The 288,358-nt window shown below is 44.0% G+C and overlaps 2 protein-coding genes and 1 long non-coding RNA gene across 4 annotated transcripts; all 3 read left to right on the top strand.

Annotated features, from left to right (window-relative positions):
- The first annotated feature begins 105,145 nt into the window (after positions 1-105,145).
- Positions 105,146-239,865, top strand: UBASH3B (ubiquitin associated and SH3 domain containing B). Its single transcript, XM_040976799.1, has 14 exons — positions 105,146-105,671; positions 204,164-204,217; positions 204,902-205,088; positions 207,305-207,503; positions 210,746-210,915; positions 216,266-216,474; positions 222,016-222,148; positions 224,142-224,262; positions 225,393-225,515; positions 226,742-226,834; positions 228,021-228,165; positions 231,272-231,378; positions 233,092-233,201; positions 235,173-239,865. Exons 1-14 carry the CDS (start codon positions 105,544-105,546, stop codon positions 235,308-235,310), a joined length of 1,917 nt encoding a protein of 638 aa, XP_040832733.1. The 5' UTR covers positions 105,146-105,543; the 3' UTR covers positions 235,311-239,865.
- LOC121154042 lies at positions 169,859-190,362 on the top strand. Its single transcript, XR_005883453.1, has 3 exons — positions 169,859-171,638; positions 181,459-181,461; positions 190,352-190,362. It is a non-coding gene; the product is annotated as an uncharacterized LOC121154042 (long non-coding RNA).
- Positions 239,866-252,506: 12,641 nt separating the features above from the next.
- On the top strand, positions 252,507-281,882 carry CRTAM (cytotoxic and regulatory T cell molecule). 2 transcript variants are annotated; one of them, XM_040976798.1, is made up of 10 exons: positions 252,507-252,656; positions 261,936-262,082; positions 265,612-265,764; positions 267,145-267,288; positions 268,221-268,382; positions 271,709-271,789; positions 275,252-275,335; positions 276,564-276,710; positions 279,439-279,525; positions 281,096-281,882. In XM_040976798.1, exons 1-10 carry the CDS (start codon positions 252,611-252,613, stop codon positions 281,224-281,226), a joined length of 1,182 nt encoding a protein of 393 aa, XP_040832732.1. In that variant the 5' UTR covers positions 252,507-252,610; the 3' UTR covers positions 281,227-281,882. The 2 variants fall into 2 exon arrangements, with proteins under 2 accessions (XP_040832732.1, XP_040832731.1); XM_040976797.1 differs by having other exon boundaries at positions 271,709-271,795.
- The last annotated feature ends 6,476 nt before the right edge of the window (positions 281,883-288,358 follow it).

The following is a 288,358-nucleotide window of genomic DNA, read 5'->3' as shown; positions in this document are numbered from 1 at the left end:
GAAAGGTAGATATATAGAGAGAAGGAGAGACAAAGAGAAAGATCTTCCATCTGCTGATTCACTCCTGAAGTGGCCACAAAAGCTGGAGCTGAGCTGATCCAAAGCCAGGAGCCAGGAACCTTCTTCAGGTTTTCCAGTCGGGTGCTGGGTTCCAAGGCTTTAGGTCATCCTCAACTGATTTCCCAGGCCACAAGCAGGGAGCTGGATAGGCAGCAGAGTGGCTGAAACACAAACCAACACCTATGAGAGATTCTGGTGGATGCATGGTGAAGATTTAGCCAGTTGGATAGTGCATCAGACCCTATCTTTTGTTATTTTGTCCTCAGCTATGGAGTTCCATTAGTTAAAACAGCTCAGAAGAATTACTTCTTCAAAATCCCAGCAAAACCTTCCCTTCATTTCCTAATCAGAATGAGTTGGTTTGATCGAATTCGGCAGGGGTCACAAGTAAACTGAATATAAGCATGGAGGCCTAGTTACTGTAGTCCCAGGACAGAAACAGATAAACAAAAACTCAGTTTGACAAATAGATATGATATAAAGCTTGTGACAAAGAGCACATCTCACATTCTCTCAAGCAGCAAGAAGGAGCTGCTAAACCATTTATCAAGAGTAGCAATGGTCTGATTTGCCCTTCAGAAACATCATCTTGGAACAGTAAAGAGAAGTGAAAGAAGGTCAAGGTTAAAAGAAGAAAGTATAAGAGGACATCATTCAAATTTGGAATCATCAACTACCAATGGAGCATATTTTCCTATCTTGAGGCACAATAAATAATAAGACACAGTCCCCACATTTGAGCAGCATCTGGTCTAGGAACATAGACAAGTAACAAATAATGACAAGTAATGATGAAGTGTCATGAAGGATTCCTGAGACACCTTGAAATGTTTAAAAGATGAGTGCACATTGGAAGTATCTGCAACCAGACAAAAACAGAAAACTGTGTGTTTTGGAAAAGATTAGTCCAGCGTGGCTGGAGCACACATTACCAGCAGCGACACAGTGATACATTATTAGAAAACCAGAATCTTCAATGCCCTTTCAAGGTCATTGAAAGTGGCACTCAAAGCTTTGCACAACTGTTAGTATGTTAAAAGCTTGAGAAGGGGATTAACCACAGTAGGTAAAAACATCCATCTGGCTGGCTACACGAAATCTGGCTTGGAAACTAGAAAATAAGTATGCAAGATCATTATGGGAGAACTTTTCAGCAATCCAGAAAAAAAAAAGTGATAACTTTTAAGATGCTAATGATGCAAATGAACAGAAGTGGAAAGACTGAAGAAATTTAAAATTTCAAATCTGGAAGTCAGTGCAGCAGTGTAGCATGCTAATCCTCTGCCATTGGCACCAGCATCCCATATAAGTGCCAGTTTGTATCTGAGCTGCCCTCCTTTCTATCCATCTCCATGCTTATGGAATGGAAAAGCAGTAGAGAATGGTTCAAGTTCTTAGGAAACATGGAGGAAGCTCCTGGCTCCTGGCTTCATATCAGCTGAGCTCTGGATGTTGCAGCTATTTGGGGAGTGAACCAGAGGATAGAAGATTTCTCTGTGTCTCTTCCCTTTCTGTAAACCTTCCTTTGAAATAAATAGATCAAAAAGGTTTTCAAATTAACTGTACTTGAAATAAAAAATAAGCATAAATGTAAGAGAAGAAAGTGAGGGTAAGGAGCCAATAGCAACACCTATATCCACCTGAATATTGGTGATGGTACCACAGGGGGTGAACACGCTTAGGAGGAGAATAATGAGCTTATTTATAGACATGCTCAGCTTGAGATGCTCATGGAATAGCAACGGGAAGATCGCCAAGCTGAATGCGTGAATCTAGAGTTTGGAAGAGAATTTGTAGCAGGAAACAACATTTGGGAGTCATCAATTTAAAAATGGTAGCTGAAATCTTGAAGCGATCACTCTAATACAGTTCAGTGTTTACAAAGAAGCATCCTGGCAGCAGAAGCTCAGAAGAACCAACATTTCAGGATGACCAGCAACAAAGCATTGAAGGTACCAGAACAATAGGTCAGAAGAAAGGAATGGGAACCTGGTCTAAAAAAGGGTGGAAGACAGTGTTAAAAGCGGGCCTTGAAAATTTAATAGGATGTCAAGTGAACAAAGATGCTTGGCATACAGGATGAAGGAATGATGGAGAGAAAAGAGTCCAGAATGACTCCCACATTTTTAGTCTGCATGACCAATTAGCTGGTCTGGAAAAGGGGGAGGATAGAATCCAGAAATCATTGTTTGAGGTGCAGGTGGGACATTCAGGAAAAACTATAGGCAGCTGAACCACAGGATGCTATCCTGAAGTGGCCGAGCCTGGGAAACAGTCATTGTATGGCTAGCAATACTCATCCAAGGAATAGGTAGAAGAGGTGCCAGCAAAGGAGATAATAAGAACGTGTTAATGGGGAGAACTGAGTTTATCCTTCATAAGCAAGCCTTTTCATTTCCAGTTCCCATGACAGGATATGCTTCATGCACACTGTTCTGCCACCAGTTTCTTCAACTGTTTTGGGCCTTTAAAAAAATCAAATTATATAATGATCCTGAATATCTTTCAAATACATCCCAAAGCATATCTAAGATCCTAGGACTCATAAGGAGTCCTTTATAATTTATTAACTGACCTTTGAATAAAGGATGTTCATGAGTTAAAAAAGAAGCAGACACTTAATCCAGCAATGCGTTTGGAAATACTTCAATCATTAGAATAGAGCAGAAACACACAGCATCCTTCAAACACTATTCTTTCTTCACATGGTATTGTGAATGGCTCAGCAAGTGGGCCCATCATTTTCTTACTAATTAATTTAGGTCTAATTGGTTTCAGCCCACACAACAGTGCAAGCTGTAATAGAGGGCAATAGCAGTCATATTCCACTGAAAGTACCTGCCCAGCATCAAAGCTTCCACCATTAAGCAATTCACTACAGAGGGAAGAACTCTTAAGAGCTAAACAAAGTGAATTAATTCCCTCCCCCTCCCAATTAGCTTCAGAAAAATCTCAAAACTCTGTCAAAGCACCAGGAAACATTTCATCTTCCTATCACCATTTTAGTACAACACAGTCCTGCAAGGAGCTACCAAACATTTACCAGCCTGCATGCTGTGCCTTGCTGAGACAGGATTCAAGTTCTCCAAGTGACTGCTACCTCCATAGGTGCCACTACCAGAACTAGTTTTGCTTGTTATTTTTTATCATCAGAGAGTAATACAGTGCATACAGATGCTGCTTAATCAATGAGTGTGTCACAGATGAATGAATAAGTGAGGAGAAATAGGAAGGATGGAAGAAGCAAAAAGAGAAAGAACTGATTTGTGAAGTTATTCCAGCTGAAAAAGTCATAATAAAAAAAAAGCATTATATTTAAAGCCAGTGTGGGGCAGCATGGTGACACAGCAAGCTAATCCTCAGCCTGTGGCCCCAGCATCCCATCTGGGTCTGGTTTATGTCCAGGCTGCTCCACTTCTGATCCAGATACCTGCTTATGATCTAGAAAAGCAGCAGAGAGTGTCCCCAGCCCTTGTGCTCCTGCACACACATGGGAGACTTAGAGGAGGCTCCTGACTGTTGGTTCCAAACCCAGTAAGCAAGCCTTTTCACGTTTGAACTGTGTGACCATGAACTAGTCAGTCAACCTTCCTGAATCAAGGTCTCCTCTTTCATTTAAGGGTAATTAAATTATTACAATAAAAATAGAATCAATAAATCTGAAAGCGCTTTGTAGACAGTACAAGCGAACCATTGCTATAAAGACTAAGAATCGCACTTTAAATTGTTCCTTATTTCATCTATTGATAGAGCATATATTTATATGATATGTAACATGCTAGTCTGATTAAACTTTCCTAAAACTATGACTTTGAGTCTACTTCCTAGAGACACAAAGGAAAAAGCAATTTTGTTGGCCTCAAGGAGCTTGTGTCTTAGTGGAAGATCAACATGGAAAACGAAATTGTAATATTGGGAGTGTTAGCAATGCATTGGAAATACGAACAACAAGCTGGAATCACAGCAGAGGGGCAATTATTCTTCACAGCAAGTCAAAAACTTGAGAAAGAGGTAGTATTTGAACTGGGTTGTTAAGAATAAAAGATGCCTGCCAGGTGGAGAGACTCAGTAGCCAGTGCTTTTAAAATCCTGCATAGACGTGGTCATTGTGACATAGCGTGTTAAGGTTCTCCCAGGGATGCCACAGCCCGTACAGCAGTGTCTGGTTCAAATGTAAGTTGCTCTAGGCTTCTGATCAACTCCCTGCTAATGCACATCTGGAAGGCAGCAGCCAATGGCTCAAATGTTTGGGTTTCTCCCACCCAGGTAGGAAACCTAGCTGGAATTCCTGACTAGTGGTTTTACCTTGGCCCAGCCCCTGCTATTGCAAGCATTTGGAGAACAAACGGACACAAAGACATTGTGTTCGCATGTCTCCCTTTATCTCTCCATAACTCTGCCCTTCAAACAGCAAACATTTTTTAAAGCTTGCATAAATAACACATAATTTTTAACTTTCTATTTACACTCAACATCGTATAGTTTAGATTTACTCAGATAGTTATATGATGGGCTCACAAATATTTCTTGTAATCCAGTTCTTTCCCATATTTAAAATGTTCCATAATTAAAATCAATGTTTTAGAATGGTGCCTGGCTGGGACAGAGGAGAAGGGTCTGGTGAGTAATCAGTATTGGAAAATATAGATCTGAAAAGCTGTTGCACACTGAATTTTTTTTTGTTGTTGTTCTTCACTGTTTGAACAAAAGGAATCTACATTTCATGATGAAACAGGATTGTGACGAAGTTTGTGACTGCTATTGTGATCAAAAGCAAAGTCAACTTGTAGCAGAGAACGAGCAAGTTGACTGCAGCCAGTTGAGACTGGTCATTCTTAGTTTTCCCTTACCATTTCCATCAACAATGCCATCCACATTCTGTGTAAAAACGAATCGAGGAAAAAACAGTAGAATCTGCAAGACTGAGGGTACATTCAGCTTCCCTCAGCTAGTCGTGGTGCTTTCAAGGCCAATGCACAAAGTCCCAAACAAGGACTCTTCTTCATGTCAAGCTAGGAGGTGCAGGCAATGGCAGCCAGTCTTGCAGACACAGTATTAGGCTCACCCTTCTTTTCCCTCTGCCTTGCCAGGAAGTCATCCTCACGCCACCTTATAGTGCATGAGGTCCCAGGCTCAGCCCCACTATTGAAGGCCAATTGTGTGTTGCTGTGACAGCAAGTATTTAAAAAGAAAATAAAGAAGCGACAAGCTGCGACATGCTATCATTAAGTAATCATAATTTCTTCCCTATATTACGACAATAGATGTCACTCTGTCATCTGGAAGGCAGGCCACGTATAGAAACACCATGTCAAAAACCTTCTCAGACAAAGACAGAGGGTGGTGGGAGGTGGTGAGTTAGCTGGGTGAAGAATAGACTATTTTGATGGGTTGCAACCACCCCATTTCCCACCCCCCAACTCCTACATGCACTGATAAAAGTCAGATCTGTAAAGAACTTCAAAGGCTCCCCAGTCTGACAAATAGTAATAAAACAAGAAACTGGAAAAAAAAAAATCTGCAAAAGTGTATGGAGGAAACAGAGCTGACAAGCGGTATGATGGTTCTGTTTTAGTAATCAGCAGACTAACTGCGGGGCACTTCCTCCTAGCAGGAAGCAGAGTCTGGGCTGTCAACTGTGAAGGAGTACAGAAAGGTCAGGCAGCCGAGGGATTCTGCAGGCCTGGAAGAAGTGACTGCACATTCTTGCTGCCTATTTTTCTTCCAGGTTCCAACCGCCCTTGAGCCCACAGCCTGAGCTCCCTTGACTGCTCCCTCGCCTCTTCCCGCTAAAGGGAGAGATGTGCAAAGCAAGATCAGCGAGTCGGATCTCACCTTCCCTTCCTCCATTTAACAAACAGCTGGGGGCTGGGGAGAGCATACAAGAAGGAAATCGCTTTGGAATCCAGAACATCTGGCTTCTATTCAGACACAATCACCAACCTTGGGAGCATATTGAAAGCATTTGGCTGTCTCAACAGTCTAAAAGGAGCTATTTATTTCAGACTCAACAACCAGCCCAAACATGTGCTTTCATTTGGAAACAATTGGAGGTAAGACAGTTCTTGTTTTAGAGGAGGAAGGTGGGACTAGCACAAGACTTTGATTCAGAGGACCGAGTGCATTCCAATCCTCCTCTGCCACTTGCTTGAGACAACTGGCTGACTTTATTTGACTTATTCTCTCTGCAATTTTAGTTTCTCAACTATCAAGTACAATGCAATTCCCATCTGGTAGAGTTACTGAAAGGATTAAAAATAACGTACACTAGGAACCTAGCGCAGGACCTGGCACACGTTCCCTCTTTGCTCAGACAGAGCACTTAGCACTAATTTATGCATTATGTGTAGAAGGGCTGCCAGGTCTGCCTTACACACTACTTTAAATCACATGCATAGAGAATGTCTAAGTGTTGGTTAACTGCAGATAGGCAGTGCTGTAGTGGGGCTCATTACTGCACCAGTAACTTGTAATAATGCGTCAAAACCAAATGCTTTGGTTCCCAAAACCAATCTAGGGGAAACTGGAAATGAGAAGTTTCCAGACAACTAACTACAGAATATTTATTTGACCAGCTTGATAACTAACAGTGCTTCAGGATCAGCCTTCCCACAACCATGTCATTATCTGGTTCTTGATCCCTTCCTAGAAACTTCCTTCCATGTAATTCCTGTGGTTTGTACTTTCTGAGTGCCATCGAAAGAAAGCCATCCTATTGACATATGAATACACATAACTGCTAAAAGGAAGCGTATGTTTGGTCCAAGGAATTTTGAGAATTGCCTCCACTTCTACGTTGCTGATTTCTTCCATTTCTCAAATGTGTTCAAGTCCAGGTACAGGTAGACCCAGACAACCCTTTACTTTGAGCAGTTGGTGGCATCCAATGTATAAGCTTGACATGATTTCCAGAATGTCACTAAATTTCAAAGCAGAAACTCTAAGCTCAAAGAATGAAGGTAATCTATACAGTATTTTATAATTTCCAGGATGTTTGTAGTGATGTAACTCTTGTCTAATTCTTACAATCCCTCCTGAGTGTGCCTAGCATGTTGGATGAGGAAACGGTCTCTTTTAAAAAGGTGAGCCAGGGACCCTTACTGAAAACCGTCTACTTCATATCATAGCTCACACAAAGTAAGTATGAAAAACTTCAGAAAAGGAGAGGGATGAAAAGAAGCCAATATGAAGTCCTAGGAACCCCGGGGGAGCTGTAGCAGGACAAAGATTCAGTGAAGTCCCTATACAGCGTCAGACAAATCCTTCCCAACAGGGGATTTGTCCAGGTGAAATCATCCTGCATCCTAATCCCTAGTGAATCTTCCATCCAAATCGAAAGCACCTCCCTGACTTGGAGGGATAAAAATGGTCTGTGGAGGTTTCGGTGTCCTATACACCACCCCCAGACCTCTCAACATCTCTGCTTCGTCTTCTGGCTTGGATTTCAACTTGCCTACAGCATTGCTTTCCTAGGCCACACACAGGGAGCTGGGTTGGAAATGCAGTAGTTAGGACCCAAACCAGTACTCACATGGAATGCTGGCATTTTCAAACAGATAAACCAGTTGAGCCATCACACCAGCCACTTGCTTTTTCTTTTAGTTTTTACAATAATATACTTTCAATTCATGTTATAATTACAAGCTTAACCTCTACCAAATGAAGAATTCAGTGGGTAGGAGGGAGAAAAGTCACTTTTCCTCAAAAGTATAGACAGACTGTAAACAATAATCAAATTTCAAAATGTCAGCTTCATTCACATACATTACATTTTTACTGCTCCATATATTAATTGAAAAACATATGACATCTGTCTTCTTGGAGCTGGTTATTTCACTAAGCATAATGGTTTCCAGTTGTGTGCATTTTTCATGGTTGAACTAAATTACGAAGTATTATTTTACTGTGCGCGGTTACCCCAGGGCACTGAGAATGTCCCAAAGCCAAGGGCTGTGCAGGCTCCCAGGTCTGCCCGGAAAGGGAAATCTAGCTCAGCAAAACCTGTTAGAATGCAAGCTGTGAAGTTACAAGTATGCTTCTGACACTGCAGTCTACAAAGCAGCTATAATTCCCTGGATATCCTTCTTGCAGTTCCAGACAGTGGTGTCTGCTTCTAGCTGTCCTTTCTCCCCAGGCTCTCGCCAGCATGTTCAATAAATCTATTTTGGATTCGTCTGTGAGGATGTTTATAAATGAGATTTGGTTAAGACTTTCACCACCCGTGATGCCAGGCCAACCTCCATCAGTCACCTCTCATAGTACTTCTTGGTTTAACACTGACGCAAGTCCCTCTGAGAAACCTTCTTGGAGTGTTCTTTGTCCACTCCCAACCTTTCCCCAGTTTGAATTGAGTGTCCCTCACACTGACCTCGGCGGTGCCTTTCACTTCCCTTTACCAAGATAGCACCCATCCCACATTATTACACTTGCACACATGTTTATTTGTCAGTCTGTCTCTACATTATGAAATACTCAGCTTTCTCTCATTTACCACTACTTCCATGGTACCTAGTATAACACATTTAACATGGTAGATATTTAGTAATGAATTAAGGAATAAACCAAAAATGCTTCTGTAAAAACAAGAACTGCAAGGCACTGTAGAGCAGTACATATTGTTCAATGCAACAATCATATAAAGTGATTTTAGTGGATTTTGTGTTATGTAAAATAATATTCAAACTGTGCTAGTCCAATAATGATAATAATGATGATGATGATGATGATGGTCCTGGTGTGGTAGCCTAGTGGCTAAAGTCCTCACCTTGCACTTGCTAGGATACCATATGGATGCTGATTTTAATCCCAGTGACCCACTTCTCATCCAGCTCCCTGCTTGTGGCCTGGCAAAGCAGCCAAGGACGGCCCAAAGCCTTGGGATCCTGCACCCTTGTGGAAGACTCAGAAGATGTTCTGGGCTCCTGGCTTCGGATTGGCACAGCTCTGACCATTGCAGCTGCTTGGAGAGTGAATCAATGAACAGAAGATCATCCTCTCTATCTCTTCTCCTCTCTGTATATCTGACTTTCCAATGAGAATAAAATAGATCTTAAAAAAATAATGATATACCTGTGAAACTTTTTATGATATAATATTAGCACTGGCATACAGTGACAGATATAAAGCACAACTGAAGTAACTTAAATTTCAGAGTTTCTCACTGATAAAAGCTCCTTCCAAAACCTAAAATCTATGCTTAGGGTCCAGCACCATGGCTCAACAAGGGCATTTTCCTCCTGCCATTTACAGCATTTCATATGGATGCCAGCTCCAGTTCCAGCTGTCCCCCCTTCCCATGCAGTGCCCTGCTTCTGACCTGGGAAAGTGGCAGAGGATAGTTCAAGTTCTTGGGCTCCATACTTATGTGAGAAAACCAGAGGAAGCTCCTGGTTCCTGGCTTCAGACCAGCTCAGCTCCAGCCATTGCTGCCATTTGGGGAGTAAACTAGCAGGTGAAAGATCTCTTCCCTGTCTCTCCTCTCTGTAAATCTGCCTTATGAATAAAAGTAAATATTTTTAATAATTGCATTTGTAATTTTCTGTTATTTTCATTAAAATGATTCTCAAATTGTAAGAGCATCTTAATTTTGAAAAATCAAAATCTGGAAAAAAAAATCAAACTTAATAAAAAATAGCACAAAAATAAGGAAACTACAGTTTGATCTCATTTACTTGCATCAATGAAGTTAAAATGCATCCAACAATTCAGCAGCATGTAAAATATATATACTGCAATTAAGTGGATTTAAATCAGAAATGCAATGATAGTTGGAGAATAGCAATGTGCAAATACAATTCCTCTTAATAGCTTCTAAGAAGGAAAACTATACATCTTCTTGACTGATGAGAAGCTATTAATTAAAAACGAATATTTGTTTTTAGTTTAGAACTCATTAGCAAGATGGTATTTTAGTCAAGATTCTTTGGCAAGACAGAATCAATAGGATATGAACATGGATCTAGGAGGGGGGAATTTGCCAGGGTTATTAGCTATATGATTACGGCAGCTAAGTAGTGACGTAATCCGTTGTCTGCAGGATGGAGACTCAGAGTTGCCAACAGCGTGGCCCACTTCAAGAAAAGGAACCTCATTACCAGGGAAACTGAGCCTGGATCCAGCAAAGGGACTACTGTTCTAAGTAACTAATATCCAAGATAGGAGTGCAGCATATCCAAGCTCTCAATACCAACCACCTTCTATATTAAATTCACTCCAGATCTCAGCAAAATGATGGGGCTCACCAGCACTGGGGCCAGGTCTTTCCATCTAGTCCACAGATTCATGTGTTAATCTCATTTATAAACATCCTTACAGACGAATCCAAAGTAATGTTTTTCTATGTTGACATCATCACAGATAGATTCTTCCGTAACCTAATACAAGTACTAAAAGCCAAGTGCTCTACTTATCACTGAGTGATAAACTACTGAAAAGCAGAAGCCTTAAAAATAACAGTAACTATAGTTGAGTTTCTTATCACTGGGCTCCATTGCCTTGGACTCAATCAACTGCAGATTAAAAACTACTTTTAAAAACATAGCCATTGTACTGAACACTCATAGCCTTTTTTTCCTTTATTGTTATTAGCTAAGCAGTACAATGTAGCAGCTATTTGTACAATCCTGTTGTGCAATGAGCTTCCCTAATGTGCAACACAGAAATCCCCATTTCAGATTCCATGGAAATATTCCAAAACCTAAAAAAGAAACCCTCTAAAATATTAACTTTTTCTTGTTCCAGTCATTGCAGATAAGGGACATCCAACATATATTCAGTATGTATTCAGTAGTAAAAGTGGCCTAGAGTTGATTTAACCCATATAGAATGATGTGCCTAGGTTAAGTGCAAATCCCATTTTATATGAGGTTTGAGCAACCATGGATTTTGGTATCCACAGGGCATCATGGTACTGATTTCCCATGGACACAGAAGAGTGACTGCCTCGATTTCACTCACCGATCTGGGATTGCCTAGGCTTTGTGAGGCAGCTCTTGCTGGACTCTGTTGGGATTAGGCAGCCAGCCAGTTGCTGGAGCTGGAGTCATCTCAGGAAAGCTACGGTTTTTGTTGTTGTTACTGTTGTTCCGTTTGTTTGTTTTTTAATGTTAGCTAGTGGTACTCAAAGTAATTGTCCTATCAGAGATAAACAGATGCAAAATTTCCTAACCTTGCTTAGAAAGCAAGCACCTGCTTCTAACAGCCATAATGGCCCATTCAAGTGCAGGAGAGGTGACACATGCTACAATAAACTGTGAAGTGCCCACTAGGTGAGGCAGGCTAGTGGTTGAGATGCTGGTAAAGATGCCCTTTGCCCCACAGAGGAGTGCTTGGTTCAAGCCACACCTCTGACTCCAGGTTCAGGCTAAGGCAGATCTGGGGAGGAGAGGTGATACTTCAACTGATTCAGTTCCTGCTGTCCTCTGGAAGACCTGAACTGAGTTCCCAGCCCCTGACTCCAGCTCTATATTAAGCCTCGCTGCCACAGGCAACTGGAAAGTTAGCAGATAAGTGAGAGCTCTCTTTGAATGTCCATATATTTATCTCTACCTCTTGGCCTCTCGAATGAATCAAAATTTTAAAAACCACCATGATACTTAATGGGAAACACAAGCAGCATTCCTGTTAATGCCAAAACAAAAAGAAAAATCTCCACTACTGATTAGGATTTAGTAGTTTTGCATTACTCTGAAGTAGATGGGAAAAATTTTCCTGTGAAGGGTTCAATATCAGATATTTAATGCTGTGCAGGCCATAATACCTCTGTCACAACTACTCATCTATAGTGCCAGGACACAAATAACAGGTACAAATGTGAGTGAAGGTGCTTGTGATACTACGAAGCTTCATTTACAGAAATAGTTCTTAGGTTAGGTGCGGCCTATGACCTGCTTGCCAATTCTTGTTTTGGAGTTTTGGGTTAATGCTAAACTTAGTTAAAAATAGAGAAAACTTGTACGTATTGGAAAGATTGTATGACACTGTTTACAAAACTCTAATGAATTGAAAACCTAGAAAAAACAATAAAAATTTCAGAAACGTAGATGAATATGTGACAGCAATACAGAGCATAATGATACTGTGTGACCTTGAACCAGTCAATTCACTTTGCATTAACTGAACAGCAGTATGGATGACATCTTCCTAAAATAACTGGGGTTAACTCTATTTGATGTTGTGTCCAAATGCCTTCATTGATAACTGTGTGATAAAAAATTATGCCACAGCATCTATCAAGACAAACAGAAGAGGGAAGAGAAATTGAAAATGTGGGTATGTTTCTGAACTTATCTGTCTTAAAGATATAGAACTATAGCATCTTAGATTTGAAGCTGACCTGAAATTTCAGAAATACCTGTCCATATTAGAGCTTTGCAACTGAGGAAGGACATCTGCTTAAGTTCATTTAAATCCACACATTTCCAAGCTCAAAAAATCTTGCTATGTATTTATTTCCATTTTATTTAAAAGATAGAAAGGAGGGAAAATAGACAAACACAGTCACACATTGAGAGCGAGAGAGAGAGAGAGAGAGACCTAGAAAAATTCCATTTGGTGATTTACTTCCCAAATGCTTGCAACAGCTAGGAGTGGACCAGACCAAAGCCACGGGGCCTGAAACCCAATTCAGCTCTCCTACCTGGATAGCAGGGACCCAAGTACCAGAGCCATTATCTATGGCTTCCAGATGTGATCCAGATGTGATCCAGAAAGCTGGATCAGAAGCAGAGCCAGGGCTCAAACCAGGCACCCAATACAGAATGTGAACAGCACAAGCATCTTGACCAGTGTGCCAAAGACATACCCCTCTCGATTTGGACAAAGGTAGTCTTTACCCACAGAAAACTTATTGTTTGGAACATTCCCTTTGTATTAGAGCTTATCGAACTAGATTATGTAGATGAATCACCTGGAAGTTTTCTTAAATTGTAGATCCTGACTCAGGAGGTCCAGGGTGGGGCCTGAGCTGCTTTGTGTGTATTTCCCAGATAACAGACTTTGGAGGAGCAGCTTGGCAAATGCTGGTGCTTATCATCCATGCCTGGGCTTATTCAGATACATGCTCCCATTCATGTCTCCATTATTGAAGTGCAAGTGCACTGCTTGTCAACGTGTAATAAATGCATTTTCACCCTTCACAGGACAGTTTGTTAATTAAATGTGCCAGTCAGTTTATTATGCAGTCAAGGGGAAAAAACTCAACCAACCCCAATAGTGACAGACTTCAAAACTTACGTTAACAGTGCATAATTTTGCTTCAAATGAAAACAGCAACAAATATGTTACTTTTCAATGGCATTAGCATGACATTTGTAAATTGGACATTGTTTGCATTTTACAAATCTTAGGATAGTGGACAGAGGCCTAAACTCAAATTTTTTTTTTTTTTGCTTTTCTGAACTTTGTTTTCACATTCAAAATGAGGATAATAATTTGAATGACCAAAAACTAGACAGAAAAATTTCTTATACGATGTACTTGGTATATAACAATCCATACATTGGCCTTGAATTGCAATAATTAACCATTTCATTTATTTAGGGACCCATATTACATAAAAAGGGTAAAATCTAGGATGAAAATATTCAAGCTTTACCAAAATTACATGGAAGGTTTATTGTAAGAGAGAAAGGCGGGTGCTGGGCACAGCATTTAAGCCTCTGCTAAGACTAGCATCCCAATTCAGGTAGGTCTCACTCATGTGGGAGACCTGAATCCAGTTCCTGCCTTCCAGCTTCAGCAGACATTTTGCAAGTGAGCCAGCAGATGCAATGAGATTTCCATCTCTCTCCCTCTCTCTCTCTCCCTCTCTCTCTCTCTGCCTCTCCCTCTCTCTTCCCCCCTGTCTCTCTCTCTCCATCTCTCACTGTCTATTCCTCTCTCCCTCTCTCCCTTTCTCCCTTCCATTTTTCTTTCTTTCTCTTCCTTCCTTCCTTTTCTTTCTTTTTTCTCTCTCTCTTTCTCTTTTCTTTCTTCCTTTCATCCTTGCTTCCCTAATTTATTTATTTCCTTCTTTCCTTCCTTCCTTCTTTCCTTTCTTTGTATCTCCAGTTGATGTAAATTAATGAAATAAAACAAAAGTAGAGGTTCCTGGAATTTCTAAACCTAGTGATCTGAACCCAAGAGTTTGCATTTTTAACAAGTTTCAGCTGATGTGGATGCTGTTTCTATAGGGACCACACTATGAGACTCACTAAGGTAAAGACAAAAAGATATGAAGCACTGTGCATGCTTTTGGAGAAAGCAATATGGTACACAGCACTTCACCACAGTACCACTCTTAGTATCATGTGACTTTTAAGAACAAATTACATTTCCTAATTTAATTAAGTTCAGCTCTTTAGATTTAGACTATTACCAAGACCAAAAAATAATCAACTCAGAAGTGCTGGTTGTGCTCTTTCAAGCACATCACTTTAAAATAAAAGTGAAATCTTACCTAATTCAATGATATTGTGACATCTATCATTGTTTTAGAATGTATTCTTGTGTATGGTTGTAATAGACACCCAGGAGGTAGGCAATAGCGTAATCAATGTATGTTTTTCATAGGAAGTTAAGAGATGTGCAGGGCTAAAACAGTCTGTACATAGACAGGCAACTGGCTAGGAACAAACCCAGAATACGTCTGATTCCGTACCCTGTGCTGTTTGCCCAAAGCCCCATTGACTTTAATGAGATAGCATTGAATTAAATCCTCAACACTAAGTGATCTCCTTCATGCTCCGCATCGTCATATTTCAATTCTTAATGTTCCATTACTCAGAGGCATAAATGTACATAACAGCCCAGCATTCCTGAACTTCCATCAGTCTTGATTTTCCAGTCCTCACTCTTCACCTTGAAAAGTCAGTGAGTCTATCACCAAAACATTGCCACTATCAAGTACTGCTTTCATTAAACTGCATTCAGCAGTGGACTGGGAATGCATTCTCAAATACTCTAAAGTCCCAGTCCTGTAATTGTTATCGCATGAATAAATAATATGCATCACCAGGTCTCAGGTGAAACAGTAATAATTCATGTTTATAAGAATTTTTTCAGAAAGTTTATAACTGTCATTGTTCACCCTCTAGTACATCCAAATGTTTGGTTAGACTAAAATTTGTTGGGAGGAAGTGTTTTTAATTTTATTTTTAACTGACACAAAAATTGTACAAAAATATGAGGTGATGTGTGCATTTCTACACATGTATGCACTGCATACTGTCCAACCAGAGTAACCCTAGGTATTTCCTCCAATGTTTAAATTTTTTAAAAATTAAAAATAATCAAAATTCTCACTTTGAGTGTTTTTTTGAATTTACAGTATAATCATTATCTATAGTCACTCTGTTTTGCAACAGAACTTCTTTCTTACTTTGTTAGTAACCACCAACCATCCTTCCCCATCACTCACTCCTCACTAGTCTCTACTGCCAGCATCTATGACATAACTATTTTTTTTAAGTGACAGAAACAGAGAGAGGGAGAGAGAGAGAAACAGAGGGAATCTTCATCTGCTAACTCATTCCCTAGATGACTACTATAGCTGAAGCTAGGCCAGATTGAAGCCAGGCACAAAAAAATCCATCTAGGTCTACCACGTGGTGGTTACAAGCCCAAGCACTTGGTTATTTGTTCTTCAGTTGACGAATGCTTAAGTAGTTTCTATTTCATCTCTACTGTGAGTCATCCACTTTTGAGTAGTACTTCAGAGTGTATATGGAGTGTACATGTACAACATTTTATTGCCCATTCTTCAGTTGATGAATGCTTAAGTATTTCTGCTTCATGTCTGTTGTGAGTGGTGCTGCATAAAACATGGGAGCACAAATATGTCTTTGGCTGACTTCATTTCCCTTGCATATATGCCAGGTAAGGGAATTGTTGGATCATTCTCTAGATCTATTTCCACTTTTTGAGGAACCTCCACACTATTTTCCACACCACCTATAAATTTACATCTCCACCAACAGTGTGCACAGAAGTCTCTTTTTATCCACATCCTAGGCAACACTTGTTATCTTTTTTCTTTTTGATAATACCCAGTTGTCCTGGAGTGAGGCGACATTTCTGTGTGCCTTTGATTTGCATTTCCCTGATGATTAGCGATAATGAGAATTTTCACATGTGCCTGTTAGCCATTTGTATGTTTTCCTTTAAGAATGCCTGTTAAGATCTACTGCTCATTTTTAATTGGACTATTTGTGTTTGAATTTGCCTGGTTTTGTTTTTGCAGTGGAGTTGATTGGGTTTCTTATATGTCAGTTGTAAAATGTGCAAGTATTTTCCCCTTTTCTGTAGGGTTTTTTCTGTGCTGTACAGGAGTTCTTTTGTTTGATGACCGTGCATTTTTCTTTTCTGGTCTTGTTTCCCTAATTTGGGGGTCTGATTCAAAAACTTCTTGCCTATTCCACTATCCTAAAGCATGTCTTCTATGTTTTTTTCTAAGTAGTTCCAAATTTCAGTTACTTAATCAATTTTGAATTTATTTTTATACAGGGTGAAATGCAAAGAAAGGTCAAACTCCATTCTTCTACTTGTAGACTTTCAAGTTTTTCAGCACAATTTATTGAAAAGATGAGCACTTTTCTAACGTATCCTCTTAGTACCTTTCTCAGCTATCTATAAAAACATGAGTTTCCTTCTAGGATCTCTATTTGCTCCATTGGCCTGTGCGTCAGTTCTTATGCCAATATTATAGTGTTTTGATTACTATGTCATTGTAAGATATTTCTAAGTCAGGTAGTATAATGCTTCCTCTGTTGTTTTTGCTCAAGACTTTTTTGAATATTCTGGGTCTTTCGTAAATCCATACAAATTTTACTGGTTTGTTTATGTTTTGTGTTGTTCTGTATTTTTTCTTTATTTTGTTTTGCGTCTATGAAAATGTCACTAGAATTTTGATAGGAATCACTTTGAGCAGTATGGAAATTTTAAAACATTGATTTTTCCAGTACATGAACACAGGATATGTTTAATCCATTCACATTCACACTTCAGGTAATTACTGATAATCGGCATTATCAAGATTTACCATTTTGACAGTTATTTTCTAACTTTATTATATAGTTCATTTCCTTCTTTCTTTCCCCCTTTCTTCTTCCTTTTTCCCCCTTTCTTCTCTCTCTCTCTGTCTCTCTCTCTCTATCTCTTCTTCCAACTCCCTAACTCCCAAGTAAACAATCTTTCTTTGTGGTTAACTAAGTTTCTCTAACACTGTGCCAAGTTCTCCATCTGCATTTTCCTGGCAAGGTTCGGGAATAAAGCAGATTTTAATAAAGCATTTACCAATGACCTTCAGTAGCATCCTGGAGGGAAAAAGAGGAGGAGAAAGAAGAAGAGGAAGAGGAAGAAAAAGAAGGAGGAGGAGAAGGAGGATGGGGAGAGGGAAAAGGAGGAGAAGGAGAAGAAGAAGAAAAAAAAAGAAGAACAAAGGAAGGAAGAGAAAAAGAAAGGAAAAGTAAAGGAAGGAAGAATGGGGGAGGGAAGAAGAAAGAAAGATGTCTATGGGAAGACAACTAAGGAAATTAGCAAATCATGAGATAAAGAATATATTGAGCCATGGCTGAGAAACAGCTTGTAAGATCAGTCTCACAATAGTCAGGGAAAAAAATGAAATACTTTATAATAAATTTATCCAAGCATGTGAAAAATATTTACAAAGAAAAATATAGAACATTGAAGAAAGAAATAGAAGAAGACACAAAAACACGGAAAAATCTTCCATGGCCACAGATTTGAAGAATTAGTATCATCAAAATGTCCATACTACTCATAACAATTTATAGATTCCAAACAGTCTCAGATCCAACGCAATCATTCAAACATTACTTTCAGATCTATAAAAATGCTAAAAATGAGTAAATTAATTGGTAAATTATGCTAAAACTTACATGGAAACATGAGGCTTCAAAGAGCTAAAGCAACCTTAAACAATGAAAACAAAGCTATAGGCATCATAACACCAGATTGCAAGACATACTGCAGGCCAGTTGTAATCAAAACAGTCTAGTACTTGCACAATAGTAGACATACAGACCATTGAAACAGAATAGAAGCCCCAGAAATGAATCTACACATCCAAAACCAATTAATCTCTGACAAATGGGTTGGAATAAAACTCTGGAGGACAGTGTCTTCAACAAAGGGTGCTCATAAAATCAGATCTATGTATGTGGAAGTGTGAAACAAGACTGCTATTTTTCACTTAATACAAGAATGAACTTAAATTATTTGGCACCAAATTACAGAAGGAAAAATGGAGGGGGGATTCTGCAAGACATTGAGGTAAGCACAACCTTTTGCAACAGACCCCAGAAACACAGGCAATAAACCAAGACCAAGAAACCTTTGCACTGCAAAGGAAACACTCAGCCAAGTGAAAAGGCAATAAACAAAATGGGAAAAACATTAACAAAGTATGCAACTGAGAAGGTATTACCATCCAAATCTATAAAAGCTCAAGAAACTGAGCAACAACATAACAAACAATCCAGTTAAGAAGTAGGAAAGGACATGAAAGAGCATTTCTCAAATGATGAAATATGACTGACCAACAGACACATGAAAAAATACTCATGGTCACCATCCAACAGGGAAATGTAAATGAAACCACAATGAAGTTTCACTTCACCCCAGTGATAATGGCTATCATCCAAAAGCCAAAAAATAAATGATGGAAAAGAATTGAGGCTAATTGTATCATAACCCACTATTCGTAAGAATGTAAACTAGTATAACCACAGGAAGACAGTATTTAGATTTCAGAAATCTAAAAATAGGTTTACCATATGACTAAGGTATCCCACTCCTGGGAATTTAGCCAAGTGAAATGAAATCAGACTATAAAAAAATTATTTATGCAACTATGTATAAAGCAATTCAGTTCACATTACATAAAGATATGAAATCAACTAGAGTCCATCAGCTTTTGACTTGATAAAGAAAATGTGGTACATACACACAGTCAAATACTGAGCCATACAAAAGAATGGGATACTGTCTTGTGCAATCAAAAAATGCAATTGGAAATCATTATGCTTTACAGGAAAAGGCGGTCTCAAAAGACAAATACTGCATGCATTCTCTGATATGTAGAAGTTAATACAGAAAAAATAAGTGCAGGCATGAAATGATCATTTTGGTATATGATTATCTTTTTTGATCCTTTTTTATACTATTGTAGAACTGTGGTATTTCTACCTTTTGCAAGTTGCATAGTATGATTAGCCTGTGACTACAGAGTGAAGTAAAATTATATCTTTACAAAAACTGATGAAGAGAAAGAAAGGAGAGAGGGGAACTTTGACGGAAGAAAAGGAGTGAGGGAAGCGTGATTGTCTTCTTGGGTTGTACCTATGGAATGCACAGAATGCATAGAATGCAATGAATGAAGACTTGTTCATTAGGATGTTCCAGTGGGTAGATCAGGAGTCAAAAAATAAAAAATGAGCCCTAATGTGACTAGACCTGAAATGGCTGCTTTAAATGCTAATTAGAACTGTTAGCAGTCACTATTTTCTGTAGGTCAAAAATACTCAATTTTTCAAAAGCTCCAAGCATGAAGAAATGGTGCATGTTTGAAATGATGCAGATATCAATGTCCTGATCTAATCACATTCTGTAAGTGCATGAAAATCCACATTGAGCTTCATAAATATGTATACTGATTACCTCAATTAGAAACACACACAGGCATGTGTATGGAGCAACAATAAAGACACCATCTGCACACCCACATCTCATATCAAAGCACTTGAATTCTAACTCCAGGGGCTTGTTGATACGCACCTTGAAAGGAGGCAGGGGATGGCCTAAGTATATGACTCCCTACTACTCACATGGAAAACCAGGATTAAGTTCCATGGGTCCTGATGTCAGCCTGGCCCAGCCCTGATTGTTGCAAATATTTAAGGAGTGACTTAGAAGATGGAAGATATAGCTCTTTGTGTCTTTCTATGCTTTCCAAATACAAATGAAAACAAATCAGTTTAAATAATAAATAATAAAATCATTGTAAAATTTTTGATTAAGTGTTCAAATGTGCAACATAATATGCAAGAAGCATCCCAGTTCACTCTGAATTCCTATAATATTATTCCATTTTCTCTGATATAACTACAAATTTCTCACTGTAGTTCTCAAATTTAGCACCAACTTTCTGGGTCTATATTTCATTGTTTCCTGGTATATCTAACAACTTAACCAAATCCAGTTGTACATATTTTCCAAACATACTCCCAACCTTTTTGTCTGAATGTTTGGTGCTGCAGACTATGCAATCTTCTCTCTTTCTGCCATTCCCCTCATCTGTATGACAAATGATGTTGTACGCTTGCTAACAACACATTCAGAAATGAAAGAAAGTGAAACTTATATTTTGTGTCTTACTGATGCAATGTTATTTCAAACCCCTATCCAGTGATCAAGCAAGAAGGAGCATCTACTTAGATCTAGTAGATTACATGTAAATTGTCTCCTCTTGGAGCATTTAGTCTTTACACACAAAACTAAATGTCCATGTCTTCAGATTGCTCAATTGCCTGCCTGTATCCCAGGGCCTGTTCTGCATGATTCCATAGTGGTTTTCTGAACCTTTGGTGGAAGCAAAGATTGCTGTTCTTAATGAAAGCCAGAATGAAAAGCTGGGATCTGCCTTTTGCAAATCCCTCCATCTCTCATTTCTTTTCCATTGCCTTTCTTCTCTCAGAATCATAATGGGCTTCTAGATATTTAAAACCAAAAGGGAAATCATGTCCTCAAAGAATTTTTTTAAAAGAATATATATCCATACCCCATTTCTTGTTTCTAGTTGGCCCTTGTAAGTCTTGCGCTGTTTCAGCATTTATTGTATCTCTGCAGGAAATATGTCAACACGATGAAAAGTAAAGGAAATGAATGAACCAGGCCACCCTAGAGGGGCCGGAAGTAGGTGTGATGAGATGAGAATGAGAAAAAGAGAAAGTTAGTTATTAGAAGGTTCAAAAAGGTAAAATAACAGTTGAAGCAGAGCACTTGGCAGGAAGAGCTGTCCTCCAGGAGGCCTTCTCTGATTCCCCAGCTCTGTATTGGATCCTCTCCTACTGTGCTCCCACTGTGATAGATAATAGAGTTTACACCCCTCCCCCAAAGAGCAGATGTCTTTCCTATGTTCTAAAGGTAGAATGGAGACCATAGGGCAAGTGCCCTGTGGGTACAAACTCAAGGAGGCCGCGGCTACTTAGAAGATCGTGATGAGAAATCTGACAAGAGGTTCTCTCCAGTGCTTTAGCCTCCTAAATGCTCTTAATGAAAAGAACTTAGATAATGACTGAAGTTTCATTTCCTGCCAGCTAAATGATGAGAGATGTTATGTCAGATGCAATTTGATTGAAAGGAAATTAAGAAATGTGATATGCTGTGCTTACTTGGGCTTACCCGAGCCCCTATCCAAGTGCAGCCGCTTAGATTATCCACAGAGTTTGAAGCTAGAAGTGGATCTGTGCCAGTCTGCTCATACACCAAGGTACTCTGACAACATTGTCCTCAATAATCACATGCACACAGCAGAGGATAAGCAAGAGAGGGCTCCTTTGATCTTTCTTTTGTAAAGCTTACAATGCAAGTTGGACAATGCATATCAGCAGTATGACTCACTGTAACAGCTTGCCCACTTGCAAGGATGTGTCGTACTAAGTGCTCTTATTTTTAAGTCATAAAGATCTTCATTCGATGACTAGTCTCTTGTTTCTCTTTCCCTTAACAGAGTTCAAATGTCCCCATCTCCATTCAAGTTGCTATTTGTACATATTAAAGTAACAAAATCAAATTCAAAACCTCCTAAGGATCTTAAGACCCCATATATCCTTCACCCTAAGATAGACACACACATTCTCTCTCTCTCTTTCCTCTCTCTCTCTCTCTCTCTCTCTCTCTCTCTCTCTCCACAATGTAACCTCAGTTCCCATTTCCTGAATGGACCACAATCATTCATACTTTCACGTCTCTGCACACCATTCTCTCTGCCAGGAATGTCCTCCTTTCACTTCCTACTTCACTTGATAGCACCAACTATAGCTTCAACATGCCCCTTAGATGTCACCACCTCTCTTCCCGTGGGACATTTTAAAACTCAGCTCTGTGGGCTCAGAGCACCTAGTGAACACTGTCTTCTCACACATAAACATTTTATAACAATCAATTCACCTGCCCCAGTCACTAGCACATCAACTCCCAAGGTGGGAAGAACTGAGGACATGCATCTGACTGTACATGACAAGATAATGCACAGAGCAAGCCTAACAGAAAGTTGGCTTCATAAGCAATGAGCTGCTCAAGAAGTAATAGTAAGACAGAAACCACAGAGATTTGGGCAAATTTATGCCTATCGATATATAACTAATCACACTTTTAAAGTTGAAGTTGCTAGAAGCACTTTACATCTATTAATGCCACTTGTGGTCTGTATTCATAATTTTTTTTTTCAGAAAGGTAGATCTACAGAGAGGAGAGTGAGAGATCTTCCATCTGCTGGTTCACTCCCCAAGTGGCCTCAGTGGCCAGAGCTGAGCCAATCCAAATCCAGGAGCCAGGAGATTCTTGTACTAGTCATGGTTATCCAGAGAAATAGAGACAGTAATAGGAAATAGAGAGAGAGAGGGGTTGGGGGGATAGATTTAGTGATTACAAGAAATAGGCTCACACCCCTACAGAAGTCTCCACAGGTCCTGCCTATATAATCTGAACACCCAGGACATCAAGACAGATAGCTCCAGATTGAGAACCAAAAGAGCCAATGGGATGAGTCTTACGCAGTATCAGAAACAGTCGAATGTCCCAATCCAGCTGTTAGGCTGAGAGGACACATTTTTCTCTTTCTTTGCCTTTTTATTCTATTCAAGTCCTCAACATACCAGAAGATACCTGCTTGTATTGGACGGTGCAATCCATTTTACTCAACTCACCCTTACAGATATCTAACAACAATGTTTGGTCAAACTTCTGGTAATTCCAGGACTGATTCAAGTCGTTACCTGAAATTAGCCATCACCATTTTGTATTATTTATATCTATTTATTCTCCATATTTAGTCATCACTGCATAGCAGGTTAAGGGAGATTTTTCTACTAAATGCCATTTATATATTTCTAACATAGTTTACATGCCATGCAAAATTGTTCATTTGTAACAGCCTGCTCTAGATTTATTGAATTTTTGAGTCCTACTTGTGGTTGCCTTAGCAGGACCAGACAAATTATTTTGCATAACTTATATGCCCATAGGCCAAATGTTCCCAACTCCTGGAAAGAAAGAAATATACTTAAAAGCATTTGTTGTGCTGGGCATGGTAACCTATTGGTTAAAGTCCTCACCTTGCATATGCAAGGATCCCATGTGGCCACTAGTTCGTACCCCTGCTGTTCCACTTCCTTTCCAGCTCTCTGCCTGTGGCCTGAGTAAGAAGTAGAGGATGGCCCAAAATCCTGGGACCCTGCACCAGTGTGGTAGACCCAAAACAAGCTCCTGGCTCCTGGTTCCTGACTTTGGATTGCTTCCTCTCTGGCCATTACAGCCACGTAGGGAGTGAATCAGCAGATGAAAGATCTCTTCCTTGTCTCTCTTTCTCTCTGTGAATCTGCCTTTTCTTTTTTTTTTTTAAGATTTATTTTTATTATTTTTTTATTGGAAAGGCAGAAATACAGAGAGGAGAGACAGAGAGGAAGATCTTCCATCCAATGATTCACTCCCCAAGTGAGCGCAACAACGGCAGATGCTATGCCAATCTGAAGCCAGGATCCAGGAACTTCTTCCGGGTCTCCCACACAGGTGCAGGGTCCCAAAGCTTTGGGCCGTCCTCGACTGCTTTCCTGGGTCACAGGCAGGGAGCTGGATGGGAAGCGGGGCTGCCGGGATTAGAACCGGCGTCCATATGGGATCCCGGGCGTACAAGGCGAGGACCTTAACCACTGCGCCATTGCGCCGGGCCCAGTTTTTACATTCTTAACTGGTTGAAAAAAATTCGAAAGACGGAAGTCATTTTGTAGCATATAAAATACCTATTTCTGTTTCCTTCGGTAGAATTGTATTGGAACACCATCACGCCCACCTGTTTATAAAGGCTCCTTTTCTGTTACAATGGCGGAATTGTGTCATCACTACAAGGAGTAAACAAGGACTAAAGAAGGATTTGCTATCTGGGATTAGCACTGTAGCATAGTAGGTTGACTCACCACCTATAATGCCAATCAGCCCATTTGGGTCGCAGTCCCAGCTGTCTCCTTCTGATCCAACTTCCAGAAGATGCCTTAAGTTGCTGGGCTCCTGCCACCTGTGTGGGAGACCAGGGTGGAGTTCCTTATTGTTATTTTTGACCTTGCTGGCCCTGGTGGGTGCAGCCAATCATCAGAATTGGCTTACTCCCTCTCTTCCATAATTCCTTTCAAATAAATAAAATAAACCCTTTTTAGAAGTATATGATACTAGGGCCCGGCGCGATAGCATAGCAGCTAAAGTCTTCACCTTGCATGTGCCAGGATCCCATATGGGCTCCAGTTCTAATCCCGGTGGCCCTGCTTCCCATCCAGCTCCCTGCCTGTGGCCTGGGAAAGCAGTCGAGGATGGCCCAAAGCCTTGGGACCCTGCACCTGCGTGGGAGACCCAGAAGAACTCCTGGCTCCCGGCTTCGGATCGGCATAGCATCGGCCGTTGCGCCCACTTGGGGAGTGAATCATCGGACGGAAGATCTTCCTCTCTGTCTCTTCTCCTGTCTGCATATCTACCTTTCCAACAAAAATAAATAAATCTTTAAAAAAAAGAAGTATATAATACTTATTCACTTGATATAAATAACATTAATTTGAAAAACAAGATTGGCTATTTGGCTGTTTCCTTAAAAGCTTGCCAGTCTCTGATACAAAATACAACCTTGCCAAACATCATTATCACGGTTGTTTTCAAAATATTTCTGACACACAGTGTGAATGTTTCCCAATTTATCACTTCTGATGTTAACTGGCTAACATCAGTAAGCTCAATTTTGTGAAATCAATCTCAGTTTGTAAGATCCTACCTTTTGTCACCTCAGAAGAATATTCACTTACATTTTCTCCTAATTCACTAACAACTGGTTTTTAACCAAACTTTTTCATCTGAGATTTACGTTGGTGCGTGTATCTGGTGCTGTAAAAGCTACGGTGATATCAGCACATGGATGCCTGAGGGTCTTCCCTGGCCCTGGAATCTATGCCACGCCGCCATTCCACTTTGGTACCAGTGACGCAGCCTTTGAAGGACAGCAGGGTCGTGCGCTTTATCAGCGCTGCAGGAATAACTCTCCTTATTGCTCTGCTTCTCCAGATATGCTCAATATTTTCTGTTCCTTCTCACAGGTGAAATTCGAAACAAAAACTACAAATACAAAGCTCTTCCTAGAGGGAATGTGTCCTAAGAGGCACACAAACGGGAAATACCCTAAATTGATAGGCTCTGCAGTGGGCACAGCATCGAGCAGTCCACCTTAAACAGCCACATTCTGTAACACGGTGCCTGGGTTCAGTCCTGGCTACTCTACTTCTGATCCAACTTCCTGCCCGTGTGCACAGGGAGAGAGCAGCAGATGATGTCTCTAATTCTTGGGTCCTTGCCATCCATGAGAGAGACGCAAATTGAGTTCCTGATTTCTTGTTTCGAATTATTCCATCCCTGACTGTTGAGGAGATAGAGGGAGTGAACCAGATGGAAGGTGTGTGTGTGTGTGTGTGTGTGTGTGTGTGTGTGTGTGTGTGTGTGTGTCTACCTTTCAAATAAAAGTAAATATATCTTAAATTATGCATGTATACTATGTATGTACCTATATACCATACATTGTAAATGCACTGCATGCACCTAATCACCCAAATCATGGCGTAGCCTAGTCTATCTTAAGCATGTTCAGACACTTAGTTTATTTTAGGCTAATGTGTTGGATACATAACGCCCACACATAGATGGACATTTTGCAAATTTTATGTGATGCAGAAACATCCAACACAAAGTTCAAAAAGTTAAAGTATAGCACCAGGGAGCACTCCGTAGAATCAGGCAGTTCCCCTCATGATCTATGAACTGACAGTTGCACCTGCTCAGCATCGGAGGGTTTCAGAGTTAATGCTGCAACCCAGAAAGAACATCGAAATTCAAAGGACAGTTTCTACTAACTGTGTATCCCTTCGGCACCATTGTGAACTCAAGAAAGCATAAGCCAAACCACGGCAAGTCGGGAGCCATTTACACCTGTTTTGAAATTCCTGTTATGTTAATTTTAGGATAATTGCCTCCCAAACAATATTTAGTTTCCCCAATGCAAGCTGTATACTAATACTTTTAATATGCCTATTATCGTATTGGACAAATGCTTAAAACATCCCCCAAAACTCAGTCAGCTTACCTGACATGCGCTAAGCCCACCACTGACTTTGGGGAGATGGAATCAAGCAGGTGTTTCTGAGCAGCCGTTGCCTGGTTCCCAGGCTCTCCCAGGGGCTTTTACAGACCGAAGCTGGGGCTGAGAGGTGAGTACTCCGCTGCTCGCTCTTCATTGCTTGTGGTCCTCTTGCCATGGCTCAGTGCACGCTCTTTAGGGAAACTTGATGATGGCAAAGAAGAAGTCTGGGGGCTAAGCGCAGGTGGTAGTTCTTTTGTTCAGGATCTGGGGTTCTGGAAAAACAAACCCTTCAAGTTAATACCCAGCATTAAGATGTTCCCTATAAGAAGATACAGGTACGGGCCAGGGATTTTGTCAAGTCACCTGTACCACTTTCTCAATTGGATGAGCTCAGTTTAGTGAATGTGAGGTAAGGAAAGCTGAAAATAAGGGAGCGCCCCAGTGCTGTAAGCAGCGGCATTCAAAGCAGTCTGCAGGGGCTGGTTTCACAAACATGAGTAAGATCCATACGTGAGGACGACATCAAGGCATTACAGCATTACAGTTCTGTTCTGATTGTAACCACCCTGTCGTCATCCTGAGGTGACACTAAAATGACGAGGAATCTCGAGGGCCTGGAACCGCCACCGGAACCGGAACACACGAACACACACACAGGTGAACAGGCGAACAAGAAAGGAGAGACGGGGCCCGGCGCGGTGGCTCAGTGGTTAAGGTCCTCACCTTGCACGCCCGGGATCCCATATGGGCGCCGGTTCTATCCCGGCAGCCCCGCTTCCCTTCCAGCTCCCTGCCTGTGGCCTGGGAAAGCAGTCGAGGACGGCCCAAAGCTTTGGGACCCTGCACCTGCCTGGGAGACCCGGAAGAGGCTTCTGGCTTCGGACTGGCATAGCATTGGCCATTGCGCTCACTTGGGGACGGAAGATCTTCCTCTCTGTCTCTCCTCTCTGTATATCCGCCTTTCCAATAAAATAATAATAAAAATAAATCTTAAAAAAAAAAAAAAGGAGAGACAAACGAAAAGGGGCAGGCGGAGGAAAAAAGGGTTTATTGCCGAAAGCGGGCTGCGTATATACAGTTCTCCACCAATCACTTCTACCCGTGGGTCCACTGGGCGCTAGGTGGGTGCTGATAGGCCGGTAGCAATGACGTAATCGCTAGCCTATCCCTGTGACTTCCTGTTTACCTGCTGACGGGACAAATCCCGCCTCCTGACCCTCGGCCAGGCGCCATCTTGTGGCCGCTTATGGTACATGTGGGGTGAGCCGCTCCGCACACTACCGTAAGATATGACAGCCACAACCATTAATGCCCTCGCTGCGGATGGTAGCTACAAATTCAAGAGTCTCCATGCTACCCACTAACCTCCTTCGGTTTGACTATTTGCTACAAGGTCTAACAAAACTCAGGGAGAGACTCTACTTGAAAGTACAGTTTTAGGGCCCGGCGCGGTGGCACAGTGGTTAAGGTCCTCACCTTGAACTCCCAGGATCCCATATGGGCGCCGGTTCTATCCCGGCAGCCCCGCTTCCCTTCCGGCTCCCTGCCTGTGGCCTGGGAAAGCAGTCGAGGACAGCCCAAAGCTTTGGGACCCTGCACACGTGTGGGAGACCTGGAAGAGGCTCCTGGGTCCTGGCTTCGGATCGGCATAGCATCAGCCATTGCGGTCACTTAGGGAGTGAATCATTGGACAGAAGATCTTCCTCTCTGTCTCTCCTCTCTGTATATCCGCCTTTCCAATAAAAATAATAATAATAATAATAATAAAAAGAGAAAATACAGTTTTATTGTAAAGACATGAGTCAGTCGCAGTCAGACGATGACAACATGCAAGGTAACGGGTGCGTTTGTGTCCTTTCCCTTTGGGATGCTTTAAGCCCTACGTGTTGCCTTCCTGACACATCCATGCGCTCATCAAACAAGAAGCTGTATGCAGCTTTAGTGTCAGGGTCACTGATGGATGTATATTTATGTGACTCAGTGGTTAAGAGGTCCACATCCGTTATTTGTGTGCCTGGACACAAGGCCCGGTCCTAATACCCCTGACTTCAACGTTATACTAATGCAGATCCTAGGAGACCAGGGTGACGGCTCTCGTGATTGGCCGGCCCCCATGTGGGAGACAATGAGCTTCCATCTCCAGCTAGAGATATTTGGGGTGTGAGCCCATAGATACAAACTGTCACTCTGTTTCTTCCTGCCTCTCAAATAAATGGAGATTTTTATTAAAACTATTGAAATTTAAATGATAAAATGCCATATCGTTCTTAAATTTTCTCATGTGCTCTGATAATTTTTCTGCTGATGTTCTTGAGACTTCTAAAAAAATAAACATTTTCTGCCCTAATAATAATTATTCATCTCTTCTATTCCACCTGCAGTAACTCATGTTTTTATTGACTGCCTAAAATCTCATCAGAATTCAAGGACTTCTGAGATCATGGGAGTTTTTTGTTGTTGTTTTGTTTTGTTTTGTTTTGTTTTTTGAGGTTCAACTGGTCCCACCTTCGCAGTGGCCAAGAGCTGAATTGGAACTTGAAGAAGGAAGGCTCCCATTGAGAGGCAATGTTGCATCCAAGTGAGTTAATGACTACTGGACATAGAAATATGGAAACATAGACCAGTGAAAGGCTCTGGAAGGTTTGAACGTTCATGCCATGGAACTAGAACTTCATAAACAGAAGCCACTCATGGGTGAAAATAAGACTCATTAAAGAGGGGGAGAAAAAGCAAACTTCTGGGTTTATTTTTTTTTATATCGGAACTTGCTCTAATTCGAGTATAGTTTATAACGCACATGTTAAACCAAACCTTTTGACACCAAGATTTCTCTGAAATAAGGTTTACTGAGCCATTTCGGGTGCTGACCAGAAAAGGACCAAGTTCCTGGGACAAATATTGCAAGGGCCAGGCTAGATGAGTCCCACCAGCACTTGAAGATTGGCTGCTAATGGATTCCAGACAATCCTCGGTCTGCAGGGGTGAATCAACAAGGACAATGCATGCTACAAGACGGCGTACACCGTGAACACACCCAGAATAGCTGGTAGGTTCTCACAGTCGGTTTGTACTCAACACTTAGAGGAGTCTGAAACCACCAGGACCTACTGCAACGGCCCTAGAATGAAGCCTTTGACACGTAAATAAATCCTGCTTTGAAAAAAGAAGCTCTCTTACCTTTCCTGGGGTCTTTCCTCCCTTGGAGGCCCCTCCTGCCACTGAGGAAGAAACCTTTTCCCTTCCTAAATAAATCCTATTTTGCCTTGGGAGAAAAAAAAAAATCTAAGCATCAGGGATCCTTACACACTCTGTCCACCAGATGGCAGAGCAGCTCCACATGTAGCTTCGCAATGCACCACCTTGTGTTACATTGCCTTTGTCCTTGGCAGAGAACTCTAAGTCACCTTTCAGACCATTGATCTTCCTCCTGGGAAGGATTTTCCCCGCAAATAATTCTTTGAGCAGAAGTAATTTACATATCAGACTAGATAATGAGTATCCCCCAACAATGTCATGTTAGATTTTATTATTCATTGCTAATTTCTGTTAATAAAACAAAGATCTAACCCAGGTGCTACACACACACTCCCTTCCTCTGGACCTCAGAATGTCCTCAGAGACAGAGACATAGGGAGTAGAGAAGGAACATGATTCCTTGGGTTTGCAAATCATCCCTGCTTAGGAGAAAGAAACAAAGAGGCGGCGATGCTGCCACCTAGTGGTACGAGCTGCTTCCTTCCGCACTGACACAGCAGCAGCTCTGGTGCTGGCTGAGCTGCCCTCGGAGCCGTGCTTACATTTGCACCACTCCTCTGCTCTCCCCTGTGCCTGCCACAGACATCAAGCCCAAACCGAGCGGTCAATACTCTTGGCATTGCGTCACAGATAGTCTCATCCAAACACAGGTGTGACAACTTTTCTCTGTACTGTCTATCCTATGGTTCCAGTGAGTGCCACGCAGACCGTTCAAGCAGCCAAGGAACCAATAGGGATTTGCTGTTATTTAGGTAAGTGCCTCCTCGATACCTTATTCAGCCAGCTTTCTCCAAAATCTCTCATTTGAGAAAATCTGTAGTTCTATGATTCTCCCTCAAATGCTTTGATTTGGCTGATTGTATTTAAAAGTTTCCAATCTTCCGGCCTTCACTTCCTTGTCCCGGGATCTAGCGTACAAGCCAGAGCCCAAGACAAGACCCAGGAACACCTGGACACAGAGGGAAGTCCAAGGCCACGTGTTTCCTCTTATTTCCCCCTTTTTACTGGAGGGACTATTCAGAGTGCCTGGGCACAGTCCCAACTTCCTCTTTTTTTCCTTCTGTGTTTTTCTTCCACTTTCTAGAGCACATCTCTGCTAAAGTTTGGAATTTGACAGACTGGGGTTCAATTCAAATGAAATGCTGCCAATCTCACCAATCCAAGAAGCAGGAAATCCCTTCAAGGTCCATTGGCTGACATAACTGTCTTAGAGTCTCCATTCACCCTGAGCGTTGCTGTCAACGCTTGGCTGGGGTAGTTGTCCACTTTGTTCTGTTCTCCCTCCTCTGCTGTGGCACCAGATGTCCTCTGCAGGCCCCAGTGGGCTGCCGTCTCCTCCATGTGCATCTGGGCTTGCCATTCACTCTCTATCTTTTCCATTGAGGAAGCCCAGTTCTGACACATGCACTCCATGGTCAGACCAACAATTCTGGATGTGGGCCCATAACCTGTGCCATCCACCAGATACCCTGTAAGCCCACATACCAAACCCCAAAAGTACAACAAAGGTAGCCAGTGAGCATCACTCTGCACCATTGGCACCCCGGGCCTTCTAAGCCCCAAGGCTCATGGACCTGGCACCCACTGAGTAGGTGAACATGAGGACCCATGCCAGCAATCCAGGCCCTGCTGGATCCCCCACCTCCGGAGCTCACAGACCTGGCACACAACCCCTCCCCACACATCTTTAGAAAAAAATAGAACAGGCTAGGCATCTATGCTGGCACACTTGTTTGGTTAACACAGATTTGGCATTAGCCAGGCCCCGGATGCCTGCCAGCTCTTAGCTGCTCTTCTGCCAGCAGTGTAACACTTGCCTAGGTACAAGACAGCCAAGGCTATTGCCCATAGCTGGGGCAACATTCTTCTTTTAAAAAGGTTTCTCGAACTTCTCTGCCTCCTCTGACCTGCCACAGCATTGACTTTTATGCCCACCACAGTAGGTGTGTCTTTCTTCTTAGTCACTGATTTCTCTTTTAAAACTCTGTGTGTGTGTGTGTGTGTGAAAGACAGGTTCACAGAGGGAAGGAGAGACAGGGAAGAGATCTTTAATCTGCTGAGTCACTCCCCAAATGGCTACAATGACCTGAGCTGTGACAATCCAAAGCCACGAACCAGGAGCTTCTTCCAGGTCTCCCATGCAGGTGCAGGGTCCCAAGGCTTTGGGCTGTCCTCCACTGCTTTCCCAGGACACAAGCAGGGAGCCGGATGAGAAGTGGAGCAGTCATGATGCTAACTGGTACTCGTATGGGATGCCAGTGTTTGGAAGTGGAGGATTAGCCAGTTGAGCTATTGTGCTGGCCCCCTGACTTCTTAAAGAAGAAAAAAACCAAACAAACAAAATTCTTTCCCTCAATCCTCCTTGAATTTTTCACAGTTATGTTACTCAAATTTTAATAATAGTCACCGATTTAATAAAATTACCACATTACAATGTAGATTTTTTAAGTGAAAGAGAAAATTAAAAATTTGGCTTTAATGTGGCATTGTAATACATCTTCTGTTGCAATAACTGCATATCACAGGCTGGATGACATGAAACCAGGGGTGCTTGTTTCACTCATGGTTCTGGAGAATGACAAATCCAAGAAGAGCCCACTGCAGACCGTGGCCAAGGGACGTCTTACTGCAGTATGCCAAGGTAGGGGCACCACATGATGAGACGGGGCAGCAGTACCACCTCGGGACTCTCTTCCTCATCTTATAAAGCCACTAGTGTCACCATAGACCCCAACTCTCATGACCTCTCAAAGGCCACATCTCCAAATACCATCAACACAGGAATTTGGGGATGAAGTTTCCCTGACATGAGCTTGGCGGGATACACCCACATCATAGGGCATAGTCTAGAGTAAAAGTACTCTTCCCCCTTCTCTTGGAAATCAATGGAAGGTATCTAAATGTTGAACAGAAATGAAAGTGGCCTTTAAAAATTAAACAGAACCTGAAACGCCAGAGGCTCTATAAGCAGCCTGTGACTGCTCACCTCCATGGATTAGGAAAACCTCGGGACTGGAATATGCCCACGCAGGCACAAATGTTCTCAGGAACACCCCCTTGGAGCTCATCAGAGATGAGCAGTAATTAAAAAGAAAAAGGCAGGGGCATGTGTCCGGTGCAGCAGTAAAAGCTTTGCTTGAGACACCAGCATGCCGGGTCGGAGTAGTTGGGTTTAAGTCCCAGCTTCACTCTCAATTCCAGCTTCCTTCTAATGTATACCCAAGGAGGCAGCCATTACTGATGGACATAACTGGATTCCTGCCACCCACATGGGAGACCTGGATGGGGATTCTGGGTTCCCCCATTGATATCATAGTTACCACTTTAAAAGTTCCATGCCATCACTACCACCAATGTCCTAGGCACCAAGCGTCTAACACCTGAGCCTTAGGGAACTTAAACAGCATCCACACAATAGCATGTATTTTATTTTCAAGAACTGTGATGCCTGGCCACTAATATGTGTAGCAGTAGTTGGAAAAGTGAGAATTCTGCCTTGAACAAAAAGTGACACCCATTAGCAGGAAGAAGGGTAAATGAGCGTTGAATAAGCATAGAATGGAATGGGAGAGAAATTCATCTTTACTCATAGAAGGACAACTCCACATTCATGTGTATTCTGGATGCACCTTCTCATGAAATAAATAAAATGATGGAGAAGCAGAAGTTAAAACGTTTAGGGCCAGCTGTTGCAGAGAAGGTGTTGGGGGAACATACACAGCCATTCTAGAGTGAAAGGTTAATCCTTGAAGGATGAAAATCTCAGGAATTACTCATCTGGGATGTTGCTGTTCCCCTGCCTACACTCAAACATTCCCCAATCCCCCTCACTTAATCATCTCAGAGGCCATGAACAGGAAACTGGAACAAGCCTATTTGCATCTAAACAGAGAAATAAATCAGAAGAATGGAAACTGGTGGGAAAATGCAAACCCAGGTGAGGAACTTGAACTTGAAGCAGTTTCAGGATGAATAGCCGAGAAGACTTTGCAATTTGTATGCCAGACGTGAAGACAGAAGTGAGATAGGTCAGTGTGGGAGCACAGAAGAGCCTCAGAGAATGAACAGGAAAGGGAAGGCAGAGGGAACCCCTTAGTTAGACGCAAACCAGGTATATTCCTAATCATCCTTGACCAAAAGTTGCATAAATGACCTTTAGGTAGAGAAATTACAAATGCTATTTTCAATCATTACTCATTTATACCACAAAGTTAGGAAATAACTGAAGATTTACTGAAGAAAGGAGCAAAAGTTATAATAACCAGCAAGGGGAGGGGAAGAGTTCCGTGCATTAAAAGGGCGTTCATATGAGCAAATGCTAAGCGGACACGGGCCAAAGTCAGTTCATGATGATATTACTGCAATTGCTGTGCCGAATGATAACTGCAGAACACAATCCAGGGCCAGAATTAGAAGCACATGTTTTGCTTATATTACCTTTAGTCTCACAATGACATTTGCATATAACTACTATTTTCACCAATACATATGTGAAGCACATTCACATTCAGGATCTTGCCCAAATTCACATCACTGCTAAGCGGCAAATGCAGGATTCTAACCAAAATCTGTAAGTGACAAAACTCCCCCGCTACCACAGGCTGTTCTTGCTCACTGCCAGCAATCTCTACCAATAACATTGTCTTCTTTGCAGTTTGTTGGATGGATTTGAACTGCTTGCTAAGTTCACCTCAGTCTACTCTTCAACATTTACTATGTGATCCTTTTACTTCTGGAATTTTTGAAACCTAATGGCATAGAAACCTATTATAGACCTTCAGTCAGATCCTATGGAATCCCAGAGAGGGCACTGACTGGAGAGGGTATGCGTTGTTACAATCCGGGCGCTTGTTTCTCCCCCTCATTGACACAATGGAGGCCTAACTCTCAAGGAGATGGTACAAATAGGTGAGACTTTGGGAGAAAATGATTAGGGTTTTTTTTTTTTAAACATTTGTGTATTTATTTTCACTTGAAAAACAGATTAATAGAGACATTTTCAGCCACTGGCTCAGTTCCCAAATGCCCGTAGCAGCTGGGACCAGGCCATCCCAACGTCAGGAGTCAGGAACTACCTTTGGGTTTCCCACGTAAGTGCAGGGGCCACATTACTGCAACCATCACGTACTGCCTCCCAGGAAGAAGTTCAACAAAAACTAGATCAGAAGCAGTGCCAGGACTCAAACCTTGGCACTCTAACACGAGGCAAGAGTGTTCCAAGCAACAGCAGCTGAACTGTGGCACCACAGGCCTGCCCTGTGTCTATGATTGAGGTGATCACAGACATCCGTGGGCCATGTACAGAGGTGAAGTGGGACAGGACAGGCGAGGAGAGAGAGAACTGCCTCTGTCCTGTGTCCTGTGGCCTTAGGAAGAGGGAAGGTGCACCTGCACACCGCCAGACCCCACGTGGGCCTGTGAAGGGGAGTGGCTTCATGACACCATGCCCGGCTCCTGACTGGGGGAGGGGACGTCTGAGTGATGCATAAGCAGGTGTGATTTACACAGAACAAGTGTGGCTTCTGGCCTGTGACTCTAAGCTAGCTACCCATTTGTTCCATTTCATTCCCACCTCAGGGATTTCTGACCTTCAATGTAAGGATTGCTAAAGGGTAGAGATTTGTTCTATATTCTGCAGTTACTTCCTAATAATTAGAGGCATAGGGCTTGCCTGTTCTGGGTTTATAACTCTCTATCTCATCTACTGGATCTCTTTCATGAGCTGGGGAACTTGCATTCAGTACCAATGGCCATGTCTCCTGAATCTTCATTACTGAGATGTTTTTGACTTCTTTGCACGCGGGTCCACAATGTAGGTGCCCTAATCCTGCAACATGTACGCTGAGGCCAGAGCACATTCCCACCGTTTCTTCCCTTGAAATTGAAGACCCTGGGCCCAGCACAATAGCTTAGCAGTTAAGGCCCTCGCCTTAAAGGCAACAGGATTCCATATGGGCGCCAGTTCTAATCCCGGCAGCCCCACTTCCCATCCAGATCACTGCCTGTGGCCTAGGAATGCAGTCAAGCATGGGCCAAAGCCTTGGGACCCTGCACCCATGTGGAAAACCCAGATGAGGTTCCTGGCTTCGGATTGGCTCAGTTCCGACCATTGCGGCCGCTTGGGGAATGAACCATCGGACAGAACATCTTCCCCTCTGTCTCTCCTCTCTGTATATCCGCCTTTCCAATACAAATAAATAAATAAAAAAGAAAGAAAGAAAGTGAAGACCCTAACGAACACAAGATGAAAGCATGGGCGCCTTGCCAAAGCCCAAAGTCATCAGTAAGACCCATCGCCACAGCAGGTATAGTGGCCTCCCCTAGGGAGCCCTAGTACGTTGGCTCTTCAGCACCCTGGATCAGCCCATGGCTTTAGTGTGCGACAGTGGGGGTAGTGGCCTGGCCAAGGGAGGCCCACAGTGCTAACTCTCTGGGCCCTTCTACCTGGTCCACTGTCTGTTATTCTGAAGGAAAGTACTGGAAAGATCATTGCTTCTCGGCAATGTACTGGAAAGATCTCTGTCTGCCTTTCCAGGAGAGAGGCTGCAGATTCACTACAATGGAACTGTAAATGATACTTACAAATTTCCTGTGGAAAGTTCCTCTTTGCTTAAACATTAGATTTACTTGTTTTCTAGAAGTTTTATTAGAGAGAATGAAAATCTATTGGTGTTTCAATGAGAGTCTTCATAAGTATGTTTGGACACAGACATGTGGCTTAGTAAAGATGCCATACATGACAGACACCCACATTCCATATCCGAGTACCTGGATTTGAGGCCTGGCTTGTCTTCCAACTCTAGTTTCCAGCTTGAATGCGTGTGTCTCTGTCACCCACAAGGGAGATCTGAATGAGCTGGCCCCCAGCTTCTCCATGCTCCGGCTGTTACGGGCCTGTGGGCAGCAGATTCTCTTTAAAAGTTCTCTCTTTCAATCTTGCTTTTCTCCTTTCTCTTTGCCTCTACCTTTCAAATAAAATGAAAACAACAAATTATTTTTCAAAAATTTAAAGAAAAAGCAAATGGGGGCAAAATGTCCTTGTACAACCTACTCCAAATTAGGTAAAGATTTACATTAAAACAAAAACAATTAGCCTGCAATTTCCACATGAGACAAGTAATAAAGGGGTCAGAAAATTTCTCTCCATCCAGGTGAACTCCCGGTTATAAAGATAGAGACATGGCTGCAGAGCAGAGCCCCATCCTCTGTCATCTACCTTCAAAGAAAACCGAACATCTCGGGGGACCTGAACCATTTGGAAGATCAAAGATCAAAGGCATCCACCTTCAAAAGAACGCCGGCACCATGCATATGATACAGGCCTTTCTTAATATGGCATTTTCACATTTTGACATTTTCATCTTATTATGATACAAAACAATCAAATTATGATTTGGACCAAACAGTGGATATTTCCCAAGTGTGGCAGATATAACACAAACCCAAATAAAAGGCAGAAACATGTCTTGTCTTGGCCCTTGCTCACCTAAAACTTACAAGATTATCAATAAATTCTTATTCTTTATATGAAGGGGAAAAAGCCAGTTCCTCTATGTTAATTTAGGCAAGGCTAGTTATTTCCCAGTTAATACTATCAGGGGGAAAGTGCAATAAATAAGGACAAAGAAAAAGTACAAAAGTAAGGGGGCAATCCTGTGCATGCAGTGCAGGTGTCTAGTAAAGCCATCTCTGTGTTGGAGGAGCTCAGAAGGAGTGATGGTGTGAAGGAAAGTGTGAATGTTTCTACTTTGATGATTATTAAGATTCCTGATGAATGTTTAGCTATCTTTTGATCATCAACATAAATATAATGAGTTATCTGAACCATAGAATGTCTGAAGTGCAAAGATTCTCAGTGTAGTGTTTTTAAAATTTCATTTAGCTTAAAGATTGCATTGGGAATAAAAAGAAAGGAAGGGGGCCCGGCGCGGTGGCGCAAGTGGTTAAAGGTCCTCGCCTTGCACGCCCGGGATCCCATATGGGTGCCGGTTCTAATCCCGGCAGCCCCGCTTCCCTTCCAGCTCCCTGCCTGTGGCCCGGGAAAGCAGTCGAGACGGCCCAGGGCTTTGGGACCCTGCACCCGCGTGGGAGACCCGGAAGAGGCTCCTGGCTTCAGACCGGCATAGCATCGGCCATTGCGCTCACTTGGGGAGTGAATCATTGGATGGAAGATCTTCCTCTCTGTCTCTCCTCTCTGTATATCCGCCTTTCCAATGAAAAAATAATAAAAAAAATAAATCTTTAAAAAAAAAAGAAAGGAAGGAAGGAAGGAAGGGAGGGAGGGAGGGAGGGAGGGAAAAAGAGAGGGATGGAGGGAGGGAGGGAGAGGAGAAGGCAAGGTCATTTATACAGAGCCAGAGCTGCAAATCTAAAGTTTGAGCATTAAGTGAAGACTTGGAGAAATTTTTTTCCTCCTTACATCATCTGTGACAGAAAGTAGAACCCCAAAGATATGTGTCCTGAATTGTTCCAACTTTCTAGAGAACTTGAGATGAATGCCAGCTCTAGAAACAGCCAGGAAGTGGACCTTCACAACAAGATACGATGATCCTGCTGTCTGAACCAAGCTCCAGGACTGAGGTGTCATGGTCCACCAGCCTGACCGTTGCAAGGAGCAGGTGATGCTGTCCAGAGCCGCGTGTCACAGTCCTGCCGTCAGCACAGAAACACTGTGTGTTTTCTGCAAAGGAATCATGATGGCACATGAAGACGCAAGTAGCATCAGCCCATGAAGAAGACTGAGCCAGGAGGAAATCTGCAACTATTCACCAAGTTTAGTAAAAAAAAAAAAAAAAAAAAAAAAGTCCATGGGATTTGTATAAGATGAAAATGAGTTTGTGCCTAGAAGTTAAGATGCTCTCCTTGGGAAAGCCTGGACCAAGTCCTGGCTCCACTCCTGGCTCCAGCTTCCTGCTGATATACTCTCTGGGAATCATAATGATGGCTCAAATGCCTGGGCTCTGGTCAGCCATGGGAGACACCTGAATCATGTTCCTAGCTCCTAGACTTGATGCTCTGGGCTGGATCTATGCAGATATTTAAGGAGTAAGCTAATTGCTCACTCTCTCCTCTCTCTCTGTCACCCACAAACAAATTTTCAATTTTGCTTTAAAGGCAATTAGAAGCTGAGCTGAACACCACAAAGAAATTTGGGGGATGGGATGGTGGTAACTGCTGCAGGTATGCAGAGAATAGGGTTGGGGTGCAGTTCATACTCACAAGGGGGCTGGACCTGCTTACAGTGGCCACACTTATTCCCTCTATGGTACTTTATATTGAGTGACTGTAAGTGTCACCCTGCCCCCCCTCCATGAAGTGTCTATTTTTATGCTCACTTTTCACACAAAGAAAATGGAAGCTCAGAGTGACCCTGCCAAGTTTATTTACACCAGTGTTTTCTCATTCTTTCAACAAGCATGTAACAACCAGGTAAGGCTTGTCAGCTCCATGGAAGGTGCTAAGGGGTGGGTGGGAAGAACCACCTCCACCTGCACTGGGCTCTTAACTCTGAGAGGCTGCCAACAGCGAATAATCACAGTGGCAGTTGACAAGCTGGCAGAAACACAGCGTGTCCTGTGAGTCACAGATGGTCAACTAACCCAGCAGGGATCACTGCCTCTCCCATCCTCATGGTCTGTGTAACATGAGCTAACACTGCATCTCACAGTACCTGGCAGCTTTCTTTCCCTTTAAGGAGAAAGGAGCAGCCTCCTCTCCAGCCAAAGGCAATCCCAGTGCCTGGGGAGAGCACAGGTCAGCTGACTGAATGTTTAAAATCACCTTTGTCTAATAATAAACAGATTCGTTACTCCTGGTGTATAAATTCCCTTTGGGGAACTTGAGCAGTGTTGCAGAAAGAATTGTTCTGTCTCAGTTACTAAGAAAGAGAACCCCCAACAGGAAAACATGCCACGAAGTCCCCACAATGCAGCAGCTGATGCTGTCCCTCCAGCCATCTCCACCCCACTGAACTTCTCAGGGATCTTGTTTGCCTCCTAATCCCACTTTCATCCCACTAATGTCTTCTGGGGCATCCAGTTCTTAACTGATAAGGTAAAATCACTTTCTTGTGACACCTGTGGAGTTCTCCCCTTCCATCTTTTTTTTTTTTAAGTTGTACTTATTTCTACTTGAAACACAGATTTTTACAGAGAGATCTTCCATTTGCTGATTCACTCCCCAAATGGCTGCCACAGCCAGTGCTGGACCCAGGAACCAGGAACTTCTTCTGGGTCTTCCATGTGGATACAAGGTCCCAAGGCTTTAAGTCATTCTCGACTGCTTTCCCAGGCCACAAGCAGGAAGGTAGAAGGGAAATAGAGCAGTTTGGATGCAAAGCAACTCCCAAATGGGGTGCACATGGAAGATTAGTCAATTGAGCCATTGTGCCAGAACTTAAAGAAAAAAGACCTTGAAGAACTGATGTATCTGCAAATGCTTAGAAAATGCCAATTTGGAGCCAGCACGGTGCATGCTAATCTTCCGTCTGGAGCACCAGAATCCCATGTGGGTACCTGTTTGTGTTCTGGCTGCTCCACTTCTGACCCAGCTCCCATCTTATGGCCTGGATAAGTACAGTAGAATGGCCAAAGTCCTTGGATAGCCTGCTCCCACAAGGAGACCCCAAAGAAGCTCTAGGCTGCTGGTTTTGGACCAGCCCACCTCTAGCCATTGCAGCCATTGCAGCCATTGCAGCCATTTGGGAAATGAAACAGCAGATGAAAGATTCTCTCTCTCTCTTTCTCTCTCTCTCTCTCTCTCTCTCTCTCCCCCCCCCCATTTTTTTTCCTTCTCTGCAAAATCTGTCTTTAAAAAATATATTTTAAAAATTCAAATTTAACATCAAAATTCTACCAATATTATTGTTAATTAATAATGCATTCCTACCACTACTATGAGATGATAACAAAAAGCACATGGGAAATGTGATTTAAAAATAAATTTAGGGTTAGCTCTGGCCCTGAGCTCCCAGATGGCAGGGCTCTGGCTGGAAGGCCTGTGCCCTTTGGCCAGCCATGGGCTTGGAGCCTGGTGGGTCGGATTGCCCCTGGATGTGGCTCAGGACTGGAGGGAGACCTGGGCTCACCAGCTCACCATGTGCTCAGAGCCAGGTAGGTCAGATAAACTCCAGGGACTTGGCTTGGGTCTGGAGAGAGGCCTGAGCCAATCGGCCTGTAGGCTGCCCACTGCCCGGTGGTGGAATCTTGATGTGGGGGAACTCATGGACCTTTAAGGTTCAGACTGACACAGGAACCCCAGAGGGATAGCAGCACTGGGGTAGTTGATAATGACCAATGCTGAATACCACTCACCGTAGCACACTAAAACTAGGGCTGGGCCCTATTTGGCAGGGTTAGATCACAGTACTCACCAACAAGAGTTGAAACAGGAGATGGGTAGGCTTAGCCATGGCACTAACCAGCACACAAAAGAAATGGATTGAGGGCAGATTCTGTGGAGGATGTGTGGGCCAACCCCTATGATCTAAAATCTCAACTGATTTGCTTGGAGCTGGGGTGGTGGCAGCCAGAGTTAGGCATGGACATGGAACCACGGACACTCATGGGTACTGGGGTTGAGTACACACTGGGTTGGTCCAGGCTGCAACACCCACAGACACACCCAAGTATATGATATTAAGAGGAGCCGGGCCATAACATCCACCACTCATACATATCCGGGATGCAGAGGGTCGTCTATGACAGGTAAGGCCCTAGCAGCCACTGGCATGGTTGAGCTATAGTTGAGGAGTGTACCTCATGGGGGAACTAAGGCAACGCCCTGGATGAGCCACTGCTCCTGCTCATGAGCACGTGTTTTGGTCAGACTGGATATGCTAGTTCCAACTGTCAGCACATGCGTGGGGTGGTTTTGGAAGGGGATGCATTGCACGGGGCCAGGCCGACTTAGCTCAATGACGAGTGCATGAATTAGGCTGGAAAACAGGGCATGCCTGGCTAGGCTATTACACCTGCTGGTTTGCATGAGTTATGAATGAGAGTGGACTGAGCATGACCAGGCTGTAGCACTCTCCAGTGAGAGCTAGGGTTGGGTACAGGCCTGGTCAGGCCAGGCTGCAGCATTCAATGGCAAAGGTTAAGACAGAGGATGGGCTATTAGGAGTTGGGTCAGAGCAACCACTGGCATGCGCCAAGATCTAGGGCTGGAAACAGGTCTGGTTGGGGACCTTAGTGGATGCCCCACCTGGGTTGAGGTTCCCACTGGTGAGTGTATGAGCCAGAATGGGGGTGGTCTGGGCTGGACATGTTTGCAATGTCTCTCAGCATGGGTATGGACAGGCTTTGGGGCATGCCAGACTGGGCTAGACTCCAGCACCCACTGGTGCTCATGAGAGCCAGAGAGTATTAGACAGGTTGGACTAGGTTTCTGCTCCCACTGGGCCACATGAGAACTGCATCAGGGCATGGACTAGGTTTGGCTGGGCTGTAACTCACAACAGCAAGAAAAGGATTGCTTATGGGCCAGTTGGGCAAGGTTACGGTTCCTGCCAGGACAGGAGGTGGACTAAATCAGACCAGACCAAAGACCCATTGGTGTATATGGGATCTGCCACTGAGAACTGACCCAATAGATGAGCTTGGGGAATTCCTTTATTGGGATGCAGTTCCTGCAGGTGAGCTCAAGAACCAAAGCAAAGATCAGACCAGACTCAATCAGGTTATGGTACCTGTCAGCATTTGTGTAAGCCAGGTGTGACGGTAGGCACAGCTGAGCCAGTTTATAACACCCACTGGTAGATCTGAGAAGCAGGACAGGGTGCAGGACAGGCTGGTTCTGGCCACATCACCAGCCAGTTCATGTTAGGACCAGGACTTGGGGCTGACTGCACTAGGTTGGGTAGCAACTGTAACCAGTGTGAGATGGAATGGGAGCCTACCAGACCAGGCCAGGCTACAGCACCTGCCAGCAAATGCTGAGGTGACATGGGCCATGCCATACTTGGCGTCAGCACCTACCAACACACGCAACACCAGGAAGGTGGTGTTGAGCCCAGTAGGGGAGGATTGGGGACTCCATTGTTGGGCTACCACTCATACTGGCAAGTGTGAGAACTGGGACTAGGGACAGACCAGGCTAGGCAGGGCTACAAAGCCTGTTGTCCTACTGGTGTGAACTGGGTTAGGGGGAGAACTAGGCTGGGGTAGCCTATTGTATCCACTGGTACAGACATGAGCCAGAATAAGGGCAGGCAGGTTGGGCTTTGCCATAGCATCAGCTGACAATTGCTGGAACTGGGGGAAAATCATGTCAAGCTAGACCACAAAACTACTTAGAGAGTGTGAGATCCAGGGGAGTGGGTCCAGGGGAGGTACTGTGGGCACTTCTTTGATGGGCTGCAACTTCCACTGGTAAGCATAAGAACCAGGACTGGGAGTGGGCCTGGATGGACAGGAAGTGGCACACACTATCATGAGTGTGTGCTAGAGGGGAGAGTCAGTTGGGTTGAGTTAGGCTTCAATGCCCAATAATGTATATGAGATCTCAATGGGATGTGGGGCAGACTGGACCCTTTCCACGGCACATGCTGGCAGGCATAGGAACCAGAGCTGAGGGATTGATCCAGTAGAGGTTCAGCAGTTGAATTGGAAGAATCTCCAAAGAAACTTCATCTGAGATGATCCCGAACCTGATTCTTGTGTGAATTTGACGGTACAGGGTCTGGCACAGTCCATCACACCAATCAGCTTATGTACATGCTGGTCATTGCTATTGCTGGGTCATTTCTGTTTCCAGCCCTGTCATCCAGTTGAACCAATGGGTGTTGTAGTCCAGTTCAATCCTACCCACTTCATACTCGGTCCTCACACAAACCAGTGGAAGCTGCAGCCTATTCGGGGTGACTCTCTGTAACCCCCACCAGGCCTGCTCCCTACTGTGGTTTCCATGCATGCCAGTATGTACTGCAGGCTTGTTCAGTCTGTCCCACATCCCATTTAGTTCTCACACATGTCAATGGGCATTGAAACCTAGTTCAACCCAACCAACCTACTATCCAGCCCACACACATACTGGCACGTGCCTTTCTTTCTAGCCACCCCTGTACCTGTCCTGGTTTTCATGCCCTCCAGTGGGAGTGGTAACCCACAAGGGAGGTGCCCACATCTCCCTACTAGGTTATTTCAACTTCTGGATTGTGCACTCTCCAGATGGTTCTGGCATTTAACTTAACAGAATTGGCCCCCTGTGCCAGCCTCTGCCATCTAATGATATGGCAAAGCCCAACAAACCCTCACTCACTCTAATTCTTGCTTGCACCAGTTGGAACAGTCAGCCCAATCTGGTCCTTCCCCAATCTAACTCACATGAGGCCCACAGGTGTTGTAGCCCTGCCTGGTCTGGTCTGCCCCCATCACAACTCATACTCTCCAGTGGGAGTGGTTGTCCATCAGGGGAGACCTCATTCCCTGCGGGCTTTGCCTCCTCCCCGCCAACCCAGTTCTCACGTGTGCTGTTTGGGTACTGGTACGGCTTACCTAACCTTGGCATTCCTTCATGTGCACTGGTTTGTGTTGCAACTGAAACTGGCCTGACCCACACTCTATGCTGGTGCTAGGATCGCCGATTGATGTGAACGGGTTAAGCCTGGTCTGCCCCCCCACCCCCATGCCATATGTATGATGCTGGGTACCTTCTTTTCACCTGGTCTGGGTTGCTCCATATCATGGTTCTTGTACTCACCTGTAGGGGCTGTATTCCGACAGAGGAGTTTCCCAAGCTCCTCATTCCCTCATTCAGAACCTCTCCCTATGCCAGGTCTTGGGTGTACTGGTGGTTCCATGGGCCAGCCCTCATTGCTGGCCTTCAATCCATTCCAGTTCTTGGTGTTAGCTGTTTCAGCCCAGCCAAGGCTTGTCCATACCCAGACACTGCTCACACATGACTCAGTAGGGGCAGAGACCTAGCCTAGTCCATCCTACATCTACCCAGGTTCTGCAGAGCACCAGATGGTGAAGGTGTCTAGCCCAGCTTGGTGCGCCCAGTCCCAGTCCACATTTGTGCCTAGAGAGATTGCAGCCATATCCAGACCAGAATGCAGCACCGACTCCAGCCCCCACACCCTCCCGTGGGAATCCCAACCCAGCAAGGGTGTACTCTCACAGCTCCCCAACCAAGTCAATTCCCAGCCCTAGATTGTGCACATGCCAGTGGGTGCTCTGACCCAGTTGGGTTAGCCCCTCACCTGTCTCAGCTTTTGCCTTAGATGCTGTGGCATAGTATCCTTGCCTCTTGCAGACCAGTTGGTGTAAGAGCCTAGGTTGGAATGTCATGTGCTCCATCCTGATTTCTATTCTTTTTTGTGAGTTGAAGTTTGCTTGACCCTGCCCGGTCCGCCCCCTTCCAGTTGCAGCTCGGCCCACCCCACATCCTATTTTAGGACGCACCTTCGGGTGGTACTGCCTTGACCTGCCCAAATTGCCATCAGTTCCTTTACCCATAAGTGATGACAGATGCCATGGTCACTCCTAGCTTAGCCCATCGCCACACCAGCTCACAAGCTAACCTGTGGGACTTGTATTTCCATAGGGTTGGACCCACACTTCCCCCACAGAGTTACCCCCGGGCCAAGTTCTTTCCAATGTCTTAACCCTGCCAAATGTGACCAGTCCACTATTCCACCACCCAGTCAAGTAATGGTACCTCACCCTGCCAGACAGGCCCCATCCATAGTTTCGGTGTGGACTGGTGTGTGGCACTCAGTGATGCCCTGTGTCAGGATTCCTAATTTGGCTGGTGAATCAGTCTGGCCCAAATAGATCTTATGGACACTCCCCTCCAAACCATCAAGTCTCAGTCCCCACGCTTGCCCGAAAGTTACATGACCCTGTTACTGGGAATCACCCAGAATTCATCTCTGACCTACACTAAAGCTGGCCTTATTCATGGGTGTGCCTAAGCAGCTATTTCATATCATACCCTAGAGCTTGCCACTGGGTGGCCAGCAGGCAGAGCCTGACACCATTTGGTGCACTGGCTGCCCAAAGCCAAGGACTTGTTCACTGCCTTTAGGCAGAGGTTTTGGCCTGAGTCTCCAGTCTTGTATCTGGCCCAGCAGGGGCACCCCCCTCCCACAACCGCCACACTGTGGGGAACCACAAGCTGCCCCCAACCCCAAGGCCTGGACCCCTCCCGGACTGGTCCTGCTGCAAGGTTTTGGCAGCAGGGCGAAGCTAGGACTTTAATCCAGTTCCCAAGGTTCCCTAATGATGTACTCACCCTGAGGGAAATTTTCTCTAGGGCCTGGAGAAAGCCACAGACTCAGTCACTGCTCTTCTGCAGTGGCTTTGACCTGAGTCCCCAGCATTGGATCCGACCCGGCAGAAGCACCCCACACACACACAGCCGCCACACTGCAGGGAGCTGCAAGCCTCCCCAACCCTAAGGCCCAGAACTCTTATGTACATCAGCAAGGAGCTGCATCACAAATGGAGCAGCTGGAGCACCCAACCAGCACACGTGAGGATCAGGAAGGGAGGGGCAGAGCTGGTAGGGGAATAAGTAATGGTTCCCTTGCTGGACAGCTACTCCCACTGGAGAGCGTGAGCTGGGACGGGGAGAGAACAGACTAGGCAGGGCTACAACACCCTTGCGCCTCATGTGGACCAGTTCAGGGAAAAACCAGGCTGGGCTGATTATTCCTACTGGTACAAACAAAATTAGAGTGGGTGAGGGTTGTTTGGGCTTAGCCGCAGCATCAGCTGGCACTGGGGGCTAATACTGGCAAGTCTAACCACAGAACCACCTGGAGGGCACACAATCTGGGAGTGAGAGACACCTGGGAGGGAAATAGTGGGCTCCTCCCTCTTGGGTTACCACTCCCATGGGAGGGCACAAAAACTAGGACAGGGGCTGAGGTGGTTAGACAGAGAGGCACTCAACAACATCCGTGAGGACTGGATAGTTGAGCTGGTTAGATGGAACTAAGCTTCAATACCCTTCTATATGTACAAGAACCAAATGGGATATGGGGCAGACTAGACTAGTCTGCCACATATACTGGCAAACCAGGATGGGGGCAGGCCTGGTGAGGGTTATTGTGGGTCACTCTGACTGTACTGCAGCTCCTACTGGTTTATGAGAGGGCCAAGTATGCGCTGTGCAAAACCGTCTGGACTGCATTGGTTCCAGTGGAAGTCGGGGCTGAAAACAGAACCAATTCAGCAATTGCAACCACCAGCTGATCAGGGCAATGGACTGTGGCAGGCCCTATACTTGCTAGTACATACAAGAATCTGGTCTGGAACACCTCAAAGTTTCTTTGGGGATCTCCCCAATCAAACTGCCGGACTCAGAACTCTAACCATAAAAAGAGGACAGAACAGGTCAATCCACCACCTCAGCTATATGTTGGCAGTGAAATACTGGACAAATGGAGACTCTATGATGGACTATGTCAATCAGTGGATTCTTCAACAACCTCATTGTGCCTGGAGTGGCGAAATTGGCAGCGATTCATAACTGGTGAACTATCAAAACCACTTGAGCAAGGATCTCAGAGCATTCCCCACATCCAGGACCTGGGGTGGGTGGGTGACTGGGTGAGACTTCTCTCTCAATATTCCCTTTACGTCAGATACATGAAGGAAACAATGCTGAAATAATAGTCTTACCCACTTCCCTATAGCCCTTGTACCTTTTTACCCTAATTAATAATGTAAAGATTGTCAAAAATATAATAATAAAAAAATTAGCCTGCTACACACATAGTAAAAAAAAATGGAGCAGCTGGGCCTCCAATTGGCACTCTAATGTGAGATTGTTGGTGTTAGCGCCACAATGCCAGCCCCTCCATGTACTTTCTGAAGCTCCCTCATGTGTATAGATTTAGAATTTTGGGGAAACCAAAATAAATATAAGTTTAAATTCCACTGTCCATGACAGTTTTGAAATTCCCTTGTTTTTACAGTAACTGTTATATTTGGCTGCACACTCCCCACAAACAAGAAAAAGATAATGACTTCTGTAGTACCTGCTTCATGGAGGAATTCTCACCTCCACCCACTCTTTCTCTGCTGTATGCCATGGACTATTTAACTGGCTCTTCTGGCAACAACTCCACAGCTTTTCCTGAGAAAGTGATACATTAGCATGAGTGACCATGTGGTCCCTGAGCTTATGTATAAAGGCAACCATGTCATTTGTTGCCAAGCTCAGCCAATGGCTATAGAGAAAGAAAACTATTGAGTTGCCCTAAGTTTTTCTTGATGACAGACCACCTGGGCTAGTAAATGTAGCTGGTCATGGGGCCAGAGCCTTGAAACTCCTGTCTGGGATCTTCACTAACAATCAGTAAGTGCCTGGTTCGTTATGCTAGCTCCATATCAAGGAAATGAGGCCTCCCCACTCTAGGATCCAGGAATTTTGTGATGTGACTCATAAGAGAGCCAGGTTGACTTGAGAAGTTGCCGTTCCCTGGAATTCTCTAACCTTGACTTAATATGCTGTCAGAGCAGGCTTGAGGTTGTGTAATCTACACAGCTAAATTGAGGACAGGGAAACCTATGTGTGAACAGAGAGGTGGCATTATTACAGAGAACCCAAAAGTTGACATTTGCTATGGCATTGCAGATTGTCCAACGTACTCACCAAAATGTGACCCTGAGAGGTAGACAAGCATGTGCATCTGCTAACATGAATCCTTCAAGCCACTACAGGACACCTGGACTCTGCAGTTTATTTGTGAATGCCACAGAACAATATGTGCAAGCCCTTCCTCTTCAATTTTATTCTACAGCAATGAAATTCTCATATGTTTCATTCAAAACTAGCCCAACTTGGTAGAGCACTCACATGTGATAAAGATCTGTGGATTTGCGCGTTATCAATCACCCCTTCCAAAGAAGAAGTACATCTTGTCATCCCATTTTACAAATAATAGCATTGAGTCCCAAGCAGATTACATTTTGCTAGTAAATGGTAGAGCCTCTGTAAGCTCAACTGTGATTGTCCAATTTCATTTTCTATTCACTTTGAGTTCAGAACAACAGCAGTTCTACCCTGAGTTACTACTTCACTTGGGGTACCAGCTTTGCCAGGTTTGAAATAGGTTTGCTATAATTCTGCCTTTCAAATAAAAAAAAATAAACCTTTAAATAAAGAAAATAGCTTATCAATATTATAGGAAGAGTAGTGAAGTTACTAGGCCTTCTTCATTTTACTCAATTTCAACTTGAGAAGTTAAGAGATAAGATTTTTGTGTGTGTGAAAATTTGTTTATTTTCATCTACTTGAAAGACAGCATGAACAAGAAAGAAAAAAAAATGTTTTCATCCACTGGCTCACTCACTAAATGCCTGCACCATCTGGAGCCGGGTCAAAGCCAGGACTCAGGAACTCCAGCCAGGTCGTCCATGTGTATGGCAGGAGCTTACGCACCTGGACTTCCATCTGCTGCCTACCAGGTTATAGTAACAGAGTACCCAGGACTTGAACCAGCATGCCAACACAGGATGCAGGTGTTCCACGTGGTGGCTGAACCAGCCATGCCAAAAGGATCCCAACTCTTCCAAGAAGTGAAATATTTTTCAAGCCAGTGTTTGTGAGCATGCGTTCATGGCCTGTGAATGTTGGATTTTCTCCCTCAGTCCTCTCCTGTCATCTCCCTGCTTCCCACTAGTCTCTCCTCTGCTTCTGTTTATCCTCCCTTTGCCAGCATGCTCCCCTATACCTTCTGTCACACCCACACACATACACATAAAGAAAAGTGAAAATCATCTCTTCTGAGGAGGCCTAGGAGAGGAAGTTTTGCAAAGACATTTGCATTAATTGCCCCATTAATTTCTCGTCCCAGGGAAAGCTCCGTAAACCTGAAGCCTTCCTGCAGGCAAACACCTGCAAGAGCTGGCAATAGACGTGGCCTTAGGGTTTTTCAATGACAATGAAAGTGCTGGAAAGGAGCCTGGTAATGGCTTCCATGCAGGTGTTCAGCATAATAGGGTGTTAATTGGGTAACAGGTGGAAGCCCAGAGGGTGGAGTGAGCAGCAGAGTGAACAGGGCAGAAGCCAAATGCTATAACCTACTTTTAAACAGAGTGGATTTTTCCTTCTGCTTACCTCAGTTTGGTATCAGAAAGCCCATTAGAACAGAATAGCACATCCTCACTTACAACAAATTTACAGCTGCTCTGAGTGCCCAGCACTGTGCTAAACACATGCTTTATTCTTTAGCTTCAAAGCATCTCTGTTGGATGTGTATTATCAGAACACATCCAACAAGATAGCTGGGGCAACAGAGGCTTGTGGAAACCTGTTGAGAAGAGGTTCTGGGAGGAAGAGGAGGCATGAGGCCTCTTGCCCAGAGTGACCTCTGCCCCCAGTGACTCCTTGGATGTGCTTTAAGGCTTTCATGACAAATGATGAACATCTGTGCTCTAGGTAGCCAGTTATCCAAGAATGAAGCAATAGTCCTTATCAGTATTCCACATCAAGGGTATTTTATTAGCTTTCTTGGAACTCCCTGCTTACATACAAGACATGAACTGTTAATGAAACCTGGTAATTGTGACCTAAGTGGTACAAGAATCACAGCTGTAAGAATGAGTGGAGGTCAGGATGTAGTTAAGAACCTGTATTTTCCTATTAACATATTGTTAATCATTATTATGTCAATTAATGCCTAAGGTTGTAAATGGTTGTTGATGTTATGTCAGGGCTTTTAATTGACTGGGATGATACTTTGCCGGCTTTACCTTCAGACCAGAGATGGTCTCACCAAGAAATTGTTGAACCCACTAGGATAAGATGCTGGAGTTTATGCTTGGTAAATACTTCCAATGAAATAACCTCAACTGAATTTGAACTGTGGTAATGCAACAAGGTGGAGAAATCCACCATGGGGAGAGGGTTCAGGGAGGGGTGGGGGAAATCCCAGTGCCCATAACACTGTGTCACATAATGCAATGCAATTAATTTAAAAAAAAAAAAAAGAATGAGTGGAGGTTCAGTGCAGGAGGAAGAGTAATTCAAGGGCGTGCCACTGATAGGTTGGCAGGGTAGGAACCTGCCTGATCACTAATCTGTTACATTGCACTCTACAGATCTCTGTTCTTTTTAACAAACAAGAAACACCCTGGACCACACGGTGATTGTCCATATCTGGAATGCTATTCTATATATTGGGCAAACTAATAAGACTCTAGAACCATGTAACAGCTGGCTGGATCCACAACCTATCCCCCAAATTCAGACATAGCTTTGCTTGTGTAAGTAAAGCTTTATTGGAACACAGTGCTATACTAACATATTGTTATGCTATAAATACAGAACTGAGTGTAAACTCCCCACTTTCTCCACAGATGGTACCTTCCCAGATCTCCAGTGGATGTCTGAAACAATCTATATGCGGAATCTGTTTTTCCTATATATGCATATCCATGATAAAGGTTCATTTATAAATTAGGTATAGCAAGAAATCTATAATAACGACTACTCATAACAAAATGATTATGACAATATATTGTACTGAAACTTAGGTGAATGTGAGTTCTTGGTCTTGAAAGAGTCATGACAATATTTTCTAACTTCAGTTTCTCTGAATAATGAAATCTCAACTCAGGAGACTACCATAGTTGTAACAGACACTTTGTGCTCACAAAACCTCAAGTGTTACTATTCCTCTGCCAAAACATTTCCGACCCCTGGGCTAAATAAATCATTGCTGGCCTGAGCTGGGAACCAGGCCAGTAAGCCAGGCGATCCTGGTGTAACACAGGTCATCAGGCCTAGGCTGTTTGGTCCACATGGGCGTTGGGAGCCAGGTCAGTGAGCCCCAGGCAGGGCCCAGTGTGGCCCAGGTTGTCTAGCATGGGTTGTTTGGGGCACGTGTGCACTCTTGGGAGCCTGGGGGTGTGGGTTTATAGAGGGGCCTGAGGGAAGGCACAAGTGGGGGTGCAGGGATCTGGGGACTCAAATCGAGGTAAAGAATGACCCCCGAGGAACTTGCATAGAGTGGGCTACTGTTCTTGCAGATCTGAGCCTTCTCAGTGGCTTGGATGAAGCAGTGGATGGCATATCAATGTACTTGGAAGATATAGCAGTCCATTGGGGCCTGCAGAGAGCATCTGATACCATAACAAAGGATGGAGGCCACATTGTCTAGGGAAGCAGGTGAGGGGGTGAGTGAGAGAGAGGACAAGTGAGCGAGTATGTTGCAGGTTAGGAAAGCCTACTGAAGGACTTCCATTGACAAGCCCACTGCAGTAGCAGGTAAGCAAGGGGACTGAAACCAAACAGTCTGGAGAGGCAAACTGGAAGACCTTTATGGGTCAAATCTGTGTACCAGCACATGTGAGAAGCCTGAGTTGGGCAAGTTACCATCAATCACCACCGACCACCGCTCACTGGGCACACACTAAAGCTACAACTGGGGACCTACCTGGCAGAGCTAGATCATAGTACTCACCAGTGACAGTAGGAACAGGAGACATGTTGGGCATGTCACTAACCAACATGTTAGAGAATCAGATCCGGAGGCAAATTCTGTGGGGGATATGTGAGCCCACTTCTGTGGAACTGCATTTTTCACTGGTATGCTTAAGAGGTGGTGGTAGTGATGGGCTGAGTTAGACAGGCTATGGAACCACTCCAACACACATGGGTGCTGGGGTTGGGAACAGGTCAGACTGCTCCAAGCTGCAGTACCCGCAGCTGCAGTAAAACCAAGGATAGGGTTTGGGACAGGCCAGGCTGCAACATCCACCAGCTCACACATACATAATCTGGGACAGAAAGGACAGACTGCGCCAGATAAGGGCCTAGGGCACCTTTTGACACATGTGAGATCTGGGTCTGGGAGTGGACCAGGTGGGTGAACTTGGGAAACTCTTCTCGTGGCAATAGCTCCCACTGGTGAGCATGTGATTCATGTCTGGGTGTTGGCCAGACGTGGCAAGATAGTTCCACCTGTTGACAGCTGTGTTGGTCCTGTAGAGGGGAGCAGACCAGGCAGGACTGGGTGAAATCTTAGCACACTGGCATGTGCAGGAACCAGGATAGAATGCAGATCATGATGGGCTAGGCTATCACACCTACCAGTTTGCATGAATCAGCGACAGGAGCAGACTGGGCAGGGCTAGGCTGAAGCACCCACCAGCAAGAGTTTGAACTGGGAGCAAGCCAGGACAGGACAGGCTGCAATACCCGATGGCAACGGCCAAAACAAGGGGTGGGCTATGCTGAGCTGGGTCAGAGCAACCACTGGCACATGCTAGATATGTGGCTGGGAGCAGACCTGGTTGGAGAGATAAGGGGATGCCCTGGCTGGGTGGAGGTTTCCACTGGTGAGCACAAGAGCTGGAATGGGGGCAGCAGTCTGGGCTAGACATGGCTGTAGTGCAACTTGGCATGGATGTTGACTGGGTCTGGGGTGCACCAGACTGGGCTACACTGCAGCACCCTCTGGTGCTCATGAGAGCCAGAGTGGGTATAGGATGGCCTGGGCTAGATTTCAGCTCCCAATCAACCTCATGAGAGCTAGGTCTGGACATAGACCAGGTATGACTGGGCTGTAACACCCAATAGTAAGAACTGAAATGGGTATGGGCTGGCAGGGCAAGGCCACTCTGTTCTCCAACTAAGGGGAGAATTGCAGGATCTGTGACCTAACCATGGAATGCATGTGTCAGAACTTGGACTCCTCAGTGGCTAAGACAGAACAGTGGACGGCATGCCCAGATTCAGATGGAAGATGTGGCAGTCCATTGTAGCGATAGTGGAGGAAGGAGGGCAAAACAATTTGGACAACTACCCCAGCCAAGCGTTGACAGCAAATATCTGGAAAAATGGAGACCCTCAGGTGGACTGTCATCCAAAGGACCTTGGAAGGATTTTCCCATTCTTGGAGTGGCGAGACAAACAGCATTTCAGAACAATCAAAACCACTTGATCAGGATCCTTGGAGCATGCTCCACATCGTGGACCCTGCAATGACATCCGGTGGCCTTCCCAGGGTCTGAGGTGGTTGGGAGGCTGCATGTGGTTTCCCCCCCTTGTCTCCCCACTTCCCCCAACACAGGAGAAAGAAAAAGAGAATTTGGAAACAATGGTCTCACCCGCTTTACCCTGATCTTCAACCCTTCCAACCCTGATAAACTATGTATAATACATTGTTGCCTCTGAGCCTTACTGCAAATGCCCCATTGCATGTATATTCTCTCATGACTCAGTATGGCAAAGAAACATGTTTAGCAACATGGAAAGGTACGTTTTCTTGAAGACTAATGGTTGGAAACTTCCAGGGCCAAATATAAAGAATTTGTCTGTTCCTGTGGTTTTTGAACTGACTTCTAAGCTCTCTGTGACTAGTAGCAAATCGCCAGCTGAATCTATTAGAAATGCCAGAGATGAGGCTCCATGACCTCTATGTACTTTTACAACTCCTGTTGTCTTATACAACCATGTGAATTTCAATATGACTAATATGACCCAAGAGAAGCTTAACTCCACTGAGTTTCTATGCCCTAGGTCTAGGTGAAGTTCATCAGCCCATCTGTATAAGCGTAGTGATACCCAAGTTGTCAAGTGTCAGTAAGAAATAAGTGAGTGCACCTCAGCAGAGCTCACATAACTGAGATTCAGCAAGTTACAATCACTTTGCATATTTGAAAATCAACCATTTATTAGAACCAATACAAGAGCGTGAAAAGAGGGAAGAAGAAGGTGGGAGAGGGAAGAGAATGAGGTCTGCTCACCAGAAGTCAGTTCTGGAAACATAAATGCCTACTTTTAAACATTTACATTCAGAAGGTGAACATACACGTAGATCACTTATTCTTTAAAAAGAAAACAAAAGCAGAATGGTTGGGCTGAAATAAAAGCAAAACAGACAATTGCAAATGCTCCCACCCCACAAGCCCCAAGTCCCTAATTTCCCATTTCCATTCAGACACCTGGCAAGAGGGATACTACGCAGGGTGGCACAGCACATGGGGGCGGCCTGCAGGAGGTTGGAGGAAGGCCCAGGGCCATAGTTGGTGGGTCGAGTCACCTCCTGGCCACCTGGAAGACATCAGACTGAGCTCTCTGATCTCCAGGGCTCCACAGAACCATCTGAAACAGCCAAGTGGGAAGTCCACAAAACAGAAACACAGTACCAGGGCCAGGACTTTGTGCATCTACATGGGTTATGAATCTAGGGCCAAGAAGAGAGAAAGCAGAGAGAGAGGAGCACTCACTTTTTTTTTTTAAAGATTTATTTATTTTTATTGCAAAGTCAGATATACAGAGAGGAGGAGAGGCAATGAGGAAGACCTTCCATCCAATAATTCACTCCCAAAGTGCTTGTCGATCTGAAGCCAGGAACTTTCTCTGGGTCTCCTGTGTGGGTTTTCGGCCATCCTTGACTGCTTTCCCAGGTCACAAGCAGGGAGCCGGATGGAAAGTGGAGCGGCCGGAATTAGAACTGGCGCACATAAGGGATCCCAGCACATTCAAGGCGAGGACTTCAGCTGCTAGGCCACTGTGCCAGGCCCAGGAGCATTTACTTTTTTTTTTTTAAAGATTTATTTTTATTATGTTTTTATTGGAAAGGCAGATATACAGAGAGGAGAGACAGAAAGGAAGATCTTCCATCCGATGATTCACTCCCCAAGTGAGCGCAACGGCCGATGCTATGCTGATCCGAAGCCAGGAGCCTCTTCCAGGTCTCCCACGCGGGTGCAGGGTCCCAAAGCCTTGGGCTGTCCTCGACTGCTTTCCCAGGCCACAAGCAGGGAGCTGGAAGGGAAGTGGGGCTGCCGGGATAGAACCAGCGCCCATATGGGATCCCGGGCGCGCAAGGCAAGGACTTAACCACTGCGCCACCACGCCGGGCCCAGGAGCATTTACTTTTAAACATTGTTTCCCTGGAGTGAGGTCAGGGAAGGGTTGTTTACCTTAGCAGTTGAGATGGTGCTTAAGACAATTGTGTCCCAAACTGCAAGAGCCAGCCTTAACCAGCTCCAGATCCTAGCTGCAGCTTCTGCTCATCAATGTGCGCCTTGGGAGGAAGTAAGTGAAGCCTCAAGTAGTGGGCTCTGCCACCCGGATTTGAGACCTGGGTTGAGTAATCAGCTCCTTGCTCAGCCCTGCTGTACCCTGCTATGCCCTGCTGTGCCCTTCTGTGCCCTGTTGTGTCCTGCTGTGCCCTGCTATGCCCTGCTGTGCCCTTCTGTGTCCTGCTGTGCCCTTCTGTACTCTGCTCAGCCCTGCTGTGCCCTTCTGTACCCTGCTGTGCCCTTCTATACTCTGATGTGCCCTGCTGCACCCTGCTGTGTCCTGCTGTGCCCTTCTGTACCCTGCTGTGCCCTGCTGTTCCCTGCTCAGCCCTACTGAACCCTGCTGTACCCTGCTGAACCTGAGCACGCTGTACCCTTCTGTTCCCTGCTGTTCCCTGCTGTTCCTTTCTGTTCCCTGCTGTACCCTGCTGTGCCATGCTGTGCCATGCTGAGCAGGAGCAGCATTGTACCCTGCTGTGCCCTGCTGCGCCCTGCTGTTCCCTGCTCAGCCCTATTGAGCCCTGCTGTGCCCTTCTGAGCCCTGCTGTGCCCTGCTGTGCCCTGCTGTTCCCTGCTGTGCCCTGCTGTGCCCTGTTGTTCCCTGCTGTGCCCTACTGAACCCTGCTGTGCCTTTTTGAGCCCTGCTGTGCCCTGCTGTGCCCTTCTGTACCCTGCTGTGCCCTGTTGTGCTCTGCTCAGCCCTACTGAACCCTGCTATACCCTGCTGAACCTGAGCACGCTGTACCCTTCTGTACCCTGCTGTGCCCTGCTGTGCCCTGCTAAGCAGGAGCAGCACTATCCCTGCTGTGCCCTGTGTACCCTGCTGTTCCCTGCTGTGCCCTGCTATTCCCTGCTGTTCCCTGCTGTGCCCTGCTGTGCCCTGCTCAGCCTTGGTCTTTAGAGGCACTTATCAGCAGATGGGAAGCTAGCTCTTTTCTGTCCCTCTCTGAATCTCTGTTTCTCTGATTCTCAAATAATTAAATATACTGAACAAAAAAAACCTCTTGTTTTCCAAAATCAACAAGAATTATTTTAAAACCTAAAAGACATAGCTGCTATCAAAACCAAAATTAATTAATGCATTAATTCAATGTTTATAGAGTGCCAGTATGTGCAAGGCCAGAAATGTGAAGGCTGAAGCCACAGGCTTCCGGCATGTAAACAGGCAGCTTTGGCTGGAACCTAAACCTGTGAGAAAACCAGGTGTAGCAGGAAAAGGGGCTGGAAAAGCCGTGATCACGCCTGGGCTGCAGCTTCCATAATGCATGCTGTGGCCGGGCTGAAAGGAGAAGGTGAGAGGCAGAGAGCGGCACACAGAAGGAGGATCATGGCCTTGCTGGCTCTGAGATAATTCCTCATGGGAACAAACCCTGAGTTTCTAATAGAAAACCTCGTGTCTAGGCTAGAATTTCCACAGAAACAATCATAAAACCACGATACAGGCAACACAGAGCCGATGATAGCTGAGGAAAAACTCTGTCATTCAGAAGCCTGCATTTTCCAATCATTCCAAGAATGTTCTATTATGTACACTTTATGAAAAGTAAAGTCAGCTTTCAAATGCCAATTTTATTGGCTTGTGTCCAGAGCACATGAAGAAAATTATCAGGGAGAATAAAAGACCAAGGAAACCAACCAATCTCAACAAAATGCAAATGATAGACAAAAAATGCAAATGATAGAACAATCTCAACATGATTTTGAAGTAAATGTATTTACAACCTCAGAAAGACTAAGACTAAAAGAATGAGAGATTTTGAAACAAAGTCACAACTAAAGCTCATCTTTTTTATGAAAGGATAAAGGGGTAAGACTCAGATGTATCCGAAGTGCTCTCATCTCCTTACTTCTCAAGATCTGGGCTTACAGATACCAGGAGGACCAGGAATTTCCTTTTGTCCTTGGAGAGCCTCTTTTTTTTTTTAACTGGTAAATGTGTGTATAATCTCTCTTTTTTAATTGATTACATTGCATTATGTGACTCAGTTTTATAGGCACTGGCATTGCCCCCCATCCCAACCCTCCCCCCATGGTGGATTCCTCCACCTTGTTGCATTACCACAGTTCAAATTCAGTTGAGATTCTTTCATTGCAAGCATCTACCAAGCATAGAGTCCAGCATCTTACTGTCCAGACAAGTTCAGCAGTTTCTTGGTGAGACCATCTCAGGTCTGAAGGTTGAGCCAACAGAGTATCATCCCGATCAATTAAAAGCCCCAACATAACATAGGTAACAATTTATAACATTATGGGATTTGTTGACATAATATTGAGTAACCAATATGTTAAAAGAGAAAAAAATAAAAAAGAATACAAGTTCTGAACCACATCCTGTGACTTCTTCATTGACATTTCAATTATTAGTTTATATACAACCGGGTTCTACACACCTTAAAATGGCTATAGATTCAGCTATCTCACGTCTATTTTGATTTTAGTATTTAGCAGTTTATCGCATTGAAGCATGATTTTGCTGAACCTGGCTGCTTTTCAGGTAGGCTAACTCTATAACTCTAACAAGACATATGTCAACAGTTTAGGTGAACAGTTTTAGGAGGGGTGTGCAGAGAAATCTTTAATACCCTAGTGAGGAGTAATTAATCTTTGTGTCCCACCCAGTGAGTTATAAGTGCATCCCTGCTGACCGTTTCCTGTCTGATTCCAAGCCTTCTTTGTTGTTCTCTATCTGTTCTAGATTTTTTGGTTTTTTGTTTGTCTGTTTGTTTTGAAGGGTTTCTGGAGTGATCCTGATAGTCATTATGAGAGAGGGTGGGGACCCAAAGTCAGAACCAGGCAAGGACCAGAGAAAGCTCCTCTCCCTAGTCCCGAAGGAAGTTTACTATTCTTCTGTTTCTGCAGACCGCTCAGTGCTCCTGGTTGTCGTTCTGATGACCTTGGATCCTGCAAGGCAGGATTTAGGTATATTCCATCCCATGTGGTAGATCCAAATGGGGGTGGGTGACCTCTGGCGAGCCTCTTTGAAGTAAACCTTTAAAAGGTGCTTTCTCCACCATTAATACGGGTCTCTTTTTTTCTCCACTTCTCCTCCTGCCACTATGGTAGGGGATAAGGGTTCTTCCTATCTCAGAGCCCCCTCCCATCACTAGGACTGGAGTCTCCTTTCTCAACTTTTCTAATAAATCTTGCTTTAAAACAAAAACAACAACAACAAAAATCTGGGCTTAGTTCAGCTCATACCACATTTCCAGGAAGATCACATAAGGCCAAGCACAGTGGACATCACAACACCAGGTCAGGGTAAAGCAGAAAAAGTAAATAAGGAAACAATGGGAATTTGGTCAGGGACAAGGCTAGGGTAGAATAAGAAAGGAATGGGGCATTGTCAATGGAGAATTACAAAGGGTGGCAGGCTTTGCTTCAATCCCAATATTTTCAACTAAAATAGATTTTTTGAAAGTATAAGCCTTACTTCTGTTTTGTATTTTATTGTTATTATTATTTTCCATGATATGATTTTATAGATTTTATTTTTACCCCTGCATCGCCCCTTCCTCCTTCCCTCCACATTGCCCTACCCACAATTTTCCCCCATATTATTACCATAGTACAGTGCTTCAGCAACAGTCGCAAGTCCAAATTCTGCTACTCAAGTGTATCATGTAGGTATTGGCAATGGTAGAAAATCTGGTATCAAATTGTCAAAGTATATTTAACAGTTTCACTGGGAGTCTTTTGTTTGGGAGTAGAGATACAATGTATCTTTACTTCCTGATATGCTAGTCTCCATTATACAACTCATCTATGAGAATATATGTATATGCATATTTACCTAGAAATCTATTTGTTTTATATTTTACATGAATGTTGTATTATATCAAAGAGAAAATATTTGTCTTTCAGGGATTGGCTTATTTCACTGAGCATGATGGTCTCCAGTTGGAACCATTTTGTTACAGATGGTAGAATTTCATTCTTTATAATGGCTGACTAGTATTCCATAGAGTAGGTGTAGCACACTTTCTTTGTCCATTCCACTTTCGGTGGGCATCTGGGTTGTTTCCATGCCTTCACTATTGTGGATTCTGCTGTTATAATTATAGGGTTGCAGGTCACTTTTCTCATATGCAGATTTCATTTCCTTTGGACACATTCCCAGGAGTGGGATAGCTGGGTCATATGGTAGATCCATTTTCAGTTGTCTTAGTACTCTCCATACTAACTTGCATAATGGTTGCACTAGCCTGCATGCCCACCGACAGTGGAATAGGATACTTTTCCCCACTTTACACCAACATGTAGTGTTAGCAGTTTTCTAAATGTAGGCCCATCTCACTGGAGCCAGGTGGAACCTCAATGTAGTTTTTATTTGTATTTCCCTGATATCTAGGAAGCTTGAGCATTTTTTTCCCTATATTTATTAGCCATTTAAATTTTTTTCTTATGAAAAATTCTTGTTCCTTTCCTTTATCCATTTCTTAACATGATTATTTTACTATTGCTGAATTTCTGAAGCTCTTTGTAAATCCTGGATATTAGTTCCATATCTGTTGTGTAGTATGCAAAGATTTCCTCCCATTCTGTTGGTTGCTTCTTCACTTTGTTGATAGCTTCCTTTGCTGTACAGAAGCTTCTTCGTTTGTTGTAACCTCATTTGTTTGTTTTGGCTTTGATTGCCTGTGCTTTTGGTACCTTTTTTTTTTTAAAGATTTATTTTTTTATTATTTTTTCATTGGAAAGGCGGATATACAGAGAGGAGAGACAGAGAGGAAGATCTTCTGTCCGATGATTCACTCCCCAAGTGAGCGCAACGGGCCGATACTATGCCGATCCGAAGCCAGGAGCCTCCTCCGGGTCTCCCACGTGGGTGCAGGTTCCCAAGGCTTTGGGCTGTCCTCGACTGCCTTCCCAGGCCACAGGCAGGGAGCTGGAAGGGAAGCGGGGCTGCCGGGATTAGAACCGGCGCCCATATGGGATTCCGGGCGTGCAAGGCGAGGACCTTTAACCACTTGCGCCACCGCGCCAGGCCCTTGGTACCTTTTTAAAAAGTCTTTACCAACACCTATATTTTGCAGAGTACTCCCTATGTTTTCCTCTAATAGTTTGATGATTTCTGGGTACAGATTTGGGCTCTTGATCAATTTTGAGCTGATTTTTGTATAAAGTGACAAGTGGGGTCTTATTTCTTCTTAGTTCTACGGGCTGCCAGCCAATTGTCCTAACAGCATTTGTTGAAGAAATCAGAAATTTTCCCTGGGTTATTTTCAGTTGCCTCGTCAAAGATAAGCTGGCTTTACTGCGTGGCCTCACTTCTGGGGTTTCTTGTCTGCTCAATTGATATTCTCTGTTTCTGTACTAGTACCAGATTGTTTTGATGACTACTGCCCTGAAATATGTCTTGAGGTCTGGATTTTTGATTCCTCCAGCTTGATTTTTGTTACTCACGATGGCTTTGGCTGCTCATAGTCTCTTGTGCTTCCAGATGAATCTCTGTATCATCTTTTGTGAGAAAATGTTATTGGGATTTTGATTGGCATCTCATTAAATCTGTACGTTACTTTTGGTAATATGGCAATTTTGATGATTTTTTTCCATTGATCCAGGAACATGGTAAATTTCTCCATCTCTTACTTTGTTCCTCTGTTTCTTTTATTTTTTAATGTTTTGTAATTTTCATCATAGAGGTCTTCCACATCTTGGTTAGATTTATTCCAAAGTATTTAAGGTTCCTCTTCTCTATGTTAAAGGGACTGTCCTTATAAGTTCTTTCTCAGCCATGTGTTTTTCCTTTTTTGAGAAAAAAAAATATTGATAGATTGATTTGAAAGAATTACACAGAGAGAGGGAGAGACAGAGATGTTCCATGTGCTGATTCACTCTCCAAATGGTTGCAATGCACAAGAGGCCAGGTAGAAACCAGTCGCCAGAGTTCCATCCAAGTCTCCCAAGTGGGTGGCAGGGGTCCAAATAGTTGGCAGCCAAGCCATTTCATTTATCCACTAAGTCAAGGAGAGCTGGCAATTGAACCTCACCTCCACCTTCTCTCTCATCTTGTCTTTCCCAAGAAAATCAATTCATTGATAATTCATGTGTCAGTCACTTTACTAAATCCTGGAGAAAAATAAAGTTGAGATAAAAAGTGAACCCTTCTCCCAAACATCCTCTGTTGAATAGGAGAATACAGAGAAAGAAACAGACAACTTAACAATAAAGGTGAGGGAAGTCAGTAGCAGAGGCAAATCAAATTGCTTTAGAAGCACAAAAGGAATGATTAGTTTTCAACAGGAGGTTTCACAGAAGAGGCAACATTGGAGATTGACAAGAAGAATTTTGATTTACAATGAAGGAAGGAAAAGGTGGGATGAGCAGAGACAATGGCATGAGCAGAAGCCCAAGTCTGTAAAACTGATAGATGAACCAGTGAGCCATGGGCTGCATCTTCTGGAGTGTAGGACAAAGTTGAGACATGGGCTTGAGTCACCGGGGCATGACAAGTTCCCGACTTTGGTATTCATGAGTTTAAAGTCATTTTCCTTGGCTGGCTTTGGAAGGGCAAAAGTTTCATTTGTTCTGAGAGCCCAGTCATGTATAGCCATATAAAAAAATTGGTTCTCTCAAGAGGAAATGCTGAAATACTGAAACTCCTCTCTGCCTTTGCTGTTGGATTAAAACTCTTGAATGAGAAATTTGCCTTAATATGAAGAAATAAGCAACTGCAAGAGGCAGAATCATGATTTTGGCAAACATGGATCTAGGCCTGTCCACTAATGTTGTACATTGTTCCATTCATCTGAGCCAACTAGACCCAATCTGGGCCAACCTTCTAACACAACAAGCTGATTTGATTGCCCAGTGGCCAGTATTCTTTGTTACAGTGAATTTTTCTGTAACCTCACTGAGTTACCCATGAGGGAACTTCAATATACGAGGAGGACTCTAAGTCTGAGGGAGCCAATGGGTTGTGCAGGAAGCTTCTAGAATCTTTGGATTGGGAGCTCAGCACTGCTTTCCCATATGGTGGTAATCCTATCTCACCATTCTTCTTTCTAAGTGTTGCTTTTTGTTTTTTTGAAAGACAGATTTTACAGAAGCAAACACAGAGAGCAAGGTCCTTCATCTGCTGGCCTACTCCCAAATACCCACAGTGGCCAGCATTGAGTTGATCTGAAGCCAAGAACTTCTTTGGGGTCTCTCACATGGATATAGGGGGCCACTGATGTGGGTCATCCTTTATTAGCTTCCTCAGTCATAAGCATGGAGTTAGAGCAGGAGTGGAGCAACCAGAACATGAAGCAACCACCTAGAACTGGTTGTTAGGTGCATTCAAGGAATCATTTTATCCTACAAGACTATACCAAGCAAAATACAATGTGCCTAACATTTGAGGACAATGGTAGTTGTGGCATCCAACTGGACAAACAGGAATGCTGCACACAGAGCATGTTGGGTACCACAGGGTAACAGGTAGCCAAATATGAACCAAGGTATCTAAAAACAATGGAAAGAACAATAGAAAAAAAAAACCCTGAAAATCATATCAAAAAACCTGCCAACTAAAGCATACTGCATTCTCGGGAATGTAAACCAGCAGAACCATTATGAAAAACTAGACGTTCCTTAAAAACCTGAAAACACAACAGCCATATGCTATGGCAATCTCATTTGAGGCTGTTTACCAAAAACACTTGAAATCAGCCCATTAAAGACATATAATCACTTCCATGCTCACTGCAGCACCATTCCAAATGACCACGTTATAGAATCAAGCTATATGTCCAACGAAAGATAAATGCATAACGAGAACGCAGCCTGAAAAGGGGAGAAAATCCTGTTCTCTGTAACACAAATAGAATTGAGCACATTTTGTGGATCGAAATAAGTCAGGCACTGAAAGGCAAGCACTATATGCTTCCATTTATCTGTGAAATCTAAAACACAAAGAGGCAGTGATGGAATGTCATGTCAGAGGCAGGAGGCAAGGGAAACAGGAGATGATGGTCAAAGGGCATAAAATATCAGACAGAAAGAGTAAAGGTTTTTGAAAACCTATAGCATAGAACATGGTAAATACAGTTAACAATGGTGTATTGCACATTTTGAAATAGCAAAAAGAACAAATATCAAATGCTCTCACTATACAAAGGATAAGTATTAAAGGTGATTCATATGTCATTTAGCTTAATTAAATTATTCTACACTACATTTATAAATCAGAATATCACTTCATACTCAACAAATACATTCAGCTATAAACTTCCAATTTATAGCCAAACCAATAAGTAATAAAACAATTAAATCCTATAAATATTTAAGGAACAGAAAAAATTCATTATGATCAAGTTATTCCAGAACATAAAAAAAGCAAGTTTTCTAATTCATTTCATGGAGTCACTGTATGTTCATACAATAATAAATATAGCACAACATCAGATTTAGCCCAATATATGAATATGAATGCAATAGACTTAGGTTAAAAGCATCAATAAATAATAATTCAGGAACTTACTAAAAGGAAATATACTAGAAATTGGCACAGTGGTGGCAGGATAATTTTCCACCTGGGGGCCAGGATCCCATATGGGTGTGAGTTCATCACCTAGCCCCTCCATTTCCAATCTAGCTCCCTGCTAATGTCCTAGGAAAGCAGTGGAGGATGTCCAAAGGCCCTGAACCCCTGTACCCACATGGGGGAGCTGGAAGAAGCGCCTGGCTCCCAGCTTAGGACCAGTTCAACTCTGACAATTACCATCATTTGCCCAGTAAACCAGTGAGCGGAAGATCTCTGTGTCTCCTCTGTCTTTAGAACTCTGACTTTCATGTATAAATACTTTTTCTGTAAAATGTAGGAGTCTGGCACAATGACTCAGTGGCTAAATCTTCACATTGCATCTGCTGGGATCCCAAAAAGGCACTGGTTAGTATCCTGGCTGCTCCACTTCCCATCCAGCTCCTTGTTTGTAGCCTGGGAAAGCAGCTGAGAATGGCCCAGAGCCTTCGTACGCTGCACCCATGTTGGGTGGCCCGGAATAAGTTCCTGGCTCCTAGTTTCAGAGAAGCTCAGTCTTGGCCAATGCCATCACTTGGAGAGTGAACCACTAGGTGGAAGATCTTTCTCTTTGTCTTTCCAGTAAGAAATAAAAGATAAAAATTACGTATCCAGGGATGCTATAAAATCATCTGATAAAATTAGACAGCTACTACTGACAAAAGAAGACCAAGTGACACCTACTCACATGTGGGTGCAATTAGCTGAAAACATATTTAAGTATAGGGAAGCTGAGTATTTTAGGCGAGACATTAAGTATACTTGCCCCTTTATGTGACAGGAAGAAAATAATCGATATTTTAAGACTGCTGGCTGTGTAAATATCTGTGAAAACTGTCTAGCACAAAGGCAGAAACACAGGAAAAGACATGAGAGCTCCGTGGAGAATTGTTTCATAACAAAACTTGGAGGAACATTTAAATCAATTTAGAGATATAATTGAAGATTACATAAATTGAAAGCTCCATGCTATTTTTGGGTAATATCATTAAATATAATAAAAGGCCAATTATGCCTAAACCAAATGTAAATGTAGTGCTATCCTAAGGAGCAAACCAATAGGTGGAGCACTAGGAACCCTTCATTCATTGTGGAGAATTTTTTTTTCTTAAAGATTTATTTATTTTTTTATTGCAAAATCAGATATACAGAGAGGAGGAGAGACAGAGAGGAAGATCTTCCATCTGATGATTCACTCCCAAAGTGACCGCAACGGCCAGTGCTGAGCCGATCCGAAGCCAGGAGCCAGGAACTTCCTCCAGGCCTTCCACGCAGGTGCAGGGTCCCAAGGCTTTGGTCCGTCTTTGACTGCTTTCCCAGGCTCCAAGGAGGGAGCTGGATGGGCAGTGGAGCTGCCAGGATTAGAACTGGCATCCATATGGAACCCCGGCAAGTTCAAGGCTAGGACTTTAGCCACTATGTATGACTACTTTGGAAAACAACTAAGCAGTTCTTTAGCTCCCTTAGCAGTGTAGTCATGTTTGTAGCCATTTATTTAAATGACTACAAAATTTATTCTAGTATAAACCTGAGTATTAGGCTCAGTGCTGTAGCCTAGCGCCTAAGGTCCTTGCCTTGCACAAGCTGAGATCCCATATGCTCATCGGTTCTAATCCTGGGGACCCCACTTTCCATCCAGCTCCCTGCTTGTGGCCTGACAAAGTAATCAAGGAAGGCCCAAGATACTGGGACCCTTCACCCACGTGGGAGACCCGGAAGGGGCTCCAGGCTCCTTGCTTTGGATCAGCTCAGCACCAGCTTGGTGGAAGTAAATCATCGTCTCTGTCTTTCCTCCTTTCTTTATGTCTGACTTTGCAATAAAAAATAAACATTTTTTAAAAAAAAACCTGAGTACTAAAGCTTATAGCAGTTTCATTCTTGATGGACAACAATTGGAAGCAACCAAGGTTTTCTTCAATAGACGACAGGAAAAGATAAAATATGGCACCCCGGGACTGACATTAAACTGATGCCTGACGTACCAACATAGGGATCCTGGTTTGTGTCGCTTCTCTACTTCTAATCTAGCTCTTTGCTAATGGCCTGAGAAAGCAAGAGAAGATGGCCCAAATTCTTGGACCCCTGCATCCACATACGAGACCCAGAAGAAGCACCTGGCTCCTGGCTTCAACCTGACCTATCTCAGCCATTGCAGCCATTTGGGAAGTGAAGCAGTGGATAGGAGACCTCTCTCTCTTTCTCTTTCTCTCTCCCACTCTGTATCTGTGACTCTGCCTTTGAAATAAATATTCTTTTAAATGAAAAATAAGGAAAAATGAGATAGCAAGTCACAATAAAACATGGGGAAAATTTAAATGTGAAATTCTAAGTGAAAGAAGTGAACATGACAAAGCTATATAATATATTCAAACTCTAGAGAAGATAAAACCATAGAGATAAAAGATGAATTCTTGTCAAGGGGATAAATAGAGAGGAAGAGAAAATTTATGGAAAACCTGTGCTTTTTGCTCAAATTCTCCTTAAACCTAAAAGTTGATTTATAAATTTTTACTAATCTACATAATCTAATTAACTAAAATAACAATGAGGATTTTTGCTAATATACAACAATAAGATCCCACAGCTTCTCAAATAAACATAAAGGTTGCTGGTTAAGGTGCCCGCATCTCACATCAGAGGACCCGGGGTCAGTGGTTCATTCTGGATGATTCCATCTTTGTACTAATACAGACTCTAGAAACAGCAGTGATGGCTCCAGTTGTTGGATTCCTATCACCAGTAGGGGAGATCTCAATGCAGTTCCTAGCTAAGCACCAACCTTTGATGGCATTTGAAGAGTCAGTGAACCAATGAATCAAAGCATTCTTTCTTTGTGCATCTCTCAGACAAGCCACTATTGTTACATGCACATATATATTAGTAAAACTATAGTCAATGAAAATTGGATGTTGACGTTCAAAAGGGAAACAGAACAGTACCGCAACCGACCCCTATGTGAGATTATTGAGAAGGTGACACTTCTTTTTTATTCTTACAGATTTATTGATTTGAAAAATGGAGCTACAGCAAGAGTGAGAGAGAGGAGGGGAGAACTATCTCTTCCCTCTGTTGGCTCACTCTCTAGTGGCAACAACAGCTATGGCCGGGAGCCAGAGCCAGGTCTCCCAGATGGGTGGTCAGAGCCAAGGCACTCCCTCTACCTCTTCCTCTGTAAATCTGCATTTCAAGTAACTAAATTATTCTTAACGGAGTAGTACCATGTATTAGAAAGGGCAAAACTTCTTTTGATGAGCATGTAAATGGGTATGATTTTTTTTAAATGTCCTTATTGATGTCTATCAAAAGTTAAAAGACATATCCCTTGATGCAGAATTTTTTTAATTCTAAGATCTCATCCCTCAGATACATGTGTGTGTACATGTATGTATATGGCATGCATGTATATGAGAATAATTACAGCATTTTTTAGAGTCTGAATCATCCAAAACAGTTGTATAAACTGTGTAGAGCCACACAATAATACATGTGCAACTCTTTCAAAAAGTAACATGATACTATAAGTATGGTCATGGAATACTAAACTTAAAGGTGTAATACTTAGGGAAGAAACACAGAAACAAACTGCAAAATATACTACCAGATCTGTAAAAAGGGGCATGACATATGTGTTCTCTTATATAGTCATAAGAATACAGAAGTGCTGAAAGAAATATTGGTTATTGTGGTTGACTCTAAGAAGTGGTGGGTCAGGAGCGAGGAATGACAGGTTCCCCTGAGCATTTGTTGAGATAAATCGAGGTGCCCACAGACAGGAGTGGCTTGGGGAAGTTCCCCGGATGAACCAAATTTAAACTTTGTTTACAAGAAGGGTGAAATCAGAGGAAGCATAGATGAATTTGGTAATACAATCTAAGACACAGATACTAATTAATATCAGGTAACGTTAAAACACAGGGAGCTCATGTACATCTGGCACACTGGGGAGGTTGCTGATTGAGACACCCACCTTCCATGCAGGAGAGCCTGGCTCAAGCCCTGTCTCCACTTCTGACCCAACTGGCGGCACATCCTGGGAGACAATATGTGAACTCTCAAGTACTTGAATCCCTGCCACCCACATGATAAAGTAAGCTTGCATTCCAGGCTCCTGGCTGTGGCCCAGCTGCAGCTGCTGCAGGCATTTGGGAGGCACCAGTGGCTAAAAGACTCTCTCTCTCTCTTTCTCTCTCTCTTTCTCTCTCTTCCCCCTCTAACCCGAATAAATTGAAAGTAAGTAATAAGAGGGAAAACAGGCACACACACACACTGAAGTAACAGTGGCAGCCTGATTACACAGGTAGGCTCATTCATTCAGTCAATCACTAATCTTTTTTATGTTGCCATCTGTGTCGATAAATATTGGCTGTCTGTTATATCCAAGGATCTGGAAAAGCACCGACAAAAGAGAAAGCATAGAGGTCCTGTGTCATGCAGCTGGCTGATGGACTAAGCAGAAAACCAATAATAAGCCCACAGTTGGAGAGCGGATCACAAAAAATGTGCCGCAGGAACAATTAACGTAACAGATACGGACTGATTATTTAAGGCAGAGTTGCAGTGACAGAATGAAAGAAAGAAATGAGAACCTCCATCAGATGGCTCAACTTCCAAATGCCCACAGAAGTTAGAGCTGGGCTCGGTGAAAGCCAGGAGCCAGGAAGTCCATCCTTGTCTCCCATGTGGATAAAAGGAATTTAGGCCATCATCTGCTGCTTACCAGGCACATTAGCCAGAAGCTAGATAAGAAGTGGAGCAGCCAGGCTTTGAACTGGCACTCTGATGTGGAATGCCAGTGCTGTGGTAGGTAGCTTAACTCGCTGTGCCACAACACTGATCCCATAGCACGACTCATAGAAATGCTGCTTTTCCTCACTTAATCAAAATCAAATTAAGATCCGTAATCAGACTACATAAACAAGGAAAATATAGACAATCCAGTTTTAAAATGCACAAAAATTTTGAGTATCTGTTTCTTCAAAGCTGATGAACAATGCCTGTGTTTTCAGTTTTGGAAAACAGCAACTAATATCTTTACTGTCCTGGACCACATAGTACCCTGCCTCTGACACTTACGCCATATTTAAGGGTCAGAGTTTAGACCCATCCTTGTGACCTTGAAGCCAGGATTCCAGCCCCTAGAACCCCCACCTCAGTCTGAGTTCTTACTGCTCCATGGATAAAACAGATTTGAGGGGGGAAAAGTCTGAAGAGGCCAGTGCTGTGGGATAGTAGATAAATCTTCCACCTGCAATGCTGGCATCCCACATGGACACTGGTTCATGTCTTGCTGTTCCACTTCCTATCCAGTTCCCTGATAATGGCTGGGAAAAAGCAGTGGAAGATGACCCAAGTATTTAGGCCACTAGTGTCTGTGTGGGAGACCTAGATGAACCTCTTGGCTCCTGACTTCAGCCTGGCCCAACCATTGTCATTGCAGCCACCTGGGTTAATAAACCAACAGATGGAAGGTGCTTCTCATTTTGTCTCTCCTTCTCTCTCTGCAATTCCAACATTCAAATAAGTAAGCAAATCTTTAGTTTTAAAAGTTCTCAAGCCCTCATTCTGTCGGAACCAATGAACAATCTTTCCCTCCCTAGGCTTGAGAAATTTCTTTCCTAATTCTTCTCTCCAAAACACTGCTTCCCTATCAGAGTCACCTTGCATGAGTCAAGACTTTGGCAAAGCACTGGATAAGAGGGTCTTTTCAGGATGCCCGTAGAAGCTAGCCCAGCAAGAGCTACCTCTTTTCAGGAGAACAGAGGAAAAGAAATTGTATGGGGGAAAAAAGAACTTGCATGCAAAATGCTACACTATGTTATGTTAGAGCCAGTGAGCATCCATGACATGTCTCTGGATAAAGTCCCTATTCCTGAACCACATGCACTTCCCAGCTCAAGCATAAAAGTACTTGTGCGGTGTCTCCTTGACTCTAGGAAACAGCCCTTGGGACTGAACTGAGAGTTGATAACTGCTGTGCTCTCTATATGGCTTATCGTCTCCAAACCTCAAGCAGGAAATGAGCTCCTCCATGCAGTAAGGTGCTATTTCCTGAGGTTATGAGGTTATAGGGCACAATTCCCCCAGAACAGTCTAATGCCACTGTAGTTAGTTATCCCAGGAGTCAGTTGTTGTAGAACAAGTCTGTCCTGTGTTTTGTGCCTTCTGTGTTTTGTGCACACACCCTCTTGCACTTTCTCTCTTCTACCATGTTTTGACACAACACAAGGACCTCAACAGATGTGGCTGCCCAATCTCTTGAATTTTCCCTTTCCAGAATCCTGAGTTTGTCAGCAACTTTCCTTTGTAATGCATTCAGTCTTCTGTTTTAGGTTATAGCAACAGGATGTAGTACAAGATGATTCTTTAGGGAGTTTGGCTTAAAGTCTGCAGTTGGATTCTTCCTCCCTGATCAACTAGAGACCCCTTCTCCTGCCCATGGTCAACAGTACAATCAGATTCCAGCACTAGTTGGGGCCCCAGCTCCAAGTAGGCAAGGTCATTTGCTAGCTCCACTAATTCATTTCTATGATTTTTCTGAAGACCCATTGTCAATATCTCTCTTAGCCCCACATCTCCCACCTCAGGACATTCCCAAATGAGTGGACTTAAGAAGATTCACACCCAGAGAAATTATTAAAAGCTAGTATTGTAGCAGGCAGTTGATCCAATAGTTTAGACATGTTCTACTTCCGAGTGCTTGGCTCCTGTTTCTGCCTCCAGCCTCCTGCCAGTGCAGACCCTAGAGGCAGCAGTGAAGGCTCCAGGAACTGAGACCCTGTCACTCCCAAGGCGACCTGTATTGCATTCTAGGCTCTTGACTCTACATTCAGCCAAACCACATTTGTAGAATGAGTAGAATGAACCATGGGACGGTAGCACTCTCTCATTCTCGCCCTTATTCTCCCTCCACCCTGTGTGTGTGTTTCAAACAAATAAAATACTTAAAAGACTTTTAATATTATGAAGTTTCATATTTTAATTGCTAGTGTTTTTTTTTTTTGGTGATGTTGCCAAGCCTTTCAACTGAAACCCTTCCGCTTCTGTGTTGTGTGTGTGTGTGTGTGTGTGTGTGTGTGTGTGTGTGTATTCTAAGTGCTTCTTAGCTTCATAACAAGGACAATTACTTAAGGACAAATGCATAGCCTTGTTAATTGGGTAAATAGTTTTCTCAGGCATAAATGTATAGTACTGTGTCTAGAAAATACTTAATGTTTATATTGGCAAGATATTTCTATAAAACAGGTCAGCCAGCAGGGAATTGGTCATAACAAACCTTGGTGGAAAGACTGAAAGTCAAGTGGAAGAAAACGCCGGCTGCCAGTCACAGCACCAAGCTCATTTTTTCCCTAGAATGAGGATCACTGGGTAGCTTCCAGCTTGCTTCCTGCTGGCAGAATATCATAGTAAACTAGAGGCTACAGAATTGAGGAAGGAGCCAGGAAGCTAGGGTTTTTCTTAGTGGATTTCTGGACAGTGACATAATACATATGTATTTGAAAAGCAGAGTTACAGAGTGAGAGGAGAGGGAGAGAGAGAGGAAGAGAGAGAGAAAGAGAATCCTCTACCTGTTGCTTCATTCCCCAAAGGGCAACAATGTCCAGAGCTAGGCTGGTCCGAAGCCAAGAGATATGTGTTTCTCCTGGGTCTCCCACATGGGTGCAGGGACCCAAGAACTTTGGCCATCCTCCATTGCCTTCCCAGGCACATTATCGGGGAGCTTGAAGGGAAGTTGTGTAGCCAGGATTTGAACTGGTGGCTTTACCATCTATGCCACAGTCTGGAGAATGACTTTTAAAGAAACTTATACATCAACTAATTCTAATCTTTGGTGAAACTACAGATCATACATAAGGATTCATTAATGACCCAAATTTAATGTCAGTATTTGTTTTCTAAGCTCATTAAAGGGCCAAAATGGAAAACTACATTATCTATCACAAACCTTTGAAAATAATAGATACACAACAAATATTTGCTACTAATGTCACGAAATAGCTTGTACAACCATTGAAATGTAATTAATTTGCCTTTCTACTTAGAGCACACTGCCTGAATAAAAATGCTTTGAAAATGTAAACATCATTACAATTTCACCTCATGGCTCCAACTTTCAACTGTGCTGGTAATTTTCATTTTCTGCTTAAGTACACACTAGCTTAGATAAGCTTGGTTGCAGCAGGCCTGTGCTGCTCCTTCCGGTGTGCTCCTTTAACTGTGATTGGAGTCAGCAAAGCGGCTGCTACGGGAAGAGGCGAGGATGAGGGGGAAAGCTGTGACGAGGCTGTGTGGGTTGGCACATGCTACGGTTTTCCTCTAAGTGCAGCAGTTGTATTGAGCTATATGCTTTTGCATAGACACATTCCCTTGGCAAACAGACTGTTCTTTTCTTTTGTGCTTCCAACAGACTAGAGGCATCATATGCTGGAAGGGGAAAGCTCAGAAATGGAAATCCGAGGCTGACTGCATTGGCCAGAGCCAATCCTTCAGCTGCAGGGTCTGCAGAAAACCACCAGAGGTCACTTGTGTGCACAGTGCTGAAATGCTGTAAAGAAAAAAAAATTTTTTTTTAAAGAAAAAGCATCCTTGTAAGTGGATGATGGAGATGGCAGCTAGAGTTTGTGGTGGGAGGTGTGAAAGCAGAGATTACTGGTTTTGTAAACCACCAGCCAATTCAACTATGTACAACTCTTAAGTTCTTTTCCAGCTTAGTTCTTTGCCACAGAGGATGTTTGAAGAAGATGTAATTTAACTGTACCCCTGCAATTACACTATTAGTTGAAAATAAAAAATGAACTTTAGGTCAAATATACACCAAAAACCACAACTGCTATAGCAAAGGGACAGAGAATAATTCATATAACTTGTTCTGTAAACACAGCAAGCTCAGCTCTCCAGGATCTTTTTGTTTTGAGGGCTACAGACATTCTCAAGGAAGGTAGGCACAGTATTCCAAGAGAGTCTATTACCATGAGCATTGATGTTGGGTGATAATAAATCTTCCTAACCTGGGACATATAGCTGGACATTGCAGCTAAAGGGATTAAATCTTGCGTGCACTTCCTGGGGAGCAGGCCCCAGGGCTTCAATATTTATTATGTGTGTCTGTATAACCCAGGAGTGAATGGACTGAGAATACATTTAGGAAATAAGTCTAACCCTATCCTAGCTGTTGAGTGCCCAGAAGTAGCCATCAACATTTTCCAGCAGTCCATCAAGAGATAGACTATAAGGGCTGGCACTGTGGCATTACAAGTGAACCTGCTGTCTGCAAAATGAGCATCCCATATCAACCGTTCCACTTCTGATCTAACTCGTTGCCAATGTGCCTTGGAAGACAGCTGAAGATGATCCAACCACATGGGAGACCTAGATGCCGGCCCCTGCTACCCACATGGGAGACCTAGATGCAGTTTCTGGCTCCTGATTTCAGCTTGGTCTGGTCCTTGCCGTTGCAGTCATTTGGAGAATAAGCCTCCTCTCCTCTCCTTTCTTCTCCTCTCTTCTCTCCTTTCTTCTCTTCTCTTCTCTTCTCTTCTCCTCTCTTCTACCCTCCTCCCCTTCTCCTCCCTTTTCTTTTCTTCTCTTTTCTTTTCCTCTCTTTCTCATTTGTATCTTCCCCCCCCCCGTAACTACTTTCCACATAAATAATTACATCTTTTCAAATGTAGACTGTATTATCATTCTTTTGAATCTGGAATGCTCCTATGAATTCTTGTGAACAGTCAAATGGGCTGGAAGTAGCACTGTGCCAATCCTCATCCCAGATATTCTGACAACTGGAAACCACCACTTTTGTGCTTTTTGAAACCAGCTGCCATGTAGAAAAGTCCAGAGAGGGAGGCTACATTGGGGAGAAAAAAGAGCCCGAGCCCCAGGGGATGAGAAAGAGAGGCCCAGCCAGACCTAAGTCATTTTAGCTATCCCCACTGAGCACCTGGCATGTGAATAAGGCTATCTTGCATGTTCTAGTCAAGCATTCCCAGCAAATGCTTTACAAGAGATATGAGTCATCTGTGCCAAGCTCTGCCTAAATTGCAGAATCAGGAACAAATAAATAATTGCTGTTGTTTCCACCCACTGAGTTCTCGGGCGGTTTAATACATAGCAATAGATAAGTGAGCACAGCCCTTTCCATCTGCTCAGCACAATGGCAGCCCCCTCCACTCCCTCCGTACACACAATGCTCAGGAGTAGGCTGAGCTCAGCCCCCTCCATCATGAGCTGCCTCCTCCATGATGCCTCACTCAGTCTTCCCAGGCTTGGATACCCTTTTTCTTAAAGATTTATTTATCTGAAAGGCAGTGCCCATATGGGATGCCAGCACTGCAGGCAGTAGCTGCTCCAGGTACATACAGTGTTGGTCCCAGATGCCTTTCTTTATAATAAGGTAATAATATGCATTGCTCAGTCATGACTCTTACATTGTATTGTATTAACTGTATTAACTGTATTAACTGTAATACACACACACTGTGTCCCTGTGTCTCCCTCATCCACCTAACTGAAAGGGTAGGAATCATGTTCATCCGGAGTTATATTCTTAATGCCTTTGGTATTTGTAGCTGGAAAACTCACTGAACAAACACACTGAATACAACAACCTTACAGAACTTTAACTGCAACCTAGCAGCACAATGAAACAATCCCAAGTCATAGGGCTGGCACTGTGGCGCTGTGATTTAAGCTGCCACCTGTGGTACTAGCATCCCATATGAGTGCCTGATCTGTGCCACCCATGCTGAGCTCACTGGAAAGGGCATGAGATAGGAGCCCTGCAGACCAAGATGGTTGCCTAACCTAGCAGACAGGGCACCTGGGACTGCAGCCACAACATGTGGGACTAAGTACACATGAAAGATAAGTCCGCCTATATGAGTGAGCCAGTTGAAGACCTCAAACAACTCTTCAGAAGGTAAAAAGAAAAAGATGGCCTTGCTGTCTCCATTTTAAGGCTGTAATACTTTAAGGCAGGCATATTTTATATTTTACTTACTTCTTTCTTCTATTGATCCTCTGGAAAGAGCTATTAGTGCTCAATATGTCACATTACACTAATCATAGAAAACAGCCAGAGTATGGCTACCAATATTTACCCTACCGATGGCCTGTAGGGTAAATATCCTGTGATCAGGGAACAGCAGATGAGGGGCCTGCCTCTGCGGTTCTATGCAGGCCACATCTGTGCTGTATCATCTCACTGGTCTGGGAGCAGAAGGCCAAGGGCCAGAAGCCAGGATTCTAGGCAGGCTGGACTTTGGATATGTCACCTCACGAGTGTGGGAGCAGTGGGCCAGGGCCCTGACACGGGGCCTAAGCAGGATGGACTAAGGGACTGACAGTCCTGGACAGGCTGGATCTGCTGCATAACAGCAAGCCAAATGGGAAGGTAGGCTGGGACTCATAGGGGTTTTAAGCAGCTACAACTGCACTAGGCCAGTGTTGTGTGGTCAAGGCACTGGGTGGAATCCTCACTACTGACATTTGGCATTGTAAAAACAAATAAACAAACAAACAAACAAAACAAACCACCCTACTTTTTTGTCCCATCAGTCGCAGATGCAACAGGATCTCCAATCTCAGGGACCAGAGACCAGGTGTTGTGCTCTGGCATCATAACACACAGTGCATGCTGTGCCACTTCCTAGGCTGACTCCTCTGTCGCAGGGGAGAGCTTCATGCCCAGGTGCAGGCGAAAGATGAGTCAGCTGCCCCTGTGAACCAGTCAAGGTGCTCAGGTGCCACTTCAAAAGACAATAAATAAAGGCCTGTGACTTCTCAGAGATGATGTCAACGTGGGGGATATATCCGTTGTCACCAGCGAGGTTTTCCATGGCGTGTGAGCTGGATCCAAGGGATGAGATGGGGAGAGATTTCTAAGCCAGGACACACAAAAACTATACTCCTAAACACTAGGAAGTATCTACAGAAGATCAGATGAATCTATATCCTCCAAAAAGAATAAGGGTTGCAAAGCTCATGAGAAAATAAAGTGGTAAGGTAGTAAGCTTAGAGTTGCCAATTGGAAGTCATACCTCCACTGCCCTATGTAATGCAGTCTTCCTACTTATCTGTCAAACTACCTCTCTCTCCCCTTCTGACATCTTCCTGCATAGCACCTCAGATTCTCCACTGTTTGGCATATATGTGTCACCTAGAATGCTAGATATAGGTCAAAGATATGGAGAAAAGGCTTAAACCTCTTAGTGTTTTCAAGATGGCAACTTACTGATAAAGATTATAAACCATATTCACACTGGAACATAAGCACAATGTTCTTGCCAACACATCAGTTGAGTTAACTGTTAACTATTTCAGTAGATATTTCAGAATGATTTTGAAAGGGGAAATCCCTCTGGCTAAAAATACATTTTTTTAAAAAAAGGTGTTGGTTCCTCTACTTCTCTTCGGGCTTGCCTGGTACCTTTAGATAACTAGCTGTAACTCTGGGCCTCGCTTTGCACCTGAAAATATGAAATTCCATCATCCTTTTTCTGTTCAAAGCATATTTCCCAGCCTGTCCACCCTGACGTGTTGTGTAGCCCAATCTTTCTGAATCCAGGCCTTAAGTTTTATTCTCCCACCTGCCATTGACACCACATGTGTGGCTGTTGCACTGCTCTGCTTTGGTTTGAATTTTGCCTCTTTAACCACAAGTTGATTACCCCCCAGCATTTGGCCATCATGGTGTAGACTTTGCATCTCTCTACAAAGGGTCTCATAAGTTATGCCCCAGTGGATCCCCCTAATCTTGCATGCACCTTCTCACTTTCTAAATTTCTTGAGACACAGCTGGCTGTGTAATATTCTCCCCGCCCCACTCAGACTCTATTCAGCAGAGGGTGTTAAGGATGTGGCAGAAACAAGATGTGCACTCTGAAATCTGACATGCTGTGAAAGAAGGACAGCCAATAAATAAAAAAACTTAATACAGAGATAACAGGGGTGAGAATACACTGTACCAGGGGTAAGAGAAGCATTCTGATTAAGAGTTTGCATTCAGAAAATTCCTCTAAGAATGTGACAGTTGAGGTGAAATTGGTGGAGAAAGTCCGTGCCATGGTAATGTAAAGAAAGTACGTTCCAGACATAATAAACAGATTTAAAGTCTTGGGACAAGAATCAGGGTAGAGTACCAGCACGGCTTTCTGTACCACATCCCATGTCAGAGCATCAGTTTGAGTTCAGGCTGCTCTGATTCAGACAAAACTTCCAGCTAAGATATCTGGGAAGGAAGAAGCTGACGCCTAAATACTTGGGACACTTTTATTCACAGGTGAGACAGGGATGGAGCTCTGGGCTCCTGACTTCAGCCTGGTCCAGTGCTGACTATTGTGGGCATTTGAGAAGTAAACCAAAAAATAATTATCTGTCTCTTTTCTCTCCCTGTCTTGTGCTCTGTAAAGATGCCTTTCCAATAAATAAATCTAGTGTGTGTGGGGGGAGATTTCAAAAATAACTACCTGGAAATTTGAGGGCTATTAAAAGAATAAAAGAGAGATGATGTTGAAAAGAGGGTTGGGCCATATTAAAGAGCTTTTCTGTTGTTGTTCTGCCAGTGGCTACTGGTAGGTTGTCAATAAGATAAATGTCCAAAGAACAAACTTTCCGGTTGATACTTCTAGTTGGATTACAAAACAGGATCTGCAGAGACTCAGGGAGGGAGATAGGGAAGAGAATGAAATCAATCTTGACCTGAGAAACTGGCAAGTGATGGGAGATGGGGAAGGCTGGGAGAGGAGCAGGTTGGAAGGGGAAAAAATAAGAATCCTGTCATGAGCACGTGGTGTTTGTGGAGCACAGTAGATCAGTGTAGAAATGGAATGTGCAGAACTGATTGGAAGATCTGGAAATCAACCGAGAAGTCCAAACCCTCATTAGTTTTGGAGTTATAAATAGAGATAACATTTGGAGCCCTGAGATTGACAGAGATCACCTAACAGGAGAGCATAGGTTGAGAGAAGGAAGAGAAGCACAAAGAAAATGCAGGTGACCACTGGGCAATATAGTTATAAGTCAGCCCTGGGAGATGAATTGTTAGCAAAACCAAAGGGGTGTCCCTAAGGCCAACCAAAGAAAATCTACAGGGGTTGGTGTTGTGGTACAGCACGTTAAGACTCCTTAAGACATGAGCATCCCATATGAGCAACCGTTTAATCTGGTTGCTGCACTTTTGACCCAGCACTCTTGCTAAGATTGCCTGGGAAAGCAGCAGTAAATGGCCCACACATCTACGTTCCTGCCACCCACACAAGTACCTCTCTCCATGTCACTATGTCTTTCAAATAAATAAATATTTTCAGAGAAGAAAATCTTCAAATTAGAACTCAAAGAAGAGGAAAGCGTAAACCCTTCTTCATTGGCCTCATGTATAAAACAATTTTAACAGTTTGTGACTTTTTCAGTTCCCAAACAACCTGTGAATTTACCAGAATAGCTGGGATATAATGAGTATCCCTCCTCAGAGAATGAATCCACCAACCCACACAAATTGATCTTACTGCTCTCTGGATTATCTCAGAAACAGAAATCCAAAATAAAGTCAGATCAAATTCCTAAGTACAAAACAATTGTCACATCACTTTTGGGTGAGTCTTATGTTTGGGTAAATTTGAAGACTGGTTCAGCTGCTCCACTTTTATCCAACCCCTTGCTAATATGCCTGGGAAAGTCATGGAAGAGGGACCAAGTATTTGGGCACCTGACACCCACATGGGAGACCCAGGTGGAATTTTATGCTCCTGTTTTCAACCTGACCCAGCTTGGGTCTCTCAAGGCACTTGGAGAATGAACCAACAAATTGGGGATCTCTATGTCTCTCCCTCTCTCACTATAAAGAAATAGATATATTTTCCCTCATAAAATCAAAGTTTTCTTTCTTTTTCTATTTACTTATTTATTCGATTTGAAAGAGTGAAATGGCGGTAGCCCATCTACTTCCCTCCCTAAATGTGCACCACAACTGCGGCTGGGCCAAGTCAGAGCTGAGAGCTATGAACCCAATCCAGGCCTCCCACACGGGTGACAGCAATGCAACTACATAAGTCATTGCCTGCTACACATTAGCAGGAAGCTGGGGTTGGGACCAGAGATAATGCTCCAATAAATTCAAAATGGAATGTGACTTTCTAACTGCTGCATCAAACGCCTTCCCTAAGCAAGTAACACAATTTGCTTAGGTATGTAAGAATATATTGTTGCTTTGAAAACCAAACTCCAGCTTCCAACAACCAAGTGTCCCTTTTTCATAACTCATGTTTTTCCAAAACTATAGTTTTGGCTCATGAATGGCTTTTTGTTTAAGTTTTCAGAGTGGATGCTGTGTGCAGTGACCCTTAGGAGGAAGCCATGGAGTGGAGGGATAGCAAAGGAGTGAAGGGACCTCAGCCTTGCCATCCTTCTGCTCTTTTTTTTTTTTTAATGTATTTTATTTACTTGAAAGGCCAGATTACAGAGGGAGGAGAGACCAAGGTAGAGACAGAGATCTTCCATCTGCTGCTTCACTTCTCAAATGGCCATAACAGCTGGGGTTGTCCATACTAAAACAAGGAGCCCAGAGCTTCTCCTGGGTCTCCCATGTGGGTGTAGGACACCAAGCACTTGGTCCTTCTCTTGCATTTACAAGTGTATAAAGGATCAGTAGTGGAACAAATAGGATTTAAATCAATGCTCATATGGGATGCTGGTGATGCAGGCAGCAGTTTAACTTGCTAAGCCACAGTGCTGCCCACCACCCCTGCTCTTATCTCAGTGTCCATGGATCATCTTCAGCCCACCACAGTGAATGAGATGATAAAATATCTGAGACTGGGTTTATTTCTGAAACTTCAAATTGTGCGGCTGCCATTAGTATCAACGAATTAGCTAAAACACAGTTTTCAGCACATTCTCACCCAAAGTTTTGACTTGCAGGAGGAATTGAAATGCTATAGCAGCAAATGGAATTTTTTTTTTAAGTCTAAGAACAGTTTGTTTTCTGTGTTGCCAAGGTGACTGGAACACCCGCCCAATCAGTGTTAGTTAGATGCTATCCTGCCTGGACATGAAAGTGTAATCACTTGTATGTTGACATGTCTCTACCTGCTATTCCACATGGCTGGGACCAGGTACTGAGTCTGGAAGTGAGGGTGATAACTTAAACAAGTCATGCAATTTTAAAAATATTATTTGACAGCTAAAAAAACATAGGGGAAGGAGCAGGAAGGCCATCTAGGAGAGAAACACATTCATCAGCATTGCAAGTCAGAATACTCATCCAATAACAGAAATGAGAAAGAAATGATATTTGAGAAGGACAGGCAGTGAGAGTCCAACCTGTATGATCACTGACCCCAGAGCTGAGCTGACAGATGTGCTATGCCATGGGGGTCTATGCAGTAGGTACAACAGATGTGAGCCTGGGTCTGGAAGGCAGATGTTCCTTGCAGCCAAACCCTGCTCTGTCGTTGACTGCTTATGCAAGTTGCTCATGCAATCAGGCTTCATCTGCTCAACTCAGCTATTGTCACTTACAAGTTTAGGTGAACTGGGTGACAACACATGTCAGCAATTATAGTAACTGGCACACAGTAAAATCTCAATTAATGGAAATAACAATTGTAACAAATTCCAAATGAAAACTCATTAAGGAGACCACATTGACAAAGAGATTAAAATTGTGTTTTGCTCTAAGTCTAAACTTTCCCTGTGGAAACAACAAACTCAAGAACTCCCTTTAAGTATGATGGGTTGTCAACTGGGAGATGGATTTTAAAGTTGCATAGCTATTTGGCCTAGTGGTTAAAAGGCCCAAGTCCAACACTGGGGTAATAAGTTCAATCTCTGTCTCCTGTTCCCTGTAATACAGCCCATGGGAAATATCAGTGATGACTCCAGTCAGTGGGTTCCTGCCAGCCACATGGGAAACCTAGAGTGAGTTCCTGGCTCTCAGCTCATGGCTCTGGTCTCAATGAAGCCCAGCCAATGCAAGCATTGAGGCTGTGAACCAAGAGATAGGTGCTCTCTGTCTCTCTTTCTCCCTTTCACAGAAAGAAAAATTGTTTTTAATTTGCATCAACATAAAGAGCAGGTGTCAAGTATTTCATTGATAAAATTCTAAGCACACTTCCTTCTCTGCCTCCCTCAATCTCTCAGAAAAGAAACATCTTAAAACATTTAAGTATTTTATATTCCTCCAATGCACGTATTTTGGATCCAAGATGAAACTTAAAAGGAGACACACTATAGCCATGCATGAAGCAGAATTTGTCTGATACAGCCTTGGTTTACCCTGCATTCGTTCCCAGGGTGAGTGTTGCTCTGGCAAAGGGAGCATGATCTCTGGCAAGGCGGTTGTCAGGGTATTCAGGCCAGCACCGGGTTCCTGCAAGGTCTCCTGGCAGCACTGGAATTGCAGTCTTGTTCTTATTCAATTGCTCACTGAGAATATTAGCAAATATCTATTGATCATCTGTTGAGCATCATGGTGGGGTCAGTGTAGAAATGAAGGGGTATAGAGAAATAGAGAGCAAAGTTCCTTTCATTCAGCTATTTGCCATCTCCTTGGGCAAACAACATACAAAATTCAAGTTAATCCAATAAATATTGATTAAAGCACACACTTTGTTAAAGTCTATGCTTGTCGTTAAAAGAAATTCAAAGAGAAATTGTGACAGCCCCAAGGCTCCCACAGATGCATATAACAGAAGAAGTCATTTAAACAGCAGGATGGTGCACACCCAGGGCTAGAGGAAATGTTGCACTCCACATTCTATAGGAATTCAGAGGAAACAGGAATCCTTTATTTTGAGCATAATTGCATATAATTACCTACAATCAGTAATGCGCAAGTGAGTGATTTGTACGCACAACAATCCTAAGTAATCTCAATGCAGTGTTTTGTACTTTAGCCTGAGGACTTAGAACAGGCAGAGGGCTACAAGATGGAAAAAAGTGGGACCTTGCCAGACTTCAACCCCAACAGGAAAGACAGCAGACGCTCTTCAGCCTTCCTGAGTAGGAACAGAGAAGGCAGGGAAACAAGAAAACAGCAAGTCAGCCAAATGTCCTCTGCTGGGCAGGATAAAAAGGCATCACTCATATTTTGGTGTTTTTATTTGATTGCTTCATCATTATATATTTGTTAGTTTAAATAGTAAAAACCCTGTGATTAGTTGATAGCATGTTCATAGTGCAATCATTCCATCTTTATCCTTCATTTATGCAAGAATTTCATTCTTGCCTGGAAAAAGAAATGGATGAGAAATGAAGTCATGTTTTTGAGCCTCTTCATCAGACACTGTATATATGTTGTCCATTTCCTTTAGAAAGACAAACATGTATTACTACCTCCAGTTTGTCAGTGTACAAACAGGCACACCATGGTGTAAATAACTTGTCCTGGATAATATAATTGAGAAGAAAGAACTCAAAGTCAGTCCCTGTGGTTCCAAGGTACATGGCTTACACTACCCTCCACTGGTTTTCCATGATGCCTTATTATATTACTGAATGTTGATGATGATGGTGAAGGTGGTGAAGATGTTGTTTCCAATAAGCAGATGACCTTAAGGTCGTGCTCATGGTTCCATGGACAGAAACAAAACAATGTTAACAGCCAACACAAGAGGGACCTGTAACACCAGCCTACGGGAAAACAGACTTCTCAAGAATCCCAGGAGAGAAAGAGCCTGCCTGGCAACAGGGCTGCTGCTTCCCATATGACCAGTTCAACATTGCATGTTTATCCTCCTCTGACTAAAATGTCAATGATTATCCTTGAATTTAAATGAATCTGGTAACAAAATATTGAGAGGCAGTTTTGCATCACCTTCAAAAAACACTTGGCATAGTCAGGCATGACTATTTTATTTTGTTATTCTATCTAGATTTAATACAGAAACTTGATTCTCGTGAAAAAAGATTTTTAAGTAAATCAACCACTCGAGATACTTCTTCTGAATTTTAGACAAGGAATTTCCTGGTTTAATCCCAGGAACAAGCCCAGCATTCTCATACAAGCAAAGGTAATCAAGTAAGACCCCCATGTTCCCAGCTAGACTGAATGTTCTTGGGAGTGGGAGAGAGAGAGAGGAGAGGATATAAGAAATCCAGAGAAGGGAAAATGGAATGAGAAACAGATGGTCTGAGAATTACTAACCTGAAACATTTTTTGCTTTGTTATTTATTGTTTATATTCTGAGCTGAAAACAGGAGACAGATAAAACTGACTTTAATTAACTGTACACAGAGCTAGTGGCCAGAAATCAAGCCAGCTCTCTCTGTGGTGGGGCAGCAGAAGAGCCCTGGGACCGTTTGCCTCATCCCACATGACCGTGAGTCCTGCTATCCAGAAGGACCTACCCACCCAGAGCAGGTTCAGACTGCCTGAGAGAGTCTCCTAATCCTGGGTACTCAACCTCGAGATCGGGCCCTCTGTGTGGTTTCCATAGTCAGCCCTACCTGTGGAATGCTGAGTGCAGAGCCAAGTGGATCCCAAATGGAATAGGAACAAGTGTTTTGTTTCCAAAGCAAAAGTTAATGTCTTCCAGGTTCCAGTCTCATATTTCCAACTTACTGCCATCCCATTGTTTTTTCAAATACAGTGCATGCAAAATTACTTTAGTGACTCTACCCCCACCTTGCCATGAGTTGGTTTCTCTATGTAAATGACCAATCTGAGAACAGCATTATCACCTTCTCAGCCACGTAGGCTCATTCACTCCCGTACCTAAGTTCTTCCCAATCCTTTAGAAGTAATAGATCTACTTTGAATATCTCTTGATATTTGAGCTGTCAGCATGGTATTCAAATCATTTCCAATTTGAATTTTTGCAGCATCTAAATCAGTCCCTCTAGATTCCTGAAAACAATGTATACTTTCAAATTTCAATTCTAATTCTTGAAAGCATTAAGCACACACAAGTATAAGGACAGTAGCAGAAAGAGTCTCCTTGTATCTTTGACCAAGCAATCATCACCTCCCAGTCAGTCCTGCTTTGTCTATGTCCTCACTTACTCCCCTCCACCCATTATCTCCCTGGGCTATGGTAAAACAGATCCAATAGCATAGCAGTTCATAGAAGGGATCTTCAAAGAGTTCATAGAAATTGGGAAAAACAATTCATACATTTCCAAAGGGGTTGGCACTGAAATAAATCATCTTTCATTGTATTTTATCAAAAGCTCTTTGAAGTTTCCTTGTATAACATATTTCAGTATGCATCTCTAAACTAAGAAAGTCCTTTTAGGAATTCATCACAACACCTAGAAGAATCACCATTACTTCTTAACAAGTACTCAGTTAGTGGCCAAATTTGTAGAGGAGGAATTTTGCCTGTCTTGTTTACTGTCATTTACTCAGCACAATGCCTGGCACGTAATAAATGCTCGATATTTTTGAGTGAAAAAAAGACATTGAATTTGAATGAAGAATTCTATTACATAAAGAAAATAATTCAAGTATTCCCAAACAGCATATCTTTAACATTAAGAGATACTCCATTTTTGGATATATGCCCCCAAAGACTTGAACGCAGGATCTCAAAGAGATTCTCAGACACAAATGTTCAAGTCAGTATTATTCACAGCCAAAACAGGAACAACAAACCCAAGTAACTAATAAATGAGTGGATGAAAAAAAAAGTGTGTGTGTGTGTGTGTGTATACACATAATGGCATATTATTCAACCTTAAAAAGGGGGGGACTTGTACAATAGGTTAAGCCACTGCCTGGGATGCCAGCATCCCATATACATGCTGGCTTATGTCCTGACTATCCATTTCCAATTCAGCTCCCTGCTAATGAAAAGGACATGTAAGAGTTCACGTGCTTGTACCCTGAAACCCATGTGGGAAATCAGGATGGCGCACTAGGTTCCTGACTTTAGCCTGGCCCAGCTCTTGCTGCTGCAACCACTTGGGGAGTGAACCAGCAAATGAAAGATCTCTTTCTCCCTCTCCCTCTTCTTCTGTAACTTGGCATTTCAAATAATTTTAAAATAATTGTATTTATTTGAAAGGCAAATTCACAGAGAGAGAGGGAAGGACAGGGAGAGCGAGATGTCATCTGCTGATTTACTAACGAAATGGCCACAGGGACAGGGACTGAACCATGCTGAAGCCAGGAGCTAGGAGCTTCCTTTGGGTCTCCAACACGCGTGCAGGGGCCAAGTGCTTGAGCTATTCTCCCTGCTTCCTCGGGCACATTAGTAGAGAGCTGGATCAGAAGTAAAGCAGCTGGGGCTCAAAATGATGTCCATATGAGATGCCAGCATTGCAGGCTGGGGCTTAACATACTATGCCACAGTACTGATCTCAATAAATAAACCCTTGTAAGAAGGAAAGAAACTCTAATTTCTGCTGTGTACGTTCTAAAACAAGAACTTCGCATGATCATTATTACTAAGTGAAATAAGCTAGTTACAAAAGGGCAATAACTCTAAGATTCCACTTACACGACATATCTGGAGTGATCCCATCTGTAAAGACAGGAAGTAAAAAGGAGGTTGCTGAGGGGCAGTAAAGGAAATGGGGAATTATTAGGTACAGAGTTTCTGATTTATAAGGAGTCAGAAATTCACTCCAGGACTTCCATGTGAATGACAGAAACCCAAACACTTAAGGTATCACTCTGTCTCTCAGAATCTGTACAAGCAGGAAGCCAGAGTCAGGAGCTAGAACTGAGTATCAACCCAAGACAATCTGGCATAGTGATCCTAAGCAGTGGGCCACATGTCCAAGATGGACAGAAGAGACTGAAAAAGTCCAGAGTAAGGTTGGGCCACTATCCTGGCACTTGGAAGCCACTGGCTCTGGCTCAGTGGGGCTGTCTCGCTGTGTGGCGGTAAATGCTGGGCCTTCTCTGTAGAGTCACAAATATGCAACAACTCCATAAACTGCAATGAGATGTTCAGATGCTCAAGAAGAGCTCGTCGTTCTTCCTTTACAAGAACCCTGGCCCACGGTTGTATCAGCCCAAGGTACAGTTGTTGCTGTGTCCGTGTAGTCTGCAGCCACAGATTTGACTGACTACAGATGAATAAACAATAATAATAATAATTCCAGAAGTTTCAAAAAGACTAGTGCATTATGAGCACTTGGCAGCTAAGTGAAGAGATACGCAAGGCATATTCTGCTGCAGCCTCCTGACATCTCACAGACCCCCATCTTATACCCATTCTTTCTTCCTTCCTTCTCTCCTTCCTTCCTTCCTCCCTCCTTTCCTTCCTTCCTTCCTTTTCTTTCTTATAGAGAGAACTTCTACCCATTAATTCGTTTGCCAAATTCTCTCAAGGACTGAGAATGAACTGACTGAAGTTGGGAAGGCAATCTAGGTATCCACAAGGGTAGCAAGGACCCACCCACTGAGCCATCACAGCTGCCTCCTGGAGAGTGCTGGGATCAGAGGTGGGACCTGGGCAGTGAATCCAGGTGCTCTGCTGTGCGAGGTAGGCACTTAAATGTCGAACTAAATGTCTGCTCCTGTTAAACCCTCTTGTTGAAGCTTTGCTTTCCTTGCATCTCTCTCCTGTGTTACATAGTTAGACCTACAATGATTGTGTCTATCCTGAACATGAATAGACTTTTTTTTTCTTGTCATCATTCCCTAAAGAACACATTATAACAAGTCTTTACCTAGCACTTACATTGCAGTAACTACAATAAGTCATCTAGAGTGATTTAAAGTATAGAGGAGGACATGGGTAGGTTCCATTCAAATACTACACCACTTCTTTAAGAAGCCCAAGCATCCATATATTTTGCTATCTGTAGGGACCTGTATCTAATCCATCTAGGATACTGGGGGACAAATGTATCAGGCTGAGCAGAGCTGGGCTACAGCCCAGGAAACTGAAAAGAAAAGCAACCCTGATCCTTTATTCCTTCTTCCTCTGCCTCCCTCCTCTTCTCCCTGTAAACCTCACTTACAGAAAGTTGTCAAAGACCAAGTACAAGTGTACTCTTCCGCCTCAAGCTGAAGCTTCTCAGGGAGAAGCTGGCTTGCAAGGATGAGAGGCAGAGCCTGGCGCTGCAGCTGGCTAGCACTGGTCGTCATTCTGGTAGAGAACCACATGTCCATTAAACTGACTGAGCAGCGCAGATGAGGTGACGAGGATTTAAATAATGGGTGTGCTGTATTGGAAGGCTATCCTTCTAACGCTATCATCATGCCTCTGGTCATTTCTCCCCCCCACAACATAACTTTCATGGGAACACACTGCAGTGGGCAAGGTACTTCATTCATTTTTATCAGCTCCATGTTCTAAGCAGCAGCTGCTGGACTGTTGTATAGGTGAAGACTCTGCCGCCCATGGGTTGAGTACCTTGCCCAACCTCCCATTCTGTAAACACAACAGAATCCAAGCCAAATAGGAAAACCTCAGGCAGGAGGCCAAACAGTGAGCACTGATCTGAAACCCTTGGAATGGCAAATGAGGAAGCAGGCCGGGTGGGAGGGGAAGGCAGTGTTATTTATCCCACTGCCTGCTCTTCTCTCCCTCCCCTGGCCTCTGCTAGCTCCCTCCAGAGTATTCACCCACCCACGCCACCTCCCACCAGCTGTAGTTCCTATGACCACAAAAACACTTCCCACTTCACATCCTGCTGCAGTCCTGCAAGTGCAAAAGTCACCACAACAAAAAAAGGTGATGCAAGAGGCAAATCTCTCCACTCTCCTATTCTGTGCCCTCCTCATACCCCTGCCCAACCCCTGCCTTCTACAGCCCTGCAGATTCTATTAGGAAGCTTGCTGGACTGATTTTTGTTGCCTCTGATGGGCCCAGGATGTTTGAACTTGCCAGGCATTTCAAGATCTTTACTTATTTTCATTCCTTACAGATACTTCCTGCAAAACCAGCTCCAGTTCTCCTTCTGGAGTCATTACCCTAGAGAGATTAGTAATAGACAAGGAGTCATCCTGCCTAGGTTTAATGAGTATGAGCCAGAAAACACAGGAATCTGGAAGTGGATGGGTCTGGGCTCTGTTTTATACCTGTACTTGTTTTGGATTCCATCTTGAATTTCAGGATTACTGGCGTTGTGGGTTGACCAGATCTCTTTCCAAAAATGAGCAGGAGCCAGACTCTTTGAAGCTCAGAAGTCTTTATTCACTGGCAGACACAAATAGGTGATCTATCCCACTTCACCACTTGTGGAAGAGGAGAGCAGCTATGACCAGCCATGTTCAGGGGCTTTTAAGTAACAGTCATCCAATCAACTAAGAGAACAGCGGTATATGGTAAAAATAATTCAGTCCACCACAGTGGCAGAGAACACAGATACCCAGTCACTTCAAACATCGCACACCCTAAACTATCAAATCAGCAAGAGCTGCATCCAATGTAGCAGGAACAGCAGGGCCAAGCAAATAGGTCCTTCCAATTCTGTTTACAGAAGACAATTTGGGTCAACTGCTTATTGCCTGAGCTGTAAAAGAAAAGATCTTATCCCAGAAGGAGATAAGTACTCTCGGGGCTTTCCAAGGTTATGGACATGGGTTTCAGAAAGCCTAGCCTTACTGTTACCATTTTCTATTGTCTGGGCTGTCACAGCTGGGAGTCTACAAGTTAGCTAGACCCAGGCCCAGTGTTGACCATAAGGCCTGCTGGAGCCATCTGACTTTCTTGTGTCTTCATGCCTGGTCACGTGAGCTAATGCTGGGTTCAGAAAAGAAGCTCACCTCATTTACAGGTGGCCACATACCTTCCCCAGGGCCTCACAAAGCATATCTCCCACTAGATGGTTCTTGGGGAAGAAAGTCTTCACTGGTATGGGTGCCATGTGGGTTAAACCTCCACTGGGAGGCTGCAGTAGTGGCTGACATGCTCAACAGCCATAAAAACAACATCTGTATGGAAACACTGTTAATGGCATCCCTGCCCTCGAGGTGTGCTCCCTGGCAAGTGGACACGACAGAACTTCGCACGTGCATGTTATTTTAGCTATGCAATTTCTTTAGCCACAGTACTACAAACTTCCCAGGACCTTTGAGTTTTACAGATATGATAAATGAGGGGTTTTCCATTGCCTGCGTATTTTCTAGCTTTCAGCAAGATATCACCAACCCTGAACAATGAGTGAATGAACACAGGAGACAGGGTCATGGGCTTTCTCATCTTCATATCCCTTTTGTGTAACAGATGGAATTGGACTTCCATTATTTAATTTGATAGACACAACAGCTCTGTGAAGAGAGAGCAGCACTCTGATCTCTTTTACCTCTGAAGTGCTTGTAGCAGAGTTCTCCTGAGTAAAAGAATTCAGACACTTGTCTGCAGTGGTTACCTTTCACATATGGTTGGGCCTCCGTAACTGTGGATTCCCAACCCCTGGCCTTTGCTCATCTGGACTGCCTACCTGATCACTTCGCACTTCCTCATTATCACTGTTTTTAGAATTCATGAACAACTTTTACAACATCTCTTAAGAGAACTGATGACATCCTAATATTTACCAATTTTAGAGAAATTGATAATTACTGCACCAATGGTTCATGTAGCTGTATGGGCCTTAATAACAACTGACTTGAACATGCACATTCTTATTCTTCTCAAGAGTTTCTTCTGAAGAGCCCAAATGTGTGCTTGAGGATGAAAAGAAACGAACAACTGAAAGTTTACCAGCCACTTCCTACGAAGCAAATGACAGGACCAACTCTAAGTTACTATAGAGGCAAGAGCATGCATTCCAGTTTCTGGTACTTACCAATAGGATGTCTGGCATAATTCTTCACTCTCTGAGTCTCGCTTTTTCTCATCTGTAAATGCAGGAAAAGAAAGCCTATTTACAGATGTGTGATAGGGATTGAATGAAACAATCCATGTTGACTGCCTGCTATGCACTTGCCATGATGTAGACTTCAGTCTCCTTCCGCTCCGTTTCAGTCATACCTACCCGGTGGGGCTCCGCTGAGACTGTTCATGTTAGAATGCTTCTCTTGGCACTCAGACCCCTGAGCAGAAGGCATTGACACGAAATAAAATCAGTAATTCCTTATCCATGCCTCTCTTCTCTCACTCATCCAGAACAAGTGAATGAATGAGCAATTATTTTTAAAATAGAGCAGCAGGTAAGAGCCAGCCACACCAGCAGCAGCCCCTTACAGGTGCCCTGCAGCTCTGGATCAAGTGCCATTGGCTTCGCAGAATGTGTTCCAGATGTGCTCAGAGAAGTTCTCACTGGCACTTTCCCAAGAGCTTCTCTCTGAACAGCTCTGAAGAGCAGCATGCGTCAGTCACAGACAGCAATATCTGGTGACATTCTTGCACACAGAGGGGACAAAAATAGAATGACAAATATCTAGGGCACTCTTTTCTCTAGAGAAAGGTTTGAAAACATTAGCTTTAATGAGGAAGGGGGTGGTGTGTAGCTAGCCTAATGTGGGAAGGAGGCAAACCCATTTCACAGAAAAGCACTTCCCCAGAGACAGTCTCCAGAGGCCCCATTTCACAGAAAAATTGGCATTGGCTGCAAGCATCCTGCAGAGGAACCACTTTGCTTAGATCTCACAGGCCATCCATGAAGATGTTCCTGACCAGGGGTCACAAGCAAGGACTTGGAGCATTTTTCTTTCTTTCTTTCTTTCTTTCTTTCTTTCTTTCTTTCTTTCTTTCTTTCTTTCTTTCTTTCTTTCTTTCTTTCTTTCTTTCTTTCCTTTCTTCTTTCTTTCTTTCTTCCTTCCTTCCTTCCTTCCTTTCTTTTTTTCTTTCTTTCTTTCTTTCTTTCTTTCTTTCTTTCTTTCTTTCTTTCTTTCTTTCTTTCTTTCTTTTGTTTTTAAAGATTTGTTTATTTTTATTGGAAGGTCAGATTTACAGAGAAGAGAGACAGAAAGATCTTCCCTCCACTTCCCAAGTGCCTGCAACAACCAGTGCTGAACTGATCCAAAGCCAGGAGCCAGGAGCTTTTTCTGGGTCTCCCACATGGGTGAAGGGTCCCAAGGCTTTGGCCCATCCTCTACTGCTTTCGCAGGCTATAAGCAGGGAGCTGGATGGGAAGTTGAACAGCCAGAATACAAACTTGTGCCCATATGGGACCCTGGCAAATGCAAGGTGAGGACTTTAGGCACTAGGCTATCACCCTGGGCTGGCCTTGGAACATTTCCACAAGGTGGTGGAGAAGCCATGTCCAAGAACTAGAAACTGAGAAATTTAACTGACTGTGGGGCCTCAGGGTGGCTGGCCATGTGAAGATCTCTTGTAATAATCACAGCTGTGTTCTGGGTTCAACTCGAGTGGAGCCAGCTCTGTTCTGAGGCTCTAGACCCATACACCATTCCTGCTCAAGTTTGTCATCTATTCTTGCAAATACATCACCAGTTCCTAGAAAGATACCTAAAATCCTTTGTCATTTAAAAGCCTTCACTGCTATTTCTCAATTTAAAAAAAAAAAATCTAAGTCTTTTCAAACTCACAGGAAAACGTAAAAGAACAATGCAATGAATACCCATATGCACCCTCTCTTTAGTCTGCCAACTGGCAAGTGTTTACCATACCCACTTACTTCGTTCTTTCTATATTTACACCCCCATGAGTTCAGCTAACCCATCCCAGAATAGCTTTCCCATATCATGACATTTCAGTCTTACAAACACCACCCTGCATCTTCCAAGGACAAGAACATCTTCCTACATAAGCACAGCACCACTACCAATTTAAGAAAATCAATATGCATATGTATTCTACAGCCTCAAAACAGAACTGGCCACACTTAAGTTGAACCCAGAACATGAGTCTGTGTTTCAATTTACCAAACTGTCCCCAAAATGTCCTTCATAGGGGCAAGCATGTGATGAGGCAATTACAACGTGTCCTTGGACACCCACATCCTTATCAGAGTAACAATTCTAGTTTCCCACTACTGTGAACCCTGGGAGGTAGCAGGTGGTGGCTTTGGTCCCTCCTACCCACATGGAAGATCTGAGTTGAGCTCCAGGCTCCTAGCTTCAGTTTGACCCAGTCTTGAAACATGAATAAATGGATAAAAATCTCTCTCTCTCTCTCTTTCTCTCTCTCTCCTTATACCTCCTTGCTTTCAAATAAAATGGAAAGAAGTAATTCAACACAATTTCTTAAAAAAATTTTTTTTTATATTTGCCTGTCAACGTCACAGAGAGGGAGAGATGGAGAGAGAAAGACAGAGAAGTCTTCCAAGTAGTTGCAACAGCCATGGCTGAACCAGGCCAAAACCAGAAGTCAGGAGTTTCATCCAGATCTCCCATGTTGGTGTCAGGAGCCCAAGAACTTAGGCTGTCCCCTGGTGCTTTCCCAGGCCATTAGCAGGAAACTAGGTGGGCTGTGAAGCAGCTGGAACATAAACCAGCACCCAGATGGGATGCCAGTATTGCAGGCATTACTTGCTTCACCATCTACACCAGCCTTTAAATAAAATTTTGTTTAAAAAATTTTGTAGCTGATTTTTTAAAATTCAGGATCCAGTCAAAGATTAAGCCCTGCATTTGGCTTTTCTCCCTTCTTTTCCCCACCGCCCACCACTTGATCATCTCCTTCTGAAGTCCAGTATGCTGAACTCTTTTTGCGGAGTCTGGGGTCATTGTGCTGCAGCCTATCCTATGAGCTGGGAATTATTGACTGTTCCTCGGGATCAGATCCAGGTCTTATTTCCTTTCTGATGAGAGCACGACACAGGCCAGGGGGCAAGCTCCTCCACCTCATGCCTCAGGAGTTGCATGCCAGGCAGCCCATGCCTGCCAAAGCCAAGCTCAAGCTCTTGGTCAACGTGGTGACCGCCAGATCTCTGCATTATAAAGGCATATTCTTGCTTCCTTGATCCCTGTGGGGTGATATTTTACAACAACCATCCTTTTACCCAGGATTCCCACATCTATTAGTGATTCCTAATTGTATCTGCCATTCCATTGAAGGATATACAAAACAATCATTTTTTTCCATTTCTGACATTGTTCCTTTGTTTATTTGGTGGTACTCAAGAACAATTTTTCTCCCCCCCCCCCACTTCCCTTCTCTGTCTTTGAAATATGAATTTGTGGATTTTTTAATTTAACTTGTAATAACTCAATAAAATAGTTTGGGGAGATGATAGAGTGCTTCCCAGATTGGATTTGGCTGTAGGAACACCTTCAGGTTGACCACAGTGTCTTAATATGATCCTGTTAATTATGAGGGCAATCCTGTACTTTCCGTCTCCATCAGATGCTCCAGGCCAAGCTTGTGGTTTTCCTTCAATCAGCATCTTTCTGTGGAATCCTGGTTTATTTGGGTAGAAGATGATACATAAAAATAAGAATCTTAGATGTCTACCTTGTGGCTTAATGGGTTAAGCTGCCTATTGAGACACCAGCATCCCATATAGATATCGGTTCCAATCTCAGCTACTTCACTTTCAACCAAGCTCTACGCTAATAACCCATGTATTTGGGCCCAGGTTATGTGGGAAGCCTGAAAGAAGTTCCTGGCTCCCAGCTTCAGCCGGCCCAGTCCTGGTCATTGTTGCAGGGAAATAAACCATAAATAGAAGCTCTCTCTGTCTCTCCTTCTTATTCCACAATCCTGACTTTCAAATAAACGAATATATCTTAAAAGAAAGAGAATTATCTGGATGCTAGGAAGGGGCTTTTGACTTGATGGTGAACAGCACTTGGAATGCCAGTATGCCATAGTGGAGAACTTGGATTCTGAGTCCTGCTCTACTCATAATTCCAGCCTCATGCTGATGCTCAATAGCTCAAACAGTTGGGAATTTGCCTGGCTTCGCTCAAGCCCAGCCTGGTTCTTGTGGGCATTTGAGAAGTCAATCAGTAGATGAAAAGATTCATCTGTCTGCATACACAGTTTTGCTTAATGACAGAAATTTTTCATGAATTTTTGGAGGTTCCTTGCAGACATGGATTTCAAAGTTTTTTGTAGCAAAATAAAATGGAATCATGTCCCATGAGTTTTTGAAGTGCCGACATATTGCAGATGCCTTTCGGGGGCTGAGGGAGTGAACCAAGCCTTGCTTAGCCTCAACCAAGAAACTTGTCTACTTTAAGGAATTTGCCCTACCCTCCTAAGAGTACAAGTCATAATACATTTTTGGACGGATCCCAAGAAAGAGAGAACATTGTTAGTACAGCTTTGTTTTCTGTAAGCCTAAGCTTGAACACTGATTTACTCCCTATTGTGAAGTAGGAAATACAATTTTCCTGAGCCTCCGTCTTTGTTTTCATCACTATTGCTGTTCCAAAGGAAAAAAAATGCATTTAAAGTAACACCCTCATATTGTTTTCTTAGAGGGTTTGTAATAACTGAACAAGGTGTTATACCTGGAAGAGCTATGTCAACATTGCCACCGGATAAGAAAAGAGGATGACATTTTAGGTGGGCAGAAGTGGCATAGGTCACTAACATAGAAAAAATGGCTCAGTCCCCGACTCTTTAATTAAAGCTTCCAACTAAAAGGCTGATGAGGGTTTGCAGTTCCTCTCATTTCATCCTCTCATAGGAGCTGCTAATGAATGAGCAGTGAACAGGCCATGGGGAACCTTCTAGGAGTGGTGTGGTTCTGCCCGTGCACTTGGTGGACATTCAGCCCTCCCCATAGCCTAGTGGGAGGGTGGTGACTAATGCAGAGTCAGAGCTAAGAAGAAAGAACAAAGTCTCCTGTCATCTGCAGACACGTTTTCCAAACCACACTTCCCACTGCTCATGGAGATTTGCTGCAATATCGCCTGTCTTCCTGTTCCAAGTCATCCTCTTCCAGAAAGGGTCTTTTCCCTTTAGACATCCACTCTCACAAGCTTCCTGCCAACATGCCCCTAGATCTCTCATGGAGAGCACTTAGGGGTTACAGGACCGGTACAAAAGAAAACATGAGCAGGAGACGAAGGTCTGCCTAATCACTCGGGAAGTGAGAGTGGGAGAGGAAAGCTGACCAGGACTCTGAGTCAGTCCAGCCAGCGTGGGATCACAGAGTGGGAGAGACAGTTCTCTGACCTCAGTCTGAAGACAGAGGAAGAGACTAGGACAATTGTTCGTTTGTGACGAAGATGACACTCAACTGGAATGCAATTCAAGCAATAACAAAGCACATAGAGCCTCATGGAACATACTCCCTCCTGGAGACAGATATTTAAGAAAATAAACTCTTTTTCTCTTTCTGCTCCCCTCATGTTCTGCCTTTCAAATAAATAAATTATTTTAAAAATCATAAACACCAAAGACTCATACTTATCCATCTCCTCCTTTAAAAAATGTATAAGGAATGGGCTGGATGGTGGCATAGCAAACTAATCCTCTACCTACAGCACCAGCATTCAACATGGGCCCTGGTTCATGTCCCAGCTGCTCCACGTCTGATTCAGTTATTTGTTTATGGCCTTGGAAAAGCAGTAGAGAATGACTCAAGGCCTTGGGCCTCCGCACCCACGTGGGAGACCCTGAGGAAGCCCCTGGCTCTTGGCTCCGGGTTTCAGATTGGCTCAGCTCCAGCCATTGGAGCCATCTTGGGAGTGAACGAACAAAAAAGACCTCCCTCTTTGTCCCTCCTTCTCGCTCTGCAAAACTCTGCCTTTCAAATAAAAATAAGTAATTCTTTTTTTTTTAAGGAAGAAACAAAAAGAAACAGACATGTGCAGAGAAGACGATGTAAAGACAGGGCAAAAAGACATTCCCGTGCTCCCTTAAAACACAATGATGGACCACAAGCCAAGGACTGCCAGCCACTAAAGGAGCCAAAGGTCAGGAAGAAGTTTTGTTTCTAGAACCTGTAGAGTGCACCCAGCCTCACCAAAATCTGCATTTCTGCTCAGTGATACAGCTTTTGGGCTTCTGGCCTACAGGACTAGAGAGAACAACATTTGATTGCTTTGTTATTTCATCAAATATGGCCTTTTGTTACCACAGCCGCAGGAACTAATGTAATTACGTTCTTCTGGCAATCAAACATCACTTTTACCCAGGAATCATTGTGAAGGAGGGAGAGGAGAAGAGTGGGTGATACCTTTATTTCATTGCTCTTACTTTTCAAGGTATAGGGGACATTAATGAACACAGGCACCCTTTAATCTAGAGAGCCACATCTAGAGAAAAATTAGTCCTGTGCTTTTCAAAATGACAAGGTTGACCCTCTCAACTCTACAACAGTACCCACACATAGCATGGATTTTTGAGAAAGCCTACAATACCACACTTCAGGCATAGGTGCATGCCTACACTTCTGCAAGCTAAGAATTTGTAGTCTATTGTGTACTATCTCTGAATGACATGTATTATGAGGATTAACATAGCAGGTTGAAAAAAAAATGTCATGAGTGGCAGGCATTTGGCACAGCAGGTAAGATGTCATTTGATAGCAGGGTGCTTTGTAAATCCCAGTTACTCAGGCCTCTCTCGTCCACTTGTGAGACTGGGACTGAATTTGAGAATCCAGGCTCCTGGCTTCAGCAGGATTGCATGCTCTTTATCAGTAAAATTAAAAAAATTTACAAAAACATAATATTATAAAATCCCTACTTTTGAGGAACTTAGAATTAACTTAGCTGAGACAGAATATTGAGCATCAATTTTACAATAATAATAATAAGAAGAAGAAGAATGAAAGCTACCTAGGTTGCCTTGTACCTAGCCAGGTGTTACACCACTGGAAGAAAAATAGCCAACAGCTGGTGAGCATTCTGGGTTTGCTTAATGCCAACTCTGTGTTAAATATACCCATTCGCCAGTAGAGTTGCTTATTGTATTATGCTTTATTTTAGAGATCTGGGGGACAGGGAGTGAAGCATCTGCCATGCCACTGTGGGGCCACTTCACCATCATTGCTACCACAAGCATATAGTTGGAGGCGCATATATTGCTAAGGGTTGGGAGACTGGAGACAGGTCAAAACGGGAGCCATTGAGGGTTTATCTGATATATATTAAATGATTTCTAGGTACTTCCAAGGACTGCGCCACAGTACCCACAAGTAACTGAGGGAGCTGAGATGGGGTAGATCAGAAGGGCCTCCAGATCTGGAGGCCCTCCCTGGTCAGGCCAAAGCACCCTTCCACTCACACAAGGGTCAGGGCTGGGGAAAGATTTGGTAAGGGTTCTTTAGGATCACCCTGACTAGGCTGCAACACCTGCCAGCAAGTGTTGGGGCTGAAAGTGGACCATGCTGGGCTGCAGCATCAGCCAGCACACACAAAGACAGGACAATCTGGGCTGGACTTGGCTTGACTATAGTACCTGCCAGCGAACATGAACTGGGTCTGGGGTAGGCAAGGAGGTATCCTCCTAGCTAGGCTGTAGCATCCATCAATACAAATAGGAACTGGGGCAGCCCAGGTCAGGCCATAACACCCAATGGGAGGGTTTGGAGGCAGGCCAGACTTGGCTAAGCTCTGGTGTACATGAGAACTCAGGAATCAGCTTTATGGGTCCACGGGATTGATTCCCAACCTCAGGCAACACCACATGAACATCTTTTCTGCCTTGGAACACATGTTGTGGAACTGGGCCCCTCCATTGCTGATTCATTGTGAAGAAAAACAACACATCAGGATGTACATAAAAGAGGACAGCAGCCTCCTTGACTCCACAGAGGACCTTGAGTCTTCTTTCCATCACCAAAAGATGGAAAAGAGGACAGGTTGAACAACACAACAGGCTGAAATTTCCAACAGGTATCCAGGCTATGGACATACTGAAATAAATACGACAGCCAGCAAGCATGGGAACAAAGCCAACACAATTTCAGAACTCTCAAGACTATTCAAGTAACACACTCAGATATTTTTTCTCCACAAGGACTCCTGGGACAAAATCAGGTGGTCATCTCTGTTCCCTGACACAGAAGTGATCTGGCAGCAAGGAGTAGAACAACATGTACCCCAACCCCACGGTCACAGAAGGGAGAGCACAATCTTTCCCTTATCTGCTTCTTCTACTTCCCCACTTCCTTTCCCATCCCACCCGCAGACCTACATTGGTCTGCCATCCCCTCACCTGTGCAACAAATATTTTAAAATAAATGAATTTAAATTAAAAATAATAATGGAAGAAAATAAGATATTAGCATTGATCACTTCTATTTGAGGTGATTGCTTTTCCTTCTTTTTTTTAAATGTTGATTTTATTATAAAGTATGTTATCATGTTGCTTTTATAATTAAAGAAAGTCCATTGTAAGAGAGATTGAAAAAGTGAATGGAAAATAATAAGCAGGATATTTCAAGTCTTCCGTGGGGGATTAGGATTTAAAAGTCTTCAATGACTATTGGCTAGAGAATACTTCCCAAAAGCCTTCATTTGGATCTGGAAGAAGGAGCAGTATTTTAAGACACGACTGACCTGCCTTTAGATCTAAGTGGTTTGAGATCCCTGACTCAATGATTGAGTGGTGTCATGTTCCTCAGCACAGTGGGTAAAGTCGGGCACACATTAGCCAGGGAAATATGATCTGGGAATAAATCTGGTTCTGCAACAACCCAAATCGTACAGCTTGGTTCCTGCACCAGCATCTCCTTTGCCATTTCCCAACCCCTCATGCTCCTGCCATGACTCCTTCAGAAATGACTTGGTCTCTCAAATGTCTGGCCTCTACACATGGTATTTTGTCTGCCTGCAACAGCCTACCTCTCTCCCCTTCTCTTTCTACCCAATCTTGCCTTCTCCCTAGTACCCCATTTGTCAGCTAATGAACTTCTCTCATCTTGCAGAGTCTAGCTGAAACACTCTTTGGGGAAGCTCTCTTAATCACCCTCCCACCTTTCTACTCCAGAGCAATTTGGGCAAACCACAATGTCTCCTCAACATCCTGTGCCATCACAGTCTGCTTACTTCTGTCTCCTCCAAGACTCTGCACTCCTTGAAGCCACCAATATCTTGGGATCCAGATAGACTCAGTATCCCATTATTGTAGAAGAGAAGTAGGAAAAAAAAAATATTATTTGTCGTTTACTTAATAGTCAGTTTGAGGATCTGATGAGTTTGATAAAGGTGATTTCTTTTTTGTTTTTTAAACACTTATTTTTATTTGAAAGGCAGATTTTACAGAGATAGAAGTTCTTCCATCTACTCATTCACTCCCCAAATGGCCATGATAGCCAGAGTTGAACTGATCTAAAACCGTTAATCAGAACTTCTTTCAGGTCTCCCATGAATGTGCAGGGGCCCAAGCACTTGGGCCATCTCTGCCGCCGTCCCAGATCATAAGCAGAGAACTAGATCAGAACTGGAACAGCCAGGATGTGAACTGATACCCACAAGGGCCTTGCTTAAGGTTACTGAACCAATAATATGAAAACACAGAAATACAATAAAAGAGACTATACTATTGAACTCTTTTTGTTAACTTATTCTCTTGATGGCCTTGAGAATCATCCAGAATACAGAATTATTATGCATCCATATTATAATGTAAGCAGATCTTTTAGCTGTCCTGGTGGAAATACAGGTTGATGTGACTACTCTGAGAAATGCTTTTACATTGCTCTCTCAGTTGAAAGTGATCTAGCAATTTCACTCCTAAGGACAAGCCTGATAGTAGTTCTGGCATATGTATAGCTGGGAATATGAAAAGGGTGTTCATCACAGCATAGTCAAAAATACAAAAACTTGGAAAATGCCAACCATGCAATCACAGGAAAGTGGAATATTATATAGCAAACAAATTAATACTCAGCATTATGGGTATACCTTAGCCATAAGCTATTAAACAAACACAACTCATAAATAGCAAAAACACACATCATTATATACATTTATTATATTTAAATAGTCAGCAATGTTTAGGCATTTTTTAGAACTACTTATAAACTCAAAAAAAGCTATAGAAAGAAAAACCAAGGAATGATGAGCACAGGGTACAAGATGAAGGTATTTGGGATGCTGGGAAATTCAGAATGGATGTGTGGGTGCTTACCATGTTACTGACAAAGGGGGGGCGTGGGTGGGCATTTGGAGTAGCTCTTAAGCTACCACTCGAGTTGCTGTCATCTCATACAGCCTCGAGTCCAGTCCTAGCTGCATACTGTGGGAGAAGCAGGTGATGGCTCATGTAGTGGGTCCCCACCACACATGGAGAAACCTGGATTGAATTTCTGGAAGGCATTTTAAAAAATTAATATTACTATTTTATTTTGATGATCTTTACATAGTTCATTAGGGCGCAAAGGTCAAAGGCTATAGGAAAGTGGGTAAGACCATTGTTTCCACATTCTCTCTCTCAATCTCTCTCTCTCTCTCTCTCTCTCTCTCTCTCTCTCTCTCTTCTCTGTATCTGGGGGAAGGAAAGAGACATAGGGAAAAGCCACACCCAGCCTCCCAACCATCCCACGGGTCCTGATGTGGGGCATGCTCCTAGGGCACTGCTCAAGTGGTTTTTATAGTTCAACAGGTCTGAATTGCTGCCGATTTTGCCATTCCAAGCATGATGAAATCTCTCCAGAATCTACTGGCTGACATAGTCCACCTTAGAGTCTCTGTTAGCCCAGATTTTCACTGCCAATACATGGCTGAGATAGTTGATGGATTTGTTTTGTCCTCTGTCCTCTGTTGTGGTATCAGGTGTCCTCTGCAGGCCATATCCTCCATGTACACCTGGATGTGCTGTCCACTGCTCCATCTGAGCCACTGAGGAGGCTCAGCTTTGACACACGTACTCCATGGTCAGGCCATGGAACGTTCTGGCAGACATTTGAAAAGTGAATCGGCAGATTACAGCTTTCTGTCTCTCTCTCTGGAAGAAATAAAGTAAGTGAATAAAAAGTTGTATTGCAGACGGTTACACCTAATGTGAGAGTGGTAATCCACGTGAGTGAAAGTTCGAGTCCTCTCTCATCCTGCTCTCTGCTTTTGCTCCTGGGAAACCAGTGGAAGATAGCCTGAATGCTTAAGCCCCTGCCAACCATGTGGGAGACTTACACAAAGCATCTGACTCCTGGCTGTTACCAGGCCCAGCTATTTTGCTGTTTAGGGAATAAACCAGTAGCTGGAAGAACCTCCTCTCTCCCCACCCTCCATTCCACTCCCTCTCTGTAATTTAGCTTTCAAATAAATAAACAAATCTTAAAAGTTAAAATGTATTGTTTAAAACATTAGTTAAATAACTACAAATAAGTCACATACAGTTAATCTAACTCTGTGACGCCAAAATCAAGTTAAGCAAAAGCACTGAAAAATGTCGTACAAATGGGAAGGTGAGAGATGCAAAGCAAGAACACATAGTACAGCAACATTATTTTAAAATTTCAGCAAGCAGGTGGCATCTTGTTTGGTAATTTAATATTCATAATTTAATTATTACAAAGTTTCTATTAAGTAGGTATTGTTGTTTGCATTTATTTTTATTGGAAAATCAGATATACAGAGACAAGGAGAGACAAAGATCTTCTGTCCACTAATTCACTCCCCAAGTGGCCACAATGGCTAGAGCTGAGCTGATCCAAAGCCAGGAGCCAAGAGCTTCTTCTGGGTCTCCCACATGTGTACAGAGTCCCACGGATTTGGGCCATCCTCCACTGCTTTCTCAGGCTACTAGGAGGGAGCTGGATGGGAAGCAGGGCTGCTGGGACACAAACGGGTGCCTATACGGGATCCTGATGCATGCAAGGTGAGCACTGAGCAATTGAACCATTGCAGCGGGGCTTCACTTATTTTACAAGCTGGCATCTCTTACCTCAGAAAGAGATTTGCCAAGATAGCCTAGCCCTTTCTTTTATTTTTAGAGTATTTATTTATTTGAGTGGCAGTGACAGAGAGAGGGAGGGACAGAGAGGGAGGGAGAGAGAGAGAGAGAGAGAGAGAGAGAGAGAGAGAGAGAGAGAGAGATTTTACACCTGTTGGTTCACTCTCCAAAGGGCCACAACAGCTGGGGCTTTTCTAAGCTGAAGGCAGAATCCTAGAATTTCTTGCTGACCTCCCACCTGCATATCAGGGGCCCAAGCACTTACCATCAACTGCTGCTCTCCAGGCCATAAGCAGGGCACTGGATCAGAAGTAGAGCTGCCAAGACACAATTCAGTGCCCATATAGATGCTGGTGCTGGAAGCAGAGGATTAGCTTGCTAAGCCACCAGGCCAGACCTGCATCAAACAAATTCTTGTCCTTCTTCCTCTTTTTGCTTTCTTTCTTTTCTTTTCTTTTCTCTTCCTTTCTTTCCATATGTTCTGAGATAAAAACACGTATTTTTTTAATTACTGAAGCATGTTTAACAATATTATGAAAAGTCTCACAGAGGTTCATTAAAACACACTAAAAGTTTAAAGCAAAATCATATTTAAATATGTATGTATAAAAATGCACATTCAACAAATAGACCTTGTAATTCCTAGAATTACTCTACATTATTTTTTAATGGTAAAATTCTTTTTGCAAGTATTCTTGCATTGTTTCCAGTCTTAAACCACACCTTTATTTCTATGTGTTTATAGCTCAAATTTATTCTACTTCTTAGAAGTAAAACTTACCCTTATGCTGTCTGGATGTATCTTTGACGTACAAAAAGGAAGTTCACTGAGAAGAGGAAAGAATTTTCTTTTTTCTTTTTTTTTTTTTTGGTGTGCACTGCTTAGTTCACGGCCTAGTTGTTGTCTGGTGACAAAGCCAGGACAGAGACTCTGAGGCCATGGCCTGTAGAGGAGGCCCTTGCAAGGAGAAAACATGGACAATGCAGGCCTGCCAGGAGGACTCCAAAGCAGACTAAGAGATGAACAAAAATGTAACCAAAATCATTGAACTTCCCCTGATTCTTCCTTGTGCAAGTAAAGGAATGAATCTACTTTTTTCAATATGTGAGAAAAACATAAGCTTCCTATTGGTGCAAGTTTAGACCTCAAACACATCTAAGCCTTGCCATAACTCAGCCTCGGAGATTAAACACTGCAGGTTGTCTGCATGCCCGACACTGGCCTGAGTCCTAGGGACAACAGAAAGGCTCCAAAGTCACCCCAGCCATCAGGACCCCAGAGCTGGCCCCAGGGGCAGAGCAGAACTGACGCGACCCGTCAAGGCTGGTCACTCAGAGTCACCATGTTCTTTCCTCCCCAGTCTGCGTTCCACCTGCTGCTCTCTTGCTGCAATCTCTTCTTCCAACACGTGAGCCCGTTCCACCTCCCTCCACTTCTCACACATCAAATGATGCCCTATCAAAACTAAACTGCATTAAAGGTCATCTAGTTATGTGGTTTTCGTTTTTTCCTCCATGAAACTAGGTTTGTTGTTTTATTTACAAAGCAGAGAAGAGGGGCAGATAAAGAGAACTCTCAAGCATTCTCTCCCCACATGGTTGAGACTGGGTCAGGAAAGAGCCAGGAGCCATTTTACTAAGTCATTCCTCTTCTTTTTTTGCCATGTAACAATAGACTTGCTTATAACACATCTCCTAGTCTTCCAAAGCCTATGCAATTAAAGCACAATGCATCTAGTTGCCAGCTTTTCAACCCAGGGCAGGGCAAATGGCAGTTGTTCCAAACACGACGAGAACTGGCATCAAGCTAGACAAGGGCAAGAAAGCCAGGCTGGCATTTCTGTAAAAGCATCCCCAGACAAAACAGTTTGCATTGAAGATGTCTGGTTTTCCATAGCGCTTCTTCCAGGCTACCTACAGCTATAACCCCCACCAGGCCTACCCCCCTGCCCTGGTTTGCCAGTATATGTGGCAGAATCCCATGACATAGAATTGCTGCATCTCTGTTTCTCCAGAAGATTGAATTAATTTTTTCTCTTTGCCTCTGGGCAAACTGTGAAGTACAGGCAATGATGAATATAAAAATAGCTGTAGGTAGCCTGGAAGAAGCGCTATGGAAAACCAGACATCTTCAATGCAGTCTGTCCCACATCCCCTTCTGCTCTCATACATGTCAATGGATATTAAAATCTTGTTCCAGCTAACCAGCTCAACCATCCAGCCTTCATGGATGTTGTTGGGTGTCTCTCTGTCTAGCCACCCCAGCCCCTGTCCTAGTTTTTGTGCCCTCCCATGGGTAGGTGATAACCCAAGAGGGAGGAGCCCACTATTTCCCTCCTAGGCCATTCCCACTCCCAGATTATGCATTTTCCAGGTGGTTCTGTGGTTTAACTTGACAGAATCAGCCCCCAATGCCAGCTTCTTTCAGCTGATGCTGCGGCTAAGCCCAAACAACCCTCACCCACTCTAATTGTAGATTGCACCAGTAGGATCAATCAGCCCAGCCTGGTTTTTCCATGATCTGGTCTACATGAGGCGCACAGGTGTTGTAGCCCTGCTTAGTCTGGTCTGCGCCCCATCCCAGCTCCATTTAATACCTTCTTGCATGTAGTCAATCCACTTAGCATAATGACTGGCAAGTACAGGAGCACAATAAAAATTAAGTGTTATTGTTACATTGTTATTACTCTACAAAGAGGAACTGTTAGGTTTATTCTGGGTCTCTTTCGCTGTATTAGGTGGAACCCTTGTTCTTGAGTGGGAACAATGTCTGTTTCAAAATAGCGGGGCCTGAAACTCCAGCCCCGGCAGGCAGGGCAGGTTTAAGAGCATCTTCCTTATTCCAGCCGCCCGCCCTGAAATGCAGTTCACCTACCGTTTCTGTGCAGGTGGTTGTGTCTGGTCTGACTCCTTTCCTGGACAGAGCTCTTACTCCCTAGTGAAGATGAGTGCATTTCATGTGGAACCCCTGTGAGGATTAGAAGGCATTTGGCTGAAGCGTCTCAGGTACAACGGGGCCTCCAATGGCCCCAACAAATCGGGAGGTTTTGCACAATCTTTCTGGGGTTGGGGGGCTCCTGACCCATTGATGCCACCCATTAGTCCTCCCACTTCCCAGAGTTTATCCCCTCTAGAATCATATACACTTGAAATGAGTTGATGTAAGGTCTTGAGACCCGACAGAGGCCTTGGAAGCCTAGAGGCGGCTCTCAGGAGCCAAAGCACTCCGGGGACCTGCACAGGTCTGGATCCCCCTCCCAGCAGCTGCGTGGCGCCGCACCGGCCGGTGGGAGCAGCCCTGGGCCGCGCTGCCGCTTTAAGAGAGGGGCGGGGCCCGGCACAGCAAGCCAGGGCCAGCCCACAAGGCTTCTTTTCCTTTTTGATCCATTCAAAAATTACTCATTGCAAATTCCCGGACTGCAAGGAGCGGAGAAAGAAGGGGGCGGAGGAGAGAGGACAGCTGCAGGCGTCGCGCTGGGGGTGCCCAGAGACCCGGGACATTGACGGCCGTCCCGCAGACGCTGGTGGCCGGCGCCCGGCTCCGTGGCCTCACCAGGAAGCGTCAGTCTCGACCCCGGGGAAGCTGAGCGCCGCCCCTGCCACCCCCGCGGCAGCCACCACCGCTGCCTGGCTCTGTGCATCGGAGTTCCCCCCCGGGCCACAGCCACAGCCCTAGCCTGAGTCCTCCTCCGCCTTCCCGCGATGGCCGGCCGCTGAGCTCTAACTGGGCACGGCCAACCCAGCCCGCTCGGCATGGCTGCGAGAGAGGAGCTGTACAGCAAAGTCACCCCCCGGAGGAACCGCCAGCAGCGCCCGGGCACCATTAAGCACGGATCGGCGCTGGAAGTGCTGCTCTCCATGGGGTTCCCCCGAGCGCGCGCGTAAGTGACCGCCCCGCGCCCCTCCCGCCCGCGGCTTCGCTCCAGCTCGCCTGCCCAACGGGTGCCCGTGATCTGCTGCGGGGGGTAGGACGAGGGGCGCTCTGGACACCCAGGACCCTGCTGCCACCGTGCTGCAGAGGACGCGCGCGGAGCGAGCTTGCTGGGTTGGGGACTTGGGCTGGGCCCCCAAAGCTGGGAGGCCGAGAGCACCGGGTTCGAGTCCCCCCAGGCGCCAAATTCCCCACGGGTGGCGCTAGGAAGCTCCCTCTCGCGCCCCTTGAGGTCCCCGGCGCCCAGCCTCTGAAGGCGGGTCCCCTCAGGCGACTTAGGCTGACTTGGGATCTGCTGTTGGCTGGGAAAGGAGCAAGGCGCTGTGGGGCAGGGAGGCCGGCACCCTCACTGCCGCCGCTTCCAGCTGCGGACTTCGCTTTGCGCCTTAGTGATGCTCTGAAAGAGGCGGAGCGGGAGAGTGGGTGTTGTTGCGTGCTCAGTGATGGGGAGGATGCGATTCCTTCCGTGCTGAAATCTGTGGGTGCCCACCAGCAAGCTGGGAGAGCGGTCCTCCTCCCGGTTTATTCCTCTCAGTGGGAAGTAAGGCAAGGAGAGCATCCTACAGCAGCTTGCAGCCAAAAAGGCCTGTCAGCTTAGGGTGGCAGCAGCAAGGCAGGGGGCTTGCTAGGCCGAAGAATCAAAGCTGGGCGCTAAGGAAGGTGAGACCCAGCTGTCAGGCTCTTCTCTGGCTCATCCCTCTGCAGCTGTCCTAGATGGGTCCCAGGCCGGAGACCCTCCCCTCTAGCGTACTGCACCTTTATGTCTCTGAATTACGTCACCTGAACAAGAGAGTTGGGCAAACTTTATCAGGAAGAACCAACAAAGGAAAGTTTCTCTTCCTTCTCCCCTTTTTCGGATGATAACTCTGGGTCTCCCTTCCCCTGCTGACGGGTGAACTTCGTTTATTCTAACCTCTTAAAACAGACACCTGAGTTTCTCAGTGCACATGGCATGCTGGGATAGGAGGGACACAGTGGGGTGGGTTCTACACAAGAGCTCCAGGTCCTGATGCTAGAAGAGGCTGTGGGCTATGCAGGGTGAGTCAGGTGTGGATGCTGTGCATTGGAGCATTTGTGAGGATGACAACGTGCATCCCTTGCTTTCAGAACCAGAGTCAAATCCCAAAAAGATGAAATTAGCATGGCCTCAGACATCTGTGCCTTTCCAGAAATTAGGCCAGCTTTAAGGGCTGAAACTGCTTAATTGAGGAAAGAAATAGTTATCTGAGCTTCTCTGACCTTCAGATGGGCTTTTAAAGGGACCTTCCCTTTCAGTACTCCGAATCCAAGAGGCTTGACAGATAACTAAAATGGTCTAATTTTGGCTTGCTCAACCCCAGAGGCCCACGTAACAGCTGACGTTTGTCCAGTATTTACTATATACTGTTCTCAATGCTTGATTGGCGATTTTATCCACCTAACAATCCAGTGAGACAGACAGAAGCTTTGTGGCCATAGTATACATTGGGAAACTGAGGCTTAAGTTTCCTAACCCGCTCAAGTGACAACATTGAGCTGCAACACTGGGATTCAAGCGGAGGCTTTGTGTCTGTACCATCCAGGCCAGCCCTCTCAGGCCAGGATGTGAAGTTTTCCATGTAGGTCACGTGCATAGAGCTGTTCCCAGTACATAGTAGGGGCTGTCATCAAGTGCTGGTTCCCACATTAGCACAAACTGGGAGGTGGCTTGGAACAGCAGATGTCTTAGCCCTCGGGTCCAGAGGTAAGGAGTCTGGCAGCAGTCTTTGGCCTGAAACGATGTTCCCCGAAGGGCTGTGCTCCCTTGGCAAGCTCTAGGAGAAGGTCCCTTCAGCACCTTTTGCCTGGCTTCTGGTCACCTCCTTCCAATGCCTGCCTCCTTGGCCATGTTACTGTCTCCATCCTGTCTGTCAAATCTCTCTATATCTCACATGCAATGTTCATGTGATGCCACTTGCTTAGGTAAACCAAGGTGATCTCTTAATTGCAAGATCCCCATCTTAATCATCTCTGCAGCATCCCATTTTTTTTTTAACCAAATGTGGTGACACTCACAGGTGCAAGGGATTGGGGCACTGATGCCTTGGGGTGTCTTCATTTAGTCTATCACAGAGCTACTGACGTGATGGTTATGAGCAGGCCTGGTAAGCAGGTGGTAGGATTTGCTGCTCTGTCTTCAGAAGAGTCAAGCCCTTGGAGGTCACAAGATGTAGTCAATTCCCTAGCTGTCTGGCCTCTCCTATACCTTCGCTCGGAAAGCTTGATGTGCTTGGCCTTCCCTTTAATAACTCAGGTTAATAAGAGGGCTTTTCAGAGGCCAGGCATTTAGCTTCACTTAGAGAGATGAAATAAAGAAAGCAAGGGCATGAGGCTTAGTTTATGTGGAACTCCTTTCATGATCCTTACGCCTGGAGGGTCCAAGAGCACAATGAAACCCCAAAGCAGGCAAGAGCACTGATGGGCTACTGACTTCAGGAAGACTAGGATGTGGTACCTCAAGACAGCCTGAGATCTGTGACTCCAACAAGGCTCTGTTGAGAACATGGCACTAGCCAGGGCCAGCAGCTCTGGTTTTCTCTGTGTTGCAACTGGGTCTGGTGTTATGTGGAAGCCTGCAGAAGCACTTGATCAGGCTCAGGGTGGGCCAGTAGAAGGGACCAAAGATAACAAGAGCAAGTTGCATTTCAACCCATGCTCTGCTGTGTATGATCTTGACAGTCACTCAGCACCCCCCGCCCCCCAGGGCCCTGCTGGTACCCTCTGCCGGGAACATGATGGATATGTGCTTGACAGAGCTAAAAGGACAGGGGTATAAGACTGAGGTAGGGCAGGCTGACCTCAGGCTATGGTCTCTGTAGCTCATTACTCCCCAGAAGCTGGGCTAGGTTTTCTTTTTATTTTATTGTATGGACTTGACATGGCTGTAGAGGAAACCGTCAGTCTCGTGGAGAACTGAGAAGTGATGATTTTCTGATAGGTGTCTGTGATGGTATACAAAAACAATGTAAGGAGGTGTTAAGGACTCAATAGGAAGGAAACCTAAAAGTTTCCCAAATGACCTACCCTTTTTATTTCTTTCAGTGCCACTTAGCATTTCTGTGTTTCAAATATTCTAAAACCTAAAGTCCCCCTAGCAAGTGAAACTGGTTGGAAAGAAAAGGTTGTGTGTGTGTGTGTGTTGGCCAAAAACCTGAGGAACAGGGCCTCCTAGGAGCCAAGAGAGGGGCTTGGTTCTTGTCCATTAGAAGGCATCGCAGGAACTCTGTTCAGAGTTGCTGCTTTGCACAGCTGGATTTCATGTCAGAGCCCTAACCTCCCTCTCATTCCTGTGTGGCTTCTGGAAGAGTGAGGAGGCTCTCATATGCGTTGTAGCGTTGTAGCTTGGGGCTGACTGTGAGTTGGAGCAAGTCACTGGGAAAGTTGAATTTGAAGCGGCCTTGCTTGCTAAAACCTGACCTTTAAAGATATTTCATTACTCTTAATCAGCTTTGGCTAAGGAACTTCTTTTTCCACAGCCAGTGGCTTTCAAATGCTTCAAATGCTGGTGATGAATAGATAATGTTGGGAAGGACCTGTCAGCGATATAAAAGTTCTAGTCCAACTTCTGATCGACGCATGGTGTTATTAGTTCTTCCATTTAGCCCTCTCTCCTCAAAATTCCCATCACTTTTCATGCAGGGTCATCCATGTGCCATTAGCTCATGAGCCTCTGCAAAGACAGAACAAGATAATGGACTGTGAAGGACTTAGCAAGTGAAAATAGAGTCTGGACACAAGCTATTATCATGGTTTTGTCAGGTTAGATTGAAAGAAAGCAGAGATTCGTGTAGTGGTTGAGGCGTCTGGTGAGGATTTACATAATAACTGCATTATCCATCTTTTTTTTCTCCTGAGACTATTGGAACAGGGTCCAGTTAAACAGCAAGACAGTGGCTGACAGAAAAAAACTGGACTAAGCATATTCCACTTGGCTTTGGTCAGCCAGTAAGTTGTATTAACTACGCCTCACTGCCCAAAGATAAGAGCGGCCCCGAGCTGACTGCACAAGTTGTTGGAACTCATCATGCCAGGCCCATGAATTAAAGTATCTAGTTTCTCTGGCTTCTCCAACTTACCTGTTGGATGACATTTGATCTTCTGAAAGTGTCTCGTCAATCCAGTAGTCTGGAAATGCAACGAGTCTAGCGTGGGAGCTGTGACTGCTTTCCCAAGCGGTCTTGAATAGAAGGGGAGGATAACTCGAACCCTGCCTGGAGCTGGGAGGCTCTTTCTGTCCATCATGACCATATGCCCACCCAAAGTTCCCTTTACCTCTGTGTGTTATCATGCAGTTGACACGTTGCTTTCACACACATTAGAGATCTCTACTGATGAACACAGCAGTCTCACAATATAAATCACACGTGGTAATACACCACATTTTGAAGATGGGGACACTTAAGGCATGGAAGATCTTGGGTCACTTGTGGGGCTATATTGTTTCAACAGCATTCAGCAAATCCATTGTCTGTTCTAGGCTACTTGGAGATCCTGGATTAAAGACCTTGACATACATTCTGTTCAGCTTTGTTGGGGTATGACTTAGGTATAATAAACCAAAAGACTGATTCATTTAGCCAAGTAAATGCACCCATATCATCACCAGCACAAGACACAGCGTATCTGTTGCCCATGGAAGTCTCCTTGTGTCCACATGCAGCCAGTCCCCTCTGTACCCTCAGCCTTTCCTTGTACTTTTTAGACTTCATGTAAGTGGAACCATACACTGCACATACTCTTACATTTGGCTCCTCTCCTTCAGCGTGTTTTTGAGACTCATTTGCACACCTAAGCAGTTTGACTCTTTATTATTGAGTGGACCTTGAGGTATCTGTATGTGTTTGTGGTGTGATTTGCACACAAATTCTATGAAGATTGCATCATGCCCTTTGTTTTACACCTTGGGACTCTGGACCACCTTAGTGATGACAAAGCAGATTCCCCGCCATGGTCACTCTCAGAGCTCAGACACTGATAATCTCAGGAGGAGACTGAAGCTCAGAAGATGCCATTTCAGAGAGTGAGGAGGGATAAGGCATCCTGCCGGTGGCTCTGTTCTGTCGATTTTGTTGCTGCTCCACCCTTGCCCTCAGCCGCCTCCAACTCCAGTGGCTTTTCTGTGAGTGCACAGTGATTCTCAGAGCTAAGGGCGTTGCTTTGGAGTGGCTACATAGCTAGGGCGTCCTGTGTCTCCTGCCAGCTTCTCTCCAGCTGGTGACAGGATGGGAGAGCTGTGTGCCCCTCCCCCATCCCAGCAGGCATCCGTGTGGGTAGCAGTCCTGTCCCTCCAATTGAACAACAAAAAACAGACAAGAACCCATCATCAACTGCTTCCATCCTCTGTATAACACTCTGCCAGGGCTGAGAACATGTTATCCTCCTGCTGCATCACGATACCATCCTCATTTTCCTGGTAACATGACAGCCTGCTCTTTGCTATCTACCTTTTAGGAGGATGCCGTCTATGGTGAAGTGTCCTAGATGAACTTTCAGAAACTGAACTCTTACTGTGTGTCTTGCCTGCTGTGAGTTCTGTGCAGTTCTTAGGTGGGAAAGCCCAAGGTCACATTGCACCACCTGGTGCTCTGAAGTCTGGTACTCACTTGAACTGGCTGCAGATCCTGCACAGTGGCCCCTTTGCCAGGCCTGAATGCATAGAGCTTTCCCGTGTTTCCAGAATCCCTGACCATGAAACACACCCCCAGGTAACCTTACTGGTAGGCTGGCTTGTTGGTCCTTGGCATCGTGTTCTTTCTCTTTTCTCACCTATTTGCTGTTCGGACTTAGACACATCCTTTTCCTCCCCGAGCCTTAGTGGTGGCAACTGTAAAGCAGGGGTGGGGGTCGGGGGAGGTTGAAATGAACCACATCTAAGATCCCTTGCAATTCTGGCGCCTTCAGGCTGACAGGGGCAAGTGTTTCTCAGCAGTACAAGGAGGTGATGTTTCCTCTGCCTCGTGTGTGCTCTTGTGTTTCACAGCATTTGGTTTCTGTTTTTGTTTTTGTATTTTATTTTCCACAGCACTTTCTTGTCAAATTCTTCTGTCATTAAAGAAAATTCTTTAGGATTATCGATAGTCTAAAGAATAAATAAATGGGAAGAAAGACACAAAGCAATCACAATGATGGGGAGATCTTTAGCATGAATTAGTGTAATTTTCAAATTGTTCTATGATGTGCATTCTTGCAAAATACAGGCAGGATGTTGGGTCAATAAGGGAGCAGGGGGCCATGCCTTGAGCTCAGCAACTGGGATAAATTGCTCATGGCATCTTTTTAATTAAAGGGACATCTTCCCCTCAGTGGCGTCACCAGCTGTTGGTGTAATACTTCCCATTGTGTTCCCTGCCCCTGTGGAAGCATAAACATTAGATGACTACGACCATTAGCTCCACCAGGACCAAGGCTGAAAGATGCACCAGCATAGCAGTTCACAGCAATCCGGAAACTGCCACAGGGACACTGTCAGCACAGATGGCCAGAGGCTGCCCAACGTTTCCATTCTCTCTCCAGTTTTGTTGGATGAGGGAGCCTTCTCTGTGAATCAGGTGGCAGGAGTGTTTAGAAACATGTTTCCCTGTTATTTACTGGGAGCATTCACTCTCTAAATGTTTATTCTTTTATCTTGGATAGGAAGCACTTAGGAAGTAGGAAAGAAGTCTGCCTGGAGAGCTGTTTTAGTATACAGTCTGTGAGAACACACTCAGAGCCACACCAGGCTGTCTGAGCAACAGTCAGAGGCAGTCTCCTTTCTTTCTTTCAAGATTGATTTATTTTTATTGGAAAGTCAGATTTACAGAGAGAAGAGAGACAGAAAGATCCTCCTTCCTTTGATTCGTTCCCCAAATGGCCACACTGGCCAAGCTAAGCCAATCTAAACCCAGAAGCCAAAATATTCCTCTAAGTCTCCCATATGGGTACAGGGTCCTGACTTTGGGCCCATCCTTCCCTGCATTGCAGGCCAGAAGCAGGGAGCTGGGGCAGCCAGGATTATAACTTGGAAGTAAGGCAAACTGGACTGTTCCCATATTACCAATGAATATACAACGTGATCTGCCCAGGAGCTGGCGCAATGGCTTTATTGGCTAATTCTCTATCCAATGGCACCAGCATCCCATATGGCCACCAGTTTGTGTCCTGGTTTTTTCATTTCCTATTCAGCTCCATGCTTCCAGCATGGGAAAGCAGCAGAGAATGGCCCAAAGCCTTAGGGTCATTGTTCCCATGTGGGATACCTGAAAGAGACTTCTAGTTCCTGGCTTTGGATTGGCATGCAACCAATGGATGGAAGACCTTTCTCTATCTGTCTCTCCTTGTCTATGTAAATCTGCTTTTCCAATGAAAATAAATAAATTGGAAAAAAAGAAGAAAAGAAGGAAAGAAATAAAGAAAGAAAGAAATAAAGAAAAGAAAAGGAAAGGAAAGAAAAGAAAAGAAAAGAAAAGAAAAGAAAAGAAAAGAAAAGAAAAGAAAAGAAAAGAAAAGAAAAGAAAAGAAAAGAAAAGAAAAGGAAAGGAAAGAAAAAAAAAGAAAAGAGAAGAGATCTGCCCCAAGGTCTTTGGTCATTTTACCCAGGCCAGGTTCTTTGTGTAATGGGGAAACATGGGAATGCTTCCCTGTGGACTTCTCTTCAAAAATTATCAGAAAGAAATGGTGTTAAAAGATAATGTGCATTTCCATGAACATTTGAGACTTTTTGTATTTATAACCTATTTCATATATATAATCCATATATATTTTATATATGTAGTTCTTATATATAACATATATATTATATATAACATGTATATATGATATACATGTATATATAATATAACATATAATATATATATATATAACATATATAATATAATATATGATGTATATTATATATAATATATATAATATAATACATGTATATATATAATATATAGAACGTATATATATGTTCAGTTTGCCCCTGGAAAACTCAAAATCTTGTATAGAAGACAGAAAATTTTTATAAATTATGCGAAACATCATAGATGAGATTAAAAATGCCTCTGCTTGAGAGGATGAGCAGACAGGGCACTGAATTAAACCTAAAATGCAAGCAAGATTACAGTACTACTCTTCAGTGAGAGGTTAGAGCTGGCAGACTGTTAGGACTTAATAGTACAGACTGAGGATCCACAATCCAAAATCAGAAGCATTTTGAGTATTGACTCGATGCCACAAGCAGAAAATTCAACACCTACTGGTTCACATCTCAGCTGCTCTGCTTCAGGCTAATATGTGTGGGAGAACACAGGAAGATAGCCCAAGTACTTGGGTCTCTGCTACTCCTGTGGGAACCTGGATACAGTCTCAGGCTCCTGCCTTCATGCTGATTCCAGCCAGTCATTTCGGGAATTGGTCAGCAGATAGAAGATCTTTTTCTCTCCCTGTCTCTCCTCCTTCTCTGTCACTTTGTCTTTCAAATAAATAAAACAAATAATAATAAAAAAGATTTAACAGTCAAGCTGTGACAGAGCCAATACTTGGGTCAACTGACTCCAAGCGTAGGCCACAAATTCTATTTTCCTATGTCAATTTAATTTCCTTGGTTCAGGCTCCAGAAGATAAATTTCTAGCAAGATTTTGGTTGTTTTCTGGGGGAATGGGCTTGTTGCCTCTTTCTTTGTCTTTAGTTTTCATCTTGCTCCTTTTCTACTTCTGCCCATTGATTTGCATCCCAGCCTATAGCTGACAAAGTTCGACTGTTGATAGAGCAGTTGAAATGGTTGACTCTGGGAAGGAGTGCCACTCACTTCAGTGCCAGAGGAACCATGGGAGGGGTCCTCAGTTACCCAGTCACACACCGTTGGAGGAAAGAGTAAGTTATGTTCTGCTATGGAAAATAAAACTGAAGTCTAAATACAGAGAGAAGGGTACAGGCCCTGGCTCTATCGCTTTCTGAACATGTGGTTTTGAGCAAGTTATAGATTTGATGAATCAAAAAGAGGCAACGAATATAAAAGAAATAAAACCACAAAAAGCCAGGCATACACAAAATGATACTATTCTTTGTTATCTGTAGTAGAGTCCTGGTTCTTTGAGGCTATTCCAGAGACTCTGAACTGTTGGTTTTGAAAGGTATCTGGTAGGGAGGGGCCTTCCAATCTTGGTTCCTCCCCAAGCTATGGTTTGTGAGAAGCCAATCCCATCAGAGTGAAGAACGTGAGGGACTACTTACAAAGCCAATTTGCCCAAGTGAAGCCTTCCTTCCGGAAGTTAGAATTTTTACTTCATCTTGTTTGGGAAGTAAGGATGGATGTGAGTCATTATAAGTCAGCAGGTGGCTTTCATAAAAGACAAGAGCGTTTGTGAAAAAACAGCAAATATTGCCAAAGGCATATGGAGTAGTTTCCTACGGCTGCTGTAACACATTGCTGCAAATCCAGGGCTCAACTTTACATTTTGAAGTTCAGAAATACAAAATAGATATTATAGACTAAATCAAGATGTGAAGAGTTGAGTTCTTTCTGGAAGCTCTAGAAGATAGTATGTTTCCTTGACTGTTCCAGGTTCTGGAATTGCCTACACTCCTCAGCTAGCAGCCTCTTCCTCCATCTTCAAAGCATCCTCTCCTACCTCTGCTTCCTTCCTCACATCTCCTTTCTGTCTGTGGCCCACCTGCTTCACGCTGTCCAAGGATCTTTGTGACTGTACCTCCATGGCTCAAGAGTCTTGGTTTCATCATGTCTGTAAAACTCCTTTGCCATACAAGATGACACAGTCACAGGTTCTGGAGATTGGCACAAGCATGGCTTTGGAAGATGTTATTCTGTTAACAACGTGTGTGTGTGTGTGTGTGCGCGCGCTCCTTTGTGACATTGCTCAGGGAGTGGTGATTGATTATACTTGCTTCATTTGTGCTTCTGTTTACTAACTCCTCTTCTCTTGTCCCATCCTCCTTACCTTTCCTAACTACAGCATCCGTAATTGTAGCTCACCTCCACTAAATGTTTCTTGTATACCAGGTAATATTTTAAAGACTTTACACACATACCATTTTATTTATTCCTCATAACAATCTCACAAGGTAAGAATTATTATTATGTCCATTTTATAGATGAAAATACTGAAACAGAGCTTCTGATTTACTTAAGGTCACACAGAAGGTGGTAGACCCAAGATCAAAGCCCAAGGCAGTGTGATTCCAGAGTGAGAATTCTTCCCAAGCAGCCACAATACCAACAGCTAACTGGAGTTTTATAAGATCTAATGAATAACAGGAAAAAGAAACTTGAGGTCCTAAGACCATACCAAGAGTATCAGAACTGAGGTTAACAGGTCAACTTACTTTTCCCCTTGGTTCAGTCCGTTATTGGGCCCCAGCTAATTGCAAATGTGGTTCACTGTCTACTGATGTGGTCTGGAGTCTCAGTGATGTTATCTCCCTTTCTGGAAGTCTTCTGTGTGAATGTTTGTGTATGAGCCAGTACATGTGTCAGTGCCTATACTTACCCATCTTAGTACCCAACTGTGACAAGACAGGCACAGGGTTGGTTGGTTGAAAGTCCCTGCCTCCTAAGTGCAAATGAACCTCCCAGGGAGAAGTGGGAGGCATGGCAAAGCTTGCCTTACAAATGCATGAAAAATAGCAGATATAATGGGTATGGTTATTATCTTTGGAGTAAGCACAGAAGGGAATTCTGAGCGGTTCATAATCCATTCCTAGTCTATGGCAAGAGTATGCTCCCAGGTTTCCTCCTCAACACTTTCCTTTCAGTATTTAAAATGCACCCCAAGTTATTTCAGATATTACATTATTACTTCCCATTCCTATTGCATACCAGCCACTACTTAACCCTAGCCTCAGAGCTCTCAGGCCTGCAGAGATTTCTACGCATCAGGACAGAGGAGGATGTCTGAAGTCTGTTCTGCCACAAAGAAGATCAGAGATGAGGCATGGAGGCTGAAAGACAGCCAGGCCGTCTCAGCATCTCCCTGCATAGCTTCATCCATCAAGCCTCTGCAGGGAGGTGGCAAGTGCGGCTATCTTATTGTAGCCTGTGGCTGCCAGCGCCGTACGTAACACTGATGGAGCAGGGATTCAGGCTGACAAAAGAGGAAGAGCTGGATATTGGTAGATCCACTTCAGCAAGAAGGCCTGTGTGATTGGTGAAGGCTTCCGAATGGGATGACTCTCCAGGGACCTTGAGTAAACAAAGGAGGCTGCTTTTGGCTGGGCAGCTGGCTCTGAAGGATGCGAAGCATAAAAATCTCAGCCTTGGAAGTTGTTTTGTTTGGGTTTTCTGTTTTGACATTTTTTAAATGTCTCCTTTCCAACCTCTGTGCTTGGGGGAATGAGCTGCTGCTTTTCTGAGCTCTCCTGAGAAATAAGCAGTGTGCAGCTGCAACAGGTTGTCTGGAAAAATGGGAGGTGTTGAGGTAACCAGAAAGTAGTGACCAAACAATGACCTTATGCCAGGCACCTGGCCATTGCGCTGAGTTGAGGAGTTGCAAATAATGGTAAGACCTGATCCTGAGTACCAAGAGCTCCTGACCTCTGGGAGAGCTGAGTCATACAGATGACTTCAACATCTTGTCCTGAGACACAGGGGGAGGGTGGGTATTGTTCCTTTCATGTCTGAATGGCTGTTATATGAAAAGGGAGTGCTTGCTTTGAGTACTTGTAACCAGTGATTTGGTCCTAGAGGCAGGTTCAAGTCTTAGCTCATATGGAAAGGCAGCTTTTACAAACCAGGGCCCAGCCACATGTGCCCTGCCTCCTGGGACTGTGTTTTCTCTCCCTGGTCATGAATGAATGCAGCTGAACTTTCTGATCAGCCACCTGAGAAGGAAGTACAAGTTCTAAAAGGCCTTTAGGAATGAAAAGGAAGGCCCTGGGGAGAGGCGGATTGACATTGCAGGTCGCCTTCCCTTTGTGGATTAGCCTCTGGTTGGCTGCTTCCAGGTGCAAAACTCCCAGGTTGGGCTGGGAATGATTCAGCCTCACAAAAGGGCTGAAGAGATGAACTAGGTCTCCGAAGAGGAACACTTGAAGCAGTTATTCATTCATTCATTTATTTATTTATTTATTAAAGGTGTATCTATTTTTCTTGGAAAGTCAGATTTTTATAGAGAAGAGAGAGAAAAAGATCTTTGATCGGCCAGTTCACTCCTCAAGTAGCCACAATGGCCAGAGCTGAGCTGATCCAAAGCCAGGAGCCAGACAGCCTCCTCCAGGTCTCCCATGAGGGTACAGGCTCCCAAGGCTTCGGGTCATCCTCAGCTGCTTTCCCAGGTCACAAGCAGGGAGCTGGATGGGAAGTAAGCAGCCGGAACTCAACTGGCACCCACATGGGTTCCTGGCCTTTAAGACAAGGATTCAGCCACTAAGCCATCATGCTGGACCTGGCACATTAATTTTTGAACGAGTACTTACTGGTTGTGTGCCAGTCTCATGGGCTCTGAGCATGTGACATTGAGTTGAGACTGGAATGGTGGCTCAGAGAGACCAGAACAAAACAAATGCCAATGAAGCCCAGGATTACCACACAGGGGTTCTGCGGGCTCACTAAGGAGCAAGAAGAGGAGCTCTGTAAAGATGGAGAGAGTGAGAACATAGGTACTGTAGGTTCACAAGGATGGCTTTGAATTTGTAATAGTTAATAGACCACAGTTTTCAGCAGTACAAGACCTGAAACTCCTTATGCTAGAACACTCCAGAAGGGCCAGTGTTCTTTCCATTGTCACTGCAGCTGCTAATGATGGAAAAATGTAAATTGTTAACAGGACCTTTTTTTTTTGAGGGTCCAAGGCTATCTCCATGTTTGAATTTCGTTGCTCTGAAATTGCTCCTTCTTTTTTAAAAGAGAAGGAAGATCGCAATGAAGAAGGAAATCTTTTCGTGGTTCTTGCCTGTCTCAGGGTTCTGCTGGCTGCCTGCCAAGGCCGTGGAGCACCTCTGTAGAGCTGTGTACATCAAGGGCTCAGGATGCTCTTTCCCTCCTCCCATTCATTGTCTGGTAGTAGCGGTTTGCTTTACTAGTCCCAGCTCTCATGTATTGGGTCTGTAGTGTACTAGGATCAGAGGAAAGAAACCTCTGCCACTTCTGATAGGCAAGTTTTTAAAATATATAAATAAGATGTTAAGTTCTTTCAAAAGTCGAGAAGTAAACAAGTACGCTATCACACTTTACCAAGTTCCCGGAAACAGAGAGATGTCAGTGAAACTGGTGAGTAACTGCAGTGACGGGATCCTGGTTCCTTCAGGGAGCTGAACGGAGTTTATAGTAGGTCCTCAAAGGCATCGGAGAGAAATGCCATTGACTCGTCTGTGTGCCAGCCACTAGGCCCAGCACATTACTAAACTTTCTTTTATATTTAAATTTAATTAATTAATTTTGAGAGGCCTAATTACAGAAATCTCCCATCCACTGGTTCACTCCCCAGATGTCCGTAGCAGCCCCAGGATTCAGTGCAGGCCTGCCCTGTGGACGGCAAGGACGGACATGTTATAAACCACACCAGCTGCCCCCAAAAGCATGTGCTAGAAGGGAATGGCAACTAGAGGCAGAGCTGAGATTCAAACCCAAGCACTGTCCTGTGGGGTGTGGGTATCCCAAGCAGTGGATTAAGTTCTGCACCAAACACCTGCACCCCAGTGTCTTTCTTACACTTCACTGTAAACCTATAAGCCTGTAAGCCTTAGTAAGTCCATGTTGCCAAGGAGGAAATGGGAGGCTTAAAAGACACTCTGTGCACACGCATAGGTGGGAGAACTGGGTGTTCCAACCCAAGTTTTCCTATCTCTAGAATCCTTTCCATTAGCCCTGCAGTAAGACCGCCTCCGTTTCTGCTTTACTGCTTTATTTTTGTTCCTGTATCACAGTTGTAAGCACACACACAGAGTTCTAGCACCCTGACTGGCAAGCGAACGTGCCTGGCAGCACCACCAGCTACCGTTTCCTGTGTTTAGAGACCACACTTCAGGAAAGTGTTTCAAGAGATGTTTGGCATGTTGTGTCTGCTCCTCGGTGCCGAAGTGTGGATGCCACTTCCAGGAAGGAGGAGAGTGACCTGAGAGGCCTTGCGTTTGGTGGCAGTTCCTGTCTAGGAGGGACTTACAGAGGAATGTGGATGTCACGGGATGAGAACAGAGACTTTGCTGTGTTTGGTCTGAGCCCATGTGATCTCAGGAAATCAAGGCACTGTGGGGTCAAGGTCTCCGGACTAGCTTAGCCTCCGGTCTATCTTGTGACTTTGACTGAGACAGCTTGTGTCTGCTGTATCCATCTGTGCAAGTTAGTTTTCTCAAAGTTACCTGGGGTCGATCTGATGCACCGATCTCTGCTTCACCCCTGGGACCCAGCGGTAAAAGGCTGCCTGCCTGCCTCCCCAGCTGGCCCCAGTGAATCCCAGATTAGTAAGGAGACAGGTGTGTAAAGACTTGGTAATTGTGCAATGAGGGGGTCCACGCACACGACAGGCAGCTTTTTCTCCAGTTTTCTAAGGTCCACCTTAGAATTGCAGTGTATTTGAACTTTGCAGTTGAGTAGAGACAAAATATGAGAACTTATGCCTTACTCTGTCTGAGTTTGTTTTTATCTTAGTAAGTACGTAGTAAGTGTAGTATTCCTGTTTTACAAATGAGAAAGTCGAGACAGATGCATTAAACGCTCTCTGCAAGTTGAAAGTGACTGTACCAGTGTACTCCAATTCGCCTGCCTTTGGAGTTAGCTGCTTTTCAGGTTCACCTTAACGGCTCTTTGAAAATGTCATTTAAAGTTTCAAAATAGTAACATTCTAACACTCCTCCACTCTTGAGTCATCTTCCACTTCTTTCCCTTTGACTCCCTTCTGTGTTTCCGGGGATCCCAGCCCATCAGCAGTGGAGGCCTGGCCACCACCTGGGTTTCTAGCCGCTGTTCTGCTCCCTCCTGTCTTACCTCCAAACCCTTTTTTTCCCTAAGCTTTTCTGTGTGACTCAGCTGACTTTGATTACTCAGGCCCTTGTTATGTTTAGCACCCGTGGGTCTTGCTCGAGTTTATTCATGAATCATTCAATGTCCTGGTTTCAAGGTGTGCATTTTTTCTCTGTAGTGAGATGTTGCACATCTTTTCCAAATATTTTCTCCTTTGAGAACACCTCTCAACTTGCATGACCCATTTCTTGTTTCTCTGCTAACCTTCCTGAACTCCCCTCTCATGGCGTGTGTGTGTGTGTGTGCACATACGTGTGTGTGTGCTGCCACAGCCCTTGTCTGCTGTTACATCTGGAGGAGCACTTTTCATGGGGCCATCATGGTCATTCTCTGTGAGGTTCCTAGAGCAGACTGTGATTCCATAGTGTTTGTACTGAGTCTTTTCCATTTCCCTAGCACTTTGCAGGGTGCCTTGTACATGGTAAGCACTCAGTCACTCATTTCTCAGTGACTGTGTGAGTATTGTTTTTTGTGTATGTGTTCTGCGCTGGGGAGGCTATGGTGAGAAAAACCAGTTTTGTTCCTGTCTTTATGAGTTTAACAAAGGTTTACTGAAAGGAATTGAAACTACGTGGTATACCTTAACCACAGCAAAATGCCACAGACTGGGCAGATTACACAACAGATGATGGTTTTCCCATAGTTCAGGAGTCTACAAATTCCAAGATCAAGGTCCAGCAAGGAACAGGTTCATGAGACCAATCTTCATGACTTGCAAGCACCTGCCTTCTTGGTGAGTTTGCACGATAGGGAGAGGAAGGGAAAGGACTAAACTCTGATCTCTTCTTATAGAGGCACTAATTCCATCATGGGAATGACACCTTCATAACCTAATCTAAACCCAGTTACCTCCCAAAGCCCTGTGTCTACATACTCATATTTTGGGGGGCCAGGGCTTCAGTCTATAAGCTTTTAGGAAATGCCATTCAGCTCTGCCATAGTAGTGACTTTCTGGAGAGAGCATTCATGTGAATTTAGGGATGGGAACTTAAGGCCCAGTAAGGAACATGCTGTGTGCAGGATCAACTGGGGCTTCCTCTTCCCTTGACCCATCTTGCCCATCCTGCTCCATCCTGCCCCGCCCTCTCAACTGGTCTGTTGGAGAACAAGGGTGAGATCCTCTGCCCTGATTTCCATTGTGGCTGTACTCGGTCTAGACCTGACCCACATTCCTCTGGGTACAGGTGACCAGTAAGGAAGTAGAAGAAACTACAGGCAGTGAGAAGGGAATGCCTGCAACCTCTGGGAGAGAAGCTGGTAAAGACTGAGTCTTTCCCAGGCCTGTTCATGAACCACTTTGAACACTCTCCACTGGTCGGTCCCACATGACTCACTGCTTGACTAAGACCTGTTGCCTGCAGGCTGGAAGGTGTGCTTTCAGGAGCCGACAGACCCCAGAATTTGGGAGTTGCCTGTGCTGCATGAAGTAGCTGTTTGGATGGGGCTGCTACTTACCAAGCCTCCATGAGTTTCACAGCACAGACTGAATCTGATGTTTCTTGAAATGCTACAGAAGGAATTCCTCCAATAATTGGGGCTCAGATGCAGGGTTTGGGGATAAGAAATTACATACCAGGATTCAGAAAATATGCATTCTGGACTAAAATTTTTGCTCAATTTGTTCCATTTCAACTGGCATATGTTATAGTCCTTTGTTGTACCAAGACCTGTGCTTGGCAGTGGGTAGGTAGAATAAACCAGGCAATCATTGCTTTCAAGGACCCAGGCATCATCATCATGGAATTCAGATTGCAAGGTAGAGTGCAAGGTGCTAAATGACTCCACTATAATCACTTAACTGAGCCTCAGGGAATCCAAGGAAGCAACTTTCAAAGATGCTACTTGAGTTGGGAATAGAGAGACAAAAAGCCAAACAGTGGAACCCGTTGAAGGTGGAGGGGTATGGCAAGGAGGGACTAGGCCAGGCAAAGAAAATCTTCTCGGCATAGGTTCAATGAGGGAAGAAGTATTCTGTACCAGAGGTGTGGTTTTGTTATATATCTGGTGGTCAAGGAATCTGGGGAACCTGATGAGAGCCACATCATTCTAAGGCGTCTGTGTTCTGAAGGCTCTGGAAGGGCACCTGGGCATGTTGAGCAAGTTTATGGCTTAACCAGATGTGCCTGATAGAGCCTAGCCACCCAGTAATCGTGAACTTCAGACGAGCAGCTCCCATAGCCCCCAGAAGCTTGTTGGAGATGTAGATTCTCAGCTGTACTTGATGCCTACTAAATCACAATCTACACTTCCGAAAGAACCCCAGGTGATGGGCATGTACATCAAAGTTAGAGATCCTGTTCTACAGTGAGAATCAGAAAACTTTGGAATGAGCCAGAGACAAACTGTTTTCAGCTTTGCAGGCCATGTGAGCACTGATTAAGACTTAGTTTCCACTCCTAGGACAAATGCCCACATGGAACATATGAAAAGCAAACATAGATGCTTTGCAGTATACAATGTTACCTGTGGACACCAAGAATTGCATTTCTTAGAAATTTCACATCATAAAATATTTTTCTTTGACTCCTTTCTTAATGATTTAAAAATGCAAAAGCCATTCTTAGCACACAGGTTGTGCAAAAGCGGTGGTAGAAAGGGTTTGGCCCTTGGCTGAGGTCTGCTACAAAGCATTCCAAATCCTCAGCTTTCAAAAGAGTATATCCTGACCTACATACTTCCAGGAGTTATTGCACAAGTCTCAAAAGCTGGGAAACACACCCAGGCTAATCCTTCCAGTTCATATGAAGAAATAAAGACCTCAAATAGGAAAGTTATTTGCTCTAAGTTGCACAGTTCGTCCCTGGTTAGGACTCAAATGGGCCTGTAGAATTTTGGACAGAAGTTCCTCTTCTACTGTGGGTGCAGAATGTCTGGCCCTGCCAAGGCAACCATAGGTGGGACTCAAAATTTTATAAATCTACCGCAGGCTAGTTTTAAAGCTGGTAGTCTGGTGTGGCCTTCAAATAGCTCAAGGTAGAAAAAAGATCCCCCACCCCTGCACAAGGAAAGCAAATATAGAGCCTTATCTCTTCTTTCCACAACTGAAGCAGAATAAAAACGTGTAAAAGGCAAATTAACTTTCTTTTATGTTACGAATCATTAGTTAGGGACTTTCTGACTTTAACTTGCTTCACCAAAACCAAAAACACTGGGAATAGACTATCCTGGAAAGTGTATGTGACACAGCAAGGCTGAGGCAGTTCAACACCTGAAATCTAATATTAAAACTCTCCTTGATTTAGCAAAACAGAGGTAGATTATGTATTATTCCACAACAAATGAAGTTTTGCTGGAAATTATTTAATTCAAATTTTTCAATTTTTAACAAAGTTGTTCATTTGAAATACAGAATTACTAGGAATATGGGGAGAAAGACAGAAAAAGATCTTCCATCCACGAGTTCATTCCCCAGATTGCAACTTGAGATCTGGCACTGGTGAAAACCAGCAGCCAGGAGTTAGTGATGGGCCTCCCATTTGGTACAAGGGCCCAAGCGCTGGAGCCACTTTCCACTAATTCTCCAGGCTGTTAGTAGGGAATTGGATCCGAGGTGGAATAGTAGGAATTTGAGACAATGCCCTGGTGCAACAGGTAGCAGCTTTACCCACTACACCACAATGCCAGCCCTGTATCTGTTTATTTTTGTTTAAACCTTGCTCTTCCATAACAAATAATCATTCACTGTAATAGTTACTTGAGGACATAACTAAAATGAGTCAACTTTCTTTCCAAACCTGTATGATGCCTAAATGATTCTTCTTACAGCAAAAACTCAAACTATTTCAGATTAAAAGAAAAATCCACCCAAAAATTCCACATCCTTCCCAAATCTATATCCTTAGCTTTGGGCCTCTCTCTCTCTTGTTGCAGCTGACAGCTGAGCCAAACAGAAACAGTTGTTCCCAGAGGAAATGGAGCGTCACCCTCTCTGTGACTTTCCTTCTGGACACTGAAAGATAATGATGGGATTCAGGCTGTAGATCTTACAGAATGCAAAAAAAAAAAAAAAATGCACTGTGAAATCACATATGCAGGGAGGTTTTTTGTTTTGGTTTTGGTTTTTGGGTTTTTTTTTTAGCAATATGGTAAAGCCTTCTCTAAACAAAGTGCCATCCTGGGAAGTGGCGGTCTGGCTATCTGTTATTCGGGTATCCTGTTCCTTGTTCTCCACTGTGACACTGAGCTAGGACACTACCTGCTGAGCTCTTGGTGCAGGTCCATAAGCACCCTTACACACACACACATACACACTCCTCTCAATTTGCTTAATGCCTGTAAGGTTTGAACACAAAAGTAATGCGCTTCTACCTGGAGACTAGGAGATGCCTGTGGGGTCCCTGAGTGCCCTTGCAGAAGGGGACACAAAGAATTTTATTGTTTGTTACCATGACACAACTGCCACCTGGCCAGGGCATCCATGATCTGCGCTGCTCCCCCTGGCTTCGGAAGCCTTGCATGCTGAGAATGGCAGCAGCAAGCCTGACTCATCCCCTGCTCCGGGTGGCCCAGCTGTCAGAGGAGATTGGCCTTCTGTTCTCCCTGCCTTGACAAGAAAGCCGCCGGGTGTGGGTCGTCTGCCCAGGCTCAGCAGCACAGAGGGCGTCTCCTCCTGAGCAGTGCCCTGCCGACTCACTTTGAGGCTGGGAACAAATTGCTTTTTCTTCAATAATTAATCATAATAGTTTTCATTTATTTAGGAGTGTACTGAGTGCGGTGCGATGCAGCCATCACTCAGTGGCCAGTCTCTGACCTCAGCTCCACACTGCCTCTCACACCTTCCCCCCCTGAGATCTATCCAGTCCTCACACCAGCTCTTTGCTAAGATAGCAATAATGCTTGCTTTGTGTGGACAAGAACACCGGGGACTGGAGAGCCTCATTTGTCCCATATCGTCTCCTGAGCATTCACTTTTTTCCAGATGAGAAGTTGAAAGGTACATCTTTCCTCTTCCTTTAGTTTCTGGAGCCTGGGGTGGACATCTCATTCTAACCCAGAGCCCCTCTGAGAAGCACAAAAATCAGGATCCTGAGCCCTGGCTCAGCTCTCATCCTCTATTTGCAGCACCAGCAGGATCACCCAGCTCTGAGCTGCTACAGCCTTCCCTGCCCTCCTTCCCTGCCCTCCTTCCCTGCCCTCCTTCCCTGCCCTCCTTCCCCAAGCAGTGACCTGTACCCAGGCCTGAACTGTCATGGTTCAACATGCTCTTTCACTGCACCAGAGTTACTCTGTAAGTGCTTAGAAATTTACAAACTTCTGATTTTAAAATAGGTGATGGAAAGAGTCACACTTATACAAAGGCATGCAGAAGAATGAAACATATCATGGCGTTCTAATCTTATTTCATCTATACTACCACCCACTTCCTCACCTACTTTGCTGCCCTTCTTGAGACTATTTTGAGTTAAATACTAGAAATATCATTATCTCTGTAAATATTACAATTTGTATCTCTAGATTACAGCTCCTAAAAATTTATCTGAAAAAAAAAAGCAATAGCATTAATTAAAAGCATATAGTGTTTTTGTGATCCAGGGTTAAAATAAGGTCCATACTTGACACTGATATTTGTATCTCTTCCCTTTCCTTTCCTGATTTTATACCTATCTTATTTTTGTTGTTGTTAGTGCTTTATTCAAGAGGCAGAGAGAGAGAGAGAAAGAGAAAAAAACTGCCGTCTACTGTTACACTAGCCTGCAATGGCTAGGGCTGGGCCAAAGCAGAAGGCAGAGCCTAAGAATGCAATCAAGCCCCCCATGTGAGTCAAAGACCCTATCTGGCTGAGCCAGCCATCACGTACTGCATCTCAAGGAGTGTGTTAAGCAGAAAGCTGGACTCTATAGCTGAAGCCAGGTGCTGTTCTGATGTGGGCTGCAGGTGACTAAACCACTCTCTTCATTGACAGGCTAATGAATGACCTCTCTGACTTTTTTTACATTTTTCTTTTAATTTTTAATATTCTTGTTATTTTTAGAGATATATTTATTTTATTTGAAAGACAAAGTGACGGTCAGCAATGGGGGAGAAACTAGAGACAGAGATCTTTCATCCAGTGGTTTACTCCCTAAATGCCTGCAGCAAAAGCTGGGCTGTGTTGATGCCAAGAGCCAGGAACTCTGTTTAGGCTTCCCACATGGGTGAAAGGAACCCGGGTACCTGCAATTTGCTGCTACCTCCCAGGTGTGTTAGCAGAAAGCTGAATTAGAAGTGCAAGCTGGGGGCACGGTGCCATGGACTAGCAGCTAAAGTCCTCACTTTGAAAGCACCGGGATCATATGGATGCAGTTCTAATCCCGGCAGCCTCGCTTCCCATCCAGCTCCCTGCTTGTGGCGTGGAAAAACAGTCGAAGATGGCCCAAAGCCTTGGGACTCTGTACCCATGTGGGAGACCTGGAAGAAGTTCCTGGATCCTGGCTTAGGATCAGCGCAGCACCGGCCATTGCAGTCACTTGGGGAGTGAATCATCGAACGAAAGATCTTCCTCTCTGTCTCTCCTCTCTGTATATCTGACTTTGCAATAAATCTTTTTTAAAAAAAAGAGTGTAAGCTGGATTACAACTGCGAACCAGCAATCTGATAAGGAATGTAGGTATCCCAAGCCATAGTTTGACCACTTGCACCACAGCGCCAACAACTTTACTGTTGATTATTAAGTCATGTCTTCAATAGTTCCCCAACAATAGCCCCTGCTTGTGGGGATAGCAGCTCTGGAAGGCATAGACCATTTATTTGTTGTAGTTCTCATAAAACTGGTAGGTCAAGAGGACTCTTAGTTTTTTTTTAAGGTAGATTTTATCTGCACCATATCTCAGCTAAGGACATTTTGTAAGACTTCAGATGTAGAATATGTCCTTACTAGGGACATCACGGGGGAATAGGCTGAAAATGGGTACTTGTTGGAAGTGTCTGTCATGATACTGGGTCTTGAGGATTCAAAATCAAATGTAAGGCCTGGATCTGGGCTGGAGATGTGCATCTTCTAGGGTGAGACAAACCAGAAAGCCAGAGAAGGTGTCATGTGTCTGATTCACAGATGCTAGCGCAGCAGACACAGTGGTGTTATCCGCATGGAACACCTGAGGCTTCTCAGAGGAGGGTGACATAAGAACAGCTTTAAAACTGGAAGTATTCAGTCAATTTCCTGCCTTTGGAACAGTGAAGGGAGCTCAAAGCAATACAGTCTTGTGTTCATTTTTAAGAAAGCTTTTCAATAACCATTTCAAACAGAGGCTGGAAATGCTCCCAGGACTGGAGGATCATTTGTCTGGATGTCTTACTCCGTAACTCCTCTGGCTCATCAGCAGGTGTTTTTCACATGTCTCAGGTCTGAATCTGTGCCTCTTTGCAAGGGGAATGTACCATTTTCCTCTCAGTACTTCTGGGGCTTCTCATGGGATTTAGCTTCAGAGTAGGAAAATTGAAAAGGTGAAAGTCCACCATGCCTGCACTTCCAAGAGAGCTTACCTTGTTTTTGTTGCTACTTATTTGAGAGGAATGCTCTTGACTGACTCTGCCAGTCAGATTCTGCTGCCTATAGCAGTGGTAGCCAAAGAGCAGGCAGATACTGTAGAGCTAATTGATTCATCTTTGGCTACTCTCTGATCTCATAACTGAAGGTAGTTTTCTTTCCTCCAGTGCTATGGTTATAAACAGTTTGTCTCTCCAGTGCTCATGTGATGGAAGCTAGGTCCTGGGTGCAGTGATATTAAGAGGTGGGACCCAGTAGGAGATCTGTAAATCATTGAGTGTTTGCCCTTAGAAGGGATGAGGGTAGTTTTATGAGACTCTGAGCTGGTTTAGAGTGAGTTGTGCCTCTCTAGCTTCCTTTCTGGAAGGGTGATTGCACTCTGTCCTGCACATGTTCGCTCATCGTGGTGCTAGCACTCTGCTGTGTAGACTTTTAGTGTCCCAAACTATGAACTAAGGGCCTGGTACTGTGGCTTATAAGGTAAAGCTGCCACCTCAAGTGCCAGCATTCCATATGCGTGCTGGTTTGATTCCTGGATGCTCCACTTCCAATCTGGTTTCCTGCTAGTGTTCTTGGAAAACAATTGAGGATGTTCAAAGTGCTTGGACTACTGCACCCACTTGGGAGAACCAGAAAAAGCTCCTGACTTCCGGCTTCAGACTGCTCCAGCTCTGGCCATTGAGTCCTTGCGGGCATGAACCAGCATGTCAAAGATCTCAGGGTTATTTTTATATAACTCTGCAATAAATAAATTTTTGTCTTAAAAAAAAACTGAACAGCTATGAGCAAAATAAGCTTTTTTTTCTTTATGAAGCACCCCATTTCAGGTATTCCATTATAGTAGCAGAAAATTAAATGATACCTCAAATTTATAGGCAGAGATGAGCTTATTAAAGTATAAAGGCTTAGATACACCCAGGACATGATGATGACAATACCTCTTGCTTTTATAGCAGTACATGACAATTTAGAAAACATTTCTACATCTGCAGTCTTATTTGAGCTTTGCAGCTGTTGTGTAGGGGGAAGAATGAACGGATGGCGTGATCACCATTTATCAGTGAGGAAGTCAAGGCTCAGAGACTTTGAGTGCGTTGCACAAGGTCAGACAGCGAGGGAGGAACAAAGCATGCCCTAAAAGAGGACCTTGCTAAGCCATATTCTCTCATGCACAAGACTCTACCATCCTCCTTTCTCTAGTCGCATAAAATAATGACTGAAAAAAAAAACAGCTCTCGCCCTCAGCTTATTTGGAAGCATCTCTGTGAAATTCAACCCCAGTTTCAGTCTGAAGTGGTTTGGAATCCTTGGGGAACACAATATTTGGAGCTGCTCAAGTGCCCAGTGGAAAGTCTGCCAGACTTTCTGGATGAAGCAGACTTTTTCCAGACTTGCTGGAAGAAGCAGACTTTTTCTCCATTAAGTTCAGTCTTTCACACCAATGGCCATGGAAGAAAAGCATGAAAATGAATTTGTCAACTCATCACCAAATGTACGAATATCAGACTCATGCCTGTGACTTCTGTGAGGAAAGGCAGGCCTTGCTTGAATTTAGCAGCAGCCGTTTTTCCTAGCTGGAATGCAAGATTCTCTTGACTGTGAAGGGGTAGAAGAATAGGAAAAGTTGAAATGGTGCTGAGATGGGCTTAAACGTTAGAAAAAGAGCCATAAACTTGGCACGAGTCTGGATCTGTGCAGCACTGAATTGGGTTCGGACCCAGAGATGGGTAACAAGCCCAGGTACTCCAACATGGGACACAGGCCTCTTCATTGCTAGGCTAAATACCCACTCCTGTTGCTTTTTTTCTTATGTGCCTTTCAATACCACCCCTCCCATTAGAAATATGCTGATTGTGGTAATGTTGGCAAATACAAGTAAACAAATAAAGAGAAAGCAAACATCATATGACATATATTAAAATTAAATGAAGTTGGGGTGATTTCTTGGTGAAGATTTTTGTATGTCATAAATCACAATTGCTTATGTACTCCTAACATATTATAAGGATGAATATATAATTTAACCAATATTTCTGAAATATAGATTATTTTGCTGAGAACACTATCTTTCGCATGCATTTTCGTGTCCAGAATAGCAGTGATAGTAAATGCTGTAATGCGTTCTCTTTGGTAAAATGGAGATGTGAAAAGAAGAGCATAACTGTTCAAAGTCCTTTTGTCGGGGGGGTGGCGGAGCGGGTTGGTAACACTTCATACAAAATTCTTAGCACAGTGCTTTGCACACACTCAGCACTCCTTCACAGGCCGTATTGCAATTAGCTCACTTGACATAAGTGTTTTCTTAAGTTAAATGCTAAAAAACAGACTTACATTCTCATGGTTTTTGAAGTGCATGTGGTTTAACTGTGTTAGCCTCTGTGAAGGTCATGTAGCACAGGAAACCACTGACATACTAACTCAGCCATTGCTTAAGCCAGGTAGATTAAATGGCCACCAGCACTTTGAGCATTCCCAGCCAAGACCTTCCAGATTCCAAGTTCATTGCCCATTTCAGACCCAGTGCTATTAGAATTCAGATGTGTAGCCATGAGGCCAGGGAAAGTAAATCCAGGACAGAAATGTGCTCTGCCTCCTTTTTTCACATTTCTGTGCCTCTCTGATGAGAATGAGAACTGAGACTAGCAGCTCTTTGGAAAGAGGGTTGAGAAGGAAACCAGTTGTGCCACTGTGCACTCTACTATACATTTCTACTATGAGAGTATTTCAGAGTCCAAAGTAAACTTCATGATCATTAGGGATGATCCTTTGGCAAAGAGCTGGAACCTGAATGTTGAACCAATTGACACAAAGCCATGAAATAAATCAATGGCAAAACCAGAACCAATTTCTGGGTCTTTCAGATACCTCTCCCCTACACCAGAATCACTCCCGCTGGACCATGCTCATTTCCAGAAAATGAAGGGTTTGCTGTGAACTTGTCCAAAGGGGTTTGTCTTTCTGTCCACAGCGGAGTGTTTCTCCTGAGAGCCACATCACTGCCAAACCACCTGGCTGTGTTTTCTGCCCTGGCCTCTGCTGGGCCATTCTTGCACAGGCTTCTGAAAACATCATCAAGAGGATTTTTTTTTCAGTAGTAGGATAAGCCATTCTTAACTGCACAAAACCTCCTGCAGCCAAGCGAGTGCTGATTCTCTCAATGCTTTGCGTGCAAACCAGAGGAAACAAGCCTTGGTTATTTGGGATGCTTTCAACACAGGGCTGAGAGTGAAGAAAGAGCAGGCCTAAACTCTTTCCTGGTGCAGAAAAAGCAACTAGAAAGTCATCACATTAATACTCTTTCTCCCTCTTGGGTGATGCTGGGTTCTCTCAGAGTGCCTCAATGAAAAACTTGCAATCTTTATTGGAAGTGTTTCTGTTCAGCTTACAAAGATACCAGTTCTTTTGTAATTGCAGTAGCCACCCACTGGTTGCAGGAAAATCCCAAAACCCTAAAAATGTCAAACTGTGATTATCTTATAAATGAAAAAGAGAAACTTCTGGTAGCAGTGAAAGGGCTGCATTCGTTTGCCGATTCCTTAGAGCTTGGAGTGCCTGTGGAGCTGCAGACTTTGCCAAGCTCCACCGTTTATACAAGAGGACACCATGGGCTGTTTGGAATGGGGTCCTTTTCTCTGGGCAGGGTTTGTTGAATGACTTAATGTACTAGCAGAGGGCACAGGCAGGGGCAGGCCCAGGTCCAGACTCTGGCCTTTGATCATGAAGTAGGACAGTAGGTCAGACAGAATCAGGTCGCAGACTAGGCCAGCATTGTAGTGGAGAGCTCTGGAGTTTTACAGGTCTGGGTCCATGTCTCTGCCACTTATGTAACCTCAGACAAGTGACTTAATCCTGAGAGCCCATGTTCTCTCACCTATGAATCAATGGTAGTAGAAATACCTGCCTTACAAGGTTGGGAAAATTAAATGACATAATATTCACAAAAGGCCCAGCAGGTGAGAAATGCTCCTCCATCAATGTCAGCAATGAAAAACTGTTGTGTTTTTACAGCTCAAGGGAGTTGGGGGCTGATGAAAGAATGGTGAATAGAAAAATATTTTTCTACTGAACACACCTTCCTTCCTTCAGTTAGTATTGATTGATGACTCACCACATGCAAAGTGCTCACCCAGCCCTCTGGGGCAGAGAATCGAGAAGTTCACAGGCACTGTGTAGAAACAACAATTGCAAATGATGTGGGCTTAGCCCTACAGCAAAACTGACATATAGCAGGGACAATGGGAGCAGAGAGGAAAGGCTGTTCATGCATCTGGTTTGGCCAATGGGCTCTGAGATTCTCAGCAGAAACATCACAAAGAGAGTGTGCATAATGAGGAGGGCATGCCAGGCAGAGACAAGCTGTGTGCAAGAATTTGGAACAGGGGCAGCAGGATTCATATTGGATGACAAGAGCAAACAGGGAAGGAGCCCAGGTGCTGTCAATTAGGATGCACTTCTTAGAATGTCACCGAGTGCCCAAAAAGGCCGGAAGTGGGCGATACATTTCCCTCCTTTGGAGTTTCGAGACTACAAAGGAGAGAGAGGACAGGCATATCTGGGATTGCAATGTAATGAGTACAATAATGAGGGGCTTGTGTAGTGGGCATGCTGAAACAGCGTCACTGTTCTCAAGCTGAAATGGTGAGGGAAACCCTCCAGGAAAGTAATATGATCAGCTGGAGTGCAGCAGGATGGGAAGAAAAAGCACTCAGTGGCAACATAGGAATCTGAAGGCATGGAGGGATACGGGGTTCAGGCCATTTGAGAAAGTTAAACCTGCAAGTGTGGCTGGAGAAAAGAAAGATGAGGCTAAGCTAGGCATTTGACTCATTGACTTAACAAATATTTTTGAATGCTTGTGATTTTCCCATGTGATCCTCTAGGATGTAGGGTGCAATGTCAAGGCCTGGAGAGTGTGGGTGCACCTTGAGTAATAGGCAGACATGGCATCAAAAATGCAGTGAAACTGGGCTCTGAGGCAGTGCCCGCATCCCATGTTGGAGTGCTTAGCTTGGAACTCAGTCCAGCTTCTGCTTCCAGCTTCCTGCCAATGTGCATAGAGTGGGGCAGTGGTGATGGCTCAAGCATTTGGGTCCCTGTCACTTGTACGGAAGAAACAGGTTGAGTTGTAGACTCCTGGCTTCCACCCGGCTTAGCCTGAACTGTTAGGGGCATTTGAAAAGTGAACCAAGAGATGGCTCGCTCTCTCTCTCTCTGTGTCTCTATCTCTCTCTGCCTTTCTTTCTCTCTAGCTTTGAAAAAATAAAAAAAAATACTACTTCTTAAATAATTCTTTTTTTTTAAAGATTTATTTATTTATTGAAAAGTCAGATATACAGAGAGGAGGAGAGACAGAGAGGAAGATCTTCCGTCCAATGATTCACTCCCCAAGTGAGCACAACGGTCGATGCTATGCCGATCTGAAGCCAGGATCCAGGAACCTCTTCCGGGTCTCCCACATGGGTGCAGGGACCCAAGGCTTTGGGCTGTCCTCGACTGCTTTCCCAGGCCACAGGCAGGGAGCTGGATGGGAAGTGGAGCTGCTGGGATTAGAACCGGCGCCCATATGGGATCCTGGCGCATTCGAAGCGAGGACTTAAGCTGCTGAGCCACGCTGCCGGGCCCTGAAGTAATTCTTTAAAATGAAAGACAACAGTGAATGACATGAATAGTCTTTATTCGTTGTTCGTTTCTGATTATGCTAGAGGTGAGGGAAGAACCTCAGTGCAGAGCTAGCCAATCTTGGGTACTTCTCCAGTACTCAGTAATCTCTCTTATCAGGGAACGCAGAGCCCTTAGCATGCAAGAGGATGATTGCATGCTATTAGTAAGATTGCTTTGTTTCCTGTTTTTATATTTGTTTTTTATGGGAAGTGATGCTAGTTTTCCATTTACAGTAGTCCTGTAAACTTTCTTGAACATATATTTGAATAAAAGTGAACAAATTATTTTATTATTTTAATCCTTAATTATTTTATTTTATTTGAAAAGCAGAGTCAAAAAGGGGCAGAGAAAGATCTTTCTACTGTTGGTTCACTTCCCAGGTACCTGCAACAGCAGGGGTTGGGCCAGAGCAAAGACAGCAGCCCTGAACTTTGCCCAGTCTCCCATGTACTTGAACTATCACTTGCCACCTCCGAGAGCATGCAATACCAGGGAGCTGGAAGACAAGTAGAGGAACCAGAACTTGAGCCAGGCACTCTGCCTTGAGATGAGAGTTTTCTAAGTAAGATTTACACAATGTACCAAATACCTAGCCCTCAAAGTGTTATTTTAAGGGAATACACACATAGTAGAGTACAGATGCAGATACAGCAAGATGACTGGATTGATGTGGGAATAGCAGGGGCCTAGGAAACAGTCTCATGGATGCTGGAAAGCCAATGGAGAGGGGAAGGAAGAGGGCCTAGCGAGGGCTTGCTGACTACAAAGTCCTTGTGTGTCAATGTTCACTGCATTTGCAAAGTTAATGGAAAATCTGTCTTATGAAAAAAAATGTTTGAATTAAAAAAAAAACTGCATCAAAATAGATTCATCTTTTAAATTCCATTTTTTCCATAAGCTTTTTGAAGACTTTTGTATTGGTTTGGAGGTTCCTCACTCCTAGTGTAGAGCTTGGTACCTTAGCATGGGCTTAACTGGGTGTTTCCCAGGCATGCCAGCACAACTGATCAGCTTTAACATCCAGAGTCTCACATTTATTCCTTCTGTGTACTCCTGTCATCATTCCATGCATGGGTGCTTGGAAGGAACCAGAAGTTCGAGCACTCTCTACTCCCAGAGGATGCACCCAAATGTGCAGTACCAGGGCCAATCAGCCATTGAGCACATACCCCTGGGTCCTTTTGTGCAGACGTGGTCAGTTCTCCCTGACTTCGTGTTTTCATAACACTCCCATGCAACGTGGGAATGCTTCCCTGGCTCTTGTGGTAGTCATTCCGTAGTTCTCAGAGAGCTGACAACCAAAAACTGTGACTGCAGCTAACTGTCAGATACTATCTCTGTTTCAATAACTCTCGGAAGACTTTGTGGCTTGTTCTTAACTTCTTTTTGCCATTCTTAAGCACATACGCCTGTCATATTTGGTGCAGCGTGACCCTCTGAATACCTTGGATAGGTTAGTTGGACCCTCATTCACACAGAGCTCACTTCATGGAGGTCTGATGACACACAAGAAAAGCAGAAAAACAGAAAAAAAAAAAAAGCACTGCCTTGAGGCATTTTTTACATCAATTTGTCTGTTCCTACAGACCCAGCCAGAAGGGACTTACCGTAAGTTTTGGGGAGCAGATATAAAAACTAGAGGTTCTGATGTCCACAATCCATAACAGAATACTTACATTTGAGTTCCAGCTCCACTCTCAGCTGCAGCTACCTGCAAATGCACTCCCATCCCTGGAGCCAGCAGAAGCACCGGCTCAAATGATGAGATCCCTGCTATAGCTCTCTGCCCCCTTTCAGTTAACAACACAGGTAAATAAATGCTTTTCAGCTTTTAAAAAAATGAGAACAGTTCCCATTCAGCTCCCTGCTTATGGCCTGGGAAAGCAGTCGAGGATGGCCCAAAGCCTTGGGACCCTGCACCCACATGGGAGACCCAGAAGAGGTTCCTGGTTCCCGGTTTCGGATTGGCACAGCACCTGCCATGGCGGTCACTTGGGGAGTGAATCATCAGACGGAAGATCTTTCTGTCCTGTCCCTCCTCCTCTCCGTATATCTGACTTTCCAATAAAAATAAAATAAATCTTTTTTAGAGAATGAAACAGTAAGGTTTTCACTTGAAATTAAATGTGATAGAGAACAAGTGAGAAGTTAATGAAAGGACAATGTTGTGCTTGTGGTTCTGTCAGCCAGATGATCAACTAGCTTTTGATGGCCTATTGCTAGGGTGGCCAAATTTTAACTTTTATGATCGTTTCTGTGGGGCACTAAGTCAGCAAATAATTATGTTTTAGATGACTCGAACCAAAGACTAGATGGAGAGACTTGCTGAGCTGCTACCTAGCCTGCCTTTGTCCATTTTAGAGCAGCAGTGCAGGCGATGGCCTGGCTTCTGGTCTGCATGTGTGCAGAATTCATAGAAAGTCACCTGGTTTGGGGGGAGGCCCAGGGTGTGGACAGACATTTCTCCTTATCTTATTTTCACATTGATAGCAGCATAGTTTCTCTCCGGGACAGACCTGGGTGGTGGTTCCTCCTGCCCTGCCCTGGACTAGCTGTTAAAACAAGAGATTGGCTTATTAGATTGTTTTTCAAGTCCAGATCAGACAGGCCAACAGGAGTTGCTAAGTCCGTGGCTCCCAGGAGGAATTTGTTGATAGCAAAAAAAAAAAAAAAAATTGTGGCTCTTCTGGGGACACATCAACAAGCCACATAATAGCCATTTGATTTTGAAGATTGGAGCTTAGAGGGAAGTTTGCACTTTTGTTACTAAAGGAAATTAGCTCTCAAAACATTTAAAGTCAAAATATCAGACTTTTCAAATCAAACACCAGGAATGGAATTATATAATTAGCCACTATTTTTCCAGTTGCATCTTCCAAGTCACAAAGCACTTTTATCTAAATCATTATTGCTGTATTAGAATAGAAAAAACCCAAAGCTCAGAAATGTTAAGACACTCATGGCCAAAGTCATGCATGTTACGGCCCAGTCATGGAGGGAACCAGAATTCCAATCCAGGTCCACTGCGTCCCATCTCTGGGTCCTTTTTCCTCCAGCATCATGCTTCACCCCATTTTCCTCTTCCTGTCCAAACTGAGTTGTCCATTTGCTGCTTGTACACATGGCACCCCAGAGCCTCCACAGTCAAGGCAGAGGCAGTATGTCCATGCAAAATCATTGGAATGAGTCATTACATTGCTTCACAGGTTTACAGCAACTTGCAGATAGAAGTAAGGAAAAAGACAAGTATTTAGTATGCAAACAGCACATCTCCTCACTGAAATCTCCAGAAGTCTCTGGAGTCTCTCATCGGACAGATAAGAGCACTGGAGCTTAGAGACATACAGAGCTGCATATCAAGGAAGTTGTAGAGCCAGACCTTAAACCTAGGTTTGCCTGATTCCAATCTGACCCCCACATTCTATGCATGAGAAAACCAGAACAGCAGAATGGCTGCTTTGCCCCACAGTGGGTCAAGGGCAGAGCCACTTGTCACCAGTGTTTTTGCCAGTGTGTGTGTAGCGGGCCTCATCTCCTAGATGTAGGATTTTTCTCCTTCCTGTCACATGAAATGTTCTCAGTAAGGCAGACCAGTTATGAGGATACCAGACACAGGATCTGCCAACATCCTAGATGAGCTTCATGGAGATTCACTGGATTGTTAAAAGGCTGGTGCTGGTCTCCAACATTGCAACAAGCTTCCACACTCCATCTTCTGTGCACCCAGCCTTCCTCATAGCTGTAGAAGAGCTTTCATTGATGTTGTGTTACCCTGAAATTGTACAGATAAATATGCGGGGAATGCAAACTTTGTGCATTCCTTGACCAGACTTCAGGAGCAGGGGAGATGAAAGGATGATATGGGAAGAAACTGGTATCAACCTGGTGCCTGGTAGTCCATTTCATTTAATCCTCACCATGCCACTGGGAGAAAGATGTTAGTTCCATTGTCCAAAGGAGCAATATCAAAGACCTCAAAAGAACATGGAGTCACAGAACTGAGTTTGAAATCTGGCCTAGCAGCTTCTTAACTGTGGATTTGGGGCATTTCTCTTCTGCCTTTCTGTGCTGTCTCATCTTTTGTGAAATGTTTGTGGATAATAGTAACTGCATTCTACAATTATTGTAAAAAATCCATCAGGTGACCAATCTTAAAGTACTACGCAATCCATCAAGCGCCATGTAAGCATTATTACATAGTTTTTGGAAATTGATCAAGGGACTGACAGTGATACCCACAGGCCAGCAGTGCCACCAGCAGCAATGCCAGCAGTTTCCCTGCCATGGCTTCTGTGCACTTGGACTTGCACAGCAGGCAGGCTGGCTGGATGAGAGATGAGGTGTAGGATGACACAGAGCCTAGTGTGCAGCACATCTGGGAGGCCAGGAGAAACTCGGGCAGCCTTCGTCCCTGTGCCGTAACTCTGCTACCTGAGTGAGGGAGAGCCCAGTCTCTGGTGATTACATGGAACCTTCAGAGTTCCTCATTTCACATTGCTTCTAGATCCAGTTCCTCTGCCCAGACTTTAGTGGATAAACTCAACATTTCTGTTTTAAACATGCTAAGTTTGCCACCATGGTTTTCCAACTTAAAATTTAATGTTCTCATCATGTTCACTCTTATTATTTATTTCTGACCTTGAGGCTCATAGTTGGAATGAGACCTGGAGAGGAATCGCCTTTCACCTGGGCAGCGATCTGCCCTAGGTGATGCTCTGCCATGTGGGCAAGCCTGGAAGTCATCATTCACTCCAAACAGACAACTCTTCTCCTCCTTCATCCAAACTCATTGTTTTGTATCCCAGAAGGGACATTGGTAGTACAGCTTGTATTTCCTGTTTTATATTCAAAATTACAATCCCTTAACATTCTAAGCCTGTCAAGTCTATGCGCTGGCACTAATTTACATGGCTGTGTGGTTCTGCTCCATCTGCTTTGAATTTCTTGGCTTCTTTGTCCAAAGGCATTAACAGATCCAGTTGTTTCTTAGGAAGGTCTAAGAACATTTTTGATTGATGTTGGATTGCAAAGACACAAAAAGACAGTGCAAAATATTCTAATTGGGTCTTTCTGTTGTACACTGTAGGCTGAAATCCCCTTGGGTCATTAACATGATGTGCAAATAAGTGTTCCAGTCCAAAAGGCAATGGGAGAAATTACATAGCATGGAAATAATAAAGCATATTCTCATTAATGAGAACAAGGCACTTGCAGTGGCAAGTTCTGCTGGTCACCCGATGGGATGGAAGCCTTTTCAAGCTCCTTTTGGGTAACACTCACAGTTTCCGACATCTGTGGGCTTGTTCTCGCTCCTCATACTCATCTCAAGGGCCTGAGCTCCGTGGTGATGTGGAGTTTTGCTCAAACTCACAAGGTTCTCATTTGCATCCCTAGACCCTACCCGAACATCCACTTGCTAACCCACTGCTCAGGAGGAACTGAAGTTATTCTGGGCAGAAGGGATGGAAAGCTGAGAATAGGACACATTGTTTCCTTTTGGCTCTCACCTCCAGATGTCCCTTCCCTGTTCCTCACCTCCAGATGTCCCTTCCCTGTTCCGTAACTCTCCTGACAACTTCTGCCCATGACTGACCCTTGAGAATATACTCTGAACCCCCTCCCTTTGAACTTTCATACTGCTGTGTTTTAAAACCTTGACTTCCAGTTTCCCAGAGTGCAGATATTGTGTCCTTACTTGTTTACGTTTTCCTTAGTCTTAACCTGTGATGTGCAAATGTATGCTGTATGCAAAACCAAAGAGGGAGGATCGGCGCACACCCCTTGAGCAAGATATGTTTGTTCCTTGGAAAACAAAATGATTTGCTTTAGGAAATGCATCCAAGTCTAACACAGCTAGACACAAAGAAATCTTTTACCCAAAATGCTAATGACATTAGCATAGACAGAGATGTAGGAGTCTAAAATAAAGATGTTTTGAAAGTAAGGAAAGGAGGGCAGGGAATATTATTAAGTAAAATAACTTGTGGACTCATCACAAGGCAGGCTCTTGACCTTCATCATTCAAGATCAAATCGAAGACTTCAGGGAACCACAAATTTCAGGAGATCCACAAGCCAAAAATGTATGTGGAGTATGGGACAGATATTATACTAAACAGAAAAAAAATCATTAAATTAGAACTCATGTAAAATTTATGTTTTCTTCACTCTTCTTTGAATTGTGACAATGCAGTTAAGTGAGGAAATGGAATTGCTATAGAATTACTCTCCTTGGTTTTTCATTTCGCCATCTCCATTAGTTCATTCATTGACAAACTCCCTGAAGATCAATGCTGTCTTAGTCACTTCTGGAGTGTCTTCTTCTTCCTTTTCCCCCAAAGCTTTGGTCACGCCATTTTCTCAGTAATTTACTGAATTGGGTTACTTGTAGGCATAGCAAATACCAATTTGAAATTTCATTGTCTTTTTACTTTTCAAAGCAATTAACAGTGTAGTGGTTCTTATCCCCTTGAAAAGTATGGGAAAAAATCTTCCTGCGAGTCATAAAGTAGATTGAGAAATCTGGACAGTTTATTAGTTTCAAAAAGAAGATTATGCATGTAGTACAAGGATGGACTCACAGAGAAATGGAAGATAATCTCCTACATTGTTGGGAGATACCTCAACGGCAGTGTGATGGACTTCTGAGGGTACACGAAAGGCTTCAAGTCTCCTATGGACCAGTGCAAAGTTTTGCCAACAACAGCAAGTGGTTTGTAGGCTATGGGGGAGTTTACAGGAACCAGTACTGATTAATCTCTTTTCATGGGCTGAGCCCTTAGCTTTGGACCTGCCGGTTGAATTTGCTGTCATTTGGAGCATCTGAATCACAATCACCTAGGCTCTTCCTCTGTGAAAGCAACTGGAAGAAGGTCACATTTCTCACTCAGCTTGGCATTAGCTGAAGGTGTTAACCTTCTGCTCTTGACCTTGAAGAGAGCATTGTGAAAGATCATGTGGGTTGGCTAAATATGAGAACAGTTTTCAGGGGCACCTGGGCAGACGCCCTTGATAGGTTTCAGTTGTAGCCGATGTAGGAGCATTCTCTTCATCCAGTGTTGAAGTGAGATTAGAAATATCACATTCTCCAGAGAAGTAATGGATAGGGGTCTCTGGAAACAGTTATTTAACCTGTTAACAGAGAAATATATTTGGTTATTTTTTAAAAGGGCAGCACTTTTTTGATAAGGCAATGGGTGAAAGAGGTAACTGTTACTAGAAAGGAAGGTCACCAAGATGGAAGACCTATGTATAGTTAAAGATTCATTTTAGGTCCCCAAGCCTACTTTCCTCAATTGTGAGGTAGGTACTGAGCTGGCCACAATGATGTGTTTGGGACAGATCCCAGCCTCTGGCACAGCCCAGAGAGAAGCTACATTCTTGACTGCAGACTCTTTTCCCTGCCAGCCAGACATGTGTCCTAGAAGGCAGTGACTTTGAGTTGACTTTACAACTCCTCAAACTGATACATTTTGCATTAGTAAAAGTCAGCCCATGAGTCCACAGTCAATGGTCTGGGGCCAGTGGCCCCCTTTTCTTTGTATAGCTTGGATTTGTTTTATGGAAACTGTCAAAACAAGCCTGCCTAGTGAGGGGATGCTCTATCCTGAGGCAATACCATCACAAATGTGCTTGTGGCCCCTGGAGAGCTATTTCTTCAAGCAGCCTTGAATCCCACCAATGCAATGGGGCATCTCCCACCATCATCTCACGTAGTTCACAGGGAAACTGTAAGACCTTGTGATTTGCTGTGCGTTGAAGGAAAGTGGCTGCAATGAATTATTTCTGATATTTCCATCTTCACCACGCAATTATATCATGTGACCCCCTGTGGTCCCTGGAGTGGTGTCACTCTCCAGGAGACACAGGGAAGCTCTAGGACATACATCTGGTGACTGAGGGAGTCTAGATCTCCATCTCCCTAATTCCTAGTGGCTATTCCCAATGGGTCAAAATGTGAAAAAAAAGAATAGAAAACCATAGCTTAGGTATTTTTCCAAATCCCTAGGTATTAATGTAACCTCTAGACTCATATCTAAGGCATGCGACTTCAGAGTACATGTTTGGTACAATGGTTAAGACATCATTTGAGATGCCCTCATCTCGTATCAGAGTGCCTTATCTGAGTCCCAGCTTCTAATCCAGCATCCTGCTATGTGCATCTTGGAAAGCAGTGGATGATGGCTCAAGTACTCAGGTTCCTATCACCCATATGAGTTGTACATTTTGAGTTTGGGCTCCTAGATTCAGCCTGGCCCAACCCAAGCTGTTGTAGGCATTTGAGAGGCAGACTAACAGACAGATCTCTGTCTTTTTTAAAATAGAATGAAAATAAAATTTAAAATTAAGTAAAATGTAGGCTATTTGGAAGAATCCATTTCCATATAAGCAGTTGAAAAAGCAGATCTGAGAGCCCTCTTCTTTAACATACACTTTTCAAGGCTTTCATAATCGGAGCACTCAAAGGTCTTGTTAATCTCTGGCTGGCTGTGGGTTATTTCCTTCCAGAAAAGTCCGAAGAGATGTTTTGATCGCTAAAGACCTGTGTTGTTAGGCTAGAGTGTACATTCTGTATTTTGCTCCAGTACCCTATATAGAATAGGCCCTCAGAGAAAGCTCAAGGACAGCCTACAGAATGAGTTTGAGGCTTGTCACCCTCCTAGTACTAGAATCTTAAAAGGAATGGAGTGTTTCCAGAGGAGCTGTGTGGATAAATGGTTATAAAAGCTCTTGCTGAGAAATGCCAAGTGCAGTTCGCTTCATATAACAAGAAGGATTGTAAAATCAACAGTGACACATTCCCATTGCTTCTCTCATCGGTGCACATAGCAAGCGGTAGATTGTATCATTCCAGGTAAAAGAAAGTAGTTTGTATAAATCTGCCTGGGCTGATGGGCTGTATTCTTCACTCATGACTTTGGGCCTAAATACTTTAACATCATCACTGAGTCCAAAGTGAAATCAGTAGAGCAAAGAAGAACTTTGGGCAACAGGTGCCAGATGATCTTCCTTGAGAAAAGGAGCTTTTTATTCTGAGATCAAACCCTTCCTACCATTTTGATATGAAATCATCCTTCTTTAGTGAACCTACAATGATCATGACTAGTAGGGATTTAAAATTTAAATTCTTAATGGAAAAGAACAAATGTTAGCAAATCCATGGGGTCCACCTTGCCATGCTAGCTCCTAGTTTCAAAATACATTAGTCTTTAAAACCCAAGTATCAAGGCACGATTTGTCTACCCACCTTCTTGTGATTCATCAGACACACGATACTCTTCTTCTCCCTATCCCAAAAGAAGAGCTATATAACCCTACTCTGCAGGCTCCTCCAATATTTTACTCCTGCCTCTATTTGGGAGTTAGAAAATTTTTTGTGATTTATCTGTTTTACTTGAAAGCCAGAGTTACAGAGGAGGAGAGAGAGAAAGAGAGAGAGAATCTTCCATCCACTGGTTCACTCCCCAGATGGCTGCTACGGCCAGAGCAGGGCCAGTCTGAAGCTAGGAGCCAGGAATTTTTTCTGGATCTCCCAGGTCTCTCATATGGATGTGGGGGCCCAAGGACTTGAGCCATGCCCTGCTGCTTTCCCAGGTGCTAAGCAGGGAGCTGGATTAGAAATGAAGCAACTGGGATATGAACTGGTACCCATATGGGATAAAGGTGCTGCAGGTGAAAATTTAGTGTGCTGTACCACTGTGCCAGCCCCAGAAGTTGTAAACATTTTTTAAAAAGATGTACGTATATGTTTGAAAGGCAAAATGTCAGCGAGAGGGGGGAAACAGAGTGACAGAGATCTGCAAACTACTGGTTCATTTTAAATGCCTACAACAACTGCGGCTGGACCAAGCTGAAGGCAAAGCCCAGGGTCTCATTTGGATCCGCCATGTTGGTGGCAAAGGCCCAAGTACTAGCATTATCTCCCAGTGCTTTTGCAGGTGCATAAAAGGGAAGCTAGTTGGGAAGTAGAGTACCTAGGACTTGAACTGGCGCTCCAGTGTGAGAGCTTAAACCCTCGGCTATTTCCAGCTTGTGCTTTTTGTGCTTTGTGCCCTCCTTCATTTTTTCTTCTCAGACTTGCCAGACACCCTTAGCAAGGAAGCATATTTGCCTCTTCTTCTGGGCCGCCTCAGTCCCTTGTCTGTATGTTTTTTTTTCAGTTCTTAGTATGATAAAAGAGAATTCTTCGAATGAATCTCTTTTTGCTGAACTGTGAAGTCCTTGACAGCTTATCTTTATCATTTTCATCATTACTAAGCACAAAGTCTGATAAATACATATTTGTTGAATGAGTAAGTATTCAACAAGTCAGACTGCAATAAAAGCTCTTTGTCTCCTTCTCAGTAGTGGTAAATAGCCATTCTTGGGTATAACATCATATGATGCATGGCTAAAATGACAGAGTTCCTCTCTGCCCATCTCTCTCCCTGCCATAACACTAATAGAGATGCACTGTGCCAAAACTATTACAGCTTGGTGCTGATTCTGATACTGTCCCATGCATTTACTTTTTGGTGATGGTTTTCTAGTTTCAAAAGAAAGCAAGCAAGAGTATTTATAAGATTCTTCTCATCTTTGGCATCCTATGGAAGAAGGATGGAAGGGGAAGGGAACTTAGAAATGACATTGTGGTTGCTCTCCAGGGAGTTTTACCATATCGTTTTGAACTTCTCTTTCAGTTTTGGTAACTTAATTATTCATTCACTCTTCCCCCAGATAATACCATTCACATCAGATGTCTCTGAAGTTTTATGTTGGTGTGAGTCTTGGCTCCATCTTTCAGAAACTGCGTCATATGGGACAAATTTCCATTCAGGGCTTCAGGTGGTGTTTTGTTTTGTTTTGTTTTGTTTTGTTTTGTTTTGTTTTGTTTTGTTTGTCCACTGAGTGTGACCAAATCCTTCTGTTGTGACTGGCCATTGTAGGGCAATGGGTTAAGAGACCACCTGCAAAGCTAGCATCCCATATTTAATCACTGGTTCAAGTCCTAGCTGACCCACTTTCAAGATAACTGCCTGCTAGCGTTCCTGGAAAAAAAAATAACTGAATACAGCTCAAGTACTCGGGCCTCTGCCATCCATGAGGGATGCCTGGGTGAAATCTCTGGTTCCTGGCTTTGACCGGGTCCAGCTCTGGCTGCTATAGCCAACTAGGGAGTGGACCAGCAGATGAAAGATCTCACACCTCTGTCACTCTGCCATACAAACAAATAAAATGAATTTTTAAAAATCCTGCCCTATCTATTGAGAGAATGGAATAAGAAACGTGTGCAGTGACTCTAGCCTGGTGTCAGACATGTAGGTAGTATTTAATACAGAGACATATCCCATCACTTCTCCTTAATGCAGGGAGCGACCCCAAGACTGTTCAAGACCCAGCCATCATAAACATGGTGAACTCTTTCACACTGTGCTGTTAGAGACTTAAAATTCCTTCAACCTACCTTTCTCTGCTCATCTTTGTGCTTACTTTATAAAAGAGGCAGCAGAGAGGGCCGCCACAGTATGAGTTCTACAGGGAAGCTGATGATGACATTTCAGGACTGAAGGTTGTGGAGAAACAGGGATTTTGTCACCTCCAGATCAGTCCATATGGAAGGCATCTGAGGGTATAGCGTGCTAAGTGGGTGTTAATTTGACTAAGTCAGAAGGGTTAGAATATGTGTGGGTGGTGGGCTGATTAGAGATGCAGTGTGTGTCCTGCTGCTTTGATTCACTTATTTAAAAGAATGAAAAGCAGCGGCTGCTGGTTAACTCTGAATAAGGGCCATCATCAGCAGGCATATCTCATGAAGCACTCCTGACATCTTTGGTGGAATGAAATAGTTCAAGGCTTCTGCAGATAGGAAACTTGGGTCCCCACTCATCTCTTCATCCTAGAGACCTAAAAGAGATTATCACAAAGTCTCAGAAATTGTGACTCTAAGCTCGTTTTGGTTTGTGTGCTTATTCATTAGCTTGTTTATTCATTCACTCATCCTCAATTACCTGGGATTTAAAAATCATTTTTGGTCATGGGTTTCTTTTTAATACATTACAAAACATATTCATGTACTTGAGAGGCAGACGGAGATGTCCCATCTGCTGGTCCCATTCCCAAATACCAGCAATAGCTAGAACTAGGCTAGCTTGAAGCCAGGAGCTTGAAACTCAATCCAGGTCTTCCCATGCAGAGACCCAAATTCTTGGATTCTGGAGCTGAGCTGGGACTTGAACCCATGCATTCCAATAAGGGAATTCCAAACAGTGGTTCAACTACTGTACCAGTCACCCCCTCTGGCATGATTTTTTTTTCTTTTTGCTAAAATGTAATTGTTTTCTCCTTACACATTACCAAAGACAGAGAGATCGCCCCTGAGTTCTCAGGAGGCTGTGCGGTTCAGGCAGACTGGAGCTGAGCACAGGCCGAGATGGGCAATGGGTATGCAGGTCTGAGCGGGAGGCCATGAAGGCTGCTGTCTTCACCCTAAGTGCTCCTTGAGGTCACGTTCCAGGAATCCTTATGTCTATCGGCATGCACACAGGCTTCTAGGCGCAGCAGCCTGGCTTTGACCTCGGGGCTACCTGGCTCTGCAGACAGATAGATATGGGGAAAGAACCCAGGTTTCCTAATAGAACTGATTGGGACTTCAGTTTACCATCTCTAAAATGGAAACACCAGTCTAGCTTTGGCTGTCCACCACACCCTCTACACAAGGACACTGCGAGAATTAAGTTAGGAAAAGCAGAAGCTTTTAAGACTAAGATGAGCTCCCAGACTTCATTTTGTCCACCCCTCTGCCCCCAGCCAAGGTTTTTAAACAAAAATTTCTAAAGCAGACAAAAGAATGTGCCAGGACATAAAGACCACCTAGAAAGGGGAACCCACAGCTTCCCCTTGGTTTCAAGCCAAGCTGAAGTTGTCATGCCAGCTTTTTTTTTTTTTTTGCTGCATTGCTGTTCATCATCAAGTAATTCAGGACATTTGAAGAAAAAAAAACTCTGAAAATGAGGGAATGATTTGCAGCATCTGTTACTTCCTTTTTAATTGAATCTGTTCTTCTCAGATACCAGGAGCAAGTGCCAAAGCCAGCAGTAGAATTCAGCTGTGTACATTTGCAGGCGCTGGAAGATAAATTTATGTGCACTACACGGATGCAGGTTTTACAGAAACCAGATGGCCAAACTGTCCTCCACGTCCTCTACAGGGTGGTGGCCAATCTGAAATTCCAGAGTGAAGAGGTAGAAGTCAGTTCACCTTCCTATGTGCTACCTGAGCAGACACACCCAGCATGGCCTTGGACATGGGATGGGATCGGATCACACAGCAGGGGCTCAAATGGACATGACTGTCTTGCATCCACTCATCCTGTCCCTGAGTGATTGATTGGCACAGTTATGGTCTCTTTGGCTCCAACTCCTCTTTTCCGTGTATTCTGCAGACTTGTAAAGCATAAGGAAGTCTGCCAAGGGAGACTATGGAATTTCCTGCCCTAGACATTGCCCAGACAGCCCTGAAGAGAAGCATTTGGGTGCTGGAAGACAAGAGGGAAGACACCATGGACTTCACAGGTCTCTTCCTACTTGTGTCAAAAAAAAAAAAAAAAAAAAAAGAAAACCCTGAAGTGTAAAAGGCCCACACATCTCATGCACAGCCAATCTGAAGCCAGGAGCCAGGAGCTTCTTTCAGGCCTCCCATGTGGATGCAGGATCCCAAGGCTTTGGGCCAACTTCCACTGCTTTCCCAGACCACAAGCAGGGAGCTGAAAGGAGCATCCAGGATACAAATTGACAACCATATGGCATCCCGGCCACCATAGTCAGAGGATTAGCCACTGTGTGGGCCCCAGTGCTCCTTGTTTTCCAGCAGGAAAGTTGAGGCCCAAAATAGGGACAAGGTTTTCCTGAAGGCACAGAGAAGGTGTAGAGAAGTACCACATGATGAAAAGAGGCCTTGGCATGGCACACATGTAACACCAGAACACAGTGGGCTGGCTTTGGAGTATTTATCCATTGTGGCCATAGGTCCGAAAGACCAAAAGCCTTTGCAAGTGAATGTCCTAAGAAAGTGCTCTGGCTGTCACAGCTTCAGCATCTGAAGACTGCATTTGATTGCACCCAGGAGATAAGCTTTTTTAGTAGCAAACATTAGGAAGTGTGGACATCTGCTTTTTTCTGAGAACTGTGCCCATATTTTTGGTAAATCTTTCCAAGTATTATTTTGACAAGTTCATAACTTACTTATTCCAATTTCCTTTAGAATTCTTTGCAGAATAGGGGAAAGTTAAGAATACATACATGCAAGGGTTATCCCCTGAATATTCTGACCCAGAAAGTTCTGGGGAATTTGGGAACCTGAACTTCTTACAATAATCTATTCATTCATATCTGAAAAGCAGCTTTATAAATAGAGAAGGACAGATAGAATAGAGAAAGATCTTGCATCTGCTGTTTCACTCTCCAGATTGCCACAATGGCCAGAGCTGAACCGGTATGAAGCCAGGAGCTTCTTTCAGGTCTTCCACACCAGTGCAGGGTCCAAGGACTTGAGCCACCCTCCGCTACTTTCCCAGGCTGTAAGCAGGGAGTTGGATTGGAAGTGGAGCAGCCAGGAGTCGAACTTGTGCCCATATTGGATGCTGTACTGTAGGCAGATAATTAGCTTGGCAAGCCACTGTGCCAATACTTAGGGATCTGTATTTTTACTGAGCACTGCCAATAATTCAGATGCATGGCCAATATGGTGAGCTGATCCAGCCATCCATCAGATGCTTCTCCCTCAGGTCAAAAGCCACCTTTTCTAACACACAGAGAAGAATTTTTGGAAGCCTGCAGAACTGACCAGGAGCTTGTGTCATCCAGGTCTTGGAGCAGGCAGGAACCCCAGAACATTAATGCTGAAACTTTTTCCTACCTCTGCAGTTTTGGTAATACCTGTAAAGTTTCACATTCTTAATGAGTCAGTTAATTGACTACATCTAGGTCCCGTGTCTGAGCATCATCTTCCAGGAGCATCAGCTCCACCAACTTCCTAAGTGCCCTCCCCAACCACCACACACACTCTCTCCTGCACCCTTGTTGGAGTTTCCCCTAAGTAAGCAAAGCAGAGTTAGATTAAAGAAGTTCCTAGTGTTTCAATATTGGGGTGACTAGAGTTCATGCTAACCTTGTTATGTATTATGAACACACAGAAGACAGGAGCTGCAGCATTTTAAACATGAAGTAGTGTCAAAAAGAGGAATGTGTGGATCACATTGATTCTACCAGTGCCCACTGCATACATGTATTGAAACATTGCTCTGTAGCCCATAATCATTGTCAATTAAGAAAACATTTCAAAAGGTTGTCTGGATGCCAGACAGCTCAAACCACAATTGCTCCCTGCAGTGATGTCTCCACGTGTCATCCAGATCTCATTTGAACTCCTGCATTGTCAGGGAGCTCACTTCCCGACCAGGCAGTTCTGTCTCTTGCTGGATGTATTTGGTGATTAGGAAGTGCTTCACATGAAACCTAAGCCTGACTTCCTGAAGTGGCTACCAACAGAAGGCCCTTTGATGAAAGCTTTTTTTCCAACATCCCCCCGCCCGACTAAATCTATCACAGGATATTTAAGAAAACTTCCCGATCATCCTCTTCTGCCTTGATCTTAAATCTGAAGCAGCTAAGAAGCAGGTCCCTTGCTCTTGGAAGTGGTCCAGAGGCTGTGTGATGCAGACATGAAGTCGGCACTGGTCAGGAAGCCTGCCTGTTTTTAACTGCTGTGTTACGTCCCTCAGTTTCACTATCAGCAAAGCTGCGGTATTGGTAGTGCTGAGGATGAAACCTGCACACTTGACAAATGTGCAGCCTCCTCCACCCTTGCTCATGAGTGAAGCAATGCCAGCGGACAGTGGCAAGACAGAGGAGGGAGATTAGAAAGAGGCACCAGGCAGCTGGGCTCCACTCAGATTGCATAAATACATACAAATTATCTACCTTATCTACCTTCCTCTAGGCTCATCAACGCAGTGGGCACAATAGTACCACATCACGGATGACTGAGTGAGATATATGTAAAATGCTTACAGAGCGCTTGGCACTAATGTAACCCTCTGATATTTTTGTTCTTGTTGATGGGAAGTTGCAGATGGGACCCCAGTGTGGATAGGACCTTGGTCCTGGCCATCCAGGGGAGAAGGTTGCCTCTTTAGTACCATAGCCAGCAATGTTTGTCAAGACTTTATCTTTGAGGGTGAGATGCTTTTGGCCCAATGGGACACCCACATCTACATCAGAGTGCCTGGGTCCCAGCGCCACTCCTGATTCCTGCTTCCTGCTAATACACAGCATGAGAGGCAGCAGAAGATGGCTCAGCTACTTTGGGTTTCTACCACCCTTACGGAATTCCTGCCCTGGGTTTTTCGGCTTTGGGCATCAGCCCGGCTTAGGCCCAGCTATTGCAGGCATTTATGGAGTGAATGAAGATGGAAGGGCTCCTTCTCGCTCTTTCTTTCTGTGCATGCCTCTCAGGCTCTCTGCCTTTTAAGTGAAAAATAAACTTTTCTTGAAAAGGATGCTTCTGCAGAAACCATCCGGAAAGCATCTGAGTCACTGGATCCATGGTGACTGGTGTAGTTTCATCGGAGCTATCGCCTCTTAGGGCCATGTACCCAATCTATCATGCAAAATACACTAATGAAATTGCTGGATATGAGTCAGAAAGTCCACAGTAATGCCTACACCTACCCCATCCCCTTCAAAGCACACACAGAGATACACACCCCTCTTTTTTCTCTCTCAAAACAGGGAATAATTAAAACCCAAATCCAAACATCCAGCAGAAGTTTATGCCTGAGTCTCAGCACACAACATATGGCTCCCAAGCCACTGCCAGGCTCTGCAAACCACAGAAACGGAGTTCTGCAGCCTCCACAGTGGGTCCTGCCTGGGCAACACTTGCTGACAGAGCCAACTTCACCTACCCCTCCACCAATACTGGAGCTGGGATCATGATTTCAATGCCTCAAATTTGAGGCAAAATCTCTCTCTTTTGAATGCACTCCAAAGGCAGAAAACATGTAACTGCTTCCCTTCCTTGCCGCTACTGTTCCTGTACTGCATATCAGCATTGCCTGGAAAGGCAGTGGGGACCTGGCCAGGAACTGCCTAAGTCTGCTGCACTGGTCTTGTGCAGAAGCAGGAAAGCTGTGTAGAGACTGGTAAGCATCCATAGAAAAGAGGAATCCTAGGACCACGTAGGACCTGTGACCCACCCCTCACCCTACACATGGGAGCTGTTATCCTCTCTACTGTGTGGGCCATCAAGGTGTCCTTTCTTCTGAGGACAGTTTACCCCGCCCCCAGGAGCTTAACTCAGAGTGTTCTGTCTGAACTGTTCCCTATGGAAGTTTTGGGGTTTTTTTGTTGTTGTTGTTGTTTCTAATTTGATTGTTTGGGGGAAAAAAAATGCAGAGAGAGGACAGATCTTATATCCATTGGTTGACTTACCAAGTTCACATAACACCAAGGCTGGGCCAAGTCAGGAGTCTAGATCCAGGTCCCCCTGCCATGGGTAGCAGAGACCCAAGTACTTGAGCCATTGCTGGCCACCTCCTAGGGTATACAAGAACAGCAAGCTGGAATTGGAGGCAGAGCTAGGACTTGGGCCTCAATATAAATGAAGGCATCTCAAGTGGTTTCTTGAACACATGCTCCCAGGAGGAGGTTTGGTTTGTTTTGTTTTGTCTTGTCTTGTTTTGTTTTGTTTTATCAGAGATGTGGACTCTCTCCACTGACAGGCAGATAACCACAATACTGTCCACTTGGCTAAAACTCCTGCCTGATGGATCTAATTCCATTGGCAGGTCTTGGGCAACACGCCAGATTGAAGAGGAGGAGCCCCAGGAAGGTTTGCTAGACAGAGAGAGAGGAGAAAACACCTCCCTTTTCCTCCAAATATATGACTGCACATTATAGAATCTTGTCTTCTGTGCCCTTGTCTGCCTTCTTCCCTTCTGCCCAAGCCCTGTCCCAGATCAGCTCTATCACTCCCCTCAAAACTGCAGTGCAACAAGCTGAACACAACTTAACACAGAACTTAAGTAAAAAGTTCCCCTTAAGAGCAGCCCACTCTTGTGGTGGCTCCATTAGGATCATTGCTGCCTCCGTGTAGCAAAAATCCCCATCTTCTCAGCCCCAGAAAAAAACTCAGGTTATCACCAGCTTTCCCAGAGTCTTAACATCAGAGAGCAAAGCTAGCAGATGGGAGGAGTTTCTCTTCCTCTCCCACCTGAAGCCAACCTTGTAAGTTCTCCTTGCCTAGCCCAAGCACTGCTACATCCTCAATGGACTCCAGGAAAGCAATCCTGCCCTATAGCCCCACAAGGTAAAGCCACCATCAGCAGCAACATGAGCTTTCCTGGTACAAGGTAGAGTGGGGAATGGGGTGTCCTTGCCACACCCACGTATTTGGAACCTGTGGTCTACCACATGCTGTAGGCGTGCCTGTGGCTTCAGGTCAACAGAGGGAGACACATTGCTGACATCAAAGGCAATGACAGTTGTCCTTGGGGGAGGCTGGAGAGGTGGTGGCTATCATCAGTGTCTCCAGACTCTGAGTGCAGCCCAGAGGAGAGGGTGTTTTTCCACTGCTGCACTCCTGTGACGACACCACCACAGGTGCCTTCTGGTTGACCCTAAGCTTCTCGTTCTCCAGGAACTGCTGTGACTGTTGGAGGGAGTTCTGCAACTGTGAGAAGTCACAGCTGAGGAGGTGGTGGGGAGGAGGGTGGTCAACCATCAGCAAATGACTTCCTGTCATCTTCCCCTATTATCTTCCAACAGCCCAGACCTTATGACACTGGGTTAGCATGTGCCTGGTGAGAATGAACTCAACTGCAAGTAGATTTCTCACCCAAGTTTGAAACCTACCTAGAAAAGAAGATGTTTCAAGTAATTCAAATATAACTTTTCTGCCAAAACCACCTGGCAAAAAACCCTGGATCTTCATGTTCACTGAGATCACCAAGGCAGTGCAAGCCACCAATATTTAGTGCTGGGTAGATTTGCGGAAGTCTGTGCAGTCTGACACTTAAGTTTGAATCCCAGCTCTGCTCTCTCCAGCCCTATGAATTTGGGCAGGTTTTTAAACCTTTGAATGCCTGCTTTCTGATCTGTAAAGTGTGGCAGTCAACTTGCCTGACAGAATTGTGTAAGGAGTAAGTTTGATGACATCTGTAAAAGCTAACTAACAGAGCATAAAACAGACCTTCAATCTTAATCCTTTTCACAGTGATAATAATAACATATAATCAAGATCACATTTTTGATTGGAGCCAACCAAGGGAAAGAAAAGAGGCCGAGATGAAAAGCCAACACCCAGGTCATGTGTATTCTGTGCAGAGAGGTTCAAGATAGAACTGTCTCCTTTTGACTTCAGTCTGAATGACTTGAGCAATAAAAATGAAAAAATAACAATATTTGCCATGTATCACACACTTGTTCTACATGTCTAAGAACAGTTATCTTAATACTTAGGACAATCCTAAGTGCTAGTTGCTACGCATCGTGTGTTTAAATGGATTAATTAAGATACTGGGATTAAATAACTTGCCCAGTCCATGCAGCTAATTATCAAGAGAGCCAGGAATTCAATTCTGCTGTCTGAGCTTCAATTTTCTCATCAGGGAATTGGTTTATATACCAAATTCCATGCATGTGCTAAATTTGCCTGGGCAACTTTCAGGAGTCTATAGGAATTTGGAACTTACATTATCACATTTGTGATGAGATAGAAATGGCTTATGAAACTTAATATGACCTGAAATCCTCTAAAGATCTTGCATTTTCTCCTGCACCATTCTTTCCTTGCTCTCTCCTTGTTTTCCTTTCTCCTCGTTAAAATAAGCCTCCAAGAGAGGAATAACCTTTAGTTTGCACCATGGGTGCCTCAGAACTAGGCACCTGTTTCATGGTACAACTCAAGGAGCTGCCTCTTGACGGTAGTAGCTTTCAGGCATAGTAGTTTGAAAGACTTTCAATTTTGATTCTTCATTCCAAACCTAAAGCATTACTACAAGCTATTTTACAATCAAATCCTTCTTAAAGAGCTGTCTACACTGGGTAATTTTGTTTCCCATCCTCCTCTATTCTCTTGAGTTTGTTCCAGCCAGGCTTTTGCCACACATCCCACCCAGACTGATCATGTCAAGGTCATTGACGCAACCAATGGTCAACTCCATCCTGCATCAGCAGCATTTGCTGTAAGCAATCCCTCTTCACTCAGTGTGGTCATCTGTTCTCTGTAACAAAATACCTGAAGTGCTGTAATCTCCACAGAAGAAAGGTTCATCTACCTTACAGCCTGGGAGGCTTAGGGTCGAAGATCCATTCCTCCTCCAGTAAGGAGCTTATGGCAGACTATGTCACAATGGAAGGAGCATCTGCAGAAATCCCATGGCAAGACTAGATGCTAGAGAGTCAATGACCAGGTTTGCTCTTTGATAACTACACACTCTCATTGGAATTACCTGGGATCCCATGAGATTGACCTTCTGAGAGTGGTACTCTCAATGGCTTTACCACCTTCTGTTAAATCCCCTATGTTAAAGATTCCGCCACTTTAACATCACCCCACTGGGGAGTGAAGCATGAAACACTACATTTTCAGGAGCTTCTTTTCTCTTGTTTTATTTTCTGCCTCCACAGCTGCTTCTGCTCTGCTTTCTTTGCAGGTCCTCAACTCCTCACCTTTAAAAACTCGAGGGCCCCAGGCAGAAGCCAAGAACCCCCTCTCTTCTCCATCTGAAGTCAATCCCATGAGATTCCCATTCAGCCCTCAGGTCTTCAGTATCCTCCATATACTAACAGCATGTGCGGTTACATCACAGCTCAGTCTTTGCTCTTGTTCTTCAGACTTTATTTAACAGCTCTTAAAGAGCATCAAATGTTCACCTTAAATACACTTCCTCCCAAGGGATTTTGTCATTCCCCAAGTAGGCCTCCATGATTATACTTTCATAGAGTAAATCCCATCAAAATAGGCGGTGAGCCTTTCAAAACATAAGGCAGACTGATACATTCCACTACTCCAAGTGCCCCAATATTTTCCCATCACAAAGGAAAACTTAAATCCTTCGAGTGTGGCTCCCTTACCACCTCTCTGATTCTTACTTCCTATTACCCTCTCTGTTTCTGATCACACTGAAGCCCCACGATCTACTCCTTGCCACTTGAATACACTGAGTATGCTGCCACTGCCTCAGGTCATCTGTACCAGCTGGTCCCTACATCAGGAAGACAGAGATACACTCATGGCCACTCCCTCCCTGATTCATTATTTGCCTTATCTAATTTCTCTGTGTGTGTAAACTTGGAAGATCCTCTTCTGCTTTATTCTTCCTTCCCTCTTTTGTTCTTTTCCAAAGCACTTCTTGTAAGGCACATGCATTTTGTTCTCTGTCTCTTCCTCTAGAGTGTGAACTGCACAAGGACAAAGATCCTTGAATGTTTTGTCCATTGCTATATTCTCAAGGTTAGAACAGCAACTGGCACAAGCGAGATGTTTAATCAGTATCTTTTAAAAGGACAAATTATTCCAGGTCAGTTTCAACAACAGCTGTGGAATAACCAGCCAAGTTCTTTACAAAATTTTGTTCAGTTAGAAAAAAAAAATAAGTCCCTTCCTGAAGATTACTGGGGTTGGGAATAGGAGTATGGTGGCTGGAGGATCACTAGACTTTTTTTTGCTATAAATTGCTTTTCCATAAGATATTTACTGGGCCATGATTTCAGCTCCAGCTGCAAGCTTGCCTAAAGATATTTGTCAGGGTGAACTTGGCTGAGGGTTCAACAATTCTGAATATGATTTCCCCAAAAGGATCCTTGTTTGGAATATCATCTCTTTAAAAGCCCTTAACTCAGACTGCCTGCCCTGCAGACACTCTCAGATGCATTATTTAAAGTTATTTCCAGTGGTGTGTGGGTGGGAGGTGGGAGCTACATTTGTTATGTAGTGGTTTTAAAGAGTCTTCCAGGATCTCTTTTTATTTTACCCCCAGTGGGTTTGCTGGCTCTTAACCCTTTTCTTTTCCAAGTCACCTGCCCTAACCTCTGAAATGTTAGAGCTCAGTAGCAGATCTTACTATGCTCTTCATCTGTTGCTGCTAGTCCCTTCTTTGGGAACATCTCTCAAGAGATGGAAACTTCCTTACCCTGGGAATTAAGAGAATGACCTTCCTTGATGGTGAACCAGTTGCACAGACTCAGTAACTCTCTGAAGAAGTCATCACACTGTGGAAGGACACAACTGCATTGTGTGTTGTGTTTGCATCATCTTTCCCAGTATCCTGCATCCCTTTGCATCTGGGTGACTCTTGGAAAGATCCCTGTAGCATTACAAGGTGTGTCCATGTTTCGCAGAAGAGGACAACAAAAGCTGCAACCTGCTCCTAGTGGATGGCTCTGTCAATCCTGGCATGTAGGCCACATCCTCTGTCTTCCTGACCTCACAGAGGTTTCATTTGAGTATTTTGCCCTCTCCCCAGCTATTGTAAGTGTCCTTCTTGTTCTGCCGGCACCTTGGAAACCCCAGGATTGCTCTAAAGCCTTTGATGACTACTTGTGGCTGACAGAGTCCACTTCCTTAAATATATATATATATATATATTTATATATTATAAATATATAATATATATTTTTATATATAAATATATATAATATATTTTTATATAAATATATATTATATATAAATATATAAAATATATAATATATATATTATATATTTAAAAATATAATATATATATATATTCATTTAATTTGAAAGGCCAAGAGACAGAGAGATTTTCCATCTACTGAATCACTCCCTACACTGCTAGGACTTGGAACTCAATCTAGGTCTCTCATATGGATGGCAGGGAATATCTGATCCATAACATGTTGTCTCCCAGGGAGCATAAGAGCAGTAAGATTGATTGCGTATTAGTTTTGGCTAGGACTTAAAGTCACAAGTGGGCATCCTCAGTGTCCAGAAGGCCTTTAAGAAAATGTTATTACTTGTTTGAAAGACATAGCTACAGAGAGAATATGAGAGAGAGAGAGATTTTCCATCTTCTGGGTCACTCCACAAAATGGCTGCAATGGCCAGAGCTGGGCTGGTACAAAACAGGAGCCTAGAGCTTCTTCCAGGTCTCTCACTAGGGTGCAGGGACCCAAGGTCTTGGGCCATCTTCTGCCAGTTTTCCAAGCACATGAGCATGGAACTGGACCAGAAGTGAAGTACCCTGGACTCTTGCTGGCACTCATATGGGATGCTGGCACTACAGGTAGTGTCTTTACTCATTACACCACCATGCCAGTCTTCCAGGAGACCATTTCTAAGTTACAGCACTTTTCGTCTAGTTCTCTTGCTTCTGCCAGGTTCTGAGAGATGACAAATGTTATTTGAGATTGTTCTTTCTCTAGGAGAATGTTTGGTGACAGAAAAACCATCTGTGCATCCTTGAAGAGCTATACTCTTCAAGTACACAGCATCTAGGTGCTGACTTGGTGGAGAATTGGGTTTCTATTCTGGGCATCCATGATGAGTTCCCAGACCTTGGCCAGACAGCTGGAGGAGGCTGCCTTGAAGCCTAATCCTCAATCCTTTCACCACAGATTTGTAGTAATACTCGCCTTTGTGCCATGCTTTAGAATTGTGACTCTGCTTTAGAAACACCCAGAAAGTCTGAAAATATATATTTCTGAACCCTTCCATTGGAGATTTTAATTCAGTGGGATTAAGAAAGATCTGGAAATCTATAATTTTTTTAAATCCCTGGTAATTTTGATAATTAATCAGCCTTGGGAACCACTTTTTGGATTATAAAGTCTTTTTGTATATGCTTTTTCATTGTTCCTTGCCACACATGGGGAAGCCATCAACTTCCTTTGCAGATGTAACTCAAATATGGAAAACAGCACATGCCACGTCTCCAAGTGAATGAATGGCACAGCCAAGTCTCAAACCTAAGGTTTTTGTCTGCAAATCCAATTCTCTTCCCACCGCGGTCTCCTTGGAGATCCATTTCTCCATCTCTCCATTACCCTGGGGGTATTGATTTCTTCTCTAATTGCTCACCAGCCAAAGCCCGGTTCAACCCTGGTTTTTCCAGAGAGCAACCGTGAACAGGCTTGGAGAACACAATGAGAGGACAGAGCCCTGGGAAGAATGTCAAATGGGCCTCTGTGTCAGTTACCTCTGTCAGAGGAGCTGCAGCCATGACTATGTGGGCCCAGAAAGGACTGCAGACCAACCATGCAGCCCAAGCAGATGTCAGCCTCATTCCAAAAAGGGTTTTGAAGAGCGCAGAGCAGAAACCCTGGGCACGGCATGCAGCATTAGTGGTAAATCTTCCCTCTCTCCATATGCACTGTGTTTTGGAACTAGGTCATCGGGAAGAAGCCTCAAATGCTCAAATTTCAACTAGGAAGGAGGCAGGGTGGTCCTGAAGAAGGCTCTTGGAAACTCTGTGTGGATTTTCTAGTGCTTCTGGTTGCTAAACTGTTAACATGTGAAAAGCAAGCAGGGTTCTTCAGCTCTAGCCAGTCTTGTGTCCTGGCAGCTCCTGGGGATGGAACACAGGTGCTCATGTTAGTGCTCCTCTCAGCATAGGTTCCCGTAGGGGCTCTTGGGCTTGGGATGGAGGTGATGGTGGTTGATTTCTAATGGTTTGATTTGTTTACTTATAGCCATTATTCCATAGTGGACACAGCATGGGAATCAGGAGGCAGACTAGCTGCACACAAATTGGGACTCTGGCATCCATGAATCTGTGCAATTCATATCACTGTGTCTCATTACACTACTCCACAAGATCATGTTAACACTAGCATCCAGGTCCTAAGCCTTTATTGAAGATGAGTTAATGTGTGGAATGCAGGTACCCAGAGAGGGCTGCATAAATGCCAGCTGTCAGTACTGTCTGGCACATATCACTAGAGCAGCAACAGCTGGGGCCCCACCTTGTGGGGAGTTCATGGTAGACAGTTGTGAAACAGGTGGCTGCACGTCTGTCCTGCAACAGCACTTAGGGTGCTGTGAAAATAAGACAGTAGGCTCCAGAGGCTGAGCTCGTCCTGAGCTGGCTCCATGGAAGAAGGGATGGCATTTGACCCCAAAGTGTTAGCAAGAATCCAACAGAAGAAAGAAAAGTGAAAAATATTCCAGGGAGAGGTGAGAGCATGTACAAGAAGTGGTGGAGAGTGGAGAATGCAGTACAGGAAAAGCAGAGTGGGGTGGGGAGCAGGGACGTCGGGATGTCAGTGGTTGGGACTTGAGCTAAGTACTAGAGAGGACTCTTGGGGGCACTTGAGCAACATGGTCAAGTCTGGATTTTTTTTTCTTCAAAAAACAAAGAAATGGGGAGAAACAAATACAGACAGCCAGAGAAAGGAAAGCAGCAATTTGATCCTATTTCACTTCCCAAATGCTGGCAACAGCCCAGCAAGCGTGTGAGGAGACTCAGTGAATTGAGCCTCCCTCAGCCTCTGCTGCATCTAGGGTGTACACACTTTAGCAGGAAGTAGCAGTCAAGAGCAGAACCAAGACCCAAACTTAGGCATTCTGATATGGGCTGCAACTGTCCCTGTACTGTCTTAACTGCTGCCTTGAACACCTACCCCTGTATTTTAAAATGATCACTCTGGTTGCTGTGAGGAACCCAGTAATTTTTTTTTTAATGGAGACAAATGATCCTGATGACTTGAGTCTCTCACCCTTATTGTAGGCTAAGCACCAATAAAGAGACGGTTCACACCTACTGAGGCCACCAGGCAAGGTTTTAGAGAGCTTAGTGTTGGTTCTTCATATGACATTCATGCAAACCTTGAGAACGGTCCTTTAAATATTTTGTGGGGACACTGGGATTGCATAACCCCCTCTGTAGAACTCTTCTTTAAAATATGCAAGACCAGGCCCAGAGTGTAGCCTAGTGACTAAAGCTCTTGCCTTGCACATGCCAGGATCCCATATGGGGCAGATTCTTGTCCCGGTGGCCCTGCTTCCCATCCAGCTCCCTGCTTGTGGCCTGAGAAAGCAGCCGAGGACAAGACTTAGGACCCTGCACTCATGTGAGAGATGTGAAAGAGGCTCTGGGCTCCTGACTTCAGATTGGTTCAGCCCAGCCATTGCGGCCATTTGGGGAGTGAATCATCAGATGGAAGATCTTCGTCTCTGTCTCTCCTCTTCTCTATATATCTGACTTTCAAATAAAAGCAAATAAATCTTTTTCTAAAGATGCAAAACCATGGTGCTGTACTCTGCCTTCCCAAAATGTCACCTGCTCCAAAGAAAATGTAGGGCTCAGAAGGATGTCTTTGCATTGAATTTTACTATTCAATAAAAAGCCAAATGAGGAGTGAGCATTTAGCTTACTGGTTAAGATCTGGAATAAGCTACCCACACCCCACATTAGAATATCTGGATTTGACACCCAGTTGCTACTTTTAATTCCAGCTTCCTGAAAGTGAACATGCTGGGAGGCAGTAGCGATGCAGCTAGTGTTGTGCCCGAGTACCTAGCCGCTGCCGCTCCCCCGGGAGGCCTGCACTAAGCTTCTGGTTCCCAGTTTCTTCAGCTCAGACCTATCCCAGCCACTGCAGGCATTTGAATCAGCAGACAGCAGTTTCTTGCTCTCCCTCTTTCTTTGCTCATCTACTTTGCAACTAAATAAATTCAAATTTTAGGAAAATAAGAAGCAAATCAATAGGAAAAGTTTCTAATCCATTTTTTTCTACCCTCTCTGCTCTTCTACTGGAAAACACTCTCACCAATTTTCTCGATGCACTTTCAGGATGTTTTTGAATAGATTGGAGCAAATATGAATATCAGAATCACCATATACCCTCTTTCATAAGTAAATATGGATTGTTCTGGAGTAGGCACCAAGTATAACAATATACTCTCTGGAATTCAACCTGTCCCCTTAGGAATTTATCACAAATCCCCTTATTCCTTCCAGAATGAAATCAAGGGAAAGGGAGCGGGGCCATGGAATGGTAGAATAATCTTGCACCTGTAGCATCAGCATCTCATATGAACACCTATTTGTGTCCCAGCTGCTCCACTTTCCATCCAACTCCCTGCTTGTGGCCTGGGAAAGCAGTGGGGGATGGCCCAAAGTCTTGGGACCCTGCACCCATGTGCAAGACCTGGAGGAAACTCCTGGCTCCTGGCTTTGGATTGCTGAGTTCTAGCCGTTGTGGCTACCTGGGGAGTGAGCCAGCAGATGGAGTTTTTCTGTCTCTCCTCCTCTCTGTGGATCTGGCTTTCAGTGAAAATAAATAAATCTTACAAGAAAAAAGGAAATGCAAGGATGTGTATTCTGGTGCAAAAAGTTTTGAAATCCACTCACGGTTTTTTCGTAATATGCCTTTCCCATGAACATTTGAAAGACACTTGAAATGCATGCATTTCATAATACTTCTGCGCCAAAAATAAAATTGGTTCTCAACTTCAATTTCCATGAATGTTTTGAAATATTCCTGTACGTCCCTCTTGTTCACTGGTCGCAAGAATTAAGGAGAAGTTAGCCTGCTAATTGTTAACAAGTCATTGGCTTTTTTTCTCCCCTACAGCTTTTCCTCTACAAACTTCTGAGCCTAAATTGGCAGCCCCATCTCTGCCAGGGCCATGTGCATCTGATTTTAAGCCGCATCGTGCCGGAGCCTCCTGCAGCACACATGTCCCTTGGTATCTGTTGCAAAGTTCCTTATTTTTTTTCCCCCACCACATGTGCTGTGCCCCCCATAGAAGTGTAAATACGCCAAGCTGCAACACAGCAGTGAGCCAGCACTGGCTGTAATGAGCTAGAATTGACAAATTCTAGACACCTAACCACCGGTGTCTTCTCTCACTGTGGAGAATTGCCTACGTTCTCTAAGGGCGCTGGGCAGGCTCAAAGGAAGGAAGTTGTCTGAGGTGTGGGGGAAGGGTGTGGAGGATGGGTTCAACTTGCTGCTTTCAGTTCTAAAATTACTCCAGTAGTGACATCTACTTCAGGGACTGCTTGTTCCAAGGTAGAGAGTTAGTCGTGACATGCGGAGAAAAGCAATGGTTGATGTGAATGTGTGGACACCACAGCACGTCTGGCTCGTGTTTGAAAGTGATTTGGGATCTATTGTATTGGGAAGCTTCCTGGGACTGTGTTTAGATCCTGGCTTCTAGAAAGAACATAAAGCCATCTTCTTGCAGATGTGGGCTTGTGAATTGAAAGAATCTTTTTCCCACCCAGCAACCCGGGGAGAATGGTCGTTTCACCCTCCCCACAGAATCAGATAGGATCAGTGACACATGTCTCATCCTGAAGCCTCCCAGCTTGTATTTAAAGCAAAGTCACCTAGATGGGGGCCTTCTCCATCCCTGCAGCTTTAGCTGATATGGAGGCAGAACTGTGTAACTGCCAGCCTCAGTGGGTCTGCACTGCGTCCCCAGGAAGATGCAGAATCATTGAGTCCATTAAGGAGCAAGCCAAGAGTTTCTCCCTGAACAAGGCTTTGCGTGTTCACTGGGATCTGCTTTGCAAATTGGCACAGTCCTCTTTTTCTCTTCTGCTAGGAACATTGCTTACAGTGTGGCTCTTAAGGTAGCTGGGTGATTAGAAATTAAGTATCGTCAATGGTCAGAGTTTGGTTAGAGGAGCAAAATACTCAGAAGCGTAGTGTGTTGGCCAGAGGTTAAGATGTCTGCATTGTATATCAGAGTGCCTGGAGTTCAAGCCCCATTTCCACTTCCCGTTCCAGCTTCTTGCTAATGCATACCTAGTAGCTCAAGTACCTGGATCCCTTGCCACTCATGTGGGAAACCAGATATAGCTTCTAGCTCCTGGTTTTGGCATGGCTCAGTCCTGGCTGTTGTGGGCATTTGGAGAGTGAAAACCAACAAATGGAGGCTCTCTATCTTTATGTCTCCTTATTGCATAGATAAAATAAGTATTAAAACAACAAACAAACAAAAGAAACTCATAGGTTGATGCTACCAGCCCAATATTTACATCTTTTTTTAAAGATTTATTTATTTTTATTGCAAAGTCAGATATACAGAGAGGAGGAGAGACAGAGAAGAAGTTCTTCCATCTGATGATTCACTCCCCAAATGACTGCAACGCCCAGTGCTGCACTGATCCGAAGCAGGAGTCAGGACCTTCCTCCAGGTCTCCCACACAAGTAGAGTCCCAAGGCTTTGGGCCATCCTTGACTGCTTTCCCAGGCCACAAGCAGGGAGCTGAATGGAAAGTGGAGCCACAGGGATTAGAACTGGTGCCCTTATGGGATCCCGGTGCGTTCAAGGAGAGGACTTTAGCCGCTAGGTCACCATGCCAGGCTCCCAATATTTATATCTGAAGTCTGCACTGTTAAGATCATAACCACACCTCTTATAATTGGGGAACTTGCCTCTCCAGGAAGAGAAATTTATGATCACTAGCTAGCACAGGATCTTCCTCCTTGTGGGTGTGTTCAAGTGTTGGTTGATTGGTTGGATACTTCATCCAGCAATGTTAACTGATCACTGTGTGCCCCACACTGTGGTAGAATCTGGTGATGGCAACCTAAGGTGCAGCAGTTCCCCATAAAGAGTTTATAATTAGTGCAGGAAGAGGGGCATTTTTATAACCCCCAATGTTAGTCATTTGTCAACTCCCAGGCTTAGCATCATCAAATCTCAGAGCTGGGAGGCTTGGGGAATGGCTGGGTCACACCCTGAAACATCAGGAATGAAAATGCTTGCTCAAGGCTACCCTGTCAGACTGGAAAGACCGTACACTCGGTCTACAGTCCGTACCGTCAACTCTATCAGCCCACACAGCTGGTGCCTGACCTATGTTGAGAAAGATCAAATCGTGAAAAGTGAAGACAGTAGCAGAAAGCTCAGGCGCCACTTTCATTGCGAGTCTACTGTGGCTCAGTGACCTACATCCTGTACATCCTGGGCAGCTCTGGACTGTGTGTCTGTGCTGGACTGCAGCGTGAGCTACTCACAGGGAGCAGGAGCCACATGGTCGTCGCGAGCCGGAACTCCGAGAAGCTGAACACTTTTGACCATCTGGCTCTATTCTTTTTGAGAATTAGATACATGAGAGATTCTGGTACCTGAACCACACGCAAGGGCACTCCATCCTGCAAGAATCAGGCCAGGACCTTGTTTAAACGTGATGCAAACAAACTAACTCTTACAAGACATTTTTGAGACCGTTAGGGAAAAGTAAATGTGGAGTTGATATTCAGTGACATTGAGGAATGACTGAACATGTTAGATGTGATAATGGCAGGTGACCATGTCAAAGAAAAAACAGTCCTTATCTGAAATACACAGTGATGTTCAGGTGATTTAGAATATTCTAGGAAGAAAAACAATCTTTATAAGTGCTTTGGGGTGAGATGATATGACATCCGGGATTTGCTTTAAAATATTCTGGAATAAAAGTGATGGACTAGGTATACAGTTTGGCAGAATATGTATAATTGTAATTATTAAAGCTAAGGGATGAATACAAGATTTGTTAGACTAAAATCTATACTTCTTGTGTACATTTGAAACATTCCAGAATAAATGGTTTAAAAAGATAGGGTCCAGCTCGCTCCTCTAGTCCCCTGCAAGAAAAATCCTTCCAGGCAGGGTGTAGACGGAAGGATGGAGTTAGAGCCACCGGGGCCCCACAGGCATCGACTGCAGTCTACGGTTATCTTAGAGGACACCTGAAAGGGATGCAGCATATTTGTTCAAGGGCCTGTAGAGTGTCAGCCAGCATATCTCATCCCTGTCTGATCTGTGAAAGCTGCTTCCTCCTCAGCTAGACGAACTCCAGTGCCAACTGTGGTACTTGTCACTCACATCTCTAGTCTGTCTATGCTTGAGGCCAGGCTCCCCCGAGACGCCAACCCTAATCCAAGCCCTCTGGCAGAGAGCTGTTATACAACATGTTGCCAACACCCCTGCCTCACATCACCACACAGCAGAGCTCATCTTTCCAGCCCAGCGTACTGCAAATTCCTGAGTTCTCAGTCACCTCTGTCCACGTCTGTCCTCTTCCACCCTGACCATGATCACTACATCTGACAGAAGGCTCCCAAGTCACTCATAGCTGATGTGTAGATTTTACTACTACTGTTACATTTTACTTTGTCCTCTCTTGGCATTCTCACTTAGGAGGTGTTTGTACCCAGCCCTGCCTCTAGATGAGAGCTCTCCATGTTGATCGCCCACAGCCATACCCTTTAGTACAGTGTGAAGAGCTCTTAGGTCCAGGGAGATTTGCTTCCCTTGAGTTTTGCCTCCCCATACACCTTACTGCTACACCCTTCCCCCAACCCCACGCATCCACACCCCACAAGCACACAATATGTGTGTGCACACAACACACACACACACACACACACACACACACACCATGCTCTGAATATTCAGAACCCAAATCCCTGAATGATAGGGACTTGCATCTGCATCTCTTCTCCATCTCCAGCTCCTTGTATCAGCTCAGCCCTGAGGATCACCAAGGAGCAGCTGTTGATGGGAATGTGGACAGAACTTCAGTCTTCTCCCAAGGTCTTCTCACAGTTGTGGGTGAGGTCCCTCATGATCCGCCCCCCAAAAAGTTAGACTAGAGTATAAAGCAGATGGGGGCACACCTCAGAAAGAGGGACCAGGCACTGCCAACTGCTGACTCTTCCCAAACTCATGTTCCGGTACAGAATGCCAAGAAATGCTGCTACGAAGGTATATTGGTCAAGGTAGTAACTAGGATATATTTCCTCTGCCAGTTGTTTTACTTGTTTTATGACTGTCAAACATTTAGGTGTTAGTTAGGTGGGCTTCCCTTAATACTTTTGCCCAGACCCTGTGTATTTTGTATCTTACGGATCTATTTCCTAATGGAAACAAGGATTTTGTTCCAGCTGGATTTTCTCCTGTTTTCTTAAGGACAGCTTACGATCCCCTGTGGTTATTTCCTGAAACTTGTAAAATACAACTTGTAAAAGCCCTGCTGTTCACCTGTGAGTTCTATGTGCTTATAACGGATGTGAGAACATCCATTTCTCCATCCCCAGGCAGCCACAGTTACATAAGCTAACAAGCTTGTTTCACATAGTCTTAGCTTGAGGGTGGAGCCTTTGTGTGTGCCAACATCATTATCATAAAAGGCTTCTTCTGAAATTCCCTATGTTCATTCCAAGAGACTGACCATGTTCTGGACTGCATGCTGTAGACATCAAGCTGAAAGATCCAAAAAACTGAGCTATTGTTTAAATCGTAGTTGCCCAAAATGGCTCTTTCAGTTCAAATAGTAGCAGAATCCCACCCTCCCTCACACTGGTGAAATGTTGTCGTCTCTCTTAGCGATTATAGAGATGGCTGATGCATTATGATACACCCATCACCACACCTACAGAACATCAAACAGAAAGGCTGTGAAGACCTTGGGGACCCTCAGAGCAAACGTCTCCCACGTATAATGCTCTGTAATTGGTCTTCCTCTCTTCAAAAACCTTATGCTAAATAGAAATGCAGGGAGCCCAGCCTGGTAGCCTAGTGGCTAAAGTCCTTGCCTTGCATGCACCAGGATCCCATGTGGGCACTGCTTCCCATCGAGCTCCCTGCTTGTGGCTGGGGAAAGCAGTCGAGGACAGCCCAAAGACTGGGGATCCTGCTCCTGCGTGGGAAACCTAGAAGCAGTTCCTGGCTCCTGCTTTGAATTGGTGCAACTCCGGCCATTGCACCACTTGGGGAGTGAATCAGCGTACAGAAAACTTTCCTCTCTCTATCTCTATCTTTCTCTCTCTCTCTCTCTCTCTCTCTCTCTCTCTCTCTCTCTCTCTCCTCTTCTCTGTGTATCTGACTTTCCAATATAACTAAATAAATCTTTGAAAAAAAATGCAGGCCCATGGATATGGGAGAGGTGGGGTGGGGGACAGAGTGAGCAAGTGCATGACTTCATACACAACAGAAGCAATGTTTCTCCTTTGCATCAGAACACTAACCTTAACAGCTTCCCACCCACTCCATCTCAAACCCCGATTAAATTTTAATCTCAGTGATCACAAACGCAAAGTGCTTTCTTTAAGCGCCATTATTTCTGGTCCTCCCCGGTGCCCAGTTTAATAAGCACACACAGGAAAAGATGTCTAACAGTGACTGGAGGAGCTTATTGACTTTGGAAAGGGGAGTCTTAACATCAACAAGGGTGATAAGTCACTGGAGGAAACAAATCCCAGCCATCCACTCGGCCTGTTTATATGGATTCAATGTGTTGCACCACAGCTCAGCCCAAATCCAAGTTTCCAATTTCAATTCCTGCTATTCAACATGCTTGGTTTTTTTTTTTATTCTTAAGACATGTCAACAGACAAAATTTACTTCCTCCATTCAGATCTGCATTCATTCATACGTTCATTTGACAAACATCTGTTGAATAATAGCTTCAGAGTGCTTGACTTGCAGGCACCCACAGGTGTGTGAACAGATTGTTTTAGTAATGATAATGAGTTTGTGACAATAAAGGTATAAATAGCATGGAATGAACTCCAAAGAAGTTCTGCTGCTTGGAAGAATTGGATGAGCTATCTTATAAGAGGCAAATCTTGAATCTTGAATGAATCACAAGAATCTGAACCTTGAATCTTGAATGAATCACAAGAAAAGGGACAGATTAATTGGGCAGTTAAAATTTAATGGGGTACTTCTTGAAATATGCTCTCCAAAAGCTTATGATTTTCATGAGCACAGAAAGAGGGCTGGTGGCCCGGTGCTCAACAGGCAGCCTGTGGACTGTTACACGTAAAGAGAAAGAGAAAGAGTAAACTTAACTCTGACTGATCAAGGGACCAGTAGTCCAGCAGGGCAGATGAGATGATAAGCAGAAGGGAGAAGGGAGAAGGCTCTGGGCTGGCTCTGGGCTATTCCACTGTGCCCTAACCCATTGTTCATAGATTAACTAGTGGCCTCCAATGCACGGCTGGGGTGGGCACCAGCTGTTGAGAAAGCCAGTGGTGCCGTTGTGTGCATTTCACCCTGCACAGCTGCACAGCCTGAAGATGACGTGTGTCTCACGTGCAAACCCCACTGCAACTACTGCCTTGATTCACATCTTGAAATAACTCCTCATCACTGAATGAGTATTTTAAGATACCACTTTCATCAAGAAGGTTCCATTAAAACAATTCCAGTAGAGTGAATAATCATTATTCCCTCTCATCAGGCATGCTTGTCATACAGAATTATGATGAGTTCAAGTTTCACTGTTTTTAGCACTCTGGCCTAAAAGAGAGAGAGAGAGAGAGAGAGAGAGAGAGAGAGAGAGAGAGAAATACAGAGACAGAGGGAAAGAAGGAAAAGCCCTAAGAGAAATGATCCTGCATCAGTGTCAAAAAGTTGCTCTCTGCATTTTTAGATCTGTCGTTTCTGGGTCAGCGATTCTCTTTATGGCTTTCCTTATCACAGGTTTTTTTTTTCTGATTTCCCGTTTCCTAGCAAGCTTTATATAAACTCATTTTGTGTTTCCTTAAGCCATTCAGGGCTGAACTTTTACCCTTTTTGAAAGCCAATGTTTTTTCTGCACCTTCTTATTCATCAAACCTAGGAAGGTCACAGTTACTCCAAATGTTTTGACAACCTTCAATTATTCGCACTTAGGGGGTTAAGAAAAGGGCATTCAAGCAATCTTGGATAATATTCAATAGCATTCATTCCCCCTTTGTGTATTTGCCCTTGAAATCTATTTAAATCTTATTTTTAGGACACTAGCCTACTTCATTTGAATTTGTATGCATATAATAGAGAAACAGCAAAATTTGCAGGGATAACTCACCAACATGTGGGTGACAGAAAGTTGATATAACTTTTCTCTAACAAGAGCAACTTATCACAAGGACACACTAAATAAGCCATAATCTAGTTAAGAAATAAAAGAAATTCTAGCTGGGAAAGGGAGCATATTCTATAAACCTGACTCACAAAGACTTAGGTTTCACTACTACAATTATGAAGCATTTATTGAGTAGCTAATGTATGGAAGATGCTGGAGATTGGAAGAGGCAAAAGGCATTGTCCTGTCTTCTTTCGGGTTTAAATTGTAAACACAGTATGACGAGAGCCCAGGCATATCTTAAGAATTCCCAGTAGGAGCAATCCTAACTGCACTATGTCTGAGAGAAGTGCTCAGTTCGGATATAGAAACGTATGATGAAGAAAGCAATGTGTGAAGATGGGAAAGCAGTGTTCCAGGAAGATAGCCCAGCATGTGCAAAGGCGTGGAAATAAACAATGTATTGAGGGAGGCAGAGTCCCATGATATGCACTACGGGGAACGCAGAAGGAAAATGGCAGGGTTGAACCTTCCAGGAGTGGTTTAGATTCCTCTATGGAGCACCTTGATGCCATATGAAAAGGATTTTACATTGTAGGTGACAGGGCATCCCTAAACAGTCAAGTTTCATTTAAACTTTAGAATAGCAGCTGGTGTTGTGACAGGTTCAGCCTCTGCCTGTGTTGCTGGTATCCCATATGGCTAAATAGTTGAATTCCCAACTATTTCACTTCTTGATCCAGTTTCCAGCTAATAGACCTTGGAAAGTGATGGAAGATGGCCCAAGTGCATGGACTCCTGCACCCATGTGGGAGACCCAGAGGAAGCTCCTGGCTGCTGGCTGTGACCTGGCCAAGTCTTAGTGTTGTAGCGATTTGCAGAGTAAACCAGTTCTCTCTCTCTCTTTCTCTCTCTTTCTCTCTCACACACACACACCCCTACCTTTGTAACTCAGCCTTTTAAATAAATAAAAATAAATATTTTTAAAAAAAATAAGTAGGGCCCCACGCAGTAGCCTAGCAGCTAAAGTCCTCACCTTGCATGCACTAGGATCCTATATGTGGGCCAGTTCTAATTCCAGCAGCCCCACTTCCCGTCCAACTTCCTGCTTGTGGCCTGAGAAAGTAGTTGAGGATGGCCCAAAGCCTTGGGACCCTTCACTCATGTGGAAGATCCAGAGGAGGCTCCTGGTTCATGGCTTCAGATTGGCACAGCTCTGGCCATTGCCACTTGGGGATTGAATCAATGCGTGGAAGATCTTCCTCTATGTCTCTCCTCCTCTGTGTATATCTGGCTTTCCAATTGAAAAAATCTTAAAATAAGTAAATAAATTCTAGAATAATAATTTTGCAGTGATGTAAATGATGTCTAAGAGGAAAGTACAGACAGAAACCAGGAGACAAAGATCTTCTGGTCCAAGATAGCAGAGGTGCCACTATGGGGAGATGCAGTCCAGCTCCAACTCGAATGCATTGGCACCTGACAGAAGAATGGGCATGAGGTCGATGGGGAAGATGAGAACACCTCCCAACCCTCAGTGGTTTTCAGTACTACAACCAGTTCTCAAAGTCCACAGGTTAAAACGTCTACTGCCCAGGCCCTACTCCTGCTGCCTGCCAGTGCTCCTTTGCCTCCTTTTAGAATTGGGTAACTTATCCCAAGAGCTCTTGGAGGACACAGCCTCATTCCACATTGTGACACTTGGAGGCCTGGAGCCCTGTCAGGTGTAAGATTTGTGCTCTTTTCTTTTGAATCCAGTAAACTTAATGGTGTTGTGTTAGAAGAAAGATCTAGCCTTTGCTACCCAAGAAGTTCAGAGAGGAGCAAGACAGATAAAACAGTAATTACTAACCCAAGCAGAATGACAACCCAGGAGCTGGGGGACCATGGAGAGAAGTTTGGAGAATTCAGGATTTCACAGAAAGGGAGGCACTTTGGTGAGGCTGATGGTTTTTATTGAACTTCTATCACTACAAAGGCACTGAGAATAACACAAGCATTCAATATGTAATTATAAGCAGAACGAATGCTGGGAAAGAAAAGTACAGAGTACCATGGAAATGTGTAACTCGGAGATTAGTCAAAAGGATCAGGGGAAGCTAAGACAGGAAATGTGGGCAGATACTGGCATAGGAAAGAGTAGGAGAGGCCCAAGGAGGGAAACACATGTTTGTTGCTTAATATGAGAAAATATGGCATGTTTAAGGAACTGGAAGAAACTGAATGTGGCCTGAGCAACTGGGTAGAGGAGGGAGAGGGACCTACAGCAAAACAGAGGGACCAGAAAGTAGAATGTGGATAGTCCATTAGCCTTGGAAGGTTTTGGAAACTTGTCCTGAGGGGAATAGGGAGCTACTGTGATGTTTAAACAGTAGACTGCATAATTGGAAAAGACAAGACTGAAACAGGGACTCACTAGGCAAGCTATCAGAATGGCAAAGTGAGAGGTAACAGAGGAACAAAAAGAACCAAAGTGGAAGACTCAGACAGGACCAGGTGATTAACTAAATGTGAGAGGTGGGAAAAGAGAAGTCAGGAATGGACCTTGGGTCTCTAACTTGAGAACAAGAATAGGTGTAGTGTCATCAACCAGGAGAATCTGTTGAGTGATCCAGAGAGAATGACCGTCAATAAACCCATTACTTAGACTATGGTGGTTTGAGTGACTTACTGAGTAAAACTTACTGAGTAAGTTTTAGACAGGTTACCAATTCTATCCTGAGCCTCACCTGTGAATTGGAATGATTATATTGTATGTAGATCCGCATTTAAATGATTTGTCAGTACCAGCCATTATTGTTCAGGAACATGAATAACTATTAGGGACTTAGTGGAAATAGAACTAGTGATGAGATAACAAGTGAACAGGGACTTTGATCCAGCGGGAAAGTGAGACGGAAGATAACAGAGTTGGCAGGGAGGAAGCAGAGAGGACACCAGAGAAGGGTAGATTGTCTTTCAAGGACATGATTCAAAGGACTGGAGGTGTGGCTCATGCAATATGACAGAGGACAGGTGTAGCTCTTGGGAAGATGCAGGAAGAGCTATGGTGAAAGGCGAGCCTGTAGAGGATATCACATTAATGAGTTGGGTATTTAAATTTTATTCTGCAAATGTAAAGGAACCGTTGTAGTTTTAAAGAGGTGGAAAGTTTAATTCAACTTGTTTTTAGGAAAATTAACAATAGAGAGAAAAATGGGTCATGAGGAGAAAGATTTAACAGCCATCTGCACTGTGGTTGCTGATGGAGGAGTTTTAATATAGGGCAAAAACTCCACTTGTAAGCATTTAACTTCCATGACATTGCCTCATCATGACTCAGTTTACCCATCAATAAAATGGAGATGATGATATTTCTCTCTATGAAATTATCATGAGTGCTGTCATTTATATCAAGTGGAATGGCACTTAATATTCAGTAAGAGCTTCTATCAATAGCCTTCCCAATCTCTGGCTTCCTCCTGTCCCTACACTCTCAGTTGTGACCCAAATTTCTTACTCTCCTCTGCTGTTTGAGAAACACAGATCTGTCTTACTAGCTTTGTTATACTGAAGGAAAACAGCAATCTTGTCTTTCAGAAAAATTCCTCTCAGGAGTAAGGCTAACATTTCATCACTGTTCGGACTCTGGTTTTGCAAATGGACTTCTTTCCATATACCAAGCTGTCTCAGTGGAATTTGGGGCTGGGCAGTGGCAAAAAGTATCACTTTCCTACTGTTTGTAACATTTACCTGCAAGTAGGTAACACAGTCTTCCTGGGCAGAGAACCCTGATGCCATTTCTTTAGTTTGTTGGCTGGAGTTCTCCTTTCATCCTCTCTCATGAGAGCGAATCCAGTTCCATTCATTTCTACCTAGAAATAACGGACTTCTGGAAGAGCTGTGCTATGGATTTTACTTGCTTAAAGCCATATGTTCCATGCATCCTGCCATCCTCACAGATGCCATGATTCCATTTTGTTTTATTCACTCAATAAATATTTATTGAGTTTATGCCTGTGCCTGGCGTCCACCGTGCAAAGAGGATTTGCAGTAGTTTGCTCTGTATTCCAAATGCCCCCATATTGTGTGGCAAAGCAAGCCCTAGAGATATCATTTCAGTAAATGGTGAGTAGGTTAAGTAGGAGCCACTGATGGGCTGGGTTAGTAGGTCAGGATTAAGTGCCTGCAAAGAAATGTTTCCATAAATCTGACATTTGCACTGAGTCTTGAAATGTGAGCTCATTTTCCCAAGTGAAGAGAAAAGGAAAGGCTTGCTGATCAAATACTTGTTGGAGAAAAGAGCGGCTGGCTCTGAAGGGGTCAACCATTGGTTGTCCATTCGTAAACCACTGGCTGTTGCTGAGAGCTCAGGACAGCTGTTTCTGTCCATTCCCCACTCTGCATCCATGGGCCATCTCAAGCCCTTCCTATAAAATGGTATACGATTTTCACAGAATCAGCACACTTCTTCCTATATATGTTATATTACCTTGAGATTACTTATGATAGTTAATAGATTGCATATATGCTGTGAGTCACTGTTGTACACTATTGTTTAGGAAATATGAACAAGAAAAAAAATTCTGTACCTGCTGAATACAGACACTAGTTTCCAAATGTTCTCCATCTGCTGTTGGCTGAATCCCAGGACACAGAGCCTGTAACACAGGAAGGGCTGATTGTATGTCCTGTGTGTGGTGCTAAATGTTCCATGTTTTGTTTCACTTTGACTCACAGGATTACCATGTAATGTCAGTCCTGTCATTATTTTTATTTTATATGGAGTATAGTTGCTACTTACAGAAGTGGAATAGTCTGCCTGCCATCACACAATGATAAGCTAGAGTCTGAACAGAAGCTGTCCACTCCAGAGTTGACATATGAGCCTGCCAGGGCACCATACATGCCCAAAGCAGGGGATGTGGTGGGATACAGGACAAGCTGAAGGCAGAAAGATAGTACCTGAGGTACTATATACTAAGCTAGGTGTTGTTTCAGACAAATGTCTTAGCATGATTATTTTCTATGAAATTCAGCTGTGCCATTGTCAAGTGAAGTTGAACTGATTATGTCAACTATCTTTTAGCAGAAATCTTGCATTTAGTGAGAGATACTAATTATGCAAATGAAATGAGTGGATTGGAATTAATAATCTATTTTTAAACAAATTGTTCTTAGGGACTTTGATTCCTGCATGCTTAAAAATATATGCTGATATCTAAGCAGATTTACAGTCATCAAAGCAAACCCTGTTAATGTCAAAATGCTTCCAAGTTAGTAACCCTTTTCACCTCAAAAGTTGATGACTTATTTTCCATTGAAAAATTTCAGGGATTCAGGTTGACCTTCTCCTCTCAGCTAGTCAAAGAACTGAAGTTGTGACGATGGGTGATTGTGATTTCTATGGAAACTTGCATGGAAAAACAGATGTTTATTCAATCTCCTTTCAGTTCATAGAACATTTTTTGTGTCCTTTTTCTTCTTCCTTTTAGTGAACTGTAAAAATTTTCAGCATATCCTAGTACAGTTTTATCCATGAAGAGCTTCAAGCAGTAAAACCAAACCCAAACAAAGATATAAATCCTCAACAACAGCAGTACTGCGTTGGCTGTTTACTAATAGGTAAACATTGGGGTTACTTGGGTTCATGTCCTGTGTCAACCAGTGAGCATAACCAGAGGTCAGGTCTGCTTCATTTCAAGCAGAAATCTTCATTTGAAGATCCAAGTTCACAAAGCAGTTCATCCATGTCCCATTCCATGGGAACAGTGGAGTAAGTCACTGAACATTTCAAACTGACGATCTGCTATTCCTTAAGTAGCAGATGACCCATTTGGATGATGAGCCCAGGGACAGTCTGCTTAGCACAAGAGGCTGGCTGCTCCTTTTCTCCCCCCAAGGTCCCACGAACATGAACTTTCTGAACTTTGTGGCCTGGCGGCCTCGAGGCCTCTTCTGGAGTCAGCAGCCCTGTGTCACTCCTCCCCTCCCTCCCGCGGGTTCGGCTTCCTTTTGCTGATCAAAGAAATCAGCCTTGAGCAATCTGCTGCTGTTTCACTCAATCCAAGCTGTCCAAGTCCCCAGGAACAACGCTGCTTCCTACTTTAATAACACGTCCCTGCTTGGAACCCAGGCCTCTTCCAGCACTGACACACTGGCACGTGGCCTGTCTAGCCCCACAGTGTGGTAGAATCTGAGCCGATCCTGGGAACTCATGGGGTCCAAGGTCATCTCAGGCATCTGTTTCCTCTCTTGGACTCTTCCTCACTTGTCAGTCAATGAGACTCCAATGAGCTTATCCTCTGACCTTATGAGGCATTCCAGGCAGAAAGGGTCAGTGGAGACTTTTCTGCAAGAGGGAAACATTTGGAAAGAAAAACATCTTCCAGACCAAAGAAGCCAAACAGCCAAGGAGAAGAACAAGCAGTACTCCCATGCAGTCTCTCATTTCCATCCTGAAGATCTCCAGGAAAGGAAACTCCAGGGTATTCCCTGAACTTAACCCATCCTCTTTGCTGTGGCCTCTGATGTCCCATTTCACAGGTCTCAGCTGTTAAATATGTGAAACCCAAAAGGAAGAGAATTGTGAAAAAGAGGTCATGGTGTGACAGTAGAAATGCTGGCCTGACGGAAAAAAAATCCAGTCTGCTCTTGCTGTTGGGTCTCTTCCTTGCATCCGTCAGTCACATGCACACTACAACGGCCTTGTTTCTTATTTCTTTTCACTTCTAAAATTTGTTCATTTTTATTGGAAAACAGATTTTTTTTGCTGGGAGAAGGAAAGACACAGAGAAAGATCTTCAATCCACTGGTTTGCTCCCCAAATGGCCACAACAGCCAGCGCTGAGCCAATTCAAAGCCAGGAGCCAAGGGCTTTCTGCAGGTCTCCCACACAGGTGCAGGATCCCAAGGTTTAGGGCCTCCTCTACTTCTTTCCCAGGCCATCAGCAAGGAGCTGGATGTAAAGTGAAGCAGCTGGGACACAAACCAGTGCCCCTATGGGATGCTGGCACTTGCAAGAGTGAGGATTAGCCAGTTGAGCCATTGTACCTAGCCCTGGAGCCCCATTTCTTAGGCTAGTCCGTGAGGGCTGCCTGGCAAAACCCTCCAGCCCCCTAGAACCCTCTGTTGTAGCAAGACCTCACAGAGGCCTCTCCTCAGCCCTACAACATTGAAGCCAAGTTTCTTCCCAGGGTCACTCCTGATGGAAAATATTTGTAATCACTTTTCTCAGGAAGGCAAGCATGTTAGATTCCAGAAACATCACTCACACCTGGAAATGCCCACTACCTGTGGTTCGCCCTAGTCTCTCTCTCGTAAGTACCTTGGACCATTTAAACATTCTGAGTGTCACTGCTGAGCCCAGTGAGTATGCTGCAGGATGCAATGTCTGATCAACAGAGCCAAGTGGGTGCCCCCACCCACCAGGCCCATGCTGAGTCTCAGTGTCCCCAGCCAGAGGTAGCACTCTCTTCTCTCTTTACTCTTCTTGCCTTTCAGCTCCCTTCTAACTGTACATTTCATTCTGGAGGGTCACACATTCTTGGCTCCATCTTAGGAACTCTCTGTGTTCCTAGTCAAAATGAGAAGGTGGTGATCATCTTGACGATGAGAGATGGGATCCTGAAGTTCACTTTTGGGAACAAGTAACTTCGTTTCTTTGCTCTCAACTTCATCGTCTCTAAATTGGGTGTACCTTTAGCCTCCTCACAGCTCTACTGATGACTGAAGGCGAGGCTAATTCTAGAAAAATGTTGCAAAGCAAACCCTTGCAGGCAAGGATTTGAATCCTAGAACGCAGGTCTCTGGTTTATAGCATTTTGAAAGCAAGGTAAGGATCAGGACACAAAAGTCCTTCCTCTGCAAAGAAGCTTGACTGAGTGAGTAGCAGGGAGCCTGAAGGGGAGCAGCAGGGGCCAGTTAGTACAGGAGGGTTTTGGAAGACTATGTTCCTAAGGAGAAGCACTGAGTCTCCCTCCCAGAAAGTCACTGGCGACGGGAGATGTACAATTTGACCTTAGTGGCTGCCAGCAACCTTCCCTGCTAACACAGTACTACTCCAGACCTGGGCCAACACAAGACCACAAGTAGCTGCAAAGAAGACAAGGCGCCAGCAAGATGGCCCTCCTGAATCCAGCCTGTGCATCTGGGCCTCTTTGCTGTGGGTCTCACTTCAGCAGTCCCTCCCTAACCCTCCCCTTGCAGGCTTCCTGTTTTGAAACCGCCAATAGATGGAAAATGTGAGTGCTGCTGCTTGAACGGCTCTGGCTGTGTGAGTGTGGTGTGTGCACATGCATGAAGCTGCATGTGTCAGTATGGTAGCTTGTGTATCCTGGATGGGGGTATGAGCATGTGAATGTGTATGTCGAGTGGTACACAGGTGTGTGTTGTGTTGTGTGTTTGAATGGGTCATCTGTGTTGCTGTTTAGGTGTTCTGATGCGAGTGTGTGATTAATCATGTGGCTGTGTGTGTTAGATAAGTGTGATCATATGTGGGGCTGTGTACTCAAATGTGTGAGTATGACTGTGCAGATGTGATCATGTGTGTTGAGGTGCTCATGTGTGTAGCTATACTATGTATGGAGTCGACTGTGATTATGTGTATTTTGTGTGGGTGTGATCATGCACATGATTATGTATTTGTGTGTGACTGTGTGACTCTGTTGTTTGATCATGTAACTGCACATGTGACTGTTGTGTGAGTATGATCATGTGTATTGATGTTTGTGTGACTATATGCATATTATGTGAGGGAAATCATATGTGTGAGACCAGGCATGACTATGATCATGTGTGTTGATATGCTTATGTGTGGGCCTGTACTGTGGTGTGCAGTTGTGTGTAATTCTGTGTATTTGTATGGGTGTGATCATGTGCATGCCTGTGTATTATGTGAACTGAGTGTGATTGTGTGACTGACCATGTGTATAATTATGTGAGTGACTGGATGTGTGTAACTGGATGTGTGTTGTGTGATCATGTGTATGACTGTGTATTGTGTGGGTGAGATTATATGAATGATTGTGTGTGACTGATAACCTGTGTGACTATGCATGCTGTGTGAGGGTGATCGTGTGCATGGATGTATGTGTTGTGTAAGTAAACATGAGTGAGTGCACAGCATGGCCTGGAGACAGGCAGCTGAGGTGGAGGCTTGCCCTGCAGGGGACACCAGATTGGTCATGGCAGGGTGGTGAAGAACTGACCGGCACAAGGCGGAATCAGTAATGTGAGCAGCTGACGGCACAGCAGGGAGAGCCGCCGAGGCCGCTCCTGCCATGTCATCTCTCAACTGACACAAAGGTCCTTTTACGTTATAAGCTTTCAAATGGGAATAATTTCTAAGTCCTCCAAGCATGATGAACAGGCAATGAATCTCCACCAGCTCTTCATGGCAGTCCTTAGCACAGCTCCTGGCAGGTGGCAGGCATGGGATCAGTTCACACAGCAGGCATTCATGGGTGCTTCCTGTGGACCAACAATTGTTTGAGGCTCTTGGAATACAGTTCATGTCATAAAATCCCCTGCTCCCTGGTTGCTCTCAGTTCTGGGGATGGGCAATGGCCACACACACACACACACACACACTAATGCATAAGGCACTGTGACCATTGAGTGGAACAACACATTCCCTTGAAGACTTTCCCCATAACTTAGTAGATGACGCTGTCTATAGGCCATAAGACCATAATCAATGTGCATTGTTTTATTTACAAAGATAACACTGCTGACACAAAGGTTTGTTTTGTTTTGTTTTTTTAACACAAAAACGGGTCCCTGTGAAAAAATACAAATGAGCGCACGCCCTTTCTCCCTGCCACATGTTCCCTCACTCCTCACTGACCATCTTGTAGCTTCTCACACCTTGGCTCCCTGCCCCCATCACACCTGCTATTCCTTTTCCCTTCTTGTCCAGATGGCAAAACTCCACTCAAGCGTCAAAGCCCCGCTCAAATACTTCTCCCACTGTGAGAGAGTTACTTCTTTTAAGGACTCCACCTGCATGCTTTACAATGACCAGAGGGACACGTGCCTCGCAAGCACTGTGTGCCCTCAAGACCACACTCGTTAAGGCCACAGGTGGTTGTCTGATCTCTCACTGCATTTCCCAGAGCCTGGCAAAAGGTGTCAGCACATCCAGGATGCATGCAAATGAAGGGGGTGGGACAGATAGATGTTAGGTTAATGTTAGGCTATTTTTCCACCTTCACATAAGGAAGATACGCAGTCCATCCGTCATAACCACAGGCTCCATTTCTGTGAATTCAATCCAGAGAAAATCAAAAATATTTTTAGAAAAAAAACGCATATGTGCTGAGCATATACGGATGTTTTTCTTGCCATTATTCAACAACAGTACATATGATCTGTTTAAACACCACTTATACTGTATTAGGTATTACCAGGAATTTAGAGGTGATTTAAACTATACAGGAAGATGCGCTTAGGTTATCTGCAAATACTACACCATTTTCTATGAGAGTGGTGCACCTGCAGACATCATACCCATGGAGCTGCTAGACCCAATGCCCCGTGAATACCAGCGAGCAGGCACACACTAAAGAGGCCGCAGCTCAGGCCTAGAGGTGTGGACCAAGGTCCATGGATGGTGCTACGGATAGAGTCTAATAGTGGCTGCCACAACCTCTGAGCTGCTTTTGTATTTGTAAAAATGATCAGAGGTTCAAATAGGAACTTGCATCTCTGCTGACCACAGAGCTCTTTCTATAAGTGATGCTTCAGGCCCATTGAGTAGACCGGGGGAGTTGGGACATGGTTCTCATTAAAAAAAAAATTAAACGTGGCTTTAGTATGAGCAAACTCAAGCCACATGCTGTCCAAAGCATAGAATATTGCCTTGGGCTGATTAACATTGGCCAGAAGGAACAAGAACCTGAGAGTCCTGGAAATGGGGGGAATAGATATGGGAGAAAACAGAGCAAGACTGGTGAGTGCTAAGAGAATGGTAGGAAGAGCCATGGGCCCTCATGGCCACTCTGCTAGTAGAATTCATTCATTCTATCCTCTTCTTGGTAATATTGTAGGACATTGATTGTGTGCTGCATCCTGTAAGCACAACATTAAGCAGATATAGGGTTGATCTTCAAAGAACCTACAGGACCCTGGGAGGCATAGACAGGTATGGGACGGACCACAAGGGGAGATTTATGCTTCAGAAAGGAAGTTCTGGAAGGACCCTACTAAGTAGGTGTGAAGTTTTGGCTAAGTCTTAAAATCATCCTCTAAGTTAATTAGGCAGAAAAGAGGATGGGCAGACAACCCCAGCCCTCTGTGCAAAATAGGTTTCACGGAGAGGTCAACAGTCTGTTGAGGCAATTACAGAGGTTCTGTGACTAGAGTGGAGGCTATGTGGTGAGGGCATTGGCAGGAGAGGCTATGAGGCTGACCAGAGCCAACACTACCTGTAACCAGTAACCCTGGAAACTTCCAGAAGAGTTGAAGCCAGACAGTTGGCACAACCAAGAGTGACACCTTAGGAAGATGACTCAACAGAGGGTGGCCTGGGAATTGAGGAAGTGGAGGAAGGGTGAAGCTCAAGAACACCTACAGGGTGAGGCCCAGCACCAGTTCCACCTTCCAGCTTCCCGATAATGCTGACCCTAGCAAGTCACTGGCAATGGCTCAAAGTGATTGTGTTTCTGCCACCTGCATGGGAGACAAGGATTGGGTATTGTTAGCAGTGAACTGATGGTGTGTTTCCTTAAGAACCTGGTTTAGCTTAAGTACAGCATGACATCTGGGCCTGGACCCCTCCTGCAAAAAGGGCTAAGTGAAAAAGCTGATTTGCTCACTTAGACACGAGTGGAATAGATTCTTGTCTTAGCACAAGAGAGAATTCAGTGAGTCAGTGGAGTGCTAAGCAAGGTAGCAAGGTTTAACGGGGCACCTCTCTAGACCAGATCTGAGAGAGAGTGACTAGTTGGCATTTACACTGGGGTTTCTAAGGGAATAAGGTCCAGCTCCTCCTGGACAAAGGGTTTGTTGACTGTAAATTACAGAAAGTTCCTGCAAAGCTTTTACTACCTGGTGTTATCAGACTAAGCAACCTACTGGACGTGGTCAGAAGCAGTTCCCTGGGGTGCCTTCCCTGGGGGAAGGCTGTGAAAGCTTTATTGTCCAAAGTTATTGGGCCAACTAGCTTACCTGGTGCCAAGTAAAAGTGATCCCCCTTGCAGGAAGGTGGGACTACTTGCAGAGATACTGGGGTAAGGGCAGCACTTTAATAGCTTAAAATATTGGACTGCTTCCTTTTTACAGAAACTTGTTTTCAAGCCCTCACTCACACACAGGCTACTTCTAACAGCTTAATAATTTCAACTATGGAACTCTTTGCAACTTGCCTTGTATTCCCAACCCCCACTGTTTCCATCTGCTCTTGCTTTAGGCTTCCATATCACATATAGGTTGTGACTCCTAAGTTGTTGAACCAATGAGGGAGTGGGAGAAGAGGTCCCTGCATAGCAGCCTAAAGGAGCTGAATGCCTGCAGCTTCCACCAGCTGGTGAATTATCTATTCTGAGCCCAGGGCCTAGAAGCCCATTGGATAAGAAGAGAAGTCACAAGCCCCAGAGTCATGGATCCTGAGCAGAGCTGAGGCTCTGGGACCTCTGGACATTTTCCTGACTTGCCTGAGTCCCCTTTGGAACTGCTACGAGAATCAAACAAGCTCATCAATTTCTTTTTTAACTTCCTTATAAACAATCAGGTCAGCACCTGCTGTTTGATAGTTTGAGCTTCTACACATTAGGAGATGCAAACAGGCCTGGAGATAAACCCTAGGTGACTTGGAGAAGTTGGGACAGTTTCTGTACAGAGACACCAGCTATATTGGAGCTGTTGAGTCTAGAAAGAACAGAGAGGATAAGCAGGTTCCAGCTTCATAATACCTGAGAAGAGGGAAGCCACTGCATTCCACTTAAGATCAGGAAGTTGCCTTGGACGAGTTAATTTAGCCCCCTCTGAGATTCCATTAAAATGTTCATGTACAGGAGAATGGCAATGGTGAGTTGATCCTGCAAGGATGAACTGGCCTAATAACGAATGTCCTAATTCTTATGAGGATTAAATGACCTGGTGCAAGAGAAGAGGAACTACAGGTGACACAGGAGGAACCCTTAGTCATCAGCTGTGAAACCGTTAACTGAAGCTCAGCATGCACATTGCCCTGATCCTTTGCATTCAAAGAAAAACATGGTGGTAGAAAGTCATAAAAAGGAGAGGGACCTCACTCAGAGCCTGCAAACTGATGATGTCTGTCACTCCCAAGCCAATCAATGTGAGTAACTGCAGTTCGTCAGTCTGCACGTGGGCATAGCAATGGAGCTGGGCAGCAGCTGCCCCTTTTCTTTCATTGTTTTAACTTCCTATTGTGGAAATTATCCAGCATTTGCCAACGTAGAAGAAACATAATGATCCCCCAGGTACCCTCATTCCGCTTCAGTAATTATCAGCACATGGCCAATCTTGTCTCCTTCCAGCTGCCTCCCTTCGACAGGCCTTGGCAAAGCCAGCTCCCACGTGCAGCGGCCTCATTCAGCTCCTTGCTCATTCTTTCCTCCATGAAAAATGGAGTAGCCTCTTAAGTGTCATTTCATCTGGCTGTAGCCTTCCTCCCATTGGACTAGATCATTTATGTCTGCAATTTACCCCCATGGAGCATTTCTTAGCATTTTTATCTTCTCTGACTCTTCCCTAAATACTTTCATTTCTTCCCTTGCCCACAATAGATTTGTTTGTGAACCGGGATACAATAGACGTGTACAGATCAATGTGAAGCTTCAGACATGAGGTTAAATACATGGTCCCCTTCTCATCCAGCCATAAACTCGTAGCAGACCCAAATGATGCCATCATCCCCAGGTCCCTTATACAAATTAATACTTTCTACTGAGTTGCCACTTAACAAGTCACTTCGCTGCTAGTGAGGGAGTCCGGGCACGGGAAGAAGACAAAAGGAGAGCCGTCAACTTTGGCTGTGGCTGACATGGAACCAAGGCCTGTGGTATATTCTCCCAGCCCCCACATAATGCTTACCACACACCGTGCATAGCAGTATGTTGATTGTCACTGAGAGGGGAAGAGCCACCTGCTGACACATGGAAAATGCTCAGGTTGAATCTCTTGTGGCTTTTGCTGTTGCCAGAAACCCTCCACTGAGATACAGCTGAACCCTGGGCTGTGTCTTTAGCTGGTGTCTAATTTGTGGGGCTGGCAGCCTGAAATGTAGTTACAGCAAATGATCCTAATCTCTGAGTTGAATTTCAGAGGAGAACTGCTTTGATGGATGCCATAATTACATGCAGCAGGTACTTATTATGCATTTACTATATGCAAAGCATTTCAAGTATTGGCAACACGTGCCCAAAGCTGAGAACATAATGACAGTCGTTTGCATTTGCATTGTGCTTTGCATGTCTCATCTAGAATATTAACAGAGAAGCATCATTGAATGCCCATGTGCACCAGACACTCTGTCAGTAAAAGCCTCAAGATACTCCCCATGTTACTTTAGATGAGATGCTGAGGATGAGCTGTATCTCACAGATTAGCTGAGGGCCACACCACCAGTGGAGCAGCTGGGCTTGCCATTCCTTGCCCCCTTTGGTTTGACCACTACACCAGCCTGCCGCTCTAACATAAATGATAACTTGCTATCATAGTCAGTATTGTTTTCCTTTCATGATATCAATGCCCAAAGTGGTTTTTCCCAACTGGCAGTAAGTAAGTAGCAAGGCTCAAAGATAGATCTTGGCTCCATAGTCAGTGTGCTTCCTAATCAAGGGCTTGCTGCCCTGAAGCCACAGATGCCCACTGCTGAGAAGCAGCTTGATGGCAGGGTCCCAGTCTTCCTTCATTGCTTCTGGCATATTTCTCAGGGGTTGGGAGTATTTCCTATACCTAGGTACAAAATTCTGCACTCAGTGTTCTGTTTTCCAAGGATACCTAATAAATCACTCCTAATGAAGTAAGGGACAACATCCCAGACATGCTTGAGCACTATGAAGAAAGAAGAAAGGCATTCTTGCCACTTGTGATCCTGTGTGGAAGGTGGGAGGAATAGTTAACTATGTGAACCACGTTTGGAGATGTTAAGAGGAAAGATGCAAAAACACATTTCATGATTGCTGAGTAAAGTCCATGAAGCACTGACAATTGTAAGATCACTGGACTAGCACTGGGTAAACATCAATATTTTAGTGCCTGGCAAAGTGATGAACACCTGCAGGTAGGCATGGAGAACTGTACTGCATGCCCAGGGTTGGGTTATATTGGTCATAATGCTTCGCTGTCTCTCCCTTAGGAAGACAGTTGCATAATCTGTTGCAGTGCTTGGGCAAGAACAAACACCTTGTAAGGTACACCTTGAAGCAGTGATCTCATCATCATCACACATTAGACATTACACAGGAGAGGCATTGGGCCCTCAAAAAGTGAAACCCAGTTCTCCTGCTCTAAGGCACCACTTTCTGGAAACTCCTGAACAGCTAAGAAGCATAGGATGTGCACACCTCCTTCCATTCCCTCCCAGCCCTCCAGCATCTGTTCACCCGAGGTGCATTCCAAACCTGGACCAGTTGTGACTTGTCAGGGAGACATTCACAGCCTGGCTATCAGCTGGCTCCCACAAAGCACCTGCAGGCTCTACTGTCTTATATAATTAGGTGTTTTAATGGATTCTGAATGCTCAGCCAGGACTGTTACACTGGCTGAGGCCAGACATAGACAGTATGGCCCGACTGCACCTGTGGCCTTCCCAAGGGTGTGCTTTTTGTTATGAAAGGGGCAGAGGCTGGGGCCACGCACCTGGGTCTTTTGCACTGGACAAGGAGCCTAAATTTACCTTGCCAACTCATCATAACTAACAATGATGTCCCACTTTTCCTTAGAATGGCACTGGAAAATTATTGGACTCCACATCACACCTGTCATTGCGATGACTCTTCTTTGCCCATTCAGCATTCTTTAGTAAGAAATCCTCCACAGGAGAAGGAGGAGTTAAGCAGGTTTGCTCCGTGAGGAAACCAGTTGCTGCAACAAAAAGTACAGATGTCCCAAAACTATGGTTCTTTGATTAGATGGAATTATGCCAAGCTAAATAGTAATGTGTGTGTGTGTACATATATCATTATTATTTAATAAATTCAAGGTATTCAAGATTTGTGCATGAAAGCATGGGATTCTTTGGAGAAAAAGTATAGTCCACCTGTAAAAGGAAAAAAAAAAAGCTGGTTAAAATGCACTATTCAACCTAATTTTCTTACTGGCTTACCTCTTCTCAACCATCCTGCCCCATCCTTAGGAACTCCAAAGGTAGGAAGCAGTCTCCAAGAATAGTTCTCTGTGTTATTAATGACTGCTAAGGAAGTAAGACGCACAAAGACATCAGACAGTACGCCTGTGTGGAAGAGCATGTTGGAAAGTGAAGCAAGAGGGGGCACTGAGAAAGACAAGGTTAGGGCAGCCATTTGGCTTAGCAGGAGGTCTGCATCCTGGGTTAGAGAGCCTGGGATCCATTCCCAGCTCTAGCTCTTAGCTCCAACTTCCTGCTAATGCAGTGATGGCTGGCTCAAGTAGTTTAGTTTCTGCCTGGTGTGTATTCCAGACTCCTGGATTTAGCCGTGGCCATTGCAAACAATTAGAGAGTAAGTTAACACAAATGAAAACAATTTGTCTATCTCAATCATACCTGTCTCTACTGATTGATCAATCACTTTCGAAGAAAAATAGCACAAGCTATTTATATGGGCCAGGAACTTCACTAGTTACCCAAAGCCTGGTAATGAGCAAGGCAAGATTCTGGACTTGTGGAACTGTATCCAGTATAGCCTTCTCTCATAGATGAGGTATACCCCCTTTCCACTGCCCACTACAGTGGCTACTGCTTCATAAACAGGCGAGTACTGATATTTGGTCTTATTTATAGCATGTGGCCAGCGGTTAGCCTCTTGGCAAGCCCAGCTCTAAGGGAGTGGTTGTGCAGATAAAAGCGAGGGGAGCCCCAAAGGTCACCCTCAAGTGCTAAGAAAGACAAACTACAGGGAAAGCAAGCCTTTTCCTGGACCTGATGAGATGCCTTTCTGGGAGTAAGGATGGCTTTTTAGCCATCACTATTCCCCTCTTTAAAAATCACCTGCTTCCTAAGCTAAAATTAACACCTCATTTCCCTGAAAATTCATCCTCTTTGCGTCTTTTCTGCTGGACACAGGACAGCAATTGGACGATCATGACCTGTGATGTAACTGGGAGAGTAGCTGGAGGGGACTCAGGACCACCAATCCTCAGTATTTATGATGTCAGCCAACTTTAGAAAATATTTTCTAAAGGGTAAAGAGGGGATAATTGTAAGGCTCGAGTTTAGGTTCAGAACCAGGAAATGATGCAGAATAAAATTCAGCTCAAAGCAAGCTTTATTGGGAGTGCTCCCAGGTGAGGTTCCCTAGTCCAGCACAGACAGGGGGCCAGAGAATTTGCACCCAGGGAACATGAGGTGTCGTTTTTATCAGGGAGCTAAAATAAGAAGCAAGAGTGGAGTTTGGGAGACAAAGGAATGCACCTTATACGGTGCTGTGGAATGCTGTAAGTTCCTTCTGCCCTTGGTGCATCCATATGTCGCTGCTCGGGTGAGGGGGGCTGCATTCGTTAGGTCTTCAGGTTCAGTGTACCAGCCACCTCCCTCGGCCTACTGCTGGACTACTCCCCGCCCACCCTGGCTGGGCCCTGTGATAATCAAGTATTGTAGACTTTTCTTTTGCAAGAATGTAGACTTCTCTTTCTAAACAATACAACAACTATTTTCATAGCATCTACATGATGTATAGAAGATGTGTACAGTTTATATGCAAATACTGTGCCATCTTATAAAAAGGATTTGATCATCCTGCACTCTGCTATATGAGAGGGTCCTGGAACCAATCCTTAGCAGGTGCTGAAGGGCAATTGTGTATGGTTCCTTCAAGCTGCAATGGAGTAGCATGGCATGAGACTGCTGGGGAGGTGCTGGGATTAAAATGGCTAAGATCTGTGGCAGGAGGCTTGACCCCTAGTTTGGGATCTGACATCCATTCCATGACTCTCTCCCTCCCTGCAAGCTACTCTGCACAGACCCCTACCTCTGCTGTAGCCACTGACTTCAGGCTAATGAAACAGCCTAATTCTCTCTATCTGCTGGGTGGAAGTAGAGACTCCACAGCCCATGGAAGTGCCTAGGCTATTGCAACTGGACAGTACGCCCCTTTGTATTTTCCGGAGCCCCTAAAAGGTTCAAGCACCTGCCCAAGGTCACACTATGACACAGTCAGGGCTGGAAACCCTCACTGTACCACCTGCTCAGTCTTCCTACAAGGCTGCACTGGAGTCAGACAGGGGAAAGACATGGACCTGTGAGCCCAGGGTCCTAGGGGAAGCTCTGCACACACTTGGACGGCCTTTGGCCATCTTTCTGGTGAAGCTCAGTTCCCTGTCAGACCTTTGACATCGGTGTGGGCTGCTCTGAAGCTCCAGATCTGATGAAAGGTGATGCCCGCTGTCCCCTCAAACTTCATGGTGCCTTGAACTCCGTTGAATGAGGAAGCACAAGATTCCTGCTGCACCTCTCCCCTCTCAGCTTCCTCATCTCCCTGACATAAACAAGACTCAGATTACCCAGATAGCAGCTGGCCTGCCCCCTTGCAACCTTCTGTGGAAACTTTGTTAATAAAGGACAACCAGGGTCAGGTTCTCAGTTTGGAGGTAGGTAACTGGGGCTGGAGCACTTGCAGTGTTCATCTGGCACTGAGGGACTTGACCAAGTAAGCTTCGGAAGAGCCTTTGGCAGGAATGGAGATGACTCTGCAGAGAACAGACCCCTGATCTGCTTCCTGAACTTCTTTCCACCCAACATGAGTGGCTTTATCAACCTAGGAGGAAACCAGACAGTCGGAAGTGACTCATGGAGGATCCTTGAACAGGAGACCCAAATCCACTTAGTTTTGGTCAACTTACATTCAAGACCCTATATTTCAAAGACTGAGCTTTAGAAAACCCACTTGTAAGTCTCATGGTTAAGGACATACCTGGTGGAAACAGGTAACTAATTAGAATCCGCTTTGCTGCTTGTACTCATTGGCTGGTTTGATTGCCTGTTTCCTGGGGTTTACAGCTAATTGCAGCAGTCTTTTGTATCTAAACATTGGAACATCCATTGCTCATTATACCATGAAGAGCACTGGATGCAGGTGTTCTTGGGCAATGCATCAGCTGGTGAAGGAAGGGGGTCAACTCATTAGGATGGAAAGCACCGAGTCCAATGTCGACATAACTGCTACCATGTGCCGGCCCCACAGCAATCAAGGCTGACTGCGTGCAGGATGATGTCTCAATGTGGCATTGAGAACGCACTGCGCAGAAAATTCTTAAGAGGTTTTGGCCTCAGATCCCAGGCAGTGCTACTTAGACCTGATCAGGTCCTCTGTCTTGCAAAAAACATGGGTCCCTATCTCCATAAACAGAGCCAGCGACTGGATGGGATTCCCAAGTGTGTGTGTTTGCCAGCTGTAGTCCAATCCTGCTTACTTCTCTAAGCTTAAGTATCCTCATCTTTCAAATGTGCCCCAGAGATCTACCTAGAGGGTTAAAGAAGATACCATTGCATGAGCAAACCTACCTAGCACAGTGACTGGCAATGCTTCTTCCCTTTCCTGACTCATCCCTAGGTCTCCAGGGTCTAGTTCCTAAATTCCAGGGGCCATTTTAGTCATTTGCAAGCTTCCTTCCCTTCCTATTACACAGGGTCTCAGATGTTATCAAAAGCTGTGATATCCCAGGGCTGAGGGAGAGCCTAGAGGAAGTCAAAGAAGGAAGTTTGACTCCCATGTGGGAGGACCCTAGTCTGCAGGAAGAACAACACAGCTGTGCTGCCATGACAACAATGTTGGGCCAGTGGCAACCAGGAAGCCATCTCGCAAAGTTGCTCCCTATGCTCCCTGTGCAGGGGGAGTCCACGGTCTCCCAGCAGATTAGCTCAAGAAGCTGCAAAGGTGAGGTCACTGTTGTGGTGCCGCACGTTAAGCCTCTGTCTACAATGCCACATCCCATAGGAGTACCAGTTCATGGCTTGGCTGCTCCAATTCTGATTCAGTTCCTTGCTAATGCACCTGGGAAAGCAGTAGAAGATGCTGCTTGAGTCCCTGACACCCCTATGGGAGACACAAAAGAAATGTTTGGCTTCTGGCTACAGCTCAGCCCAGCCCTGACAATTACAATCATTCAAAGAGTGAACCAGTAGATGGAAGCTTGTTCTCTCTCTCTGTAATTCTGACATTCAAATAGATAAGTAAATCTTCTAAAGAAGATGTACTAGGTTCAAAGGAAATCAGGTAGCAGGTGTAAACAGAAAAGGCAGAGACATAACCTAGTCATTTACAGACAGCTCAATTTGGGAACTTAGAGCTGGCTTCCTGCCCTCAAACTAAGTTCCTCATCAAATTGAACTAAACCATGGCCCGAAATTCTCTGAATATTGCATCATCTTAACACACAGTATCAGATCCTACGTATTTCAGCCTACACACCATCCAGAGGTCTTTAAAATAAAAGCCAGAGAAAATGAATCTCACAAATTCTTACTTGAATTCCATTTTTTTTCACTAAAAAAAAAAATTTAATTCCACTTTCCATGAACCTGTTGAATACTCCATGTGTACACTCCATGTGTACACATACACACGTACAAAAACATTTGCTTTACACTCAGGAGTACCTTGTGCGATACCAGGTGTATTACAGCAGATGTCATATACTGAATGTTTAGGTTCCCGCAAAATTTGTATGTTGATGTCCTGGCCCCTATTGCAGTGGCAATGGAGGTGGGGACTTTGCAAGTAAAAGATTAGCTGGTGATAGTGGATAACCCCAGCGGAGGTGATTAGTGTCCAAAGAGCTTTCTCGCGGCCTTCCCATGTGAAGAGACAAGGAGAAGTCTACACTGCAACAGAGGTCTCTCACCAGAGCCCAATCCCTAACCTTGGCCTCCAGGCTCCAGAACTGTGAGGAAGAAATATCTAATATTTAAAAGGCACCCAGCCTCTTTTACTTTTATAGAAAAGTCCAAAGAAACTCAGACAGCAGACATCCCATCATTTCAGGTATCTTAGGTAACAGGGCACTAAACAAGCAGGCTGAATTTTTTCTGTCCATAATATAAATTCATAATGGCTTTCCAGTACTTATTTCCATTCCTACTGAGGTGTTGGGGGAGGAGCACGCAAGAAGTGTAAAGGTTCCACATGTGCAGAATGCCAAGGGCAAGACAAGGCTTTATTTAACAATATTCAGCCAGTCTTGTAAGTTGAGGCTTCCTCAAGGCCCACAGTCCGTCCGGCCAGAGCTTCAGTGTGCTGCAGACAGACCAAAGCTCAAGATGCATGTTCACTGAGCCCAGGAACCGAGGCAGAGAAAAAAGGGAAGACATGGTGGGAAGGGGAGCTGTAGTTGGACAGCAAGTCAATAGCTACTTGGAGGATCTGGGTCCCGTCTCACCTCCTGGAATGTTCAGTAAAGTCCAATTTGTAATATAGAAAGTACCTTCATAGAAGGGGAAGCAGTAAATCATTTCAGACAATTGAGGCTGACCTCTCCTAGCAGCTTAGCAGCATTGGGCCAGATGGGCTAGAATGCCATGGGATTTCAGTTGCACAGTAGAACTATGAAGAACCAGCCAAGTGCTGTCAAAGATTTTGTCCAGTAGGACCCCAATGACCTGAGAATCAGTGGCAGTCCTAGAGAGGACACCAACCAGCTGTGGAACACAGTCCTGGTACCAAGCTCTGCGCTGGCCACTTCTTGTAACCTCAACAAACTGGAGACTGAGCTCAGAGAGGCAAGTCTGTCTGATTATGGAGCCTGTTTTCTTGCCACCCTCTTCTGCTGCTTTCCTTCCAGTGCCCAAGCTGGCACTCTCGTTCTAGAGTAATCTGCTTCAAGTTTTACCTGGTGACAGGAATGATATGAGATGCATTTATGATGTGGGCATCAGACTAGCAGTTTCTATTGGTTCCAGAATTGGGTCTTTTCATCTCCTGCATTAAATGCCTGCAACACCCTGTTGGTGCCTAGCTTGACTACACCGATTCATACCAACCAATGCACTGTGTTTTTTCCCTGCCCTATCTCCTGCCTGGAAAATCTGGCTGTTTTCCACTACTTGCTACTGGAAACCGAGTAGGTTAAGATGCACCTATGTGTTATTTCAACTTCCATCCACCAACAGTCCAACTTTCTGCTCAGTCTCACAATGTCACAGTCAAGGTGCTGGCCAGGCCACATTTTCACTTGGAAGATTGATGAGGCTCTACTTCCAAGCTATTCAAGTTGTTGAAAGACTTCATTTCGTTCTGGGTGTGTAACTGAGGAGCCCAGATTTTTGCTGGATGTGGATTAGAAATTTCCCTCAGGTCCTGCAGGCTGACTGTTATTTCCCTGACAAGTATCTTTCTCCACAGGCAGTTGACAACACACTACTTCTTCATGACCTGCAGGAATCTGAGTCACTTAGATGGACTCGCAGAAGCAGCATCCCATCACCTTTGCTCTTATCAGAAGAAAGTCATGGGACAGGGGGTCAGTAGGAAGAGCACAAATGGCACAACAGCTAAGACCTTGCTTGTGATGCCAGCTTTCACACTAGCCCAGCTACAGCTATTACTGGCATTTGCCCACTATACTCACCTATGTATAGCATGGAGGCATGATACTCACTACCTAATTGGTATAAGAATTAAATGAGATGGAGCTAGCATGGTGATATGATAGATTAAGCTGCCACCTGCAATGCATGCCAACATTCCATATGAAAACTAGCTCAAGTCCTGGTTGCTCTACTTCCAATCCTGTTCTTTGCTGACATCAGCTCCTGGGAAAGTGGCAGAAGGCAACCCAAGTCCTTGGGCCTTTACCTTTATATGGGAGACCTGGGTTGAGTTCCGGGCTCCTGTTGTCCAGGCCATTGCTGTCATTTCAGGAGTGAAGCAGCAGATGGAAGATCCTCTCTTGCTCTGTAACTCTGCCTTGAGAGAGAGAGATGCCTTGAGAGAGAGAGAGAGCAAGTGAGAGAGAGATAAACTTTTTAAAAAGAATTAAATGAGAAGGTACCCATGAATGGCATAGCATTCAATAGGCACCTTGGTGATGTTAGCATCATCTCTTTCCTTTATCTCTTTGTGGAAATAATAGTGTAGTGACCTTCTTTATGGGTGGAAGCCATGCCTCTCTCTGTCTTCATACTCATAGCCTTTAGCAAAGTGTCTTACAACAGAGCTTGAATCAGTACATGCTTGCTTATCAAAGGGATGCTTAACTAAATAAAGGAATGAACTAACAAACTGTAGTAAAATGTTGGATTGAGAAAGCAATGCTGTCATTGTTTTCAAGAAAATCCCTACAGTAGACTGTCCCTCCACTACACATGGAAGCAGTCGCTACTGCTGCTGCTGTCATCATCTGCCCCCGATTCTCAGGCTTACGTGGGGCAGTATTTATATTTAAATATTTCGTGTAGGGCCTGGCCCTTTTTAAACACCTGATGAATGTCAGTCACCCATTGCTGGTGGATTGTAGTTTGAGGGGGCAGCAAAGATCCTGTGTGGTCTGCAATGGCTCTGCCTGGTCACGTACTTTTGTCTAACCCACCAGAGCTGTGCATCAGATGGAGCCTCTTCTGCAGCTTTGGGCTGAAACCATTTTAGAAGGCCTAAAAATCATCAGCATTTGAGTATTTTTAGCCAACTCTAGTGGTTTAGAGAGGGAGGGGTGGAAATGGAACGAGGGGGAGAGTGCCTGTTGTCATCTGCAACCTGAAATGACTCCTTGTTATCATCTGTTTCTCCCAAATCTGCTTTGTTGGCAGACTTGGGGATGAGAGCAGGGAGGGAACAAGGGAGGGAGAGGTTAAGGGGAAGGGTATGTTTTCATTCCCAACTTGGCAGTGACTGCAGTAAGGTGAGCCTCACCCTCTCCTTTTCTGAGCCCCCGGACAGGGAAGGGAGAGCACTAGCCCCATTAATGAGAGGTGTTGCATGAGGCCATTCACCTTTCTGTTGCAACTTTTCCTCTTCTATGAATGGAAAACAACCACGATGCTCTCCCCTCCACAAGATGCGTTATATCACTTTCAGCACAGCCTCACAAGGTAGTCACACGCCATGTTCCACCAAGAGCTCCATCCTTGTTCTCCTTGAGACCAGTCACACCTGCTGGGCTTCTCCAGGACCTTTGCACCTTTGAAACATGAAGGAGCTCCCCGTCAACCAGACACTAGCCTCCAAAGGTGTACGGGGGCTCCTCTGAGCCCTGTGCATTAGCCCTCCACTCTCCAAGGGACCACCACAGGTACACAACCTTTTTGTAAAAGAAAGAAAGCGAGAGAGAGAGAGAAGGAAGGAAGGAAGGGAGGGAGGGAGGGAGGGAGGAGGAAGGGAGGGAGGGAGGGAGGGAGGGAGGGAGGGAGGGAGGGAGGGAGGGAGAGAGAGAGAGAGAGAGAGAGAGAGAGAGAGAAAGAAAGAAAGAAAGAAAGAAAGAAAGAAAGAAAGAAAGAAAGAAAGAAAGAAAGAAAGAAAGAAAGAAAGAGAAAGAGACTTATTTAATTTTTATTGGAAAATCAGACTTACAGAGAGAAGGAGAGACAAAGAGAAAGATCTTCCATCCACTGGCTCACTCCCCAAGTGACCACAATGGCTAGAGCTGAGCTGATCCAAAGCCAGAGCCAACAGCTTCTTCTGGGCACATGCAAGGCAAGAATCTAGCCACTAAGCTATCTCACCAGGCCCCACACAACCTCTCTTATTGAGTGCTCATTTTAGCTCCAAACCAGTTGGCCTATCTCTGTGGAGTCAACGACCAACCCTGGTTCCTCCAGGAGGTCTGGTTTCGGTGGTGACCTGAATAACCTGTAACCTAGAAACAAGAGTCATAAATTCACCAGGTGTCTAGTAAACACCCACATTCCTCTTTCTAAGAGGAGGGTGTAGACAATGCTGAGAAAATGGCAGTGAAGTCCAGGGGAGGAATTGGTCATAAAAACAAACATTTATGGCCAGGAGACTGCACTAATAGTGAAATCCCTGATCTCACTTGGGATCAATGTGCCCTTGGCTTGTCGTTGTCCTTGGGCAAGACAGAGGCGCCTGCTGACTCTGCTTCTTGGGAGGGAGTAGGATTTACAGCAGTTCAACAAGTACAAGGATTGAACTTTGGAAACAGGAGCCTGCATCCTTAGGGATGTATTCAGGTGGCTTACTGTGCCAAGAGGGGAATAAAAGCCCCATGGGGATGTGTGGGTCCTGCAGGGAAAGGGCAGCCATCCTCCCTGCCTCTCCTCCAGGCTTGGCAACTGGAGTCTCCCAGCTCAGGGCTGTCCTGCTTGCCTTTGCACTCCTTCCCAGAGCACAAGCTTGCTTTCCCCACTGCTAACCCAAATGACTGCAGTGGTGGGACATGTTGCTCTCCTCCTGACAGAGCTTTTCAGTGATACCACCCCTTCCCTCCCCATCCCCCATGCCATCAAAACTCCCCTGTCAGGCTGGCTCCTGAGCACCTGCTTGTTCAGTCCTATTCCCCTTTCCAATAGACTTGTGCACCCTCCTTGCTGCTGGTGGTCTTCCCTGCTGTGCAGCCTGATCTGGAAAGCCTTTCCTTGGCACCTCCCTGGCTGGCCGTGGACAGAGAGGAGATCTGGGTCTTGTGGCCCCGTGCGGAAATATTTCTACCAGCACAGAACTTAAACATTTATTTTTGGGAAATGACAAAGCTTGATCTGGTGATGTGGTAACACACTAGGCATGTGTGTAAATGCTCTTTGTGTCAAATACTTAATCTAAGCAAGACACTGTGATGAGCTCTTTAAGGGTTATCTGACATTACACATCATTCTACCCTGTGATAGGTCGTTGTTCTGCCTGTGGAGACAATTGACAAAATGCATCTTAGAACAACTAACTTGTCCATGGTCCCACAGGTAGGCAGAGATTGGCTCCCAAGACTGTGCTCTTTTTTACACCTCAAACACTCCCACTTGCGCCTCTGTTCAAAAACATTAATCTTGGGTGGAAGAAAGGCATTGTCTTGCTTCTAGAGGGGAGCATAGCAGAAGCAAACAAGAGTGTGTTTTATTATGTCGCCACCCGTGGTCTAATGGCTGGTTTCCCAATTACCAACTGCCGCCTCCCTGCTGCAGAGGCCAGCACTCCAGCCCCTTCTGAGCAAGAACAAAGCAAGGCCTACGCTACAGGCGCCTGGGCTCTGCCACATAAAAACATCCGGGGAACTTTAACAGCATTTTCCCTGCTAATGACCACCTTAGGAGAGCTGCTCAATAGGCTTTCTGTGGGTTGAAAATTAAGAGTCTTATTAATAGGAGAGAATGAGGGGCGTCAGTGTAGGGTGAGGTTCTTCAGCTGAAAGGTCTGGTTAATCTCCCAAATAGCTCAATAATTTTTTTCCCTTCCTGATTAGCTTTACTTTTCAAAACCTAGAGCGTGTGCCTGGTGCAATAGCCTGGTGGCTAAATCCTTACCTTGCATTCGCCAGGAGTACCAGTTTATGTCTTTGGTGATACACTTCCCATCCAGCTCCCTGCCTGTGGCCTGGGAATGCAATAGATGACAGCTCAAAGGCTTGGGACCCTGTACCCACATGGGAGACCCAGAAGAAGCTTCAAACTCCAGGCTTCAGATCAGCTCAGCTCCAGCCACTGCAGTTGCTTGGGGAGTGAACCAGTGGGTGGAAGATCCACTCTTTGTCTTCTCCTTCTCTCTGTGTAAACCTGACTTTCCAATAAAAATAAAATAAATCCTTTTAAAAGATAATAAAATACCCTAGAGCCTTTCCCTTTCCGTGACTGCTCTTCAGGGTAGCATCCTCAGCAGGCATACCACCCCCGGTGACTGTTAGATGTGCAGCTCCCAAATGCACCAAGACAACTGAGTGCAGGGGCCATTAACCCCAGATAACTAGAGGAGTTCACTGCCAGGAGACGAAGTCTGAGATGGACCTTTAGGATCAATGTATCTTCCTCCATTAGGCTCATTTCCTCTGAAGGAAGTGGGTAGGGCCATTACGGTCGATGTTATTGACAGGCCTGTCTATTGCCTGCCTCCTGAGGCTGAGGCTGGGGGAACAGGAGCAAGACTTTAGAGAGAAGATTGTTAAACTGATCTACCCAAGCACTTGGCAAGCCTACTTTAATGGACAACAGAAGAATCACTTGTATGAAAAGGATAGAATAGATTATTTCATATTGGAAAGGTGGGCAACTCTACCAGGTACAGAAAAGGGTGGCATGAGTTTGAGTACAGTTATACATGGAAGAATTGTGCAAGGGTGGTTAGGTGACCAAGACTTATAGTTGGGCCACCTTGTCTGTCAAAAAAGGGAATTTTCCTTCAAAGGCCAAGGATGGTCTTGGTGCCATCTTATCTGGCCTTGGGAACAAGTGGGCAAGATGTTTTAAAGATCCTCTGCCACCAAGAGATCACTATTTATCAGTCTTCATTTTGAAGACCTCAAAACCCTTACTAAATGCAACATTTTTCTAACCTACCTTATGGGTTTATTTACCAATTCCTCATTGGAAATGAGAGAAAGAGAGAGAAAGGAAGGAAGGAACAAACGAATGAACAAAGGAAAGAAGGAAGGAAGGAAACACCAACTGCATTTGGCTAATGCCTAACTTTTTAACCAGAAAAGTGTGACTAATCTGTTATTGCTTCTAGCTTGGGTTGTTTCTACTTGCTTCTTAAATGCTTCTTACTTGTTTGACATCTGACCCTCAAGTAAAAGTAGGACTAACCACATGTGAGTCTTAGTGGCCACTGGTAGCTGAGAGGGCACAATATCAGAAACTGGATGTATGCGTGGTGATGAAAGTGGGAGATGCCATGCATCAGGTCACGATTTCTCTGTAAGCACCTCCCATTCCTGGTTACAGAGTGCCTGGACCTGTGTTTACTTTGTCTTTTATATCCATCTGCCCCAACCTCACTCTCAACTGCTCTACACATGGAGGAAATTCCATTCGTGGAGCATAAAAGGAATGGTCAGTAAGCCATAGTCTGAAACACTAAGTCAGTTCTGATGCACTGAATAGCAGCTGGGGGGCGGGGGAAACTCGTCCTTTGTAGATTAGCAAGGGCTTGGGAGATTTTAGTCATGAGGGTCTTTTCCTGTCTAGACATGCTCCTACAGAGAATACGTTTGGTTTTACTCATTTCTGCTGGGGGAGTATGAGAAGCAAGTCCCTGCTGATGTAGCTAAACTAAATGTCAGAACAGACCTTGTCAGGCAGCCACTGACATTCCCAGCATTCCAACTGCCTCTGCTGCCATGCAGCCCTGGTTTAGCCAAGGAGATTGGACAAGGTCTTCATGTTTGTGCCCAGCAAAAAGCTTATTGGCCATGATTTTCTGGGTTTCCAGAGAAGAGGACCCAGAAGGCCATTAGCTGAGATGCTTCCAGTCCAAAGACTGGTGGGAAGGAATGGGCTTCAGCAGTTGTGACCCAAATTACATAGATTTTTTTTTAAAAGGCATCAGATCCATCTAAGGTTTATGAGTACTCCATATTCCTCTTTCACTGATTCGTAGGCTTTCTGTAACAGCATCCAGAACCAACTCCTAGAGTGAGACAACAGAGATGACTCTTGGTGCACCTGTCAAGTAGAGCTGCCCCAGCACACAGAAGCTGCTAACAGCATCAGCTTGATGGTTTGCCTTGAAGGTTTCATGTTTCTTAAGTGCGTGCTCCATAAAGCAAGTTGTTATCTTTTTTTCTCCTGCTGGGGTCTGGAGGTAGCTGTTAGCTTGAGCATCTGCTGAGCTACTTCAGGTCCACCTAGGAAGTGTCAAAAGTGAAGATGCAGTTCTCCATAAAGCCCAATGTCTCTACCTAAAGCCGCTCTTTAAACCATCATTGCTCTAATAGGCCCCTTAGCTTTCAGGGAACAAATGACCTCTTGGACTGGATACTCCAACCAGGAATCCAGTCCGAAAATTTCCCATCCCCCAATCTAGTGCAGTTCTTGAAACAGATTTTGAGGAAAGAGAAGGAGCCATCTAAGTAATTAGGTCATCTTTTAATTGCATTCTAAGTGTTAGGTGTGGAAATCTAACAACTAGTATCCTGGAGGTTGAGAACATTTTTAAAAATCCTATAATTAGTACTAAATGTTTCCAAAACTGAAGATTGTCTTAGCTACATAAAGAAAAGATAATTTTGTTCTGATTACATAGTGCATTTTGCCCACTTGGAGGATTACCCACTTCATCTCGTGTCTTCTCTTCTTCTAAACAGATAGCAGAAATCCATTGCATAGAGTAGATTAGGTATTTGGGGCCATGAGTATGAGGCATCTACCAACAATCCAAAGCTTGGAAAAACATGACTTGGAGCACTCAGAAAATTCAACAAATTTGTTTTCTCCTTAATTAATCCAAGATCTTACTATTTTAAGGGGATATGTTTCAATAAATAGATTATGTTACTAGGTTAGAGAGAGATGGTGATGATGATGATGATGATGATGAAGATAGAAAGATAGATATAGACTTTTTTTTTTACTACTGGTATCAGATAGTGGACATTTGTCAGGTGTAATAAAATAGGACTTTGTCTTGAAGTAACTGATGAATCGCTCTAGAAAGCTTAAGGGCCTATGCTAACTTACCCAGCTGAGTGAAAGATACTTTGAGCATTTATTGACCTTGATACTTAGTAAGTTGGGAGCAAAAATAATTCTTCGCACAGGAACTAGGAAAGTAATGGTGGCTCAAAAGAAGTGTCTAGATTAGGGCCCGGCACAGTGGCACAGTGGTTAAGGTCCTCGCCTTACACGCCCGGGATCCCATATGGGCGCTGGTTCTATCCCAGCAGCCCCGCTTCCCTTCCAGCTCCCTGCCTGTGGCCTGGGAAAGCAGTAGAGGACAGCCCAAAGCTTTGGGACCCTGCACCAGCGTGGGAGACCCGGAAGAGGCTCCTGGCTTCGGATCGGCATAGTATCGGCCATTGCGCTCACTTGGGGAGTGAATCATCGGACGGAAGATCTTCCTCTCTGTCTCTCCTCTCTGTATATCCGCCTTTCCAATAAAAAAAATAATAAAAATAAATCTTAAAAAAAAAAGAAGTGTCTAGATTAAAAATAGAAAGGGCCAAGGAATCGTGCTCAAGCAACCAAGAAAACTCTTAGATGGTGGTGCTAACAAGACCTGTGGTGTCTGCTCCTAGTACTTGGTTCAGCTCAGAACAATAATCCATCTCATTGTCCATCATCACCTCCAGCTCCCACTTGTTTCTGGTCCTGCTGTCTCTCACCCACAGAAGCACGCAAGCGACAAGATCAGGATCTTTAGCTCCATTCAGTCCACCATCTGAACATCCTCCTCCACATCTCCATTACCACTGCTTTAGTTCAAGCTCTCAAGCGGCCCTCATAATCAATTGTCAAGGGCTTCTAAATAGTCTCCCAGAAAACAGCTTTATGCCCCCTTACGTGCCCCCTTACGTCTCTCCCTAGGGCATGTCTGATCATGCTGCTCTGATTTAACAGCCTCCATTGTTCTGTGCTGCCTATGTTGGCAGATCTAAAGCAGCAGGTGAGACCTTTGTGAGCTGCCCCCTTCTGCTTTTCAACTTCATCTTTTCTCTCTTCCAGCTTTACTGTTTTCCTCAAGCATCACCAAGCCCTAATTTGCCTGCACGTATAATGTTCTCTTGCCTTTACACTTCTGCCCGTGCCGTTTTGCCTCCCTGTTTCTAACCAGCTCTTACTCAGCTCATAAGATCCAGACCGAGGCTACTCAAGGACAGATCCCAGACTTTCTCATTTTACAGCACTTTTAGTGTCTCAGTACTTATCGACCACTGTACATAATGTACATACCATACAGCTCTATTTATTTGGAAGTTGGAGTCAAACACCCTAAGTATATGTGTCCTAACAACTTAGGAGCCATCTGGGGAAAAAAGTACACCTATGAGGGCACTCTGAAAGACTCATTAAAAAATGAAAAGTGTATTTTTAGTCCATGCCTAGTTTTTTTTTTTCATAATACATATTTTCTCTGAACTTTTTGGGAACCTCTCATAAATTGAAAGAGAAACAGTTTTATTTCATTATCAAATAAGTATTGTTGCTTACTAAGGGAATCTGTGTGTCTGTCAGATGCTGTAACTGCTCAGACCTTACGATCAGACGGAACACTGCCATTCTCATGTCTTACTCCACAAGGATTTTTCTGAGCATTTCCTTCTTCCTACAGTAGGTACCCAGATGCCAACTTCACAACAATATCTTGTAAAGAAGACACAACCCAGTCTAAACTTGAAGCTACCTATAGCTGGTAGCTTATGTAACATCTGACAAATCATAAATATTTCTGTGTTTCCATCCAAAACGACTAGGGGCAAATGTTTAGGACCCTAAAGGAAGACCCTGGGTTGAGTCCCGGTTCTGCTCCAGTTTTCTGCTAGTGTGAATCCTGAGAGACAGCAGGTAGTGGCTCAAATACTGGCATCCGTGCCACCCATTTGGGACGCCTGGATGATATTCCCAGCTCCTTGCTTCAGCCTATTCTAGTCCAGGCCATCACAGACACTTGGTGAGTCATTCAGTGGATGGCAGTATGCTCTTTCTGTCTTCATTTCCTCTCCCTGCCACTTCCTCTCTGACCCACTCTCTCTCTGCTTCTCCCTCAGATGAATTAGTTTACTTGATTTTAAAGCTATTAAACATAGCCCTTGGTACCAACTCTTTGATTTTGTTGTAGTGTCCCAACCTAGGATATCTTGGTGCAATTTGAGAACCTCAGACCAAGAAACAGCTCTCTCTCCCCCTCAAGGTTAAGTAGTTCCTCCCTCTCCTAGGCTGCCTCAGCACGCAGCCCACCTCACTCACAGCCTGTCACCTGCTCCATTGTGAGAAGCTGCTTGTATGTCTGTCCTTATGGCTAGGAACTCTCTCCAAACAAGATCCGTGTTCTCCTCTCCTTTATCCACCCAGTTATGATAACCAAAGCCCTGCCTGGTATTTAGGGTAGAGAAACTGAACTAACAGAATGGCCAGAGATCCTGAAGAACCTCCAGAGAACTAGGGTTGCTTCAGAGGGACTCATCCTGCATAATTCAATTCCAGTTGGGCTTAAAGTCTGTGCTTGTGAAAGGGGTCCTGAACCCTGGAAATGGCACCCATTCTAGTCAATCATGAAGAGCAGAAGCTGTTATCCCTGAACAGGTGCCAACCAGTCAGAAAGCTCCACTCATGCTCTCTGACCTTGGTCTCAGGTTTTCTGCTGAGAGTTCTTCAGGAAGAGAAGGGAAAATAGAAAACCAAAGAAAGAAAGACAGAAGGCACAACAATGAAAGAAGGGAAGGGAAAGGGGCTGCTTTGGCTCAGGAAACTAAGAAAGAAAGTAATTTTTCTTGCTAAACTGCATTCAAAGACATAAGGGTGTCTTGTGACCAGATCAGCTTCTATTCCAAGCATCAGTAGAGTGGAGGCAGATAGTGGAAGACCCTGAGATAGAAGTGAGGCTGGGCCATCAGAGGTACTGCCGGATGCTGCCTCTTTGGCTCATGTCCTCACAGCTGCTTCCTTGAGTTTTTGATTAGCCATTCTTTTCATCTTTGTGCTTCCCAGTGTCAGTTGGCATTGGAGATGCGTCTTTCTTCTTTCTCCTATTCAGCTACAAAGGAACCCCAAACAGATTTGAAAGCAGCAGCATGAGGATCAAAACTTCCAAATACACTTGTAGCTTGTAGAACTTTGACATGCCCTGCTGGTTTTAATAGGACCCCATTTTTAAAACTTGTTTGCTACACAAATCCCATGGCTGGGGGTCCTGGCGATCCAGTGTACAGGGACACTTTTGCATTTGTTCACAATCTCAGGCAGGTGCTGAAGCAGCCCTCTGCCAATTTCTGACTCACTCTGAGGGTAGCAGATGTTCAAGCTCGGGCTGGGTGCAGGGTCCACCCCACACCTCCCACTGCCCTTGGCATGGGCGCCACTGCATGAGCCACGAAGGTGGTGCTCTATGGCAATAGTTTCTCTTCCGCAGATAAAAGGGGGAGATGTGCTTTCTTGTATCCCCCTGTTCAGTCTGTTCTGTGGGCAAAGTTCTGGGAACAAACTCAACCAAGTCCTCACCAGCCTGCCAGTGGATGAAGGGACAGCCAGGTTTGCCTGGGGCTCATGATCCTACGGAGAGAGATTTTGCCTCTCCTTCCTAGGCATTTGCATGCCTATGTTTCAGATCGGTAACTACTTTCTGTAAAATCCCGCCATAATCGCCACCACTTTAAAACACGTTACTTCCAAAACCTTCTTTATGACCTTAACCTGAGCTCACTGTGCTGTAGCCGAAGCTTCTTTCACTTTGGCTGGCCAAGGTGTGTCAGACACAATGACCTTCCACAAAATCAAGGCCCTTTTAGACTTGTCTTCAAGAAAGAGAACTGGCATTTCCTTAACCTTTCATCATGGCCTTATCACAAACACACCTTTAATTATCTTCCTCAATTTTTTTTCTTTTGAACTCCTTCTAAAACAGGTCTTTTGCATTCTGGACACCATCATTTCCAAAGGATACCCTCCCTTCGCACCCCAGAAAAAAAATGAAATTTTAGTGTGATATATTTCATGAGAAATTGCATGCTTTGTATAAATAGCACATGGTCTGTACCATACATGTGTTCTCCTTTTTCCAATGGTTTTTGAAACAATGAATCCCTCCTTGTGGAGAACTGAATCCCCCAGGGACTCCAACCCCTGACAGATTACAGTTTGCTTTCTTTTGTGAGAACCACGTTTCTGTGCTGAAAAGGGCAAGGTGTGCAGCCCAAGTGTCTAGCAAGCAGTCGGGAGCAGATGGGGCTGCAGCTCGCAGCAATTAAGCACTTTGTCCAGGTAGCAATGATGTGTGGGAATTTCTGCTGTTTTCTGTCTTTTCTGTGCAAACTTCAGTTCCAAGAGGTCCCCAGAGTCTGTCCAACTTCTGTGCAACTTCATTTACTGTAAGTAGCCCCACCTTTTCCAATGCTGTGCTCATTCACTGGGTGAATTTCTGATCCTGATCATTTGGTCCCAGGGCTCAGGTTTCTACAAGAAGAAAGGAAGGTCTTTGACTTCAGTTCCAGCTGTGCAACAGGCTGACAAGGCCTGGCGATCCCTGCTCCATCACTCTGTCCTTCTCTACTTCTTCCCACTTGAGTGTTCCCTTTTGTCAAATGAAGACATCAGACTCAGCTTTCCCCCAAATCTTTTCCCATCTGACACCATGATTCTGTAACTTTGCTCTTTAGGGAGGAAGGAGAGAGACAAAAGAGTTGCGTTCAGCAGCCTGTCATCCCTTCTTCCCTCCCTCTCAAGGGCCCGTGTATAGTGTGGTGCAAAGGGAAGAGAACTATCATGCATTGATTATCTGCAGTGTGTCAGGCACTGCCCAAGGCACCTGATGTACTCTATTTCATTTAGTCTTTACAGGTTACTATAAGGTAGATGTATTAAAGGACTCCTCTACCATATCATCCAGTTAAGCTACACCTTTAGGTCTCAATGGAAGGCCCCTTCCTCCACGCAGCCTCCTTGACTCCTTATGCCAGGTTAGCTCTCTTTGTCCTATATGCTGACAGTTCCCAATGTTTCTGTTCTGTTGCACCGACTACCAGTGGCATTAAATCATGAATGGAACAACCTCATGAATGTGTACTTGACTGAAAACACCATGAGGAGAGGAAACATGCAAGTCTTATTCCTTACCAAATTCTTAGAGCCCAACACAATATTAGCAAAATCAGTAAGCTCTGATTGGAATTTATAAAACAAATACATGCATGAATGAAGAAAGGCTGCATGAACAGTGAAGCTGGACGACTTGGCTCAAACTTCAGAGTAGCTGTAGACTTGTGCACAAGACCATCACTGCTAAAGCCATCCTTGGGCTCCTTAACCACTGTTAGCAGGGCTTCACACTGTTTCTCTAGAAGTGTGAATGGGAGCTGATTGCTATCCGTAAAATACTTAGACACAATGGATTCATCTTGGGGCTATTATTGGTAATGGTGGTAGCTGGGGTAGAAAGAGGCAATGAACTGATTCAAGCCCAAGGGTACTGGTGGACATGCAGCACCGTGTCCTATTCAGCAGTAGCACAGCTTCCTAATCCATTCTGACTCAGCCGTGTGAGGGGATCTGGGTCAGTCAGAATGAGTGGGTGAAGAGGAAGGAAGATAAAACAAGACATGACAACCTCTTAAGGAAGCAAAAATACAACTCTAATGTGAAAACTTGCTGAAAATAGACTCCATGGGCTACATGCAAATTCAGTGCTAATGAGATGGAGATTAATTACAAGTCCTAACTTCCACGTGCTTCCATCTGACCCTTGCAGGAAAACCCACTGCAGATGTCTCACCCACACCACAGGAACATGAGTGGGGTACGGCTTTGATGCTGCCTCCTTCATGCTCAACTCTCAGCACTGCTAGGGGATACAGAGGGGAGGAGGAAGCTAAAAATACTAACAATAGACTTTTGCTTTTTTCTTCCAGACAAAAAGCCTTGGCATCCACAGGAGGAAGAAGTGTTCAGGCAGCATGTGACTGGTTGGTATGAAATAAATACATTGAGAAAAGAGCATGTAATTAGCTCTGAGTGTGTGTGGTTGAGCGGGGATGTGCCATCTTACTCTAATGGACCTGCAGTCAGGGGGAGGGAAGAGGAGTCCAATGACTGTGCTACAAGTCCCACTACTGCAGCTGTCTGCTCTGGTCTCAGGATGTCCTTCTCCTTGGGTCTATGTAAAGAAATTCAGTCTTTGCAAGAAACAGCTCTTCTCCCAGCATCTGTGTAGATGCTGGAAAACGGAATTTAAAAAAAAAAAAAAAAAAAAACCCCACTCGCCTTCCAGGGCAGCCTTCCTGGGAGCTTACCTTACCTCTTGAGGTGCATGGATTTAGCTGCAAGAAGACCTGAGTGTTGGGATTGCACTAGCACAGAGAAAGGATTTAGAGTTTATCCGAGGATGCTTCCTGGAGAGCAGCTCTAGGCTCTTTTTAGAGGAGTGTGGGATGGGGAGCCAACACAACGAGCAGCAGAACAGAAGTTGTGCATCTGAGAGTTGGTGTTACCAAGTGTGAGCTTCAAAAAGAGGTGGGTGTTTTTAAGCATGTAGGGAAGCCCTTCTGCGCATGCACGTCCAGAGTAAAATGCTGGGGAAAGTGGTTCTGTTCCTGTGTTCCTTTCACTGCTCTCAAGTGAGGCTTCCCGTGTTCCCTTCTGTCTTCCAGGTTATTCTCCCACGTCGGTGACCCCTTCCTGGATGATCCCTTGCCCCGGGAGTACGTCCTCTACCTCCGCCCCACTGGCCCCTTAGCGCAGAAGCTATCAGACTTTTGGCAACAGTCAAAGCAGATCTGCGGGAAGAACAAGGCACACAACATCTTCCCCCACATCACCCTCTGCCAGTTCTTCATGGTGAGCTGCTGTGCCCCCACCCTCCAGGGAGCCTGGCTGCCAGCATCCCAGCCAGCACCCCGGGACGTGGAGTGAAACCTAGAGCCACTTAAGAAAGGAGCAGCTGAAATAAGGGCTCCCAGGCCTGGATGGGCCTACCTGGCTTCCATGTGGCCCAGGTTAAGGCCTTACCCACCTCCTCCTTATATCTGCTGGAGCCTCTTCCCCCAGATGTGGTGCGTTAGTAGGATAACCATGAGGTCCTTGGGACCCTAGGGACCAACCAGAACTCTGGGTATGGCACATGGATCCGCAGCCAGAATCAACTTGCTTATCTGGCTTCATCCCTCCCATTATCTACCCTCTCTGTTCTACGGACCAAGAAAGAACCAGGAACCAAATGTGTGATTTTTTGATCAACAGGGACAACACTATGTTGGCCTTATGATTTTTCCCCCAGTAGGTCTCTCTAGAGAAAGCAAACAGCTCTTTCACCTGCCACAGTTCCCTAGCCCATAATCTGAGCTGTCATAAAACTCATTCCACGAGCATATTAAATCCTCCTCACTGTAATTGGTGTGAATGCATTCCATCTCCTTCAGCTCTCCACGCTCATGGAAGAGGAACTGACAGAGGCCGCACAACACACAAGACAAAGCACAGCAGAGGCATTCAGACAAGTTTTTGAAAAATATTTTGCTCTGCTTTTTCCAGATGTACTTTCTTGCACATGCTGTTTTTTTAAGTAAAAAACATGTTCTTAACACCTTCTCTTTTGCCATTCACTATGAAAATTAATGTGATTATCACTTCCTCTTAGTCATCCAAGGATCCTTCTCAAAAACACTCGGCGTTTTAGAGTCTCATTCTGTCTTCAAGGCTCAGAAGAGGGGAGGAGCAGGATGTCCCAGCTCTATGAGCCACATTCTTCCCCAGCACCATGGGGGCAGAAGGAGAGGCAACTTTTCATCATGTAAGAGGAATAGTAAAATGTACAAATAGTGCAAAAACAGCACCAAAACATACAACAAATTATCTTAGGTAATTTCCCATCACACCCTCCTTCTGTTTTTGTTTTTGTTTCCAAGCATAGGGAACTTTTTTTTCCGTAAAATTGGCAAACAAGAAGTGTATGATTATATACAAGAAGATTCATGGAAAATGGAGCTAAAACATAATTCAAGGGCCAACATGATGGCATAACAGGTGAAGCTACCACCTGCAATCTTGACATCCTATTGGGTACTGGGTCAAGCCCCGGCTGTTCTGCTCTGATCCAACTCCCTGTTTATGTGACTGGGAAAGCAACAAAGGATGAGCCAAGTGCTTGGAACACTGAAAAGAAGCTTCTGGATGCTGGCATCAGATGGCCCAACCCCAGCCATTGCAGCCATCTGGGGAGTGAACCAGTATATAGATCGCTTGACCAATTGATCAATCTGCTTTTTCTTTTCTCTAACTCTGCCATTCAAATAAGTAAATCATAAAAAAATAATAGCCCAGGGAGCAGGCATTTGCTCTCATCTACACAGGGTGCCTGGACTTCAAGCCTGACTCGAGCTTCCTGCTAAGACATGTCTTGGGAGGCAGTGGTGATGGCTCAAGTAACTGGATCCCTGCCACATAGGAGGGAGACCTGGAATGAGTTCCCAGCTCCCACTTTCATCCCAATCATTACAGGAACCAGAAGGCAGAATCCTTTTCTTGCTCTCTCTCTCTCTCAAATAAATAATTTTACAAAATAGATAGTACACATTTTCCATGAACTTATTAATGTCTTCTTGTATTCATGCAGTATAATATAACGGTTTAATAAATGCTAATACTGTAGAATAGCTAGATTAAGCTGATTAATACATACTAAATCATCACTTATTTATGGTAAAAACACTGAAAATCTGCTCTTTTAGCAGTTTTCAGGTGAGTGACACATTGCTGTCAACTTCGGTCACTATGACAGCTCTCATTGTGACCTTGGGTCAGCATCTCCCAGTTCCTTTTCTTGCCTTCTGCTGGTCTAGTCAATCCTACTATATCTGGACTAGGGTCAAAGGGACCACTTCCAGATAGAAACAGAGGGAAGTGGTCATGGTTTCCCAGCGTCGTATTCCAGTTGGACGATGGAGTCTGCAGCTCCCTTGCTGCCTTGACGGGACCGATGATTCAGTAAATTTCTCAGGCTCTGGGCTGCATGTGCTCAATCTCTGAGTGCCGCCTTCTTGTTTTCCCCCCGCCAGTGTGAGGACAGCAAGGTGGATGCCTTGGGGGAGGCCCTGCAGACCACTGTCAGCCGCTGGAAGTGCAAGTTCTCAGCCCCACTGCCCTTGGAGCTCTACACCTCCTCCAATTTCATTGGTCTCTTTGTGAAGGAAGACAGTGCCGAGGTCCTCAAGAAATTTGCTGCTGACTTTGCTGCCGAGGCTGCGTCCAAAACCGGTGAGCCCACAAAGCTGCCAGCCAAGCCCTGGCAGTGATAACCAGAGTTGAGAAGGAGAGGGTCGGGAAGTCATTGAGGAAGAGTGGGCTAGGGGGAGAGGGCGGTGTAGAAATGCACACACACAACCAAGATGCACAATCCACGCTTCTTGTCTGTCTTGTAAAAAATACTCAATGGATGCTCTTTTAACCATCTGAACTACCCTTGGCTTACTGAACCCTAGCGCTCAGTTAAAGGTACACAGACAACTGATCATGCTGAATGATCCTTCATATTCAGAGACAAGAAATGTTCTTTTCTTCCTGCCAAACTCTTATCCATACAGGTACAAATCTGAGTCTCACCATTCACCCCCTGAGGATCCCAGTACTTTGCTCAGGGCACAACATAGGCAGAGAGGAGAGTGAACCACTACACATTAAGTCATAATAGAATCCATTGAGTCAATCAATGTCCATCAACTTACTGAATCAGATAGGTCCCTTAGCCTCAAAAGTCTGTCCCAAAACTCTATCCACCCCCCCCCCCCCACACACACACACATGTCTTTAGTTCTCTTCTTAGAAATTTCCTTAGTTCAAACCAACTGCAATTTCCCATCAAGGAGTAGCTCAAAATGGTGCTTGGGATGTCTGAGAAGGGAAACTCGGTAGAGCCGTCCTGTCTGATCTCAGTTCACTCAATGGGATCTTTGTGCTACGGGTCACACAAACAGTCCCTGCACAGCTCCTTCTAGAATGAAAGCCCAACCAGCCGGCATTTATTGAGCAGCCCCAAAGTGCTTATCCATGAGGAATTCAACCAAGCAGAGAGTGGTTGGGCAGAGACACAGCTAGGAAACCTGAGCACTGGGAAGAGAAAAGTCACTGCAGGTTCAGAAGAGGAACTGGGGAAATGGAGGCAGGAATGTAGAGGAAGTACCCTTGAGGGGGATGGGCAGCAGTGACCCAGATTGCAAAGAGACCGTGGGAGCAGAGGGCAGTGCGCAGGGTGTGAACTGCATAGCAGAACACCAAGCACAGGGTCACCCAGAGCTTGTCCACACCCACGTATTCCAGAACAAGCACAACAGATACATGTAGTTTGCTGCCCTAGAGTCCTGGCTTGGCATGGACACTGTCCCTGACATTGCTGTGCTGCTCTTTTATTGCCAACTTGGACCCTATGCTCAGGGGTTCCTCGGGCCCTCATGGGGTTCAGGACCCTAGGAGGAGTTAGGCTGGAGCACAGCAGCACTGCGGGAAGACAGTGGGGGTCTCTGTTCTTAAAAGGAGCTCCAAATTCTTCATATACCTCTGGCAGTTGAGAGAGAGGAACTTTCTTACATGACCCTGTGCAGGCACTCCTTCTCCCACAAGGACTGCTTCCTGGTTTCCGACTTCGGTAGAGCCTGACATTTCAAACACGCATAATAGCAGAGAAATAGCATAAGAAGCAGGTGATTTCTTGTTCTTATCCCTCCTTCTCAAGGAAATGGTTTGTGTTTGATCCCACAGTAACTCCTGTCATAACCACTAGGCCTCCACCAGAACCAGAACTGATGTTGTAGCCACAAACCGAGATCCTTCTCAGATCCAGCAGGCTGGTCCCACCAGACTTTGACAGGTTCTGAGAGTTCATACAGGTCAAGAGAAATCCAAAGCCTCAGCATTCCAGTACCAAGGGGAAGAGGCCCCTCCAAAGACTTGCTCTTCCTCTCCCTGCTTCTGTGAGGCCCCCTGGTGGTGACTTGGGGAACTTAGCCACCCGCTCACCACAGCAGCTGATCTGAAAAAGCAGGTGGGAGTCTTTGCCCTACAATTCACACCTAGCTAATTCAGAAGTGGTTGATGCACCCGATTCCTTCAGCAAGTAGGCCTAATGGCGTCCTCTAGTCTTGGTGGTTTAAGAAGGTCTGTCCATCTGAAATTGTTCACTTAACAAGTCCTGAAAACAGGCCCGGTGGCGTGGCCTAGCAGCTAAAGTCCTCACCTTGAATGCGCCAGGATCCCTTATGGGCGCCAGTTCTAATCCCAGCTGCTCCACTTCCCATCCAGTTCCTTGCTTGTGGCCTGGGAAAGCAGTCGAGGACGGCCCAAAGCCTTGGGACCCTGCACCCGTGTGGGATGCCCGGAAGAAGTTCCTGGATCCTGGCTTTGGATCGGCACAGCATCAGCCATTGTGCTCACTTGGGGAGTGAGTCATCAAATGGAAGATCTTCCTCTCTGTCTCTCCTCCTCTCTGTATATCTGACTTTCCAATAAATAAATAAATCTTAAAAAAAAAAAGTCCTGAAAACACATATACAGCATGTTAAGTGGAGGTAGACCATGAACCAGAGACCATGGCCTATGTAAGAGGAAAATGAAATACAATACAGTGGTAAGAGGAAGCTACTAAAAGTCAAAAGACTCAACTTCTAGCCCTATGTTGGCCACTAACTCTCCATGGGACTTGACCAATCCTCTGCATCTCTCAAGTTCTCTGATTTCTTCTAGATGCATGTTCATTTTCTTAGACAAGATTCTCCCTCATTTAAAGTACTCACAACAGATAAAGGCCATGGAAGTTTGTCCATCTTTTAGGATGTCTTAGGATAACAAGCCTGCACACTTCCAGCCAATAATCTCTGTTATGAGTGAGTTTGCCCCCAAAGGGGACATTTAACAATGTGTGGAGTCATTTTCAGCTGTCACAACTTGAGGTGGAGGTTGAAACATAGATATGTGCAGAGGTCAGGAATACCATTAACCATCCTGTGATGCACCAGACAGCCCCTTATAGCAATTTGGCCTGAATGCTACTGAGAAACCTTACATGAAACTTTGAACATATCATCTTCTCGCCTCATTTCTCCATTAAACTTGAAGCTAAGCGATTTGCTTCCAACATTAGGCAGCACAGCCCTGGGAGTCACAGTTTCTATAAAAATTATCTCAATCCCTTGAGTCTTAGTGCTAACTTCATCTGTCATGAGGAGGCATCAGCTCAAGGAAGCGCCCTTGGCCAATCCCAGCTCCTGCAGAAAACGCCAGTGTGGCACTCTTATCTCTCAAACACTGGGCTGATTCTGGATCTGTTGCCCATGCTTTTTGATTCTTCAGCTGTGAAGGAGAGAAACAGGTGTTTCTTTTCCTGTATCATCCAGAATTGTCTTGTTATTGGGGAGCAGAATTTATCAGGCCCTTTTTAAGTTCCTTAGTCTCCACCATTGCTTTGAATACTGCATTCTAATAACCGATGTTTGTTTTCCTTTTTCTAGAAGTGCATGTGGAACCTCACAAGAAGCAACTGCATGTGACCCTGGCCTACCACTTCCAAGCTAGCCACCTCCCCACCCTGGAGAAGCTAGCCCAGAACATTGATGTCAAACTTGGATGCGACTGGGTAGCAACCATATTCTCTCGGGATATCCGATTTGCTAACCATGAGGTAAGGTTTGCCTGTGGCTCCCAGTGCTCCTGGGTACATAGAGGGACTTCATCAAAACCAAGAGTGCCTGCTGCCCACTGCTGCAGGGAGACATGTGGCAAAAACAGCAGGAAAGCAAGCGCTTAACCAGGAGGTTTGTGCCTGACTCAATGGGATGTTGTGAGCATCCAACTCAGGTCCCAAGTGGTTCATCTAGGCAACATTCCATGTTCTGTTTGTCCTTCCAACCTTAGTAGAGTGATAAAGAAATGAAAATGAAGCATAAATGACAAATAGGTGGTAGAAACTTCTCAATATTATGTAAATTTATGGTGTTAATACAAGACATCATCCTGACCTTAGGTGAGCAGAAGCACACACACACACACACACACACACACACACCTGCAGATACTAGCCACAGTATCTGCTAAGTCCATGCCATGTAAGAGAACAGGAGTTAGGAGTCACTGGGGGAGAGAGGAGCAACCTGCATGCAAAGTAGCCTTGGACCAACCACCAGACTTTGCACATCACAGTGTCAGTAGAGAGCAGGAGAGCTATACCACATTGCAAGCAGAAAGTGGTGCAATCCATGCATCCTTTCGTGAAGGCAGACAGCCTTGCTTGCCAGTCAGACATGCATGTGAACGAGAAGCCAAGACACACAGCGAAGAAATGCAGGGGTTCACTCAAAGCAAAATAGTAATTTAGGGTCAGACCCAAAGTCAGAGCCCAGATATTTTGAGCAATCAAAAGTGGGCAAAGCATGGGCCCAGCATTATGGGCTAGTAGTTAAATCCTTCCTTGCAAGTACTGAGATCCATATGGGAGCCAATTCTAATCCCGGCAGCTCCACTTCCCATCCAGCTCCCTGCCTGTGGCCTGGGAAAGCAATAGAGGATGGCACAAAGCCTTGGGAACCTACACCCACATAAGAGACCCAGAAAACGTTCCTGGCTTCAAATCAGCTCAGCTTTGGCCATTGCAGCTACTTGGGAAGTGAACCAACAAACAGGAGATCTTTCTCTTCTCTCTCGATAAATCTGCCTTTCCAACAAAAATAAAATTAAATTAAAAAAAAACTTTTAAAAGGGGAGAGAGAGGACTCAGCAGATAGCCAAGTGAATAAATCCTTGCCATGTATTTGCCAGGTTTCCATATGGGTGCCAGTTAGTATCCTGGCTGCTCCACTTCCCAACCAGCTTCCTGCTTGTGGCCTGGGAAAGCAATGGAATATGTCCCAAAGCCTTAGGACCCTGCATCTGCATGGTAGGCCCAGAAGAAGCTCTTGGCTCTTAGCTTTGGATCAGCTCAGCTCCAGCCAACGTGGCCACTTGGGGAAGTAGCCAGTGGATAGAAAATCTTTCTCTCTGTATATCTGCCCTTCCAATAAAAATAAATAAAAGGTTTAAGTGGGGGGAGGGGGTCATATAAACAGGAGACCCCATATCATCGTTCCCCTATCTGCATTTTTGTGTCCTGATGTATCACTTATTTATAATCAAGCACAGGCTAGAAATATTAAATGGAATATTCCAGAAATAAACAAAGTAGAAGTTTTAAATCACTTCTACTACAATATATGGTCACAATTCTATTCTGTCAGTAGTTATTGTTGTTCATCTTGTACTGTGCCTGATTCATAAACTAAATCTTGAAAGTGCTTTGTAAATAAAGGGAAAATTGTGCGATTTGGTACTACCTGTGGTTTCAGGACTCTGCTGGGAATCCTGAAGTCTAACCTGCATGGATAAAAGGGACTACTGTGTTTCAACAGAAAAAAATTTTCTTCCAGTTTAACTTTATTCATTAAGGTATAATTACATTTTCTTCCTGATTTTTTAATAACTAATATTTCCATTTGTTCACTTCGTCTTTAAGCATCTTTTTTAGGGTTTTTTAAGGATAAAAAAAAATAACCTTAGGATTGAGACCAAGCCACCTCATTACTGTTTTGCTAGAGTTGGGAAAAGCTAAGCTGTGAATCAGAGGGATGGGGCTAGGCACAGCTACAGGTGAGCATCAGGGACACGTAGCAATGATTGTGCTAACGACAAATGATGCAGGTTTCTGTAAAGATGCATTAACCAGTCTGAGCCAGATCTTCAGAGCCTGACATCACCTAGAATGGCCTGGGATGAGCCCTAGAGATAATGAGAGGGCTGTGGCTGACTGGATTCCCTGGGAAGGTAAATTTTTAAAAGACAAGGGTTGCAGGAGTTGGTCCCTGAGAAGCCATCTTTCTAAGAGAAGAAAGGTAAGGTGGAATTTTACAAGAAACATCATCCAATCAACACTGCCCTCCAGTTAAGTTGGAGGGTAATTGCTTTTCTGCCTGACCCATATTCTGCTCAACTGGCACGGAAGGAAAGAGGCAACAAGCGCCCAGATGAATTATTTTCTAAAAATAAGTTGGCCTCTTTTATCTCATATTTGCAAAATTCATTTCTTTCCACTTCTTTCTGATCAAGCTCTCCTTGGCCTCTTTCCACTAGACCTCTCCCTCAGAGATCATTGATCCCACCTGAGCCTTACACCTAGGTGAACTTCCTGCCTTTATCCTTCTCAGTTGGCCTCCAGGAGACAGACTTGATTGACTGTTCCAACGGGAAAGCAGGTGTCCAGAGACGCCAAGTGGCCTAGGCACGGACAGTCAGCGAAGCACGGATGATACTTAAGTCAGTCCAAGCTCTGATTCCTCCTCTGTGCAGCCTCTCAATTGACTTAGATTTACATGTGCCTATTTGTACTTCAGGCAAATGTCCTTAATGGTATGCCAAGTGGTAGAAATCTAGAAGGACCAGGTTCTGAGGAAGGGATGAGCACTGGAACCTAGCAACCTGGCTCCAGCAACTTGGCAGTAAATTCACTTTGACATCTTATGTAACTCTCCAGCCCTTCATTTTGTTGCCTGTAAAATGGTGATGGTGTTTTGTGACAATTAAATAGGAGAATTATAGAAAAGCCTTAAAGTAATATTCATGAGAAGGCAAGTACCACAAAACTGCTGAATCTGTTACTGTTCCTAGGAGTGAAAAGGACTTCAAAGGCAGTGCAGTTCATCTCCGGTGTCACCCAGAACCACAGTTCTTTCCCAGTCAGAAAACTTTGAGTTTACTCCCCTCAGGGAGTAAGGAAGGGGAAAGATACCTAGGAGAGTCAAGGATACTTACAGACAGGGTCTAAGAGAACAACAGAGAATAAGCGTAGTGTAGCACAAATCAGCAGCGTGCCCCGCTGTCTCTGAAAAGAAGGCTGAATTTCTGTATCCGCTTGTGGTGGAATGGGAAGAAAGGATGGAGCCACATGGATCCTGTTCATCATTTTAGATGTGCGGCCATAGCTTAATGTTCTAACTGTCCCACCAGTAAATCAAGAGGATTTATTGTCCAACCACTCCGTAACTAGTACATATGGTCCTGAACCTCCCACTGCTCCAATTGCCCTGAGGGTAGCTTAGAACACCCATCTCCATGCAATAGGCCCAATAAGTAGATCTCAGATGTCACACTGAGTTTCCTAGGGGTGGGGCAGCACTGAGCTAAAGGCATCACTCGCCAAGACTGCTGTGTTTGAGGATCTGAGGAGTATGAGTTGGAACTTGCCTCCCATCACTCGCTGCTTCTCTCCACCCTGTTCCAGGGAAAGGAATGTTGCCCTGCTGGATCACTGCATACTCAACATTGAGATCTAAGAGATTCCTTGAGCACTCTTCCCCTTTAATGGGTTTTAACAGCCCAGCAGAAAACTCCCTCGTTTTCTTGGAAAAGAGATTTGAGTGTGAGAGAAGCAGAGGGAAGGAAAAAGGAAGCAGATGAGATCACATCACAGGAAGATCTAGAACGGAAAGATTCAGGAGTAAGAATTGGGACTAGGGAGGGGCATAGATGCCCTCCAGAAAATAAAAATCAGAGATATGCAGTGATGCAAATGAGTTCTATGTATTATTCATTTCATCCTGTGATAAAAAAAAAAAAATCACATTTGATTGTCACTTTTCATTAAAGATTTCCAGAAAAAAAAATTTGTGAAAGATCTATTTTTATTGGAAAGTCAGATTTACAGAGAGGAGGAGAGACAGAGAGAAAGTTCTTCTTGGTTCACTCCTCAGGTAGCCACAACGGCCAGAGCTGAGCCAATCCAAAGCCAGCAGCCAGGAACTGCTTCCAGTTCTCCCACGCGGGTGCAGGGTCCCAAGGCTTTGGGCTATTCTCTACTGCTTTCCCAGGCCACAGCAGGGAGCTGGATGGGAAGTATAGCAGTCAGGACATGAACCTGTGCCCATTTGGGAGCTCAGTGCATGCAAGAAGAGGACTTTAGCCACTAGGCTACTGTATCATGTCCCAGAAAGAAATTCTATATTATGTTCTGTATGTGAGTTGACACGAGCAAGATGATTAGTTCACAGAATCATCCACGTGACAGAGTAGACTGCAAGGAAAGATAGTCCTGGGAAGTCAGGTGCCTCTGGAAATAGTTACTCTCTATTCTCTTAGATTGTTCCTTCTGACTCTTACAGTGAAGACATTGTTTTACAGATGACAAAACAGAGGCCATACAAAATTAATAATGTGAAGATCGGAAGCCAAAGAGTTTAGCTTCTTTGGGATATTAGGAAAAACAATTGGAGTATTCTCCATGTTGGGTTCCTTGTGAAATAAATAGGATAGACTTTCCTTAATAAATGTTCTCTAAAATACCCACAGGCCTATGTCTGTGATGTTTGCATAAACCAGGAAAGGAAGGCCAAAAAAAGGAATAAATCAACGAAATGGCACAGCCTGTGGCCAGCCCTGGGGCTTTTTCTGAGCCCAAAGAAGGAGCCCAAGGTCCCCACTGTTGACTGCTGAAGGTTGGTTTTACGTGCACAGAGAGAGTCTGTAAAAGACACTTTCTCTGAAGGTTTTGTTAGGATTGTAGGTTTAGAGAAAGCCCGTTGAAGGTGGGAACCACATCATGATGTATCAGAAGGGGAACGCTTCCCACCTATGGAAGCAGCTCTGTCCCTGTGGTCCATCTGACATCCCCACAGGACTGTCACTTCATATTCTCCTGGTAGGAAGCCAAGGCAATGAGTTCACGTGTGTACCATTTGACTGGGCTTTCAGGTGAATTTCTTAAAACTACCCTCTAATTTCTGATGGGAGGTGAAGACGTGCCTGAAGGAGAGTCTGGGGCCATCTGGCCATACCAGGCACACACCCATGAAACCCTGAAAAAATAAGAAATGCTTCCTGATTGCTTTTCGAGTCCACCAAAGGCCTGCAAACACCAGGGGCTCTGCACATGTGCCCAGCTGCAGGGGTCCCTGCCGGTGCAGAGCACACGGTCCTCACTGTGTCTCACTCACACTCTGTTCTGTGTTTAGACATTGCAGGTCATCTACCCCTACTCCCCGCAGAATGACGATGAGTTGGAGCTGGTCCCGGGGGACTTCATCTTCATGTCACCAATGGAGCAGACCAGCACCAGCGAAGGCTGGCTCTATGGCACCTCCTTAACCACCGGCTGTTCCGGACTCCTGCCGGAGAACTACATTACCAAGGCCGATGAATGCAGCACCTGGATATTTCATGGGTAAGCAGCCGCTCAGATCTTTTGCCCGCTGCTCTGAAGGACACTGCTGTGGCAAACTGAAAGGCTGATAGGAAAACAACCTTGCTCATGCGGGCAGCCGAAACGGTTCAAGACATCGATGGGAAAAGAAAACTCTGGTAGTTCCAGATTTCCTGGAAACACACAGACTGGAGAGGGGGAGCAAGGCAAAGTGGAGAGTTAGATTCATTCTGCCTGCCCCATTTGGTGAGGCTGTCAAGCTGGACTCCTAATCAGGAACTAAATGGGTCTTCTTGAGTGTGGGGGGAGTCCACCTCTTCTGGCCAAAATGTAGTGAGCCCAACCAGTGCTGGGTGTTCTCTGCCTTGGGGCTTCTATCTGCCTTATTCTGCATCATCACAAGGGGGTGTGACTCCCCAAAGCAGCTGGGCAAACTGCTGCTTTATGCCAGGCAGACCAATAGTGAAAGGCAGCAGCCAGATCAGGGCCCCTATGGGTGCTAGCTGCTCAGTGACCCTGAGCGAAGTCTGCGGACTTGGCTACATGAGAGAGACTGTGCCTACAGTCATGGGACATTGCCAGGGTGCAAGTTGAGCACCCCCCTTATCTTTTTTAGGGTGACAACTTCCCTCCCGTCCATCACTACTGTTTTGCCCTCAACCCATACCCAAACAATAGAGTGGACTCTTGTTTGGCTTACTTCATCCCAATAGGGAAAACAGAAACAAAAGGCACCTCTTTCTTAATCCAAGCAGCCCACTGCCAGCCCTTCCTTGGCATGCCCAGGCATCTAGTCAGGGTGTGCCTACTGGTTTGTTTTCCTCCCTCTCGTCTTCACTGTGTGCAGTGTGGCCGAGAGGTGGAAGCAAGGGACACTGATGACTAACACTGATCTGAACACCCTAAAAAAGAAGTAGGGGTGACTGCTTTACCTAGGAGAAAAGCACAGGGAGCATGCTTTTTTTAAAAAACCTGGGGAGCAGCGAACACACAGACTGTGCGCCTGGCGATGGAAGGAACAATGTCTTTCTTAATGACTCCTCCTCCCTCTGCTTCAGGATTTCCCTTTCCCTACAGTCAACCCCGTCAGTGCATCCCATAAGCATCCAAAATTTTGTGCCACAAACTGGGTGCTCAAATCTGCCTTATGCTTCCCGTGCATTTGCTTTTTCAGGAATGTTGCTTAAGACCAATATACATATGTTGAGTTTTCAAAGTAACAACTTTATTCCTATGGAGATGAGGAAAGAAATACTTAGAAAAATGTACCCCCTAACAGACTGCACAGACTATGGGGGCCACATGAAGAATGTGTTGTCTTCACCTTAGTCTACATAGGCACAACCTGCAGTGGTTGCACAGTGATACAGTCATCCAGTGGTCCATGTGCTTAGAGTACATATTCAAGTGACACATTATTGTGTTTGTGAATAAAATGAGAACCGGGAGATTATTTGCCTGACAAACAACAGTTCCTGGATCTCTTTCTTAAAAGTAGAATGCGGCAGGTGTTGTAGCACAGGGGGTTAAGCTGCTTCTTGGAATTCTTGGCTTCCCTGTCAGAGTGATGCTTTGAGTCCCAGTTACTCCCCCTGCAATCTAGCATCCTGCTAATGCACACCCTTAAGCCAATGATAGTTGAGCCACAGCCACTCTGCTAGGAGGCTCAGATGGCATAGTGCAGGCACTGGGGATTGGAGCAACACAAGGAAGCTCCCTCTTCCCCCATTCTCATCTTACCACTCTCCTTTCAAAGAGATGAAAGTCAAATCAACATTTCTTAAAAATAAAAACAGTGTGATTTATTTTAAACGGTAGGGCTACATGTGGGTGAAGAGTATGTGAGAAACCCTTCTAAGCCATTGATGATTGCTCTGCCCAAATCCATCCACTCTTCCCTAAGTTAGATCAGAGGCTTAGCATGAACCATTCTCTGACTGGATCAGAAGATCACAAGAGTGTCAATCTATTTTATTCTGTGTGATTACTGGTGAAGTTAGATCCCTGGTATCCATGCCTGAAATTAAACTGCCAGCTTCCTTAGCCAGCTTGGCTGCTGAGAGTGGGAAAATACTGGCATTCAGCACCGGAATGCTGTCATATGAATTTTGATTCCAACAGTCTTGGATTCAAGCCCCAGCTTTCCCTTTACCAGCTGTGTCACCTTGGCCAAGTTACAGGACTTCTCTGAGCCTCTCTTTGCTCATCTATAAAATGGAGGTAATCACTGCACTTAGCCTGTGGGATTATGAGAACTACAGTCTGGGCTGGCTCTGCTCTTAGTGGTTTCATATTTGGTATGCCACAACACTGGAACAACCATTAGCATTATGATACGTCTTTATTTCTAGCCTGTGTGTACAAGCTCCCCATTGCAAGCTCTTCAAACCCAATGTCTCTTCCACAACATGATACTGTAGATGAACTACACTGTCCTATTTATATTTAACCCCAGACACAGAAGTGATTCAGGCAGGCAGAGTTCAGCCTCACTGTAAGACAGCACTTGGCATGCCAGGCCAGCAACAATCTCAAAGCACCAGAGCCATGAGTTCCTGGCTTGAGGGGAAGTTGCAGGATTCAGGAGTGAGTTGGGGTCATTGACCTTTCACAACCCTCTTCCCCGCTCAGTTCTCTGAGTCCCTCCTAAACGTTATTTTCTTACCACCTTACTGGAGTACCTTGTTGGGCTTTGAGAAACCCCAGGAAACCTGTCAGCAGATGAGTCCTTTGCAGTGGGATGAGCCGCCTGGCCTTCCAGGCTTGCCATATGCCTGGTATGTTCCAGAGAGGACTAGCGTCTTACCAGTGCTTGGAAAGAGGTTCTGGATACCAAGCCAGGCTCCCTCCCGATGCTGCTGCCAGCATGCAGTGTCTGCCTATTGTCTTATTGGAAGTGACAGCTCAGACTGTCTCAGAGTGAGTCAGACCACTTGATGACAATGATAGGATAGGAAAGAGACTGGCATATCAGTGTTGTCATATGAAGCTTAAGGAGGGAGAGAAGGGGACCTATTGGTGCCTTCCCAACTGTAATAAAGAAATGAGAGCCGTGTGCAAGCAAAATGTCAGCATCACTCCAGAGCCAGCATTCTAAACCCTAAAACGTTGATGAATCAGACAGGAAAACTGAATTCCTGTTAATGTCTGAAGTTCAGAGAATATCAGTTTAAAATCAAAGTGAACAGCTGGCTTATTAAGCTGTTTGAATGGCACAGTATTTCCCTGGGCTACAGGCACTTAAATTTCCTCTGACAGGTTTCATTTGCCTTGCTGATATGGCTTTGTTTAACTATAAGTTCCATGTTCCACCCAGATTGACTGCATCACAGTCTAAGAAGACTAGAACCCCTGGCCATTGCAGTATGCACAGTGGCTGAAAGCCACTTCCAGGGGATGAGATTGCTGACACCTTTGTTTATAAATACAATTAGTCGGACCCAGTGCAATGGCTCAATTGGCTAATCCTCCAGTGCAAGTGTCAGGATCCCATATGAGCACCAATTTGTGTCCTGGCTGCTCCACTTCCCATCCAGCTCCCTGCTTGTGGCCTGGGAAAGTAGCAGAGGATGGCCCAAAGCCTTGGGACCCTGCACCCTCATGGGAGACCTGGAAGAACTCCTGGGTCTTGGCTTTAGAATGGCTCAGCTCCAGCCATTGCTGCTATTTTGGAGAGTGAACCAGCAGATGGAAAATCTTTCCATGTCTCTCCTTCTCTCTTAAAAAATAAACAAATAGAATTAGTCTAGGGCTAGTGCTGTAGCACAGCAAGCTAAACCACTACTTACAATGCCAGCATCTCATATGAGCATAGATTTGAGTCTTGAGTGCCCCTCTTCCAATCCAGCTCCCTGCCAATGCACCTGGGAAAGCAATGGAGGATGACCCAACTGCTTGGGTCCTTGCACCTACATGGGACACACAAATGGAGTTCCAAGTTCAACCTGGGCTACCCTTGGTTGTTGCAGCCACTTGGAGAGAGATCAGCAAATAAATAGAAGCTCTCTTTCTCCCTCTGTCTGCCATTCTGCTTTTCAAATAGAAAAAAAAAATACTAAAAGTTTATTATTTTTACTCAAAAATACTTTTAGCATAGCAAGGTGCTGAAGCAATAGAATAACTTAATTTGATGGGAAAAAAATAGATTTTTCTAATAGCCAGTTACTTTCATTGTATTGTTGAATGCAAAAATTATTTTCAAAAATAAAATTGGAGTTACATTTTGTTAGAAAGCAATCATCCAGACCAGGCTCTAACCTGGACAGATTTCTTCCAGGAAACACACACAGCTCAGACCTATGCTTTGCAAGCTGGGTATTGTAGCTGCCCAGGTGATCAAGAAACAAGGCATGAGCCAGGCATGGTGGCCTAGCGGCTAAAGTCCTCGCCTTGAACGTGCCAGGATCCCATATGGGCTCAAGTTCTAATCCCGGCAGCTCTACTTCCCATCCAGCTCCCTGCTTGTGGCCTGGGAAAGCAGTCGAGGATGGCCCAAAGCTTGGGGACCCTGCACCCATGTGGGAGACCTGGAAAAGGTTCCTGGCTCCTGGCTTCAGATTGGCGCAGCACCAGCCGTTGCACTCACTTGGGGAGTGAATCATCAGATGGAAGAACTTTCTGTCTCTCCTCCTCTCTGTATAACTGACTTTGCATTAAAAATAAAATAAATCTAAAAGAAAAGAAGAAGAAGAAGCAAGGCACGTGAAACGTCAGTGCTTGCTGCTGACTGCCCATTTGCCATGGAAGGAGAAGTTCTTCAGACTTGCCTAACAGCCATATTTAAACAGCAATATTCATTGCATGATTTTCTTTGGAGGTCTTACTCTGCACCATAATTTAGATGTGGTACTTTTTAACTACTTTCCTTGCAGCAGAATCTCTTTGGGGTTTCTTTAGTTACAGTAGTTCACTCCGAAATCAGAATCCTTGGCGCACAACTCTAAACATCTGGTGAGAATGGTCTCTTCCAGAATACTTTTGGCTTTAATCATCTGGGAGGTGCTGTGGCAGTAAGAATGGGATTTGGAAACTGAAGAGGGTAGATAGAATAAGGGATAATGGTCTTGGGGCTTCCTTGACCATCAGGAACCATGGGCTAAGTAGCAGAAACAGTAAAAATTTTCCTTCTCATTCTTCACTTTAGATGGAAATTACCATGGGAAAGATGAAAGGCAGTAGGAATTATTTATCTCTTTTGAACCAGAAAACTAGCTGGAAACAGTGGTGCATAATTGATATCCCATTATTCTTTGATAGGTCTTTGGTGCCGACATGCCTGAGGCATCCCAATAAGCACAAAATAAATGCACTCACTCCCTGTCCACAGAGAACAATGCATCTGTTCTTGGTACAGAAACCCATGCCCTCCTAATTTATTAACTGCAAGACTCCGGTACAAAACAAGGTGCCCTCTCCAGAGATGACGTCCCTGCTCAGCATTCCTGACCACAAGGCTGTCCAGAACACGCAGTGCTGACTCCCACACTCCCAGGGAGCCAGCCCAGCATGAAGTTCTAAAGACTCTTGGCCAACAGTAAGCATCTCCCTTATCTTTCTCTGCAGTTCGTATTCCATCTTAAATACAACATCATCCAGCTCTCTCACCTTTGGGGATGGAGTATCGGAGAGACGGCAGTATGAGGACCAAGGACTGGGAGAGACGACAGCCCTCACTATCATCTGCCAGCCCATGCAGGTAAGGAACGGCAGGTCACGCCCTCCACCCTAACAGGACTTCACTGTGAGCCTATACCTAACAGCCTAACAGCAATACCTTTACGATCACCAAAGGTTCCCCAAACTCTGAGGGAAGAAGTACATAAGGTTATAAAAATATGCAGGGTGAAGTAACACTAGAAAAAGTTAGATGGGCACAGCACAATGACTCTGTGGCTAAGTCCTTGCTTTGCATGCTCCAGGATCCCATATGGGTACCAGTTCATGTCTGGCTGACCCATGCTTGTGGCCTGGGAAGGCAGTAGAGGATGGCCAAAGGTCTCATGACCCTGCACCTGTGTGGGAGACCCAGAGGAAGCTCCTGACTCCTGGCTTCAGATCGGCTCAGCTTGTGGCTGTTTGAGGAGTGAACCAGTGAACACAAGATCTTTCTCTCTGTCTTTCCTTCTCTCTGTATATTTGCCTTTCAAATGAGGCTAAATCTGAACCAAAAGGAAGGAAGGAAGGAAGAAAAGAGGGAAGGAAGGAAGAAAGGAAGGAAGGAAGGAAGGAAGGAAGGAAGGAAGGAAGGAAGGAAGGAAGGAAGGAAGGAAGGAAGGAAGGAAGAAGGAAAGAAAGAAAGAAAGAAAGAAAGAAAGAAAGAAAGAAAGAAAGAAAGAAAGAAATTATATTCTACTCACAATGACCATTAATAAAGAAGACTTTTCCACAGAAAGAAGAATAGTTTATCTTTAAAGTAGGAAATCATGTCCATTCTTTTTTTCTACAAGGATACTTCCTGATGTGGTGGGGAGATGAAATTACAAGATGTCTATTTTACTGCAAAAAAATGTGTTGAAAGCTATGAATAATTTTTTATAATACACAATTTCCAGGAACTTGTGAAAAACCCTTCATATGCATGATTTTCAGACTTTTGCAGCAAAATAAATATTTTTTCTGTTTCTAAAAGCTTGTTGATGTAGCTTTTCATCCTGTAACTTTTTGTAGAGATTGAAGGCAACAGTAAGACCATTGTTACAAGAACCGGCAGGTAGTACATGTTCAGTGCATGCTAGCTTTTGCAAGGACATATGAGCAGTTCGGGGAAGTGTTGAACCTTCAAAGGCAAGTTGAAAGCATTGAAAGCTCAAGTGCGTTGAGGCTGAAGAGAGTAGAGCACTTTGGTGGGAGCCCAGGGCTTGGATTGGAGAACAGTAGAAACAGAGACGGGAAATCTCACTGTACCAACAAGGAATATAAAACCTCTCTAAAAAGCCAAGTCATTTGGACGTACCTTTGACCATCTGCGTCTATTTCATCATCCAGAGGTAGCAAATGTCCTCCCTGAGTCATTTCTTGGGAAACCACCAACAACACACAGATGGCAATTAGGATAGGCAAGCCAGGGCCTCATTGCTGCAGCAGACCCTAAGAACCGCATGCTCAGATCAACACACTTGAGAGGTGAGACAGGAGCAGTTGTGGGCATGGCCGTCCTTGCTCCCCGGAGAAGCTGATGGAGCATCCCTTTGGGGACAGAAGTGCTCTCATTAAACCTCTGATGTCCACTTGAAGGGCTCATTTTACTCTGAATTGGAAGTGAAGTGGCTGTCATGTCTTAGCATGAGGATACTTCAAAAAGTTCATGGAAAGTGAAAATAAGCAGAGAAGTTTATTTTGGTTCACAGGTTTTTAAATCCATATGTAGTGCTGTTGGAATATGCACGTTTCATGAACCTTTTAAAGACTACCCTTTGGCTGCTCCTATTAACCACTGCAGCCATGTGATAACAATAACGGGATTTTCATAGCTCCTCTTGTTTCGTAAAGCTGTTTATCATATGTGAGCCTCCCAATAGCTTGTGAGGTCTCTGGGGTGAGACTTACACACGTCATTTTACACACAGGCCAAATTAAGTCCAAGGCACTTGAGAGACCTGCCCAAGTTGTAACTTGGCTGAACTTTTGAAAAGCTGGCTCCAGTCCATCCTGCTTTGCTTTTCCTCACTTTAGCCTTTCTCTCTTTGCAGCCTCTCCGAGTCAACAGTCAGCCCGGCCCCCAGAAGCGATGCCTTTTTGTGTGTAGGCATGGAGAAAGGATGGATGTTGTGTTTGGGAAGTACTGGCTGTCACAATGCTTCGATGCCAAAGGTGAGAAGGAGTGGGTTGACCTGCTCAGCAGAGCACACCTATCATGGCCTCTAGGGGGCATAGTCAAGCTACATTTATCTAGATGGAGCCATGGGTTTTACTTGGTAGATCTTTGACGATGGTTTTGAGTTTAGGAGAAACAGTTAGTATTCTGGAGACTGAAGCATTGGGTACCAAAGAAGACAGGTGTCTCACAGTCACTTGGCAATATCAACCTCACAAACATGTCCTGAGTCCAAAGCCACAGCCTTGCTCATTCGCTTCCATAATCACAGGCAAACATTTTGGAGTCCTACCTGCTTTTTGGAGTGTCTGCTTACACTTAGAAATTCTCTCATGTGGGCCCCGGTGCAGTAGCCTAGTGGTTAAATCCTCACCTTGCTACTGTTGGGATCCTATATGGATGCCAATTCATGTCCAGGCTGCTCCTCTTCCCATCCATCTTGTGGCCTGGGAAAGTACCAGAGAATGGCCCAAAACCTTGGGACCCTGCGCACTTGGAAGACCTAGAAGAAGCCCCTGGCTCCTGGCATCAGGGCAGCTCAGCTCCAGCTGTTTCAGCCACTTGCGGAGTGAACAAGCAGATGCAAAATCTTCCACTCTATCTCTCCTTCTCTGTAAATGTGACTTTCCAATAAAAATAAATAAATCTTTCAAAAAAAGAAGAAATTATCTCATGCCACATCAGGGTCTCTAAGGCATCATCAAATAACTGTCCCCCATCCCTCGGTGTTAATGTAAGTTTGGAAGCAAGGAACAGCCTCCTCCCTTCCTCCCCTGCAGACACAGGAGAGAGAAAACAAATGGAAACATTGGTCCCACCTACCTTCCTTTATACCTGACCCTCCCTACCCTAATCAGAGGCCCATATGGGCATTCATCCCTCTCAACTACGTAAAAACAATATTTAAAAGAAATTAAAAATTAGCAAAAAGAAATTAGCTCATGTCACTTTTGTCAGTAGAGCAGAAGAGTCCATTTCAAGCCTTGGATGAAGGAAAAGCATTAGTCTCAATCTGAACTGACAGTTGGGGTGTCTTAGGCAAGAGGGAGGTGGTATCAGAATCAGCACGAGCAGTCTTGGGGAAACAAGAAATTCCTGTAGCTCCAGACCGACCTTTCTTTTCCAGGCCGCTACATACGCACCAACTTGAACATGCCCCATAGCTTACCTCAGCGGAGTGGTGGCTTCCGAGATTACGAGAAAGATGCTCCAATCACTGTGTTTGGATGTATGCAAGCAAGACTAGTGGGCAAGTATCCAGTGTGACTGCACAACACTTCTACAAAAGGACTAGGAGTTGTGAGCCCACAAGACACTTCCTGCGAGATTTCTATTACTTTCCAATAATTGATCTAGGTCCTCAATTCAAAAGGGACTTATTGCGTAATGAGTGGGTTCAGGGCCCTGTACTTAGCACTAGCTTGGTCCGCCGCAATAAACAAGCTGTGGTGCTTATTGAGGAGTGTGTGGTGCAGTGATGGGGAAAGTCAATCTTGGTTTACTTTCATCGTGAGTGTGGCGGAAGACAGTGGCAGCTGCTAACGTGGCTGTAAGAAGAGGGCTGAGCAGAGGGCGAAAAGGATGCCCTGGAGCCAACTGAAACCCAAAGAAGAAGCATTCTATGTCTGCTCTGCAAGACCATGCCTTGTCCTGTTCAGTCACTTAACAGATATTTATTAATCTCATATTTTGTATAAGGTACGGGGTCAATTATGAATCCCCATCCTCAGGAAAATAAATATCTATGTGGATAATTACAAAACAGTGTGGTACATTCCCAGTGATAGAGCTATGCACGTAGTATGGAAGCACAGGCCTAAAAGACCTAAGAAAGGAAGTAGGCTGGGCCCTGAAGTGGAAGTGAGCTTGGCAAGGAAGGAACAAGAAGCAGGGACAGACACTTAGAGGGAAGGACGACATAAACCAAATTACAGAGTTAAGAGGCAGCATCAATACTGCGGGGGAAGCATCAATTGTGAGGCAGGCCAAGGTTGTGGCTAGAAAGTTTAATAAACACGAGATCTTGCACAGACAATCTTGACCACTACATAATGGTGTTTGGACCTTACCCAGGGGAAAAAAGAAGTGGGTTCCAAGATGAGACTATTGGAAGATCACATGTTGGGATTTATCCCCGGTGTCCAGGAACCGAAGAATTTGAGATTTTTGGCTAATAAGAATAGAAGTAAAGGTGATGATCACCGAATAAACCTCCCACCTCTAGATCCAGATCTGAGGTCAGAGACGGTCCCATTTCTAGGTCTCTCCTAAATGGACATTTTTTGCCGCACGTTGACACCAGAGGAGAGAGAAGAAAATGACAAGAAGCAGTCTGTGGCTTGGCAACAAGGTGGACACCACTGGCTCCGTGTGAGCCCCATGACTTTACAGGGTCTGCTGGGCACCCCCTCACTTGGAGCGCCCACCTGAGGCTGACCAAGTCCATCCGACTGACTTCCTTTGGTTTCCTTGCAGGTGAAGCATTGCTGGAGAGTAACACCATCATCGACCACGTCTATTGCTCCCCATCTCTACGCTGTGTTCAGACGGCACACAATATCTTAAAAGGTAGGACTCTCAGGTTGACAAAAAAATGAACTATCCCATCCATGTCTCTCAGCCACCTCTGCATTTAAGTTATCTTGATGTCATGGGACTGTGGCCAGTTGAGAGATTTGAAATCTGGAATTTTCAGTCAGCATTCTTTCAGAAGAGGAACCTTGTTGCACAAGTCACAAGCTGCTATTCCAACAGCATGCACCAGATAAAAGGAAGTGCACTACGAATATGTTTCTAGGGATGTAAAGCTCTCTTGCATGAATCACAAGCTTGCAAATGTTTCTGTAAATAAAGCTTGATCCTTTCTTTGGCTTTTAAATAGTCAAATTGATTTCTACTGTTTTGATGTGATGTTTCCCTCTCACTTACAGCAGATATGCTATTCCTGGAAGTCTTAACTCTTAGTCATCTTTGCTCCTGCAGCTCATTGCCAGCATTTTAAAAGTGCCATTATTGTATAGATATCATTCACCCTAGAATCCACAGAAGTTTGAGTGTCAGAGGTCTCTATTCTTATTTCACTGGAGGGAAATCTGAAATAAAAAGAGTTGAACTGATAACATGTACCAAAAAATGAGCCAGAGAGACAAACCAATAAAGAATTTGGTGCTGAGTCTGAGCCTTCTGTTCTTTAACCTTAATAAACCTCTGTCCACCACCAGAAGACACTTCCATACATATTTAATTTGCACAGAAAATTTGTGCTAGAAGCAATATACAAGGAGAACTAAACCAATGTAAAGGGACAGTTTCTATTCTGAGGTTAATTTCTCTGTGATAAAATATGGGACTTGTGCATTGGTACTTATATTTGACATTGGATTTTTCTGATAGAATGAATAGTTTATCTGAAAATTTCAGTGTAATCTATTGTATAGAAGTGGATAATAAGAGAATATATGAAGTTACTCATTGAGACAATCATGGAGGTTTACTTTATCGAGAGGAATTATAACAAATAATTTAATAAACTATATAATAACTTGAAATTTTTTCCCTCAAATCAAGTATTACACAAAGCTGATAAACATCCTGGGGTGTGGCTAGGGTATTAAGCTCATGTGTTTATAACCCACAAAAGTTGAAAACTGTTGTCAAAACCCACATGTGTCTACTTTCCCTTAGGCATATATAGTATTTAACAGGAAAGAGAAGAATGAAGTTTCCTTCACTTTCATTTCATTTTACTTTTAAGGTTTACAACAAGAAAATCACCTGAAGATCCGTGTCGAACCAGGCTTATTTGAGTGGACAAAATGGGTTGCTGGGAACTCCTTGCCTGCCTGGATAGCACCATCGGAGTTAGCTGCGGCCAATCTGAGTGTTGATACAACCTACAGGTAACCCTCTGAACCCTCTGAACCTGCCGCTTCCCAAGGCCACTGTGGAACCACTTTCTTTACATCAACAAGCTGGACTCATTAAGGAGATGAAGGGTCAGACATGGGCATTTGTCCCTGTTGGGGGAAATCCAATCAAGCTGCTATATGAGAAATCACAAGTGAGGAAAAGCCAACAATTCCTTCTGTTTATCACTTGTGGCAGTTCTAGTCCCAACCCTACTATAACATATTTTCCTAACCTTATGATTCTCTCTCTCAGTGTAATAATACAACCATTTTTGCATTTCAGGAATACACACCAACTAATAATGCAGTATAAAAGATAACAGTGTCTTGCCTGAATTTCAGTTGTCATGCTTCAAAGCATTTTAATTGTTTACTATCTTCCTTTTCTTCTGCTGTAATCCCAGAATGTAGGCAGGCACTGTGATACAGGACAGAGTCCAAGGACTTTTCCAAAGTTGGGTAGTTAGTGACCACGTTCAACAATGATACAATTACTGACCACTAACCTCTACTCATCATTTTCGACATGCCAGACATGTGTAACCTACTCCACTGTCTTCTCATTTGTGTTTCTTTATTTTTTTCTATTAAACCAGATTGCCTGTGCTGGGGTTAAAGGGATTTGTAGATTGCTCACAGGTAAATAATCCTCAAGCACACCATTAAAAATTAAGCAGTAATATGGGGCAGGCATTTGGCCTAGCAGTTGAAACACTGGTTAAGTCACTTACATCCTAGAGGTCCAGGGCACCTGGGTTTAAGCTTGAAGTCTGTCCCCAGTTCCAATTTCTACTAATGCACACCCCAGGGGCAGCAGGTTGCTCAAATAGTTGAGTCTCTGCCTCCTGTGTAATAGACCCACATCAAATCTGCAATTCCCAGCTCTCAACTTCAACCTGGCCAGTATAAGCATCTGGGGAGTGAGTCAGCGAGTGGGAGCTCTGTGTCTCTGCCTCTCAAATAATGAACACATAGATCACTATGTGCATAATTCAACAATAATAATATAGTAACATGAATGATCAAATATCCACTCAGGCATTTACAAAATCTCTGTATGGCAGCCATATCACAGTTGCTGAGAACAAAGGATATTCAATTCAGAGGGTACGAGCCCACCCAACTCTGAGGAAAGTACAAGGAGGCCATGCTGATTGTGACTAGCAACATATCAGGTTCTGTTGGCAGGGCCAAGAAACCTTTGACTCTGTATCCATAGGTTCAACTTCAAGGTTCTGGGAGAAGCCAAAGACAAGGACCAAATCACACCTTACAACATGGTGTCACCTTGACTTGGCACCTTGATCCATTTGATCCATTTGAGGTGGCCTTTTGTCATAGTATGAGGGGAGATCTCGGGGATTAGGCAACATAAATGGCAATAGAATTGATGCAATGTGCAGGCAGCAGAGGGGAAAGGTGTAGCTTGTAACAAGGAGGCACAGCTTTTACAAAGTGATCTGTGTCTCTGCTTATCCCCAGGTTGTTGTGGAAGTCACAGGACATTTTCTAGGAGAAATGTGCATGTTGAACTAATGTCAGATTAGAATGACTTCCTTGCATGTGTAATTGCCCTTCCTTTCCATTAACAAGTCCAAGTGTGCAGAAGGGCAGTTTGATGAGGACACTTTAGAGCTGTCAGTGTGGAGGATGAGTCCACAGGCTAGATCTGAGATCCAGGCATTGACAAGTCAGCTCTAGCCTTCAAAACTAACGCATTTGTCATGCAGAAACTCTAAATTTACAAAAACATCTTTGGGATGATGATATTGGAAGAATTCAAGAAGACACTTGCTCAGAACATGAGACTCCCTCAGGAACTAGTTTTAGTACTAATAGAGTAACGGTCGTAGTGTGGTCCCGTCAAGATGCCATGTGAATCCACTTTGTGAATTCACCACTGCTGCCCCTAGGCAGTAACCATGAAGCAATGCAAAGCAAAATAAGAAAACAGAAAAATTTGGTGACATGCTTGTACCCCAAAACAAGATAAGTGTCACATAAACAAACCAAAAACACCACAAAAATGAAACTTCAAACAGTGAAGGACAGTGGAAGCAGAGGCTGAGCTGTGAGCACTGTTAACAGGTCCACCAGGATGGCAGGATCCCTTGGATTCTCCTCGTAAGTGCCTCTGTGGATTGTGTCATAATTATTATTTACAGTGGTAGCCTTACACACACAGAGGACCCCTTGAGCACACAGATTAGGTCCCCTTCATCTTCATGTTCCTTGGGCTTCTCCTATTGCCAGGTGTGTGTCATCTGTGCTCAAAATCAGAAAGAAAGGGAAGAAACTGATATATATTTTACACACTTGCAAATCCATAGGCTGCATATCTGCTTTTAAAGCCTGCTACCTGGGACAGGCATTTGATATAGTAATTAAGATGCTGCGTGGAAATTCCACATCTCATTGTGGAGTACTTAGGTTCAAGACCTGTCTCTACTCACCTGCGCAGCAATCTGGGGGGCGACAGGTGATGGGCTCAACTAATTGGCTCCTCCCTGCCACTCCTGTGGGAGATCTGGATTGAGTTCTTGCTCTCTGGTCCACCCCCAATAAAGTTGTTGTGAACATGGAAAATGAACCAGTGAACCGGCAAGAAAAAAAAAAAAGAGCTCTGCCTCTCTCTCCCCTTTTCTCTGCCTCTCAAATAAATTAAATTAATTAATTAACTAAACCTGCTGTTTATTGTGTAAATGATTCCTGAAGAGAGACTTGGAGAATTCTTGATCATCGAAATCAGAAAAAGGAGCTAATCTCTTTTTCCTATTAGCTATGTAACTAGGAGCATCAATGACCAATGATCAACAAAGTTAGTTATCCAGTGGGGAAATATGCACTGAATCTCTCTTGCAGCAGGTCACTCTGACACTTATGCGTATCTTTTATTTCTGTGCATTCAACTCCCTGTTCATGTACTGAAAATATACTTCTCTAGCCCTCACTTCTTTCCAGGGTAATGGATAAACAGAGAACTTCAGAAATATATGAGAACTTCAGAAAACTCTAAAATAAAAGTGGAGAATGGCAATAATTGCTTTGTCTCAGAATCAAATTATTTTCATTTCCTTTGTCCATATTTCTTTTACAGACCTCACATTCCAGTCAGCAAATTAGTGGTTTCGGAATCCTATGATACTTACATCAGTAGAAGTTTCCAAGTAACAAAGGAAATAATAAGTGAATGTAAAAGTAAAGGTAGGTAGTATTCTATTGGACTCCATACTTGAATAGATGATCATTTATCCATCATGGTGAATCGGCTATTTCAGACTAGCTTTCTAGGAAAGAAATAGATTCATAGACTCTTCTTTAGATGTTTTCGCATTAAGTTTGTGATGTTCTCTGAGGATCTTGAATGGCAGATATTCTAGGGGAATACATCAGGCTTGGTTACTACCCTAAACAGCTTAGACTCTGCATGTCAGCTAGTGAAGGGGGTATCCTATTACAATGTGAAGGGTCTTGTGATGGAGGGATTTCATTACAATGTCTGAAAGTTTTTGCGCACAGCCCTGTCTCACTTGTAATTGATCCAGGAGCATAGACATCACCTACAAATTCACTTATACTCCCATGTACTGTCCCTACTGCCAACAACCAAAAGCACCCATCAGGCTAAGTCTGTTTGCAGTAATTTTGTTAATATGGAACTGAAATACTTAATGATATGCAGGAATGATTGTTCATGATGAATGTTTGGTTACATATTTGTATCCATAGAGCAAATACTGGAATTATCTACATGAAAATGTCAACAGTGGCTAGCCTTGAGGAGCAGTGCGATAGGTGACTATCTTGAAATTACCATTCAAGACACTTCTACAAAAATGTTCTGTTAACCCAAAAGTCTCAAGTGCTTGCAGGTCTACAGTGGCAGCATTTAAAATTGTTTCAGAGTTGGGTAATATCAGGATCTCTGAAGACATGTGACAGTTCTATGTCTTGATTGCAATGTGTACACAAAGCTACACATGTGAATGCTATGGATTCCGACTCACATGAGTGCTTCTAACACCTAGTGAAATCTGAGTACGCTGTGTGGATTGTTCCAGGGTCCACTTGCTGGTGTTGACAGTGTACGATAGATACACAAGATGTAAGCTAAGTGAAGGGCGGTTGAGTTCTCATTGCTATGTATGTATGTGTGTTAATGTGCAGGAACGTGTGATAATCACTTCTCTGTATCTGAAGGTTCTGCCTGTGCAGACTCAACCAAACTTGAATGGGAAATACTCAAAAAAAGTAGCACCCATGTGGGGTGGATGTTTGGCACAGCAATTCAGACTCTACTTGAGTTACCCCCTTCCCTTACATGGGTACCTGGGCTAGAGTCGTTTGGTAGTGAACAAGCAGATGGAAGGCATCTCTCTCTTTCCTTCTCTCTTTCAAATGAAATAAATTAATTGAAAAAATTTTAAGTAACATCATACTTAACCTATAGAAATATTTTTCATTTTTTGTCATTATTCCCCAAAAAATATGCTATTACAATAGCTCATATAGCACTCACATTGTATGATATACTGTAAATCATCTAAAGATGATTTATACGTTGTGTGCAGGCTGTTTGTAAACACTGCGTCATTTAGGTAAGGGCTTTGTGCATCTGTAACTTTCGTGTCTGTGAGGAGAACTGGAAGCAGACACACTCAGATACCAAGGGATAACTTGGTATATACATAAGGACTTCAAGTTTCTGGAAAATACAATTAAAAATAAGTTTATTGTGGTATAAAACATTTTTCAAAATCCATGCTGACAAGAGGTCCTCAAAAAGTTCATGGAAATGTGTATGAATGAAACCCTTGTTTTCATTGCATTTTTTAGAAGCTCTTTGAAGTATATCACCATATATTGCTTATGCGTTTTTGTGGCAATGATCTTCCTACTCTCTGCTTTCTTCCCCAGGAAATAATATTCTGATTGTGGCCCACGCATCTTCCCTTGAAGCATGCACCTGCCAGCTTCAAGGCCTGTCACCTCAGAACTCCAAGGACTTTGTGCAAATGGTCCGTAAGGTAATCCATTCTTGTGTTTATGGGGCCCGTGCTACTCTGAGGTTTTCTACCAGGTCAACAACTAGTGGGTAGGTGAGTTCTTTGACACGTGTGTTTATGCTGAGCTGAGAGGTTTCCTGTATTGATTTACTCAACCGGGATCTATTAAGTGGCACTCTGTGTAAGCCCGTTTATCAGACTTTGTGCAAGAGAAAAGGATAGTGGAGCTAATTCATGCTTCTGAGAGCTGACATTTAGGAAGTTGCTAAGAATTACGAGCAAATTATGTGCATCTCCCTGAGGAACCTCAGACTGAAAGCACAGGCTAAGTCCAAAACACAGCGTCTGAAAGCTTGGCTGCAAACCAGCCCCTCCACGGGTGGTCCAGGAACAGCTGTCATGTAGAAGGATCAGGCTGAGCAGCAATCTCAGCATCAAGGCCACGGTCAGCAACCCAGGAGACTGACCTCCACATCTGGAGGCTTGCTCTCCTTGCCTCTGGATAAGGCTTTTCCCAGCAATCCCCTCCCACTCACTTCCCTTCAGACCAAGCAAACACTTCCTTTCTCTGCCACCAGAGAACCTGATTCAAAGTTAATTACAATTCTTTTCGCCTTTTTAAAAAGCTTATTTATGCACCTGCTCTGCCCAAGAGTCTGTCAAGGGCTGGAGGACAGAGATTTTTGTCTTGTTTATGAATGCAACTCTGGATGCATACACAAAAATAAGCTTTGATGTTGCCATGACAACTGAAGTTAGCAAGAGCACAGCTTCCTCTTTATTACAGATACATGTGCAAAAGCAGACAAAGGAAAAAAGATACAGTAGATTAATGGGATAATCTTTTTTAGTGTGTGTGAGTATAATTTCAGACGTATTCAGGCAGCCTTTTCAACACGACATGCAATTAGGAACTCCTGGTACCTGAGAATGGCTTGCCTCTAGCTGAGGTTTCGCTTTCTGTGGTTTTGGTTACCTGTTGCCAACCGTGGTCCAAAAACACATTACTTGGGGCCCTACGTCATGGCAAAGCATGTGAAGCTGCCTTGAGCATTCCATGTGGCTTGAGTCCCAGTTGCACCGCTTCTGATCCGGTTCCCTGCTAAAGCACCAGGGAAAGGAGCTGAAGCTCTCTGGAGTACTTGGACCCACACTAGCCATGTGGGAGACCCAGACAGAGCGCCAGGCTCCTGACTGTCAGCACTGGCTGTTGTGTTCATTTAAGGAATGAACCAAAAAATGGTTCACTCTCTGTCTCTGTCTCTCTTTCTCTCTCTTACTTTATGTTTGTGTGTGTGGGAAATAAATAAACAAGTAAATAAATATAAATATATATTCATATATCAAATAAATAAACATCTAAAAAACACAGTATGGTACACTAAGTCTGCGAGGAAAATCACACCTACATATATCTTCCATTACATTGTGTTATTACAACTGGTCTATTTTATTATTAGTTATTATTGTTAATGACTTGCTGGGCCTAACTTTGAAATTAAACTTGGTCATAAGTATGGGTGAGGGAATTTTTTAAAATATGGAAAAATCGAATTAAGAGATAAGTTTATTCTAATGCAGGAAAATTTCAAATCCTTGCCTAATATTTTCATAACAGGTGGTTCCTGTGAACCTTCCAAAGTTCTGTATAGCAACAGAGTATCCTCACACAGGGCTGGGTATGTGAGATCTCATATCCGTTTAAGAGCTCGGAATACCACTCACAATGAAAAAGTCTCTAAACAGTGACCCACTAAGGGAGCTCAGCCTTGAAGGGATTCTCCTTGGAATTTGAACACTCTTTCCTTTAATGTATCAGTTTTACCCATTGCACTTTCCTGACTGATATGTGATGGGGTTGTGTTTTCTCTAAAGCTTCTGCTGACTCCTAACTTATTGTCCAGGGCCAGTTGAATATCGTTGTGACTTGCTAAGCATGAAAGCACTACTACACCTCAGTCTCCTGGTTTCCTTCTCTTTGCCACCCTTCAGATCCCATACCTGGGCTTTTGCTCCTGTGAAGAGTTAGGAGAAACTGGAATATGGCAGCTGACGGACCCACCCATCCTTCCTCTGACCCATGGACCAACGGGGGGTTTCAACTGGAGAGAGACATTGCTGCAAGAATAAACTACCTGCGTGCACAAGAAGAGGAGGACTTTTGAAGTGTCTTCTAGCGTGTAACAGTGGAAATTCCATACCACATTCTAAGTGAACAGCTCAGAGTGATTTAGCTTATTTCCTTTCATTCTTCCAGTTCCTAGGATGAGGCTGTGCAATTGAGAGAAAGACTTGATTTGAGACGGGGTGGGGAATAAATCAAGCTCTCTGGATCCTTGTTTAGCTCACAAGGCTCTGGACAACTGTCTTCCTGAACTGAGGCACCCGCTGCAGCGGAAGGTGTCTTGTTGCTTCTGTCTGTACAGCGTAAGAGCCCCACTGCCCCCCAAAGGAGCTGCCATCCCACTGTGGAGGGAGCCCCAGGGAAGGGAAGGGGGCTTCCAAATCCAGCTGGGGGAACCTGAGCTGCACTTTGTGGAGGGCATTTTCTTTTGAACTCTAGCTTCCAGTTAGGCAAAGTCAAGCTAAGGAATCCTCCGAAGGTTGTTAGAAAACGTGCCATGCGCAGAGATGTCCATGGGTTACAAATTAGTCTTACCCTCAGTAGACCCCATATAGCTGCTTTGCTGGCTCAAGACACCTGCTTGATAAGTCTGATAGTTACCCTGATGCCACCACATTTTCTTCAGAGCAATTGGCACTTCTTGCTACAGTCCTCCCCCTTTTGCTTCTTTGAAATGAAGACAAAGCATTTTTATCCCTCCAAGGTACTTTGGACAGTCAGGAGGAAGATAAGATAAAGGTATGAAATAGTCCATGGCAGGTGCAGAAAACTTACGAAGTATAAAGAGATTTGGAATTAACCTGTGTTGTAGCTAATCAGGTACAGCATCTCTGAGATCTGAGATTTGCTTATCTGTGCCCCTAGACGTACACTATGTTACCAAACTAAGAATGCCAACATCTGGAAAGGATGTGTGTTGGAAGCATGATTTGGGTCAGCAAGAAGCTCCTTCTGTGCAATATGGATGTTTTTGTCAACCTGCACATACACTTACAGTATATGGTCACCTTAGGAGGATGTTCACAGGTGTATCAGTTGTGCCAGGGATGTATAATGAAGTCAGGGAACTAATTTAAATGATGACAGTGCTTGCTAACTGTGCTGTCGATTCTGTTTGTTTTTTATGATAATTTAAAACATGTAAGTAAAGCCAGTTGAAGGAAATTGAAGAGTCACAACATGTGGTTTCTCATTATACCTGCTTCCTACATTTAGAGGAAGTTCATATAAATGACAATCAAACTAACAGGACAGTCATTGATGTCTGTTTAGTTGTGTGGCTAGCTAACTATTGATAGCCACACACAATAGCCTGATACAAATCTGTTCACTATGTAGACTATGTATGCAATCCCATCCCTGCAAATGGAGCATTAGTGTAAGACAAAACTATGGATGTATAACAGCACTAAAGAAGTTTCAAAACCTAGATGTATAAAACCAGATATATAAAAATAGACCCATACTTATATTAGAAAGTGGAATTTGATTCCCCTGAAAAGAAGAGGAAGTGAGAAGAGGCTGACTGTATGTTAATCAGCAAAAGAAGTACAGCTGTATTTTTTTAAGTCACTTGGAGAAATAAAAAGATACTTCAGTAAGTTCATGGAAATAGAATTAAAAATAAGTTTCTTTGGTGCAAGCATATGTGAAATCCATGGTGCGAGGAATCTTCACATGATTGTGGGGATGCATATTACTAAAACAAAAATACAAACATGAATTTCATTAGCTCAATTTTTCTACACATTCTTTTGAAGTACATTTGTAGGTCATTAATTTTACATGTTGAGAAACAAATGACAATTTCTGTAGCACTGCATACACACTGAGAGTGTAGAGAGTGCTGGTGTGTTAGCACAAGCATGAATACTTTCTCCTGAATATGGGAGGAAGGAAGAAGCGGCAAGAAAGCCACCGTGATGGGTCCTAAAGGTCATCCTGCAGCCAGTGCAAAAGTCCCGATCATTCATTCTTCTGCCTTCAAAAAGAGGTGGCTGCACTTTTTAATCAGAACACTGAAATGCTGATTGGATTCGTCACAAACTTTCATGGCTTTTGAGTGCTCGAAGAAATGCCTGAACACCTTACATCAGCTTTTCCTAAAACTGTAGCAGTGTATTTGGGGCAACGTCTGTACCTACCTGAGGTAAGGGTGAGCATAGGGTACCCTAAGGTTTCGTTGACTCAGCAATGACGTGCTGAGTCTGCTGATGGGCTGCAGTCCATCACCTGCAGTTCACTGTGGACAGACTAGGCATTTGTCCACATGACCTAGGGGAGGAGGCAGTGATCTGGAGAAAAAAAAAAAATGGAATTCCTCAGCTGGAAAATCCTGAGCAGAGAAAGAATTAATTCTTCTGCTTGAGTTCTTCAAATTGCTAATCAAAATGGCCTGAATGATCTAAATTCTCATTGAATAATTTTTTTAAAACCCTGAACTCCAAGTGAGAAATCATGTTGAATGTATATAGAATTGAAGAGACAGCTAGATTGTCCAATTGTACACTCATCTGAAAATTCCACGCTGATATTTGATCTGAAGTTGAAACTGTTTTTATCTATCTGGTTTTTAAAATCTAAGGCTGATGCATAATAGAACAAATGATGGGGGCAGGGGGAAGTTAGGAAGGAAAAAAAAAGACGGAAAATACCAGCTAAAAAGAATCAAATGTATTTTTGTGAAGAGGAATTTTTTTCCCCTGAGGTAGAAAGTTATCTACAATACCAGGTGAAATGAAACTAACCAAAGGATTTAATCTGGGATTAAAAGTCTGGAACTGGTTCCTGCTTCTGCAACAGCAATCCACTAATGCTCCAGTATTATTCCTAGACAGTGCTTTGTTTTCTGTGATTTTAAAATGCCACCTCTATTGGTCGATGGACAAGAATAATTGGCACATTTGAATGCATACGCTTGGCGTTTGGTTTTCTCAGGCTCTCTTCAGCATCTCTGCACTGGGAGTGAGGAACTTATTGCTTCCCCCCACTGTGGAGTTCCAATCATAGTGTTTTCCATTACATTTGGATTCATAGCATCTGAATGGCTGGCTAAATGGCCATCTGAGGGCTGAAAGAGGGGCTGTCTTTCAGCCTGCAGTGAAAGGCTTGGGAGAAGTTTCTACTTTTTATTTTAATTATACTTTAACCAAAGAATTATTTGAAAGTAACTTTATATTTGAAAGATGATTTTACAAATAAACAAATAAAATATATCTTCTGGAGTGACGTCAGTTTGGTGAATCATTGTTGGTCATCGTCCTTGTTAGCGGTGGTTGGACCCCCAGGAGACTGTCTTCCCATTGTGCATAGCATTACCATACATGTAGCTGTATTCACATTAAAATGAACTCTCTTCTTTTCAATACTCCAGTGTCACTGGGAACTTACCGAGCAGCTATAGGAGGAGAGGACCCTATCTCATGACCTTTGTCACCAGGCTTCCCGGTGTGGTTAGGGGAGGCACTCCTCTGGATCCCAGGCACCCCACAAGGCCGGTGTTTAGAAGCAAGTGATGGATTGCTCTTTTGAATGTACTCTAAGTAAAGCCTGGGTTAGAATACCGATGAACCTTCCTTGCATTTTCACAGGGATCAGCACAGTCAGGCGTGAATTTAGATAATGAGGTGCAGGGTTATTTGCATTTAAATTGTAATCCAGCACGCGTGTGAAAAAGCAGAGGCGCCTGCCTAGCGAGGCTGCCCCGCAGAAGGGGTGGGACTGGCGGAGAAAGAGGGTGGGGCAAAGAGGGATTTAGTATCTACTGAGGTTAATTTTCACTTTGCAGAGGGAAGGGGGGATGTTTTGTTGGATGATGGTAGACGCTTCTCATTTTTAAACCTAGGATTTAAATTGGATGGGCCTCTTTTTCATACTTCAACAACTTGAATTTTCCTAAGAAAATGACAGTTATAATGAAAATTCTAGGGAAGGGGGAGAAAGATCGCCTCTACATGAAGAGGAAGTATCTTGATTTTTAAATATGTGTAATACTAGGTTTGATGTATGTAGGTCTAAAATTATAGTGATGAGTAGTCAAACTTTAATAGACAATCAGTTCTTACAAATACTTTACATGGTACCACTTAGCTGCCATTACTTGCACCAAAAAAAAGTCAGAATTTTGCAGCTGTTCCACTTTCCTTGGACTGTGTAGAATGCATATGATATGTCTAATGGGAAACATATAAAGTGCTTCCTTTGATTGCCACTCAAGATGGAAACAGAGTCCTAGGGCATTGGATTATGCATAGGCCATTCTGAATCTGCCACTTTACAGAGTCATATTGGTTTCTTTTTCATTTATATAGCTATTGTATGTTTTTTCTCTGTGTGATTCCGATGTATTTATTTGAAAAAAAATGTTTGTAATTATAAGAAAACCACACCCACCTGTACTGACAAACTCCTTGTAAATTACCTGCAGCACTTGCCCTCTGGGCTGGGACCCTTCCCCTCCTGATACAGCTGTGGCACATTGTAATGAATCATTCCATTCCAGGAGCATCTCTGTCTAAACGGTTCATAGATGATTTAATAAAGCGAACTTGTGTCCTCAGTCAATCCAGAGTGCTCTCATGTAATGCTCTGAGTGGTCTCTAATCCCGTCATTCTTTTCAATGTTACTGTGATCCTTATTTCTGCACTGTCTTCTCTCAAAGGGGCACTTGCTGCTGTTGGCAAGGGGTGGGCCCTATGGTTTCCTCTGGTCAGGCATCAAGCTTGAGTCATCCAGACTGGGAAGGCACAACCCTCCCAGAAGTGAAAAAAAAAAAAATGACATCAAAATACTTCTACTGCCTTGTGTGCAAGCTATAGGGGACACTACCCATTCTTGGTGTCACTGTGTAACAAAAGGCAATAGCCTTGTAAAATTAAAGATGTGGTGTGAAGATCTGATCAGAGAGAGCAGGTACTCTGAAGTGTGATAAGATAATCATGATGGGGAAAGGGATATGGGATTACAGTAGTAAACTGGGAGAATTTAGCACAGCCTTGGTTCCAATTGTTTTCTGTGCCCCTTCATCTTCCGTGTATAGGAAAAGCACCTCTCACTTGAGGTTCTTATAATCTGCTTCAAGGAAAAGCCAGAGTCCTTCCCAGGTTTTATAACCTGCTTCATAGAAAGATAGCAAGATGGCAAAGGTGAGCTTCCTAATTCTGTCATTTTTCTCAAATTCTTTCGATTAAAATGTTCCCTATACCCAGGTTACATATTTGGGGCTGGAGGGTCCTGAACCCATTGGAGCCTTGCCCCCTCACCGCTACCTGTGCAAGGAGGTGCACTAGGGACCATCCACAGACTACAGATTTGGGTGAGGGAAGGCAAAACCATTTAAGTCAGCTCGCACACTCTTATAAGCCATACACTTCACTATGTATTTTTTGTTTGTTCGTTTGTTTGGAAGGCAGAGATAAACAGTGAGACAGAGACTCTCATCTTCTTGTTGACTTCCCAAAAGATCACAATAGCCAGAGTTGTGCCAGGCTGAGGCCAGGAGCAAGGAGCTCCATCTAGATCTCCTATGAGTACTTAAGCCATCGTCTGGCATCTCCCGGGGTGCTCATTACCAGGAATCTGGAGCTACCATTGACCAGGCAGTCTGACATGGGATGCAGATGTGCCAAGCAACAACTTCATTGCTGTGTGTAATGCCAACCCCACACATTCCATTTTTAGAAATGTGTATATGTGTAGTTAACAAGATTTTAAAACAAGGTGCCAGTATGGTGGTGCAATGGGTTAAGACACTATCTGTGACACCAGCATCCTATAAGGGCACCAGTTTGAGTTGTGACTACTCCACTTCCAGTCTAACCTCCTGCTAATGTAACCGGGGAAGACCCTGGAAGATGGCCCAAGTGCTTGGCCTCCTGCCACCATGAGGAAGTCTGGATGAAGTCCCTGGCTCTTGGATTTGGAGTGGCCATGGCAGTTGTGGACATCTAGAGAGTAAAATAGTGGATAGAAGATTGTTTCTCCTTCTCTCTGTTATTGTTTCAAATAAACAAATTTTAAATTTTTCTTTAATATAAGCCTGGAATGCAAATCTATGTCCAGGATGTGGATGTAGGCTTTCACTGACACAATTGTCCACTGCCCTGGCAGGCTTTACTCCCTGAGGATGCATCACAGTCCATGCTCCCATCTGACAAAAGTCTACACTGTGTTTAGCTTTCTGACAGCTTTTGAGCTGTGCTCTGCTTGACACATTCCCAAGTTCACTTGCCCTTCAATGACACATGGAAAGGCTGCCTGCACATCCAGAGAAAACAAATGTGTGTGCTTTAGATTTATTACACTTAAGTGGACATAAGGTTTAGTGTGTTATTTCGTTTCCTTATGAAGGCTGAAGATGAAAAAACAATCTCTTCCTATAACAGGGAATGCTTCATTTTCTACCAGTAAACACATGAAATCCAGATGGGTTGCTTCACATCATGGTTGCTGTTGAGTCATGATGGAGGTGGGTTAATGGACAGGTTTCTATCCCCTGGAGAACAGTCACCCATGGTACTAATGAAGCCCTATTTCCAGTGTGAGAGTTGAGTTGTGAACTTGGTGTAGCCACTTTGTACAATCCTTAAACTCGTTTCACCCCCCAGATGGGCACAGTCATGATTTGTTGCCAGCCTGGCCAAATCCTACACAGGACAGTAGTAAATACCAGATAATAATAAAAAGATCATAGCTTTTGCTAAACCCAAGGTGCAGTCTCACATCTAGTTACTGCATTGTCCAGGAAATTCAAAGGGCAAAAAACTAATATGACCTCCATCATACAGGAGTTATCTCACCCCTCCCCATCAGTTGGCCTCTGCAATAAGAGAAGGATGCACAAACGGGTACAGTAAGTGAATTCTGTAGTTTTCCTAAGAGTCTGTACCACCTTGCTTTGTTGTAACTATAGTTCACAAAAGTATATTGCCATATGAGTCCCCTAAAAACTTCACAAGGTAAGGAGATCAGCTGTTATTAACTCAGTGGATGAAACAAACAGCAATGTTGAGGTCGTGGAGTCATTCATCATCCTACCATATTTATTGGAAATTTCTGGCAGGAGGCAAGCTGGAGCCACAGTGCCAGAGAAAAAAGCCAGATCTCTGCTCTCATGGAGTAGAGAGACTGACCAGGAATACATATATAAGCAAGATAGTTACAATTGTGAGAGATGTCATTTAGAAAATAAGCCAGGTACTGTGATAGGAGGTTTAGGAGGGATATGGGGCAGGGGATTTTATCTTAGAATGGCCACATAGTAGCTGGTCACAGTGAAAAAATAAGCAAAAGAGGTGTCAGGAAGTCAGAATGACACAGAAACCCCAGGTGGGAGGAATCAACTGGGGCAGAGCAGAGGAGGTCAGAGGTAACACTTACTAAGCATGCCAGAAAGTGGAGGGAGGTGGGCAGATCCGAGGACGTGGGTGAAACCGAGCTGCTTGGTGCCTTTGCTTCTGATGCTAAACACTCCCAGGCCCAAAGCCCGCACAGCCTCCCAGGCTCTTTAGCCTGACGACTCTCTCCATATCAGCCTCTCACACTCACTCACTCCCTAGTGAAGCCAGCCCCACAGCACCCTTGACCACAAGACCCGTGAGGTTACTTCTGTCCACTGTAGCTGACACCTTGATAATGGGTCTTACATTAAGGAACTTTCCGGGAACCCTAGACCCTGAACACACAAGTAACCACTGCCTGACTCACCAAGCTCTGCTGTGCCATCACCAAAATTCCCGAAAGAACTTGTTATTGCTAACTAATAGTTGCCCTCTGCTTTTCCAGGCACTTGTACCTTATTGTGGCTCCTGCCGCTGAAGTCTATCGCTTTATGGGGGCTTTTCTAACACCCTGCTGCAAAGCACTATAGCACTGTGTTCAGTTCAAACCGCCCAGCTGACTTGGACTGTGGTGATTCTCCCCATTTTATAGATGCAGAATCTGATTCCAAGAGGCCTCTCACCAAGGGTGACAAGGCCCAAGCGACAATCAGGTTTCTGTGTCCCACAGACACATTCATCCCTCAAAATCTTCCTGTTCCTGGAAAACCTCAGTAACTACCCTGGGAGGCCATTGTTAAGCTTGGGGACCTCATGGTCACGTGGTGCAAGTTTCACAACCAGGCTCAAAGCATCCTGACTCAGTGTGAAGTGACTGCAGCATCTGTTGGGAAACAGGCGAGCTCATCATGAACCCTGATGCCATGGTTCTTCACAAGAGCCAAAAAAGATCAAGAAGAAAGTTTAGGCAAAAACTTCAGTGCAGAAATCCTCTACTTTTTGTGACTATAAAATAGTCACTCCACTTCCCATCCAGCCCCCTGCTTATGACCTTGAAAAGCAGTGGAGGATGGCCCAAGTGCCTCAGATCCTGCACCTGTGTGGGACACCTGGAAGAAGCTGATGGCTCTTGGCTTCAGATGCGCTCACCTCCCACCATTACAGCATTTCTGGGAGTGAACAAGCAGATGGAATATCTTTGTCTCTCTCTTTGTCAATCTGCCTTTCTAATAAAAATAAATAAAATGGTCAATCTTTAAAATATATAACGAGTATCACCATATGGACATGTGGTACAATAGTTAAGACATAGCTTGCGACCCTGTGCATCGTATCAGAATCCTTGGTTTCAAACCCTGGCTTTAATTTCAATTTTGATGTGCTGCTAACACACAGCCTAATGCATGACCAATAGGCAAATACTCCAGTACTTGGGTCTACCATCCACATGGAAGACCTGGATTGGGATCCTGGCTCTGGCCTGGTCCATCCACAGCTGTTGCAGGAGTTTGGGAAGTAAACCAGTGATTCTCTCTTTCTCTCCATCTGAATAAAAACAAATTTAACACATATAAAAATTGTTATTATAAAGTCAAATATATATAGATGAGGAGAGACAAAGATGAAGATCTTCTGACCACTGATTCACTCTTCAAGTGGCCACATCAGCCGGAACTGACCAATCTGAAATCAGGAGCCAGGAATCTCCTCTGGGTCTCCCATGCGGGTACAGGGTCCCAAGGCTTTGGGCCATCCTCCAGTGCTTTCCCAGGCCACAGGCAGGGAGCTGGATGGGAAGCAAGGCTGCAAGGTTTAGAACCGGCATCCATTTGGGATCCCAGCACATGCAAGGCGAGGACTTGAGTCACTAGGCTACCATGTCGGGCCCAAATTTAAAGTTTTCTAACATTTAGTCCTATCTCCTCTTTTAATGACCACTGCTCTCCCCCCAGAAACCCAGGTTCATCAGAGTGATGATGGTGGGGAATAGAGGTGTTTGTTTATTTCTCTCAAATCTGCCTCATTTCTGTCATCCCTAGCAAATGTTTCGTCCTATTAGTAATGAAATGTAACATCAAGATCGCATGAAATAGAGATCGAGATATCGAATTAGCCATCAGTCGAAGGGTAGTGGAACCTGCTACCTCTAAGAACATCACCTTGGCATAAAGAATATTTTAAGTGGAAAACAACTGAGAAAAAGCAGATACAAGGAAGCTCTCTGCCGGCCACTGCTGGGGAACGCTTGGTGCATCCACCCTTCCTCCTCCACCAGGAAGCACAAGGGTGGATTCCTGGAGACCACCTGGGAACCGTGGACTCCTGAGCAGCACAGGAGGAATGCGCGTGCCCAGCATCCCAACTAGCTCCTGTCTACCATTGGCTCCCACATCTTCCCCCGAGTCCCCCAGCCTCTGCCTGCGATCACCGATATGGGAGACCCCTTTGTCATGGCTCTTTGTTACAAATGCTGTGCTAAGCCACCTCTTTGAGAATGACTCCCTGGGTGACTCCAACGTGCATATGAAACAGGTTTCTGAATTAATGGATTGTTTGTAGTTCTCCTAATAGTCTACTTTTTGCTGTAGGAGATGCAGCTAAGAAATTCCATGAGTAAAGGGAAAATTACTTTTTCCTCTCCCACACAGTTAGAAGGCCTCACTCCTACAAGGTGGTCAGTAGACAAGTTTCCATAAAGAGGCAGAAGGTCACTTCGCTATAGTCCTACCTCAACTTCTTTCTCCATCCCTCTAAACAGCCACATCCACTGCCCTCCTCTGCAAAACACCCCCAGGGGGATGAGAGAGGAGGGACAGTACAAACCACAAGGCCATGTCATCCTCAGGTCAACTTTGTAGCATTTCCCCCCAGGGATTGTTTATAACCCTGAATTCAGTGGGCTGCCATGACCTTTGACAAGGTTTTCAACCAGTTGAATACCATATCATGTTCATGGGTGAATTCAATATGCTCACCACAGCCCACTTTCAAGCGAGGTCTTTTTTTTTTTTTAATGCTCTTGCAAAATTGTAGGTCAAACACCCTCTTAGATTTTACAGCAACAGTAGAAATTAAGTCTCAGTTGGAGAATCCATTCATTCTCTCACTCAATCACTCATTGACAGCCTAGTACAATTCCCCGGGAAAGAGATACTAAGATGGAGATTCATATATGGTCATTTATAGGACAATATCTTTGGTATCAAGAAGAGGACAAGGTTGGATGGAACAAGAGGCTAGGTGGGGCAGAGAAAGAAGCTGGACTGAGTCTGAGGACACAATATTGATGTAAGCTGCTCCTGATCCCTTAAGGGAGGTCAAAGCCAGAGCCTTTCTCTGCAGAAGTGCTCTACTGTAAGACAGGGAAAGGATGCCTGGACTCCCGCCATGGGTGACTCAGGTGGGGAAAGGACATCTAGACACCTGCTGTGGGTGACCGAGGGCAAAGGTCAACTTTGAGCTAATTCTCTTCCAGTGAGGGAAGTTTTCAGAGAAGAACCCATTAGATAGGTGCCCTCCTTCCAGTGACTTGATGCTAATGGAGACTATGGATGGGTACACTAGGATATGCACTCTGAGTGCCAACAAAGAGCCAGCAACTAATTGAAACACCCCTATTGACCCTAGCCTTTTCTCTGAATTAGCTGATCACAAAAGCATTCACGTAAGGCATCTGGTTTAATGACTGGGCTAGTGGTTAGGATGCCCACATTCTATATCCGAGTGCCTTAGTTTGATGTCCATTTGCAGCTCCTGATTGTAGCTTCCTGCTTCTGCAGGTCTTTGTAGGGATGGCTCAAACAACTGGGTTCTTGCCATGCACGTAGGAGACCTGTACTGAATTCATCTCTCCCAGCTTCAGCCAGGACCCAGCTGTAGCTGTTGCAGGCATTTGGGGAGTGAATCAACAAACAAATATGCATTTCTCTTTGTCTCTCTCTCTCTTTCTCTCTATCTCTTGTTTCCATTCTGTAAATAAATAAATAAAGTTAAAACTAAAATAAGGGGGCATACAAAATTCCCTTTATTTGAAGCTCCTCTACAATTGGTTCAATTTAAATATGTAATTGCTATTAAAAAACTATGCATTGAAAAAACAAGTCCCTCAAGAAAAGTGAATTGCAAACTGAAGAATATATATAATAAAATACCCTGTTATGCATAGATCTCAAGATAACTACATCAAGTGAAAGAAGTCAGCTCCCTCCCCTCAAAAGTACATACTGTCTGATGCGACTTACATCAAACTCTAAACACTGAGAGAAAGTAGATCAGTGGTTGCCCAAGGGGCAGGAAGGATGATCACAACAAACAAGAAGAAAAGAGCAGGGGAGGTAACGAGTATTGCTCTAGTCCATTCAGGTGGTTTATACTGTAGACAGGTTGACTTACAAAGAAATAACACAATGTATTGCTCCAGGTCTGGAGGCTGAGAAGACCAAGGTCAAGGTGCCACACATTTGGGGTCTGATGAGAACCCATTCTTCCTGAAGGGATGCTTGCTCTATGGCTTCATAGGGCTCAAGGCCACGGACTGACAAGCTCTCTATTTTAAGAACTCTCCAGGCCTAACTACTTGCTGAAGATCAATCTCCTCATCCTGTCCCGTTAGGGATTAAGTTCCGATGAAGCATGAATTTTGGCAAGGACACAAACTTTCAGATCACATCAGATCTGTTCACTAGCTTGACTGCGATCATCTCAAAGCTGTATGCACAGAGCATAATCTGTCACATTGTACACTTTAAATACATACAGTCCATTATGTCTGTGATATCTCAATAAAGTGTTTAAATCAACCCTACTATGAGTAGGTCCATGTCAGGTCTTGGAAATAACAAATAGGAAACAAATTCTGTTTTTGGTGAACTTAGAATCTAGCAAGAGAGATGGACAGATAGCCAATTGAGGATGAAGAAATGGGGCCAACACAATGTCTCAACAGCCTAATCCTCCACCTGTCACGCCAGCACCAGCATCCCATATGGGTGCTGGATCATGTCCTGCCTGCTTGACTTCTGATCCAGATTCTGCTTGGGGCATGAGAAAACAATAGAGGATGCCCAAAACCTTGGGACCCTGTACCTGCATGGCAGATTCAGGAGAGGATTTTGGCTTCTGCCTTCAGAGTGGCTCAACTCAGTATTGCCGCAGTTTGGGAGTGAAGAAACAGAGGGAAGATCTTTCTCTTGATCTCTACTTCTCTCTGTAAATCTGCATTTCCAAAAAGAAAAATAGATATATTTTTTAAAAATGAAGAAATTAACTTAGTGTATAAATCCTTGCTTTGAAAATACTGGGATCTCATATGGACACCAGTTCGTGTCTTGGCTGCCCCACTTCCCACCCAGCTCCCTGCTTGTGGCCTGGGAAAGCAGTCTAGATGGTCCAAAGCCTTGGGATCTTGCACCCGTGTGGGAGACTTGGAAGAAGTCTCTTGGTTCCTGGCTCCTGCCTCCTGGCTCTTGGCTTCAGATCTGCTCAGTTCTGACCACTGTGGCCACTTGGGGAGTGAAGCAGAAACAGATCTTTCTGTCCTTCTCTCTGTAAATCTGCCGTTCCAATACAAATAAAGAAGTATTTTTTTAATGAAGAAACTATCATAGGAACAAAGAACAGAAAATTGGCTTTTCTGGGAGACTGACGGATAACAGCTAACTCTTTATAAAGGCAGACTACATTTCAGATACTAATTGTGTCAACTCTTAGAATTCTCAAAACTACCACACAGGTGGGTGCTACCATTATACCCATTTCACAGGTGAGGACACTGAAGCTTTGAATGCAAAAGGACTGATTCTAGAATCTTTGTTCCCCATCATTAGTTACAACTTCTGAGAAGAGCTATGCCAGGCCTTGGAAGATGCCTTAGAAAAGCCCATTTTGGGGCCCGGCAGTGTGGCCTAGCAGCTAAAGTCCTTGCCTTGAACACACCAAGATCCCACATGGGCGCCAGTTCTAATCCCAGCAGCTCCACTTCCCATCCAGTTCCCTGCTTGTGGCCTGGGAAAGCAGTAGAGGACAGCCCAAAGCTTTGGGACCCTGCACCCCTGTGGGAGACCTGGAAGAAGCTCCTGACTCCTGGCTTCGGATTGGCACAGCATTGGCCGTTGCGCTCACTTGGGGAGTGAATCATCGGACAGAAGATCTTCCTCTCTGTCTCTTCTCTCTGTATATCTGACTTTCCAATAAATAAATAAATCTTAAAAAAAAAAAGAAAAGAAAAGCCCATTTTGGATGGAAAGAGCAGTTGAAGCTATGATTATTAAAATGTCGCATATGCTTAACATACTGGTATCTTCCACGGGTGCATTTAGAAACAAGGCAGAAAAGGGAGACTGAGAAAGTCTTTGGGAGAAAGCATGAATGGCCTTGAAAGATTTGCTAAAGAGTTTGGACTAAATTTTCAGGAGAAGAATAACATAATCAAATCTGTGATTTAGTAAGATGAGTTGGAAATTTGAAATCTGTCTGTTTCTCAATAAGTTAACACGCTCAAGCAGAAGGCTGTCTGAATCAGAGGTATTGATTGCACCAGCAACACATGGAATCAATCGATTCTGGGAATAGACCACACGCGAAGCATCGGCTTTGATGCTGGAGTGCTTGATTGGTCACCTGAGTCCTGTGCACCCTCTGTTGCGCCCACCCGTGATTCTGTGCATTACCAAGAAACAGACAAGATTACAGTCAACAACTGGGACAGACAGGCAGGAGGAGCCTTCTCTGCACCCCTACCTGTTTCACATTATTTCACTGGCATACACTGAAAATTTCCGGGAGGACACTTTTACTTTTGTTTCTGTAAAAGCTGCTTTTTTCAAGCTTCCTTTTGCATCCATGTTAGACAATAAGCTCAAGATCTGGAAAATCTGCTATTGCCTCGGTGCAGAGGTATGGCTGGCCCCCTCCATGCTTACAGGAAGTGACTGAAAAGCCCAACAAACAATAGCATTCTTCCGGGCAGAAACATAAAAAGTTATTTACTTCTTATATTATTTACATGAGCAACTCACACCGTCTACTGGAGACTCAAAAAGATGTTACCCTCACTTTTCCGTGGTGTTATTGAGGGAGCAGGCGATGACATGCAAAGAAAGCATTACTCTAACGTAACGAGAAGACATTAGAAAGAAAGATTTATGCTTCTACATTCAAAGAGACTTAAATATGAAAACTGAAGTGCCCGGAAGGACTCACAGAGGTAAATATATATATTTAGATAGATAGATAGATAGATAGATAGATAGATAGATAGATAGATAGATAGAAATATTTAATTTAATTTAATTTAATTTAATTTAATTTAATTTAATTTAATCCTGTTGAGCCTGGCATAATGGCTTAATTAGCTAATCTTCTACCTATCTGCACCAGCATCCCACATCGGCACCAGCTTATATCCTGGCAGCTCCACTTCCCATCCAGCTCCGTGCTTACGGCCTGGAAAAGCAGTCAAGGAATCCTGCACCCACATAGGAGACTTACACATGGGTGGCAGTGGCTCAAGCACCTGGGCAATCTTCCACTGCTTTGCCACGTGTATTAACAGAGTTTAATAGGAATAAGAAAAGCAAGATTGGATCCTGGGATAGGAAAATAAAAATTTAGGTATATAAAATACTTTGGGGGCCCGGCATGGTAGCCTAGTGGCTAAAGTCCTTGCCTTGAACACACCAGGATCCCATATGGGCGCTGGCTCTAATCCCAGCAGCCCTGCTTCCCATCTAGCTCCCTGCTTATGGCCTGGGAAAGCAGTCGAGGACAGCCCAAATCTTTGGGACCCTGCACCTGTGTGGGAGACCCAGCAGAAACTCCTGGCACCTGGCTTCGGATTGGTTCAGCTCCAGCCATTGCACTCACTTGGGGAGTGAACCATCAGACAGAAAATCTTCCTCTCTGTCTCTCCTCCTCTCTCTCTATCTGCCTTTCCAATAAAATAAATAAATCTTTAAAAAACAATAATAATGAAATCCTACTGCTATTTATTTAATTAAATTGCTGTTTAATTTTGTCACCAATTTAGTTACATCTAACAGTAACATACATAGGATATATAAAATAGGTACCGGAGTTGTGATGCAATGGGTAAAGTCCCTGCATGCAATGCCAACACCCTATATGAGTGACAGTTTACGTTTTAGCTTTTCTTATTCCTGTTAAACTCTGTTAATACACGTGGCAAAGCAGTGGAAGATCGCCCAAGTGCTTGAGCCACTGCCACCCATGGGTGAGACGCTACAGAAGTTCCTGACTTCAGCCTAGCCTGGATCAAGCCATTGTAGCCCCTGGGGACCACACCAGCAGGGGCAAGAGCTCTCTCTGTCAGTCTGCTTTCCTAATAAAAAATAAGTTTAAAGATTTATTTTTTTATTATTTTTTCATTGGAAAGGCGGATATACAGAGAGGAGAGACAGAGAGGAAGATCTTCCGTCCGATGATTCACTCCCCAAGTGAGCGCAACGGGCCGATACTATGCCGATCCGAAGCCAGGAGCCTCCTCCGGGTCTCCCACGCAGGTGCAGGGTCCCAAAGCTTTGGGCCGTCCTCAACTGCTTTCCCAGGCCACAGGCAGGGAGCTGGAAGGGAAGCGGGGCTGCCGGGATTAGAACCGGCACCCATATGGTATCCCGGGCGTGCTAGGTGAGGACCTTAACCACTTGCGCCACCGCGCCGGGCCCAATAAGTTTAAAAATAAGTAAAATAGTAATTATGTTACATGTAAGAGTAATTATATATGCTGCTGTGATGATATATACTTATTGATCTCTCTATTCAAATCTCAAACATGGCTCTGAAATCTGGATTTTTTGTTCTCTGTTCTTTGACTCACTGTGTCACTTCAGCAAAGCTGCTTAAATCTTCATTCTTTAAAAAAAAAAAAAAACACACACTGCAACTTTTTATTCCCTGCTACATGACACTGATGACACTGAAGGAACTTCTTAAACATACAGGTAGCTCTAATTCCATACAGACTCTGATTTAATATCCCTGGGGTGGATCCTAGCAATTTGGATGTTTTAGCTAGAATCCCAAGGCATTCCTATGATCATACAATTTGAAAAATATTACATTATATCCTGCCAAACACTCTGAGCTCTACATTTCTCCCCTCTCTTTCTATTCAAACCTATAAAAGTAGGTAAATATTTGAAAGATATTTTTGGATGGATAAAAGTCTTATTTAGTTATTTGAAAGGCAGAGTGACAGACAGATAGGGAGAGAAAGATTTTTTTTCATCTGTTGATTCTCTTCCCAAATGAAACAGTCCAATGTAGGCCAGGCTGAAACCGAGAGCCAAGAGCTTTCTGTATCTCACATGGGTGGCAGGAATCCAACTAGGAGGATTGTCATCTACCACCTCCCAGGCTCATCAGCAGGAAGCTGGGTGGGAAGTAGACAGCAGTCAGGATGTGAACAAGGCATTGCAATATGCTGTGTGAGAATCTCAGGAGGCTTAGCCTTCTGCACCTTCTATTGGTGGTTATTGTAGCCATCTGGGGAGTGGACCAGGGGATTGAGGAGCTCTCTCTCTCACTTTCTTCATCTCTCTGTAATACTGATTTTAAAGTGAAAAAATAAATCTTTAAAATGCATTTATGAAACTTTCACAGGGATTGAGCAAAACTCAGTTGAATAATCTAATAAACTAGAAAAGTAAAAATCATGACGACATCACAAACCAGGGACTTTTTATTTTCGTACCCACTTTCTCCTCCTCCCCCCAAAACCTTACAACTGGTTGACTTACCGGGGCTACCCACTTGTGGTAGAACAATTTTTGTCATCAACACACAATTCACACCTCTCTGTAATCACAGTGGCATATTTAAACTCCAAAAAGTTCCACCAGGAAGTGTTTTGGGGGGTGGTTCATTTAAAGGGGGCTCCCAAACAGGACGTGGTATTGGTACACGTGAGATCAGAGAGTCACTGCTGCTCCCCTTCAAAAGAAACGACTCCACTCCACTTTTTTCAGAATCCAGAGGAAGTGGACAGAGTGTCACAGCAGCACAGCACACCATGTGGTGGAGAGTGGTTAGCTGGCTGGCCTGGGTCCCCTTGCAAGGTAAGCACTCAGAGCGAATCTTTTTGTTGCTTGGGCAGCTCGATGTTTTCCCCAAGGTTTTTGTAGATCAGGCACCTGCACTTGTGGAGGCCTTATTACGGAAAACAATGCAGGTAACTTGACTAGCATCTTCTAGAGACAGCAAAAAATCACTCATCTAAGGGGTAGTATTGATTTATTTAAGCTCTTGTTCAACTACTTAAACGATCTAGGATTGTTGCAGCGTGTCTGTGGGAACCATGCCATGGAAAAGTGCAAGAGTATACCAGTTGACAGACATTTGTTTCACATTTTAAACCTTCCTTGTTGTGTAAGTTGTTGGCCTAGAAATTCCATTTCTCTAAAATTTAGCTCATACACCTTAAGATTAAAATGATGCCCAATGTTTGACCACCTGGATTTCTCTAAGAATCAACTATCAAATGTTAAAGTACCTTATTTAGTTTAGAAATAATCCTGAGTCCAAGGAGAGCTGTGTTTGTTTCTGATGTTTATTCAAATATAACATTTTGAAAATTGAAGAAAGACACACTTACCTAATAGCTCTGGTAGAGATATTGCCACCCCAGAGTGAGGCAAGGGTATAGAGAACAGGTCCTAATGGCCCTCAGTGTCTGATCACAGCTTGTACTAGACCCATGGAGAGAAAACCACTCCAAAGCCCATTGCTTGCTTGTTTATCCGATGCTTCCTAGCATCTAATCTGTGGTTCACTTCCAAAACCACACTGATTCTTCTAAATCGGTATTCACTACAGAATGGCATCTCAAGGATTCCATTTTACAAAACTAGATTTTCTCATCTAATGGTCCTTCAATTTTTTTTTCATTTTATTCACTTCAATTAATGCTTTCTTTTTTGATCCCCATACCCCGAGGCACTTAACAAGGATTCAATTTTGGCAGGAAATAATATTAGCTTTTTCAATAAGTGGCTTAAAAAAATAGCTAATATATTCAGAAAGAGTGCATTTAGACAGCTAAAATGACAGGGAGCTCAATTATTCCAAAGTTGAAGTCTTTAACTGACCTTAATTTTTTCAAACTTTTAGCTATTACCTCATAGGAAAATAGCTTATAAAAGCAAGTTTCTAACAGGAAAGATCAAGTTTTAAGGTAAATCTAAAGCAGATATTCTTGAACATAAAATGCTCAAATACTATTTCTATCAAGAGGAAATACTGCGTCTTGCACGGTGCAAGGAACTTGGTGTTCATGATGCTTAATTCTTACAAAATTACTGAGGCAGGAATTCACGTCCCCAGTTTGCAGACGAGAAAATTCAAGTTAAAACAAATTAGATAATCTGACAATTAGAATGAATCAAAAAATATCAGCCTACGTAGCATACAACAAAAACATTGTCTCTTGATATTTATTTCTTAACATTGGTGTGTGTATATGGGATTGTTTTCAAAAATGAGTTCCTTGATATGGATCAAAAGCTTGAAAGGCAGCAACTGGCATTATTTGGGATATTCAATATTGGAAAATCCAATTTCAACGCTAATGCAAAGAATAAGCCAGAGGGCACCCCACTCAGTGGCATTGCTTGAGCATCAGTTACTGATTTGCTCTCAACCTGTCCAGGCCCATCAGAGTCCCAAGGAGAGAAGGAGATGACCATGTTGCTTTCTCATCAACAGAAAGGCAGCAAATTATCAGTTTTGGCAGAATACAGAAATGTTATTCACTTTAGCAAATTAAATTACAGAGAAACCACTCAGAGGGCTTTTACTGTGCAACCCCAGTGGCTGCCCAATATTTGCACCCACACAACCGTAACTTTGAAGCTTCTTCTCTTTCCAAGGCTAGTTTTGGAGTAAATAGTTCCTAGAATGAGTAAAATAAAATTAAAATTAAAAAACTTCCAAAACACATCCCATTGACCTAGACTATGGATAATGGAAATGTCAAATTTTGAACCACTCCATCCTTGTTATTCTTTGGATCCTTCTGACCAGGCTGTCATATTGTTGAGGCTGCATCTTGGAAGCTATATGGAACTTAAAATAATTTGATTTCAACAAGTATTAATTATTTTCACACATGTAATTTTTTATTGACTATCTGAAAATAATAAAAATTTCTGTTTATGGTCTATAGTGAAAGCAAGTTTTGTGTAACACCTCGTCACTGTATGTAAGTAATGCTCTGATTCAAGAAATAACTTTCTCTGTGTCTCTGACTTTAGTTTAGTTCTAGCCTTTATTATGTGGTGTAAAAATGACAGAGAAAAGTTAGTATCCTGATAAAAAAAAAACTTATCCCTGAGTATATACATTTATTTATGTTCATGAAAAAAAATGACAAGCTAAAAGAAAGTTATTACAATAGTCCAAGAAAGATATTATGGATGCCTAAACTAAGGCCACAGTAGTTATAGGGTAAAAAGGAAGAAATGGAGCAAAGAGAAGTTTTGCAGGTGGAAGAGACTTGGACGCATCTCTAACATCTGCTACTCAGTGATTGATGATGATAGGGAGCACAACGGTCAGGACGGAGGTGACTCATCTATGTTAGCTATGACAGGATGGAGGTGACACATCTATCACAGATATGAATGCCACTAGAGGACAGGAGAGCAAGGGAGTCCAGCAGACAGACTGAACTTTGGAACCCTGCAAGACAGACTTTCTCTGCATTGCTTTTAAATTTATTGTGTGCAATGTCAGGCTGTTGAGGCACGAACGTTTTGCTTTTCAGTTTACTATGACTACCTGTAGCAAAGATTACACATAGCAGTTCTCTGAACCTCAGGGAAGACAGGGGACTCTTGAAAATGGCACTGGCTTTATCCCCATGTGTTTTAGTGAGTGACTGTGACTGCTGCTTGCCCTTTAGTTTGAGAGTTAATCACATGTGCTACAGCCTGGAACCATCCACTGACAGCATAATTACTTCATGGGATTTGTGGTGGAATATGACAATGAAGGTCATAGTTCCATTTCCTTGTACAAACCAGTGACAGTCTATAGCACCAGGCTCACCTAACAGTTTCATAACACATAGCCATGCTTTGACAGACAAATTCAATTGTGGAGAAACTGATCAAGTACACAAGTCAATAATCCACTCAAGAAACAAAAACTATCAAAAGGAAATGGTGACCTCACAGGAGAGATGCCACGACCATTGACAAGATCTCTATGTTCAACATGTGAGCTAATCTGCAGATAAGAACTAAAGCCCAGATGTGAAGAACAAGGAAGTTGGCTCTTGGGGTCTACACAACCGAGGCTAGGGTGGATGAGGACACGTGTGTGTTCAGAGCCTGCAGTGAAGGAAGTGGTAAGCAAGAAAGATACTTCAAGCCTCGCCCCTCTCACAACAAAGGTAAAAGTCAGACTTCAAATTTAAGTGAGAGGAAAGTGTTTACTTGTGATTTGGTTTCCAATGGCAATGAGGAGATCATGGGGAGCCTAACTTGGAAGATAGGCCATCAAAACTTAGACATGGCCACTTCTGCCTACCACTTTTTAACAAGATCTAGATACATTGAACACCATTTTTAAGCTCTGCAATTGAAGCAAAGCTGGTTCAGCCTGTGGCTTTTCACTGGGGCTATTCTTCCTTTCTACATTGATTTCCTGTTTCTAAATTAAACAAGGGGTCTACACAAGACTGCAAGATTACCGGGCCTATAAACCAAAAGCAAGACAAGCAGCAAAGAGAAAATAACTTCCATTTCTCAAACACAACCCTACCCACGGATAACTTGAGAATCTCTAGTTAGAGTCAGTCTGGTCAGTAGCAAAGTATAAAATTCTCAACAGCAACAGCAACTACTTTGTGAGTCTTCTTTGATCTGGAAGTAGAGATGCATACTGCATTATATCTTCACATCTGAATATAATAGTCTCTATTACACAGTTACTATACATTCCTTTAAATGAAAAACCACAAAACAAAGTCAACAACAGAAATAAAATTAAAAACAAAATAGAAGGGGAAAAAAAGAAAAAGTACTAATCTCAAGGTATCTAGTACTTCATGCTTAAATCCATAGTACATTTCATTGCAATTTTTAAGATGCTGTAAGAGTTAAATAGCACTAATTCATAAACATGCATCATAAGAAAAATAGTAAGTGATAACTACATCTTTAAAACTGGAGATATTTATTTCCAAACAGAATGCAGACAGGTATCACCACCCTCACCTTACCAAATGCAATCTTCCTGTCCACTCATTTCACCAAAGATAAGAACAGAAACAAAGCTTCTAGTGCTGCTTCTAGCCTGAAGGATAAAATTAGGGCATCGTTCTGAACACTGGTCTTTCTCCTACCATTAATTGAATGAGTGACTTTCTTCTGGTAACTTTCCTTCCTGTTTCTCAATATTCTTATGAACAACTAAAAAGCAGCATCTGTCCTCCACCTGCATTGTGGTAACTGTCATGAGAACTGACATTAAACTATCACATTTAAAGTTTATGTTGTACTCATTTCTGTGAGGAATGAATTTTAGAGAAATGTAAAGCAACCATACAAAACAAAACAATGCAGAAGAATTGAGAGTAAAACAACTATCATCACCATGCGAGAACTTGGTTCACGATTAAAAGCTTGCATCAAAGGTTGCTCCACCTCAACTGTGATTTCCTCACCTGTAAATTGTAATAGCAAACCCAATTACTAGGGTTTTCTTAAAAGGTTTTATTTATATGAAAGGCAGAATTTCAGAGAGAGAGGTCTTCTATCCATTGGTTTAGTCTCTAAACGGCCCAAGAGCAGGGCTGGGCCAGACTGAAGCCAGGATCCAGGAATTTCTTTCACATGGACACAGGGATACAAGAATTTGGGCCACCCACCACTCCTTGCCCAGGTGCATTAGAAGTGGAGCAGCTGGGACTTGAACCAGTGCCTATAAGGGATGCAGGCATCACAGGCAGCAGCTTTTCTTGATGTGGCACAATGCCAGTCCCACTGTTACTGATTCTTTGCTTAATGAGGTTTGAAATTTGTCAGTGACAAGACCTAGAGGAAGAATACAATTTCAAGGAGAAAAAAAAAATCAAAACTTTCCTTAATAGCTGCTAGATTTGATATGTCGTTTATACATGGAGCCATTAGTGAAGCAGCCAGGTTAGTTGAGATGGCTGGCGAAGCAAGTGTGTACAGGGCAGAGAAGATATCCAAAGTCTGTCCTTCACTGACAAGAATGCAAAATGCAGGGTGAGAAGCAGCAACCAGCAACTTAGGAGACTCTAAAGAAAATGATATGTAGATATGTTTTGATTGGCTATGGAACTAGGCTGAATAGAATAAGAATAAACCATTAACCATTAACCAATGGCAATGGAAAGGTCTTTGACAAATAGCAGCTTCACTAGACTAATGGAGTGGAAAACTCCTCCAGGGAAGGCCAGCATTGTGACACAACAGGTTAAGCCTGAATTCCACATGGGACTGCCAGTTCCCAGCTGCTTTGCTTCCAGTCCAGCTCCCAGATAGTGCGCCGGGAGAGAGAAGCAGCAGGTGATCCAAGTCCCTGGGCCCCTGCCATGTGTATGGGAGACCTGGATGGAGGTTCAGTCTCCTGACTTCAACCATTTGGAGAGTGAACCAGCAGATGGAAGATCTCTTTTTCGCTGTATTTACCTTTTTCTTCCCTCTCTGTCACTCTGTCTTTCCGATGAATTCTTTTTTTCTTAAAAAAAAAAAAAAGGAAAACCTAACTTTAAAAGGAGACTAGAATCAACAACTGTGAATAATTATTTCTGATAAATTTTAATAAAATAGGGAAATAAGGTACAAAATTTTTGGTTTGATTTTTTTTACATGGGAGAAATAATAAGCAATGTATTTATCAGTGGTACCACTAACGAAAAATAAAATAATGATACAGAGAAGATGGGATGATGTAGGAGGGGAATCCTTAAGTAACTCAATGGGATGGGGTCAGCTGCCCAAGTGGAGCAACACAGCCAGGCCATTCACACTGATGCAAAGCAGGCGGAGTCATCAGCATCTAAAAGCTAAATTTGACTTTGTAGCCAGAGTAACCAGAGGCTTCCTTTCTGAGCAGCAGTGTTTTCAGAGCAACACTGACACACACAAACACACACACACCTACAAATAAGTTAATTTTTCAACAGCCAATAGTTTGTCTAATGAAAGGAGAAGTGGAAGATAATTGTTTAACTTTATTATTCCACAGAATTCTCTTCTCTACATCAAATGACAATGGTATGTCATGAACTAAGCAGTGCGACCAACTCTATCCTTAGCCTCTCAGGTCTGTTAAAAGAATTCCTGATCAGCATGGATGATACTGAAGCCCTCCATCTTCTAGAACTGTTCCAATTGCCTTGAGTCTCCTGTGACTATAAGTGTTTCTTCTTTGTGTGTTGGCTAGAATCTTAGAAGATCAAGTAATAAGTGGTTCTTCACGTTTGGGTAGATTCCTAGTTGAACTGCAGAGCTACAAGGTTTTGTTACTTGAGGCTGACCCCATCAATATATCTTTTTAAAGCAAAAATCAGTCCAACCCTTCAAATAATTGTTAGGGGGCAATGGTTAAAACCATCACTTGAGACAGCTTGCTCAAATTTGTCTTGCTAGTAACGGAGGAGCCAGGCAATTTGGCTTGAGTGTGTGTATGTGTTTTAATTGCAGCATGATACCTCCCCAATATAACACAGCAGTAAGCTCATGCAATACCAGCTCTAGGGCACTAAGGAGAGAAGAGAACACAAAGAAAAACAAATTTCTCAGAAAGCTGAAATTCTTAGTCCAAACTGCACATGTAAGAGTGATCCAGAGAAAATGTGAACCTGAACTTTGGTTCCAAATTAAATTATCAATACAGGATGAGGGAAACATGTGGTAACCACAAGGTCTCTGAAAAAGGCGTGAGTATTTTTGGTGACCACTGGGTCAATGTGAGCCTTGTGAGGTATTAACCACTCCAGAGTGAAGCCCTAGGCATAGTGGGAAAACAGAGTCCACATGGTCCACAGCGGGTCTAGAGAATGTCTCCAGTGCCCTGTCAGCTCATCTGAGTCCCTGTCCTCAGCAGAGAGTAAGATTTTTAGAGGGACAATGACAAACTATAATGTATTCAGATGTGGCAGGTAGAAGAGAGGGAAAATGATAGTGAAACTAAAGGCAGAGCCTCCTTAATACGTGACCACAAAAGAGACAGTAGACTTTGTTTCTTTTCAGAGGCCAAAAAGAACTACAATGGGAATGCAGAAGTTGTATGAAGACAGGTGCTGGCTATTCTTGACTCCACCATCAACCCCACCAGAGCCCCCACAGCCTATCTAAAATGATAACTGACTTTAATATAAGGGTCTTCAGTTCACTTGCTTTTTCCCTGGCTGATTTAGGAGGCCCATACTGAAAAAACATTCAGTCCAACTGGGGGACATTGGATTGCCTACAGAGGGATTGTGGAAGACCTCTCTCTGAAAATAACATTCATCCTTATCGTTCTTGGTTCTTGCATAAGCACAGCGCAGCCCCAAGTACTCGGGGAGCACCCATGGGTTGCTGATCCTCAATTATTTGTGCACTGAAACAGCATTCTTCGAGATTTCATTGATCTGAGAGCTTGCATGTGGGGATCAGGAGAACTGATGACAGGTACCACTTCTGAAGAGTCTAATTTAGTAATCAATGGGTGCAACCAGGCATCAGGGTTCCTGAGAGCTCCCCAGGTGACAGTGAGGCACTGCCAAGGTTTGATACTGCTGTTCTCCTCAGCTATATAACATAACATCGTGAGGACACAAGACTGAAGGACTCTGCAAATCTTTATTAGCAAAAAGTCTCTTGAAAGAAACTCCAGCCATTTCAAAGCATCTGTATTAATACTATTCTTACTAATCCATTATGGGTTGACTTTAAAAGAAAATATTTGCAAGTGGTCAAGCCTAACCAGAAATTTGGCCTTATGCCTCAATGCTTTCTTGAATCCACAAATCTTTTTTTATTGGCTCTTTGTTCTTCGTTATAGACTTGGCTAATGATACGGGTATTGTTCCATTAGAACTCAAGCAAACTGTTTTCCCATGAAAGTCAACATGAATACAATGCAATAATTCTGGGTTATGATTGCTGGAGGCTAGATGGAAGTTAATGTTCTGGGAATGGAGCAAACGAAAGATTCTGCACCAATTAATTCCCATGTTCTCCAAACCACTCTTCCTAATACTTGAAACTTATCACAAGATCAAGTCCCTTCTTGATTTTCTTAGGTTTAAGATGATGCAGTAAAACTTGTTACATTTATGATTCATAATTTAAAATTCCATGGTATTCTTCTGTTTATGAAAGTGTTTCGTACTTTGTTGATAAGAATCTTCCCCATAAAGATGAATTAACTTAAAATTTGAAGAAATAATGGACAGCAATAAATGTACAAATCAGCATTAGAGCCAGTTTATTTTTTCATCAATTTACTTGTTTTTTTCCGATGGGGGAAGAAAGGGAGAATACAAATTTGCTGCTGCTTAGTGTCAATTATGTATCATCCTCTTAGGGTTGTGATTTGGGGAAATTAGATTCTCATGCTGCCTGGAAAAAGTACTGCTATGGAATATTGAATTAGGAAAAACTCTTAGAACCTTGTCCCTCTGATCTAGAAGCTCTCGGAGGGGTGGGGCTTAGTTACCCTGCACTGTGGACAGCTCCATATCACACAAGGTCACCACTGGCTACCTCTTAGAATGCCACACACACAATTTGTACTTGAAGGTATAAGATTCCCATTTTGTAAACTGAGGCCTGAAAGCCTGACTCTGCAGTCTCACTCGTATGGCCCAGCTGACGTAGTGATATCAACATGGATTGGAAGCCCTGGCCCTCGGCACCCATCCCAGAGTTAGCTTGAACATTAAGCGAAATGTAGTTAATACTAGGGGACTGTAAAAAGTTCATGGCAAGGTGAAATTAAAATTAGTTGGGTGAAAAAATGTTGAAATCTGTGTATAGTGTTTTCATCACACAGGTCCTCTGTGACCTTTTTGAAAACCCTTCCTACGACTTGTGTGGTGCAGCTCCCAACACGGGACAGCTGTTCATCTTTCCCTTTCTTCCTCCCAAACCCAACCCCTTCATTCAAACCTATTTGCATGTCCCCTCCTCCATGAAACATCTTAATAGACAATGCTTGCGCCTCTTCTATTATTACCCAGTACTTACTTAAATGTCTTCATTTCTGGAAGATGAATACACGATCGAATGAATGAAGAAGGTCAGTCTGAGACCACAGGGCAGGTGCGGCTTGGCCCCACGAGACTGACTGTGCCTCGTGCTCTTGTTCCACAGAAGCCTTTCTGACTAACCACGTGGAGACCATCACAGTGGAGGAAGGCCACACGCTCACGCTCAACTGTAGCACTTCTCTGAAGCAACCTGCCCCCATCCAGTGGCTGGCCCCCTCAGGCTTCACCATTTTTTTAGATGACCATTCTGGTAAGTGAAGGAAAGAAAAGCAAAATCACCGCCCAACCTCAAGGCCAGGGATTTTCCAGTCACCCAGGCTGGCAGGAGGAAACTCTGCATGAGTCACGCGGAGGGTGGGTGCAGCCCACCTCCTGCGCCACGTGAACGGCATCTGTGAAGCCTGTGACTTTACATTTGGCTCTTTTGGGGTCAGGAAGTCTGAAATGGAAACCCCACCAGCAGGAGGTGAAAGGGGGCTCAAATGACAAGGCGCATTTCCATGTCCCCACCCCCACATCACTTTTTGACTCTGTGACCATGACACCATCACAGCAAAATGAAAAAGCCGGGCAGCAGTCTGACTGGGGGGAAGAGGGAAGGCCTTGCCCCCACGCAGTCCACACCTGGAGGTACCACTGCCGTTCCAGGTGAGCAAAGCTTGCTCCCACCTGATCTCTTCACCTCTGATCTTCCTGTAGTATCGAGAGTTCAAGGCTATCGAAATTAACAGGATGTATTATACTAGAAAGGAGGACAATCATTCCCCTCTTCTCAAAACACACTTTAAATGAGTGTTTAGAAGTCCGAGATGGAAGGGAAGCCTTAAAGTCTATTTACGTCATCTCCTTGACTTTGGATAGAATTATAATAAACTTTCTCCTTCCTAATGAGACCTTTTGGTATTTCAAATTAATACTTCTACCTGCCAAACACTTGCAAGAGTCTCAAAAACAGCAATTCTGTTCTTGTTTATAAAGCAGAGCCTCTTAACAACTACATACGCCTTGAAAATATTGTGACAAATTGATGTGTTGCGGGGAGCGGGTGTGGCACATCAGGTTAAGATATTGTTTCATTTGATTGCTTCCCATATAACAATCCCACCTACTCTGTTTCCAGTCCAGATTCCTGCTAATGGGTCCTAGGAGGCAGCAAAGCAGCTCCCATGTGGGGGACTCCAAGGGTATTCCGCTCCTGGCTTTGACCTGGCCCCACCTTGCTAACGGGCATTCGGGGCGTTAATGACCAGAAGGAAAACTTCTTTTCATCTCTCTGCCTTTCAATTCAATGAATAGTTTTTTTTTTTTTAATGGATATATTCAAAACAAAACCAAATGCATTATTTTAAATAAAATCCACGACTACTATCAGGTCCCAATAGAATAAGTAGGAATGGTAAAAGTTCCAAGAGAACAACTTTAAGTAAGATAATTTTATTAAGTAATGTTTTTATGGCTTTTGTTTGATTGTTTTGAGGGGAACTGGGTGATGAAGCTTCTGGAATTTCTGCAATAGAATGGCTTGGAATAGTTCCTGTAGTTTTTCATCTGGCGTGATCTGGAGAGAGTTTTGATGGTACAACCAGGGCAGTGCCTCTGCTGTTGAGTGGGTGGAGGCCAGGTTATTGCTGAACCTCTTCCAAAGCACAGGGCAGTCCCCATCTCTCGACCCCCAGCAACTGTTTTTGAACATTAACAGAGAGGATGTTGGGAACTCCTGGAATCCATTATATTTGTGTTTCAGAGCATGCAATTATTATTCTGGATAAGGAAAGTTTTCCTTGGTCAGCTACTCAAGGTTTAATTAGTTTAGACTTTTTTGTATTGTAAAGCTTAAGAATGCAAAAAAAAAAAATGGATATAACAAAATGGAGCCAGGATTGTAATGTAGTGGGCAAAGCTGCTGCCTGTTCTGCCAGCATCCCGTACAGGCATCAGTTCATGTCCAAGGTGCTACACTTACAATTCAGCTGATTGTTACTTGCCTGGGAAAAGCAGTGGAGGATGATCCAAGTGTTTTGGCCTCTGACATCTGCGTGGGAGACCTGGAAGAAGCTTCTGGCTCATTGGCTTTGGCCTGGCTCATCATTGGCTGCTGTACCCAACTGAGTGAACCAGTGGGTGGAAGTTCTCTTTCTCTGTCTCTCTCTTTCTGCCTGTCTCTTGTTTTCTGTAGAACTTTCATTTTCAAATAAATAAATAGATCTTTTTAAATGGATTAATAAAATAAAACAATAGAAACAAACAGAAACACTCATTTCAGGATTCCGTGATTTCCTAAGGAGTTTCTGACTCAACTGGAACATTTGCAATTAGTGGGAAATATATGTACATAATTTTTTTACTTGGATATATATATACATGCTTGAAAGAGAAAAAGATAGATAGAGCAACAGTCAGAAACCTCATATCTACTGATTCATTCCCAAATGCCCACAACAACCAGGCCTGGACCAGGCCACAATCAGGAGCCAGGAACTCGGTTCAGGTGTTCTAAATGTATGGCACTCACCCAGGTACTTGAGCCATCACTGCTAAAGCTATGACTCAATCCAGACACTCCAGGATGGCACGTGGGCAGCGCCTTAGCCACAGCTTCAAATATCTACCCTGATTGGAACTTGCTTTTGTGTCATTGGCTGAATATCTGGAAGGACTAAATCAATCTGTGGGAAACTTCAAATAACAATAAACTTTTTTTAAAAAGACATATTTTTATTAGAAAGTCTAGTTTAGGGCCCGGCGCGGTGGCGCAAGTGGTTAAGTCCTCGCCTTGCACGCCCGGGATCCCATATGGGCGCCGGTTCTAATCCCAGCAGCCCCGCTTCCCTTCCAGCTCCCTGCCTGTGGCCTGGGAAAGCAGTCGAGGACGGCCCAACGCTTTGGGAACCTGCACCCACGTGGGAGACCCGGAAGAGGCTCCTGGCTTCGGATCGGCATAGTATCGGCCCGTTGCGCTCACTTGGGGAGTGAATCATCGGACGGAAGATCTTCCTCTCTGTCTCTCCTCTCTGTATATCCGCCTTTCCAATGAAAAAATAATAAAAATAAATCTTTAAAAAAAAAAAAAAAAAAAGAAAGTCTAGTTTAGAGAGAGAAGGAGGGTCAGAGAGAAAAATCTGTCTGCTAGAGCCGAGAAGTTCCAAAACCAGGAGCCAGAAACTTCTTTCAGGTCTCCCATGTGGGTGCAGGGTTCCAAGGCTTTGGGCTGTCCTTGACTGCTTTCCCAGGCCACAAGCAGGGAGCTGGATGGGAAGTGGAGCAACCGGGATATGAACCGGTGCCCATATGGAATCCTGGTGCATGCAAGGTGAGGATTTAGCCACTGAGCCATTGCTCTAGGCCCAATAATAAATATTTAAAAATTAAAACTAAAAGCATCCAGCCAATGCATTTAATTTCCATTCCTCAAGTGTATTCTGAAAAAAAAAAAAATGGCCTGCAATGAAACCAACTTCAAAACGATAAGTCATAGTTAGGTAATTTTCATGAGAGAAAAAAGTTCTGTGTGTTACCAATGTGAACTCTTCACAAGCACAGCGTTTTAAATTTCCAACAAGCACAAATAAAGCCACAGTTCTCACTATCAAAAAAAACCTTCATTTCCTAAGCTGAGTTTGAGAGGCATCCAGCTGGTGACACTAGAATTTGGAACGCAGCTCAGTTGAAGACACAGTATCTCTTCTTAACATGTGAAGAGAAAAGCAGCTCTTGAGAATGAGCAATCTGTATGCATCCAATACGTTCCTTACTAACAGCTTGATTTTCCTCTTGTGCAGCTTTAAAGAATTCTAAATACCAGCTTCTTCAGCACTCGACCAACCAGCTGTCCATCAGCGTGTCTAACATCACGCTGCAGGATGAAGGCGTGTACAAGTGTTTGCATTACAGTAACCCTGTGAGAACAAAGGAAGTGAAAGTCATTGTGCTGGGTACGTCCACTGGCCAGTAACTTAACCTTTTACTTTAAAACTGTTGCATTGTAGCAAGGCATTTCCTAGGCCATCTCTGCCACTTTTATTGAAAGAAAATAAGAGAGCATTCCGAGAGGGAAGGCCTAGATTCAATCGTGAACTTGTGAAATTTGTCTCTGGCATCAACTACACGTTCTCCTTGGAGAACTGAAAAGAAGGAGAATTCGCATTTAGTGAGCTCAGATTATATGCCAAGTAGTGTGCAAGGGAACCAAAGATGAGGTAGAAATTGTCTCAACCAAGAAGGAGTTTGTAAAATTTGCTCGTCACTGCAGTAGGACCTCATGGCTATGTGGCTGTGTATCCTGATAGAGTGTGAATTCCAGTGTAGCTGTACTGCAGGATGATGTGCTCATATCCTCTGCCACAAGGATGTTGAGTTGTGCTTGTATGGTCCCTGCTGTAAAGACACAGAGGGAAAGTCGTTGAGAAGAAGTAGGTTCTTGTGGGTTTGGGAGCCATTGTAAGTTACTCGGCTCAGGGCTTGTCTTCTCCTCACCCACAGGGCATCGCCCACACCGTCCAGGCTCGGACTTTTAGAACACCCTGTGTATTCCTCTACCACTGCACTCAAAACAAGAATTTATAATTAAAAGGTAGAGGTGGAGATTACCACCAGACAACAGGCATCGTGCAGGGCCATCTTTTTCTCATCTTTGCGTTGCCAGCAGGTGATACTGGGAGCTAACAATTGCCTGCACAAGGTCTTGTTTGCAGGAAGTGAATGAAACAAACGTGGAAGAGTGCAGTTTTGAACCAAAGTGGAGGTAGAGTGGGAAAGGGAAAGAAAGAATTCTAACTAAAATGCACTTCTGACACTAAAGCACGATGAAAAAGGAACAACAAGTTCCTCATAAGAGAAATGCACCTTGGATGTTAGGTGGGGATGTAAGTAACTTATCTGAAGGTGAGTCACAGAGTCGTGGATGCTTAGAGTAGAAAGAACCAAGGTGTGAGCTAATTTCTCCAAGTCACAGGTTAGAAACCTGGCACACCAAGAAGTCAGGGGACTTACCAAGGAGGTGAGACTGCAATGAAGCTCTCTATTTGGTGTTCTGCCAGCGAAGCATCCACACACAGCTCCCTTAAGAACCATGGCATGGTGTGGCATGCTTGGGCACTTTCAGTGATTAATCACACACTGAGTAACGAACATACTGACTGCAGCCAAAGTGAAAGCCCTTTATCACAACTACAGTCTGGGAAAGGGTAGATGTAAACTCGTCAACTAAACTTACCCTAGAGCACTCCCTACAGCTTTTAGGTTTGTGCTTTGTTGAGATATATAAACCAACCAGCTTGGACAGAAATACACGTGTATAATTTTTTTTCCCCTAGCAATTCCTTCTAAACCAACCTTGGAGGCTTCAGTGCTCAGAGGGCAAAACGGAGAGGAAGGTGTTGTACTCAAGTGCTCCACCGCGAGAAGCAAGCCCCCTCCCCAGATAACCTGGAAAGTTGGGAACAGCTTGGAGTTGTATGGTACGTGCAGAAACGGTTCTCCTTTCTCCTTTGTTTTCTTCTGTAGGAAAAGTTCCAAGGGATTTTTTTAAAGGCTCTGGCACCCTCTGGTGGCAGTAGGTACATGATGCCATTTCAATAATTCGTCACCTCTTTTCCAAACTACCCAACAATCAGTATTATGCCCTAATCTCAAAAAGCTAAGCACAAACCATGGACTTTTTGCACAATAACGAGGTAGAAACCTAAAGTGGATTATTTATAATGACTTCTTAATATTTGACCAAACCTCCCAAAATAAAAGTATCTTGTAGCTGTATCTCTGAACATATACTTTTTCACCAGCATGAAATTAAAAATATATTTAACAAAATATGGATAATTAGAATACAGATGATCACCCTTGGAAACTATAGTACTATTTCATTCCTACAATGATCATTTTAGGATCTTCTGATTGTGTGTAGTCTGAACTCAGAGACTTTAATTGAAAAGGCATGGTTAATTGTGACGTGGTAGGCTGTTCGTAGTTTATGAGTCAGCAGGCACTGACTCCAATAGCTGAGTGAGTGTACATTCTTAGAGCTGCAAAAACCCACTCACAGTTAAGAGGAAAGACCTAAAGCCCAGATCTGATTCCCAGGCCCATGTCATCTTTGCTTCATCAGACTTCCCCCTTCATTTACCTTATTTGTAAAACATGAATAAGCTCTTTGGTCATCATATTTTGCAGCCCAATGTTTCTCTCCTGTAGTGAAGAGTTTACAGAAACCTCTCCCTCATTTACTTCCTTCCCTTTCTGATCAAGAACACACAAGGTAGCTGGCTAAAATGAGATTAGAAATCTAATATGTTTGCCACAAAGTCAACATGAGTGGTCTGTAATAGAACCAAACTCACCCGATAGTGCTAACTGACCATAACCTCATTCATCTCTTTAACTTGCTACATAGGCAGAACTCACCATGACTTTGAAATGAATGGTAAAACATGTAACACCACCAGCATGCTCAGAGTCTACACATACAGCAAAACTTCAACAGTGGACTGCATTGTCCGACACAAAGGCCTGCAAGGGAGAAATCTGGCAGCATCCTTCCAGTTTGAAGATTGGGGTAAGAAGAACTGTTTGTCTTTCATCGTTTTGGTCATATGACGGTATCAAATGAAATTCAATGGGCTGGCCAAAGTCCTTCAGAGTGAGATTACTGTCAAGAAAGATCTCCTTAATGGCAAAATGGATGCCATGATTGTAATGGATGCCTTGTCCAGCTGAGTGACAAGGTGGCAAATGAAGCAGTGTCAGTAGAAGCCCCCACTGTGCACACCGTGTGGCTCAGCACAAAATGTGGCAACAGCATCATCCTCGCCTTTGGATGAGGACAGCTAGCATAACTTGACCTTAAACATGTTGGTCCCCATTGCGCTTTTGGAGAGACATGTGAAGCACACTGTTCTTCACCTAAAAGGAGATAATAGTGACAGAAATGATTTTATGTTCCTAAAAAACATGCATAGTTATATGAAGGCACAATTGGATTTGTTTTGATTGTCTGGAAAGTTTTAGTTTGAACTATGGTAGTATTCTGAGCCAAATACCATCAAAACATCATATATTAAATGTGAAGAGAAGTTGCCTAGGATTTCATACTCTCTGTGCTATGATTCCTACCCCGAAAGTCCAATAAAGCACTTAAAAACTATTCGTAAGTCTTTGTATTAAAACTATTATACTTAAAAACTATTCATAAGGCTTTGTGGCAAGGCTTATGCTACCAGCAGTCATGTGGCTATGCAAATCTGTAATTAGTAGGACTTTGCTTCCTTGTTTTACAAGACACTTCTCAATGGAAAAGGCGATTCCTGAAGGTCAAGGAACTGCTGGATGACAACACTCTTTTATCAGACGAAATAACTGACCATGAAGGGTTATTTGCGCAGGGTGACTTTGTCTATGAGAACCTCCTCATGGGAAAGCTGTGGGGCTGTCACTGTGGTTGACAGGCCCGCTTGCACGACCACATGCTTTCCACAGCCACTTTCTCACCAACCCAAAAGCAGCTAGGGAGGAAGTGACTTTAGAAGGCCCTGTACAGGCTGAGTTGGACTGAAGTCTTCCACACACACTCCTACCCATTTGTGACTCATTCTGTACTTCTTATTCCATCCCATCAGTGGAATTGAAGCCTGGTGTGTGTGGAGGATGGGGCGAGCTATGTAAATGCTCTGAAGGATGTTCACATTCTTAGATAAATGAGCCTGGAGTGGACACTATGGTGCAGCAGGCTAAACAGCTGGAGTTCCTGGTTCAAATCCAGCTCCACTGCTTTGCCACTCCTATTCACTAGCGACGTAGTTTTGATGGCATAAGCACATGTGTCACTGCTGCCCGCATGGGCGACCAGGATGGAGTTCCTGGTTCCTGGATTCAGCTGTCATGGACTTATGGAGAGTGAATCCTTCAGGGGATGGTTTCTCTGCCTCTCCCTCTTTTTGTGTCTTTCTGTCTTTTAGAAAATAAATAAGAGACCCAACAATGTTGAAAAGCACATTTTTACTTTTCAGCAGTTATTCAAGCTGTGTACCAAAAATTCTGTGAAAGGGGATATTGCAACAATTCCTTAAAGGCGAGTTGCTGTGTGGACTTGTTACGAGTTCAAGGAAGTTTTTACATTCCGTTACAGTAAAGTCCATTAACTGTCTTGCAGTCTAAATGGCTGTTTTTATTTACTCAGGCATGACTTCTGTAATACACTCTTTTGGTCATTTGAATATACTGATTCATTGAGTTATTACAAATTTCTTAAATATTGATATATTTCAACCTAAAAATCATACTCATTAATAGCATCACAATCACATTAGAAGGCTTTAAGTATTTAGAAGCTGCCAAGTTCCCAGCGATGGAGAAAAATTGCCCAAAACTCTAAATAAACTATTTGTAGCTAGTGCTACTGAAGAACTCAACTTTTAAAATTAACTAATTTGAATTAGATAGTGCTGCTAGGGATTTGTCACTGAATAACAGAGACCTTGAACTCTTTGATTGACTAGGGAGATAAATCAGAATGTGCTGTATCCTTCTAATCAAAACAGGTTTCATTCTAAATGCAACTGTTTAGCTGTTTGTTAATTAGGAAGATAAATCAAAGCACAAACTTTAGTTTTGAACATATTAACTAGTCTACATATATGCATAATTTGTATGTCAGAATTCATATAAGTAAACCCCATACTAGAAGATTGCATGCCCATTGTCATTTTTTATTCTAAGTGCCCTCACTATTTCTCATACATTGCACTTCTTACAATTAGCTTTTGGTTTTTCTGAATAGCTTCAAGCTTTTTCCTCTCTTTGTTGTCAATAGACCTTTTCTTCAATTTTCTCTGACATCTTTGTGGTCCGAGCTCAGTTAGCCATATAGGCCATACAGTAGCCTAAATGAACACTGGGGCTCACCAGCAGGCTTTCTGTCAGCACAGGTGTTACATGCTGTCTTCATATGGACCTATTCTTTGACAGGTGAAATCTATCCCAAATTGAACCTCCTGAAATTTTTCTAAACATTTTTAATAGTATGCAATAACATTGAGTAAGCATTAGGCGTAACAAATAGGCTTCGAACTACATATGTTATATGAATAAACCTCACAAAACGAATGCATTCCTGCAAGAGGTAAATGCTAACTATCTTCATTTCAAAAAGATTTTTACACAACAGCCAGGGCTGGGCTGAAGTCACAGCCAGGATCAAGGAGCTCAACCCCTCTGGATGTGGGTGGCAGGAACCCATTGCTGCCTCCTAGTGTCTGTGTTATCAGCAAGTTGGAGTTAGGGCTGGAGGCAGGATATTGGATACAGGTATATAAACTGCAAAAGCTGAGTGCCCATGCCCAAGTATCTCCATTTTACAGATAAGAAAAATAATTGTTAAAAAGTGGATATTAGAGATTTGGGCATCTTATCAAGTTTACTCGGGAGCAAGGAAACAGCAGGATTGGAGGCTGGCTCTAAAACACCTACTAATAACAGGTAGATCAGTGGATGGGCAGATAAACAGAGATAAGTAGTCTTTAACAAGTGCTTGGAAAACTTATAAAACAGATGCATGTTTTTAAGCTTGGAAGCGGTTCGGTAGATGCATATTGGTAAACACACTCAGCTAGAGAGAGTGAATGCTTGTGCCTCCTCCAGGCAAATGCACCGCCACAGGGAGATCCAGCATGCTGTCCTCTGAAGCCAGGTGAGCTAGCAGATGGCAATCGGCAGGATACAAATTCAAACCCAGCGCAAGGGCTGCAGAACACACAGTTAGGGGGTCTCTGCACAACCTCCACAAGCAAGTAGCAGCCAAATATCTTCTTCGATCAGTTTGACTGAGCATAATGTGGATAAAATTGCTCTCTGGAGTTGCAGAATTTTGTCTTTCCCTTTTCCTAGTTGCAGATCAAGAGGCAGCTTCCGATGTCCCGGAGAAGAGCTCGCTGTCCTCCCCGGGAACTCAGCCTCCCACGCCCACTAGCGCTGGTAAGTGTCATCGCTCAAGCTTGGGGGGAGAAGTAAAAGGTCACCTCTCCTTGGGCACTCCGTTCTTCTAGTTGCAGGTATAAAAAATAGCGTTATTTTTACCAAGATCCTACGGGAACCCCTTTAACTGGATCCAATTTTATGGTATGCTAGAGTACAGCCACATCAATCGCATGCTGGACAGGATGGGCTTGTGGGTGTCACTACACTTTCTAAGTGCAAGACTATTTTTGCTAGAGATATTTCTCTCTCTCTCTCTCTCTCTCTCTCTCTCTCACACACACACACACACACACACACACACACACACACACACACACACACACAATCATGAACTGGAGTGTCCTCTGCAGTGAAGGGCAAGGTTGAATTCATTTATAGGGAAACGCGTTTCTTTGTCTCTCCGTTTAGAACAGACGAAACATCAAACAGTAGCTTGATATCAACAGCGAGCCTAGACGCAGCAGAGGGGAGTCCCAGATCACCCCTGAAAGCGCGTTAATACTCGTTCTCTTAATACTCAGTTCTCTTTTGATGACAGGCTTAAACTAAACTTGCAGAGGAGTTAACAAAGCCTGGGTTATTCATATGCAGAACCTGCTAGATGATTAACTCAGAGCAATGACCATGTATTTAATTTTTCAAACAGAAGGTAATACCAGAATAATTTATAAGCATGAATGGAAGCATCATGTGAGACAAAGACAAACCTTCACTATTTAATTGTGTGTTTTATCAAATACCTATCTTGCTATAGCGATGCTCAGAAAACGAGTGACTGCATGAATCTGTGCATTGAACAAGACAGCTAACCACATCCAGAGAGGCATACCTTCCTATGTATTTCCTCTGTTTCACACACTGTCGCTATAATTATTCTATTTGGTACGATGAGTGCTTTAAGATCTATATGATCATGTTCATATCTCTGGGTATCAAATCACGTTTTTGAAAATGTTTATTCTGAATACTATTTAAAAACAAACATTTGAAGGTTTTGCATGCTGACAAATACAGTACCTACCTTACAGTTCTTTGAAGGACCATGAAAATTGAAACCAGTATGAGGTGGTCCAGCCACATCACTTGCTTTAATAATCCAATATTTTTAAACGTGTTTAGAATTCAGTTGTCCTTAAATTGGCTTGCACTGCTACTCACCAACTCAATTTTCTGTTCTGATTTTTCATATATAACATAGGATTTAAGAAATATGGTTTCTGAAATTCCTTTCGGCTCTCAATTTCCACCCATTTTATTGTTGTTAATAACACCCATCTTTAGTTTAAAAAAAGAGAGAAAACTCAATTCCCTTTGGGATCCACAGAGTGGCGCTGTGCAACAGGCTAAAAAGCCAGAGTTTGCAAAAGGAAAAATAAGAGAATTCAGCAGATAACAGAATCTGGAAAAGGCATCTTCTGTTTTTATAATGTCTTACCTAACATGGCACACCTAGGAGGCATGCCAATGTTTGAATGACAATAAAGATTGTATTTCTACAGATGTCAGGTTATAGGTTTGCTTTCTTTTTTAAGTTTTGTTTTAAAGGCAGAGTGGCAGAGCAGGAAAGAGACAGGGAGGGAGATCTCTCTTCTGTTGATTCACTCTCCAAATGGCTGCGATAAGCCACCTGGTTCAGGACAAAGCCAGGAGCCAGGAACTCCACCTTGGTCTCCCATGGACTTCAAGGGCCCAAGCACTGCTTCCCCAGGCACCTCAGCAGGGACCCACATGAGAAATGAAGCATCCAGGATTCATCCAGGTGCTCTGATAGGGGATGCTAGTAATGCTAGCAGTGGCTTAACCTACTGTGCCACAACACTGGTCCTAGTCCGTGGATTTGACCTGGTTTACATTTAAGGCTCTGAAGGCTTTTTTTAAAAAAACTGGTTTTATTGTTGGCTTTTCTACTATTTTGTTGTGAGATTTTAGGTAATTTACTTAAGGCCAGGAGCTTGTTTTCTCATAGCTGAAGTGAAAAATATTGAAGACCAAGCGTTTAGCACAGTACACGGCACAGAATAAATGTGTAACAAATGTTTACCTTGCAAAGATAAGGCAACAGGGGCCGGCATTGTGATGTAGTGGGTAAAACTACACTTATGACAGCAGCACCCCATATGGAGCTCAGCCCTGGCCATTGCAGCAATCTCTACAGAGAGAGCCAATGGATGAACTATGCTCTCTCTCCTTCTCTTTCTATACCTGTGACTTTCAAATAAATAAAATCTGGGTTTTTTTTAAATCGATTTTCCAAGGAGGGGAGCACAAGAGGAGAAACCCCTGTATCTGCAGAACTGTATCATGGGCGCTAAAATAATAACAATAAAATTTTTCAAAGGCCATTTGCCACTACTCTTTCAAGATATCAGTAGTTGGGAGTGAAACAAACTGGACACAGAAAGATAAATCCCAAGTGTCTTCTCTTTCCCAGGGGATGCTAAAGAAGTCTGTCTGAATATAGAATAGTCCAGGGGGTTAGACAGAAGTGGGATAATGGGAACCAAAACACAGAGAGGAGGAATGAGCTCCAGTGTTTGGCAGCTCAGTGTGATGCCTGTAGACCCCAACAGCCCATTGCATTTTTTATGAACATCCAGCAGATAGGAACTCAAAGTCTTCAAACATACAGAAGTGGTAAAGAATCAGAAATGCCAATCACCCCAATTTTCTCAACATACTTGACATATAGTTATGGAGATATCACACTGCAATTCATAAATATATGCAATTATTACCTGTTAATTTGAAGAAGAAAACTGCAGTTTAAATACATCAGTAGTTTAAACGTTGTCTTTTTTTTTTTTAATAAGAGTTACTTAATTTTCTTTCTAATGCTGCTGCTTTGGGAAGGAATTATACCTTGGAGCTTAATCCTCCTTTCTGTGTTTTGGTTCCCGTTATCCAGCTTGTCTCTAACCCCCTGGACTATTCTGTATTCAGACAGACTTCTTTAGCATCCGCTAGGAAAGAGAACACACATAGACCCATCCTTCTTTATGTGTGTGTGGGGGGGGTGGGGGGGGAACAGATAGATAAACAGATCGTCTTAGTCCATTTTGCACTGCTATAACAGATTTACGCAGTCTGGGTAATAAATAATGTTCATTTGTTGGCTCACATTTCAGGAGGATGGGATGTCTAAGAATGAGTGCCACAACTGGCAGGGCCTTCTTGCTATGGCAAACAGAAGTCAGGAGCCAGCCAAAAGAGCCCAACTCACTCCCTTGATAGTAAGCTCACTTCTGAAACGATGCCATTAGTATCCACTCTTAAGCATGGAGCCCTCGTGGCCGGAACGCTTCTCAGAAGTCTCACCTCCCAATATCATTAAAGTGACCATTAAAATTCAACACAGGGCTAGGATGGATGACACAGACATTTAAACTAGAGCAGTTATGCTTAGTCACATATTTAAGATATATGCATATATTGTGGTTTTTGCTTTCACTTTAGTCTCAGTCATGGAAAATTCTAGTACCTCAGAGACTGACAAGGAAGAGAAAGAAAAAAACACTCAGAGCCCTGACTTGACCTCTGGTAAGTTTCACCTTCCACATTCAGAATGGGCATTGCTTGTTTTAACTTCATTAAAAGTTTGTTTTATTTATTCATTTTTTAAATTTATTTGAAAGAGAAAAGGGGAGACCAAGGGAGGGAAGGAATGGGGAGAGAGAGAGAATCTTCTATCCACGGATTTACTGCTCAAATGGCCACAATAGCCAGGGTTGGACCAGGCCCAAGTCAGAAGCCAGGACCATCTGGGCCTTCCGTGTGGGTAGCAGAGGCCCACATACTTGAGCAGTCATGAGCTGCTTTCCCGAGCACGTAAACAAGGAATCGCTTGCGAAGCAGAGCAGCTGGGACTTGAACCGGTCCTCTAATTTGGGATGTTGTCTTCTCAGCCACAGCCTTAAGCTTTAAGCTGATGTGTCACACGTCCTCGACTCACTGACTTCCTTGGTCCTGCTGCTTCTCTCTGCCCACACCTGGCTCTACCACCTCCTCTGTGCTTATGCTTTGATTTACTTTTCCATACTGTGTTATTTCCTCCTAACAGAGTTTCTGCTCTCCTAAGACTGATCTATAGCCACTAGGCCAGAAATTTCCATAATTGTATTTTCAAAGCATTCTTCTGAGAACCAGTTTTATTGTATTCTATATATACTTGGATACTTCAAACATTTCATCGAGACATAGAATTATAAGATGTTTATACACTTCAGCAGCACCCCTTAGTTCCCTGATGGTTAACATGAAGAAAGTGGAGTGTTCAGCAAAACTACAGCTTCTAGGTGTAGAATTCTAGGTTAAAAAAGACTTGTAAGAGTTCTTCCAATTTATCCCCTAAATTCAGGTCCACATTTATTCTAACCATTCTATTTTGATAGTTTTCCAAGTTCTCAATAATCTTTTCTGCTACTTAACTACATTTTACTTTAAAAAAAAAACTCAATATCTAATTTGAATCCTCTAATTATAATTTAGGAATTCTCATATGCTTTGTGTACAAATAAAAATAACTGGTTCACGATCTTTATAATTAAAAAAAAATTTTTTTCCAACTCATCCCACAGATTTTGCTTGTTTGCCTATTTGTGCTTTTTTTCCCCAGAGACTGAACAATTTGAGCATATTTACCTTCAGATGTAAGCTGTCTCTCCCATCTTTATCTGAGCAATTAGCCTATGTGATGTGGTGGAAGAAGTATCATATTCCTCAATGACTGGAAAAAGGCTTGCCTGACACCGTGTCGTTTTATTTGTAGAAATGAATTCTCAGTACATAGGATTGGTGAGGAAGAGAAGCGGCATCCTGCTGCTCACTCTCGTGTCCTTCCTCATTTTCATCCTCCTCATCATAGTCCAACTCTTCATAATGAAGCTGCGGAAAGCTCACGTGATATGGAAAAAAGGTGAGTGCGCAGACCTCCTGGCAAAGGCCAGCCAGTGCAAAACATTTGGCTAAAAAAGGAAAATTCTAACCCTGAAAGCTCTCCTGCTGGGCTCTACACGGGAATCTCAGGAAGTGATGGCAGTCACATCAGTCATGTCCCTTACATTGTTTGGTTCCTAATAAATTTGCATTGTGATTCTCCGGAGCTATAGTCAGGTATTTAGCCTTAAGGTTAAGATACCTGGAACTAGAGCAGTTCTAGGAATCAACATTAAGTTACAGATGTTGCTATTCACAAAAAGGATACAAAATGAAACTATTCATCTATTCACTCTATAAACGTTCATTGAGCACCTGCTGTGTGTCCCAGACATGAGCAACATGTCCACCAATATGACAGACCAGGTCCTTATTCTCTAGAAGTTTGTGTTGCAGTGGCAGTCAACCAGTGGCCAAATTAATCATCTGTTCAGTTCCATTACTAGGTCAAGGATGCAGTCAGTCCCCCTGCACCACAGCATATTACAACAGCTTCCTTTTGCACTCTGATGAAAAAAGTTATCATCAGAAACAACCCCCCCAAAAAAATCTAGGTGACAGAGACTATACATATTGAAATACATACACTGTGCACCTGTCGGAGTGCAAGTTCCTTACAAGTTGCCCAGAAAAATAATTTACTCAAGTATTTTATAAACATGTGCCAAATTTAAGTCCCTTCTTGTGTTCTGAGTGGTAAACCAGCTCTATGTTGTCTAGTACTGCAGCTACAAGATGGCATTTAGCATGAGGCTAGAACCTACTGAGTTTTCTACAGACAAAATATACAAATAATTTTGAGGCTTTGGAGCACACACATAGCAATGTTACATATCAGGTCAGGTGTTTAGCCTTAAATTTAAGATGCCTGTATCCCATACAGGATTACCTACATTCAATACTTGCCTGTACTAATGCAGATCCTGGGAGGCGGCAAGAGATGGCTCAAGTAACTGAGTTCCTGCTACCATGTGGGAGATCTGAACTCAACTGCTGGTCCTGGTGCTCCCACAGCTGTTGAGACACTTGAAGAGTGAATTAGAGGATATGAGCTAACTCTGTCTTCTTCTGCCTGTCAAATAATTTTAGGGGAAAAAAAGATTTATTTCTTTTTACTGGAAAAGCAGATTTGCAGAGAGAAGGAGATACAGAGAGAGAAAGATCTTCCATCTGCTCATTGACTCCCCAAGTGGCCGCAATAGCTGGAGCTGAGCCAATCCAAAGCCAGGAGCCAAGAGCTTCTTCCAGGTCTCCCATGTGGATACAGGGTCCCTTTGGACCTTCTACTGCTTCCCCAAGCCACAGGCAGGGAGCTGGATGAGAGATGGAGCAGCCAAGACACAAACCAGTGCCCTATGGGATCCCAGCATATGCAACTGTGAGCCCTCAATTTTTGTTTTTTAAAGAAAGAGGGGAAAGGTATATATAACAATAAATTTTTCAATACATTAATGAAATAAAATATATTATTAAATCGATTCCACCCACTTCTTTTCACTGCTCAGATGGGGCTACTAGAATATTATAAAGGAGGTTTACATGATCAAATTCCTGGACCATATTGATCAGACCACATATGAAACAAGAGCACCTTATAACCCAAGGCAAGCTGCTACATCTTTGAATAGATGTGGTTCTCTGAAAAGTATCACTTCTGCCAATTTAATATCAGTCTCTCTGTATATTCAGGTAGACTAATATCCTTGTCATAAGCAGGGCTAGGTCTGACGTGGCAATCACACCTGCCTACACAGGTAAATGCACATTCAGCATGGTCTGCATGCTTCATGCCCATGGCTGTTATATAGTTACTACAACCATTCTTCTCATGAGGAAGATGCTTCACTTTTTCTTTGACTTATATTTATTCATTTAAGAAAAGGAGAGCAAAAGAGACAGACAGAGAATACACTCTTATTGACTGATTCACTCTCCAAATGCCAGCAATGGCTGGAACTGGGTCAGGCCAGAGCCTAGAACTGGAGACTCAATTCTGGATCCTCTAACATGATGAGTGGGATCAAAGTACTTGAAGCATCACAGCTTCTTCCCAAGGCATTAGCAGGAAGGCAGAGTCAGAAACTAGAAGCAGGTATTGAATCCAGGTACTCCAGTACAGGCCAGGCTGATTGTCTGCTCTTTAATCTGCTGTCATTTGGTTTACACAGTATTCTTAAAAGGATTTCTTTTATTAATTTGAAAGGCAGTTACAGTAGGAGAGAGAGACAAAGAGAGAGGCTTTCCATTCATGGGTTCATTCCTCAAGTGGCGACAATGGCCAGGGTTGGGCCAGGCTGAAGCCAGGAGCCAGGGGCTTCTTGAAGGTCTTCCACACAGTTGTTAGGGGCCCAAGGACTTGAGCAATCTTCCCTTGATTTGTCAGGTGCATTAACAGTGAGTTGAATCAGAAGTAAAGTGGCTGGGACTAGAACCGGCACCCACAGAGGATACCAGCAGCAGAGGGAGCAGCCCTATTTGCTATATCACACTAGCAAACTTCCACGATCTTATAGTGTTCCACAGTGCCTATAGGAATTATAGTGTGGGCTTAAAAGAAATTGTGTGTTGAGTTAATGAGGTACAAGATGGATCATGGTAAATCTGTCATGGGATAGTAACATAGGTAACCTTTAATTCACATATATATATTTCTACATCTTCAATGTCTGTACCACCAGAAGTCAGCAAGTTAATATCTTTTCTTGCAGAAAATGAAATTTCAGACCACACGGTAGAAAGTTATAGGTCACGATCAAACAACGAAGAAACATCTTCCCAAGAGAAAAATGGCCAAGGTAAGTCAACGGTGTGGCCTGAGATTTAAAGATGAGGCTCACTTGTGAGCTTCCTTTCAGGACAAAGTGGAGAGGAGGACCAAAATCTGATTAGGAAGTCTGTTTCCCAAAAGATCTTGTAGGACTTAAGGAGTTCATCCTTGCAGACAGTAGCAGCTACATTTATGTAGTTGAGAACACACGGCTTTGGGAAGCCACCCTGAGCTCTGAGCTCCCACACCACAGAACGCTCCTGGACTGTATGCCTCGCCTCTGTCCTCAGCTGCCCAGTGAATAACATCCCCACACCATGTAGGAATGTTGGTAGTTTTGTTTAGCTGTCGCAAACTCCTGGTAGATGCTGGTTTTACTTTTACTGTTTCCTCAGGGCCTTGTCACAAAGGGCTGCCTTTATATTGAATGAATGTATACACACGAACCATTTCAAGCTGAAAATATTCAAGTCTTTCAAATGACTTTGACGCAATTTTTAAAGCAAAATGTGTGAAGAAAATTAAAAGAATCTACATGGGAAGGAGATAGCATGTGAGCATGTGGTGTGTGTGTGTATGTGTGTGTGTGTGTGTGTGTTCTTGATGAAGGTCCAATAGGCAGAATCTAGGATTATAGAAAAGCCAACAATCTTGCACACTTTCCAAATTTTCATTTATATTTTCCATGCAAATTAATTTACTCCACCTACCGGGAGCTGCGAGAAATGCATTTTGACTTTGCTGAGATTTTTGCAGGAAGCTGGTTTTTCACAACAGCTCTGCCTTTGCTGTTTGCTTTGACCTACTAGAGTGTGGAAGGGGAAGAAAGAAGAAAGGAAGGAAAGGGACGCAGTGAGCTCTGAAAATTGGAGGCGGGGGGGAAGTGTGTATAAACTGGGTACAGCCTGTTGTGTTACAATGTGCGTTTCTACATCAATTACTTCACATGCACCTGACACATAGGAGAGTGAGGTCAGCAGAATGTACGCAAGCTGCCTACACCGTTCCCTAGGCAAGTGCAACCAAACAGCAGGAGTGCAATTAGGACATTTAGGAAGAAAATCTAAGCCCTGAGGACAGTGACCGAGCAGAGTCCATGCAGGTTACCTGCTAAGAACATTCAAAATGAGAGTCTGCTCTCAGGGTTCCCTCCCCTAAAAGCTGTAACCCCAGGGTCACCAACCTCAGAGGAAGTTGGACTTGATCCTGGGCTCAGATCTTCACTTTCTGTTCTGCATGCCTCGCATTTCGACAAGTCCAGCATTTCGACAACATTGAGGGGAACCTTCTGCAGCCTCCGGGTACAGAATTGCAGAGGCTTGGAGTAGTCCGTAGGAGCCCTATGCTATAAACCCTGCTATTTCCACTGTACAGTTTTGCTCAAAGCAATGAGTTCTTTTTGACAGCATGTAAGCTATTCTGCTTCAGGTTATTAGTATTTTATTCAGGTAGCTAGAGTGCAGCAATGCATTCAGATCAATTAGACTTTATAAGACACTAATATATGAACTGAAAATTATGACAGCCAATGGAAGTGTTTCAACTAAATGAGTGCAGTGTGGCTCGGAATATTCATCTGCAACATGCTTTCCTTTCAGCTTCTCATCCTAAGAGTTGCATGAGCTACATCACACAGTTGTACACACAAGCGAAAGCAAAGAGGAAAGAAAGTGCACAACATTCAACATTAGAAGAAAAACACTCTCCTATACCAGAGAATATTGTGTAGTGCTCCCTGCAGAAAATGCCATTTCAGGGCAGCCACACCCTCCGTGGAGCAGCCTGTGGGAAGGAGCGGAATGACTCTGACATGAAAAGTGCCCTTCGAGTGCAATGCAAGAAAGTGACCTCTGATGATACTCTTCCCCAGAGCCAGTGCAGCAACAGGACAAATCTGTGGACACAAGGCTTGGAGTTTATTTAAAAAAAAAAAAAAGGAAAGAAAGAGAAGGGGGAAAAAGAACCTATTATGCCTGATGCTACTTCAGAGCAGGAAGACACTACCAGGCCCAGGTCAGTGTGACCACAGAACATTCTCCTTGGAAGGGAACAGGGTGTTTTTTGCTTTGTTGTTTCGTCTTGTTTTTAAGATGCTAGGCTCCAGTGGAGCTACTTAAAATTGTTCTTGTTAAAAAATCTCTTGAAGGTAGTGTGGCACAACAAGCCAGGGCCCTGCTGCAGGTGCCTACGTCCCATGCCAGAGTGCAAATTTGAATTCCACCTTTCACTTGCTATCCAGTTTTTGTGCCTGGAAGGCAACAGATGAAGGCTTGGGTACTTGGACCCATGCCTATCCACCTGCGAGCTCAGGATGGAGTGCCTGACTCCTGGATTTATCCTGGAACAACCCTAGCTCTTGTGGTCATTTGGGAGTGAACAAATGGACAGAAGATTCTCTCTCTCTCTCTCTCTCTCTCTCTCTCTCTCACACACACACACACACGCACACACACACACACAGACATAATATCTCTGTGTGTGCCACTCTGCCTCTCAAATACATAAATAAGTAAATAAATAAATCCTTTGCAAAAACAATCTTTTTTTTTTCTCCTCATGAAACAAAGATCTTTGGGACAGATGGGTAGGGACCTAGACTGGCATGCAGGTAGGCTGGGCCTGGGAATGCATGCATGCACTTGAGGCCTGGGCAGGTGAGCAGAGCCCCAAGCCAGCACGTCAACATGCTGGAAGACTGGGCTCAGGAACCCACATGCCCACAGGCGTGTGGCCTGTGGATTGCTCAGGGAAGGAGGTATGGGGATGTGTGGGAGTACATTACTGGTGAGGAATGACTTCTGTGGGACTTCCACCAACTTCTACCAACTGCATGTGCAAGTAAGTCAGGGGGCTGAGACCGGATGGTTTGGAGGAAAGAAACTGGAGTTCCTCTCTGGGCCAGAGAGGAATGCACCCATCCATGTGGGAGACCAGAGCTGGGCTAGTTAGCATCGCCCACCATGCATAGCCACAGGTGCACATAAAAACGGGGAAGCACGCTGTCTGACAGGGCGAAGCCATAATACCTGCCAGTGAGTGTCAGAACAAGAGATAGATCACATCAGGCTGGCCCATGACACTAACTGGCACTAACAGGCATGCCAGAGATCCAGATCTGAGGACTTTTTTTTTTTTCCTAGAGGGAGGAATTTGCTATGGAACTGTAATGCCCACTGGTTTGCTCGAGTGTTGGGGGTGGTGATGGGCCAAGCTAGGCATGATCATGAACCTCACTGACACTTATTGGAAGCAGGGGATTGGGAACAGGCCAGGCCACAACTCCACCAGCACATATAAACACCTAGACTGGAAAGTAGACTATGCCAGGTAGGGTTCTAGTACCCGCTGACATGTTTGATATTTGGGTCTGAAGTGGGCCTGGTAGGGGAACTTGGGGAACTCCTCCAGTGGCCTGTTGATCCCATTGGTGAGTGCCTGAGTCAGCTGATTCACATTGAGAGCTGGATTTGGGCCAGGCAGGGCTGGGCTGTAGCATCCACCAGAGAGAGCAGGAATGGGTGTAGACTGGTCTGGCAAGTCCACAGTATCCAGCAGTAAATATTGGGACTGGAAGTGGGCCAAGTCAGGCTAAGCCAAACACCCACTGGTGTGAAGGAAAACCACAAGTGGGAACTGGTGGGATAGAGGGTTTGGGGAACTCTCCTGTTAAGATGCAGTACCTGCTGGTGAGCATGGGAAGGAGGCTGGGGGCAGTCTAGGTCAGGCTGGGCGGCAGTACCCACTGGCATACATTCTAGGACAGATCTGAGGGTAAGCTGGGCTGGACCAGTCTGTAACACCCTCTGGCATGTGTAAGAGCCAGGACAGGATACATTCAGGCCAGTTTGGGATACAACACCCGCCAGTTCACAATAGAGCCTGAACTGGGGGTTGACCAGGATGAGATAGGCTACAACATCCCCCACCATAAGCTGGGACAGGATGCAGGCTAGGCAGATGCCAAATGCCAAGGCAAGACAGGTCATCCCAGAATGAACTGTAGCACCCTCCAGCACATGCAGGACCCAAGGCTGGTAGTAAGCCTATTGAGTGGGCTGCCAGAGATGCGCCCGCATGGGCCATTGCTCCAACTGGGATGTATGGGAACTGGGACTGGAGATGATCTAGGATGGGCAACCAACATTGGTCTGCATGTGAGCTGGGTTTGATGGGAGGCCAGATTAGGCCTGGCCACTGCATCCACAGGCAAATGCAAGAGCCAGGATAAGTGCTGACTGGCAGGACTTTGCTGCAGCAACCACTGGCAGGAGCCGGGACAGGGTGCAAGTCATGTGAAACTGGATCTCAGTACCCCCTGGAAAATGCAAGCTATGGGACCAAGACTGAGTCTAGTAAGGAAACTGTGGGCACTCCTCTGCTAGGCTACAGCTCCCACTTGTGTGCATGAGAACCAGGGCTGGGGGCAAGAAGGGGATAGGTTGGACAAGGTGGCAATACCCATCGTCATAAGTGTATGCTAGGTTATGGGGTGCAGTGCACTGAGCTAAGTTGCAATACCCATAGTTGTATATGAGAACCTGATTGGAATGCAACACAGACATGTCTATTTTGCTAGACATACTGGCATGTGCAGGTACTGGAGCTGGGGACAGGCCTGGTGAGGGTTCTTGCGGGACACCCCCACCAGGCTGCAGTTCCTGCTGGTGTGCATAGGGGCCGGCCTGTGGCAGGCTGGGTTGGGCTGGGCTGCAGCACCTGTAGGTTTGCCCAGGACATGGAGCTGGGGACAGAACTGACCAGGCAACTACAATCATCAGTGTATGTGTAGATTGATGCAGGTGATGGACTGAATTGGACCCTGTACCGGCTGGCACATGTGAGAGTCAGTTCTGGGGTGATACCAGCTGGGGTTTCTTGGGGGGACTCCACAGCTGAACCACTGAACTCTGGCCACAGGGAAAATCAGGTTTTGTGGATTACCTTTACACCACATGCACGTGTCTGGATTGGACCTCTTTGATTTCTGATGCCTGTGTAGTAGACAGCATGCCGAGGAACCTGGCGGGGGCCAGGATGGCCAGCTCCATTTGGGCCTGCAGAGGACAGTGAGTGCCATGTCAGAAGATGGGGCACATAACGGAGTGGAAAACTCTCCTGGCTGAGCTTTGGCAGCAAGTGTCTGGGTGAGCGGGTGCACTGGGGTGGACTCTGCCAGCCAACGGAGCTCGGAAAGATTTTGTCCACCTTGGAGCAACGAAACCAGCAGCATCTTAGAACCATCAAAACCACTCCAACAATATCCTCGGAACATTCTTCTCCACATCGGGGTTTCTAAGATGGCATCAGCTGATCATTCCCAGGTATTTGTAGTTTGACACCTGGGAGCAGCCCCCTCCCCTTCCCTTCCTCCCTCCACCCGGTCCCCAGAAACAGAAGAAAAGGGAAGAAAAGGAAAATTGAAAGCATTTGTCCCACCTACCTTCTCCCATGCCTCAACCCTCCCCACCCCAAATCAGTGGTCCTCACAGGTGTGCATCCTTGTCAACTATGTAAACAATTTTAAAATATTTAAAATTATCATTAAAAATCTTCTATGAGAAAAAGATACTTGGGATGAAAAATACCCACAGATGATCTCTGATCCTCGAGGTTACTTTCAAGGTGAACTCAAAGATGTTACAAACACGTGGAGGACAACGAATGATTCAGATATTCCATACACCCATTCTCTGGACACCAAGAGGGAGTTCTAGGGAGAAGGTCTTAGATGTTCTTGCTAAATATCATGAGCTGTTCTGAGAGACAAGCTTTTTACCTGGACTCACAACAATACATGTACTAAAAAATAATAATAATAAAACAATGGTGTGGTGATGCAGTGACTGATACCCCAGCAGAATTTAATGAATGGTGATCTGAACTCCACCAGCAACCAGGTGGGAAGGGACTTTCACTGGGAGTTCAGTGTTACCAGAAATGGTAACCAGTGGGTTCTTTCCTCAGCTTAATGTAAAAATAAAAAGCCAGGAATCTGTTGCAGACAGAAAAGTTTATTTGCAAAGGGACCAGGTGAGCAGGGAAGGGAAGGAAGGGGAAGCATCCCTGGAAAGGAAGCCAGGAGGTGTGGTGCCTCTGGAAAGAGGAGGGAGAGACACCAAAGGTTTGAGGAAGGGTCTTGGGATTTTAAGCATTCCCTGACCCCTTCTTGCTGGGCGTGGAACCTACAGGTAAGATGTTCCCCATGGGTGGTCTCTTAGTTAGTTAATGGGTGGGTGCCGCCCACCTGAAGAGAATGGAGAGACATATTCCAGATTCTAGAAGAAAAAAATTGTCGGCCCAGAATACATATCCAGCAAAGCTTTCTTTTGTCTTTGAAAATGAATTAAAATTCTTCCATAGTAAAGAAAAGTTAAAAGAATTTGCCTCTTTCAAACCTGGCCTACAAAGGATACTTCAAGATGTTCTTTTGGCAGAGAAGAGGAATAGCACCTACCAAAACCAAAGGCAAATGTGAAGAACATCCCAGTAAAATGACAACAGAAGATTAAATCAATGAACAACTCATTCCAAAAATGACAGGACCAAATTACTACCTATACATATTAACCCTGAATGTAAATGACTTAAGCTCAATTAAACATCAAAGATTAGTAGACTGAATTAAAAAACAAAACTCATCTATTTGTTGCCTACAAGAGACACATTTCACCAACAAAAATCAGCAGAAACTGTATCTCATGGATTTTGATTTTTTTGTTGTTGTTAGTTTCATCTCTTCAAAACACTTTCTCCTGATTAAATTCTTCACTGACTCATAGATCATACGGTAGCATCATTTTCTGCAAGAAGGTTCTTAATTTTCTTTTTCATTTCTTCAGTGACACATTAGTCATTCAGTAGCACGTCACTTAACTTCATGCTGTTGTTAATGTCTTTTTTCTTCCTATTGTTGATTTTGTTTTGTGACTTTTCATTTAAGGGGATGTATAGTAGCTGAGTAATGGAGACTTTCTTATCTAGTAACATGTTACTTAACTTCATGGCATTGTAAGTTTCTATTTTTCTTCCTATTATTGATTTTGTATTGTGGCTTTTCATTTAAGAGGATGTATAGTAACTGTGTAATGGAGGCTATCATATCCAGACGTGAGGATACAATGCAGTATGCATCTCTACTTCCAGACTAAAGATGGAGTCCCAATGAAACTGTTTACTATATGACAATAGGATGACTGACTCTCTGCCATTGTCCATGCCTACAATAATGAACATATGACTGTGCATGATACTTTAGTAATGATATAGGGGAACTCAGTTGGGGGGCAATTGGGGAGATGATAATGGAAATCCCATGGGCCTATGGAACTGTGTCATAAAATGATGATGGTAACAATAATAATAATATAAAAGATTTAAAAATAAAGAGCAGATGGGCCCGGCGTGGTGGCGCAGTGGTTAAGGTCCTCGCCTTGCACGCCCAGGATCCCATATGGGCGCCGGTTCTAATCCCGGCGGCCCCTCTTCCCATCCAGCTCCCCGCTTGTGGCCTGGGAAAGCAGTCGAGGACAGCCCAAAGCTTTGGGACCCTGCACCCGTGTGGGAGACCCAGAAGAGGCTCCTGGCTTCGGATCGGCATAGCATCAGCCGTTGCGCTCACTTGGGGAGTGAATCATCAGAAGGAAGATCTTCCTCTCTGTCTCTCCTCTCTGTATATCCGCCTTTCCAATAAAAATAAAATAAATCTTTAAAAAATAAATAAATAAAAATAAAGAGCAGAAAATTTGTTCTTTTTTCTAGCAATTGTATTCAAGCTGTACTTTCCGCTCAGACACGTGAAGTGGGTTCTGGCTTTATTTAAAGTATTACAAATTCTTTTTTTTTTCAAGATTTTTTTTAAAGATTTATTTTATTTTTATTACAAAGTCAGATATACAGAGAGGAGGAAAGAGAGAGAGAGGAAGTGGAGCTGCCGGGATTAGAACCGGCGATCATATGGGATCCCAGTGCATTCAAGGCGAGGACCTTAGCCACTAGGCCACACTGCTGGGCCCAGTATTACAAATTCTTGCACTTATATAGAGTCTTATTGCTTGGATCCGAACAAATCAATCCCAAATAACTCATGCACATCCATGTTATATCCCTGAATTCTGTTGATTTTTTTCTTGACAAAAACCTTTCTGCAATGGTCACAAAATCACAGAAAGTAGTAACCCAGCACTAATACTTTCCTGCTAAACTGTCAGAGAATAAGTGAGCACGATGCCGCCCAATTCCCAGTTTAGAGTGTGTTTCTTACAAACAAAGGTATACCCTTCTACAAACACAACCGCCAAAATCAGGAAAGTCCACACGGCCACAGTTCTAGTAATCACCCTCACCCTTCATTCACTTTTCCCAAATATCTCAATTGTCACCAACTATCCAGTTCACTATCACCTCATTTTAGTTTCATTCAGTTTGGAATGGTTCCTCAATTTTTACTGGCATGGCCTGAATATTTTTGAAAATTGCAAGTTAATCATTTTGCAGATCATCCATCAGTTTTGTTTTGTCTGATGTTTCCTCATGATGAGTTTCAACTTGTGTAACTTTTTTTTCATTTTCTATTCTTTTTTATTTCCTGTAGCTTTTTCTCCTGTTTTCTCTTCTTTTTATTCTCCTGGTATGCTGGAGATGGGGAGGGAGACAGGACTGCTCCTTACTGTCAAACTACATCAGCAACCAGGGATAAAGGACAGTCCTTTGGTGACACCCTAGAGACCCAAGGAGGGAAAGAGTGTTCTGAGAGTGCTACTTGAGTGGTTTTGATAGTTGTGAGACATTGTCAGATTCATTGCAACAGGGTTGAGATAATCTTTTCAAGATCTATTGGCTAACCAGGATCACCTCAGTGTGCA

This window comes from Ochotona curzoniae, unplaced genomic scaffold, assembly GCF_017591425.1.
Source record: "Ochotona curzoniae isolate NIBS_2020 unplaced genomic scaffold, NIBS_Ocur_1.0 contig_2723, whole genome shotgun sequence".
In the NCBI taxonomy this organism is placed as follows: domain Eukaryota; kingdom Metazoa; phylum Chordata; class Mammalia; order Lagomorpha; family Ochotonidae; genus Ochotona; species Ochotona curzoniae.
The sequence above is the reverse complement of the archived record's forward strand: the minus strand, read 5'-3'. Positions and strand labels throughout refer to the sequence as shown.

What these genes read in the sequence shown, in the direction of transcription:
- UBASH3B (XM_040976799.1), top strand. Translation starts at nt 105,544, where the DNA reads ATGGCTGCGAGAGAGGAGCTGTACAGCAAAGTCACCCCCCGGAGGAAC. An exon ending in ACAATGCTTCGATGCCAAAG is followed by an intron (nt 224,263 to 225,392) that starts GTGAGAAGGAGT and finishes TTTCTTTTCCAG; the next exon opens with GCCGCTACATACGCACCAAC. An exon ending in AAGTGAATGTAAAAGTAAAG is followed by an intron (nt 231,379 to 233,091) that starts GTAGGTAGTATT and finishes TTTCTTCCCCAG; the next exon opens with GAAATAATATTCTGATTGTG.
- CRTAM (XM_040976797.1), top strand. Translation starts at nt 252,611, where the DNA reads ATGTGGTGGAGAGTGGTTAGCTGGCTGGCCTGGGTCCCCTTGCAAG. An exon ending in GGCCTGGGTCCCCTTGCAAG is followed by an intron (nt 252,657 to 261,935) that starts GTAAGCACTCAG and finishes CTTGTTCCACAG; the next exon opens with AAGCCTTTCTGACTAACCAC. An exon ending in GAGCCCTGACTTGACCTCTG is followed by an intron (nt 275,336 to 276,563) that starts GTAAGTTTCACC and finishes TTTTATTTGTAG; the next exon opens with AAATGAATTCTCAGTACATA.